The sequence below is a fragment of the Lasioglossum baleicum genome, chromosome 6, assembly GCF_051020765.1.
Source record: "Lasioglossum baleicum chromosome 6, iyLasBale1, whole genome shotgun sequence".
Lineage (NCBI taxonomy): Eukaryota > Metazoa > Arthropoda > Insecta > Hymenoptera > Halictidae > Lasioglossum > Lasioglossum baleicum.
The window spans coordinates 5,178,106-5,465,000 of NC_134934.1; the positions used below are offsets into that span (position 1 = coordinate 5,178,106).

Below are 286,895 nucleotides of genomic sequence, written 5' to 3' on the forward strand. Positions count from 1 at the left end.
TCAGCGAGAAAAGACTCTAAGGGAGAGAATAAAATCGTGAATAGAGAACCAGAATGAGAAAGACTGTGAGAGAGAGAGAGAGAGAGAGAGAGAGAGAGAGAGAGGGGGAGAGAGAGAGAGAGAGAGAGGGGGAGAGAGAGAGAGAGAGAGGGGGAGAGAGAGAGAGTAACAAATGCCAGAAAACTGTAAATGACAACAACACGAAAGAACGCGTCCGCCAGAGAGAAAGAGAGATTTGTTCATCTTTGCCCTCGACTTTGTTTTCTGCTCTTGCCTTACGAGACTGTCGCGCGAAACCGAGGAACACGTGTCGGGAAGGGAAAAACGGAAACCGAGGAGAAACGTGAAACGATTAAAACAGAGAAAAACATTAGGCGTCACCGATCCCGTGGTCGTCGAGGACGAGCGACGATAAAGATAAGAGAAAGAAAGAAAGACGCGCGCGAGATCAAACAGCAACGACGCGTTCGATCGAGTAAAATTACGAGAGGTCTTCGATGGCGCGTCAAACCACACACACACACACACACGCATTTACACATACATTTAAAATCTACAGAGTCCGCACACAGAGACACGCAACAGACGTACACGTATACGTAATTTACAAGGAGAAAAACGGAGGAGGCGAGAAAAAAACACACTTTGATCCGATGTTAGAGCGTAGAGCGTACGTACCCGTAAGCTGTCGACATTTATACTATGAACTATGAGTAAACTTGTAGCGATCATTGTGGACATAGTTAATAGTATAGATTAGTTAACCGCACTAATTGTACCGAACAAATGGAGAGTACATTTTAATTATCAAGGGTGAATTCGTCGATGGGGTATATCTCGTTCGGCGTATAGGCGCGTGTGCGGTTTCCCGATCCACATTTCGCCGTGAGAAATCGACGGGGAACCATGTGAAAAGGGAAAAGAGGGACGAGGGGGAGGGGAAACCCGGTCGAAAAACGGAGTTTCTCTCCGGTTCGATTTTCTGCCGCGCGAGTATCGATCGCAAGAGGGAATCGACGAAATGCTGCCGGACGGATCGACGAAATTACAGAGCGTCCGGGTAGAAAAGATCTGGACGATCCCACGATCGAGCGATCCTCCCAGAAATTTGGCGAACGACGCGAGTGGCTATAATAATTGCGAATCAGCAAAATAATTGTCGTGGGAGGACGAAGATCCGTTTGCAGCTACCTATGAGGTTGAAAACCCTTTAAAATCAGCTCTTTTGGCAGAAAAGATTGTAAATCTGGTATCAATTGTTTGAGGTGGAGTTTAAATTTGTACTGTCGTTTGCAGCTTCTTCTTCTTCCTGTTTCATCTTCTCCCTGTTCGTCCATCTGAAATCCCTTCAGAGTCGAAAACGAACCCTTTAATTCTCGAATGGCAGGACCTGGATTTATTTAAAAATTAATATTTCTAAATTCGAATTTGTATCGAGTTAAACATAGCTGTAACAGAACTTGGATTAATTGGTTCCGGTAAAGAAAAATATAAGTCAATTTGCTGCCATGTAATTGTGTGAAAAATAATTGTCCAATGAGTGGATTTGATTGAATTTACTGTGATTTAATTGTCTAAGGTCGAATTTAGTGTACAGAGGTCCTAATTGGACACGTTGATTCAATTTACCCCTTCCACCACCGCTCTGGCAAATTCCAGTTAAAATGCTCGAGTTTTATCAAAAGGAAGTGCGCATAGACTGTGGGATTAGTGGATTTATGAGCTGTATAAATTTTTGTGCATTACAATTACACCGCGATTATTTATGCTAATTCCCTGTTTTATGCAGTATTTGTTTTATTAAATTGCCTCGAATTACATACGATTTAGTATCTTCTGTAATCTCGTGCGACCTGTAAACCCATGAAGTATAATTATAACATTGGATCATGTTTAACGCGATTTTTACGCGATTTTAAACTCCACAAAATATTTAATTCGCAAATTGATTTCTGTCTGATAAAAAGTGAATAAATACCCGCGATCTACGTATAAATTGAACTCTCACGCGCTAGTCGAGTGAAAATTTATGAATTTTGAGATACCGTGAAATATTCAATATTTCTCTCTCTGTTGCGTTTTTATGCACCCGTATGGAATACTGAATCTGGAATAAACAAAGCAAAACAAAAATGTGTAAATTACGATCAAAGGGTCTTTCGCGTAATTAATTCTGACAAACTAGTCCACAACGAGTAATTTAATTCCCAGCAGTTTACGTATACAGCAATCAGAGATACAGACAAGATGTTTCTCTTAATTGGACGTCAACCTTGATCCAATTTAATTCGCATAATAACGATAATGAAACAATTCCCTGAACGGCGCAGTCCTGGACAGGCCTATCCGTAAATTACCAATGTATTAATTGCGTATAAAACCGTTCACATCCCTGTCTAGCATAATGGAGCACCGTAATTACGGGGTTACTTTATCGAATACGAACTGTTCGCATTGTAAAATCGTGCGTTATTTATATTCGCAATTTAATTTAGTTTCTCGATTTAATTCGCGGAAAAATAATGTTCGAAGACTCTAAACCACAAATTATACACGCTGGTCCTTTTAAGTAAGGCCACGTAAATATCTCTTCAGGTTATTGTAATGCAAAAAATATTTGTTACATAATGTGTATCGTGTCAATTGACCAATATACGTTCCAATGCAAAATTGCAAAATCTTTCCATCCTCCAATTATCTATCAGCATTATTCCCATTCAATTCGCAAAAAGAATAATACAGCAACATTCTAAAAAACCTAACTCCCAATTATCCATCAGCATTATCCCAATTTGGTTCGCGAAAACAATAATAAAAAACATTCCAGAGATCCAAAACACCAAAAAATTACCAAAGCATCGCCAAAGCAACAATGCAAAAATTTGTCCATCCCAATTGTCCATCAGTATTATCCCAATTCGATTCGCGAAAACAATGATAAAGCAACGATTCAAAGATCCGAAGTCCCAAAATACCGAAGCCTTGAGGACTGGAACAGTGCACAAGGTTAAACTGTGATTCCCCTCGCGAATTTCCCCGCAATTCATCGGTCTCCGCGTTCTCGAAATTCGGCAAACGTTTGCGGAAGCGGCGTTCCTCTGTTCTAACGATCCGGGACACGTTTTACAAACGGGTTGTACGTGCAGTGCCGTGTTCGGGACGCCACACCGCACCGGTAGGAAAAGAAAGGCGCGTCGAAGATCCAGCGTCGCGTCGCTTCGACGAGGAACGGGGTATAATTGATTGGCCAATTAAATCACGTTCACGTGCACGTGACCGGCGCGGATTCGATATCGAGGCCGTAGTCGCGTCGCCAACCTCCTGCCACCCCCATGCCGCCCCCGTTTTCTCTCTCGGCAACTTGTGTCACACGACGACGACGACGATGTTCGACTCTGCTCGGAGCTACTTTGCCCGGCTGCAGACTCGATCGTTACTCTCGCGCAAAATCGGCTGTTCTGTGCCAGCTGAGATTTCACTTCTATAGTTGCCTCTTCATGATTATTCTCTTCAGATATACAGGGTGGTCCAATACATATTAGCACACTTTATGAAGATACGCAGAAACTTTCTTGATTAAGCTTCTTCAGTACAAAGAGGACCACAATAATGGCAATATGTAGTAGTTTTGTCAAGGTCACCTTCACCTCTTTAAATAGAAACATATATTTTTCTGTATACAATTCGATGCTGCTCGTCATTCTTTATAAAAAGGTATTAACCTACGCGTGTCGAAAAATGATTAATTTAAGTAAATCTTGTTTCACGTTTATTGATGAACACACGAATTCAGCTGCATAGAAAAATATATGGTTCCATTTGAAAGAAAGAAGTTTACCTTAAAATCTCTGAAACTGTTTCGCTTACAAAAAAACTGTTATTGTCGTATCGTAGTCCTCTTTATACTCGAAAACAGTGGGATAATGATGTGCTAATATGGACCGTCCATCCTTTGATATTGTTTTTGAAGTAACAAATTGATTTAACGTTTGTGGGAGACTTTAGACTAATTGATGAAGAGGTTGTTCAAGGTAACCAGTTTCGAGAGGCAAATTTTTTAGTGCACTTTTCATCGATTATTGTTGGTAAAGAGTCTGTGAAGGTTCTTTGAGATAAAGACCCTTAGGGGACGAGTGCAAGTTCGAAACTTTGGCAGAACTTTCGTGGTGGCATGTCTTTCTCGCATTGTTCCTGGAAATTATTAACTAAATGGGTACTTACTACGAACTTTCAGTGGAACATTGGCTTCAAAATGTTGTTCACGTTGGTCCACGTCAGAAGGTCATTTCTGGGTACTGTTCTTATCGTTTATTCTAGCTAAAGAGTCTGTAAACATGCTCTGGATGTAGACTCTTGGGGGAGTGGAAACTAGAAACGAATGATTAGATTGATTTAGTCGTTACTGATGGTCGACTAGTTGTTAATTAATTAGGTTATCGATCCGATCCGGTTGCATCGAACCGGTCCGAGGTTCTCTCGCTGTTTCTAGAAAGCTGCAATAGTCCTCGGTCGTCCATGGTTCGTCTGTGCACGTGATCCGATGCAAGCGTGATCACACGCGTGCCTCCGCGCGGACACGTGCCGCGCTTTCATCCCGCGGATGTTCGATCCACTTTCTCTACCCTTATGGCGGGAGCCTTTTCCTTCCACGATCCGCAATCCCCATCGGCTAATCCGCAACGATTATTCGCGAGCATTCCCCTTCCTCCGCTGTGCAGGAAACGTGTCATTGGAATCGTTCGAACGATATCCGAAAAAAGTTATTCGCACAGAGACAGTCCGTCGCGTTCGTATTAAAATAAGATAGAAAATTCAAAAGTTTTTCAAGAAGTGATTTTTAATATTGTTGTACACACTTAACACTCGCTGGAATGGTGAACTTTTCAATTTTTGTACACGAATTTTAAGAAAGTGGAATAAAATAGAGTCTTATTTTCCGCCTTTTTAATGCTGAAATAAATTCGAATCGTACTAAATTCTGTCATTTTATATCCTAGCATTTTCTGAAAATTTTCAAATGCCATAATTGCATAAAGATCCGCAGTCTACTTATTTTCATTCAACTTCATTACAATCCGCAACCACAGTCGTAAAGAGAATAATTTATTTCCAGACAATATTTCTTCTCCATAAATAATCTACAAACGAATTCATTTGTAAGGAGCAATTTCCAGTAATATCCGATAGTATCGAGTCATTTTCAATAATTTCCAGCGATCTCCAACAAAAGCAAGTTCCACTAATAATCGCCTCGTAACACAGCCGCAAAACTTTCTGACCAAGCATCGCGAACGGGCAATATTATTTTTGCGAAAAGGAACCGGCGCGTCGCGGTTCTTTTCAAACAGGTTCCGTCGAGGGGAAGAAAGGAATCGGATCCGCGGAACGCTGCTCAAACTTTCGAATTGGATGGGATTCACCGGAAAATTAAAGCTCTCCTCTCCTCGAGAAGCTCGCGAGCACAGCAACCGACTTCGGGCGATCGCTTCCTCCTTCCTCCCTCGACCATCTCTGTCGCACTTTTAGTTTCTCCGTCTTTTTTTATCTAGAATCGAGCAGCCAGCTACGAATCCACCGAATCTCGCCCCTCTTCTTCCTCCCTCTTTTCGCGACCCTATTCCCGACGATCCCTTTCGTTGCCTCGTTAACAAACTCGATCAAACTCGTGGCGCTCGAGCACCGCGTAGATACGTGCTCGGACCTACAATTGGATAATAATCGGGCAACGAGTTGTACAAAATGGCGGGCTCGACACTCGCGAAATTACAGGCTGCCTACGGTCTGACAAGTTTCCCTTTTTATTGGCGAAAAGTACTTTTCCCTGCGCAAAATGCTCGATTGAAAACGTGGATGTGATTTGCTGTCTATATAAATCAAATCCTCTGTCTACTGATAAACAATATTGTCTATTAATAATATTGAACCAACAAAGCCTCAAGCTTCGTGTTCGTCTAATTTCAGTCTTGTCCAGTCTCGAAGGATCTTCCTATATCTCTTCAACAATTTACCCTTAATTTCTTAATTTCAGTCAGACAAAAAACCCTCTTTCCTTTCTAAAGCGCGTCAGGGGAAACTGCAAACCAACAAATATCAACAATTCAGTGGTGAAGCCTCAAGCTTGATATTCTGTCGATTTTCGTTGTTACTTTGTTGGTCGTCGAAGGATCTTCTTCTTCTACCAGTTTTTCGCAGTTCGCCGAGAGAAAATTAGCTGGAACTTGGCTCGTAAACGTCCGATACGTCCCGGACGTGTTCGGGACCGATGTCAAAACCGACTGCCAACATTGTCGAGGAATGCCCGTCACGCATTTCGCAGATTCGTCCACAAACCTCGCGAACATTTGGTGATGTTCGCGTCGCGAGGCACGCGAGCGTTTATATAGGACACGCACAGTCGCACTGACACAAGAATACACACACAGAGACACACATATACATACAGATTCAAACACAGAGAGAGCGATAGCGAGAAAGAGAGAGTGAGAGAGAGAGAAAAAGAGAGACACGTGTACACAGAAGAGACGCAAGAGAGAGATAGAGAGAAAGAGAGGAAAATAATAAGTTAAATAAATTTCTAGTTTAAGAGCGCGCGCGCGAACGAGACAGGGCGAGAGAAAGCGTCGTTCCGAGAGAGTGTGTGTGAGAGAGAGTGAACGAGTGAGATAAAGAATGAGAGAGAGATACAAGAGTGATTTATGCACAGTATGCGTGGTCATGTGCGTGTGCGTGTGCGTGTGCGAACGAGCAAATGCGCCAGAAACGAGGAGAACACAATCGAGCGAGAGATAAACGCGAGAAAGAGAGCACGAGAGAGAGAGAGAGAAAGGGAGAGAGAGAGAGAGAATTGTAGCTTGCAAAAGAGAATTATTAGGGTTCCGTCTTTGAGTGTTGGAGAATGTTCATTTGTAATTGTTTAAATCTAACGAGAAATGTACTGTAAAACTATAAGTACTATAGGCACTAAAAATATATCATTTGTTGACATGAAAAAATAAAAAAACCTGAGTGACGTCACGTTTCATTCGATCACGCCCACCACACCATTTGCGTAACCCTCCTACCATTTTTGCAACTTTGAATGATTTTTTTAAAGAAATTCTCGACGATGAATAATACTAAAGTAACATTTTTTAATATTTGATTTACTAAAGTAACTATTTTATCTGCTCATATTTTTAGTGAATTTCAGCACCGTGTGTTCCAAAAAATAGATTTGATGAACAATGACCTTTATATGACCTAATAATACACGAAAAAGAAATGGATCTAGTGTTGACTTACCTTTGGTGAAGTAGTTAAACATTCGCGAATAAACAGATTTTGGTAAACGCAGTATTTACACGCATTATATGCATATCAAAAGAAATAAATCAGTTCTTTTAACAATATCACCTGATCAATCGACATAAAATGAATTTTAAGCTGAACCGCAAGTGTTGCTCTAGAGCTCGACGCTCCAAGGTCACAATTTAACGTTGCGCCAACCTAATATTAGGTATCAATTTCGATTATGACTCCGGGGATGCACGGAGTTTCGCGGAGCATAGTTTGAGGACTGCTCTATGCGATGCTAACGAGAAGACGAAAGGGGAATTCGATTGACGGAAGCACGGGGCAATTGATCGAGGCGTACGATGGTCGAGAGTCGTTGAGGATCCCCTTACCTTTGTCAGAGGTAGGTAAATAATGTATCCTGTCCAGGTAAATATAGCCTGTCGGCCCCGGAAGAATAAGGGGGGGGGGGGGAAGAGAATCCGGCCGCGGCACGTCCATTAGGAATAAATAAATCGTCAGACAGGTTTGCATGAAAAATTTATTCGTGACGCACGCGTTTTTATGTACAGCGATAAGAATATAGAGCGCGCGCGTCATCGCCACGAGATGCCATCCATCCGAAAATAAACGACGCGATTCTTGGCCGAGCCAGGGGTGTCCGACACCCCTAATCGCGCGATCATCGGTACTTACCGGTCGTCCAATTGCGACAGTACTCTCTTGCTCGGAAATGATTCTGTGAAATATGTCTGCGAGCAGACCGAGTGGGACATTTCGAGATCCTGACACCTGTTAACCGGACAGTGATGAGTCAACTCGTCGACTATGCTCGGTGTTATGTCACTCTTGTGGAACTTGATTTTTAGTCGAGCTTGAGAGTGTATAGATTAAGAAATGGGAGACTTGAATGCTGCTGATGGAGCTGGAGAAGAAAGAAAACGAGGAAACACAATGGTGCGAACTGTGCTTTTAACTTTGGTCTTGCTTCCAAGGTCATTTGAAGGTCGTTGATGTCTCCTGTAATTTTTAAGTTAGAAAGAAATAAGCCAGGTCAAAAAGGAAATACCGATGACCTTCGAGTAACCTTGAAACCAACGTCAAACAAAAGACAACGTTTGTATCATCGTATCCGCGATCCCTCAAACAATCAGAAACGATCCGACGTTTGCGGATGGATAAGAAAATTGTTTCTGGTGTGCGTGTTCCTCTTTTCTCGACATGATTCCGAGTGCAAGGCTCGAGCTGCAGGGTTAATTGCGCTTGTACAAGTACCGAGGCAAAAGTTGCCCATTTAACAGGTCAACAGGTCGATCCCGTTGATAAGTATCAAAGAAATCACGACCGAGGTGATTCGTATGAATAACCAAGCGGATGAGGGTGAGTTGAGCGGTGGGACAGCTCGTGTAACCGTTCGAAAAAAAATGGAGTTTCTCTTTAGCCGAACGAAAAACACAGTACATTTAAAAAAAAAGAAAATTGCAATGGTTTTCAGCGAGTTACGCGAGCTGCCCTCCTTAAGGGCTCGCAACGGCTTCGTGCCGGTGAACGTTAATAAATACTTCCTTATAGATAAAAGGGAAACCGGAAACCGCCGGAATAATCGCGTCGACAACGTTTCGCCGGAACTTCGCTGCAGTTGTCGCTATTGTAGCGAATGTTGCTGCTGCTGTTGTTGTTGTTGCTGCTGTTTCTGCGAAGCTTTCCCGAGTGGTTCCATGCTCGGTTGACTTTCCGGAGACGGTGACGGCTGCTTCTTCGACTCTTCTTCGCCCTCCTTCACTGACGAGGGTGGCAACGCGTTCAGCAACCCTTGTGAAGAGCAAAAACACTTGTTACATTACTGTGGGGAAGTGTGAAGTTTTAAGGGAAAAGGGTTACTCACCGACGGTGTCTCCTTTAAGGGACGCTCCTGCAACGATAAAAGGAAGCTACAGTTTACCCGTGCAACCCTTAGTACATGCGTCTACCATTTTTTAGCAGCCATCGTTCATTTTGTCCACATAAAATCGTACTCATTTTTGTTATAAATGCACACATTGTTATAATAGCCTCAACTGCAAAGAATGAATTTAGCTAAATTGACTGTGTACGAAATTTTGATGACATTATTTATTGAAACGCCAATCTACATGGCTAGAAGAAAATTGTAAAATTCTGATCTGTGTGAGAACAAAATTAGACGATGACCACCAAACATACTTTTTATACTGTTCCGAGTCATACTGTATTGCGTGCAAACTTAACCACTACTCTACCACCCCTATAGTCGACGTACCGTTGCCGCGATACTTATTCAGCTGCTGGTAAACCTGCTTCATCCTCTCAATGTTGATCCTAGAGCTCTTGCTATGATTTACCATCGGCAATGAATAGTCCTGGCCGATGATGCACTTTGCAGTTCGTTGCACGCTCAGTGGAGCGTTCCAAGGTTCGTGGATGTATCTCGTAGGAATATTCTTCAACACTGGCAGATAGCGCCTAGCACCAAAGTCCAATTTAATCAATCATTAACTGAAAATATCTTAAAGCCTGCCGTCAAAGAAATACAACCCCTAGAAGGGGTTGTAAGTTACCTGATATAATCGCCATTGGGATCAGCCTTTCTGCCGAACCTTACCGGGCAATAGCAATGAAAGAATTGCTGGAAGAACGAGCTGCATGACAGCCACATCCACATGCCAGCGTTCACGGACCAGTCGGCGTCCAGTAGAAGCTCGTCAAACACCTAAGGAACGTTTAACGTATCGTTTACCGTCTTTTTCTCGACAGAAGGTACCTGAAGTAATAGCTGTCTACCCCAGTCCTATTACTCTATATTAGGTTGTCCCAAAAATTTCTTTCTCGAAAGTCCGTAACATATTGCCAGCTAATGAAAAGTTAATAATCAGATGATCACGTTGTTTGTACATACTTCTGTGATGTAACAATATTAAATGTACGCATTGCGAAAGAAACTGTTGGGACAACCTAATACTTGTACTGTAACTAATAGACATAAATTTATTTTCAGAATGACGAAAACTGAGAGAATCTCAAGAAACAAATGTCTACTTTTTAAATTTGTAACGTCAATTGATACGCAAATGATCAGCTCAAATCATTGTGTCTGAAACATGAGTTCGTGATTTGAATGCAACCGAAGTGGTAACAGCATCGCATAAATAGATGGTAGCATGAACAACGAATCGAAACGCAGTCGATCTCGGTCACCGTCGAAATGCCAGCGCGAGGCGACATTTTACCTTCATTCCTTCTTCCCAGGAGAGCCAAAGGTCGCCTCTCGTGAGGAAGCAGGCCACAGCATGTCTAGCCAGGTGATGGATCCAGCCCTCTTCCCTAAGCTGCGTCATGATCGCGTCGATCCACGGAAATCCCGTTTGACCCTGTCCAGAAAAAGAGGAGACCTTTCGCATTGAATTCAACCGTTCCCTATTGAGCTGTAACACGGAGGATTTTTGAAATCCATTCGATTCACTCACGTTTGCCCATTTTGCCAGAGCCTCGACGTTCTTGTCCCATGGAATCTGCACGCAAATCGGGTTTCCTTGCATGCGATCGAAGTTAGGGTTCTTGGTAGCCGCGCAGTAAAAGAATTCGCGCCATAGTAACTGTCCGTGTAGGGATAATGGTGGCACCGCTTTCTTTATCTGCAATGGAACGTGGAGGCTTTTGTCTCAATGAAAATTTTGTGATCTCTATATTATGAGATTGAACTACTTCGGTATGAAGAATTGATGCTTGAAAATTGCAAATGTACATTTGACAGCATTGTAAAAAATGGATTTTCTAATCATTTCTTCATTCACTGTGCTTTTGTTCAATCATCCTCTTAATGAACCTAACATAAATAAATAATTGAAACTGGCTAATAAAAAATTAGAATTTATATACGACTTTGTTTCTAATAAATAATTAAAAGTTAGTTGCTGATCGATGAATTACAAAGAGAAGTATACGATGTCCAGAAGGTAAAGCATTATAAAACAATATTTCAGAACGATCTTCAAATATCTAGGACAAACAAGTGGAAATGAGACGATCAGGTTTTCAGCCACATTTACGAAGTTGCTACTTTCAGCTGTGTCGATTGCCTTATTAAAGGTAGTACACAAGTAACCGACAACCGAAACTGGGTGGTAGCAGCTTAGAAATTAAAGGAAGCCTTTGAAATCCGCCCGACCGAGGGTTAGCTGATCAGCTGTGCAACGGGAACCGCATGGCTCCGAGTGGTGAAAGCCCTAAATCCTTAAGACGATCACAAAAGTAGAACATCCTAGGTTCGCAAACACAATATACCTTCTTATAGAGATCGGTGAGCTGGTAGTAAAAGAGCCTGGTGCTCAGGCAGCCGAATCTTAAATAGGGCGAGAGGCCTGTTTGACTGGGCAACAACGATTGCGGAGTCATCTTCGGTCTGCCGAAACTAGCCACCCACGCCTTCCGTTCAAGGTGTCGGCCAAGTCTCGCCAAAGCTTCGCTCTCGCCACCTACCCAGACAGGTGGTCGAAGCCCTTCCGTGTCGAACCCTGACAACAATTCGAAATATTCCCTTTCATTCGCCTTGAAAGACTTTGCCTCCAAAGTTTCGACTTCTTCATTTTTTCCTGCCTTAACTATACAGTCTCTAAAAATGATCCTTACCTAGAATGATTCTGTAGCCTCGCCTGAATACAACGGTATATTTTTTTGTAACATTGAAAAACTTTTAGGAATGTTTAAAGAATATTTAAAGAGAAAGAGGCATCTCTAATATCTAACTATGCATGTTTGGACATTCTTGAATCAATTGATAGAGCAAGATAAAGATGCTACTTGAAGTTCAACATTCCAATCCCTCGCGCGATCAGCATAATAAATTAATCAATATGTTCCACATGTACATACAGTGTATGATCAAGTTATTAGAGCTGTGCTACGAAAAAATATATTTATTGTGTACCAATACTCCATAAAACCTCAGAATACACTATAGATGGGTCATCATATGATATACTTTAAAGTCGTCAACAAGCGCAAATGATTCTAATGATTTGATCGTCCACTATAAATATGAATACTGAGTCGCAATTCAATATTTTTAACGGAGCTGAAGAACAAAATCCTGAAGAAGTAAAAGCTTCGTGTCAGAGAATGGTTCTCAAAGATTTACCAAGCTCCTCGAGGGTAGGCACGCCGTAATGATCGTCGTGGTCCTCCTTCAATGGCGTGTAGGCTGACCCGACACAGACGGAAGTGACGGTCTGCACCGGTGGTTCCGGCGGGTCCATACTGGCCACGACATTTTGAAATTGATGATACGTCAACGGCGGCTTGCCCCCGTTCTTCTCGATGATCCTGAAACGAGAATCGGGTGAAGCAGCTGCTGTTGCTACGACACGACGATCGAGAAACTCGGAAAAAAATGTATACTCACTCGTCCAACTTGTAGAGGGTGTGGGAGACCCTTTGGACTACTGAGATGCCCAATTCGTTGCATAGTGCCGAGATATTATGGTCCCGGACGCGACCGAATGGTTCTGGGTCCTCTTCGAAGGTTAGGTTCGTTGTGCCCCATTCCTTGAACAGTTTTGGCAAGGCGTCTGCAGGCTGGCCTCGTATCACGAAGAGTCTGGAGTTCAGTTTCCTTAGGGAACAGTCGAGGTCCTCTAGGCATTGCAGAAGGAACCTGTCGTGGATAGAAATAAGAAATTTTGTTAGGTCTTTCAAACTTTTTAATTCTGCAAAATGAACACACCAGAATTAACTCTCTTGTAACCCTTTAACCCTCCAGCATGAAACCATTAATTTATATGATTTTTGTGCTAAACTACAAATAAATTGAGTTTGTATTCAGGCCCGTAGCTGCTTGTAATACAAAGAGGCGTTGTTGCTTATATTAGGGGCGCAGCCCAGATAGCACGCAACCCTCCTTATAGTCGAGTAGTGGTCTAGCAAGCGATTGCCAATGTACAGGGACAGAGAAGTTACAATACTAGCCTGAAACCTAAAACTGATGGGCCATAGAGTCTCAGAAGGACTCACTCTTAGGGCTTCCATGTGAAAAAGAAGATGGAAAAAGCAACGAGGCTGTTCTAAATATTGAGTTAAGTTATTAGTAGGGTGGGACTCACCTCCACTTATTAATGCCGACGTTGGTACTTCCGGCAAACCAGGGGTCCAAGACGAAGACGCACCGGAAGGTGACCGCTCCTGCTAGCCCCTCTCTCAGCGAGGGGTTGTCGTGCAGCCTGAGACCCCTACGGAACCAGTGGACCGTGTGCTTCTGTCCCTGGATCCCCACGTCCGGATTTATTTCCCTGCTCCGGCTGCCCGTCATCTTCCCCTCCTTCTCCTCGTCCTCCTCCTCCTCCCCCTCCGCCACCCTTGTTTCCGTCACCTTGCTCCTCCTTGCAGCCACGGAACCGTCTTTCGAGTTTGTCAATCGCCCCTGATCCGCTTCCTTCTTTCGCCAAAATCGCGCTCGTCAGTAGAACGAACGTATCCTCCTCATCTTTGCGTAGCGTTCTTTTCGAATCACGAGTCCCCTTCTCTGTTTTCTCGTTGACAGTTCTCTGAGACTTGAAACTGTATCTTTGGGACTGTCTCTTTCTCAAGGAAGAGATGATCCGATGCGATGAATATGTTCTCTTCGCGACCTTGGACGAAACAGCACCCTCAGCCTCGGAGCACCGTCATCCTCGCGAATCGATTCTGCCGACAGCGGTCGGTTTTTAGGTCATCAAGGTCGCTACCGAGCTCGATCGATGTTACTGTTCCGTCGATTGAATCTGTTCGCTGTTTATGGAAAAGAGAAAGATGAGTATGTCTCGCGAGGATCCACTGGTGAAGCGATCATAAGCATCGTTTACTCCCTGGTCGAGGATTTGTTTGGTAACTACCACACAGTTAAGGGCGTAGACTCGTTTTTCCAGGATTGAAGGGTGCGGGATCCACCATCTCATTTCTCGATAATGCAAAGATGGAGTTTGCTTTTATGTTTACAAGGCGTAATTTGCACTATTCGGAAGCATAAAGCTGGGCATGTAGCTATTTTCATAAAGCTGCGACAGCTACATGCTGCCGAATAATGCAAATTACGCCCCGATTGAACTTTTATCTTTTGTCTACTGAAAAACCCCATTATCGAGAAATCAGAAGTCGCATCCCGTACTAGAGTCTACCCCCTTAACTTTTTAGGACAATTCACTTCGAGTGAATCCCACAATGCCTTTCACAGCGTATAAAATTTATCTATCTTACTCTTTTAACAATTCAATGTAATTGCGGTCAGATTCTCAATTATCGAATACTGTTGGTTAACGATTCCACTTCAGGCAGGCGCAACGCGTAAAATTGTTGTTAAGGGATGAATGGAGTTAAACGGAGCGATTTTCGTCTTTATGTAGGAACACTCAAAAATCGAGTATCATTGCTTCGAACAGGAAATCGATCTAGAGTTCGAGAGCGCGAAACTCGGTCGGCGAAACCGGAGAATTGACTGGGACGAAGAGATCGATGCGCGAAAGAGGATCATCGAGATTCTACACCGCTCTGCGGCCCGAGAGAATCCGCATAGAAATTCTACAAATCTGTGGTGTAGCTCGCCCGAGCGACACCAATTCAATTTGCAAGATTGTCCTTTATCTTTCGAATCCTCCGAGCTGCCCCTAGACAAAGAAAGAATCCCGCGATATCGATCGAGACGAATCCTGCGAGGACAACGAGCCGGCTTTGTTTGAAGCTCGAACTTGCGACACGTTTGAAATGATAATTCGAGTTGCTCCGACTAGTCTATTACTTTTATTTTTCGGAAGAATGTACGCGGGAAACGACTTTACTTTGTGCGAAGTTAAAACAATTTGTAGTTCGAGCGAATTTCATCACTGAGAGAAAATAAGCGGTCTGATTTAAATAATAAATACATATTCTCATGTCGATACGTTTTCCTATACTTTGTCACAAAGGATTTTTTTAACATTTACCATATAACGTATATATACTTAATAATAAGTAAAAAGCAAGAAGTTTAAACTTCTTTTTTTTAATGAAAACTTTCGTTAGAAATAATATAGAAATTTCTTCGGAAAATTTAATAAAATAAAAGCTGTTTCAATCGAAATTATGAATCATTTCATTCTTCAATAAATAAACGTGACAGTTTCGGAAATGCATACAGCGTGGAGTATTTAAATCAGGTCACCTGAATATCTCCCTTGCAATTCACGATGGCAAAAATCGAACGACACGAAACTTGCTTGCTTCCGAGGGGCCTATAATTTAGAGTTACTAATTTTTTTATTAGTGGGGGCATAGAGGAGATATAAAAATCAATCCTGTTTTTTTAATGGCATGATATGTGTGGTGTTTATACTCTGATAGGGCGTTTCGAGAGGAGTGCAGTGACCTATATCATGAAGGTCGTTCAAGATCATTCGATGAAGATAAGGCGATGCTCATCGCGCATCGAAGGCGACCCACTGCTGGCGATTCTACTGCGCGTGACCCGGTCTCCGGTGATTCGACGTCTGGCTATGCACCGATCATTCTACTGCGCTCACTAAAATGGATTATTTCTGTTTGGTTCTTATTGTTAGTTTCTCAGCAATTTATCTGTGCAAATCAATTCCTCTCTTCACCGACCATATTCGTGGCTGTAAAACAACAGATAAGAATTAGCATTTTCTTTTAAGTAACACCTTTTAAATACTCTTTCTATTACATCTAGCGAATCAGCTACTTTGAATAAATCGCTAAAAATTAGGTCGTTACATAACAATTTTGATATTACGGGTCGCCACAGACCCAACTAGGAGTTCATTAACCGTAAACACCGCTGATTTTTCCGAGGGAACGTTTTTCGGACCCGGCTGTTCACGGGTCCAGAAATAACCGCGAAACGCCGGGAAATAGAACGCGTCGTCTGCAGCACGGAAAGCAAACAATACGGTTCCGGATACGTTTTTTTATTTTCGTCCAACTTCGTTAGCTGCAGATTAATTCCAGGTCGATCCACGTAACTATATACCGTTCACCCCCTATCCTGCCTGAATATAGCCGGGTGTTATATAATTATATGTATAATTATAATACCGTCGTTTCGAGAGACATCAAGGCCAACGATTTGACTCTTCCGAAGTCGATTGAGCACGTTCGAATCGATTGGAAATCGTTCAATCGTTCCGTTCGAGCGCGATACGAATAAACGGCGATTTAAATTTCGCGCCCATTTTAAATCACGCGCGTCCCAGTTTCTGGTATGGCTTTTAACATCCTTCTTCAACTTTGTTTAGTGTCCACATGCGTTCTCGTTCCGGGGGTATGTTTATAATTATCGATAAAATTTATTAACGTCACTTATCGACAAGATGATTGATAATATCGATAGATTATCGATAATATTTCTTTAGCGAAAAAACGGAACCAAATATATATTGTTGAGCTGTTTACCAATTTAAGCGGGATGCAAGTAATTAGCGATAAGAAAAGTTTAAATACAGTGGTTAATACATACAAATTTATTCGAAATTTCATTGTTTTCTCGTTTTCATATGTTTTCAGTCACGTGTTTTAGATTGTCTCCCACGTGACAGCCCATTTATTTAGTAAGAGCAGCGTTGTCAGGTAAAGATTCTTCTACGACGCACTTCTTCTCGCTTTCGTGTCACGTGACGCGTACTGGCAGAGGGGGGGTACTCTTTCCCCTCAATTCGTGCTCCCAACCCTCATCTGGCGACACTGAGTAATAGCTCCTCGAGCACAGCTAACGGATTATTAGTTTCAAAAAAGAGTTATCTATAGGTAATCGATATTGCCAATAGGTCGAACATTATTCATTATTATCGATAGGAACTCTCCTATTTCGTAGAACGCGAGTTTCGAATTTTACGTCGTTCAGATCTCGCCGGTTGTTTACTTAACCTAGTGTGCACACGTGACGGACCCACGCCTCGAAGATAATTCGCGACGACATCTTTCGCTGGTCAAGTTTCTAATTATCTACAGTCTACAGAATAACACGATCGGACTAACTCCGTGGAAATGGTCAAAAAAAGGTTACTTGACGAAAGTTTCCGCCAACTAAGTACGGGTACGTACATATTAGTTGAAACTTGCTAAATGGTGGTGGGAAAGTGGCTGGCGTTGTTTTTCGCCTCGCGAATCCACGTGGCAATTCATAATTAATCTTGAATGTACTGTATTTACTAGGTTTGTATACATGGTGCTTGCGAAATCGTAGTACAACCGGGCAGGGTAAGTTGAAAAAAAGGAATAACATTTTTTTGTTTGGCAGCTCGTTTTCGAGAACATAGAGTTTGAAAATGTAGCGAATACACGTGCTATTGCATGGTAATCGTCTGACCATGATTAACCAATTCTACTTTGTGCATATTCGCGAACCTGGCGGAACTATAAACTCGAGTTTCTCGAAAACGTGAAAATGTTATTCCTTTTTTTCGACGTATTTTTGCATGTAGAATCACATCCTGCCCAGTTGTATTACGATTTCGCAAACATCCTGTATACCGCGATGTTGACCGTGTCGCTACGAGAGACACTTTTGTTTCGACCTTTCTAACCTTTCTGAGAATTCCCATTAAATGAAATTCTATTTTACTATAGTCAATATTTAGCTATTGGAGAAACGTAGTCGCACAGTAAATATCAATTTTCGTCTTTTTCAGTCATTGTAATCGTAAAGTCGTAGTGCAAGGAGTCAAACAATTTTTCATTCTCTTTCTCTCTCTCTAGACCAGTGTTTCCCAACCTTTTTCGTACCATGCCCCACCTACGCCTTCCTAAAATTCTTATGCCACCTATGTAACATATACATAATTTTTAATATTCAAAAGTTGAATTGTTCACTGAAGAAACTTAAGTGATAGGTTTTAGGAAGAAAATAAATAGGAAATTGTTGAATTTCCCCCCTTAGCAATCAAATTGCCCCCCTGTGCGGTGTGGGCTCCACGATGGGAAAAACTGTTCTAGACCATTCGCCGTTTAGCATAGCCTACAAATAATATTAGTGGTTTTTATGGTTTTAAATGATTAAATTATTATTATATTACATTATTATATTAATGGTTACTATGGTTTTCAACGAATCTGCGTCCGCCAAAGCAACAATAAGAGAAAAACAAATATCTAACAAGTTCACTTTGCAAAAAATTGTGAGCAGTATAGTCAATTTCTTGTTTATCTAAATGCTTCGAAAAGAATAGATCCCGTCTCTATCAATTAAGAAGGACTGAAACTACTAATTATGATATATTATGATAACAAATATCTTTATTTGGTACGGACCTGCAGATACACCACTTGAAGGTCGGCTACAAGACGAAACAAAACAGAATTGTTGTCCTCAGCTCTGATTCCTGGTAAAACGATCTACCCGATTGTTTACCAAAAAACAATTCCTCCGACAGAGAATTTAGAGGGAAAGACAGGTTCGAATCAAGTGAGATTCTTAATAAACCGAAACAGTAACGATCGTCGTAATAAATATAGTAATATCGATAGTAATAAATATCGTACACGGAAATTCTTTTAGACCAAGCTCGAGGCGGATATACGTCATGCAAACTGAATCGCGACTGACAAGTGATTCTACTACGCCGCGTCGTCTACATTTTTCGAATCTGGCCAATGATGTGCCGAGGCCTTTTTAATAGCGAATGACTATGTAGATTCGTTACAGCTCGTGAAAAATGGCGACCGAATGCTCGGCTACATTCTAGAGGAAAACATGTGACATGATACGCATTTTAAGCGATGTGTATATAGCTGTGATGTAAATGGTCGATGTTGGGTCATCTCGAACCCATGTTGATGTTTTCCTTTTGGTATTGTGACCTGTTCTTCATGGATGCCTGGAATTCGCTCGTAAACATAATAGCTATCGAGACGGTCATTACGGTTATTAGTAGACTGCACATCTTTATGCAAAATAATAATTCTGTATTAATCGCAGGACTGAGACAGAAGACTCTTCCCCTCTTTCCTAGTTTTATTAAGTAGTCAAACATGTGTTGATGCAGTAGACTCAAAACACTGTTTAAAAAGGCTGTACGCTTATTACCACAGAAAGTACACATATACAGTCTTTAATTCTTTTAATCTCTTTCTACCGTTTCAAGTCACACTCAATTTTTTGATAAATTCGTAAAGATCCGCAGTCTCTGAGCGTGTTTCAGGCTCTTTTTTCTTGGAAAAAAGGCCACGAAAAATATCGAAGGGACAGAGAACGGATTTGGAATAGTTTAGAATTTTAAATTTCGATAGCTTGAAAAGAAGTATTCTTTTTTGATTACTTGGGAGCTGATCAGATGTGATTTTGTATTGCTTAGCGATGCCACGTCGCAAGCAGAAAAATCGGCAGTGTCAATCGACCCCATGATCGATAAATATTACCGGCAAACGCCATGCGATTCTTGGACCGTCAATCGGCTGCACTGGGTCGCACGATCAACATGTTGGTCACCGGTGTCCGACGGTACCGAACGTCACCGAATTGCGATTTATTGCGCACCGCTTAACGTGTCAGCCACAAAAACGAACAGAAACGACATGCTTGACACGCTGACATAATCGTTTTTCTTCTAATAGATCATATGACGCAACTATTACGACACCGCGTCTCGTCTCGATCGTTGCGCTACGTCGGTAAAACAGATTCTGGAATGTGTCTCGATCTCGATCGATTACTACGATCCGTCGCATTCCAAGGATACTTCGGCGATCGGAAACATAGTTAACTATAATTTTTAATCTTTAACGATTTTTGCTGTCGTCAGACTGACTTCGTATTTTATATTTTATAACTACTGACGTTACAAAGATGCTTTCATGAAACAGCATTAAATGAATTTATTCAAGCACATGTTATCAAAATTTCGAGAAATCTGAATAAAATTCTTCGTTAATATGAAATGCGAATTTGGGTGTGTGTTTTTAAGCTTATCAGAAACTTATTATAGTCGGCGTTCAAAGAGCCATTGCTCTTTATAGTGATTATTCGATGCCCTTATCGTGGCAGTAGCATTATCGTGTTCATTTTATTTCTAAGCCATAAAACAACAAAGAGAACTCTTTACATGAAATATTGACCACCTAGCTTTTATCAGTCGATTGTCGCTGGTCATTCAATTGTTACAATGAGGAGTTGTAAGACCCAGGACCCGTTATCCATGAACTAAGCTGTTCGCTCCAATTCAACGGTAAACTAATCGAATCTTCAATTTGTAAGTGCGATTCTCTAGATACTCTATTCATTTGCTCTAAATTACATATATTTTTACGATTCCCCTGACTGTCCCGTAAGGTCACAAGCGGTCAGGGTTATTTAGGACGAACAAGGACACAGAAAATCGAATGGGCAGTCCGCGACATCACACTACAGTCCCATTCATGAAACATATCAGAGACGCGTGCATTTCGGACCTCGCGATTGTTGGCAACAAGAATAACGAACAAGTTTCGAACAAATTTGACAAGTTTAGAGAGACGGTCTTCCAACTTTGTTTACAATTTTCCTTATCCCTCGGTTCATTGTCAGTTCGAGCTGCGAGAATCCTAGGGGTGGGCCAACCCATTTCAACCCCGTTATTTTAACTCGGAAACTCAACACTATTTCTACCAAAGGTGTCAAAAGACATCTTTTAAAGTTTTCAATAAAAATTTATTAAAAGATGCATACACAGGATGATCTATAATTGATGGTACAACCGAAAAGGGGGATGATTCTGCGTTAAAAAAATTAAACCGACTTCGAAAAAACGCATTAAAAAATCCACCAAAATGTAAGAAATAATTTTCATTGAATTTATGTGAATACACACGAACTTGAATACAATACAATCTTTTCGGAGGCGGCGCAAAATTGAAAATTTTCGACACTGGAAATGACGAAAATCCTTAAATTCTTCTACATGCTTTCACATAAATATTAATGCATCTTCTCTTCCCACCTACTGATTTCCAAGTTCACCATATTCCAATGAAATCATAATCGGCAACATCTGTCATTTGGACAATTTTCAATTTTGCGCCGCCTCCAAAAAGATTGTATTGTATTTAAGTTCGTGTGTATTCACATAAATTATTTCATACGTTTTAGTGGATTTTTTAGTGCGTTTTTTCGAAATTTTTTTATAACATTCTTCTCATTTCACACTTTTTAGTGGAACGAGCAGAATTTGTAGAACACTGTAGGATGATTTTTCGGTCTTATTGGTAATTTGCAATAAAAACCGCAAAGAATGAAAAAATGCAAAATTTGTTTTCGAGAGACCAATCGGTAGATACAGCCTACAAAATGCAAAAGGTTTCGTTCCGATTGGTCCATCCATCTCGGCGTAATCGGTGAACATACATAGAAAAAAATTCGAAAAAAAAGAAAAAAAAAGGCACATACAGATCAAATTGAGTAACCTCCTCCTTTTTCGAAGTCGGTTAAAAATACGTCGAAATAGGTGTGCATAAAACCGCGGTAGGAGTATTATTAAAATATAAATTTACACAGCACTACAGACGATGAACTAGAACAAGCCGAGGATTCGATTAAAAGAAAAGCGGGTCATTGGCGGGTGGTTGGCGGGTAGTTGCCACTCCAATCCCCGGCAATCCACCAAGCAGGGTACCAGCCTATCCGCGCGGGTACGATGTATACATACTCACGTTCAGAGCATTCATCCAACGCGCGATGCAATTCTCGATCTGCAGTAATCTGCACAGAATTCTTCGACACAGCAGCGGCCAGTTGCTTATCGCGGCTCGCGAAAGTAATCACTCGCACAGTGCTATAGATATTCGCACACAGAGAAACACGCACGCAGGGACGAGCGCGGTTGCGCTCGCGCGCATGGATTCATACGCAGCAGGAATTAGGCAAGCGCAGGTGCGGGAACTCGCACACAGAGTCACAAAACAGTAGTGCATTCGTTCGTCGAACCATTCGCGTACATACACAGTGAGTCGCAACGTCACAAAAGACACTCAGGTACACAGGGTAAAGCAGAGTACACAGATCCGCTCACTCACAGGAACAAGCTCGGAATACCGACTCTCGACGGCTGAGTACTGCGAATACTGGATCACGGTGGTCTTGGGTACCCGCGCGACCTGCCGCCACTTCAAACGACTGTCCAATCACTGTCCAAGTCTAATAAGGTCCTCGGAACCTGTTCAAGACGCGGTTACTACTTTTAAGATGATTTTAACACGAGCAAACGGAATTCGCAAAAACGCGGCGCGCTGAAGGAACGTTTGCTCGCATATGCGAACAAGCGACATGAAAGCGAGCTTATGGGGGAGGAGAGGCGCAGCTAGTAAGAGCAAGGGGGAACCCGAGCCACGCCGAGTGCAACGTGACCATACTGCCGCGTACCTTCCAATTGGCCTACTCGATCACGTGGTCTGCTGGTCACGTTGCAACCGCCGTGGTTTTCTCGTCTTACTCGGTTCAGTCTCTCTCTTTCTCCCTTTCTGCCTCCATCTCACTCTGTGATTCCCTTTCTCTAGATACCGTGCATACTTGACACTTTCTTTTTAATTATTGGTCGCAGATTTTTTTTTTTGGTCATAGGATTCGAGTCACCCTCGACGATGGTCTCCTCTCTATAGGGGTGGTGATGGGAGGCTTTCGGAATGCGTAGGAGTTGACATTGACCCGTAATGAGGAACGGTATAATTGGTATTTGTTAGATTTACAGATGTTTTCTGTTTCTGAAAAGAAATAAAAGGTGATTTTTAATTTTTTTTTTGTCGAACGTTTGAAAATGGAACTGAGAAGTTGATCGAAGGATGGGAGTATATCATTGGGAAGGATGGCTAATAATAATGATCCATCAATGATTGAAAGTAGATAGTATTTTAACACGACTTATGGGATGACCTAATATTATTCATTATGTGTGACTCGACGTAATAGCTTCTAGAGCTTTCTTCAAGAGAGACAAGCATTACATACATGTGGTATTGTCGTGTTATCGGTAGACTGCGGATCTGCATTTATTTATGGCACGTGCGGCGTTATGAAACAAGAAAACACGTAAATTAACCAAGATTAATCATGTTTCTACTCCATTCTGAACACGAGATACCTCCCGAACCTAGCGTACTCGAATTTTCACAAAATAGTATATAAAAATGCAAGTTTACCATTTCAATACAAATTCATAGTTTTCGATTTTAGAAGAGTTTGATTGGTTATTGTGCGACAGATATCTTTCAAAAAGCGGGCAGCCATTTAATTTTATAAGTGAAGACAGACCCGAGCATCTAATACGCGTTCGATGAGCCAAGTTAATAGCTGAAAACGTACGTATGCGGTAATCACCGTGGTTGAATCACTTAGGTAGTCGATTAGTCCGACAGAGCTGCAACCTTGCATCTATCACGTGTCTGACACGCTGCAACTTTGTACATGTGACTCAACTCTACACCTTCAGTAAGTGTCTCTGCACCGAACGATCCAATAAAGTATCCTAGCCTAGCTTAGAGGATATTGTTCTCTAATATCCTAATTATGCATAGTTAATCACATTTGGAATTACTTAAAAATAGATTTCACAGTCTAACAAATGCAACAAAATTAACTCCTACACATGCAGAACATACATTACCAAAAACATGTCTGGTTGAAATCCATTGTGAAGCTACATAATTGAGAAATTAGATAATACATGCTATTTTTGGTTACATCTAATTTTATGTCATTCGTGTGTCAAGAAGTTAAATAAATTTTTATTTTATTCAATGTCCCCCCCCCCCCCTAGGAAACCGAGTCTCGAATTAAGGCTCATTAAGATTAAAATCGAAATACTTCCACGAAGAGTTAAACCTCCACAATTCGATCTTTTCAGAAAATACACCATCACTTGAAAATCTTCAAAATTGCAATGAAGGAATTTTTGTTCATTAATAAGGCTTCCGAACCGGAATATTTCGTTCACTTTGCAATTAGAAAATCAGTATTAAGACCTGCATATAGAACCTTCCGTCTTTCATTTATTAGGCTCAAGTTTCTCATAAAGTGAAGTCCGCAACACAAGGCGCACACAGCAACCTAATCTTTCCTAGTTAGACGGTAATTCATAATCGGAGTAAACCTCAAGCATCCCATTCGGCAGAGCCTTTCGCCCCGATATGGGAAATTGTGGGATCTCTATCCAATTTTCAGAGATGGTGGAACGTTAATTCGCGACATCAGACCGCTTTTCCATCGGAGCGATGAAAACGCCGGTGGAAAACGGGTCGCCGCGGCTCGAAACGTTTAATTTCGACGGTTAGAAAGGTAATAAGTGTTACAGGGAAAGTGGCGTACACGCGTCGTCCTATTATTTCGCCATTCCCCCTCGTCGCGGTGCAACGGGTTGCTCGAAAGCATGTTGCAATTACTCTCGCCTCGAGATCCTGCGCCGTTGCAACGGGTCGTTTTATTAAGAGTTCGAAATTAATCTACGCGGCTCCCATATCGATTGCCGCGAGTTCTGTTCTCACGAATTAGAAGTTTCCATTTCATTAAAATTATTCTTACAATTCGACTTCGCGAAATTCGATTTCTGGTTAGCTCTCCGTTTCTCGACGGGGAACTCTGTTTGAAATTATTCTTTTTGAGGAAATTGATCGAGCTACAGAAAATTCAATTGTTTACCAATTTGTCAAATTTCAACCGGTGTCGTTCAAGATTTGTTACGTAAACGGTGTTATGGAGTCTCAGAGACGCCCCAAAAATAATTCTATATCATCAAGGCTTTTGTTTCTTACACAGGGTGTCCCAAAATCTTGTACTTCCTTTGAAAGGGTGATTCTTGAGGTGGTTTGAGGTAACTTTTTCCTTTGCAAAAATGTTCTCCGCGGCTTCGTGAAGGGATTATTAACGAAAAACGCAACAAAGGAAAAAGTTACTTCAAATCACCTGGAATCACCCCTTTCAAGGAAGTACAACATTTTTGGGACACCCATAAATTGGCTTTGGGAGTGCGTAACGCACAGATTTGCAACGGTTGCCGCCGCATTAGAGCGCACAGACACGTTTGCGAGCTAGACACCTTGCCGATTGTGCATGCGTCGAATCGGTTTCGAATTTTTGCCGCATTCTTCGCCGTGATTTCGTCGGCAGGAAACAGATCCGACGGGACCGCGCTACATTATGTAAGACCGTTACACCAGGATATTTACCTATGCGGTACCCTTGACCGAATTCTGGTGGTGCGCGATCGCGCGATTGCAGTTGCAGTCGTCGCACGCGCATTATGTACATATCGTTCTTTCAGCAACGCGGTCCGATTCCTGGTGATGCAACGCGATGAAACTGAGCGAGCGCTGACACGAACGATCATCGAGCAGAACTCTGCGATCGAACGATGCTTCTACCTCAGGATTTATGCTTCTTCATTCACTCTTCAGGAACAAGACAAAATTGTCTGTTTAAAAAAGCAGAAATGCAATTTTACGTTGAAACAGGTTTTCGTTGAAAAAAGAACTAAAACCTTCCGTTCGTTAATCACATAAAATCGTGTGTTGAGATTTTAATGAAACGCAGGGACGAATAGTTACAGTTATTTATTAGTTTCTTTCACATATAAAACATACCAGAGAAAGAGCCACGTCTTTCCCGATACATTCCTTCGTATTGCAAACCGTGTGCAACGTATATAAAAAATGACTTCTTTCCTAAATTTCGTGTTACGCGAATTCGTTATTTCATTGTTCATCAACCCCCTCCGTCCCTTGAACTCGCTCTCTCATGTTCTCGAGCTTAGACCCTAAGTATTGTTACTTACTACCCCCCTCCCCACCCCCCCAGTCGCACCTCGATAATACAATTGTTAATCGACGCTGTCTTATATACTCAATCTATACGTAAATATCTTCTCTATACACATTCGTACAACTTGCAAATTCAATTCAACGATTAGTCACTCGTTTTCTCTCTGATCGCTTCAGCACCTTAAATATATTAATCCTTGCTGTTAATAGAAAACAATATCAGAAGGAAAACTAATCAAGTTCCAAGAACATAAATATTTTGCCGCAGAACAATATTTTCTCAAGGCCAGATTTTTTTTAAAAAGAAAACTAGGACTGTATGTTATCTATTAGCTAAGTTCACGACGAATCATAATATAATAGATCTATAACATCATGACCTTCGAGCAACCTTGAGTACCAAAAAATATATGGCATGTACTTATGAAATTATGATAGAAAAATCAGTGAAGGAAATTTATTTCAACATATACTCCAAATCTTGTCCATTATTTTATATACATTATTATAAAATGAATTTTCTATCGTGTACTATTTCTTAATTACAAGATCACGATATTGTAGGTATAATAGGGTTTGTCTTGATCTTGATAATTGCACGATAACAGTAAAAATATATGTACAGTCCCATTTACAAAAATATCCAAGACTTTAAAGTCTGAACAAATATGTCCTTGAGAAAGTTTCACTGCTTACTATAATGTTTTTGTTCTTCAAACAGGATCACCGTTTCCGCCGATATACATACGTTTCTATTATCAACAATAATTAAAATGTTTAAAGTAATCAATTTGAATGAAACTGCCAGTACATTGAAACGAATTTCCCGAATTTCATAAATTCCTCCGCGAAACATGTTCATACTCCCCGAAATATTACAAATATACGTTTCCTCGCTTCGAACGTACGGTACGCTATTCGATCAACTATTATTATACGTTATCTATAATCATTCTATCTCGTATAAAGTAAAAAAAAGAAACAAAGACTATTGCTATTGGCGGGGCAAGGTTCGAGGAGCTCTATAGATCATCCCTCGATTATCCCCGAGGCTCGACGACGAGCCCGCGTCCCGTCAACCGTCTAGCAATTCGTTCACCGCTATAACATATGATCTATATTTAAATAACAATCGGTAGACTCCACACGCTCGAACAAAATAGTGTTTTATGGCTGCGATGGCGCGTGATCGGTTTCCGTGTTTGCGAACGTAAGCTCGGCGATGAACTGCGATCGAGATTCATACCTCGGAACTACGTGTGATTTTTCGATAATGGCTGGGAAAAACAGGGGGAGAAACTGGTATTTTAAAAGCTTAATAAAACATGAAAGACAGGCCTCTGTTCCACGTGTGTGTAAAACCTTGGATAATCTTACACCATGAATTATATCTTTTCCAAGTGTCACAATTCATTTATTCAAAATCAGATATAAACAGCTTCTGAGTTTCATTCGTCCTCATTGTTTGCAAGATAAAAATATTTTTCTTGTCAAGCAGAACAAATTCAATCTTATTCAGGTTTCTAGTTAACGTTGTCACTTTCAAGAATACCTACTAATAACGTTATTAACATACAATGGTTGATGATTTTGCATTAGAATAATCAATTTTTCAATGAAAGTATAGCTACAGTGAATTCTTATCTCTTTTGTATGAAACATTGATGTTTGATATTAATAATTTGATGACCGATTTCTACTTTCAATTTCGGACATACTTGAATTTGTTGAATCGTAGAAGACGCTAACAGAATGAGCACCTGCAGAGTGTCCGAAAATACTTTTTTTACATAAATTATTTTACAAAAGATGAACCTGCTATTGCCACTAAAAATGATTTCAAGAAAACCTTGGCAGTGAATTACAAATTTTTAACTATGGATCAAAATTTAGGAACTTCGATAAATATTTCGTACCTAAACAACAAATTTAAAACAAGCAGATAACAGAATGACCATCTTATACTAAAACTATTCACGGGAACAGAGACCATGAATTAAAAGGGGAACGGTTGTGCATGTGAAATTGCGATCCTGCTGAGGACGCAGGGTTTTTAATTCCTTAGAGCCATGATCGCCAGATGCCAGGGATTCCAGGATTTCATAGTGATCGTGTCGCGTTTCTGACTTCGAAAGCGTTAAGAAGGGCGCACTTAGAAACAACACGAGGCAAAATTCTTGTGTTGCGCGAATTTTCTTTCACTCCTCGTGAGAAACAGCGAGTCCTGCATCGCCCGAGGATACATACATATAAGCGCCTTCGAACCTCTACCACGTTCTCCTTTCTTTACTTATTTTTTTTGTTTTTTGTCTGTTTCTAGTTTTATCTGTTTCACTTAGTTTTCTTTCACGCACTTAACGCTAACATTATACGAAAACGACTGGAAGCGTCATAAATCCGTCATGCGAGGCGACTCTCTGTAAAAAAATATAGCTGTCTATACGGCGTTCGATCCGGGGATCGAAAACAGTACGCACACGCTTCTAAGTATTAAATGGAAAACAAGCATGTGTCGGCGAACGTCGATTATTATTCCGTGTGCATGCTTATGCGGTCACCGTGAGGTTCGCTCGCTCCCCTAATTTTTTATCGGGCCAGGTCATAACTAACTTTCGCTTCTTTTTTTCCTTTTCAGTAATTAGTAGTTTCTTTCGGTGGTCGCCGGGAAATGTTGTAGCCAAATATGCAGTGTAAATATCCCACATGTAACACTAAAGAACTATGTTCAAATTACAGAGATTATTTTGTCAACATTGTGAAGATGTTAAATGAAAATGATAGTTTTAGACCCCGGAAAATTAGGTCCTTTAGTTTGGTAATCATCTCTGAAAAATGTAGAGACGTTACTTATTTTTGTACATCTCCATAAGCCATATTTACGTGTAGACTCCCGTGTAACGCAATGAAAAACTTATTGTTTAAAATTACTGTGTATCTATCTGTGATCGTCAGGAAGAACGCCGCATTCGCACACTTTCACTTTCGAGATATTGCCGTTTAAAGTTTTCATCACTAATGCTTCGACATAGGAAATCGGATAAATTTCATTATTTTTTGGAGTCTTTCGAATTTGTTTTCATGACTTTTTTCTGGTAAATACGTCAATCCTATACTACGAAACTCAATGAACGCATAAACTCAATTTTTTTGAAATGGTGACATGCGGCGTTTTTCCTTGCAACCACAGCTATATCTTCTGTGGCAGTAAGTGTACAGTCATTTTACACAATGTTTTGTACATGTACTGTGCAATTACTACACCATAGAATGCATATATACAGTCTTTTTAAACAAATTTCTGGTCGCGTTATACGGGAGTCTACCGTATTCAAATCCTTATGTATACCACTCTTTTCCACATTTTTAAACATATATTGAAGAAATTAATGTTAATCCTCTTATTGGATAACAATTTTAACCGGCTGATGAAAGATTGAAATTGACATGGAAAGACTGAAAATGGGTCCAAGACTTCCCATTCAAGGGTTAATGTGTGAACAACTTGTAAAAATGAAGCATCTTTTGTGCAACTATTTCTGAGTAGTATGATACTTTAATATTTGGACATGTACAAGCATTGTAAATGGCAATTTTATAATTCCTCTTCGAATGTCTTCTTATTACTATAGTGTCTGGATCATTGTAAAGGCTAAAACAATTTCCTTCTTTGTTTTCTACAAAAATATTATATCTAATGCCAGCATTGATTGTTACAGCTTTTTTTTGTTCTTAAAAGTACAAGATTGCTCTTAAATTAACTGCAAATAGAGGATAGCCAAGTACAGTGCGGATTTTATGTATTTCTGTCAAAAATGAGTAGCTCCACACAATTCAAAACAGTAAAAATATTCCAAGAATGGAAAAATACTACTGTACCATTTTCAACGCATTAAAATCATTAAAACAGGGAATAAATGTCTACGTAGTTTCTACGTAGCTACACTTACATTTGCCACAATTTTTATTTTACATAAAAATCCGGAGTATTCCCATAATTGTCTAAGAATAATAATTGAAAAGCGAGGTGGTACTCCATATTTGGCCACTTTCCCAGTTTCTATTCACCGAACAAAGTGTCTCCGAAGATCGGTAACACGACATGTGTTTCCCATTGGTTTGGTTAGTGTCGATGGCCACGGTGGAACTTGTCTAGTCCCCAACCCGACGATAGTACGTTAAATTTATTCGATCGTAGCACGATGACGAAGGCCGCTACAAAAATGACCCTACGAGCGTCGAAGTACCGTCATGGGCGGTTTCTCGCTGTCGTTTAGTCTCTCGAGAAAAAGCAAAGAGAATGAGATGAGAAAAACAAAACAAGGGGACTCACGCGGTCTCTTGGCATAATCTCTTGCGAGAGACATGCACCGTAAGCTGACCGCTATGAGGGACGAAATGGTGTAAAATACTGTAACCTTTCGTTAAAGCTATGATTTTAATCTCGAGAAAATTTATTCTATGTATTGCGATGGTCTCCCATTGTTCACTGTCTCGTTCGAAAAACATTTAAACGAAAAAAGAAACAAAGAAGAAAAAGAAGAAGTAGAAGAAGAAAAATGATTCACAGGAGAGACTCTCCCGAAAGAATGATCTAATCGTCTCAAGTAAGGCTTCGGTAAATAATAGCCGCGCGTCCTTTCCTTTTCTTTGTCTTCTTTCTCCACGGTCGCAGTAACACATCCAGGTACGTATTTGATGCCACGCAAATAATTCGATTAAACATACGATTAAAAGTATTGTACAAGAAGGAAATCCAAACCTCGGCATTCTCTCGTCTCTCTCTTTCTTTTCTTTTTACAATTTATAGGAACATCCGTTTGGAGGGTTCGCAGGTCAGATGCAACGACGAATAGTGGACGCTCTCTCTCTCTCTCACTCTCTATCTCTCTCTATCTCTCTCTCCCTATCTCTCTGTCTGTGTGTGTGATTATTTCACTCGTTTTGAGGGCCTCCCCCGTTTCTTCGCCTCCGTACTCACGGTGAGGTTCAGGCTGGTCGATGATTTGGCAGTATGTGGCTCGATCTTGTACAGATCCAGGTGCACCGACTCATCCTCGATCGCTCTTCTGGATCGCCTGGTCCGACCGGCTATTCTCTCCATCTCGTCGAATTTCGCCTGCAGTCTCTGCGCCAGCTCGAAGTCCTCTCTCTCCTGTATGACCAGCCGTTCCATTCGCTCCTGCTCTTTGACGATCTCCTCGTCGGAGAGGACGTTTCTCTCCGTACTCATCTCCACCTCGGTGGTAGTGTTATTATTCTCAGGGACGGTTTCCGGCAGCTCGCTGCACGACTCTGACGAATTATAGTTCGCGTCGTCCGCATTCTCGTACATCGGATCCTGCTCACTGTTCCCGGATGAGCTGACCGCATGCCTCGGATTTCTGGTAGCTTTCCTGCGACCGAAATTGGCCAGGTTGAACCCAGAACTGACCGAAGCGTCGCTTTTCTCCGAGCTTTCCGTGCTGGATTGTTTCGACCGACACACCCGCCGCTGTTTCGACTTTGAGAACGTGCCCCGGACAAACTTGGTTCGACTCCTCTTCTGCACCATCGCCGGGACGTCCTCGTTGGTCTTGTACTCGATGTCCTCCTTCCGGCACAGCCTCTTCCTCGTGCTCCTCTTCACGATCCCGGCCTCCGAATCCAAGCTCAACGAGGACAGCCCGTTCTCCTTCTTGTCCACGTTCGTCCGCCTCCTCTTTATCCGCTCCGCTATGTTCTCCATCGTGACGTGGTCCTCCCCCTGCACCTCGAAGTCCTCGTCGCAAGGCGAGCTAAGCTTTACGGACGCCGACGACGATGTCGAGTGTCGCGCCTCGATATCCTCCGTGTACTTGCTGGCGGCCGCGTTTCTCGTGTCCTTCTTCGACCACAGGTTCTTCTGCCGCTTCGACTTGCACGCCATCCCGTTCCCCACATGCGACTTCCACGCCTTCTGAATCTTCTCCATGTCCAACTGGTCCTCCAACGTCAACTTCTTGCCGATTCTCGCGCCATTCACCATCCGACTCGACGACTTCGCGTAATTCTTGTTCGAATCGAACGACATCTCTGCAACCAGGTCGAGCTGCTTGTGACCAGTGTCCTGCGACTGAGCCTTCGTTGTTTTCTTCGGGACGATTTGAGACTGACTGTTGTAGGACGTCGAAGGCTTCGGCTCGATTATCTCCGCGTCCTCCTTTGGCGCTTCCTTCTCCTTGAAGCTCTGCTTGCTTTTACCTGCGACCAATAAAGTATGTAAGTTGAGCGGTTCGTGTTTTGCTTAACGCGTCGACTGCTGAATCAGCCCCAAAAATCTCACAAAATCGTGGATTTTATGTAATCTAGGTGGTCAAAAGTAATCATGAATACAATTAACGTTATTTTAAATGAGGGTTAATTACCATTCAAATTCTCTAAATATTTTTGCTTTCTTACATATGATCTACTCATTTTTGTCATAAACGCAGAAAATTCACAGTCTAATGGTCACTTACCATATAGTTTAACAATTATTAAGATTTATTTCCTTCGGTATATATTATAAAAAAATGGCTAAAAATTTGGATAGTCACATCGTTGTTATTTTGATAAAGTAATGTACAATAGTCACATTTAGTGTCCCGTGAACCTAGTGTAAAGAGGGGCTGAATAGAGAGTAGAGGTCAAGTAAGAACCAGAGTTAGTAAGATAAGTTTTCACGCTGTTATGGAATTTACATACCTCGAAATGCGCTCCAGGAACAACCAATGATTCGTTTCAAGTGTGCCTGAGCAGGAGGTTTCGGCATCACATTCGATATTCTTTTCAAGACAGGAACGACTCGAATTAATTTTGGGTCTATTGGTCTCCCATCTAGAATAGAATAACAATAGAATTAATGAATAGTCAGAAGGGGGGAGGAGGTCAAAGAGAAGAATAATATTCCAACCTGTGGACATTTTCAATGGCGTCCGTGGCATTGCCCTGATGGGTTTGAAATGATGAATTTCTTGATTGATGCTGTCGTGACTGCCCGCGCTCTCCGCGCTGCCAGTTCTTTCGTCGTCCTCGGCCAAGGTCATGCACACCTCCACCCCTAAACTTTTCTTCTTGCTATTTACAACGTCGTTCGGTACATGTAACTCCTCTTTGCTCCGGGTACCATAGATTTTCAGAGATGCCTTTGCAGTCTCTGCGGGACAATCCGAGGTACAGGGTTCTATCAGTTTTGTTACCGCTTGATGCTTCAGTGTCCTGGCAACGGTATTATATATAGGGATTTGTTTCTGACAACAAAACTTCACCATGCCATCATTGCATTCGGCCGACAGATCCTTATTCTTTGTACTAGAAGCGTGCCTATCTATGTGTATCTTAGATATCATCGCAATATTCTGTCTCCTTAACCCAGAGCTGTCCTGATATTCTAAAGGCATCTCCTTCTCGCACTCGGTACTATGAAATTGCAATCTATACGGATTAACTTCAGTCATAGCGACTGCATTGAACTTCGATGTTTCCAGGGAAGAAGTAGTGGAGGTGCTGGGACAATCGTTATAACATTTAGCAATGTCTTTATGCTTTTCGACGATTTGCTTTTTTGCCAACGTTTTGGCAAGCAATTGATCCTGTGCCAATTGATTCAGCTGTTGCCGTTCCTCCTCCTGAATCTTGCGAATCAAAGCCTCGCTGGCTATCTGTTCAGCTTTCCTTTGACATTGCATCTCCTCTTCGACCATTTGAAGTTGCACCTCATACTCCTTACGGATTTCGCCAGCTTCGCTGAGTATTCTATTAGCAGCAACAAATTCTACAAAGATAGAAATTATCTGTATTCCCACGCACATGTACCCAGTCGGATAAACTACAAACAACACATTTCTGAAACCGACTGGAACAACAGATTCTCCTTACTCTATGGCAACTAAAATGAAACTCTGAATTTTCATAGAAAATCAAAAGGAATTATTCTAGCTACTTAAGACAAACGTGAGGCTACACAGGTTGTCACTGATTCGTGTATGGGCACACACGCACACACGTACATATATGTGCTACGCTACTGACAGAGGTTATGTTACGTTTGTTTATCTTCTTCAATAAGAAACTCACCAGCATCCAGCTCGATATCTTTGTCGTCGCCGTTGTACTTGTCCTGGACCTCTTTCGGAAACTTCGTCCGGATTAGTTCCCAGAGACCGTTGTTAACCAATGTTTCAGTCTTGGTCGCCGTACGTAGCCAGGAACCAACTCGTACTCGACAGAGAGGACAGCTCAAGCTATTGTGTTCGAATGTACCTCTGAGACATCTTAAGCATAAACTGTGCGTGCACGGTAACGTTACTGGCTCGATCAGGATGCCACGGCACACCGGACATATCAGATCACGAAGACTAATGTCCACCGACGGTCGTGACAAAGAAATATCAAACAATTTTGACGTTCGCTTCAAATACGTCGCCATCTTCCCATCATTCCCCGAAGAAGCATAACAGCTACTGCCATAGCGGCACAGACCAGCTATAGGAGTAGACGGAGTAGTAGAGTAGACCAATTGCCATATGGGGTTCCGTGTCACCGTGCGCCGGAGCGAAACTAGTGCCATTATCAGCGGCTATCGGCATAGAGGTGAACTACAAACAAAGACAGAGAGATAGATATGTTTCTCGCAGGAGAGACGCTGACAGAGAATACGAAACAGTTTGTTTTTTCGATGAGCCTACTACAGCTGCATTTAGCGAAGAAGCAATATTTTTTTATATCTTTATCTAATATCTTTGTGTTGAAATATTCTCTGCATTATTGCGGGGTCCCATATAGAGCCCTTTTTTGCAATTTGGCTCTTGGAACTTTATAAATAATTATAGTGTACGTTTTTATAGAAGAAATTTTTTTCTGTACACTTTTTCCAAATGCTCTTTGTGTTGAAATATTATCTGTATTATTGCGGGGTAGCATACAGAGCCCTTTCACAAAGGCAGATTCAGGGTCCAACCGCCAGCATTCTGGCTTCGTTCTGCCCATCTCCAGAAGCTCTGCGCCAACGAACGGCAAAACAAGTTACAGCTGCGCGCACAGACGCACGTCAGAAAAGAAATTTTTGGTTGTCAGGGATATAACGTAGATTTAAAATTTAAAATTACGTTACGTTTTCTATGTATACAACAGTATACAACCAGATAGAACGGTAATGATAACAATAAAAAGTATTCAACTTTCTTATCCATACCTACCCAGATAACACAGTCTGACAGAGCCTACCACCGGACCCAGCCAGCAGAGCCCCTGACCTACAGGTTACGGGCAAACACAACGCTTGGAGCTGCGTCGAGACCCAGACAGGCCGATTCAGCCGGGTTCCTGTGCACAAAATGGCGCAAATATCACCTGCAGGGGACTCCAGCCCAGGGCCTGCCGGCCGGGCCGAAATTCAGCCTGTTTTTGGGAGGGCAGCACGGTCACACTAATATGGCCAATCAGTGCTTCGATTGAGCTGGATTGAGCCCAACTTTTCTCGCGCATGCACGACACAGGGCGGGTCGCATCAATGTGGCAGTACTGTGCAAATGCGTAGCAGTCTCCCTTTTTACCGACAAAAGTATAATAAGTTAATAAATAAGACCTTTGAGGGCGATTTCTGCCTAGATTGATCTTTTATCTGGCGTTTTTGACTACTGAAAAAACCCGTGTTTGTATTATCACGAAATGAGAACGCGAATCCCGCACCCTTGCAATCTTGCAAATCGGCCGAACACCGGCCCGACCGGCAGGCCCTAGGCTCGAGCCCCCTGCAGGTGAAATTCGCGCCATTTTGTGCACAGGGGCCCGGCTAAAATCGAGCCGGTGTGCTGTCTGGGTAATTTCAGTATTAAAAAAATGTGTGTTTATGTATGTATGCCAATGTATGCTATATATTATATATGTACAGAGAGGATATATATGTATAAAGTTTTACAAAATATATAATACGTATAACTGCGTATAACATATCCTCTCTGAAAATACCAATCGTCGTATGTAGTTCTCGAACGACCTCAGGCCCGTATCGCATGAACTATATACGCGTGTCGCATTAGGGCGAGTATATATATAATGTCATTTTCTTTCCTGATCGTTTGAATAAATATATAATAAAAATACTCGATGATTGTGTCATTATTGGTCTTTATGTAAATACATACATAGAGTAAAACGAATTGTTTCTGCGTATGATTTGGTAGTAATCAGTAGTAATCCATGGTAATCCAGTAAGAATAATCAGAATCAGAAATTATCAGTGACGTACAGGCTACCAATCAAAAGTCGGAACTGGTCGGAACTACCTGCCTAGATATTTTTAATCCGAAAGTTCGAGAAATTGGAATCAATACAACTGAATACAACAGTATTGAATATATATATATAAAAAATTCGTTCTCGGGGAATTTTGTATTTCGTGCATGAGATGACTAATACCAGGTCTGATACTGGTCTGATACCATCTAATACGTACTTTCGTGCTGAAGAAGAGTGAATAAGAAGATACAACGTATTATACGTGATTATACGAATTGCGCTTTTATAGAACAGTGGAGAATATTACGAACCTACTAAATAGGATTTCGAATTGTTTTCACTTTGTGCAGTTAGTGGATAATTAAACACCATGGGAAAGAAAGGTATGACCCCGTAATACTTTCGGAAACCGTTAGCACGTACTTCAAATAGATTCTTTGTAACGTATTTTTTCGCATCTATTATTGCCAACACTAGCCATTTTTTGAGCTGATGTCTGTAATACTTCTTTGTGCTACTTGCAATATTTCGTGACGTTTTCTGTTATTTTCGTATGATGATTTCCAAGAATTTTGAATTTTTTCTAAACGTATTTAACGTAGCTCCATATGATCATGTTGATATTTCTAAATATCAATTTATGATTGTTACAGGATAACCATTATTTGTATAATGCTTTATGAAGCATGTATTTATTTATAGAGTTTCGACAATATGGTAGAATAATAATACATGTTGATTGATTCAATATTTCGATTTATGTTTGGTAAATAGAACATGTCTTTCATGTAACGAACATTGAGTGTATGACTGTTTGTATTCCTGTTGATCTGATCTATCTGTGCTGCTATTGTCAAATCAGGGTGACATTCAGGATGATCATTAATAATTTCAAAATGATTTGAAAACAAATTTTTCCCTAAATGTTGTCAAATATTATAACACCATTATTTAAAATTATTTGCGGTATCTAGGGAAGGGAAAGAAGAAAGCACAGTCAGAACAAGTACCTTCGCAACAACAGCAGCAACAGCAAGGTCCATCTGGGGCACAGGAAAAGAAAACAGGTGGACCCCAGCAACAAAGAGGTCCTCCTGAAGCACAGCAGCAACAGCAAGGTCCATCTGGGGCACAGGAAAAGAAAACAGGTGGACCCCAGCAACAAAGAGGTCCTCCTGAAGCACAGCAGCAACAGCAAGGGCCATCTGGTGCATGGCAAAAAAAAACAGGTGAACCCAAGCAGCAACAACAGCAACAAAGAGGTCCACCCGAAGCACAGCAGCAACAGCAAGGGCCACCTGGTGCATGGCAACAGAAACCAGGTGGAGCCCAGCACCAAAAACAACAACAACAAAGAGGTCCACCTGAGGCACAGCAGCAACAAGGGCCACCTGGTGCATGGCAACAAAGAGCACCTGTGCCTCAGCAGCAACAGCAGAGACTGCCTACTCCTCAGCAGCAACAACAAGGACCACCTGGTGCATGGCAACAGGGAGCACCTGTTCCGCAACAACAACAACAAGGACCACCTAGTGCACGGCAACAGAGACCACCTGTGTCCCAGCAGCAACAGCAGAGACCACCTGGTGCATGGCAACAGGGAGCACCTGTGCCGCAACAACAACAACAAGGACCACCTAGTGCATGGCAACAGAGACCGCCTACTCCACAACAGCAACAACAAGGACCACCTGGTGCATGGCAACAGGGAGCACCTATGCCCCAGCAGCAACAGCAGAGACTGCCTACTCCTCAGCAGCAACAACAAGGACCACCTGGTGCATGGCAACAGGGAGCACCTGTGCCGCAACAACAACAACAAGGACCATCTAGTGCATGGCAACAGAGACCACCTGTGCCCCAGCAGGCACAACAGAGACCGCCTACTCCTCAGCAGCAACAACAAGGACCACCTGGTGCATGGCAACAGAGACCACCTGTGCCCCAGCAGGCACAACAGAGACCACCTGTGCCCCAGCAGGCACAACAGAGACCGCCTACTCCTCAGCAGCAACAACAAGGACCACCTGGTGCATGGCAACAGGGAGCACCTGTGCCGCAACAACAACAACAAGGACCACCTGGTGCATGGCAACAGGGAGCACCTGTGCCGCAACAACAACAACAAGGACCACCTGGTGCATGGCAACAGGGAGCACCTGTGCCGCAACAACAACAACAACAAGGACCACCTGATGCATGGCAACAGAGAGCACCTGTGCCTCAGCAGCAACGACAAGGACCATCTGGTAAACCTGGGCCACAGAAACAGAAACCACCCAGTGAACCAGTGCGGCAGCAACAATGGCAAATGGTAATGTATACTTATTAATGCAATATGTACATATTGCAGTATTTGTATTGAATTAATAGACTTCGTATTTCATTGTTTCTACTTTCATAGTCAACTTATTGCGGAGGTACGGGAAAATTAACAGATGAGCTGACTGAAATGTACTTGAAGCAAATACCGATGAGAATGAAAGCTAATGGAGGAACAGAGGGAAGGCCAATTACTGTGGAAACGAATATGTTTAAAATCAACTTCAATAAGTTTCAACCGCACATCTCACATTATGATGTGGTTATCGAACCGGATAAGCCAAAGTTTTTGCTGAGACCAGCGTTTGAAGCTTACAGGAAAATGTGTTTTCCAAACAGACATCCGGCGTTTGATGGCAAAAAGAATGCGTACAGCGCAAAGGATCTTCCATTCGGCGCAGAAAGTGTATGTAAATGATAACTAGTTGCTTACTATGTATATGGAATGCACTTTACAAACAGCAGTAAACTTATGCTACATTCAACTTAAATTTGTTCGCGAACTTTCTGCGTTACTAAGGATATGTGAATAAGCACTGTATCACGCTATCTAGAATTTGAACGTAACATTTTTTTCGTAGCCGCGAGAAGAAGTGAGTGTTTACGATAACGAACGCCAACAACAACGCACCTTCAAGGTGTATTTAAAAAGAGTAGCGACTCTTGATCTAACATGGTTGAAAAATGTTAAGTGTGGGTTCACGGATTTGCTAAATGAACAACGGGGTTTACAAGCTTTGGATATCATTCTGAGACATGGAGCAGCATCCACTTCTATTAATGTAAGTTACTTCAAACATTAAGATGCTTTTAGTATTAACTCCCGTACCCGGTGTAGATGTAAATATAAATGTGAACATTTACATAAAAATCCTATTCTTGAATAGGTGGGCAGATCGCTTTTCCAACCGCCAGAAGGTAGAGTTGTGCCATTGTCGAATGGCTTAGACCTGTGGGTCGGAATTTTCCAGTCCGCCGTGGTCGGATGGAAACCTTACTTGAACGTAGACGGTAAGATATTATCGTAGTTGTATTCATGTATTTATTGTTTTCTAGTCTGAACGACAATTGGATCGTAATGAATGTATGTTTTCAAATTAGTTGCCCACAAAGGATTCCCAACTCCTCAGTCGATTATCGACTTGTTGTTAGATTTGTGCAAATCTCCTAGAGATCAGAATCCTTTGCAGCATATAACACCGAGAGATGTGGAGTACAACAAAGAAAAAATAACGAAGTTTTTGAAAGGATTAAAAGTTCAATACGAGATACCAGGACAACCTAACAGCAAAAGAACGTACAGAGTAAACGAATTAGTTGAGTGTCCGAGAAGGAATCGGTTTGCTCTAGAAAACGGGCAAATGTGCACCGTTGAGCAGTACTTTGCCCAACAGAAAAATTTCAGATTGAAGTATCCAGAATTGCCTTGCCTTTGGGTAGGATCTCGAACTAATCAGCGGAGGATACATCTGCCGATCGAGGTATATACTATATACGCATTTGTAAACCTGCAGAACAGCTGTCTACCCTCCGATTTCGATGATTTTTGGATATGTTATACTTCTCAACATGTTGAACTACTTTTTCCTTTTCATGATTATGGCTATCTCTCTTAGTTTCATACATTTGTGCCACAGACATACGCGAGATCGCCGCTAATGTGCAAAGAAAAAAGTTGTTGAAAACATCAATTTCTACACCGTATCCCACAAAAAATCATTGATATTGGAGGGCAGGTAGGTATTCTGTGCAGATTCACCTACGCATACGGTTTGCTCGAAGATTTTCACACACGACTTAAGCATACGATTTTTACTTTATATTCTATAGTTGTGTACGATCGTGGCTGGTCAAGTCACGCAAAAGAAAATGGATGAGAGTCAAACAACCAAGATGATCAGATATGCAGCGACTAGCACCGATATACGCAAGCAGAAGATTATGAACGGAGTAGGAATACTGTACACTTAGGCATTCATAAGTCAATTTTTACTAACATCGAGTACTTTTTTAGTTTTCAAAGATGAAAATAAATGAGCAGCCGGCGCTTGTACAGGAGTTTAAGCTGTCAGTGAGTCATGATTTTGAAAAAGTACCGGCTCGGGTACTACCAGCTCCTAAATTAAAATATGAATCATTCAAAGAAGTAACTGTGTCGAAAGGACAGTGGAGGGCTGAGAAATTTTTAAAGGCAAGCAGTCTAGCAGACAATGAATGGACTATCTTGAACTTAGACCAACAAACCCGCGAACGCGATCTACATGATGGTTTTCAACCTCAGTTGCGAAACATAGGTTAGTTCATCATTTAAAAATACTGCAAATAATCTAAAACCAACACAATGTAGGACTTTGAATCTAAAAGTCCGAGTTTCAATTTTCCCTTGTAATTCGTTCTTTAGGTAGATCTATCAATATGAATATTGGAAAGGCGCAAACACCATTTGCGTGTTTTGATCTACGAAGGGATCTTCTTGCAATACAGGCGTATTTTAAAGAGAAAAAAAAGCAAAACATAAAGTTGGTTGTAGCAATAATACCGGGTTTTGACAACGCGTACAGTAAGTATTGTAACTGTAACCTTTTGTAAAATGTAAAGTAACGTTCTGAACGATTGTTTAAAAAAATTCTCAGGTGTGGTGAAACAGTACTCCGAATTGAAAACACCGGGTGGTATGGTTACCCAAGTGATAAAAGGATCAACTTTACGCAGATTGACATCTGCAACAGTTTCAAACATTCTGTTAAAGATTAATTCGAAACTTAACGGTGTTAACCATATACTTTCCACAAAGTAATATTAATTATATCCAATGGATTCTTTATAAATTTCTGGTCGATGAATATTAAGTGTGTGTATTAAATATGTTTAGCCCACGATGCTTGCAGTCCCCATGTATGTTAGTTGGTGCAGACGTAACTCATCCATCCCCCGATTCTACAGATACACCATCGATTGCAGCGGTAAAAATTATCCTGGATCACTTCTCTTTATCATCATATTAAATAATCTTTTTCTTCCTTTTATTTAGGTCGCTGCTAGTTATAATCCGTCGGCTTTCCAATATAACATCGAACTGAGACTCCAACCACCAAGGGAAGAAATGATCCAGGATCTTGAGGAGATAATGGTGAAACAGCTGTTGTTCTTTTATAAATCATCAAATCAGAAACCGCAGAAAATCATCTTCTATCGGTAAACATTATACAAGAGACTTAAATTCTCATATGGAACACATTTGATCTAAATACATACATTCCACTTTTGTCTACATAGAGACGGTGTGAGCGAAGGCCAGTTAACCCAAGTAATGCATTATGAGATATCCGCTATAAAAAGAGCTATCGCGAAAATGGGAAGTGGGGAAATAAAAATTCCGATAACCTTCCTCGTTGTTCAAAAGAGACATCACACACGTTTCTTCCCTACGGATCTAAGAAATTCGGACGATAAGAACAAGAACGTGCAAGCTGGCACCATCGTTGACACAGAGATCACGCACCCGACGCAGATAGATTTCTACCTTGTATCGCATGCTAGCATTCAAGTATGTATAATACATCACAGTGTTGTTAAAAAAAAGTTAACCCTTTGCGTTGTCTTCGAGACGTCACTATGTATATATAAATGATCATTTTCAATGAATTGTTAAAAATGTAAGTGTGGTATGTATAAATGGATTCCATCTCACTTTCTCTCGGTTATAAAATCTTTTTGAATTGAAATGTCTAGGTGCGATGAAACTTCTGATGTGTAAAGTTAAAATATCTTCGACTGCAATGAGTTAAAATTTGTTGAACAACATTGTATTTGAACGTATTTGTGTAATGAAAATGTGGAATATTTTTTGAATGCGATATAACTTTGTAGGGTACCGCCAGGCCTACGAAGTACAGATGCATTGCCAATGAAATCGGTTTGACGGAGGATGAAATTGAACAGTTGACATACTACCTTTGTCATCTGTTCGCTCGTTGCACAAGGTCCGTCAGTTATCCTGCACCAACATATTACGCTCATTTAGCTGCATTCAGAGCCAGAGCACTGATACAAGGGTTAGTATATTGCATATTACAGATTGTATTTTTTCTTTATTTCATACTTATGGTGCCAATATTTTTCAGTGTACGATTGGACATTGATAACCTCCAAGACGAGCAGAGAACGAAAATGACATTACAAATGCAGAATTCACCGATGTTCTTCGTTTAAAGATACACATTCATATATCCCTTTATTTTCCTACAGTAAAAGGCTTATCTCACGCTTTAATCATTATGATAAGTCGTATAATATATATAGACGATATGAAATAAAAGTATTCATGTCCACTGGTCTTCACCTTTAACTCAGCGACGGACCTTTAAATTTGGGGCTCTGGACAAACACAGTTTGGGGGCCTACAACAATTTTAATATATTTTATTTCTAAGGTTTGATTTTCTAATTTAAATTGTTTTTTTTTTTATTTTACCGTAAAGGGGGCTCGTTGACTAAACAGGGCCCTGGGCTGCAGATCATGACTTAGATTCGCCGCTGCTTTGACTGATAACGTTTACAGAATAGAACCAATTTATATATTTCGATAATTTTGTAAGAATTTATTTGTCGATAGTAGCGAAGACTCACTGAAACGATTTTGGACTTGGATATTATATTAAAAATACTACTGTTAGTGGAACCCTGTCAGTTGGTACCATATGAATACTTTTTTCTTCCATTTTTTTTATCGATAATATTTACATATATATTGTATAGCATGCAAATAAATTTAAGGTGAGACTTTAGTTTTCAACGACAGTAATGAAATGTGATTATATTTTATGTGACTGTTTAGATTTGTAGTTACTAAAGTTTAGACATTGATTACACGTATTATAATAAATCATTATATAAGCAATGACGGTTCCAGCTATTTTGAAAATTTACAGTCTTCCTGTCTATATTGTCATGTTAATAATTAGAAAGGTCACAAGAGGACATAACATTACTATTCTTTTAAAAAGTACGTAGACGGAGTTCAATCTTCTGTTTTATTTATTTCATTATCCATACGTTGTAAACCGTCCTGTTCTTTCTCTTAAAAATAATAACATTAATTGCATAATTGATCAACCAGTTCATTGCCCGATGATCAACTGTTATCTGAAATACTACAGCATGTGCATCATCGCATCCAACGCTTCATACCGTCTCTTTATTTAATCAAAGTGGGCTCTGTAAGATCACGTTTGTATTCCCGCCATTCCATCGCACAGCCAACAATGCGCAAGCTTTCGAAAACGAGAAGAGGTAAGCCACTTTTGCGCATTCTCGTTATCGGATAAATACATATACGTAATGGGTCATTCAAATTGAATTTGAAAGTTTCACGATAGATATTCGAGTTATAGATTCAGCAAACAAAATCGGTGGAAAATCACCAGCCAATGAGAGCGAAGAGGATACATCTTCCCCTGCTCTCGAATGTATCTCGATCGAACTATTTAGATGGTAAGGAGGATTTAAACGAATATGGCGCATTCTGCTCCAGTGCCGGTACTTCGAAGTCATTAATCGTGCTTCGTCAAGTAATGCTCCGAGAAAAGAACGATCTTTTACCCCGTCCCCGTGAAATGCAGACCTGAAAGGAACCCGTTCGACTGTCAAATCATTCGCAAGGTGTGTTAGGCCTGCTCGCGCGCATTATTCACCGTCGTTTACGTACATTTCAACGATCGATACGACCGTTTGTTTTCCACGCTTTTCGCTCGCTATAGCAATTCCTAGTGGCACGTTGATTTTCAGTGATGGAGTTCGTCCTGGCCAAGGTTCATCGTCTTCGAGTCTGTCACGACTTCTGAACGGAAAGAAGAGATCCTGTGACAAGGAAGGATACATCGTTCCGGTGACGTTATTACAGGGTATATATATATTAGAACTTTATCTTTCCTTGAACATCGTGTCAAGAGTTTCGTTTGTCATGTTTCCTTTTAACCCTTCAGGGACGACGATTGATTGTCAGTTTGCTCATGTACGATCGACTTTATATGATGTTACAGTAATGAACGAATTAATAAATTAAAATTTATCATATCTTTTCTATAGCTATCTTCGAATTCCAAAAAATGAACAATAATGCATGCAAAACATATCTGACTTTCTCTAATCAATTTTGAAATATTGATTGTCGTCCCCGACGGGTTAATTACCACGCTTATGTCAAATTGTCAAATTCTTTCAAATAAGTAAAAGTCCGAATCGCGATCGTAGAATTAACGCTTCGGTGTCGAATCCTTCAGGGGTTAGGATGCTGTAAAACATGAAAAAGTTATGTATACATATATGTAGAGATCTTTTTATGTTTGATTAAATGCTGGTTCGTAACCCTTGAATGTGTGATTCAAAAGGTCTGAATTTATAGTACAATAATTGAAGTAATCAATATCAGCGTTTTTCTTCAAAGAATAGTTTTAAAAACAGTATATGTACAGAATCGCTCAATTTTTTTCTTAAAAAACATTTTTTAAGACTTTTGAACTTCTCCTCCATTTTGAAACTTTGATTTTGAACACCTTCTCGGATTAAAACTTCTTTATTTCCTAGTACGAATAGAAAATTTATGTTTATCATGTATCTATCGTCTACATTGATAAAGTATTTATAACAGAAGAATAACATTTTTTATTTCGAACCATTATACACGAGTAACAGTCACACTTACAATTAGTAGATTCTGGAATCTTCGGACTCAATATTATAGTTTTAGGGGTCAAAAGGCGATTAAAGTCATCTTTGTTAATACTTATCAAGGATCGAAAGATAGTGACCAAGAAAAATATTGTCGTGCAACCTCACGGTTAAGAATTTTCGATTGAATTATGGTTTGCTCGAAAGAACAATTCAATAACTTCGAAAGAATGCATCCGAAGCACGCTCGTGATCATAATAGCTGTCCACCCCACTCCCATTATTTCTGGCTTACAAGATAGGAGTGGAGTGGTCAGATATTATGACTGTGAACGTATTTCAGGTATTTTCTTTCGGGGAGCAGATCGAAAGCTTTGCAAACGACCGGCACATTAATGTTTAGCTGAAATATGAAAGAAAATACCGTCCTGTAACCTCGTCGTTAAGTATACGCGATTACATTATGGTCTGTTCGAAAGAACACTTAAAAATTTCGAAAGAAGGCATCAGAAGCACGCTCGCGGTCATAATAGCTGCCCACCCCACTCCCATTACTTCTGGCTTGCTTCATGGGAGTAGAGTGGACAGCTATTATGACTGTGCACGCATTTAGGTATTTTAACAGAGATCGCGAGCTCTGAAAACGATCGGTACAGCGCGTTCCGAGGTTGTTCCCGGGACTTGTCGCGATTTAACAACTGTACGGCCGTACAGTTCGGTACATGTCCGAGGTTATGCGTATATGTACATTGCCAGGGGTCATTGCTCGACTATGTTCTATTCTCGTTGACGTGGAATAGTGTTATGCGTACCGTTCGAATGCCCATGTTACATGACGTCACAAAATCGGAGACGATACGTTTCACGTTTCGATGATCGATCCCGTCGAGCTTGATTATTAGTTTATCGATCGTTGGGAGAGGGATTCAAAAGCAACTAGTAAAACCACAGAAATGACTCGATATACAGGGTGGTGCATCACCTTGTATATCTTTGTTATTTTTTCAAATATTGAAAAATTGTCTTATGAAAGTTGTACGATACGTAGAGAGCCATATTGTCGAAATGGGAGATTTCTAGGCCATCCCTATTTTCTTCAATGGAATTATATGCTTGTTTATACTTCAGTTAGAAATACACATATTATATTTAATTGTTGCACTTGCTCGTATAAAGTATTTTTCGATAGCTTGAGAAATGTCAGAGATATTCAATTATTATATTAATTACATGTAATTATTTTGTAAAATCCAGACCTTTTCTTGTTTCGTTACTTCAATGGACTCCCATAGCGCAACGCGTTGAATCACACAATTCTCAAGCAGCAATCTCATTCATGGTGCTCAATGGGGTGTCGAGGACGCGAAGGGTGGTTCAGGATCCCTAATGCCAAAGTATTTGAAATCGAAGGTCACACACCTCCGTGGAAAAGAGTTCACCCTCTTCGACGCTGCCACTTGCCAGATTTTCGAGATCCTCGACCATAAACGACTATAAACAGCAACTCGAAACCACCGAACATCAAACCCGAGGTCGAACATAGCGATACATGACAATCGCGATCAATAATGTAAGGCGGATGGCATTCGCTGTGCGTTTTTCTCCATCGTCACGTGTCGCTCGCGTGCGAGCTGTGTTAAAAGGATTACTAGCCTGCAATCCCTTTAAGGGTGCAATATTACAGCTTCGAGCCAGACGGGATCAAAACGACCAGAGGAAGATTAGGGCAGGCTTCTCGGCCCTACCAGTTCCAAAATATTTGGACGACTGTTCTTCTTGTATTCGAACTTCACAGACGAACTTTGGGCGTGTTTTTTAAGAGATACAGTGGACTTTCGTATAACACAATTTCTCTTCCTTTTCCTCTCCGGTTTGCTTTCGATTTTCCTTTTCTTCCTCCGTTCACCGCTCTCTATCTTCACCCACCCCTCTTTCTTACTTTTCTCTCTCTTAGCAACTTCTCTGCCCCCCTCGACCTCCAGTGTTCTTTCGACTTCCTGTTCTCTTAGCATCACCTTTTGACTCCTTGTACCTCTTCCTCCATTTATCCCTCTCCATCGACAGCAACCCTTTTCCTTTTACCCCTTTCCCGATATTCCCCAATTTTCTTTTAATTTTCCCCATTCTCCCATCAGCTTCTGACACCTTGTCCATTATCCGCACTAATCAGTGAAGATCAATGAATGAATTAGATGAAATTAATTCAACGGCGATTTACACTATCCACAAGGAACGGTTGCGTATAAATCGGCCTGCACACATGGAGACGATCAGATAATGCAGAAGTCTGTGATTTGGATAATCGAGGTTCTACTGTGCCTCTTCCTGCTTCGTTCATTGCTCTCTATCATCCTCCCACCCCTTCCTTTATTTCCTCACTCTTTCAGCAATCTCTCTGTCCCCCGCTCTCTCTCTCTTTCTCTGTTTCTCTGTACCCCCGGTTTTCTTTCGATTTTCCTGTTCTCCTAGCATCAGCTTTTGACTCCTCGGCCCTCTTCCTCCTCTGTTCATCCCTCTCCATCATCACCAACCCCTCTCTTTCGACCCTCTCCGTCGGCTAGCAACTTCCCAGCCTCTCTCTCTCTCCCTCTCTCCCACTTCCCTCTGTTTCCGCGCGAATGCTTCACGTGACCAGAACGGTCTATTGATTGTCGGAGGCAGTGCATGCGCCCTCGTCCTCGCGATATCTGCTGCCAAGAGGGTATTATAGGTACGCGGCCACGGTGGAAGCGCTCTGTGTCGTTTTCCGTTCGCTGACGAGACGGAGCAGAGCGGAGCAGAACGAGAGCACAGAGGGGGTATAGTGGGAAAATCGGGGGAAGGGGTGGGCCAGAGGGTGAAACCAGGGGGTGAAACAGAAGGTAGAGAGCCGCTGCTAAGTACCGCGGTGGTTCAGTGTCGCTGAGTATGGTCGCCAGTGCACCAACCGTGGCCCGATCTTCATGATCTCGTTCGTTACGTTGAGGTACACAAATTTTAATCCCCCACACAGAACTAGTCTTGTTCTCTATCTTTTCCTTCTTTCATTCTTCCTTTCTTCGTCTTTGTCCGCGATTGAATCGTCTTCTCGAGCAACTTTCGCCTACAAGTTTCGAGTGGCGTCGCGCCGCAGCCTCGCGAAGACCACCCCTCGTTGTTGTTTACGTATTTCGTCGAGTCTTGGTTTCCAACCAAGTCGTAACACCCCCCAAGATCAGCGACGTTCTCATCGATGTTTCGCGCGCGATTTATGATGCTGTCCGGATCAGCCGATGTTCTCGGTGGCTCGAGGAGAAGTCGAGTGGCGTCCTACGTGTTTGTTGACACTGATGCTGGAGAGCCTTTGTTCGCCCCCTCGTTAGATTGTTGAAGGTTGCGAAATCTACGGGATCCTCGTGATGGTGTGCATTTCTCCCGAGAGTCGAATCACTTCGATGTTCAGTTTGATTTGCGGAGAGCTTGTTCTGTGCCGTGGCTTATATTTGAACAGGTTTTGGACGTTAGCTGCGGAGAGCTTTTATTGATGAGTGTCTTGGAACATTGGAGCTTCTGGTCTTTGTTGTCACCCTCTTTAGATCGTTGGGAGCTGCGTGTTAGTAATGCACGGGAGACGATATTGTCTGGGAATTGATGACGAAGGTCTAAGGACTCGAATGTGCGTCGTGATTTATGGAGAGCTTGTGCTGTGCGTGGCCTATATTTTTGAACAGGTTTTTCACGTTAGTATAGGAGAGTCTATATTACTGTGTCTCAGGAAACTCGCTGATTTTGTGGAATCTTTAATCTGGTTTTTTGGCACATGTTTCTGGGAATTTCTGACCCGTGTTGTCACCCTCTTTAGATCGTCGAGAGCTGCGAAATTTGTGCATTTGATGACATATGGGATATGATGTTGCTGGGAATTGATAATGACGGTCCAACCCGTTACTGACGGTTGTTCAGTGCGTGACCTATATTGCAACAGATTTCGAACGTTCGGTTGGTAGAGCCTACATTCCCGAGAGTATCTGTGAAAATCAATTGTTATCGCGAAATTTTTGAACTGGTTTTTTTTAGAGATATTATTAGAAATACCTGGCGAGAGTCTGTTGACTTGGATATTCAATTTAGTTTATGGAAGCCTTGTAAACTGCGTGGCCTATATTGAAACAGATTTTGAACATCTGCTTAGGAGAGCATAGATTCCTGAGAATATCTATGAAAATCCATTAATTTTCAGTAGTTCGTATTGCCGTAAATATCTGCTAAATATCCACCGATTTGGATATCGATCTTACAATTTTGTTAGTCAATGACAATCTTCTAAAATGCGCGGCCTATTGAAAGAGATTTTTCACATTTGCCTCACGAGTGCCTACATTGCTGATAGGGTCTGCTAAAAATCTGCTGATGGTGCGGAATTTCTGCGAAGGTCTTCGAGACTCTATATTACTGGGGATATCCGCCTGGAAATTTAGAAAATTTCTCTGGGAGTTTTGTAAAGCACGTAGCTTATTGAAGGCATTTTTCGCCTTGGTTTACAGAAGCTAATATTCTTTAGGGTATTTGAGGAAATCCGCTGATGCCGTTGAATTTTTCCACTGGTCCGTGGGCATCTAGATCGCCGAGAACATCTGCTAAACATTCGCCAATTTGAATACCCGCGTTGGTCCCCAGGAGTCTTGTACGGAGCGTGACCTATTGGAAGAAATTCTTTGACCTAATCTGGGGAACCTACATTATTGAGAGCGTCCGAGAAAATCCGCTGTTGTCGCAGAAATTTCACACTGGTCTGAGGGAGAAGTCGATAAGAATATCTGCACAAAATACGTAGTGGATTGAAACATTTTTTCTCCTATCTAAAGAAATCTATATTACCGCTCATATATTACGGCTCATAATAAATTTTTCTGTTTAAAAGTATTCTGAAAATTAGTATTCGGAAACGTTTGCAAGAACGCAGAGATCTCAGAGAGCGCCTGAATTTCACCGTCCTTGGGAATAATCGCGTTGGTCCGAGGGAAGCTCTATTTTCGGGGTTAACCCGTCCCGTTGATTCCATAGCGCACGACCACGGTTAGCTATGTCTGTTCCACTTTGGCTTGGGCCGAAAGTAAACAACGCCGCGAGATTCATGCTTTACCACGATTCTCTCCTCTTCCATCTCTCTCCCTCTCTCTCTCTCTCTCTCTCTCTCTCTCTCTCTCGTTTTCTCTCTTTCTTTCCTTTTGACGAAATCTTCGAGAAGCTCCCGTATTCGCCAGTGAATCGAAATACCCTCTGCTGATCGATAGTGTCCAGGTTTAGCGTCGAGAACGAAAGTTCTGGAGCTAGGAACGTTGCCTCTCGTGTGTCTTCAAACTCAGTCAGCTCGATTGGGTCGATTTCGATCGAAGAAAATAATTTTAACCCTCGTCAAGTCAATGAAACTCGTCTTGATCCACCTGCCCTCGTTCTGAGAACGCTGGGACATTTTTAATCGATCTTTACCATTAATCAACCTTGCGAATCGAGATCTTATTGGTTGTTTAATGAGTTTCTGCGGCCTCTTACGATTGTGGACGTTTTATTGATATTTCTCTGCGAGCAATATTTAGCTTGTGTATTTCTGAAGTGGAACCGAATTGGCGACAGCTCTGTAGAAGTCTTATTAATTTTGTTTATGCGGCTGACATTCATTTTATCTTGTGTTTTGAAGTGAAACTGATTTTCGGGCGACTTTACAGAAGTTCTAGTAATTGTTTGGTGCGAATAATAAATTCACGTTGTGTTTTTGAGGCGAAACTGACTTTAGCAGAACATTTTCACGGCTTCGTCGCGTTGTAAAGCAAAATCCTTCGAAAGGTGTTCCGAGAAGAATGGGGAATGTTGTGAATTCGTCGTAGCAAGCTTCAGAGGGTTGGGAGGGTGCTGAAGAGAACCGTCCGAGATCTTCAAGAACCATTTTTGTTAAGTTCACCGCGTGGGGTCAAGCGTTGCTCCAGGTGCTCGTTTTTATTCGCTAAAGAGGTTGCGGTTTTTAATTGATAGTTTTGTTGTTGCCAAGCGAAACGAGACCGGGGACGTTAGCCGATAAGGCGGACTAAAGAACACTGTTCGTAATCCAGAAAAAATCTGTACCTACAGAAAAACGTATAATAAACTTAAACGCACCCGAAAATTCAGTTTAACATTGCTCCATGTTTAGAATAATTCATAAACACAACCCCCAAGTGCTCTTTATCTTTCGTTTGATGAAAACATTGAACTGTTATAATTTTCTACAACAACTAGGACTCGTTTTAAAAATCGAAGAATTGATTCTCGCAAAAAAAAAAACAAATTTGGTTAGTGACCGAATCTATCGTGGATTTGGAGATTGAAATAGCAGAAAGAAAGAAATTCAAGAGTGAAATTTCGTTCCGGATATAAAGGACCTAGGTTACAGGAGGGAGGGTTAAAAATGTGCACATGCTATAAATGCATAAAGATCTGCAGTCTACATATCAGGCGTTATCAGCGGTTCCAGTGGAGATTCTAATCGAGTTCTTTGTTTGCAGGATAGTGACGCGGTAGAGGCGTAAGAGAGGCACGTGGACCATGTCAGGGCAAGGAGCGGAGTGGTGACCTAAAACTCATCCCCGGCTCTGTGCCTCGATGCTTACGCTACGGCTGGTGTCGACTCATTTCTTAAAGCAGCCATAGGCAGTGCCCTTTGCCTTCGAGAAAGGGCTCTCGATGCGATGTGCCGTGATAGGGACATGAACCCAAAACCAATCGTGTCGAAGGTTCTCTTTTTCACGTCGTATCGGTTCCCGTGCTCGGCTTGAGACTTGAGAAACGAACAAAAAAAAGACAATTATCGGGAGGAGAGTACCGAGAGTGCCGAGTGTGCCACGTCGACGAAGGACTCGGTCTTCGCCGACGGTTCATCTCCAGAAGGAGGATCTCGCGTGCTTCGCCGTGTCCCCTCCTCCAGATTACCCCGTTGATCTCCTCGTTCTACTACCCCACACGTCGTTCCTTGCCCTCCGTTTTCGAGCGATTACATGATTCGCATCCCTTAACTCTAACTATCTCTCTACGCCTCCTTTTTTCGTTCCTTTCGGTGCCCGAGGTTCAGTGGCCTCCGACCTCTAGGTCCAGCTAGCACATCGAAATCTCACGATACCAACCGTGAGCTTGTTCGGGCGGAAAGTGTTAATTGGTGACGCATGAAGGGCAGAGACGGCCAACGCCGTCCAGCAGAACACACAGCAGAACGCTACCAAAGCATAGAGACGGTCAGACGACGGCCACGACCAACACGAGCCAAGACACGTGCGAAACGAGTGTAGCGCTAGCTAGATTCCAGGCTGAACTCCATCTACTTCAACCTGTGGAGGGTGGCGAGGGAGTGCATTGTGAGTGGCTCCCTCTCTGTCTAATATATGTATCATAGTGAGGTGAGAAGAGGGTAAGAGGAGTCTATCGTTAGGTTCGCCTATCCCCACCTCTGACGCTCCCGTAGTCCCAATGTTTACGCTTGATGTCACACGCTACATGTCTGACCCCTTTAGCAAATATTTTGGCTAGAGCCGGCAACGCGTGTGAAACGAGGTGTGTCCCTTCCACTCGGATCCAACCGGTCGAGCATTCGTGCCTATGTCACCGCATTTCTGCCAGGGACCTTCTTCTCATATCACCACGATACATATCCCCTCTAGATATACGCAAAAATATTCGGCACCGGAATGCAATTTCTATCGCGTGCAGACGCTATTCTTTAACTTCTTCGTTTTTAATGATTTTTCTATGATACATCCAGCAACGTGTTCGTGAATCTTTTCCGATTAAAATGATACCAAACACGACGCGATTTGGGTCTCATTTGCTCGTGGAATCCACGATGTAGTGGAACCTCCGTTATCCGAACTCTATTATGTGTTGTATATTCAGATAATGTATAATTCAGAGAATTTAGATATCAGTTCGGATAACAAAAGTCTACTAAATGTATCAAATAATAAAAGTAAATGCGACCCAAACTGCATCGCGTTTGGGCTGATTTACGTGAAGTAATAATAAAAATCGAAAAGAGTATCGTGATTGAAACAACTTTAAGTAGAGACTAGTAATGGGTATAAACTGTAGTAGTGAGGGCGAATCTCTTTCACATACACTAAGCCATAACTATACCTATCCGACTGTCACTCTTTGACCGATTCCGGTAAACACTCGGCGGACAATGGGTCTGGCCGCTTGTATACCAAGAATATTATGAGACTTGTCCTCTGCAAAAGTTTATCGATCGCTCTCTTCGGAAAACACCGAGTCCACCCCCATTGTTCGCCTGTAGATCAAACGATCGAGGACCAACAGCGAGTAGCACATCCGCGCCGAGGGCTTTGTTGAATTTAGTATAAACCGATGACCGACGCAACGATGATGCTATTATGTTCGTTTGACTGTTGCATTTCCGATGGTCCGATAATGTTTTCTCCACGATTTTTGCAAAGTGCGGCGGTGGGTCGCGGTGTAGGCCAAGTGGGATGAGACGACCTCAGCAAGACCATCATCACCATCAGCATAACAACCACCATCACCACCACCACAACAACCATCATCATCATCACCACCATCATGGATCTTCGGCGAGCCCTGCCGGGCCCAGGCAGACGATCGACAAGGTAGCGATCCAACCCTAGAAATCTGCGTTTATACTGGTACAACCCGCAACAATTTTTTTATTTTTCTGTAAACGGCTCTCGAATGCTACAATCAGTGGCACATTAAATCACTCTGCCTTCCGAGTGTTGACGCTAGAACTACTGAACCCTATACGAGACTGATTTATACTTCTTTATAAAAATAACAGGACTGAATTTACTCAGATGTGATACGTTATGTATGTTGGCGTGTACTAGAACAAAGTAGTATACTAAGTAAAATATTTATTGTAAAATAAGGACATTGCTCCTAAAGGATGCACCCAGTGATAAAGCAAGGGTAGTTTTGGTAGCTCAGTCCACCTCGCAGACCCGTTGGCAGTTAGCCCAGACAGATCAAAGATCCTATTCTGTGATTCCTCGAATGTTATCGGTGTGTACAAAGCGATTGTATATTTTGAAGGACGAGTCCCGTTTGGCGAAAGTGAAACGGGTGTTGGCAGTGTCGCTGTTGGGTCGCCACACTGGCTCGACGAAGGTGTTCGGCGCACGGCTGGACTCGGTGGAGTCGTACCTGGACACAGGTGTGCCATTCGTGGTGCACCGGCTGTGCAGCTATATCGAGGCGCATGGATTTCAAAGCGCAGCAGTGTTCCGTTTGTCCGGCGGCAACCCAAGGCTGGCCGAGAGGCTGAGGGCTGCGTTCGAGAGGAGAGGAGACGCAGACTTGGAAGCTGCTGCCTGTCCTCCGACCGCGGCCACGCTTCTTCGACAATACCTGAAGGAATTACCTCAACCAGTCGTGCCATCCGCACTCGTCACCAGGCTGCTCATCATTCATACTCGTGAGCATCTCTGCAAAGCCACAATATTCTTTTTTCATTTCTAATATCTCTATAGCCAGTTTATAGGGCGTATCTTAAAGCAAGTTTCCCTATAGTCTATCAAATTATCCTATAAATTGTAGACAAAACGGGGACTTATGATTCCTCACAGAGGCTCTGAAATAAAAAATAAGAATGGTATCTCGAAATACAGTAGCTGTACTGTAAACTGATGATAAAGACATTCCACGAAAATGTTCAATAACATTTAAGAGAAATACTCCATAAGTTTTTTAGAGCAGTGGCTAACTCTGCGCTCCTTTCTGTTGCAGAGAACTACGAGAACGATCGGGATTGCTGGATTAAGCTGACCAAAGAACTTCTCTCGTCACTCCCGTCCTCGCACTATCGTCTGCTCGGCTATCTAGCGATCTACCTGAGCAAGTACGAAGCCAGGCATGGCCGCAGCGCTGGCGTTTGCGGCGTTTTCGCACCTGTGATCTTGCCACACGTTCCACCAGCGACCACGCTCCTCAGGGACATCCTAGCCGAGGCGATCGAACTCTTTCCAGATTGGTAAGTAAGGATATTCTCGTCCTGAGCCATGTTCACACAGAAGCAACATCGATCTGCTCGGTAAAAGAAAAAGAGTGCAACAAGGAACGATTAAAAATTGCTTGATGTTACTTCACTGTGAATAAAGCTTGACAATCACATTTCCGATCAAGAAGGCACTGCATCAAGGGGAGGAACTTCATTGATAAACAATGTTCCGTCCTGATGCAGCATAGCCATTGAGATTCTTATTATTAATAGACTTTCGGTGGCTTAAGGGATAAAGAATTGAAGCGTACTTCCTCAAGCTTTCACGATTTACTGCTTTCATTCTCAGTCTCCTTGGATAGTCCATCTCTGTATCGGAATCTTCAAGCCTACGCGTACAATAAATAGTTGTTTAGATTGAGAACATAGGAAGCAAAATGTTCGGTCGAACCACAACTATGAATTTTATGCAATTGTGGTAAAAATGTGTCTAGCTAAAATACCAAACTGATAAGACATTAAAAGAAATTAAGAATGTTGCTTAATCATTTTTATGATAACCGCATAAAATCCGCAGTGTATAATCAGGATGATAAACGCATCTGTATAATTAGCTCGTACATACGGAAATTATTTGCGGCTCGACCGAATGGTACGGAACTGAAATTTTAATGCTCCTCGGATCCTCTTAGTTAGAGGCCAGATTTGCGAAGCTATCCACTAAACGGATAAAACAGGAGGGTTGTTGGGTCTCTCGGACGGATACAGTCAGGATAGTCATCCGAGTTAATCAGCCTCCGAATAGAATCCGCTTACCGCTCGCAAATATGCGTCCACTGTGCCAACTATTATGTAAGAAATCAGCATACACGTATGTGTACGACCACGTACTGTCACTGCTAAAGAAGACCATCTTCACCGATGATCGATTGTCTCGTCTCCTTTCTGTGCAAGTCCCTGCACTGTCGCGTTGTCACCGCATAGTGTGTTAGTCACTATAGTCTGTCGACAGCTCCGAGCATGAGTCCGTGGTTACTTTCATCCTGAAAGACACGCGCGAATAGACGATGCTAAAATCTTAGCAGTTCTTTTTATATAGGTATTTACGTAATGGAAAGAAACACAGAAAAATTTGCACATATGTAATGCCAAACTAATATTAGAGGTGCCTAACAAGCCAAAATGACTTGTTACTTATTTTTAAAACCTGACGTGTTCTATAAACATGATCTCGCGAGAATTCGAAAATAAACTACTTCGTTAGGCACGTATTGTGGCAAATGCCGATTTTATGCAGTTCTGGAGAAAAGGAATAGGCGAGGCACAGAACTGTGAAGACTACACAACAAATTAGCTCTGAATCCTCACAATTAAACAATTGTAACTTTCTCTTAAATTTTAATTTTTTACCGCATTTACCAATTGCTTGTAAGATGGTGTAAGTGTATGGAAAATTATCGGAATTATTTGCATTTGTAAATGGACAAGAAATTTATTAAGACGAGGGCACGAATTAATTCTTGATTTGTCACAATTTTTAAGAGGAGGAATATTTTACTTAGAAAATGTTCAGTTTGCGTAAATCTCCGCAGTCTAGTGGTAAAAATTGAATAGTGGAAAAATTAGCATAATTATAATATAAAGGAATACGTATCAGTCGTGTTTAGGATTTGGCAGGTATAGTGTTAATGACGATATGGTTCAGTTTCGCCAATAGCTGAAGCGAATTTCTTGCTTGATTTTCTGCCAGATTGACCCAATTTCCTAATACTCACTAATAGACTGCACTTTCGTGCTTTTGTGGCACGTACAGATGCGTAAAGTGCTATACAATTTTCCACGCCGCTCGATAACATTGTAGTCGTCGAATTTCATCGTTTTAGCGCGTGTTCTTGTGCTTCGGATGGTAATCAATTTTAACAGGTGTTCGGCAAAAGTAGAAACGTCCAGCAATGTTGTTATTTGTCAAATAAAATCAAATAAAAATTTTCTTTATTAACATGTTTAATATACCTCGAACACAATAAAACGAAATTGTTAAATTCCTCTGTTTCCACTGTTCTAGATAGCAGCTACTCATTCTTCTCAGAAATCCATAAAATACGCTATTAATAAATTACTAAAGATTTAAGGATTGTACGAGTAAACAACATCAGTTCCATATGCAAAGGGTTAATATTTAAGGTGACAGAGTTTATCTCTCTGTTTGACGGCATTTGCCCCGAAGGGTGGCCCCGAGGTGCAAGGGGAGCGCTCCCAGGAGCAAAGAGCTGGGCGAAGTTTTTGCGAGGACTCGAAGGACTCCCATTAACTCAATTATCGAAAGGCATTAGGCGCTCGTAGGCGAGTGGTTTGTTTTCCAAGGGTACGCCGTTGTTCCCCAGAGCCGGTCGATCGGCGCGATCGTGTGTCGTCAAATATACAGTTACGGGGCAATTATGAAACGAGCCGTAATCGCGCAGTTGCTCGCCTCTCGGCGAGGCTAAATCGATCGGTCGCTGCCACCACCCACGCACGTGCTAGCACACGCTCGCACACGCTCGCAACACGCTTGCTCCGAATTCGATTCGACGCCAGGCGGAATCGGTTCCTCTTGCGACCAGGTACCGTGGCCAAGCGCGCAGGAGGCACGCGAGCTCTCAATCTCGCGATCCATCGATCGTCCATCAAGTTCAACTCTTCTCGTAATTTTCTATCCTTGTTGGATATTTCCATATTTTTATACGGGGATTTTTGATGAGCTGCTTCCTAAGCTTCTTGACACGATCAATCCTACGAAATTCTAATCAGTCCCCCTTTTTCTCAATCTTTTGATCACATCGGATATTCAAAACTATTTCGAGGCCTAATTTTCAATGTCTCATTTTCCTTATTTTATTTTACGCTCTGCAGTTTCAATCTTCTCAGCGCTGCTACAAAAAACCATGAAAAAATCCAACAAAAACTCGCGCAAAATCGCAACAACCGTGTAAGCAATTAACAAGCATTCTACGAATTTCCGAGTCGAAAAAAGTTGGAAAATTATTGTAAGACCGTAGGAATGTCAGCTGGTGGAAACTTTCACCGCGCGCGTCGAATTCTTTTTCCGTGGCACGTTCTAGAGTTCGGTCGTCCGCCGATCGGAATCGACGAAGCAAACGATCGTCGACCTTGTTCAAATTATTCGACATCGACGGACGTACTTGAAAATGCTATCTCTCTCTCTCTTTCTCTTTCTTTCTCTCTCTCTCTCTCTGTACTTCATCCGGCAATTACTCACGCTTCTTTTCGTTCGACGTTCAAGGAGCACACGACGGAACCCTGCGTCGCATAGCAATACGCTCTTATGGCCGGCTAATAGGAACAAGGTAAATAACAATAATTAGACCTCACGCGGACCTTTATGCGTCTCGAATACCTCGAGCAATCGATAAAACGCGAATATCCGATATTGCTCGATGTCGAACACGACTGACGGTCTCGAACGAGACTCGTTTACAATTTGTTTCATTCATTTTATTTATTTTATACCGTAAAACACGATATTTAATTATAATATTTTTATAACAATGAATCGGGCTGTAAAGGTGGTTGGTAAATGTGTTGTTTTATAAAAGCGAGGCCACTGAATTGACTATTCAGATTTTCTGCGATTTTTATCGTAATATGTATGTGCTTGGATGAAATACGAATGAATTATAGCGTTAATTAAAATGAATAATAGACGTCTTCACTGTTCTCTCGAGCTTCGCGGAAAAATTGAATGTGTTTGGTGCATTGTTAAAAAAGTTGTTCTAACTTAAATGCTGTTTGAATAATAATACAAGTCGCGTTGGTATACACTTTTAATTAAAATTCGTTTCAATAAAACTTTGCAGTGAATACATTCGCGAAGGCATTGACCCAGCAATAGCGCGAGGGTTTTTGCGGGGAACGGAAGTGTACAGTTTTAATCGTTATCGCAGCGACGCGATGGTACCGCGTATTGATGGTGTCGTCGATCGAAACGATTGTAACCCTAAACGATACGGCCGGATTGCGCGTCGTAATTCGCGTCGTATTCAATAAGATTCTACTTTTCCTTGGCCGCCAACGGTTTCGCCCGATCAGAACAAACCGAAAGCAAGGGAAAACCACGCGAAACTTCGTTTACTCTTGTTTTATTATCCTCCCGGGAGGTTTTTGCGCCATAAATTTGCCGAGTTCTACGACGTTCTACGACGTTCTGCAACGTTCTACGACGTGCAAAACAGCTTGCTGCGATCGATGTTCAGCAGGTTCGTTTTATTAGACGCGTGTCTCGCGTGAAATGAACCGGATTAATGAGAATTTTTTCCAATCGTAGAACTTGTGCCCTTGCTGTTGAATATTCAATGACTCTTCCGGTCTCTTAAACCTTTAATGTTTCGCGGATAATTAGAATTTTGTAGTGGTTCGTTCCTTGGTCATTTCTTGAAAGACAAAGGAAAATGCTCTGGTTGTCGACCCGTGTTTCACTTGCCAAATATTTGTTATACAAACTTTCTTGTAAAACGATAATTGAGATTGAAAAGATTCTTATAAAGCAATGCAAATATTCGTCATACAAAGAGAATTCTTGTAAAATGATCGATATTTCTATAAATGTTCTAAAAATATCGGAACTGTAGGATCTAAGAAAAACGAATATCTCGGTCGGGTATATAAACATAAACTTCTTTATTTTTCATTTTTTTTTTATGGGACTTTCACCAATTTGTTTGTGGAATTTTTCGTATTAAAATGATTTGTTATTTTTATAATGTAATGCAAAATAGTGAGTTTTAGTGCACCGCGAGCCCAGTGTTGAAGTCGAACGAGTGTTGAACAAACGCTCGTTTCCAGTACGGAAGCAGCTCGGAATCGTTTCGTGATCGCAAGTTCGAGGCCAAGCGTAGCTATTCCCATCGGATCGCGATAGCGTCGAGTCTATTTTTGCGAAAAATTGCAACGCGGATCGTCTAATTTTACCCGTTGTTTGCATCTCGTCCTTTTTTAACTGGAAGATCGCGCGTAAAAATACCGTGCTTTCTCCAATATTCTTCTTTCCCGCGGATTTCGACGATTCCTTCGAACTTCGAAGGCTTTTCAAAGATCCGACATAGGCGAGGGACGTCGGGCTAACAACGTGAACATATATCGAACTACTTTCAGCATTTCGAGGTAACCTTGTCCGGATATTCCAAGCGAATTGTTCTAACAGTTCGAACTGCGCAATTCGCGATCTTGTTTTCGCTCGTCCTGGACGAATGATCTATGCGGGGATCGACAGTCTCACGAAATCCGCCGTCAGAGTAAATCATTAATTATACTCTCAGTCTTCTTCTTCGGTGTCTTTTTTCGATGACACTTCCGTTTGATCCTCGCACACCGTTCAGGTAATTGTTATTTATAATAGTATTTTTGTAGCTGTATGTTTTCAATTAAAAATTTATTGTCTTAATGTGAACTCGTCAAAATTGACTTTATGTAAGTGAAGTTAGTTTATGCTAATTGTTCTATTAGCAATTTGTTAACCGAGCCGAGTCAAGATTGACGTCCAAGCAAAGAAAGTTTTATGTTTTTAATAACTGTCTTTATTATAAACAACAAGTGACGCGTTGCTTGTTAGCACCCACTTGGAAAAACCAAATTAATTTTACTCGCTCTGTTATTTTAAGTCCATTGTCACTAAAAATTACTCTACTTGGTTACGCTCGTTTAATATTCCAGGAAAAGCGTGAGTTATAATTAATCACTATGTGGGCGACCAGGTACACGCGCACTTATTTGTATATTTCCTTTAACAATATTTTTATATTCTTGTAGAAATATTGCTTGTAGATATTCCTTCGAACCTTTTGTTTCTCTTGGATCAACTGAGGGCTGATGCTTAACAGGTTATTCGGGTTTTCAAAATTGAGATTTTAAAGATGGATCCATGAGGAATGATTCCACCAATTTATTTAAATTCCGGAGCCTAAAAAATTTGTGAAACCTTTTTAAAGATCGTAGACACAGTGGAAAAGTTGTAGCACCCACCAGAAAAATTACACTGCTTTCAAAAAAATCGTATACTCCATAAAATAATTGTAGTGCCTGTAAAAATGTTTTGTAGATTTCATGACAAAGTTGTTGGGATTATGAACAAATTGTGGAGCCTTTTTAAACGCTGCAGGCCCAATGGAAAAGTTATAGCATTTACCAGAAAAATACAAATTTTTCTTTGAAAAAAATCGTGCGCTCCAGGAATTAATTGCAGATCCTACATGAAGCAATAAAAACGTAATTTGTTTCTAACAAATTCTGGAGACGTTAAAATAGATTTTGGAACCATTTCAAATCGACTCGAATCAACAATACAGTTGTTCGATAAACATTTTCCCGGGAGAACAAATGAACTCCGGACATCTGCAGATGGATTTCGGTCTTCCGGGAAAATCTGCGAGGAAAATCGGCTTCATCGGAAGCGGTGTTGGGCCTGGTTGTCGGCGATTTTACGAGGTAGCCGCGTGCTAAATGTACAACATCGTCGGTCGAAAATAGCATCGTTGACGTCAACATGCCAAATGTGCGATCACAAGACGCCTAAGTATCGAGCAACGAGAAACATACGTTCCCCGACGACTCGTCATTTCCCGCGTGGCGCGATCCGTTCCGTAATAGACCTAATTTTTATGCATCGAGCGCGATAAGCTCGCGCCGGCTGGATGGGTATAGCGATCGGCGAATCATCGTCGGTTACCGCATCGATTGCGGAATCATGTTGCCAAGCGAGAGAGTAAGAGACATGTGTTCGTTAAGCACACTGCTAAATCGCTCGGAACGTTTCCTTTTACTTTCGCGGTCGGGGAGGCTCCCGTTTCACTCGCTTTTCGCGAAACAAACACCGTGGAAATGGCGATCGTACTTTTCGTTCGCGATACTGCACGGTGAAGGCTATAAGCAGGTTTCTTGGGCTCATCAAATGCAAATTTTCTGGAGATATTTATTTCTTGTTATGCCACTTGTCCAGGATAGTTACAGAAATTGTTCATTGGTACTTTTTGCAGGAGCATGTTTGAACAGTGCTTCATAATAATTGTACTATAGTTCCCATGGGGAAGTGAAAAGTTTGAAGATTTTGAGAAAATTGTAGGTTCTCGGAAAAGTTGCAGTGCCTAGCAGAAAATCGTAAGGTTTTCAAAAATGATTGTTAGCTCTATGAAATAATTGTGGAGCCCGTTAGAAAATGTAAAAATCGTAGATCTTTTGAAAAAGTTGCATCTAATACCAACTAAAAAATCGTAGGTCCCAAAAAGTCGGAAGGTTCCCTAGAAAATGGTTAGCTCTATAAAACAGTTGCGCAGCCCATAGTCTTGCAGGGTCTATGAAACTTTGATGAAGTCTATGAAAAAATGGTGAAGCCGTCGAAAAATTGTAGAGCCTATGAAAAAGTCATAGATCCTTTGGAAAAGTTGTAACCTCCATGGCGCTAATCACAGAGCGAACTGAAAAGTGTGATGCATTCTATGAAAACATTGTGGACCCCATGAATAAAGGGGGTGCCCGAAAATAGAATTCGCACTGAAGAATCGGGTTGCCAGGACGACATATTTAGGGTCAGGAGGGTGAACAAGGGGTGGCTGAGTCATTAGTATAAGCACTTAGGGTCTACGAGTACCATGCTACATCCCTGAGATTGTATCTCCAAGGTTGCTATCGAAGAATCATTTTTTATTAATACAGATATATGTGTAATTTCTACAGAAATGTGTCACCCATAAACGATTGTGTACACAGATAAATTGGCAAGTCACGAGGCAGTGTTTCTAGGATTGTCACTCGGAAGGCAAGTAGTATTTTCATTATGTGAAAGCGCCGAGCAGGCAAATTCTCATAAAAGCTTATGTGTACTTTTAACTCCATATATTATACAATACCATACATTTAGATACGGGCGCATTTACATTCGTGACTGGTCGCATTTGCACATCGCAAACGTTCGGAAAAACACGGCGATAGTCAACGTGCAATTTGCTCGAGGAACTTTTAACTATGAAAGTCTAATTCTTCGTGTACATTTTTTAATTTAATCGTTGCATATTTATGACCGGGTCAAGGTCACTTTAACGTGTAGTCACAAATACAATAATTCAATTTCAAATATTTCGTCTACCTACAATAATCCATGTCGATACATGTAAAATACTTTTCAAAATAAATTGGAGCAGTGGCTCCAAAAATCTACTTAAGGACTAAATATGCAAAACTAACTGCAGAAATGTTCGATTTCGGTTAAATAGGAAAACTAACAAATCCGTGCGTTAGGGACTCCCAAGAAATACTTATCCATCAAAAATATGCAGAGCTAGCTCCCAAAAATTTGCATAATTCTCTAGCAAACCCAACAAGCAACAACCATCTTTAATCTCTCAATTAAATACTTAAAGCTGCTGGAAAGTCGCCACCACTCCCTGTTAGACGGAATAAACATGATTCCCGAGCAATTTGGGCCGAAGCAACCGTTTCCCATAGCGACTTGGTCACGAGTCACGAGTTACGCTTCCCTTTTGCCTTTCTTCTCGGCGCGGTGGAGAAAGGGTTTCCACTCGATAGGTTCTCGAGGCTGTCACGTGCTGTAACGCGGCCGCCGATGGGCGAATGGGTTGGATGGATGGATGTACGATCGCCGACAAGCTCACACAAACAACCGGCTAGAGAATAATATAGAGGCGGTCCGACGAAGGGACCGGCGCAGTCTGAACTCGTTCACGGCGGCAGAAACGTGCAGAAACGCGCATACAACGCGCTGGTTTCGAAGCTGATCGGTGTGTGTTTCTATCCACGTTCACAGCGCTGTGGAACACGACAACGGTCCCGAAACCCCGAGAGACACAGTGCGAAATCGTTCGTGGCCGACACCAGATCGTCGCGAATCCTCGCCGAGAATCCGAGAACCGGATCCTCGCTGGTTTCCTATTCGTCTTCTGTAGACAGGCGATCCCGTCGGAATTTTTTCCCTGCTAGATGTGTGTACTTGTGTAGAGAGACAGAGGGATTTTTGCAAATTTTTGTTCGCGTGCCCTCCAGCCGAGGACCCTATCTGAACGTTAGTCCAATCGGTGAGCGACCATAAATGTTTCATCGAATCACCGAGAGACTTGTCTTCGCGCCGGTGGCCCGCCATTGGAAAAGAAAGTTGGTGTTCGTGATCACATGAGCGGACGCTGACGAGAAAAGGGATTCCCGTTGCACAGTGAGTCCTAACGACGATCACTATAGCCACCGAATCGCGATGGTGCCATGGGTAGACTCGTTGCTCCACCGGCTCGTATGATTTTGAGAGGATGCTTCGAGAAACGTTCCTAGCTTGAAAATTAATCGATGGAGGAAATTCGATGGTTGCGGGACATTTGTTGATGGTGCTTTTGAGTACACAGTTGGAAATTGATTTTCGGAGTCGATTTTTTCGGAGACTGATTGCTTGCTTTGTTCTTAAGGTATTTTTGCAATTATTACATTGCGGGGTTTATCTAGTCATGATAGGAATAGGTGTTTTTTCACGTATGTGTCTAATTATCTCATAATTAGACAGTGGATCTTTATGCGAAATAAAAATTTAGGCTCCCGGTAGATCAATTGTTAAGACAGTACAAGGACTTCAGAGGACTAGGTTATGCGTCCAGGTCATAAATAATGGGGGAAATGTACGATATACACTGATCTCTCGTTATATACATACATACATAAGTAAATTACATGTTGCAAGCGCAGCAATTTCATGTATAGTCTTGAGATCGTCAATATATCGACATTCGTCTTTGGATTCTTGAATAATTGGTAAACTTATGTTGTATTATCCTCTTCACCGCTACGATAGTTAAAAGTTCTTTAGTAGTTTCCTAGTAGAAAGAGAAAAAGTTACATTGATGTTTTAATATCCTGCAAAGACCAATGAAATTTCATTTCATTTTAAGTCTGACAGGACGAAATGAATTACCGTCCTAGGATCATTGCTAAATTATTTCTGAAGTATGATAGTTGAAAAATGATATTAAATATTTTGAATTTAACGAAGAGTCAAAAAAGAGGTAAAAACATGGTTTTGTCCAGCCAGTTTCGATTTCTGGGAATACTGCGAGCCGGTTCAGCAATGAACACTATTCGTTCACGTGCGGATGAGTTGGCAAAATGTCAGAATAAACTACAGCCAAGAAAAATATGCAACTTCGTGCGCATATTTTTGTCAAAATCGATTTCGTCAAGAACTAGACACGTACTCAGCACACGGAGATCTGCCAGAAACATTTACTGAAAGTTACAAATGTGAATGCATATCGAAAAGTGCAATCTCACGAAGGTTTGAAGAAAGTAACTTCGGATAACAAAGGTTCTAATTTGTCCGCATGTGGACCACCGCGTAGTTTTCGAGCATCTCGAACACGTCGGTGTTCCAAAGCCTGAACCCCTTAGCAAATTACGCAATAACCGAAGATCCCATCGCGGGTAATCCGATTCGACGGATTATCGATTTAACGAGACAATTTCCTTCGAGGCACGTCCCCGAAAAACAACGTTGTTAGATCGATTCGAATAATACGTCCTCTAATCTTTTCGCGTGTATGCAAATACTACGTGCGTCCGAATAAAAAAGAAACATGTTCATTTGTTTTATGATAGACAAAAAACATCTTGTATGCAATTCATTGGGAACTCGCATACACTCAATAATTAATCGAATTATTAAAGCCACAGTACAAAAAATATTGGCTTGTAACATAAACACATTTGGTGTTATCTTGAATATCTTTGATTCATTTATTAACGAAGTACAGAATCGAATAATTTATTAACAGATTGTATCGATCAATTATGAAATCGTCGAACACAAGTGACTCCTGTTTAATTCACTCGACCGTGGATCTTTATGCAAAATAAAAATTGTCTGCGCCAAAAAAAAAGAGTTACATAAAAATTGATTTCTTCTCTCAATAATTCTGATGGGTTGTAAATAATGTTCCAGTAGTATTAAATTCATTTGATGTCTCTTTCATTTTGTGTTTCACCTACTCATTTTTGCCATAAATACATGAAATCCGCAGTCTATTAATAATAGTTACATGTATTTTGAATGAGTCACAACTAAATCGTCCAGGTTGAAGCAAATTCATGCTACCAAACATAGATGATGTTACAACCAAATATAATTTATTACCAGACTGCGGATTTAACACATTTATAACAAAAATGAATAGATGAAATACAAAATTACACGTCAGGAAAATTTAATCGATACGATATTAGAAAAATTATTGGAAGAAGAGGTACATCGTTATTTATCCTACGGTTTATTAAAATTATTCGAAGAGAAGAGGTACACTGTCGTCTGTAAGAAAAATTTTGATTTTACACGAAGATCCGTAGTCTAGACGATAACATTTTTAATATTGTACTCGGATATTTTTAAGAAGTTAGGCCAATTAGTTTTCTACATGACGCGAAGAAAATATTTTTTTAACATTGCAGAGAAAATACTAAAAGTTGAATCTCCGTTGAAAATTTAAAAAGTACGTTTTGTAGTTTCTGTGTAAATCGAATGGTCCGATATTAAAAAAGTTGTGGTCTTTGTAAGAGTGTCCGAATATTAATGGGAGTCTCTGTAGATCGGTGTCTTCGAGTGGACAATTTTAGAGCGTACAGTTTTCATCGACGTATCAATACGTACACCGGAGCGAAAGGATTAAATCGATCGATCCGTCGTCGACACGGTCGCAATTCGCTGGTGCACGCGGATAGTTAATCAAATTAATTGAATCCAACAGGCGCCGCTTCCGCAGATCGATAGTGAACGGTACCGATGCTTGACGCAACCTCCGTAGTTGGTTACTGTGTCTAAAACAGAGGAGCATTCGGACACAAACGAGTTGCTAAAATGCTTTACACGAACACGCAGCTCCGTCGACGTGCGAATCGCTGGATAATCGACGGGTATTTATCGCAAATCTTCAAATAAATGTCGACTGACCTGTCTCGGCCAAAGACATCGCAGTTTCACCCGGGGATGATCTTTTTTCATCGACGCATTTAACCCATTAACACCCGACAAAGATGTTGGACGCAACATCTCGATCTTTTTCGATGACTTTGCATTATTCTGCTTGTTGCAGACGGTTGTTCCAAAGATCTGCTTGATACACTTTTCATTGGCACTTCTTACTTCAATTGGATCTAGACCGCACTAGAATATTTTGCAATTTATTAAAATTGAAGTTACTTATTTATAGTTTATTGAGATCAAATAATTTAGTCTTAAATTGCAAAGAGTTTCTTTTTATAGAATATCCTCTGTTGTTTCTTGATTGTTGTATGATGTCTAGGATTATATTGGAATTTTTGTACTCTGGTAAAGTAATTGTAAGTTAATTTATTTATTCTCTATTTCTCTCTTGTCTATTTATTTATTCTCTCTCTCGTTCCCTTCTATGAGTAATAAACAATTATATATTTAAAAGTCGTCTTATTTGACGGCTTGGGGTTTAATGGGTTAAGCTTAGTCATCGTCTCATTTCTCATTCAATTTATGCGTACTTAAATTGCATTGTTTGTAATTAGCTTGTTCTTAATTTATATTTATTGAACAATTTTATTCATAATGACAAAAGCGAGAACACATGAAGTAAAAACACACCTTTAATACTGCTTTAATACTGCTACAGCAATTGTTACTCAAGAAGTTATATCGAACGACGCAACGCGATAAAACTTTCTTCAGAGATTATTCTGGAAACAAAAATGCTTGGTATGCTTTCTGATATAGTACAGTCATTAAGAAGGCTATTAATAAACCCTGTCTACTAGCACGTCGACTACCGCGTGACTCATATGTATGTAAGTATATATGAGTCAGACAATTAATTGTTAGGATCTAGTGGTTATCTCGAGTAAGCCGGATGCCTTTGACGATATGCCAGTCAAGGCTCTGGATCCGTTCAAATTCTTATGCATCAATTTCTTATATTTTTTAATCTATTCGGAGGTTAACTATTAATTTATTAGGCACAAGAAGATCAAAATCGCAATAGCTACAGTAAATCTTAACATTTCAATTTTTACTGCTTCAACCCTCGCGCGTTGTCCAAATCAAAATTTGATCTACATCTAGATCTTTGGTTTTAACTATAACTTTCTATAATTAATTTTTATAATTATGAAAGAGGTCCAAGTCATATAATTCTTATTTCTAGATATTTACAGGAAACGCATCAAAATACAAAAATCTCGATTTCTTAAAGAGATGTAAAGTAAACAGACAACTGCTCCAATTTCGCACCATTGCGACAAATTCCTGTTCAACAGTCTTGTAATCGAATAATGCATCGTGAAATAGGTTTCCAGAAAACCGTTCCGAAACGAATAACATGATTCCGCGCTTTCATTCGATTTGAGCGGAAATTGGCCGACAGGTTCTCTCTCCCTCTCTGGCAACATTTTATTTAGATTATAGATTCGCTCGTCTCCGGTTGAACGATGCACGGAGGAAAAGCCGGATAAAACGCATAACGTAATCAGACCACCCGACCTACCTCACTGCAGTCTCTCAAAGGCATTTCCCTCGTGAACGGCCATCGATCGATCTCCCTGGCCACCTTTTCCTCCCCCTTTTCCTCCCGTTTTCCACCACTTTTCCTCCCCTTTACCGTCCGTTTCGGGTCGCGACCCTGGGAGAAACCGCTCGACAGATTCTTCTTTTTTCTACAGTATTATCTCCGTAACTAAAGTCGCTAGAGGTGTCTACCGTAATTGTCCAAATTTTATCCCCACCACCAGGGAGTTCCACCTTGCAACCAATCGAATATCGGTGAGACTCTCACTAATGCAAAGAAACCAAAAAATTGCAACTTTTCTCATTTTTGACCTTTTCTTATGAAACTTTTAATACCGTATTCGTCTTGTCTCATTAAAATGACACCGAACGCAACATACTTACGATCATAATTACTTGTGTAATGAGTAGACTGCGGATCTTATACAAAATAAAAATTTCTTACCTGAACTGCAACAAACTGGAGTGAAATAGAAATTTATTTTCTTCCCTATTATGTTCAGTTGGTTGAAAATAATATAGCAGTATGTTTAAATTTTTTAGATGTTTTTGCTACTTTAAATTACACCTACTCAGTTTTGTCATAAATGCATAAAATCCGCAGTCTATTAACAAACGATTAGAGTTTCGAACGTGGAAGAGATCGGCGAACGGGAACGAAAGAGAATAACGATTGCTCGGCAGACCCGACGATACGACAGTTACAGAAATACACGTAATAGTGAAATGCGCCGCGGTTTGTCGAACCAGTTCGTTCGCGTGATCCGTTTTATCTACAAACGATTTTACACAAGCTTTGACCCCTTTCTTCCTTCTTCGACGTAGTTCCTCTTCGAGCGGAGAACACCTGTCCGTTAATAAATGAATCAATCGATGCACATGGTCTCTCGCGTAATCGAGCCACAACGAAAGTCACGTAACTCGGGAAATCGTAGAACCGATGACCTTTGTGTTTCTATTTAGACCGATCGATCCGTGAACGCGATTGTACGGCGTCTCCGGTCAGAGAATTTCCTTCGCAGCGAGTTATTAACACGTTCGTTGACAGCATAGCATCTGTTTCATCGCTCCACTTCCTTGTGCAAAAGTTTTATTAACCTCTTGAACCATAACATCGAGTCTACCGGATCTATGAAATATGTACCAAACTTTATGGAACCAAAAGTAAAATTCGTCTTTGATATAGACGATATTTAGCCGTTAGAGAATGTAATAGGCTTGCAATAAATATAAATTTATAGTGAGAGGTAAAATAAATCATAGGGCAAGGGTTAAATGCAACGTACCTCATGTATTTGTTTACCGCTTGACTGGCTCCAAGGGAAATTCCACAGCGGTGAGGATAAAATTTTGACGCTTATTGTATACTGGCAATACTGTAGTGTGGACGTATGTAAACAATGCCGAGGAAGTCCGATTGAGTGACGAGGAAGGCAAATGACCGGTTTCACATTTTTTATTTTTTAATTATTGAAATTATGAGGATGCTTCCATCAGAAATGATTCAATAAATTTCTTTATTTAATCACGTATTGATATAAAAATTGTGAAAAATCTCTAAATTAGTTCAGACTTGTAATTTTGATAAAACAACGTATATCCGACACATTTTGTAGCCGGTACAAAGTGTTAACATAGTGTTAAACATAGGAGTACAAACCTTTTGAGGACAGCGAGGACGGGTCAAAATGAACCCGGTAGAAGGAGTTGAAAGACTTGAAGAGTATTCTAGTAATACAAAGGAATCTCTGACCATTTAAACTGGTCCGCTAAATTCAGGAATGATCGAAACCTTCGTCCACGTTCTTAGATGAGAAGGTTGTTTATATATCCACATATAGACGGAAGCGTTCGACTTCCGAATGATTCGGTTTCTTTCCACGCGTTCAGCCCACCTTTCGCTGTCCCTGATTTCTTCTGGCTCGTTCGTTTCGTAATTCCCAGCCGCCACGCCGGCGAATTGGATTAATAGAACCGAGAGCCACGTGATGCGCATCGACGTTGTTTACCTCGTTAATTTTCTATGGGTGCTGATCGAACCGGTCTTCGGTAGTACCGCAGCGGAATTTTCCGCCACTCGTGATCACTGGCCAGAGAGATATCGTGTGCTCGGAGGGGAAAAAGGATCTCTCCCGCTTCCATCGTGACTGCTAGGTCATTAATTGAGCACTCGGACGACCGACTGATCAACTACGGCTAATGAAATGCGGTGACTCTGCGGAATTGATCTTTTCCGCAAATTCTTCCATGTTTCCGATAACAAACTGGCGAAACTATTTTTCCCTCTTCCACTTCCTCTTTTTCTTCCTCGTCTTAGTTGTTTTTTCGCATCTTTATGCAAAATAAAAATTCAGCCCAAGTCAATTGTAAGACACTAAAATTAAATGAAGATGTATTAAGGGGGTACACTCGTTTCCAGGATTCAAAGGGGCCTGGATGCAGTATCGAAAAGCGCTAGATAAATGATCAATTTAGGCCGCGCTTGCCCTCAAAAGTCCTATTTTTACGCCTCGTAAACGTAAAAATAGGACGTTCGAGAGCGATCGCGGCCTAGATTAATCTGTTATCTAGCGGTTTTGACTACTGCAAAAACCCCATATTTGCATGATCGAAAAAACGAGTCTACCCCCTTAAGATTAAAACGACAAATTGGTCTGGATGCAGAAAGATAGTGAACGATCTTCGTGTACATGTTAGTCCCGGTTCAAAAGCACAGCACATTTCATATACATATAGACTAAAATGAAAGATTTATCCGAATGAAACGTGATAGTGAACGGTCTGTGTATCTCTGCTTGCAGCATCCGTGATAACAGCGCGGTGAACGGCGTGATCCCTGCCGGTGACTGTAAAATCTGCAAGGACTCGAAGGACGAGACGAAGGAGTCTGAGACGGACGGCGCGTTCCTGCTTTGCGCGCTGAAACCGCGTAAGCGCAAAGAACGCCGTGAGTCCTGTTGTCAGGAGAGGAAGTTGATAAGGTGGGATCGATAAAAAGACAGTCTTGCTTGTTGATTCTACCACGGCTAGAGACCATGCTTGATTTCGCGATTGACATTCTGTCCTAAATGATTTTTAGAAGCAGCAGCGAGGAACGTATCCTCGACAGCCCCGCCGAAACAGCGGATACGATCAGACGAGTGAGCAGTCACGAGGACTTCAACAGTGGGGAACACCGTCACGTTCTGTCGCAGATAGGACAAGAGATGGGGCATGGTGTGGTGAGCAGCTTCAACAAACCTGGATCATGTTTCAGAAGAATCACCTGACACCTTACCTATCTGAGATGATCTTGTTGTCGTTAGAAATATGTGATTTGCGGCTGACAGTTTCTTAACGTGTTCGCGACCAGCATTTGTTTCGTTCATCACATTCATTGTTAAAATGTTCCAATACATGGTCGCGAACGTGTTAATCGTTTTTTAATAAAAACAATAGACTAATTATACATTATTGTACAATATTGTAATTACTTGGCTGCGAATCATACATTTTCAACACTGAACCTACCACCATTGATCAAATCGCCAGCTTCAGATTTCGTATTTTACAATTATCGACATTAGGCAAGATACTTCCACGGGTAACCATTAAATATATTTCTATATTTAGAGACATATTGTAATACATAGACAGCGGATCTTTAAAATAAAAATTTTCTATCTGAATTGCCACAAACTGGAGAGAAATAGAGATTTATTTTCGTTCTTAATACGTTTAATAGGTTGAAAATCATATAACTAATACTATAAATCCGTTGTCTAGTATAAATGTATTCTATAAGACGACACGTACAAGTTACTTTTAAAACTAGGCAGGTTTAGGCCGTCCACACACGGGTCGATCGTCGATTCGGTCGACGCGATTCCAGTCGCATGCGATTCCCCCCTCCACGTGACTTCCAATGCAAATGAATGGAGAGCCACACACGGGTCGATTCGTAGTCGACTGAAATCGACTCGACTGAAATCGCGTCCGTCGCATGAACCGTCCACACACGGGTCGATCGTCGATACGGTCGACGTGATTCCAGTCGCATGCGATTCCCCCTCCACGTGATTTCCAATGAAAATAAATGAAGAGCCGCACATTGATATCGCCGCGATTCTAATCGCGTGCGATCGGCAGCGAAGTTGGAAAATCGCGTGGATCGTACGATTCGCGCGACTCATGGAGGTAAGTTTGTGCAGTTCATGTAATTTAAATGATTTGGCCATTATTTTTTGTAGGTTGAGTGCATTGCACTCTTCGATGTGGTCTATGTATTTAGGTTACATAGGTTATTATTTATTTATTATCTTTTTTCATGTTATTACGCATACTAATAACATTAAGGTAAGCTTATTATTTACATAGTTGAATATAATCATGTAGGTTTATGAAAAACAAAAACAAAAGGCAATGTAAAAAAAATTGAAGTCACAGGGATTGATAAACTGTTGTACAATTTTCTGTGGAGTGGGAGTGTTCTTAGGGAGTTGTCTTCTCAGGTCGATTTAATCCGGAAGTATTACCACTTGGTATATTGAGCGAAGATTGAGGGATATCTGTTGAACTTCCACCAACCTCATCTATGAGGAGCAAAGCTCTCCTTTTGTAACTCCTCAGTTGAGCATTGCTCAATCTTCGCTCAATATACCAAGTGGTAATACTTCCGGATTAAATCGACCTGAGAAGACAACTCCCTAAGAACACTCCCACTCCACAGAAAATTGTACAACAGTTTATCAATCCCTGTGACTTCAATTTTTTTTACATTGCCTTTTGTTTTTGTTTTTCATAAACCTACATGATTATATTCAACTATGTAAATAAAAAGCTTACCTTAATGTTATTAGTATGCGTAATAACATGAAAAAAGATAATAAATAAATAATAACCTATGTAACCTAAATACATAGACCACATCGAAGAGTGCAATGCACTCAAACTACAAAAAATAATGGCCAAATCATTTAAATTACATGAACTGCACAAACTTACCTCCATGAGTCGCGCGAATCGTACGATCCACGCGATTTTCCAACTTCGCTGCCGATCGCATGCGATTAGAATCGCGGCGATTTCAATGTGCGGCTCTTCATTTATTTTCATTGGAAATCACGTGGAGGGGGAATCGCATGCGACTGTTCATGCGACGGACGCGATTTCAGTCGAGCCGATTTCAGTCGACCACGAATCGACCCGTGTGTGGCTCTCCATTCATTTGCATTGGAAGTCACGTGGAGGGGAATCGCATGCGACTGGAATCGCGTCGATCAAATCGACGATCGACCCGTGTGTGGACGAAATCGCGTCCGCCGCATGAATCGTACATGACGAGCAAGACGTACGAACTTCACGACGCGATTACAATCGACCCGTGTGTGGACGGCCTTAGTGTTGGAAAAATAATATATGTATACAGTGGGTGATCAAATTACTGGAGCCATAGTGTGAGAAACGCATGTTTTAACCATGCGATGAATCATGTTAGCTGCAGTGCTACGAAATATACATTTGTAATTTCCATTTACATTTGTAATTAGGCTTTCACTTAAAACTTGCTCAACTTATGTGCAAGTGCTTTTAAAATTTTGATCACCCACTATAATCGAGGATAGGCAACGTGTTAATTTTAACCCTGCTATTTTCTTTGAATCTTTTTCGATCTATTCACATATCCATATTATTGACAGTATTATAATAGTGCATTTATTATTAACACGTTCGCGACCAGCGTTACATACATGCGGCGATCACATTTTTGTATATCACATGAAGAAAATCAAATTAACTTTATGCTTGTTATTTATAATTCTAACGCATGATATTCGAAGAACTTGTAACTGTTCTATGACAATATATTGTTTAATATTTTACGAGAGGATAGATGATAGAATATTGTAATAAATCCCGAACGTGTTAAATAAATTTACGGAGGCTGACAACGTCCTGACTGTTCGAATAAAAGTGTACGTTATTTCAGAGAAGCGGAGGTCTTCCTCTGCACGAGAGAACGAACGTCTCTCCGATCTCGAAGAAGAGTTCGTCGTTTCCATCACCGTGCGAGGCGACGACTCTAGAAACGGAGAAGTTCGAGTGCGACGCCGAGAAACTGAGGAGCAGCGAGCGCTTTAGCCGAAGCATCACACCGCGAGGACGAAGGCAGGCCAGAAGAAGAAGAGTGCACAAGATCGTGGACGCGGAGAATTCCAGTAAGGTAAGATACTATAATTGAACGTACACATTAAAACTCTGCAATAAAATTGAGGGAATTGCTAAATTGCGCACCTCTCTGGCGCAGGAGAATGAAGAGGAGCCTGAGATTATCTACAACGTGTCATCGAGTCCCAACAGCCGCAACGGCTCTCCCGGCCCCAGCTTTTTGGAGATGTTGAGCAGTGGGCCGAGTCGGTCGCCATCACCGGCTCGACCACCCACTGTCGACATTGAAGACTTAAACAACCCTAGCTTGACTAACTGGACCTTCCAACGAGAGGAAAATGTAAATAGCAACTAACCAGATCCTAGAGAAAAGCACCTGAAGTATATTGACGATTGTTGAAGCTGTCTGCTCCACTCCTGTTACTCTAAGCTCGAGTAGACAGCGAATTTTATGCATTTATGACGGAAATGAGTAGATTTAATTTGAAACATTAAAAACATTAGACGAATTTAAAAATTCTGTTATAGTATTTTCAATCCATTGAACATATTAAAAAAGTTTACATTGCATAAAGATCCGCTGTCTAGTTATAAGCAATGCTCGATTGTAACACTGCCCCTAGATAAGGTGGAGAGCGATTACAATCATCGGTGTGTCTCAGGTCTCTTCTAAAAGCGAGTCGTACCGCAGGATATTTTTGTTTGAACAATCGGTGTTATCGCATAAGACGCTGTATACGCGTATCTCATTGATTCCTGTTATCTGATTAACTGGACGCACCTTCCCAGGGAGAAGCCATTGACGCCCGGGTGGAGGCAATGCTATCGCCACGGAATTCGTTGCTGATGCCTGTGAGCCGACGGTTCTACTCGGATAACGAGATTCAGCCGGGCACGCCGACCATCGCGGAGCTCGGGCTGAAGCAGCTGACGAAACACATCAACGGTCTGAAGAAGAAGATCAAGAAATACGAGGACGAGTTTGAGGAGAACTTCGGCTACCGGCCGAGCCACTCTGATAAAATGAGCAACAGGGACATCAAGAGGCTGTGCACGGAGCTGAACAAGCTGCGTAAGGAGCACAAAATGCTGAAGGAGGATCCAGTCGGTGCGTTACTGGCTAACGCAAACAGCAGGATCAAATCGATCAGTACCAGTCCGACGAACAACAACAACAGCCAAGAGAAGAGCAGAGCTACGTCCATGGAGGAGATGGTAAAGGACATCGAGAAGAAGCTTAGCGAGAAGAGGGTGAAATACAACAGACCCGACAACATGGAGGAGCTCACGTACGAACAGCTGTTGGAGGAGAAGACCGCGGTGCAGAAAGCTCTGCTTCATATCGAGAATACCTTCGGTAGACCCGCCCCCACAGAAGATCGGACTGTCGTACGACCTTTATACGACAGATATAGAACATTGAAGAGGTTGCTTATTAGGGCCGGAGTGGTAAGTCTCCGATGACAACCCCCCAGAGAGTTGACATTGCTGATCGTCGTTCTCTAAACGGTGCTTTCCCGTAGAACAAAAATAAAGACAGCATCACGGAGCTGGCGACCATACTGGAACACGAAGCGATGGACTTCACGTCGTCCAACCTGCCTGGCAACCAGTCCGACCCAGAGAGAAGAGCCAGCGAACCCGACATGTCGCACAGAGGCATCCTGGATTGCATTGACACCGGGGATCAGCTGCCAACCGACAGCGATAGTCAGCACAGCAGCAGCGAGGGCAGTCGCAGCAACAACGAGAGCCTCCATGCGCTTCCACTGTGAGTGAACGTTGTATTTTCAGATCAAATTGTCCAGACTTCTACAAAATAATCTCGAGAAGAGATTATGAAGTCCATGGATCGTATTATTAAAATTATAGGTGGAGTGTACTATATTTCTTGTGTAAGCGATTCACGTGGCGTGCGCAAACATGTTGAAGATAATGTTTGCCAAGCCAGTTCAACTATCTCAGATGTATTTACACACGCCATAAGAATCGCTCATCCCGGAAATGTCGCAAGATACTTGCTAGTGTGTTGAACATTTCAATGTTATTGAACGATTCAATCAGAAATTCGGATCTAGAATACTTGTCTCTATTAGTGATTTTGTGTCTGTAGATAATTCATATAAGTTACCGTAGTACCGCATATAAAGATCTGCAGTCTATTGATTTGCGAAGGATTATTAAATTAAGGCAGATGAGATAGAAGCCATAGTGGTCAGGATAATCTGTACGCTTGACAAATGCCTCAAGTTTTGTAGTTAGTTAATAGGTATTATTTTCACGGTGCAGACGAGTGAAATGTCCGGTTTGATTTCAGTGAAGACCTGTTGGTCCAACAGAAACTGACCAGAGAGGAGAAGAAGCGTCTCCGGCGAGCACTGAAGGAATTGGAGGCACAGTTCGAGGCCCGCGCCGGTCGCCGGATGCAGAGAGAAGATCGAGGTCCTCAAGTCACCACCGTCTACGAATCCTACAAACAGGCCAAAGCGAAACTTAGACTAATCGAAGCTCTCATAGCGAAGAATGCCTGACGCAGTATCTAAACGGCGGTTCTAGTAGCCGTGCGTTTATGAAAAAGGCAAAAGTAAAATCCTAAAAGCATCGTGGAACAACATCGACGCATTACGCAATTCTATTGTGCGACAGGGAGTTCAGAGATAAGAGATGAGGAAGCCAAATCAAAAGCTTTGAGCCTGTTAACCGGGTAATTTTGTTTCTACAGAACTGTACGGATAAATGATTTGCTGCAATAAACGAAGATAATAGTTTACACTATACTGCAATCGCTATAAAAATGCATGAAAGGCGAGACGAAAGACGATCGGAGACGTCGTTCCCGGTTAATAGATTAGGATGCACAGGAACATGCTTTCGATGATAATAGCGCGTGTTTTGGTGAAAGGATGTTGACGAACACAATTCATTTGATGGACTCATAGATGTTACTAAAGGACACAAGGCCCGTCTAGTACTTTGAACTCTAAGCACCAGATAGTTAGGAAAACGACAGTGACTGCTGCGACACGCGTGCCGAAACGATTCGCCAATTTGCACATGACTTTCTCAGAATACTCAACATCGATTTCAACACAGCGAGAGAGAAAGAGAGAGAGAGCTTGTCTCATAATAATACACTTATCAGAACTCATCACAAACGTCTGCCGATTTGTATGAACAATTTCGCACCACGAGGTACATTTCATTGAGAGCAAAACGTTGTCGAACGATATGAACACCACCGTCAGTTTTGTACCGTACTTTTAATAACGCCGACAAAACATTTTATTATTTTCTAATTAGAAATCATACCGAGAAAACAGTTGCTTCCTTCTGTACTTCACAACGATTTCGTGTTTAACGCTGCAACGCGTTCGTGTCGTAGGCGAATTAGTCGTGTTTTTTGAATTAGTTCACGCATTCCTCTATACTCGAACAAAAAGGAGAGACAAGAAGGGACGACGTTGATCAAGAAATTTAGACCCCGCGCCGTACGTATATTTATTGTCCCGCGAACAAACTGGCTGACAACAACCACGAATTCACATTGTAAGAGATTACTTTTATGTCTGTGGCTGCGAGAGGAAACAATGACGTTAATATGTGGAAGGTAATACATATTTTTATTTTCAGAAAACAGAAAATACATTAAAAGAATTTTTTCCTCAAAATGAGAGTGCAATAAAGCACAGAAGCCCAAGGCAAACAAACGTGAGTCGCAAATTTTCATCGAGAACACACACGTCCAATGGACCAAGGCTGTTGTGCCTAAATGAATCTTGCATTCTCATTATTCTGTTTAACTCCTTGCACTACAGCATATATGTATATATTATTAATTTCCTTTAAACTGGAATAAAATTCTTTTGTATAAGTTATCTTTTTCATCTAGAGAATCGTGAACGATGCACAAGTTCTACTCAGTGCGATCATAAAATAAATCGTAGTGCAAAGGGTTAAAATAGAAGCGCGTTGACTTTCATCGTTTCGCTTCACAACCACGGATGTAATCGAGATAAATATGATAAGAACGTTTTATATTTCTTTTTGTTTTTGTACAGAAATTCTAATACAATTTGTTATTTAATCGTATCGCTTAGGTTTTCCGATTACGGATTTTTTGTACTTATCGCGTGGAAGAACGCAGATTCTCGTTTTGTGGAATGGAAAAACGACTCGCGCAATGTCGGTTTTCACGTGAAATCTGTATGTTCGTTTTGTTCTGCGAGAATTCGCCACCAAATCGAACACTGAGAGCAATGAACGAATTTGTGGGGTTATTTGTAATAATAAGTACCTTGTAAGAGATATCACATGTTGTAATTGTAGAGTACTATAAACTGTTACAGTCTTATAGCGTATTGAACGTAACCATAAAAAAACGCGCTCGTTGATTTATGCGATTCGCAATCGGTTTGGGCGAGCAAAATTTGCAGGTGATCGAATGTAGCGAACCCGCTAGGCCGGCTCTCTAGAATTTTTAAGCGATAGCCTTAAAATTCGACTCTAACGAAGACTCGTACGAGGGTGCTATAGTTTAGTTTTTAAACGCGTCGACTATGAAAAGAAAAGAAATGCTTTGCGAATTCGATTGACGCGGCAACCGTACAAAAGGGGTGCGCATTATCTTCTCTTGCAAGTAATCGACATACTTGGACACGTCTTCAATATTTCGAATCGAAATCATATCCGATAAAAAGAAATTTTACGATTTGATTCCTTGCGACCCCTTTTGTTTTATGCTAATTCATTTCGCACGAAGAAAGCACAATTAATCCTGCAATGGCCCCTGGGCCTCCACAAATTTTAGAACAAACTTTTTGTATACCGATGTTTGCTACTGCATCGCAAAACAATATTCCGTTCGTCCCAAACGTTTTTTGATACAACAGTTTCGACATTGTTGCAGCTTCTAACGTCAGGTGACTCACTCTGTGAACTTTTTAGGAACTGTCTACCAAGTTTTTTAAACAGATTTCGAGAACAGAGCGCCTCTGCAGGGTTAACTTCTTCGAATAATTCGGAACAATTGAAATTCCCAGTAAACCTTCTTCTCTCGAAGATAAAATTGCGCGGAGCGAACGAAAAAACGAACGATTATTTTTTCTTTTGTCTTGTTTGAAACCAAAGCATTTTTTAGTCTGTGATATAAGAGATATACTGTTTACGTTCGCGTGGGCGTACATGAGAAAGAATTCCGTTGTCTTCGTTCCGTGTGAAAACGACTTTCGAACACGAGAGAAAGAAGAACCATTTCGGCCGTCTCCACACTCTTCTTCGCAGAGATAACGAGGGTTATCGAAGATCCGCTGAAAAAAGTATAGTTTAAGCGACGCTGCATATACTTTTGTATAAGACCGAGTCGCCGTGAGATAATCAAAACTGCGGAGAACCATAATGTATTTATACTTCGGTTGACTCGTGTTCTATGAATATATTTCAACCTTGAAAGAGCATCGCCAAGCTCTAATAATTGCGCATACTTAAAAAAGAAAGTCGTGTTGAAGATAGACGGGCGGTGGGAGTTGCGATACCGTCATGATTCGACATTTTTCGACGAAAACTTTTCTCTCCGCAATTTCCAGTGATTATCGCGACGACTCGCGTGTTCTGAATCGATGAATCGGTGCGGAAAGACACTTATTTTGTATTTAGACAAATATTTTATTTTGATAGATTTCGTGTGTGTACGAGCAGTGATCGTTACAGTAGAACGAGGAAGAGCAACGTCTTAGAAATGAGACTACATTTTGTATTTCACGTCGTTGAGGAGGAGATATTGTGTAGTATGTAGAAAAGACGAGAGGAGGTGTGTATTTGCGCGTACAAAAAAAACAAAACGAGAATGAAATTTGCGAAAAGAATGTGCAGTTGCTTGGGTGAAATATTTTTGTGGGCGCTCGAATTCGATGTTCGTGTTCCGTTGACAGCGAGTCGACACGAATCTGCAGACGAGGATTTTAGTTTCGACGAGACGAAATCGATATGGTTCAAATAAAAATTTTTCACGAGGTACCTGGACGTTAGCGCTGACACTGAAAGAATAAAAGAGAACACTATGTTAACGGTAAGTTTTTTCGTTCGATCATGTATTAGACATATAGGTGCATACAAGCCGAGGGTAAAAGACATGTTGAAATGTTAATTATTATCCTTCGAGTTCGTAAACGTGTGATTATGTATATACATATACACGGTATGTATAGATACAAGCAGTTGCATACATAAATACCATAAGACCATACGCATATACAAATCAATATTATACGTCATAAGAGGTAGCACGCAGAATCGAATAAAAGAAGAGTATGAACCGCTACAAGCGTTTCTCTCATTCTGGAAAATTATCCTAATTGAACACGCCATTTTTTTCGCTGTCCAAATTTATTCTGAAAGAATTAAAAAGTCGACTATTTTTTTCGATTACATTCTTCAAGTTTCTTCTAATTAAGAAAGTAACTTTTCTTCTACCTCTTGCAGTTTGCGAGTTTCAAAATATAATTAAACAATACTCGAATTTAGATCGAATTTGGGCAACAAAAAATTTGCGGAATCCATACCTAAATATACGCTACATATCGCTAATAATTTCATAATTTTTAATAACACTTTTATTACTTCTTTCAATGAATTTCAATCGACAGTATCAATCATTTATGTTGTGTAGCTATTTCAAGATTTCATCTATTTTTGTAGAAATGCACAAGGCCAGTCATGAAAAACAGAACACTCAAATCTCTCTGCTAGCGAGGAGAAAAATTGCGAGAGACAGTTCCTTTTTAAAAATAGCACTGTATCTTTTTAGCTTCATAGTGTTATAGTTGATGTCGAGACGAGTTCTTCACCTTAGCATAGTATGACCTTGAGGTGACCTTGGGCCCAAAACGTTAAATCAGAAGGATCAATGCCTGTCTGATTTCTTGGAGCATTAGCTTTCCCCATTAATCATCAAGAAACTACAGGTACGTACAATCTGCCGCTTATATTCCATTTTTACCAACATTCATTTCAAGGTTGTCTCAAGGTTATAGAAAACTAGGACGCTAAAATCGTCTTAACATCTGGTACGACGGCATGAAGTTAAAAATACGTAGCACCATTTGAAACCTTGATAACAATCATCAACTTTTCGTCTCTAAAATTGTCTTCGACATTTTGTTTTTTATTCAATGTGTATAACAAGAATCGTATATTGGATACATCTATGAATGGCTGCACTCACCTAAAAAGTTACACATTCTTATCACGAAGATAGCCTCAATTGTTTTTGGAATGTTTGAATTTGCCGTAGTAGGCTAGCTAATCGGAGGGAGGTGGGCTCCTTCGCCGTGACGGTACTGCTTTTTCTTCTCTGAGGAAGCTTTTGCTGAAGAATCGTCCCGTTCGACTTCGTTAACATAAATGGTACGGGTAAATGGGGCTGACCTAATCCCATTGGAATTTCACTCGATATGCAGACGTAACTATTCTTTTCCTGGAGCAGCTTCATTTGTTGTTTTAATGCCATCACCTAATAACAAATGCCATGAGTGATCTACATTCGTATCAGCTGCAACTATGTAGCAATAGGCTTACTGGACGCATTAAAATGACGCGTTCTAATATTTTTAAATTACGATTATTGAGACTATACATATGCATCCCTGAGGAATTATTCAACAAATTTATTTCTTCGAGTTATACTATTTAAAAAATAATTTTTGGTGCTTCCGAAAACTTATTACAGTTAAAATCATTTTACCTCCTTATATAGATTGACAACAGTATTTATCTCGTCTTCTTTCGTGCTTAACTCTTTCTCCAAACTCGATACTTGTTCCTCCAATTTTTTGTCATTATTCTTCTCCAATTCTGATTGCAATTTTTCATATTTCCTAAAATTTTTATTACAGGTAAGCTAAAATCTATAAATATTAGGATTTTAGGATTAAACGATGCAACTCACGTGTTCATTTCTTCAAATTGATCATGAAGGTTGATGAGAACTTCCCGTATTCCTTTCGCATTCTGAGAACAGTTCACTGACTGTGCATCGCACACATCTATATCGCATTCATTGTCCTGCAATTTTCTTTTATCAGAATTTGTGATCGTTAATCTTACTTTGATCTTACTTTGCTCATTGCTGACTGCATTTGCTGGTCGTCCCGAACTTCCGTTCGTGTTTTTACATTTTGTTGAGATGAAAATATTTTCAACACTTTAGCATTGTCTACGGTCTGCGATGTCCCTGTTGTGTTCCATCGATTCAATTGATTCTCTGAATGAGTGTCCTGCAAACGAACCATTTAAATATCAATATTAATTGATTATTAATTGTTAGACTGCAGATTTTATGCATCTATGGCAAAAATGGGTTGATGAAACACATTAAAAAGACATTAGAATTAGATTTCTATTTTTTACAAGTGACTTTTGGACAACTTTTATTCTGGATAAAAATCCGTAGTTTATACATTTGTCGATTGCACGAACCTTTTTCTTTGGAAAATTCACGGATTCAATTACATCATCGACAGCTGCTTCATTCGCGTTCGTTAGATTCAAGTTCAAATCGAAATTTCTCAATGTTCTCGCACCATAACTTAAAGCTATGCTTTCGTTTCCAAATACATTAAAGGGCTCGCTCAGAAACGAGTTCGCTTTGTGCACTAACGTGTTAATCACTTGTGAATTCATCTGCGACAACTTCATCGGATCATTCATCTGTTCCATAAACGTAGACACCGGTTTCGTCGCTCCAACTTTATGAATTAGAAGCGGAGCGATTGTATTCACTGTGGGCTGTCTCGTTTTCATTATACTCAAGACCTTTCGAATTAAAGAAATCTATAATAGAGACTGTTTTTCTACATTTTTACGTGGGCCAACGTACTTGCTGTATATTCAAACCTAAATTGTGACTCGGACTTATAGAGGTACCCACTACAAACGGTATGTTTCTAATAGTAAATCTACTGAAGTACGACCGGTTTACTCTTTTCAATTTTGAAGCCAACGTTGGCATTTCGTAACTACGAGTAGTCAATGGGTTGCAGTACTGTGCCTGCAAAATAGTTTGCTGGCATTGATTAGAATTGCACTTCTCAATCATGTGCTCAGGAGCAATTGGACACTCTGATGTACAATTTTGATTATGGGAGCTCGTAGTTTTCTCCCTGCAATTGAACATATACGATCTTATAATTAATGGTCCACGAAAAAAATAGTAGAAGTTGGTTTGTACAACTTTTTCAGTTGGACTTGTAATGAAAGTCCAGTAAACAACATTATCAGAACGTACTCGGTCTTTTGTCTAGACGGACTATGCTTCAGAGGACTACTTGGCCGATTATCCTCATTATTGTTATAACTATATTTATAAGCATTATTCTCGCATTTCGTTTTTGCGCGGACATTTTGCGGTTTACTTGCACCTACAGGTAATTTATTGCTATACGTTGTGTGAGAATTAATTCTAGAGTGTTTACTATTGCTGACAGAAGTGCCACCAGTCTTCACCGCTGAGTTATGATAAATTTCAACTACTTTCTTTGAAGCTGGAGGATATTTCGATGTAAGGCGAGCACTAGTAACACCTGGAGATATACAAATAATTAGTTCATAGAACGATTAATTCATATGGTTATTTTTCATTCATACTTTTCTGTTTTCGCCTTTTAGCATCCTTTCTTCCTACAAAATTTGTGTCTCTCGTAGCTACCGTGCTTTTCGAGGTAGAACCACATAGCTTTTTTCTTCTTTTCCTAAATTTCAATGAGGCAATATCATCTAACTTAGACACAGAACCTTTTTTGCTTGGCAATGCAGAAGAAGCTGTTTTCTCTTTCTTTTCATTTTTTCGATATACTTTACTCTTACCACCACTTCCGTGTGTTACGCTACCGGGGATATTTAATTTAATACCATGCTTTGCAGATGGTAGATCTCGGTGTATATACTCGTCCCCATTGTCCAAATCTAATTCTCTAAAAGGCTTCTTCGAGTAACCAACATTCTGCATTAGTTCTGCAGAATATTCTGATAAGTGTTGCTGGTACGAATCGTGCCAATTTTCATTTTGTTCTTCGTACTGTTAATTAGATAATTACAATTAACATTTTATTCCTTCAACATATCTTTCCATTAACGATAGATTTACGAGCATGTTCTAATATCTTTAATTTACAATTATTGAGATTGTAAACAAATCTCTTTTTATGAGTATATACATCATTAAAAAAATGTGACTAAAAATTTGTAGAGGCACGTTCTCGTTACTTGTATAAAGTAATCTAAAATAGCTTTTTGTGCTTCTTAAACCTACTTCACAAATTTCTGCCATTCGAGGATACAATAGTTTTAATTCCATACAACAAAGGAATAAAAATATATAAATTCAAAGCTTTAGAGGCAAAAATTTGTGCATGTCTATTAAATTTATAAAAGTTGTATACAATACCAATATGTCTTTGCATATCGGTGACACTGGTGTAGGCCTGCGAGGACTCTGTAGCAACGGGTGACTGGTAAAAGTAAAATTATCCGCTTCAACTCCTGATCTCTCTTTAGAACTTTTGTTTTCTATTCTTTCTCTATCTTTGTATTGCAAATTAATTTTAGGGACAATGTTTCCTAATTTGGGACTCTGGCACGGATCATAATCTTCTAAATTTCCTGCAATAAAAATAGCTCGAAGCTTGTGTTTACAGAATGATAATAGATCGTTAGTTCTTTATACCATTGTCGTTTGTAGATTCACGGGTGACATCGCACAATTTTTCCAAACAATCATTATAATTCAGTCGCCTAGATGCCACAGATTCATCTGTGTCGGAAAGTTTAAGTTGAGGATCTTGATAGCTTTGGTCATCAAACTCATTCTTTGGTTCAAGAATATCTTGTTGCATGTCACGACATCTCAACTTCATGTAATCCATATGACACTTCAGGGATTCACATTTTATACTTGTACGATATAACCATTCTTTCATATCTTCAACTGAAAAAACGAAATAATAAAAATATGATCGAATATTATTGCTAACGCAGATAGTTCGAATTATACGCAGCGAAGAATTTTATTTTGATAATGGAAAAAGTGCAACCGGACATTGAAAAGTAGAAAAAGAATATATATAATTACCAGGAAAGCACTTTTTCGACTTATTATCGTCCATTTTTTTTACAATTCAATTTCATCTCATTTTCGCATTATAGACTAAAACAGATTGATGATATTACAGGCTGTAAAAAACTGATAACAATATAAAAATAAAAGGAGCTTATAAAAATACGCGAATACTGGAATTCATAGGTTACCCTTCTATTGTATACCGATTACATTTTTGCACGCTGATCTTTTGTTTCCGAATCGTTTATCTTTTGTTATTCACACAGAACCATGTGCGGTGAGCCTTGATTTTCAAAAAATAAAATCGCGAAAATGTAACGCACAAATTCCGTTTCATCCATTAATGATCTCCAATAATTATTTCAATTGAGAATTACATTCCTAAGGAGATATGCAACCTTGAAAGTTTCAGAAAAAGTAGTAAGCAATTACTCTAAAAAGAGTAATTAGCTAAAAAGGAAGATGCTGTCATCGGTAGTGTTGCAACTCTAAGAGTTTTCAAATTTTTAAAAGTCCTCTCGGCAGCAGTATTCTGTATTCTAAATACATTCTGCATATACAAAATTTCAAAAAAGAAATTGTTGTATGTGGTAATATCGCTGAAAATGAAATCGTAAGTGCATTCTCGATCACGAGTGTAATATTTCAAAACGTTCAATCTTATGATTCATCAAGAATTGGAGAACGTTCTCTTAATTCTTGCTGGAACGAATCTGAACGAATCGCAATGAAATTTTATGATTCATATTTCAGTCTTTTGTCATGAATATTTATGGTAACTGACAGATGCACGATTGCACAAGCAGCTTGGTGAATTAGAAGCGTTTGTGAGTTGGTAACGAATTTAAAAGTGACCGTAAAATCGGCGAAGTTACGGTCCGACGGCAAATAAACAACACAAATGTCGTAAATACGCGGGCAAATTTTTAAATCGGATTATCGCAACACCGGTCTGCGATATTTGGTCGTTAGGTGCGCTGAAGTCTCTTTTGTCGGATATATTTTAGGAGGACGTAGTTCGGTCTACTTGTGAGTTGCAAATGGTGGACGGCCTGTCATAGTTGGTTGCGTTAACATCAGGTACGTGAATTTGCATCGCTTCTGTTTGATTCGCTTTTTTATCGTGTTTAATGAAAAAAGCCGATCACGAGACGTCTATGTAGGATCGTTATCCGTTCTACTAAACGACGAGACATCGTGAACGGTGAAAAATGACTTTCCACAACCAAAATAGTCCTTCGGTTACGTAAAATTGTTGCAACAGACGAGAATAGTCACCTGACTCGACAAATGCGATTATCCTTTGCGTATTTTTGAAAGAATGAACGATCAACGGGTGGTAGTGACGTTCTCCCAACTTTCGCTCGAAATTTGTTGATAACGTATCAGCTAAGCAATTTTGTAAGTCACCGTATTATCTGGTCGAGATCGGGAAAACAGATATTTTTTATGTATATATGCACATACGTTCAATGCAGTTGTGCAATCACTATAGGGTTTTGCAACATAACTATATAATCCTGACTATTCTCTCTTGCGGTTTGCGTTAGCGCAATCTTTTTTTATTATATGCGCAGTTTCCTGTTGAAATAACCACGTCTTCTCTATAGATCAATTGACATTTAATCGGATTTTTATGAGACAAATGTCACATGGCCGCTGACACCGTCTCGATGACAGTTTCTTACTTTTCGTAATTGTTCGATTATTTTCGAAGCGGTTTCCCGTACTTTCGTTTCCCTACATACTTTCGAATTCGAAATCTATTTAAATCAATTTCACACGAATCAGTGTGAACATTTATGTAGGAATTCCCTGGGTATCACCCGCGGCTTTATGACATATCATACGGAAAGGATTACTGCCAATTAGGTCACTGTCTAGCCGTATCGCTTTAATACATAGTTTTTATCATTGGTTCGGCGAATTAATATCACATTGTTATATTAATCTGTCTCTTTATATGTTACATACACAGATTTCCAACGTTTACACAACTTTTGATTTTTATAAACAAATGTGCTAAGATTAAATGCATTCCAAACAATATCGAAATTGCGAGGGACCTTGTTGCAATACGTTTCATTGCCCACGGCACGATCAAATATCCTATGAGTATATAAGCATTTGCAGTCTGGATGATGTCAATAATTGCATTATAATTTGTGTTATATTATGTGGATTATAATCAATTGTTGTTATGTTTCATTTGCAGGTAGATTTACACTTTCAACTATAACCAAAAGAGTACACAGGAACTCTGCTTTGTATATTTCCATAACGTGTTATCACTTTCCTGGTTGCTTGTTCGGATTAGTCATTTGTTTCATCTATGATTTGTTATTCATACAGACCAGACTGCTTGCAGACGTGCATTGTTTTTATATTCTTTCTCGATTGCATATTCAGATATTATAATATTATGTACTTCGGATTTCTAATACACAACATTAACACATTACAATAATCTTATGGAAATTTGACTGTCTGGCAACATAGAGTATAAGGGAAAATATTTTTAGTATGTTCCAATTTCTTTTATAGGTCTGGAATTTCACTATTTAACATTTTATTTATGAAAATATTGGTTTATCCATTTCATACTTCTCTTTAAAATTCTTCCTTTCAGAGACAAATAGTGAAAGATGAATAGTTCATGACTTTGTAATACGTTATTTAATATAGGTAGCAATTTTAGCATTACACCTATACCTCGCTATACGGCGCCTCTTTATACGACATTTCGCTATAATGGCCTTCTTTAATCATGGCACTATTTCAATTTATGGCCCACAATGTTTCGTTATAACGGTCAAAAAAATGCTGTACGTACTGTTAGCGACCTCTGTTTACTCGCTCCACGAGAGTTCCAGATTCTCCCTTTCAGAAACGTTCATTGAATTTGGAGATTGATACTGATAAAAATAAAATGAGAAGCTGAAAATCTATCATGCTAGCGACTAAACTAGAAATTTTACATCGTATTGTAGCTGGTGAGAAAATTATTCAAATTTGTAAGGCAATGGAACTAGCGAAGTCTACCATTCAAACTATTCGCGATAGGAAAGAAGTAATTAAAACACATTCTCTATCTGCTGCACCTTTAAGTGTCTCAAAATTAACTCGCCAAAGAAGCAGCATTATGGAAAAAATGGAAAAGTTATTAGATATGTGGATTGAAGACAAGAGAATGAAAAATTGGAACGGATCCAATTGAATTTGTATGGTTTTGTATGTAAATAATTGATTTGTTATACAGCTTTTCGCTTTACGGCCAACTTTTCCGGAACGTATCTAGGCTGTATAGCGAGGTATAGGTGTATTAAGTCATTTCTTCTGGAGTTTCTACTTAAAAGAAAATTCTTAATCTCCTTAACATAATAGAGTAATTAAAATGCCTATTAATAAGCTTCTTCTAGCCGAAGTGTTAATATAGAGATTAATTGATTTCATCATACGTCAAACTATAAAATTAGCATCCTTGTGTCGTTGTGCAATCCAATTCCACAATTAATATTAAAGGAAACCTTAAAAATACATTACCATACATAGTGTAGCAAATAATGTCGTATTATGAAGTATTAATAGTCACTGGTATTCCTTCTTGATCTTTGAACAACAATACGCAAAATTTACAAATTAAATGGTACAAGAAAATAACTAAATTATTCTAAGCAAAGATAAGAACTTTAATTGGCAATATCCATAGATAGGAATTGATAAAGGCAAAACGTTTATCTTTGGACTGAAACTGAAAGTACAATTTACTTTCTGAATTGATGCAACATGTTGAAATCTTTGCACAGCTTAATCTTGAAGATAAGAAACTCTTATTTACTTACAGTTTGAGGCAGGCAGTTTATGTGCAAGTACGTGTAACTGCCTGTGTGAGAGTATGACATAATATTTAGATAATATGTGGAGATTCGCAAAAATATCTTTCTGTTTTCTAGAGTTATTGTTTGTTTTGTTAGAGTTGTTTTCTGTTTTCTTTGATTTAAGATCAAAGTGGGACAGTTGGGATAATTGTGAGACCAGTATTAAGTTCGCAGCATGAATTTTGTGCGTTCTGCACAAGTCTCGTCTATTTCATTCGTATAAACGACCAGAGTTATCAACAACTGTTACTAGTTATTTGATCACAAAGTCTGCGAGTCTCGATTTGAGAATGTTGCTAATACAAATGTTTCTGTTACAGGTAAAAAATGTATAAGGCAAGGACAGTATTTAGTACATTGGCCCCTTTGGCGCCACGCATGTGTGGGCCAGAAAGGTTCGCATCATGGTTGGTTCGAAGCCATCCCCTGACCAGGACCACACAGGTGATGGTGAACGATCCAATCAGGAGGTACAATAGCCGTGCAGCCACAGAACCTTTCCTAAATGGCACCACAAGTTCTTACGTAGAAGAAATGTACAATGCGTGGTTGCAAGATCCCCATAGTGTGCACGTGGTCAGTAATAATTTCCTCAAATATTACACAAATGATGATTAACCCTTAGCGGACTTAGGAATTATTTTTACTTCTTAATGGATCGAATATATTTTCCTTGTGAAACAAAATTATATGCTAAAGAGTTCAATGTATGAACTAAATGAAATGTGTTGTGTTTTTTAGGAAAACTTTATTTGGTACTTTTTGAAATTATTTGTATTCACGGAACAGTAAAATTCCTTGGTCAGCAGAAATGCGTCCGCAAAGGGTTAACGATGATTTTTTATGAATTTAATCTGATTTGCCTATCTTTCTGCAGTCCTGGGATGCATTTTTTCGTAATAGCACTGCTGGAGCTGCACCAGGTCTCGCGTATCAAGCCCCACCATCTCTTGCTCCAAGCCATAATCAAATACCCTTAGGAGCATTATTACCTCTAGGTGGTGGGTCTCAATTGAGCCAAGTACCTGTTAACGAAAAGATAATCGACGATCACCTGGCTGTGCAAGCTATTATTCGATCATACCAGGTATGTATATCTTCCAGTTCGCGTTTAAAATGAAGGAACAATTATGATTCTAGCCCGGTAAAATATATTTTGCTAACAAACAGCAAAGTTTTCAATTTTATTTTTTATACTGGATCTTTTTTCGTATAAATTAATTTCATGTCAAGTATGATGTTCAGTTCAAGGTGTGTTATACTTGTTGCTCTATGTAATGTCAAAGCTTATAGTTGTTCCACCTATTCATTTTTTTCCAATCAATACAATTGAAACTTTCTGTTATAATATTTAAATAGCGTTATTTGAATCAGTTGGCAAATTCCGAGCATGATTACGGAAACATATATATAAATGTTTTATGTTAAAGGGAAGTTATTATCATCATAATGCATGTGAAGAGTTCTTTTTCATTTCGAGGTCCAACTTCTCTGACTAATTAACAAAGTAATCGTAATCATTATAACCGCTCGCGTCTCGAATGCACGATAAATAAATACACGTATTATGATTGCACACGAGTTACAGAAGTTGGAACACAAGAGATTGATAGAAGAACTACTTAATTAGGGGCTATCATGTGCTGTGTCATGGAATTTTGGATCCCATGCTATCGAAACTTAATAAATGTGTATACTTACACAGATACTAAATCAAACAGAAAAGAATCATGTTTGACTGTTGCATAATAGCCTCATTTTTTCATATTAATATATTAGTTGGTCACTGCATCTTTTGTCTTAAGCATGTTTCTCAACTACATTTCTCCCAATGTAAATGTTAAAATTCTACGCATTATAATGTAAAATATACATATTCTTATTTCATTATTAATCATCGATTCAAAAATTACATACAGAGTGATTCTCTTACCTGTATATATTATTTTCTATCGCTAATCGAAGAAACAACAATATTAATGTAGTTAGTAAGGATCTAATGTTCGTATAAAAGGTAATAGATTTTCGGAATAATAGCTAGAGATAATGTGTTTTTGATTAGTGCCAGAGATATGTACTCTTTATGAAGGCATAATGTTCTGAAATGAACGAAATAGTCGTAATTGACCATTACAATTCCGAGAGAGTTATTATACTGTTATAACTTAGAGATGTATAGTGAAATTCGTCAAATACAAAGAATTATATACATTGGGGTCCTTTTGGGATTATTCATTGGCATATAGGCTCGAGGTCACTTAGTCGCTGATCTGGACCCACTGGGTATCATGCAAACAGACCTGATACACACACATTATGCAGCCCGCAAGGGGTCTCCAGAACAGGTTCTACGGCAATATATGCTTGGTAAGGCTTTTTCCCAAACCAATTCCTTAAAGTACGTTTTTAATTAGTTTTTACGTGTACCATAAGGTAAAGGTGTGTCAAAATTAGCAACGTTTGTTGCTGGACTCCTTGTTCGTATCAATTTCGTGTCACATGAATGTTAATATCTCTGAGATACCGATGCTTTTAAGACACCTTCACCCAATATGTACAACATACTTCATCTCATACTTGAAGATCATGGTCTTTATCATACACATTAATTCCTTCTCAACTGTCTTCATATTCTTCTTCTCCTTCTGATCTGATGCTCTCTATACATCACGTAATAAGAGTAAACTTCTTAATTTCAGCAATCCTTTTAAAGTCAAGCATCTAGCTTTCTAAAATGTTTACAATCTTGCTATATATGAAAAGAGTATCTATAATTGTTTATATTGTATCGTGAAAGATTAGACGATCGAAGCAGTACTTCTGTTAGTAAAATTTCAATTTGATCAAGATAGAAAACGTTGATCGATTTTGTAAAGATACTGAAGAAGGTGTTATGTGAATGTTATTCCATGATAGTTGCATACTGATACTGAAAATGTTTTCACTAGGAACGATTACGGTGTCTATTGATTTATATTTTGTGATTTGTACCAATGTTGGTTGTAATATTCGAAGATACGTTCAAACGATAAAAAAAATTCTGGTTTTGCTATTTCGTAGTTGATGTCTTAGTATCCACAATGTATTTGTCGAATTAAATGTTTTTGTAAAAATTGCCTAAGGTAAGGAAACAATTTGGAGATTCTTGCTTTGCATGCGATCCCCGAACAACCGCTATTTTTCTAGCTCTGCTTTTTATATGTTGCAACTCACCATACGGAATGTGTATTTGGCAAAACAGTTTAGCATTTTACTTACTTACATTTTCCTATTTTCATTTACTGTCTTCTTCCGAAAGATGTTTTCACATTGTATCTACTATAGCAAGTAATTATAAATTTGTGGAAGATAATTCTACATATTAATGGTTTATCGATGGGAAGCATGTGTGTAACATCACATGCTTCGATTGTTAGAATACCATCATCAGAAAACTGTTTATAATTTCGATGTTTTATATTTACAATTACTGTGATACAATGCCCGTAGAAAAATAATATGCGTTTGTGTCGTTTGATCCTTGTACACCGATGTAAACAACGTATGTGCTTGAACGGTTGCATCGATCACAGTAATTCTTATTAATTGTAATGAGTTGATAAGTCTAACGAATTAAATACTACTTGGTTCGTATGAATGTGGCATTCAATTGACAGATCCGTGGCCATCATATCGCTAAATTGGATCCACTCGGCATCAACAGCGCTGATCTTGATGATAGACACCCACAAGAGTTGCTCTATAATTATTATTCATTCGGTAAGCCCATAATGACAGTGTCTCTCCATAAAATCTGAACAAAAAATAAGTAAAGATACTATGTGACGCACTTTAAATAACATCTATACCATAATTTCAGAGGTGTGCGAGAAACCGAAAATTGCGGGTACCAGATGAGTCCGGTTCTCGAATATATTTCGATTATTATTATTATCATCTTCGAATCTCGATATATTCGAGAACCCGAATAAAAATTCTTGACCCATCCCGACCCGAAATTGTCGGTTTCTCACCTCTACGTAATATTAAATTAAATGTTTAATATCAAAGATTTCATTTTTCATATTAAAGATTTAATTTCTAATATGAAAGATAGAACAGCTGGATGGGCTGCTCCTTCGACAGACTTCTATTTTAACTTAATCTGGCATTTGTAACTTTTATTATCGTATTACACTTCTTCTATTATTATGTTTTATCATACTCCTCCATCACACTTTCTTCCTGGACACAAAATACAGCGCTTCTATTCTAAGAAATTCCAAGTAGCATTGTTGGGATAGGTATATTAATGAGCAATTGATTATATACAGTCACCTTCGAGGAGAAAAATATTTTTCTCTATAGTATTTAAAACGAAGAATGCTCGTGCGCCGTTCGTTAAGGTATTTATTCAGTTCAAGTCTATAATGTCCACAGGGAAGAGAGCTCGTACTACTTACTCTCAGGAACTACAATACCGAGTAGCTGCACTTACGAAAAGTATGTAATAATCACAATTTCATTTGGGAGTTCTGTTTAAAGCTCTGTGAGGTATTAGTATCTTTGGAAGGCGCTGGTTCGTTATGGGATCACACGAGAATTGGTACTGTAGTCAAACTTTCAAGGTGCTTGGGTCCTTCTTATAGACTTTCATTACGATTTTGCTACACTCTGCTGTAAATATGTTTGTGTCAGGAATAACTCTTGAGCGTTTTTTATCTTGGAAGAACTAGAGGAGATACAGTGAATAAGCGATCATCACTATATCATAACTAGACTGTGGATTTTATGCAAAATAAACATTTCTCATCCGAATTGCAACGAACTGGAGCGAATAGAAAATTAATTTTTCTTTTTAATATTTTTAATAATTATTTTAATGTTTTCACTGTTTTACATTACAGCTACTTGTTTTTTTGCCGTACTGCATAACATCCGCAGTCTAATCATATAGCATTTCATGCTCAGTAATGATACAAGTTACGTTCTACTATTATTTTTGATTATTCATTTTAACTACCTCTTTAGCTTCCTCTGATTTAATTTCTTTGTATACTATGTGACAAACGATCTCAGAGTCAGTCCTACTTGTACCTACTATATTCCTTTCTTAGTTCTTTGGTTTTGTTCTTGTTTGTTTCTACTAATGCTACTTTAATGAAATTCACAGCTTCGCATTCTGTCGAAATTTCGTTCTACCAGTCTTCTATTTATTTCCTACTTTAATGAATATTATGGAGGTTTGTTATATGCCTCTGGCAAATTCCTTCGGACATTATGCATGTTAATAATATCTGCAAACAATTTAGTATATATATGTACACGTGCAGCATTATTATGAACATTATTTGCATAGCATATGTTTTTGCGAATACGTGAGATACATCGAGCTCTCAGTGTTCTACATTTTACAAAAGCCGAACGTGTACCAGACTTTGTTTACACAATTCTATGCTGTATCAAATGCCAATTTTATTTTCGTCACCTTTGGCTTCAGTACACAGCTCACATTTTCAGTATCAGTTCGAGAAACCTACGTTCAATGAGATTAATAGGAAATATTAGTATAATGTCTCGATACAGTGCTCCGACGATCGAGCAGTGATCCAGATCGTTGAAGAATTGTTTCTGTTATACAACATGCAAAACGAACTATGTATACAGGATGAAGTATTCGCAACAGACCACTTGCTTGCTATTGATGATAAAAAGAAATGCATTAGATGAAACTTGTTCTCTCCAAGAATCACAACCTAGTATCATTAATTTTCTTATAGGTGGAGACATAGGAGAGACATAAAGGTCAACTCTGTGTTTTTAACACCATTTTTACGAAGCTAAAAGTCACTATTCCAAAGTTACTATCATAAAAATAATTTTTAGCCGTTTTCAGATGATAGATACCCAAAGAAATAAATTTGTTGAATAATTCCTCATGGGTGCATCTTTACAATCTCAGTAATCGTACATTGAAAATATTAATGTATAATATATTTTTTCTTTTTTGACCTTGTCATTCCAGGTCATTCAAGATCAACATAATTATTTTTCTATCATCAATAGCATTTCAGGTGGTCTGTTTAAATGCTCCATCTTGTAAAATACTAAATGTCACAGTTTCCATGTGTATGATAAACGTGTGATATTTGTTCAGAAATGTTGTAATCGTGTCCAACTTGAAACTATGGCATTTGCATTTTTGTGTATGTTGATCTACCCGGTGCCTGGGAGGTGACGAATATTTTATTGATGAATTTCTGCAGAGGAGTCGGACATGGATCGCATTTTCAAGCTGCCGTCCACGACCTTTATCGGCGGCAAAGATAAATCGTTGCCACTCCGCGAGATCCTGAGCAGATTGGAAAACGCATACTGCGGCCACATCGGCGTGGAATTCATGTTCATCAACTCCTTGGAACAGTGCAACTGGATCCGTCAGAAAATGGAGACACCTGGCATCATGACGATGACTCACGACGAGAGGAGACTCATCTTGGCCAGATTAACTCGTGCCACTGGGTACATTAAACGACCCTTAAACCTGTGGCTGTCAGGAAAAACGTCGCATGTCACAATTTCAAAAAATTTGAGTTTATGCATTGATTAAGAAAATACATTCGTAAGGATAAAAAAAGTAATGCAATTTAACCGATGTCCTATGTCAAAGCATTAGTGATCAAAACTTTAAACGGCAATATCTCGAAAGTGAAAGTATGTGACATGCGGTGTTCTTCCTGACAACCGCAGAAATATCCCTTATACTCCTGTATCCACCCACCAGAGATACGGTAGCTAACCGACTGATTGCTATGTTTCAATTTCAGATTCGAGGCTTTCCTCGCTCGCAAATGGTCATCAGAGAAACGGTTTGGACTTGAAGGCTGTGAAATCCTGATCCCAGCAATGAAGCAGGTGATCGACAAGTCCACTGAATTGGGTGTCGAGTCCATAGTGATGGGCATGCCTCATCGCGGTCGCTTGAACGTCCTCGCCAACGTTTGCCGCAAACCACTGAGCCAGATATTCACGCAATTTGCGGCTCTGGAAGCAGCTGATGATGTAACTATACAATCTGTTCTCATCCTAATCTCTGGATGAATTTTGTTTGGCTAATCTGAGATGTTCCAGGGTTCCGGTGATGTGAAATATCACTTGGGAACGTACATCGAGCGTTTGAACCGCGTGACGAACAAGAACATCCGTCTGGCCGTGGTTGCTAATCCTTCTCATTTGGAGGCTGTCGATCCGATCGTGCAGGGAAAGACTCGCGCTGAACAGTTCTACCGAGGTGATGGCGAAGGCAAGAAGGTAGGAATCAGGAGACAGGTTCTCGAGTCTTAAATATCTCATGGTTAGACTGCGGATTTTCATGTGAAATATGAATCGGCTCTATTTGTTGTAAGATACAAAAACTATGTAGGCACTTCTTGCTTTTGTTAATGATTTTATTGAGTTATAAACAGCACAACAGTGTTTTATAAATTCTTCAAATGTTTTTGCCATTTTGCATTTGATCTACTCATTTTTGTCATAACTGCATCAAATCCACAGCCTACTCATGGTAATATCTAGACTGCGGATCTTTATGCAGAAGTCAAATAAAAATTGATTACTAATGACTTTGTTACGGTAAAAAAATATTACAATGTTCTTAAATTTTTCTAATGTTTTACTGTTTCATATTTCGCCCAACCAATTTTTTCATAAATGCATAAAGATCCGCAAACTAGTAATATCGCACTCTCTTTTAAAACTATTGTAAACGATTCATTCAGGTGATGTCCATCCTGCTGCACGGTGACGCTGCGTTCTGTGGACAAGGAATCGTCTTCGAGACAATGCACTTGTCCGATTTGCCTGACTATACTACTCACGGTACGATCCACATAGTTGTCAACAACCAAATTGGATTCACCACCGATCCCAGGCACTCGCGGTCCTCACCGTACTGCACTGGTAAGCCGCCTGTAATTATGAATAGCTTGCGGATTTTAAGTATTTGTGACAAAAATGATTAGATGAACACCTACATTATACTTGAACAATTGTCGTTTTACAGACGTCGCAAGAGTAGTGAACGCTCCGATCTTCCACGTGAATTCCGACGATCCGGAAGCAGTGATGCATGTCTGCAAGGTCGCCGCCGAGTGGAGAGCAACCTTCCACAAAGACGTCGTAATAGACATCGTATCCTACAGGCGAAATGGCCACAATGAAATCGACGAACCGATGTTCACGCAACCACTGATGTACCGCAAGATCAAGAGTACCCCACCAGCTTTGGATAAGTACGCTCAATCGCTGATCAGCGACGGCGTTGTTACCGAGGAGGAAGTCAAGGTACCGATACAAATATTTACGTCGAGAATAATTACTGTATAGTAAAGTACTTACACGGACATTGCGATGCAGGACGTTAAAGATAAGTACGAGAAGATCTGCGAAGAAGCGTACACAAATGCTAGACAGGAGACCCATATCAAGTACAAGGACTGGTTGGATTCCCCGTGGTCTGGCTTCTTCGAGGGCAAGGACCCGTTGAAAGCATCTCCCACCGGCATCAAGGAGGACACTCTGGTCCACATTGGCAAGAAATTCTCTTCCCCGCCTCCGAACGCTGCTGAATTTGTTATCCACAGAGGTAAACTGACCAACAGTTTAAAATTTTAAGAATTTTTCTGCTCTAATTTGTAAAAGCTGTGCGAATGATTCTTGCGTATAACAATTCTGTATACACTATTAAATATAATAATTGCATTTTTATATTACATTGCTGAACGTGTTGCAGGTATCGAACGTATTCTGAAATCACGTATGGAAATGATCGAGGCAAGAACCGTTGACTGGGCTCTCGGAGAGGCTATGGCCTTCGGTTCCCTCTTGAAGGAAGGTATCCACGTTAGACTGTCAGGACAAGATGTGGAGAGAGGAACTTTCTCGCACAGACATCATGTGCTTCACCATCAATCGGTGGATAAGGCTACTTACAGGCCGCTGTGCTACCTCTACCCCGACCAGGCTCCATATACTGTTTGCAACAGCTCGTTATCTGAATTCGGTGTACTTGGTAAGTGCGATGAAAACTCTGGTATAGGGTATTAATATAGAAATTCGAATTTTAGCAAAATAAAATTAAATCGTGTTCTTCCGGGTCCTCAGGATTTGAATTAGGATACTCCATGACGAACCCTAACGCGTTGGTGTGCTGGGAGGCTCAGTTCGGCGACTTCAACAACACGGCACAGTGCATAATCGATCAGTTCATTAGCAGTGGTCAAGCGAAATGGGTCCGTCAATCTGGTCTTGTTATGCTGCAGCCTCATGGGCTTGAAGGAATGGTGAGTTAATTATCCCATGCTCTTTAATGTTATAGGCACCGGGACTTATTCGCATGCGTAATATATACATTTTATAATCGTTGAATAATTGCAATTACAGGGTCCAGAACATTCGAGTGCTCGGTTGGAACGATTCCTCCAAATGTCCGCGGACGACCCAGATTATTTCCCACCGGAAAGTGAAGAGTTTGCTGTGCGCCAGTTGCACGACATCAACTGGATCGTCGCTAATTGCAGCACACCGGCGAACTACTTCCACATTCTGAGAAGGCAGATCGCATTGCCATTCAGGAAACCGTTGATCATGATGACGCCGAAGTCGTTGCTTCGCCACCCAGAAGCGAAGTCCAGCTTCGATCTGATGACCGAAAACACGGAATTCCTCAGAGTAATACCGGAAGAAGGACCAGCTGCTCAAAATCCCAATGGCGTTAAGAGAGTGATATTCTGCTCCGGCAAAGTCTACTACGACCTGAAAAAGGCGCGCACGGAGAAGCAACTCGACGACAAAGTCGCTATCGCAAGAGTCGAACAGGTAAATAAGGCAAACCACTATAATTTACAGTAATTTTGTTTGTTCATCTGTGTGCATTCGTTGCAATTTATTTTTCGCTTCTTTCTCACAGATCTCGCCCTTCCCGTACGACTTAGTGAAGAAGGAGTCTGCCAAGTATCCCAATGCAGGGTTGATCTGGGCCCAGGAAGAACACAAAAACCAAGGTGGATGGACGTACGTCCAGCCCAGATTCCACACAGCTCTGAACGGAACCCGTTCTGTAACGTAAGTGTCTATTACCTACAATCAAGTCACGATTGGTCTGTATACACCATAAACTGTTTCTATAGTCTGTTTTGCAGAAGTGCAACCGGTGGTCACAATAGTTGTCATTTCATAAAAAAATTTCATAAAGTCTGCACTCTAATTATAAAGTCTTGAGTGATCAGAATTATGAAGATAATTATCGTGACCTTCGATGCAGCTTTGGTTTCTCAAAAAGCAGACTACAGTAACAAGTTCGAAGAGAGATTTTAATCCTTCTATTTGATTTTAATTTCCTGCGTCACGTTTATGTTTATGTTCTGTTCGCACTGTCCTCAACGGAGCACTAGAAATTCTCTGATTCGGATGAGAAGACGAATACAGAGAAATTGTGGATAGATTCGTCGATCATACTTTGTTCCATAATTTCGTTAGTCTCCTAGCTTTAGCTGTTCACATGGCCCACGTTTTTCACTTGATATACTTGATAGACTCAATTGTGCCACGCGAAACGCTTCAGCACGAAATCGAATCAATGTTCAGACGTCGAAACGTGATTTCCGCGTGTTCCTTTTTTTGTTTCATCTTTTGTTAAGCAAAGTAAAAAAACTTGGGCCATGTTGCAGCGGCGGAAGTGCGTCGGGCAAGAGTGACGGTAGCGGAGGGTGGTTTAGTGGTTGGTTTTCGTCGGCTAAACCAACGACGACAAGCACACCCGAGCCGCAGTCGATAGAATCTGTAAAACCGGTACAGAGAACTGTGAGGTAATACTAATCTCAACGTTTAAGAGGTCTCCCTAAACATTTTTTTTTAATGAAACCATTAACTATTTATCTTCAAACTCTATGGGTCTATGTACCAGTCTGAGGGACGGTAATAGAAATGAGAAAGCAATGGCTTCTAAAGAATAGAATTTAGTGGGCATCGAGTTCGTCCAAATGTAGACGAAAACTTTGAAATAAATTATAAATAAATTTGAAATTAATAGGACAGCCGGTTTTGAGACACTATGGGAGACATCTCAAGCGGATTTATTTTAGCAAATGCAGATAATAAGCTGGCAAATTCGGGTAGTTTGTGGTTGGCGTCACGTTTTGACGGTTCTTGTTCTGTGTTGCAGATACGTCGGTCGCCCAACGGGAGCTTCGCCAGCGACGGGAAGCAAAATGCAGCACCTGAAGGAGCTGAAACAGCTACTGGACGACTCTTTCGATATCTAAATACCTTTCGTAGCACTATATAGAACACACATTTTATTTATTTCCCCGCATTATATATATTTGTTCTATTTCTTTCGTCCTGCTCTACATACACCGTTGCAGAGACCAGCGTAGCTTCAATAATTTCTCCACTGATGTATCATTCTGTAGAATTAACGTCGGCGCGAATTTTTCCTCGATGACAATTTGTCTCCGTGTTAAACGACGTGGACGTGTGTTTACGCTGATCCGAAAAGATGTTAGATCAGCGAAAAAGTTCGTGCCTGATATCGTATTATCGGACAAGAACTTCAGCACTGACCTAATATTATTGTTGCTCTCGAGTCGGTGGTCCTCTCGAGAGACATGCGCGAATCAATTCACCATTTGATTTTACTCTTTTCTTTCTTTCTATTGTATCGAAAAGAACACAATCGAACATTTTCATTTCCTTCATAAACTGTACGTACGTTCTTGCAATGAGTGATTCATGTAAATGTATGCATTTCGTTCTCGTTAAATGTTTGAATGTGGTTCTGTATATTTTTCTTTTTTAAGATACGTGACATATTTATATTAGTATGCGAGTTGAGTGTTGAGCCAGGTGTATGTTTGAGCCCATAGGGGGCTTTTGTTATGCAAACAATGTATCGACAGTCAAAGACAAATTACATTGATACGAAAAATTGACCGACTATGTTTTGCTCATTGCTAAAGATGTTGTTTGGAGATACGATCCATCGAATGGAGGAAACAAACAAACATCATCATTATCAGTACATCATCATCATCATCGTCATCATCGTGTTCGCATCGATCGGAAATGTTCGCGACTTCGATGTCCTGTATTTTATTTTGTTAATATATAGGTCGATAAAAAGTAACGATACCACAGGATGTGCGAGTAAGATTTACAAGAAGAAAGTATTATTTTTAATTTATACCGAGGCGATTTACGCGGAGCGTAAATGCGTGTCTCACCACGAGTATGTAGAATATTGCGATCGCGCGGAGGAACGCCTGCGGAAACTTTTCGAGGAGACTGTGCTGGATTACACACGGCGACACATTTTCCGTTTTTTTTTTCGCCGTCACGGTATAGGCAGCCAATCGATTTAGTTTTTCAGCCTCGCTCTGTTTTTTCAATGAAAAATTAAATGATTGGTTGGAGGCTCGACTCATTGTGAAAAAAACGAGGTCGCGTTCGCTGCGTTAGCCTGGATTACGCAATACACGCGGTTCAATTCGGATTCCCACAATCAGTGGGAGGTGAGAAAAGGACAAAAAATGCGAGACAGCGTGGTCGAGTCGTAACGTTGCCCTTCGAAAAGTTTCAACAGTCCCTCCGCGGTTCCGAGGCGAGCGGCGATAGTAGGAGACAAATTGCTAGCGTCTAGAGACTAATTTAACTGTAATTGATATATATACCTGAATGCCAACGGGCACTCGCTGGTTGGTTGCTGCATAGTCTGCGAAAAAAGGCACACAGTATTTATATTCTTCTACGTGCGAATCATTTGAACGGTGGATTTTGTGATTGGAATACCTGGCGTACCGTGGCACACGTTGATTGGAGGATATTGTATCGAAATGCGACACTGTGTCCGGAGAATGTACTTTTTATTATCCAGTGAATACTCGTCAACGCGAATCCCTCTTCGAGGACGCGAAACGATAGTATTGCGATACCAAACCCGCTAGACTATCATAGATGCAATGTGGTCCAATGCAAACGACGGTACTGTTATTCCACTTGTCATTAGTTTTTTTGTTATTATATGCATAATAACGACGAGACGGATTCTGTACAATTCAGGAATAAAGGTCGAAGCCGCAGCCGTAAGCGATAATCGGAAAATTTTATTTTACCGCGAACGTTTCGACATCACAAAATTGTAGAGCCTTATCAAGGAATTAAATTGTGTTAATTATAGTCTGGCATTTATTTATAATTGTTACTCGAACGTGTTATGTTGACAGTCGCTCTTGGGATGCAACCGGATGCTCTTCAAGGTGAACACGAAGCATTGCACCTCATGCTGATTGTGAATATGTACGTTTACTAACATCCTGCTTTATCATTTGGATTTATATCTAATTACTGATTTGGTAGACGTCAATTTTTATTACTGTTTATTGCACCATACAATAAATAAAATATATATACGTACAGATATATATATATTTGTATATTATAAATAAGATATATTTATAGGATTAGTTCGAGGGCGGTAATTAGTAATCAGTTTGTCCCAGGACACTGTACATAATCCTTTTGAAGCTGTTACTCTGGTGGATCCTATCGCCGTCGTCTTCGTGGACAGTCACCTGGAACGGGAGTGCAAGTATTAGACCTTTGGCAGAGAGTATGCGATCCAACAAATCAAGTATCCACTATTGTAACTACTCTGTGGATTCTTTATGTAAGCTCCGAGCTTTCACAGGATCTGAACAAAATTGAATTTCTTCCTACATTAGACTCTCTATTATATACTATTTTATATTTCTATCCATCTAATTGAAGACAAAAATAAAAATGTATACTCACATAGGGCGCGGGACTCTTCGGCCGGGCATACTGTACCTGAAATCATTATTCCTCATATCAGAAGACCCTTAGCAATAACATTGTCCATACGGTTCCACGGGAAGGGACACAATTGGGGGATGAGAACAAAAAAAAAGCGTACCCTATTTTGATAAACCTTTTGTGGAGAGAAAACACCGGTGCGTGCCGGTGGTTTGACTTCCTGGACTGGGTCCTCGCCTTCCTCTTGTAATGCCTTGTAGGCCTCGCTCTTGCTCGGATCGTACTTCATCGGTTTCTTCTGTCTGTATCGTCGTATCGCATGTGCACACATGCCATTTTTAATCGATTTACTCGTTTGTGTTACTTTTGTGTGATGATTCTGTGAAATCGGTTAGCAGCAGCCACAGAGTGTTATGTCGCCAAGATCGTTGGTTCGAGATCGAATTTTCGAAAGACAGAAAGAGAGAGAGAGAGAGAGAGCCCTTGCCTGTTAATCTGGTTCCGAGCATTACGTCCCATGAGTCGCTAATTGGTTTTTCTTTCTTATTTTCACCCTTAATGTTCTTTTATCATTGTAAGGGAACAAGGACTGACTTCGATGAAATGTAAAAGACAGAAACAAGTATACTTGATAGAAAAAAGGGTTGTTTTTCAAGATATTAAAAGAAATATGAGTCTGTTTAACATTAACCGTACCGAGCACAAAATGCGACAGCTAGACATTATTGCATAAAAATGACAACACTGAATTTATTTAAATTTCTTCCAATTTTTATAGCAATACGTGTGTTTGAATAAAGAAACTCATTTAATAATTTCTACTGGAATTATCTTTGCAACTTCAATGATTATGAAATAAAACATGTGACACCGGTCATTTGATGTGGTACGTTTAGTGTTAAATAATTTTTACCAAGAACGATTTTTGAGCACATTTCATCAAGGTCTTCATGTTTAGGGTGTACGGTCCGTAATTCTCGGGGCGTCGCTGTGTGATGATATCGAAATTAGTAAGACCTCTGATCTCCACGTAAAAGTTTACTACGATATTAATGAATTATTGATTACTCTCTATTCTACAGCATGCAGAGATACCAGACTGTTATTTTACAAACTTTCGGCGGGATGCGTCTCTATAACTATATCCTTGATGAGCGTTTACTTCGAGGACCGCCACGCAAAACCGGAACACACTTCAAGATCCTAGATACAATCTATACAAACGATAAAGAATAAAACGATCGAAGTTAAACGAACAATCGCCACTATCAACGGTACGATCAAACGATTATTACGAGAACACGCGCGCGCGTGACAGAAACATTTGAAACAGTCCCGAACCCGTTCGAGAAAGATTAATTATTTGGCTTATTGAATTGCGGCCACACGTTCTTCGAGGAGGCGGCCTGGGCCTGCTCCTTCAAGATTCTCGCCTGCTCCTGTATTTCTTGTCTCTGTTTCACGAAGGAAAAGTCTATGAAAATGCTGCAAAACAAACAAATCGCACGTCAGTGTGATCCATTCGCTGTGGACGCGATCATCTTAAAAACCGAATCCCGTTGATCCCGGCAGCCTAGCGATCCAGATAACTGATCAATGATCCACGGCCGAGAAAAGTATCGATCCCGATCCCCATCGTTCCGTCCGGTTGCCGATCGTCAGTAATATTAGTGATCGAGCCATGCGTCGCACAGTTCGTAGCACGCGTTAATTTTGATTCAGTGCTCTAACTGTTCAGTAAATCTTTCAACAAATTATTCCACTGTTTAACTAGGATTTATCATTTCTACAGGTACTGACAATTTACATCCGATAGAAAGCGATTCGTGAAAACCGTGAATGTTATCAGTACAACTATTCTCACTAGAGAATTATTAAAGAAATGATTAAAGGTTGTTATTAAAGAAAGTATGAGAGCTTACAAAGATTAAAAAAGATTTACTTGAATTCGTCCTCTATGCCCTCACCCACGCAGAAAATGTTTATGTCACAAATGCCCCCCTCTGTACCGTGCAAATTTTGTTCATAACATTTTTCCATATTATTACAAATAACGGAGAGATTCAAGGTGGACATAGTTATTGCCCTACCCTGTTTACAAAACTTACACGGTACAAAGGGGGGCATATTGTGACAAACATTTTCTGCGTCCGTGGAGGCATAAAGGAGATTTCAAGGTCACTTTGATTTTGTAAAATGGAAACACCTGCTTCCTGTATCATGAATCGATAGACTCGAATTCGGAGTAACAATGTATTGACCTCCATATGTCCTAAATCTAATAGTTAACGAGATATGTATTATCGAAACAATTTTCTTTCTTCTTTGGACAATATCTCGTTAACTACTAGGTTTAGGACATATGAAGGTCAACACTTTTATACTCAGAATTTGATACTCTATTGATCTATGGTATAAAATATAGAACATTCCATTAAAAAAAATGAAGGTGACCTTCATATCTCTAAAAAAATTACACAAAAACAAAAATTTTTTGGTATTGTATGAGCCCCATTTTACCATACAACTTTGTCTTTTAAAAACAACAAAGATATTTGAGATAGCAACGTTAGGTGACTCACCCTGTATAAAATTGGGTTGGCAAGAAAGTAATTTCGGTATTTTAAAGTGAAATGGAGCCCAATTTTTTTATTCAAGCAATGAACTTTAATGAATAAGATGTTTTCCCTTTTGCACAACGATCTTGTGTCAAAAAGAATAAATAAGAAAATATTTTATTGATTAAAGTTCATCGCTTGAATACTGAAATTCGGTTTTTCTTGCCAACCTAATAGTATGCTTTGTATAGAAGTAGACAAAATCTTGATACATATATAGAGGCCCGTATTTTGTAAACAATTGCGAAACCAGAGAAACGATGACTGAGAAACTCGGTCTAATTTTGTGTGCACTACATCATTGTTTATTTTCCTCGAAATCCCTGCAGCATCAATCACAGAAAATGATCCATTTCAAAACTGTTAGAGAATATTCGAACGTATAAGTTAAAGTCTTTCTAACAATGTTGCTATAGTAAATGTTTAATTCAGTCGATGAGATACTTTTTGTCAGTGACATTGCCAGCTAGTAGTATTGTCCATCATTGGTCAGCCTCACGAATCCAACCGCAAACGTTAGAATAATTGTTGCAAAAGAATCTGAACAATAAGAAGCGTGTAACGCCTCGAAAGTTGAATTATTAACTATAATGATCGCTATATCGAGGCTTGTGCCACACTGTGATTCGTATCGTGCAACTGCTCGTTAGTGAGACGAATTGTCAGAGATTACTATACCGCATTTTAGAGTTAATTGTCTGATGAGTCGCAGCATTCAGCAAAAGGAAAACCCAGTTCATATTAATGACTAAATTAACTTGATTATTATTCTAATGCACGCTCCACGAATGATGCGCTCTCTCTATTAGAGATCGAGATGAGATCGTTCTGTACTTACGGTATGGCGGATGCTTGGCATTTAATGGTGTCAGCGATATTCTGTTCGGAGTAGAGGCCGATCGGTGAGTTGAATTGCTTGTGGACTACCTGCGAAAACAGATCGCTCGATTCAATGATCCAGACGGTGAATTTGTCTTTGGCATAAATTCATTACAACGCCGGAAGTGAATGCGACGGTTGCATTGTCGTACTTGATTCAGTAAGTCATACGTTTACCATTAGAAATGTGTAATGCAGTCGACAGTGTTCGAAATGAATGAGGCAAACTGTTTTATTCATTTTAGAAGTTTATACAATTATTTTCGGCTGGTTAATCTTTTACAAATCCTGTTCGACTCTTCATTTCTTTCGTCTATTCTATTTTATTTATTTTTCCATTTCAAGATTCTGCAAGCCACATTATTGTTGATTTTTTCAATGCTTTCGAGGTCTTTAAATTCGACTATCATTGTTTATTGAAATAAAAAAGTACTGGCTTTAGAAGAAATTCAAAAGAGTTTATTAAAAATCACCGATGGAGCCAGGAACCATTGCTGATGGAATAAAAAGTCAACACAAGGAAATCTTCAAATCTAACAATCTTTAAAATCGTGATTAACGCAAAAACGTTACCGAAAATTTCAGGAGAAATTGCAAACAAAAATAATACAGTATAAGGATGTAAATAGATAAAATCCAACGTTCAGCTCCCATTCGGGAACTGTTTTACGCGTAAAAGGTTAATCGTCGAGAGAAGCGTTATCGATCTGCAAAATTTTCAACGATGGTTTATTGTTAGAGCTTAGTGACTAGAGTTTGTCATTGGAAGCAGAAGCGAAAGCTGCTCTAGAATAAATTGGTCCAAACCTTTGGAACTTCGTTCGGTCCCAAGACACGCTGAAGTACCGATTCTGCCACCTAGTTGGACGTTCCATGGAAAAATATTGGTATTTACAAGTAACTTTAACTGTGTTTCACCGTGACGCTCTTTTCTCATAGATTTTGTTTCTTTTTATCTGACTCATTCTACTTTGTATAATTTTATTAGAACCGAGAGTCGCGTACCTTCTGCTTCATAGCAACCTCGGGATGAGCCGGTTCGTAATGGTGTGGTGCTGCCCTAATCATGGGGTTTGGATGGTGACGCAGGTAACATTCTCCCAGGGGAGCATCCTTCTTGACCTTTGCGCCTGGCAAGACCAGAGGAGTCGTGCGATATGGCTGAAAGGAAACGATTTTGGTTAATTGATACGTTGGCTGTTGGACCATGAAAAACGCCTGCAATAATCACAATAGTAGAAATCATTATTATTTTAACTATGCGTGTGTCCTCACTAGATACTTGTTGTATCTACTGTATTTTTATTTCTCCTTAATTAATTTTTGTCATGTGTTGTAGAATATATCTGTGAATATATTTTTCCTTTTTATTGAATGCTTTCTATACAGATAATAAAATGAAAATAAAATATATTCTCAAAAGCAGTCGATCATTAGGAGGTCTTGGTGCGTCAGTCGAATGGTTAATCATTTCTGAATGAAAGTAGTGAATATAAACAACGCATATAAGACAATGAAGGAGCGTAAACATCGTCCGCGAGTATCCCACGGCTTAATTAAGACATCGCCAGCCAGATTAGAATAATTAACAAACCACGCACGCCGAAATTATACCGAACGTTCTTGATCGGCTAGGTAGGCGTGCGGAATGCTCTGCCAGAATGGTGTCAATTACCGGCTAACGGAATCTAAAATAAACTTTAATAGAGGCCATAGTGATCGATGATGCCTCATTAATTCTCGACAACGTTGCGATAATGGAGGCCGGCCTGCATTTATGAATCCGACCGAAAATAAGCCAGTGATAAGTCGGACTATTATAATATCGGGGCTGGAGTTTTACACGTGCGATCCTTCCCGATCAAAGCAAACTTCTCCGAAAGCCATGTGCCAGGCAAGCTTGCAAAAGAAATAGAACAATTACTGTGGTCTTAGTTTTTGGAGGTAGAGACATGAAACCATGACTTCTTTGAAAGATATGTAACGATTAAACGGAAATCCGTTTTTGGGACACTTGACAGTGTTTTGAGAAGGGAGCTCACACGATTATTATTTGACTGCGAATTTGTATGCAACATAAAAATGTTCCACTATCATTCCAACATCATTGAATATCCTAGAATATTTTGGTTATTGACAATTTATCTACAGTATATTTGTACAAGACAATATACAGGATGAACCACGAATCGTGATCAGTAGAGAGTACTCTGTTATAGCATGGTTTTTTTGCAATTTTTTTGTTATGTCATGATACTTATCCAATTCGTCTTGAAAGCCTCTAACAGATAGACGTAAAAAAATTATAGGTGTTTAGTAAAAAATTGAAGGTGACCTTGAAAAGTCATGAAGAAAAAAGTCGAGGAAAAGTTTGCTATAATCACGTGAAAGCTCTCTCGAAACCATGCTATATCTGGTAAAAACATTTTCGATCGGACTGCTGATAACAGAATAATCTTTATTGATAACGATTCACGGTTCACCCTTTATATACAATTCAACTGACAAGGTTTTATTGGAAAGGAGGGATCCAGTTTCTTTTGTGGAGGGATTACAACTGTCCACTTATTTATTTATATGTAATCATAGGTCGCGGAAGTGCGCATTAGGTGGCCCACCATGTATTCGAGCGTCGTACCGTTTCGCGTAAATAACCGTTGTGGCGAAATGGCAGAAGCTGACGATAATTTTGGCGAGACCGTAACAACCGGAAGCGGCCGCGTCTCGCTCATGTATATCGCTGGATGGCCAGCGCAAAAACCGTCTAAAATTTCATCGGTTTGGCTCGCGAATCTCGCGCAAAGTACAATGAAGAAAATCGCCGTGGAACACGGCGTTCCGGTGCAAAGCGTTTGCCAAGCGTTCGAGTTCGGCCCATTATATCAGCTGCCGCGGAATTACGAAATTATTGGAACCGCGGGGCGGTCATGTGTATCTATTAAATTCGCCTAGCTGCTATTAAATTCCAAAAGACACGTGCACAGCGTTTCTCGCAGTCGTTTTGCAGAGAACACGACAAAAAGAATGAGAATGTCAAACTGGGACCGGCGTAAAAAGAACGCGAACGCCAGGATAAAGTTACCCGCGTATTTATAAGACATGCGAGAATAGAAGATCGAAGTTTCGTCCCAGGGGCCATTGATTTTATTTGTAGCGGTCTCTAGATCTCGATCCGAGAGGATTCAATCCGATGCAACCGATAGATTTTTCATGAAGAAATGATCGCGAGATCGCGTGACGATTCCATTATAAATGGGTCAGGAACATTATTTTCACAGGGTGAGCAACAGTGACTCTCTCTCGAAATAGACGAAGGCCCCAACCCGGCAAAAATAACGTGCACCCCGTCCGCCATGAAACCTGTTCCGTCGCGGTAAATGCTTGTCAATATTTCGTCAATCGGGGGCTATGTTTGACTGCCTGGCAGCCTCAAACGTTCCTTATAGTTAATTAATTGTAACAGGATCCATAGTTCATTTTATACTAGATGTACGGAGCACTGAAGTAACCATTTTGTAATACATTATAAAAATAGTTAGCTTCCAAAGAAATACATTCATGCAATTTACATTCCACAATCGTAAATCTAATCAGTCTAGTAATTAGACTGTGGAGTAATTTCATTGAGTGACAAAAACCAAAAGAATTTATTTATAACACCAGTTTCATATTTCACAATTGTTGAAATTGTGCGCATTCGATTTCATGGGGCGCATATGGTGATATGAAGTAATTTAAAGGAGGAAGCCAGGTAATCGCGTCACACTGTTACAGATATGTCCCCGAACTAAATCGAGTCGCGACGACAACAGCTGTTTCGTCGAGTGTTTACGGCTTGGCTCGAGACGAGGGTTACCGAAACTTGAACTCTAGATTTTCTAGAACTTTTCGCCAAGGTATCTGCGTGTACAAAAAGAACAAGATATGGCGTCATTCAAGAAAAACTGAACCGATGTACGTCGGTCTCTTCGGACCTCCGTCGACCGTTCTACAGTGAGCCAGTTCGGCACATACTGGATAAATTAAAATCGAGAACCTAAGCGAATAGGATAAAATAGTCGACGATCCCGTTGAAATAAATTTTAATAATAATAATTGTAAAACGCGAAATCTGGAAACGGCTATTTTAAAAGACAAAATACCTATATTCGCTTTAAAAAAACCGAAAAAATTGCAAAAAACTCGAGTTGATTTGGCTCGACATTGTCCCAATTTACGAGGTATCGTTTTTAACACTCGTCGAAAGAATTCGCCGTCGAATTCGTCGACTTGAACGACTCTGAGGGAGGAGGGTGTGGGTGTGTGTCGTTGTGTCGACCCTCTTCTGTTTGAGTAACCCAGATCTCGTTCACGAAAATAGAATAAGATACCGATGAACGGTTCGCCGGCGTGGTTACGTGCGTTTTATTGCATCGTGTTATTAGTCGGTCGGACCGGTGGCCCTTTTCTTTCGTCAAACGACGACCGGTCCCTCCGTTAGGTCGCGTTTCCCTTCTGCCAGCTGCGTTCAACCCCCCGTAACGTCATCCAAAGCAGATCGAGGTGAGAGAAAGAGAGAGAGACCTAGTCCCACATTCGGAGACGGTGTCAAGGTTGGCTCGCGGCATTATTCGGAATCAAGATCATCTCACGTTACGCTCGTTGTGGGGATGTTCGGACGTCTAATTCAGACTTGGAGAATTCGACGCGCTTTAGTCACCTGGCGAGAACGTTTACGATTTTTCGACGGTTCGCGATTTATGGCTGTCCTCTTGCACCTAGTGTCATTGTAGACGTCACCGGTCTCTTGTACAACAACGCAGAAATTGATTGTGGCCGTAAAGTTACGCTGTGACGCGTTAATATCAGATGTACTAGGTTTGCTTTTAAGAATTCGATAGAGCGTTATTTTCTTCAGGTTTAGATAGTTGGAACTAATCAGCAGACTGTGGATGTTTATATAAGTTCCAGGTTTTGTAGATGATTTTATGAACAATGCGAATTTTATTCATGACTAAGAAGTGAAATTGTGTAATCTTTTAAAACGGTAAAAAATGCAAGGGTGCCAATAGTTCACGTCCAATTTATTAAAATTCTTCTAAAAGGAAAGAAGATAAATGTCCTAACTTTTCCAACGCACCTCGCAAGATTCATGAGAGAACTTGGGGCTTGAATTGAGAATCTGCAAGAATTCCCAGTCTGATCATAACATCGCTCAAGTTCCATTGCGTAACTCGCCCTTGATCTTAGCAATGATCCACAACCCAACAATCCGCGAAACGCACCAGCAAGTGCACCTTCCATTATTAGAAGTCCCTGATCTTAACAATGATCTCCAAACTCACAAGACATGGCTCAATCGAAAATCCTATAACATCAATGAATCAGAACGATAATCAATGAATCACTAACGGTGATCTATTTTTCGCAGGAACAGTCACACTATCTGTCCACCCCTCCCCAGGGATCCGCGTCTCATCCTTCGAAAACAATCGTGGTGGGGTGGATAGCTGTTGTAACACCGATGGCAAGTACCTACGTCAGAAATCTCGGAAAACAAGCTAGAATGAAGAATTACACAACGGTGGACAAAGAGGTCACCAAAATAATTCTGAAGCTGCCTTGAAAACAAAGTTGTGGAAACTGAAAAAGAATAAACAAGCAAGCACACCCAACTGCGAACTTTGAAGCCAGAGGACGTGTGCAACTTGAACATATCTTTAAAATCTCACAAGCTCGAGAAACCTGAAGACAGATCGTTCTGAAGATGAACTGATCCATCTAAGCGATCAAGAAGCTCGGAAAGAAAAATCCTAGCTAAAGCGAATTTGTAGGGTTTTGCAGGAGGATATATGATCATTGTTCACTGTTCAATGGGTAGCAAATTTTCACAGCCCGTACTCAGAAGACACCTTCAACTTGAAGAGGTCTTCAAAATCTCACAAGCTCTACGAACCTGGAAACAGACTACGAAGACAAATCGCTCTGAAGGTAAATTGATCTATCTAAACGATGAGGAAACTCGGAAGGAAAAATCCCAACTAAAGCGAATATGTAGATATTTGAGACAGGCCTTGAAAAATTGGTTTGATAGGTGATCACTGATCAAAGAATAGTAAATTTTCGCGGCCCGTACCCAGAAGACACCTTCAACTCGAAGAGGTCTTCAAAATCTCACAAGCTCTACGAACCTGAAGACAAACCACGAAGACAGGTCGCCCTAAAGATAAATTGATCTATCTAAGCGGTGAAAAAACTTGGAAAGAAATTGATTTGAGAGATAATCACTGACAGGGTAGCAAATTTTCGCGACTCGTACCCAGTAGACGGCGGCCTCTTCTTCCTTGGGGTGATGGTCGATGGTCTGACGATAGACAGTAGTGTAGGCCGGCATCCTTTCGCTGAACGAAACTTGTGATCCTGTACTCCTGCGGACGTTGGTCCGAGAACCGAGACACCTTTTTCCTCCTAAGATCCCTCTCCTACGAATATTCTCTAACGCACTGGCTCGTTGCGCGGGCGGCACTAACTCTGGTCTTTTCCACGCGACTCCTCTCGCGCTCTCTTTCTTCTCCTCTCCCGTATTACCGACGTATCTCGATCACTCCTACGTTCTTCACCCTCTTGATCGTTCTAGACGATCGCTTTGCCTTCGCTCCCGAGACTCCCTGCCCCTCTTCTCGAGAACTATATCATATTTTGCTCCTTTAATTTTATTTGGCATTGATCAAACCCTTTTTTATTTGAATTTTAAATTAAATTTAGTTTATTCGAGTTTGTGCTCACAATGTGTTAATGATTGTACCTTAGGGGCTTCCCATCAGCGTAAATCAGTGTTGTACAGATTTTCTTTATTTTTTGAGACTTGTCAGTGCTATTCGACTCTTCACTATTCTCCCAAGTTCCTCACTGTTCAAAGAAAGCGTGTCTTGTTAGATCACAGCTCTTTGATCCTCCTGCAACAAACGATTCTTGTACCAAGAGTCAATTTAGATTTTCGTAGGGAATGTTGACTCTCCTTCTCACTATCATATCCCTCTCTCTCTCTCTCAGTGTTGTCTGAACACATTGGTGAAACTCCAGAAAACTATTTTGTAGTTTTAGAAAATCGTTTCAATGAAAAAGCGCTAGTTTAACACCTCGTCAACAGTGTTTCCCTTGGCACTGTCCACGGTAAAGCTCGCTGAAGTTATTGAATCGGCAGTGTAATTCCTGGTGGAGAGTATTACCCTTTGAAGAAGCTCAGGAGATTTATGTTGCGGGCTACTTGTTCCGCGATGAATGTAACGCTCGATCCAACAGTTGCTAGTTTAGTGCCTCGTGGAGAGTGTTTCCCTTGGCAGCAACCCTTCCCATGCTAAAGTCAAGGGCAATCGTTCGCATCAACGAAAAACCGTTTTCGCGAACTCTTCGATGACAGTACAGACTTTTGTCAAACGTTTTGCAACGTCGAAAACATTTGCTATCATCTGCAGAAAAAGACATTTACAATAAACTACACCTTCGTTCCATTTCTGAATTTTGCAATGTCTGCACATGAATTTTCAATAATCGAGCTGTACCAAAACGAAGCTTAACACTAAACCTACCATCACCGGTCAAATGACTGGATTCTGGTTTTTTATTTTAAAATTATTGAAATTATAATGAAGCTTTCACTGGAAGTGATTATAAACATTTTTGTATCCAAGCACATATATTAATAAAAATTACAGAAAATCTATATAAATTCTATGATGTGATTTTTATAAAGCAACATGCCAACCATTTTTAGAGCTCGGTAGGTTTAGTGTTAAAAATCATTTTTATATAAGAATTCTAAAGGAAGCTATATTAGATTATACTATTGGAGGCGAATTGGCGGTTCGCAATTAAAATTGATATTACTGTTGAAGTACACCTATTACAAAGTCCTTAGAAATGGATTATAGGCGTTACAAAATTATGAAGCGATCGTCGGTACATAATGTGTTACAAAACTGGTATAGTTGCCTTAGCAAAATTATTGCATTTAGTTAGACCTCGTGCGGTTCACATTATATTTGATTTGATTATATTTCCTACGGAAGCATCTTTACAACTTTAATAATCGTAAAATAAAAAATCTGGAATCGATAATTTTTGTGACGCGTTTCCGTGGTCAAGTCAAAAAGGAGCCTAGAGAGGCAGAACCAAGATCGAACGATCCAAAAGATCATTCTGAATCGCTCAGCATTGGATCGTAGCAGTGGTTTCGATGCAGAAGCGATATTTATAGCTTGCCGACTGGTTCTACGCGGACTTTCCGGCATCGTGGCAGGCCAACAAAAATATATTCGCACTTCGGATGTCCCGCGAACGCGAACCAACGCGACGCGTTTTCGTGTTCATTTTGCTCTTCGCGCAAGATTACGCCATTCATTTCTTGGTTGTTCGCTTGGTCAGGAGCCCGGACAATAGAATATATCACGTTCTGACCTGTTAAGTAGCTTCTTCGAGTCCCGGCGCTTGTAAAAGTCAAGAAAGCGAAACGATTTCGATACACTGCGACTCGTAAAACCTGCGATTCGATAGTCGATACTAATATCGGTGCGTTTTCATGCCAATTTCTCTCGTCGAAGTTTTGACAATCGGGATATTTAGTGTTGTTTCTTTGGCAAGCAGATGGATGAGCTGAAGAGATCTGTCTGTGATGCTTTAAACAATATTCTCTTGATTTTCTACACCGACCTTAGTGCAGAAATGTAGACGTGCAATCAAAGTTTCTCATCTTTGGATACCGTGTATAGATAAATAGATATGCGCAGTTTAAAAAAAGGCTGCCATACCATAGTTACAAATAGACTTTAATAAGAGGCTAAATATAATTAAGAGACTAAAAATAGTCTCGATTAAGATAGCTCTAATGTCAATTAAATTTATACCAAGGCGCCAAGGCAGCGAAAATCGTTTGAAGTCGTCCGAAATCGTTAAAGAGGACAGCTAAATGTAATTAAGAAATGCTAGGCATCTCAGTACCACTCGATCAAGGATCTCCATGGGCAAATGAACAGTACGTCAAGTTAATGGCGCAATGTCATTTCACGTAGTTAACGATCAACACCTGAGAAGAGCAACGCGTCCAACAAAAAGGACAGTGAAACGAGACAACCGTGCAAACGGATAGATTTACAACCGGACCGAAAGCTAGACACGGTCGAACAAATAGTTTCTGTCGCCTGAACGAACCCTGCAAACTTGTTATTTAACGACTGCACACGCGAAACCGCGATAACTGCAATGTAATGGCTCGTGTGGAGAGATCGTGCCATTTTCTCTGGGTTTTCTACGATTGTCTTTATTAACGTGTTTTCCTCAGAAATAAATAGATCGTGCAACTTTATGCAAGCTTCTATTTCAATGGAAATTACAAGCTTCAACCCCTTGCACTGTATGTAGTATTGAATTAGACTCGAGGTGAATAAACTGGTGAATCTTTGTGCGAAATAATAAAGATCATTCTTCCTGTGGATTCTTATGCAAAATAAAAATTGTCTGCATTCATTGCAACGTACAGGAGATACATACACATTTATTTATTTTTAAAATAATTTTAAAAAGTATACTTTCATTTCTTTATGTTAATATGCTTTAACTGTTTTGCGTTTGATCTACTCATTTTTTCTATTCTCTATTAATAATTATAGTAGATCGAGAATGTTTTGTCGACATCTTTGAATTTTGTTAATATTCTTACTGTTTCAATCTTAAGCTACTCGATTTTGTTGAAATTGTATGAAGTCTGCAATCTAATGATGAAGATACTAATTAAATCTTGATCGATTGAATGAGTTGGATATTGTACCGTATTGTGTTCTTTTAACGTCACTGTGCCTAGCAGAATGGAAAGGCAGCAAAAATTGAAAATTCCTTTGTGGAGAACGGGGAATGTGCATTTAAGAAAATCACGTGAATCCGACAGGAAACAAATAGAGGTTGGAAATTGCACGCTATTACGTGCGCCCGATTTTTCGCGACGCTCGACGTTGACGAGACGCTGTATTTACGGATCAACGAACTCCCCGGGAAGCCTAGGCGAACCAGGCCACGTTTACAAATTCGATTTCGGAAAGTAAATTCGCCGTCCGCTTCCTCGAGCCGGTCTGTTAATAGAATATATCTCTGTGCGTTCAAAAATTGCACCAACATCAGTCTCAAAAAGATGTGAAAAATAATAACTATGTAAATCGGGGTAATTCTGGCGCAACAATTAATTCACAAATAGCTGTTCGACATTATAAAAATTGTAAAAAAGGTTGTCCTCAGTAATCATTCACAAGGATGAAAATAATTGTGAAAATAGGGGTCGAAATCACTGCAGCTGGACAATTATTATCCATACCAAAAATACGTATTTTGTAATAAGAAATCTAGCAGTGCAAAAAAACAACATTTGTTTGGTACATTGAAGAACAGCATTAACTTATTGATGCTCTACGATTATATTTTTCGGTAGTTTTTAAAGTTTCTGTCCTCCAAAAAAAAAAGAAATAGTAGAACTACACAATCTAAGGAACAGCACGGACCCGAGGGTTTTTCTTTACTGTACTATCTCGTGATCAGGATTTTGGAAGACTTATTCGACTGTAACTTTGTACCTGCGATAAATTCACTCTCTCCTGTCGAACCTCGTCGAGATGATCATGGGGTAGAATCGAGAATGGTTCCGCTGGTGTCCCGGGTCGACTGTATTCGTCGAAGCAAGGCGGCGGAACCGGGCTTTTCGGCAATTCTCCTGGTACCTTTGGCGGTCTTGGTCTGCGACGGAACAGTAAAGCATCTTATTAACGAGATCATGTTCGAGAGACAAGTTCCGAAAATGCTTCGATGCCGCTCGACAACCACTTTTTCGATCGCGGACCACGTGCAATAATATGCATTGAGCGTGTTGCATCGCGAGCGCACGCACAGCCCGAAAATACAGCAGTGTTTCAAATTAAGTCACGCGTTAGAGGCGCACGAGCTATTAGGCTTGCTCTTAGCTGCAAGTTAGGCGAAATCGACGAGCGGAAGCCGATCAAAAATCAACAAGACCGCTTATGTTAACATCCTGAGTGGCTCCGAACGAAATTACTTCGGTCTGGCACGATTTAATAGTGACTAATAGACAGATATGAATGATTTTTTTGATCGAATACTTTTTATTACATTTCAATGTCTCTGTCAAAGATCGTCGTGACACCGGTAGAAGTGGTTGCCGAGCCTAAATGACTGTTAATGAGGCGCTGCGATTAATGCGATGAAGAAGTGTGTGAGAGAGAAAGAGGGACAGAGAAAGGCAGGGTTTTAGTATGAAGGATTAATAGTGTTGTCACAGAGAGCGGCAGTAGCGCGGCGGTTAGGCGACACGACAAACGGTGCGCATAATAGAAATGTATAAAGGTGGAGAATGGCTTTCTGACAGACTAGTGACCGCAGCCCTGTTGCCAATGCTCGGCTTGATAATCGGAGGTGACGTGGTAATGTTGATACGAGGTGCACTCGACGGCTCAGACCTTTCGACTACAAGCTTTATAGATTCAGAGGTTTGAAGGAGTTTCTGGGCGTCTACATGCCTCACGTCTCGCACGTCGTACTCGTCGATTTTCTTGATCACATCACCCCTCTGGAGCGCCTCGTTCTCCGACTGAAAGCAGAACAGAATTCCCTCCGTTAGAGCTCGCGATATCTCCTCGTTTAACGCTGGAACTATCAAACAAACCTCCTAATTCCTATCAACCTCCTCCCAGTTTCTATGATCTAATTTCTACTAACTCCACCCTGCTTTTGTATAGAGAACAAGCATCTACCTTTAAATATTCAAAGGAGTATACTCAAGGATGTTACTATATTTTAGACTAGTTAAAATTGTTAAACGAAGAAATACATTAGCTATTTTTTCAGTTACCTTGGAACGCGCTTATTTTCCATAAAGATACGCAATCTAGCGATAATACAGAAGCCGAGTCACTTAATAGTTCCCGCAAGGACTGTTCAGAAATTGTTAAGCAAATGACCAGCTAAGCCTTGGCTTTATACAATAATTGTCTACGGAATGACCTAGTAATCGAAAATGTATGTAATTTCATACTTCCAATTTGTAATCAATGAATTCACTCGAAAATTAAATCTCAGAATAAAATCGCGCGTTAACTTGTTTGGCTATTGCGTGCCAAATCTACTTCGTGCATTCGCGACTACAATGTGTGTATCCAAGATATTTTCACGGCAAGGTTACAAAAGATAGTAGGGCTACACGATCTAAAAAACAGAGTTTTTCTTAGCTCAAGACTTTACTGTATCAAACAGACTACATTCTAATAAGTGTTTGAAACACACGAGAAATCGAGTAACGCCGCGGACTATTTTATTCGAACCCGCACAAACCGAAAACAAACGGTTAAAGGGGGATTAGAAAAAGGCGAGGACTGATAGATGCGGTAATGCACGATTATGCGTTAACGATCAACAGCTTTTGGCCCGGTTCCAAACGTGTTTATGGCCTCTCCTTTCTGTCTTCGGCGATCGTGCCAGAAAGAATTCAGCCGAGACGATCGTGAAGATGCACGAGATTAGGGCGCACGTGACAGGTGGATGCGAGAGACATATTAAACAGGGAACGATTCTGACGCCTGTAATTTAATCGCTATCAGAACGCTGCCGAACGAATCAATTGCTAACTGCATTGCGTTGTTCGAGCGATTTCTCCGCCTAATTTTGATTCTTTTGGTAATGTTACGATTGTGCAATAGTTGTTTAGTTTTATATTTGTGATGAGTATTGGCAATTGCCTCTGTAAACATGTTCTCTAAACAGTTTATCTATCGGTGGATGCTTAGGTAAATGTCTCTTTAGAAAATGTTTCTTAACAATTTATGTGGATACTTGAAAGTGAGTTTATTCCTTCAAAAATCAGGGACTAACAGTCCAATAATTTATCTCGAGTAGTTCAGACCGTTATTCAAGAGAAACTAGAAGAGCGTCTACATATAACATCATAATTGGAAAGCATAGACTTCCGGTGATCAAACTGTTACTTATTGTTCGCCAATAATTCAGCTTTCTGTCATAGTATAGATCCATTCAAATAATTTCGAACCTCCCTGCGTCCCTGAGAACGCTGCCATCTCGCAGTGTGATATTTTAGCAATCTAGCACAGCAAAATTATTGCCTCGATGGATATATTCATAGTCTGCGGTTTTATTGGTTCGTCTACTAATAAAAGTCATAATGACGTGTCTCCCAAAAATTATTTGATCTTGCAAGGTTTCGATCCCTGTAAAACTTTAATTTTTCACTAATTATAAACTTTCTCTTGTTAGGTTTGAATTCTTGATTCTAAAATACATTAAGAATACACAAGCCCACGCAGAATTTTTATTTGAGTTTGAACCAATTGATGGTTCCTCTAATAATCTTAATTAACCGTAATAAGTAACATGTAGCGTATTGAGCTCTATTTCGTACTATAACTAGACATTTAACACATTATAACAATTTATACAGTGTCCATACCCTCTGCAATCTCGTAGTTTGTATGTATCATGAATAGTATTTATGCCAGTCAAAATATTAGCCCAGACCATAATCAGAATTCGATGTTGTCGTGCTAGATGGACAAAATACCACACGGTGCATGCCTATCGAAAATGTTTAAACTGCATAAGTCTCTAAATCGTGTCCCTCGCAATTCTAGATCGCCGAATCGCATCAACGATCTCGTAGAACCATGATTAACGATCGAGGGTATTTAACGCGTCGAATGTTGTGCCACAGACAGGAGGTGGTCCTCGTTAGAAAATAATCCGGATCCCCTGGTGTTTGGTTCGCGGTACATCCAATAATAACTGTACGCGTGCGGACATCACTGGAGTTCATCGCCGCGATCTATATCGATTAAAAATCGCGGGAGGAGGAAAATGGGACCACTAGAGTATAAGAAAATTGCGTGGGAGGAACTCACGCGGGTGACGACGATCGGCGTGCCCAAATCAGCGCCTCCGGCGATACGTATTCCCCACGGTTTGCCGGTGTTGGCTCTTTTAAGTTTCACGATCAACGTTTGCTTCCTCGTCATGCTCTTACTCGTTGTCTGTCACGACGACGCAATCGCGCGTTCGTGCACAGATCGTCGAAGTGTGAGACCTAGAGCCTGGGAGAACCGGTATAACGAAGACACCCAATCAAAACTGTAGAACGAAACGCGAATTGACGATCGAGCGACAGAAGGAACCGAGAGATCTTGGACGGCACAATAGATCTTCAGGCTTAGAACGCGACAACACGAATATCGAACGGTGCGTGATCGAAAGCCGCAGAGCTCGGCTTCTACTACTACGGCTCTCCTTACTGGCAAACGAGAACTACTGGGCTGCGCTCTGCCACTTGATTTTGACAGGCTTTGCTTCAGCGAGCTTAGTTACCCAACTAACCGGCCCGCCGCTTCTGCTATTCTGGCCCCATTTCGAATTGGCATACCGTGTGTGTATTGTTCTGGCCCGACCTGCACTCATTTCGCTGGCATCCCCCCGGCCTCCCCGAAGCAGCTTTACTGTCGTTTAAACTATGGGACCAAAACGCGGGAAATCACTGTTTGACAACGACGACTTCAGAATTATTTACGACTTGCCGAACCCGGTAGTGTCGAACGAGGAGCTGAAACGCCGGGACCAGCTTGGTTCTTCAGCGAAGGTACATTCAGTGAAGGACGGGGCTCTCTTTGGCGGAGAGAGAGAGAGAGAGAAAGAGAGAGAGAGAAAATAAGCTTTGATATACTTTGTCTTGGAGAATAGGCAGGTCCTGGAAAGAGGTTGTTGGATAGAGGAAGCTGTGAGTTGTACGGGGGTGACTTCATTGTTTCATTGCTTTAACAATTTTTAATGTTCTGAAAATTATTTTGGTTCGAATTATTTGTGAATTGTGCGCACAATTTATTTTAGAAAGTGTTAGTGTGTTCGTTAAACCCCCAAGTCAAAACTATGGAAGTCAGATGCAATAGTTGATTCTATAGCTATCAAATTATCCTGCACCCCTATATACCTTCACCCTATACATCCACAGTTAAAATTAATTATTAACTAACAATAACCGCAAAGAGTCTCGTTTAACAATTACATTGTACAATCGCGTTACATTGTTTCATCAATTACGTTACACCACAAAACATATCATTAATTCACATCACAAATGCTACTAATTGTGCCTTTAACTGTGTAGTCCTTTCTAGGTTCATACGTCCATACAGCACGCAATTTCAAAAATGAGTCTCATCAAGTGCACATTCTTTTCTGAACAAACGAGACGATGCTCCTTAAAAGACACACAGCGAAATTTCGACAAAAACACCGCCTAAACAAAATACATACATATCGTGTACACAGACAATCAACAACGCGATTTATGGGATGACAGCCTAGCTAGAACTAAGTGCAGCCAAGCTAGACCAAAACAGCAAAGCTAATTCCACAGAGGTTTGAAAAATTGGAGAACCGTTCGAGCGATCGAAAAAACTCACCTTTCACTGATGGATCACCGGGACAAGCAGCTACACCGCAACGGATCTACAGTTCAAGAGGGACGACTGTAATGTTCAGACAAGTATCATGAGGTATTAGAGTCACGGGGGAGGAGAGGGGTAAGAAAACGATTTTGGCAGAATGTAAAGGGTGGTTGCTATACTCACGTAGGTCTCGTAGTAGTTGCCTATGGAGAACTTGAGTGCCATGTTGATGATCGAGGAACTCGGTCGGTCCAAAAGGGTTGTCCTGTTTCGTTCGCGGACGTGCTTTCTCCGAGTGACGTCTGCGAACGATTCTGCAGGCTCCTCTCACCCCTGTCACCGATCTAATTCGTCCCGCAGCACCGTGATTAATGAGACTCGATTCAGGTGGAAAGAGAAAGCGAAAGAGTAAAAGAGAGTGTTGCCGCGACAGGAACGGCCAAGAGAAAAAGAGTACACGTAAGTTTGACTTAAATTAGCAACCTATAGCGCGAAAGGTTAGTCAATCATAGTCCCCGAGACTGGACCGTTCTAGTGACTCATTTATCTCGATTTACACCGATCCTAAAGAAAGTGTACGAGCGTCGTTCTGCCGATTGGCAATACCAATGACCCATTAATCGCCGCGTCGATATGTCGTCTCTATCATACGGTCCGTGAACGATCGCTAAGAATGGCACCTACGGTGCGATGCACCTTGGGGAAGGAATAAGTTGCAGTGTACATGTAATTGCATGTGGGGCGAGCGGTTCGACGCGTTAAATAATTAAAAATATACACCTTTATTCCCGAAATTGGTAAAAAAGAAAATATAAAAAGGATTCGAAGCGGGCAGCGTCTTGTGTAAGTCGCTGAAGATAATTTGCAATCTTTGAGAATTTTTATAGAGACTCTGTACGCTGTATTCTTTTTTAAACTTTCTAGATACGTATTCGCATACCTCAGGAAGTAGAGAACATTTTTGTTTAAATTCAGTGCCCAACATCTTTCTTTTCAAAAATTCCCGAAGATTGCCTTACCGGAGCGTCAAGAGACCCCGTAAAAATTCAAAGTTGCATATGTACAATATCAATGGACGAAGAATCAAAAGAAAGAGATAATGAATCTTTTCACGAGTAGTCCTCGCTGACAGCTCTGCTAATCACCATTCGTCGGACCTCACTTGTACCAGCGCCAATTTCGTACAATTTCGCGTCCCTCAAAAGTCTTCCGGTTGGATAATCGTTTATGAACCCGTTTCCGCCTGAAAACGATTGAAAGGTTTTAGAAGGACTTTCATAGACGATCATAGAGCAACTAAGCTATTTTACCAAGTATTTGGATAGCGTTTAGAGCAGCTTCCGTGGCTCGTTCCGAGATGAAAAGTATCACCGCTGCGCAATCTTTGCGGTTGACGTGTCCTGCGTTGCAGGATCTTGCCACAGAATATAAATAGCTCCTGCAGGCGCTCAGACTGGTGTACATGTCTGCTATTTTCCCCTGAAACAGTATTTTAACATAAAATATTTATTTTTTGTTTCTTTCATAATAGTTTACCTGGATGAGCTGGAACTCTGCAATGCGTTTACCAAACTGTTTTCTGGTATGCGCATAATCAAACGCCACGTCGCAACATGCTTGCAGTATTCTAATACAAACAATATATTAAATAAATTATCTCTGCTTACATAGTCTAACCATTTTCTTTCAGAATTATCATTTAAAGAAAGATAAAAGCTTCGTTCAAACAGCACAGTAATTAAAAAACTTATTAACAAACTACTAGTAGCTAAAATATTAAGAATCTACGAATCACAGCTGAGGATTTCTTAACAAATTTTTCAGCAACATTAACAACTCTATTTTTAACCATTACACTACCTCAGCGTTGCAATAGCTTCTTTTAGAATCATCATCTTCAAACTTTAAACATCTCGATGTAGCTCGATCATTGAGAATCTTAGTAATAGGATTATTTTAATAACTGAAGTGTTGAGAAGGGTTTTTACCCTAAAGGGCCAGCTGCCAATACCAATCGCTCTAGGTCAAGGCCGCTGAAGAGGACGTACACGCCTTTATTCACCTCTCCGAGCATATTCTTTGCTAGAATTGATAATTAACCATTTACAGTGACCCAGATACTCTGTATAATTTACGTTAGTATTTTTATGCAAATTACCAGGGACTTTGCAGTCTTGGAAAATGAGTTCGCCGGTGTTAGACCCTCGCATTCCAAGTTTGTCTAACTTCTGAGCAGTACTAAAACCATCGAAATCTTTTTCCACGATAAAAGCCGTGACTCCGTGTTGCGGTTTGTCAGCATTTGGGTTTGTCTTCGCATAAACAACCAGCGTTTCAGCGTCGGGACCGTTTGTTATCCAAAATTTGTTCCCGTTTAAAATGTAATAGTCTCCCTTTTTCTCTGCTCGCAGTTTCATCGAGACCACGTCTGATCCGGACCCTGTTTCTGACATTGCTAGTGCTCCTATGTGTTCTCCACTGCATAACTATTATTATCATAATTGTTATGTTACATATATGACAATATACATTGGGTATATCATTGAGATGTACGATGAACAATCTACATGTCGAAATCGTTAAATTCAGCTTGCAGATTGTCTTTATTTGTTATACCTTTGGCAAATATTTGCACTTCTGTTCCTCTGTGCCATTTCTGTGAATTTGATTGACACATAAATTTGAATGCGCGCCATAACTGAGCGCTATAGATCCTGACGCTCTGCTCATTTCTTCCATAATAACAACATGATCGAGATATGTGCCCCCTGTACCACCATATTCGGGTTTCACCGTGATCCCTAATAAACCTAAGTCTCCCAGCTTCTTCCAGAACGACTAAAATCCATAGAAATAATTGTACAGAAATTATTTAAATTTTAAATTCAACTTGGTTCGATATTTTTGTTTCTCGTTACTCACTCTGAGATCGTCGAAATCATTCTTTTTGTCGATCTCTGCAGCCTTCGGTGCAAGCTCCTTTTGAACGAAATTGAAAACCAAGTTTCGCAGCTGTTAAACATAGGATATTAATTAATCTCGAAAGTTTTCCTAAATTTTACAAGGCAGAATTCAAATTTCCCGGAAAACCTGAACGTCGCATTATGGCGGAATAATTGAATTTGAATTTCGAAAAATATCGATCCTCGATCAATCGTACGATTGTGGAGCTACGTTAGTCAACTTCAGTAGTTTAGGGTTTACACAATTACGACACACCGATTGATGTAGAATATTCTATATTTTTATTGAATTTGTACCCTGTTATAAGATTGAATAAATTCTATGCTCGTATAAATATTTATGACCGCATAAAGTTTCACAGTCTATTGATAACCTTTATGAAGCGACCTAATTTTGTTACCAATTTACTAACCTGTTTCTGTTCGTCATTTAGGCCAAAGATGTTCTCATCTATCTTGTAATATTGCGAAGAACATCTTACGTTGAATTTGTTACTCAATTTAAAGAGACTCCGAAAAAGGGGTCCCAAACATTTCTGCGTGCAAAGTTTCATATTTTTCAAGTTCAGCTCACGTTTTCAAAATACACAAACTCTACTGTCGATGAAACAGTAAATTGATAAGAAAATTATTCGATGCCGTATAACGAATACCCTTCAGAAACAATAAATACACAGAGCAGCATTACTAAATGATGGTCAGTGTCTCAGTGTTGCGAAATACGTAAATACGCTATCTCCAGCTATCTCTCATTTCTTATCATTACACTGTGGATATTTATACACATTCCCATTTGCATTTCGTAAACGTATTTGTAGAAATCAAAATTATATAGGTAAAATTTTCCGTAACGAATTTAAAAATTTTAAAAGGCCATAAAAGTCCACAATCTATCATGCAATTATTCTGATTTTCTCCAACAAATATTCAAACAACCAGAAAACATTTTTATCTGAATGCTTATTTATAGAACATATAAAAACATTTATAAACAGGTACACAGATTGTTGGATGACAAATAAAACAATTATCTATATATTTATTAATAAATACAGTAGAACGTATGTCAATATTAAAATGACTTCTCTAGCTTTTCAATCCATAAATCATTTTCTTCAATTGGATTCTTGGGTCGTTGTCAACTTCTTTCATATTGTATCATTGTATGATCACTATTAGATTAGTATACAGTATTTACATAAATAGATCCACGTTGATGGGAACCAATGGGAACCGGAGACTTGCGAGGTTAAAACGATGTGTGACTGAAAAAACGATTGTTTACTAAGTTTTTTACTCATTGACCATTCAACGACGTTGTCTAAAGTGACAAAATGGGTGAAATGAAATTCAATGCTCACGATGGGATAAAATCAGAACAAAAATATAATAAAATAGTGAAACATATACAGGTAAGATATAGGTTAGGAAACCAATGTTTTGTTTCCTAAATAATACTTTCGCGGCAATTATTTTTGAAATATTTCTTTGTAGGACAAATGGAAACTGGTACCCGCTTTCCTGAAAGGAAAAGGTCTCGTAAAGCAGCACATCGATTCCTTCAATTATTTTATAAATGTAGAAATAAAAAAGATAGTAAAAGCGAACGAGAAGGTTTTGAGCGATGCCGATCCTCTATTTTATGTTAAGTACGTATTGTACGAATTTTACGTGTGTTTATACTATCCTTTTATTTAATATATATTCTTCCGATAGGTATTTGAATGTTCATGTGGGTACGCCAGATGTAGAAGAAGGTTTCAATGTAACTCGCTCTACAACTCCACACGAATGTCGCTTGAGGGATTTAAATTACTCAGCCCCAATTACCGTAGACATTGAATATATTAGGGGACATCAACCTATAATTAGGAATAATTTATTGATCGGAAGGTATACAGTTTAATTTGATTTTCCTGTTTACTGCAACTACATGGAATATTATTTTTCAGAATGCCCATTATGTTAAGAAGCTCGAATTGTGTATTAAACGGAAAGTCCCATTTTGAATTAGCAAAAATGAACGAATGTCCACACGATCCTGGCGGTTATTTTGTAGTAAATGGACAGGAAAAGGTGATTCTTATACAAGAACAAATGTTGAGGAACAGAATTATTTTAGAAGAGGATAGCAAAAACTGCATCGTAGCATCCTGTAACAGTTCTACTCACGAGAGGAAGACAAAAACGAATATTGTGGGCAGAGCAGGGAGATATTACATGAGACACAATATTTTTCAGGATGTAAGTAATAGTTATTTTCATGAAGGAGATGTACTAGTTAGGACACCCTGTATATCATTTTTGAACATTCATTTTTAATCCAAGGACATACCGGTAACAATAATTTTTAAAGCAATGGGAATTGTAAGTGATCAAGAGATCATGCAACTGATTGGCACCGAGGAAGAATTTATGAAGAAGTTTGCACCCAGTTTGGAGGAGTGCCACGTTTTAAATGTCTTTGCACAAAATCAGGCACTAAGGTAAAATTTTCTTTCTTCAATAATCTTATTACCAGACAATGGATCTTTACGCAAAATAAAAATTATCTACCTGCATTACAACAAACTGGAAATGTTTAAAATCCGCTATCTACTTATTACAAATACATAACATTTCAGATACCTCAGTAACAAAAGAAAACAGAAAAGGTACTCGTTAATCAAATCTAGCGTCACCGACGAAATGAAGGACATACTAGCGACTAATGTCTTATCTCACGTTCCAGTTAGTAATTTGAAAACGATTCTCACAAAACACCAACAAGAAATGTTGCTACAGCATTCTCTGTTATAGGTGGTAGATTTTAATTTTAAAATGAAAGCAACCTATATTGCTTTGATGATTCGTAAAGTGATGAAGGCACAAACTGATGGCAAGCTTATAGACGACAGAGATTATTATGGTAATAAGCGTCTGGAATTAGCTGGTTCTTTATTGTCTTTGATGTTCGAGGATTTGTTTAAAAGATTCAATTGGGAGGTAATGGATTGATTATATCAAATTATTTTTTAGTACTCGTGAATTCAGTTATCGGAATAGCGTTGTGTTTTTCTAGTTGAAACAAATCGCTGACAAGAACATCCCGAAGATAAAAGCCGCACAATTTGACATTGTGAAACACATGAGACAGGACCAAATCACAAACGGATTGGCCTTCGCTATATCTTCTGTAAGTAAAAATTTCGGAATTCCCGATAATTTCCGGGTTCTCTAATATATCAGGATTCTCGCAAATTTTCGGGATTATTCCTTAGGATATTCGGAATTCCCAAGAGCATTAGAGAATCCCGATATATTTGAGAATTCCAAAATTTTCGCGACCGCGACTCGATTCCCGCACACTTCTACCAGAGATACATTTCGAATTATCAGTTTACGTGAGAAAGGTATTATCTGCTAGGGCAATTGGACCATCAAACGGTTCAGAATGGAACGTCACGGCGTAACTCAAGTGTTATCCAGACTCTCCTACATTTCTGCGCTCGGTATGATGACGAGAGTGAATTCCCAATTCGAGAAAACGAGAAAAGTGTCTGGTCCACGATCTTTGCAGCCATCGCAGTGGGGGATGCTATGTCCCAGCGATACTCCTGAAGGCGAAGGTTGTGGTTTAGTGAAAAACTTAGCTCTCATGACACATATTACTACGGAGATCGACGAGGAACCGATCGTGAGACTGGCGTTCAATCTGGGAGTGGAGAACGTTAACATCCTCGGAGGGGAAGAGATCAATAACAAGCACGTCTATATGGTTTTCCTAAACGGTAACATTTTGGGGATAGTCAAGAATTATCAGAGGCTGGTGCATGTTTTCCGGTTGCTGCGCAGGAACGGTCTCATAAACGGCTTCGTCTCGATATACACCCAACATCAGCACAGATGTATTCAGATCAGTTCCGATGGCGGACGATTATGTAGACCGTACATTATCGTTAACAACATGCAACCTCTAGTTCAAGACGAACACTTAAAATTACTTGAACAGGGTGTTCATAGCTTCGAGGATTTTTTACAAGACGGTTTAATCGAGTACTTGGATGTGAACGAAGAAAACGACAGTTCGATTGCGTTCAACGAATCGCACATTAACCACAAGACTACTCACTTAGAAATAGAACCGTTCACGTTGCTCGGAGTTTGTGCTGGGTTGGTACCGTACCCCCATCATAATCAGAGTCCTCGAAACACGTACCAGTGCGCTATGGGTAAACAAGCGATGGGAACCATCGCTTATAATCAGCGCAATCGTATCGACACATTGATGTACAATTTAGTGTATCCACAAGCACCCATGGTGAAGTCTAGAACGATAGAGTTGATCAATTTCGATAAGCTACCCGCTGGTCAGAATGCAACGGTAGCTGTTATGTCCTACAGCGGTTACGATATCGAGGACGCTCTTATTTTGAATAAGGCGTCCATTGACAGAGGATTCGGAAGGTGCTTGATATACCGAAACGCAAAATGCACTTTGAAAAGGTACGCTAATCAAACGTACGATCGAATAATGGGTCCGTTACTAGACTCAACCACAAAGAGGCCTGTTTGGAAACACGACGTTATCGATAGCGACGGAATTGCTGCACCCGGTGAAATGATGGAGAACAGGAAGGTTCGTGGATTAATATCGAGCATGAAATTTTTGTATTCTATCACGTACTGTTTTTTTATATTTTTATTCCACAGGTGATGGTAAATAAGTCTTCGCCCTCTGCGAACATCGGCCCAGTAAATTCCGGCAATGTACAGGCGCAGACAGAGTACAAAGACGTTCCAACTGTTTACAAAGCTCCAGTGCCTGCTTATGTTGAGAAAGTGATGATCTCCAGCAACGCGGAAGATGCATTCTTAATTAAATTGTTGTTGAGGCAAACTCGAAGGCCGGAGATCGGTGATAAATTCAGTAGTCGACACGGACAGAAGGGTGTAACCGGTACGCGTTGCAATTTGCAGCAGAGTTAGGCAAAACTTATTTCGAACAACGAATAAATAATGTCTAACTCTGATTTACAGTTCGTATCATAGATAAATTACCCAATGCTTATATATGTGTACAGGTTTGATTGTGGAACAAGAGGATATGCCGTTCAACGATTACGGTATATGTCCTGACATGATCATGAATCCGCACGGTTTCCCGTCTCGTATGACGGTCGGCAAACTGATAGAATTACTTGCTGGGAAAGCTGGTGTTGTGAAAGGACAATTTCATTATGGCACAGGTACGTCTTTAATACTATACCTCGACCGGGAGGATAGCTAGGGGGTAGTAATATACTTACAGAATACATGAAATGTAAAACCTTAAATTTTACGTTAATTTTCCGCGGTGAAAACGTTGAAAAAGACGGTTTTTATTTTTTTTTATCATGGTGTGATTTATAATTGTGTAATCCACAGCCTTCGGGGGTTCGAAAGTGGAGGATGTGTGCGAGGAATTGATAAAACACGGGTACAACTACTTAGGGAAAGACTTCTTTTACTCTGGAATCACAGGGGAGCCGTTGCAAGCGTATATTTATTCCGGACCGGTGAGTTGATGATGCTTTACCTTTCCTCGAGCTTCGTGATTCCATTAAATAATAACTAAACTGCGGATATTTATGTAAATGAGATCTAATAATGACACTTGGAAATGCAGGTATATTACCAAAAATTGAAGCACATGGTGCAAGACAAGATGCACGCCAGAGCTCGAGGTCCAAGAGCCGTACTAACGCGACAGCCAACCGAGGGTCGCGCCAAAGAGGGAGGTTTACGATTAGGTGAAATGGAGCGCGATTGTTTGATCGGATACGGTGCGAGCATGATGTTGATTGAGAGACTTATGATATCCAGCGATGCATTCGACGTGGACGTGTGCAACAAATGCGGCCTGATGGCGTACAGTGGCTGGTGTCATAGTTGTCGTTCGAGTTCGTGCGTCTCCACGATCTCTATGCCTTACGCCTGCAAATTGCTCTTCCAGGAACTGCAGTCGATGAACATCGTACCCCGTTTAACATTAAAAAATTACTGCGAGTAATTTTGATGCACCGTCTCGATCACAGTTAGTAAAGATTCCAACTATTCGTATGTGTAAATATATTTTCTTCTATTTGTAACAACGGTATTTATTAATTTTCTGTTTACAAACAGACACAATCTATTGTCCACCCACAGTATTTGATATGCTGTATCGTTTGTCGAAGCATAAAAATAATTGAACCCGATGGAAGAGTCAGTCGAGAGAATCGATTACAGTGGTTCGGCAAGTAAACGCATCTCAGGACTTTCAATATACCTCTTGCTTTGTATTAAGCGCAGTTCGATCTTGTTCACGGGGTCTGATCCCTCGTCGTGGCACTCTAATGAATATTTATCAATATAGTTGTTAGTTTTTTATATTAAGACAGTACAAAAGTGTCCGATTCCTCGTTGTATTTGAATACGAAATCGGGCACTTTTGCACTGACCTAATGCTTTTGTTTACAGAAGTAATTCAGATACTTGAAGTAAAAGAATACCTTTAGAACATTCATAAGTCTTGAGCAAGACGTTGTGCAACGAGTTCACGGTCTTCTCCAGAGCGTTCTTCACGTTATCTTGCAGATATGTGTGAGCCAAAAACAGTGCAGCGAAAAGATCCCCTGATCCTGTGAAGCTGGCTGGTATCTTTGGAATGTCGATCCTTATTACTTTATTGTCTAAAATGAAATTCAATCTGTTTGTAGGCGTTCAATATAGATAAGGAGCTTTTATACGATTTCAAGGTTGCTTCTATTAATCTATTACCCTTTACCGTGCTACATATTGCCGTCAATTTATTGTCTATTTCTGTTGATGAAACAGCTACTATGTGAGGACCCGCATTATGTAACACTTTTATAGCAGTTTGTACTTCTTCACATGTGCTAGTCTTGATACCAGTCAGCCACCTAAAATTATTCATAATAATTTACTGCTGCCATAGTTTTCGTTCTGATAAAATTACAATATTTGTTCAATGTACTCTAATTCATATTGATTTGGTACGATAATATCCGCCAGCGGTACTATCTCCGTTTTATAAATCTCCTTCAACTCTTCAGGAACATACATTTTTCCATTATCGCCCATAACAGGATCACAAACTTGAATAAAAATATGTCAGTCGTTAGTATGAATTGAAAATCTACAGAGTGTCTAAAAATTTCTGCCATTTTTTTATTTAATTTCTCATTTTTTAAATGAGGCGCCATATTTTTTCGTGAATTATTGAAATTTAACATTTTTTCGTATCGTCTAAAAACGTGAATGTATGCTATCATTTTTTACCATATATAAGATTAGGATTTTTCTGCTTTAAAGCACGAACCACTCCTGCTATTCTTTTTAAAAAGCAAGCAGAGGCGACATATCCAGTGAGTAAATAAGTATAATTATCTAAATTGTTTTGTGCCAATCCATCCATCAGATTCCCTGAAAAGTAACTGTAAACATTAGAAATTTTTGGAAGTAAATTCTTGATAGAACCTATGGTCTATCTGTTCTCTATATGTAAATATAACTTTAGTGTTCTCACCCAAGTCTGTGTCATTTAATATTTGACCCTTATAAACCTTGTATCCACTGTGATTAGACAGCTGAACAGAATTAATTGCATCTACCTCGAAACCTAGTAACTGAACAGAGAAAATGTTTAAATGATCAACGAATTTGGAAATGATAATTCAATCATTGCATCGCTTACACAAACAAAATATGACATTGGAAATTATCAATGAGAAGTAATCGACAAGACGACGTAGTTAATACATTGCCTGTCTAACAATCATTCCACAAAAATCCCATAACATCAAAGTAATTTAACACTAACCGTACCACGACCGGTCAAATGACCAGTTTCACATTTTTTATTTTTAATTATTGAAATTATACAGATGCTTCCACATCAGAAATTATTCAATAAATTTCTTTATTTAACACTAGGTTTATGGGACCCGTCAAGATGACAGGTTCTAATATTCCTAATTTGTATTATTAAGATTGTAAAGATGTTTCCTTGAGGAACTATTTACGAAATTTATTTCTTTGGGTATATATTATTGGAAAAATGGCCAAAAATTTGGACAGACACTTGCTTGTATTATTATAAAAATTGTGGGTAATCTAAATAAGTGCAGTCTTGTAATTTTTATAAAATAATATATATTCGACACATCTTGTAGCCGGTACGGTTAGTGTTAATCATTGTAATCCAAATTGCAGAGTTAAAGCTTTTAGATCGTACAAATCCCAATGACGTTCGACTCAAGCAATTTTATTGTAAACAAAATTAATTTTTCAATGTATACAAAGAACTGTGTCACCTAAATATATGCATGACCGACACAGCTGTCAACGTGTTACTAGCAGACGACGTCATAAGGGTATACTTTCGGTTATGTGAGGATCACTATGATAACGCGTTCTAGAATGTTAGCCAAATTTACAACGAAATTAGTTTACCTGCAGTGGAAATATTGCACTTTTATTACCCACGTAACCGGACACTACATGGCTTTGTATCGAAAGTATCCGCGGTGGTTTTTTGGAGCACATAATGTCCAGTTGATGTGCAGACCTGATGAATAAATATCTCAAATACCAATGATGACTACGCACTACAGCTACTCTACGCCAGCAGATTGAGAAATGCAGTTTATTCCTGATTATTTCTTATCTATCTTACGATAACATCGCTCGTAAATTCGAGTTTCTTATCAAAAGTCAAAACTGTTATCTGCGCATGTCGTGTCAAAGAATGTAGGGCTATAACAAGACGCGACACTCCGGGCGCCGGACGGTACCTTTGATCACAGACGGTGCTGCACTGAATATATCAGTGCGGTGCTGATCGTTCGATTAACTAAGATCAACTAATTGTAAGATACATATAGATAAGTTAGGATCATACCAAATTATGCAATATTTGATCTTCGTGACCTGGTCATCTCACATACGCGCGGCACTGCCGGCTGTCGGTCCTTTAAATTGGTATTTCCATCTCTTTTTCAAGACCATTGAACGAAAGAGGACGACGAAAGTGCGAACGAGAAATTAGAAACGCTGGAAAGCGCGGCAATATTTGAAATGTAATAAGTAGACTGCGGATCTTCATGCAAAATATAAAAAATTGATTTCATCCCTTAACGATTTTGTTAATAACAACATTACAAATTTTTCAAATCTTTTACTGTTTTATATTTTACCCAACTAATTTCTTCGTAAATGCATAAAGATCCGCAGTCTAGTAATAAGGATCGAATACAACATTTATGCATACACTAATATTATATTACTAATATTATTAGAAAAATGCGTTAATGAGCATTCTCGCGCGTTCTAGACGAATTTTGTACCTATTGTGTACAAAGAAGCATAAGGGCGGGCGTTACGATTTGAATAGAAAACTTGTGTACACATCACGGTACACAGCGCTGTGAACGTGGCCGCAGAAATTTCTAAAGCTATATTCACAACGGACTAACTTACGGACGCATGCACACTGGAAATCCGTTCTCTCTGGAATCTGGAATTTCCGAAGTTTGTAATCACTTGTATTTTATATATTGCCGCAACAATTTCTAATTTATCGATCATCTCGATTGTGTGAGTGGTGTGAATAAATGAAATGCGATGCACCGATCAGTCAATTAGATTCAATTAGAGTTCGATTAGAGAGTATAGTAGAAACTACTATGGAGAGTTGGTGGCGCATCTATATCACGTTATCTCGTGATTTGTTTTGTGCAGTCAGAAAAAAGTATGGCGACGTGGGAAGGCGAAAAATTTCAGGAATACGAGAACACCGACGATATTGAAGGAAACTTTGATAATATCCTTGTGACGCATGATCTCCAGGACTGCCTCGACGATAGCTTAGATTTAACGAATTTCGGCAGAGTTTACGAACAGGGCGTGGTGTTCGATTACGAGAAGTATTCCGACGATGATACTCCTATCGATGAAAGGCTACCTAGTGACAACACTACCGAGTAAGATCACTTGAGCTTCCTGTATTTTGTTGTCTATATTCAATTAAACAAATGGCCCCGCCATCGATCGCCTACCAAGAATAGGACGAACCAATGAGAAGTTATGGCAAGCGGTAGTTTTTATCCCAACCTTATAAGGATATAACGCATTTTGAAATTAGAGCCCCAATTTTTCCCTTTACGTTTCGCACGCTTCGATCGATTTCAAAGCAGAAGTTTTCGGTATATTCCCAACATGCTGTTCCAATTAATTCAGTTCTTATTAGCGTTTTAAACAATCTTATTAAACGCGACAGTCTCGACAGTTGGTAATTATCGCTAAAGAAACTTTTATTTCAAGTATTTTGTTAGTTGTTTATTATATATTACCTTGTGCAGAAAACATGAGAGCACAGTGTTGGAATATTATAAATTTAGCTCAGGATTAGTCAGAAACAACAATACATTCAGCCAGAAGTTAGTCACATTTGGCACTTATATATTGTTTACATTGTCAAAATTAGTGTATTTAGCTACCAGATACATAGACATAACATAAACGCATATTGTGTTGCCTGCATATAATGAATTTTTTGGTTATAGGTCCATACATCATACAATTAGCCCTCATGAGATTTATATGCGAATTCATTCTGATCACGATGATTTATTATCGAACGAATCCGTTCACGAAACTATTGCTATTGAGAGCAAAATTTCGAACAACAGCCAAAAGCATATTGGCCGGTATACCTGTGAATACAATGGTTGTAATAGGACATATAGCACAGTTGGGAATTTGAGAACTCACATGAAAACTCATAAAGGTAAGACACCTGTATTAATACAACTTGTTGGAGCTAAACACATTTCATCCTGTAATAAAGAATCTAAAGAAAGTGTTGAGCATTTGTAACATTAACATAGAAACATCAGAATATAGACTGAAATAATAATATTTCTCTATGTTTCTCATAATAATAACATTATGTGCTTCGCATGATTCGCTTACTTGTCTAAAATAACACGAGTTTGTCTGTCTGTTTGTGCTTCCTAAGGATGAAGGAAAGCAGGTGAGTTCGTTTCAATTTCACTCTTACTTTCGCCGTATAAATGTACATGGAATGTGCTTGTGCTTTACGAAAGATCTTTACATATAGTTTTACTCGTTATGAAGTCATCACTGCTGGTATAAAGGGATTGCTTCGACCTGCATGGCTTTCAGATACTGCAAGCGATAGATAGTCGTCCAGCAAACTTTTTATGTGGAGGGAATTCTCAAAACTTTCAGGCGAGTATCGATTTAAATGCGCAGAACCGAGTTGCGGCAAGGCCTTTCTCACGTCGTACAGCCTAAAGATTCACATTAGAGTACATACTAAAGTAAAACCCTTCGAATGCAATCACAAAGGCTGCGAGAAAGCATTCAATACCCTTTACAGACTGAGAGCTCACCAAAGACTTCACAGCGGCAACACGTTCAACTGCGAAGAGACTGGATGCGTTAAATTCTTCACTACTCTAAGTGATCTCAAGAAACATATTCGCACTCATACTCAAGAAAGACCTTACAAGTATGTTATCCGATATACAATAGATTGTTTAATATCGCGTCGGTAGTTTATCGAAGAATTACCGTTACGAATCTACACTCGATACATGAACACACACTTGCTATCTCGTTACACTTCATCGTTTGCATAATTTGAATCCAAGTACTATACGGAATTAAATAATGTTCTTTTTTTCAGGTGTCGAGAGAAGGGATGTGGTAAAGCTTTCACAGCATCGCATCATTTGAAAACGCATAAAAGAACACACACGGGAGAACGGCCTTATGTGTGTACTCATGAAAACTGTAAACGATCCTTTACCACACCTCATAGCTTAAAAAGTCATTTAAAAACCCATAAAAGAATGAATAACGATGAAATAGTATGTATTGTGATTTTACAAAGTAGCATTAAGCACCGGCATATTGCACTGCATGATTTTCTTACAGAAACAGGAGGGAAATCAAGACGACAACGGAAACCAAAGAAACAACGACCTATTACAGTCGGAAATCAATGTCACAGAAGTATCTTCTAAGAATACAAGCGTGCCATCTTACTCTCTTATCCCAATAGCCTCGAGGAGTTCCCAAGCCACCGAAAGTATAAGCTACTTGTCCAATGAAAACGCGAACGATCATTCAACGCCTACGAACGATATGATCGACATATTGAGTCAGAAAGGGCTCGAGAAAGACCTCGAATACAATATTACCACTAAAGGACTGGATAGTTCAAGTGAGACTGCCGCAGTTACAATCCTCGCATCGGAGAGCATTATTCTCAATAATTTTAGCGAACACGAGATTGATAATTTTAATAACAATGAGAATTACGATAAATTTAAGATATTCACAGAAATAAATAGTTCGAATTTACCAGGGGAGCAAATCCAGCAATATACATCGGACTCTCCGACGATAGAGATAGACAATAAAATGAGCAACGTGAAGAACTCCATAAGTTTGGAGCAGAAAATTATACAGGATGGTTTGCAGAATGCTATAGCTCATATATCGGAGGGCGCTGACTTTACCAGCGCTGTTCAGCAATACGAGAGCCGGAGAATCAGCGATAGATCGCATGTGGAACCGGTGATCGACAACAGCGGCGCAACATTGTATAATGATAGCCCTATTGCTAGTCATGTATCGAATATAATTAATTCCTCCAGCGACACTCAGCTCTTTCACAGCGGGATAGACAACTTATCGTTCATCAACACATTGCAAACTGGAGCTTCGAACGAAGTGGACCAGTCATTAGACTCTAAAACTGTTGTAAACACGCCATCGGAAGCCATCGAGTTAGCCATAGCGTCCGAAGAAGAAATACCTTCTCCTTGGGTAGACGTTATGGCCTTGGCGACTCCGTCCGCATTACGAAGACAATCCTGGTCGGAATTAGATGCTCTTCCAACTGCGGTTCACTCGCTGGTCGATTTAGTTGAGCCAGAACCCTATCCGTTGCAAGTCGAGAATCAGCTGGAGTCTTTGCAACACTTGGACAATGTTGACTTGGTAGAGAGCATCGCTACCAGTACAGAGACCGCTGATCGCAACAACAGAATCAATAGGGAAGATAGTACAAAGCTAAGAAAGAGCAGGAACATTTTGCAGGAGATGACGGCCGAGGCAGACATATGCAAGTGTGTCGAATGCAGGTGCGACCACGTGCAATGTTGTCTGAATTCCTCAAACAGTACGACGCTGGACACCAAGAGGAAGAACACGGCCAAAGTAGTGGAGGACGTTGCGAGTTGTTTGCAAAGCGACCGGCTGTGCAACAACGAGCCGGGCGGTTGCTGCGTTGTTATCTGTTTCAAAACGTTACAACAACTGCAGAAAGTATTTAGTCGCGATTGCTGCAAGACCACCAGCAACATGACGTGCAGGGAAAAATTGTTACCGTCGTTAATGAAATGTCACCTGACGAGGAATCAGTGAGACGAGTATGGGTCTATCGTGCAGTACTAGTCATGCCAAAATAAATATATATTTTTTCGCAGAAATGTTCAGCGCCGGGATTCATTATTAATCGTGATGTATAGATTAGTTCGCTTAGCTTTAAACGCGATATTTTTTTTTTGTTCTCTCTCTCTCTCTCGTGAATGTTAACTTCGGAAAATGTTACCCAGAGCGAGAATCGAAAGTATAGGGTTGTGTATACACATACCTTGTACCATATTTCAAGAGACTTTAATATTGTAAATCCAATACGTAGGTGTTACGATACATTTTCTCGCGTGCCAACAAATATTTGTAAATTTTTTACTTAAGGAGCTGTAAGCTTCCGACATTGTTGTCGCGTAGTTTATAAACGTGGAAAGCTCGGTTGCTTTAACACACTGAACAAAACGGAACCAGAGTCCTTTGCCCTGAAAAGTCTATTTCAAAGTACGTTATACAAATGTTATATCAGATTTGATACTTGAACATTTTATAGATTGGTAGCACATACTTTCAATGTACAAAAGTCATGTACATAACATTTTTTTTAATGTATAATAATGGTTATAAAAAGATTTAAAGTTATAAATTTTTATAATGCAATAATATCGATTAACTTATATGCTATTTATATAAACTTATATGAAAAAAAGCATCGCTGATGTGTGTGTGAAGTGTACTAAATGTTTTAGTATTAGTTCAAAGTAAAGAGTAACATATTTATTATGTTTCTCCTAGTGCACGGTCTTCCGAAAATCCACGCAACTATATTTTAAGATATTTAATTACGGGAAAACATTGCATATAAAATGTTAGATAAAAATCAAGCAATATCCCTTGGAATATTTAAAACCGTAAATCGGGACAATACGAGAAAACTTTATAATCTCAATGCATTCAATTCATTTTTTGTGGCTGTTACGCGTATGTACTTGTTAAATGCAAAAAAATCACTGTACCTAAATAGTTCTTAGAGAAAGTGAAATTTTATTGTTATTCGTTAAGTAAAATTTAACTAACATATAATAAATTATAATATAAAGATATATATGTACTGTTGTATATTATTCTCTCTGTGATAAAAATTAATTTCTATCTGACATAGTTATAGACTTTTTATTATTACTACAATTTTATACAATACCATGACAGAAGTGTGGTGGATATATGTCCTAAGATTCGGTAACAGAGAACATTTTTACATTAACATAACAATGTAATGTTTATTGGGCAGCCGTAACCAGGGCTTCTGCAACTTCAACTGCAATTTGTGCCTCGGCTTTGTCTTTTTCAGACGATGCTGATGATAATTGTTTCTGAGCTTCACTGAGGACATCTCTGGCTGCTGAACTATCCAGACTTTCTACAGGATGAGCTTCTTCTGCTAAAATCTGTAAAATAGACTTGTTCGATGTTCATACACATATTTTTATCTTATAATGTATTTAGTGGGAGATATACCTGTACACTGTTATCCTCATTTATAGTAACTGTTCCCGAAGAAACAAATATCTTCTTGGATGACCCATCATTTTCGTATACAGTGACTACTCCTGGCTTTAGCACAGCTAATGTGGGAACGTGTTTCGGCAGTATACCAAAGGCACCGGAGAAAGATGGTACATCAACCTGTCTAATCACTGTTCGGTCGTAAAATACCTGTGAAGATAACATAAAAATTTAGTAACAATCATACTGGAGAAAACGTTAAATACTTTTATATACATATATATTGAGTCACGTAATATTGTTACCTGATTAGCTCCAGCGAACGTAAACTTCATTTCATCGCTGGCAGGACCATCGGCATAAGTTCTCCTTTGACCGCGAACATACCTCAAATAGGGACGCAAATTACGAGCGAGTGTGGCCATTTTAATATTCTACAGGAAAGAATTTAATTAATTTTACACAGGTTTCCGTGACAAATAAAATTTACACCCGAATGATAGATACAACTGTTACATCACAAGATCGACGTACACGCATAACCCATCATTCGTAACCATACACGTTAAAAAGAATACATTTATGAATGGTCTTATATAAGATTCCTTTTTTAATTACTGGTTCAATGAACTTACCGTATGCTCGATCAATTGTGTCACACAGCAGTTAAATTATAGCAAATATCACAGATATAATAGCGGTTCGTTTTAACAGGTCAGAAGAAGTCAGGTGTGAGTATGTGTGAGTACCAGTGAGTACGACGACTGCGCTTTGTATCGCAGACGACGACAGGTTTCAATTATCGCCATCTACACAGTACAGCGGTTTATTTGAAAAACCCTTGTATTTTGTATAGTCAACCAAAATGTATAGATTATTTAAAACCTTTCGTTTGCACAAATTCTTATTACAAAACTAACAAAGAACAGAAGAAGTGTTTAGAGAATCCGATAGGAATACTGTGAGCTATCAGTGGTAAAATAGTTGAACTAAACCACCTGAAAGTAACCCATAGTAGCCTATATACCACTATATACGTATGGTTTTTCCACTACGTAGACTGGCGCTATTTCGAAATTTCTGGAGCAAATGATTCTTGTCGCTGTTGACACGGTGTCTTATGGCAATCTCGGCAATAATCATTTGTGCTGGAATAAACAGATGATACCACGAACATGTGACAGAAAATGCACTTAGTGATTGGTCTACCAGTTTATATATATACACGTACAACTCGTCTGAACTCGTCTGTGTGGAAATTGCCTTATATACCATTGGATATTGCTGGCTAAGCCAGCTAACAATAAGACAGAATTGGACAGTGATTAGACAGAATTCCACAGAATTCCAGAATTCTTATTTCAGCTAGTGACTTTCCGATTGTCAGAGTGGGATGGACAATGATTCCGATTGTCGGTCGCGGAACGCCATCTGGTTCGGTGTGTCACCTATCTTCGTTTCTATTCGTCAGACATCGTTACCCATCGTTATGAGAGAAATTGTAATGACTAATACCTGTGCGATCTGTACTGGAAGAAGATTTTTCTTTCCATTGTAAACCGTTTCGCTCGTAACAGATCTAGATCACACGGGATTTTGTACATTCATCCGTGTTGTCCGGGTGGTTTTTATATGTATTTTATAAGTAGTACTTATTGAATAGCTGTGATAACGACACACAAGTCATCTGCGTCACTGGCTGCGTTCTTGATTATTTGTAGATTTGTTTTGAATCGTGATACGGCTGCGATGAGACAAACGTTTCATTAATTCAGTAAGTTCGAGGAGTGTCTTTGTCATAATTCACATTATAGAAACAGAAGAGCACTGTAAACATCCGAGCGTTGCTATCAGTAGACGTTGATAACAACGACTGTGTTACGATCTGTCGGGATGTAGGATGTTATGATGTTTTTTGTAACAATATGTACCGTTGAATCTCGTTTTTCGGACAGGTGAAAACATTTGTTAAGGCTATTTTTAGATTCTGTACCGTGCACGCATATGTTCTGAAAATTCTTGAGGAATAAATGGATTGCTCCTTAAAAAAAAACGCTCGCCGTGATTCCTTTATTTATTGAACAGTTTCAGTTGTCAAATTCCGTCGAGTTCTGATTCTTTCGTTTCGTAATTAAACGACCTTTCTTTTTGGCCGTCGGGAAATTAAATATGCCTGTGTATGTATATATATGTATATATATAGGTGACAATTAACAAGCACACCGAAGAGCGTCAGCGTTAATGATGCGTGTCTTTTTTAGGAATGGTAGCTGCTGGAGCTACGGTTTTAATGGCAGCCAGCGGAGAGAGCTCTTCGAATGGTACAGAGAATAATTCTACACGATACGAAAATCAAAATGTTTGTTCACGAAATGAAACGCAAAGCAAACAGCAGAACTCAGAGTCTCCGGTTAAAAAGAGCATGACACCTTGTGCTATGAGTAGTAAGTTCTCCTGAGAATCTATTAATTCATTTTTATGTGTGTATTTATATAACTTTCTAATGTTATAACTCAATTGAAACAATCGCTAAACAATATATAGATTTTTAGAGTACATGCAACGTACTTCACTTTGATACAAATATTTCTGAATGCCTTTGTAACAGAGAATAAGACTCGTACCTCCATGTTGGAAAAGAACAGTCGTTTAATTTCAAGATCAGAGAGTAAAGAGAGTGGTAAGATTCTTTCGTTGCATAAAACAACACCAATTCGCGAGACTAAAGCTTCCAGATTGAGGGCTGCCTCAATTATATCGCCCAATGGTAGGTCGTACTTACTTGAAACGGAACCTAAAATTCGACATATTAATTCAAACAATGTAATATTTATTTTATTTTCATAGGTGGAACATTGGTTTCAAGGAGATTAGGTATGTCTGAAACGTCTGCTCCTTTAGGTCTCCAACCTAGGACCAGTTCATCTATGAAGGATGTAAGTATTCATTTATACTCTTGTTTTCGTAGCATGCGTATTAATAGCAGCGAACTAATGTTTAGAAATGTATACAGGAAAATTCAATATTAGGTAACAGTAGCACTATAAATCCTGTAAGAAAAAGGGACAAGAGCTACAAGAGAAAATCTTATTTAAATCAGTCGCATAGCATGGAAACAACAACAACAGGAGATCGTTTAACTCAGTGTATGTAATCTAGTAACACAATTGTTAATTTTATTAACACTTTCGCGTCCGGGTTGGTAGACTAAGATCCTCGATAGTTTCTGTCTTGGCAAACTGCATCAAGAAAATATTGTACTGCATAAAGATCTCAATTGAATAATCGATGCACAGTAAATGATTAACGTAACGCAATTATTTTCAGCTGAATGTAACGATAGACGAACCAGAAGACAATCAACTAAACAAAGTTACATATCCGATACAATATCTACTTCGAATTCTAGTAATCAACGTCAACTAACGACTAATTTAAGTAAAAAGCTGGTTGAGTTGAAAACGGCTTATCCGAAAGTTAGTACTCAATATGTTACAAATCATCCAAAAACCTCTACAACGCCTTCTGTTAATCCTCTTGCAAGCACTAAATATTCAAATATACAACGAACTAGGTAATTTTATTTGTTCAGCATTTGAGAACGTTTATTTGTATGTATTTGTGACTTATGTCCTGCATACTGTTTCCGTTACTCTATATTTATTTTCTCTACGTTCTTTCATCGTTCTGTCGCTGGTGGCAAAACGACTAACTTCCAGTTGAATTTTACAGTAGCGGCGGCCACAGTGACTCAGAGGTCTCGCGGAGGGTCGACGTGTTAACAGCGTTGACGAAGTCGACGATCGAGCGCGTCGAGAGACTCGCGTCGCAAGCAAACTTGTCTTCAAATTATGGACCACAATCGGAGAATCATTCTAGCACGTCGTCACAGTGTAACTCCGCTAGTAATACAGAAAGTAATACGAACAACGCGCACGTTTCGCAATCGTCGCCACGGAAGTGTTCCATTTTAAAGAAATCGAACGACGAACATTCCCAAGATGGACCCGTGAACCAACCGCACGCGCCGGTCTCGATTTTGAAACATAAAATGTCTGACAGCGAGGGTATTCAAGCTCTGTCGAACCTCACTCACACAGTATTGCCACCGGTAACGTTCTCGCCGTCTGTAGTGGAGCCTACACACAAGAGGCACGGAATTTTGAAGAAACGAAGTAGTCTGGACGAAAGCGAAATTCTTCGTCGTCGCAGCTGTTCACCAGACATCTCTTTTACCGATAATCCTTACTCTGAGTTCAGGCCAATCCTGAAAAATCAGAGGCGATCGTCTCTGGACGAGATTATCAAGCGTGATCAGAGTCTGGATCCTCAGCCTACATCGATATTGAAACGGAAATCGTCCCGGGAGGACGACAGAGAGGACCGGCAAGTCGGTTCTTCGGAGCCGCAGGGTATACTTAAGAGAAAATCTACAAATAGCCTACGCACGAATAATGTTAATCACCACGTGACCATTACAACGGATGCAACAAGTGCGACCGGTCCGGAAATACTCGACGGCTCCGAAGTGAGGCCGATACTGAAGAAAAAGCACAGTAGAGAGGAATCGTTCGGTAGCGATCCACCGTCTCTAGAGCCGCGGCCGATACTGAAGAAGAAGTCGAGTACCGAGTCCGACGAGCACGACGATAAACCGAAGAAGACTATACTGAAGTGTTCACGAAAGAACTCGCAGGACGACTGCGCTTACGAGACCGAGCTCACGTCGCCGAAGAAGCTGTCGATGCTTCGAAATCGTTCCGTGCAGGGTAGAACCACCGGACAAACGACGGAGAACGATTCTTCCGTGCGACCTATATTGAAGCAGCCCGGTACAAAAGACAACGAATCACGGGTCCGTTTGAACTTGCACGACGAGACCGCAGCTTCCGATGAGGCGTGCAACGAACCTGCCGATTTATTTTTACGAAAAAGGGCACAATCCGTGGGCCATGTACAGCCTTTCACTATTCCTAACGAGTTTACTGGTGTACTTAACAAACGACGTTCGCTCGAGTTAACGTCCATGAGCGACGTGTTACAAGATAAGTTACAAGCAAGATTAACGACCAATAGTAACTATTTAAAGACAGACCTTTCCCTGGGTGGCGAGAGTGCCAATGTGTCTGCTATTTTTTCTGACACGTTAAACAGGTATGTAACGCGAGCTTTCTACGGGGTGTCGCTGCTGAATCAGACCACCACAATATTTATCTTATCTATTGTATGAACAAACTTTTATCGACGTCGAAATCTTCTAAAAATAACATCCCGAGAACAGATTCTTTGCATCAGTTTCACCGCTGAGAAGTTTTTTCGTACATGAATGAATATGGTAAATTTTTAGGCGATTTAGCTGAGACGGCCTGTGTATTTTCCGAAATATGTACACACATGAAAAATGTATTAATAACACGTAAGAATAACAGCGCCAATAAAACATAAAAAATTAATGTTTCTCAAACCAGTAGTCAAGTTTCTTAATGTAAAAGCAAATAAATCATTTCTGTTCATATATCTGTATATCTAACGTGTAAAAGTTCGTGCTCGATTTCATAGAATACAAAAAGGAATAGGGCACGAACTTTTGCATTGATTTCATATATCATAAAGTAATACATAGATATATGAACTTTTCTATTTACTTATCACGAAACATTCATTTTAGTACAGTTCAATTTTTACGATATCAGTGCTGTTATTGTTACATGTTATTAATGTTGTTATAGCAGTAATATTAATTTGAACAGTTTACAGCTAGCTGTCCCTATTACCAATTTCCGATATTCTAAATTGATATTTGTTTACACATTTACTTGATATAGTAATATGTAAGTTTGGTAAGGCTTTGAATCTGTGCCAAGTTTAATTATAGACCACCTAGCAATTCTGAAAGCTACCAGAAAACAGAGAATCGGAACGTACACACAACCTGTACACCTATTTGAAAGTTAATTCAGGCTCTCGAGGTAGTACTTTTGTGATTCTTCTTTTTTTACCTGTGCCAAAACGTCACGCATTTTATTCGGCGAAAGATGCGCTTATTTTCTCGACACGTAACGCCTGAATGTATGTATCATCGAAATTGATCAATTTTAGGAGTACACGCTAAGTTGTCACCTCGACTGTTGCAACACCACTAACACGGTTCAAGTAAAAAAATGCTCGAGTCCCTGAAATTAGTGGTCATTAAGTATGCTTGCGTGCATATATTTAGATTAGGGAATACAAGTTCTTGCACTGAGACTAACGCTGGTAACATGCTGTTAAACTTAACAATAGATCGTACAAACTACAATGATGCTCGATAAATCCGGACAAATATTCTAACAAGTTATTGTTTCGCCTAATTATAGCGCTGCGAAAGAAAAGGGGAAACAGTCGTCAGTGCTCGGAGAAAAGACCGAGGATCAAGCGACCGTACACGAACTTCCTGTAAATAATAGTGTCGAGAAAAGTGCTAACAAAATGACTGACAGCGAGGAACACGTGATGAACAATGAAGTGTCTTCGCCGAGGAAGCAGGACGACACGAATTTTGAAGAAAGCAACGGCGTGCATCGCAGCAACAGTGTTTCCAAGATGGCACAGCATTTCAAAGCGTTGCAGGAGAAAGCAAAGGAGAAGGAGAAGGAGAACTTGTCCCAGAGGACGCCGAGCAAAAGCTCGCGGGGTATACAGCGTTATAGAGACCGTAAACTTCAGGGGAACGACAGGTTCAGCACTCAACCTGTCACTTTTCAAGAAGTACAAGAGGCGGTTTTGCAAAATCAACGTAATTCGAACATAAAATCAAGCTCGACGGAAGGTAACGCCGAAGACGAGTACGATCCTTCGAAGTTGAGCTTGGCGGATCGAGTGCGCCTTTTCAATCAGAAAATTGATACGGAGAAGAGTGTACAGTCCGAGATAATGTCGGCGGAACGCCATTCGCGAAGACGACCGGCTACTCGTTATAAAACGCAACCGGTCACTTCTGAAGAGGTCGAAGTAGCGTCTCGAATATCTCCTTTAAATTCCATTCCCCAATATTCGTTGGATAACAGTGAGTATCTGGACGGTACGGTGATAGCGTAGAAAATTCTGAGGAAGATTACAAGGTGTGAAGAATTAATTAAATGTTACAGATGTTGCCCCGGAGCTTCGCGAGCCAATTTCTCAGGTTGACTTACCAAAAAGTACTTCGAAACCGCAGAGCGTGTTTAGAACACAGAGCCCTGAACTCGAGGGCTTAAAACTAATCAAATCTGTACTTAAAAAGGAGTCCGAGGAGCATGAACAGCAAACGCTTGAAAATTCCGATTTCACGCGTATTAACCGAACCGAGATCTCCACGTCCAAAAAGGATGAGAGAACTTCTCACACAGAGACAAACAACGAGATTTCTTCGGTAAATCACGAGAGTAGCATAAAGAATGAAGGGGTACTTCGTCACTCTATTTTTTCAAAGCAGACCAGGTAAGTCAGATTTGAGAGCAGACGACTACTATATTAGGTTGGTGCATAGACTGCGGATTTTATGCATGTATGATCAAAATTAATAACTAATTTAGAACAGTCAAAATATTACGATAATTTAGTACCACCAATGTATCATTGTCCACTTATTAATGTTATTAAAGAATGAAAGAAATTTATATTTAGCTCCTGTTTGTCCGAATCAATGCAGAAAATGTTTATTTTGCATAAAGATCCGCAGTGTACTTCCGAATGATGAACGTGAACGACTAAAAAATTCAATTTCCACCATGACACAAGCAAGAAACTTGAATATGTTGAGTGTAATGGTGTCCACTTTGATCGGACATTTCATATGCAACCGCCTGATATATTTCTCCTGTAGAATACATTATGAAGTGTCACTTTTCAATGACGTAAAATTTTTTTAATCATACCTATAAGTGCAGATAAGATTAGGTTTGAATAGTGTGCGGCGGTGTGTGCACGTGTATTGTAATGAACTGCTTGTAGGTATACTTCATTGTTGAAGAGCACTAGTCACCACTCGATTGGTAACAAAAAGCTCGAGAGTGAGACGTCCAGTGGAACAGTACAGAAACAACATGGAGTAGCGTTGCCAGGATTGTATCGCAGTGCAACACAGGCGATTCCATCGGTGGATACTAACGATGGTCCTAGCATGAGTATCGCGGACCGATTGGCAGCACTTCAACGAAGTGGTAACACGAATTGGAAGAGACGTATTGCGCCGGAGACAGCTGTTTTGTCGGTGTGTATCTTCTTTCGATTGTTATCGGTAGAATCGATAACGAAGTTCTTACTTTACTGTATAATCTAGTTAATTTCAGCACTAATAAGTTGATACTTAGTGGCACTAATTTTGTAACAAGAAGATAGAACTTTCTTTTCTTCTTTAACAATTTTAATAGGATGGAAACAATATATTGACATCCTTAAATTCTTCTAACGTTCTACGGTTTTAAATTGCACGAACTTGTCTTTGTCATAAATGCATAAAATCCGCAGACTCTTAATCACTCGTTAATGGTTGATTAGGACGGAACGAGTACCAGTTCATCGACCAAAGAAGAGTTGAGCATCAAGCAAGGAGTTCTCGCCGACTGTCTTGGAAAGTTAGAGTCTGCCACAGAGGGATGGAAGAAGAGAGTAGCCGCGTCGGACGCGATGAAGTTCACGGTGGCTGGAAGGATGAAAGTAGAGCTACCGGAGAAGTTGGAAACCGGTCCACGTTCACCGCTCGTCGACGTTACGATAGATAGGAAAAAGAAGACGCCGAGGCCGGAACGTTTCAGAGCCAAGAGGGGTAACGTTTCTTTGTCAATAACCCAAAGAGATTATTGACCCTCCTTCAGATATAGTAGAGTCATTAAAAAGGCTACTATCATGTGTGCAAGTAAATTCGGTGCCTTCTTTAGCGATATTTGGCTTTTACTCATAAAGGAAGTATACAAGACTATGTTTCAAAGTATTCGTCAACGTCTTGTAATACTTTTCCCCATCTAATCGGTAGATTATAGATGCGTTTCCGGGAAAGGTCGGCGGTTTCCTGGCTATGAAGTCATTGATGCACTTCTTGAGCTCTTCAATGGAATTGTAATGTTCCCCGGACAAATTTTTACGACCGATTGAATGAAAAGACATCGGAACTTAGTTACACACCTAATAATAAACTTTTGATAACTAAAGCATTAAAAATAGACACAGATAAGATACTGAATGTACATATCGTTTCCAGGGTACACGAAGGATGCTGTGTCCACGCCGACTAGTCCAAGTAAAGATTCGTATAGTAAATTACGGATGAGTTTCTCGGAGCCTACGAGCGATGACAGTGGTTAGTGAATGTTTTTTACAAGTTTTACAATACAAAAGACCATACCTTTTTTAATATAGTCAATCTGTTTTATTTTTAAGTTTGCAAATTTTGCTACGCGTTATATATGCCGATGATAATGAAAGTGGCATAAGTCAAAATTTCAAAGAAATTGATCTTTTTGCCTATTATGAGTTACGTCGACTGAGTTTACCAATAATTATACAATGAAGTGAAAAATTATATATTATATAAAAGTCTAAATATCTCGAAGAAAGAAAATATGACTTTCTTTACTTTCATAATCACCGGAACATATGGCAACCACGCTGTAGAAAGATTTACTGTACTCCATTATGTCTAATTGATGCATTCTGCAGGAGAAGATAACAAGTCCGAAAAAACTGTCTCACCGACAGTGTCGGTGCCCAAGATAGACGATGAGACGTTTACTTCCTTCTATTCTGGAATCTCTTTGGATAAGTGTGAAGCTGAATCTGTTGATTTGAACGAGAGCGATTTTGATATAATCACATCGCAATCAGAATTGTAAGTTTTTCTCTTACTACATAGTTGTAGACATTTTAATTTCCGGTTTTCACAGGTTTGTGTTTTTACAGACTAGTCCAGAGGCGCGATATACGATTGCAAAGGCGACGTGTTATATCCAGGAATCCTCTGAAAGCACTGGCAGCGAGAACTGACCTAAGACAAGAGTATACTGAGGTGCGAACTGGTATTGCGGAGAAAGTAATGAGACAATTAAATGTCGAAAAATGTAAGCTGTGAACACTCGCTGTTTCTTTAAATTATATTGTGATATGTATACTGCGGATTTTATGCATTTATTTTTGAAAAGGCATTAGAAGAGTCTAAGATGACTTTTTAAGATGCTCAAAAGAGAGAATATACTTCCATTCAACTACGGTTTCTTACAATTGACTTGGACAATTTTTATTTTGCATAAAAACCCGCAGTCTAGTAATATGCAATGTGTTATTTTTTAATTACTATTACAGTGGCTAAGAATTCGTCTTTGGCTATGGAGGCTTTAGCTGGTCTGGCATCCACCGAAGACTTTAGCAATGTAACGCTGAGGAACGTAGCAGAGTCGAACGTATCGACAAATAAGCTGCAACCATACAAAGATTTGATGTTGATTTTGATCAAAGGAAGACGTCACGTACAAGTAAAATTGATCGAACCGATCGCAGGAAACATTAACAGCGGCGACAATTTTGTATTAGTAACGAGAACAGAGGTAAACAAGAGTTCACTTCTTCAATATTAATATATTAACTTGTCAAATAATTAAAAATATCGTTGCCAATTTATTGAATTTTTTGCAGGTATACAATTACGTCGGAAAGTACTGTAACGTTATCGAAAAGGTTCGCGGTGCGAAAATCGCGATGGCCATTCAGCAGCACAAGGATCTCGGCACTCAGGCGTCCCAAGTGATCACTATCAACGAAGATAAGGCTACGTGTACGCAGAGTCAGTTGCAGAAGTTCTGGAGCTACCTTGGCGCTGAGAGTGAAGATTTAGGTGGTGAGTTATCTTGTCTAGCTATATTGTTTTAGTGATTAGTTAGTTAACGAAACACAAAACAACAGGATTTCTGTTTTTTTGTTCTTATTTTTATATATATATATATTTCTGTGTTCTCATAAATAACTTAAATGCAATATTCCGAAAGGGAAACATTGTTTAAATAAAAAAGGAAGTTACCCTCCAAACGAGGTGAATAATTCAATAAATAATTTATTGTATCAATTACAGTTTTCGATGCTGGCCATCCTGACGAAGATGAGCTCTACGAGACGGCAATGATACATACTAACATGATCTACGAGATTAAAGGCGAAGAACTGGTGCCCCTCGAGAAGTATTGGGGTGCTATACCAAAAATCGAAATGCTCGATCCGAATAAGGTTTTAGTGTTCGATTTCGGCAGCGAAATGTACATATGGAGCGGGAAGGTCGCGTCTGTTGACAAAAAGAAAATCGCAACGAATCTTGCAACAGAGCTGTGGCAAGAAGGATACGATTATGCTGAATGCGACGTGTGCCCGATTAACGCCGCATCCATGATCGGCAGACGTGACGTGTCTCAGATCGACTCTAAATCTGCCAAATTCAGACCTAAATGGTGCTTGCTCGCGAAATTGTCGCAACACGTGGAAACGATACTTTTCAGAGAAAAGTTCCTCGATTGGCCGAACGTTTCTGGAATTATTCGAGTTCGCAGCAACGCGAGCAAAGAGCAGGTCGATGGAACCATAATTATAGAACCGTGCAATATTAATAATTTATTAGAGGAAAATACCGTGCCCGTTGACTTGGTTCTCGAGGGAAGCCATTTGGGTAGGGGTACTGGTTGGTACGATGACGAGGTAATTAGCTCGGTATTTTAATTATTTTAGTAGACTGCGGTTATTCATGCATTTACAGCAAAATTGAGTAGATGAAATTCGAAATTGTTGAAAAATTTTAAAAATTGAAGATGTCAATATATGATTCATCCTCTATTAAAATCATTAAGGGAAGAAATAACATTCGATTTAGCTTCTGTTTCTTGCAATCGATGCAGACAATTTTTATTTTGCATGAAGATCCGCAATCTAATTATTAGACATCGGACTTCAGGGTATTAAGAAATACAATAAATTTCTATTTCACTCGAGTTTGTTCAGGTAGAAAATTTTTCCGTAAAGATCCGGCGTCTATTAATTCCTATATGATAGATGCAAAATGTATGAGCCAGGAGATTTTCATTTATTTTGTAGTTAATGAAACAGTACGTCGTTACAACAACGAGTGTGAAAGTGTGGGACATTGACGAATTCTCTCACACACTTTTGGACGATTCGTCTATCGGTCAATTCTACTCTGGACATAGTTATATTGTACATTGGATGTATTCAGTTACTATTACTGGTGAATATCGACAACACGTATTGTTACAGTTCATTTTCATGAAATTTTAAGAATGTTTTCTTTTGCAATAGGCCGCGAATTAAGTGGTATGCCTTCAAAGCATTCTGCAAAGGGTCGTGATCGTTCTGTCTACTTCATTTGGCAAGGGCAGAGCGCGTCTTTGAACGAGCAGGGTGCGGCAGCGTTACTAACTATCCAATTAGATAGCGACCAAGCACCTCAGGTAATTATTGATCTAATTAACAACGGCGCTATTGACTTACCTAACAACGATTGTTATAAAATTAGAGATACTGAATATCAATTTACTCGTTCTTGAATGAACTAAATTATAGTATAAGATACACACTTCTGTATCGGAAATATGCCATAATTTACTCATGTTTCTTATAGCTTCGTGTAGTTCAAGGACACGAGCCAGCCGCGTTTCTTAATCTATTCTCTGGAGGAATGATTGTACACTCTGGCAAGAAGAATGATAAGAAGGACGAACGGTGGCGATTGTACATATGTCGGGGTACCTTAGAGTCAGAGGTGTCTTTGATCGAGATTCCTTGTAGCACTCGTCAATTAAGGAGCAGAGGTTCTCTTGTACTGCTAGACTCGAAAAATGGCAAGATTTATGTGTGGCATGGATCTAATGCGTTACTTCATATTAAACAGGTACGCTTCGCCCTACATAATAAATTGACAAATAAATATAATTCAGTCAGGTTCATTTCTGAGAACCTACGTAATTATTATTTACAGAATGCACTTAGCGCGGCGAAGAAATTGCAAGAAAACCGACCTCAGGAAACCCACTTGTCGTCCGAAGGTGATATAGAAATTTTAGAAATTAATGAAGGAATTGAACCGGAGGAATTCTTTAATGGTGAGTAGCAACTTCCTATGAATAGACTGCGGATTTTATGCGTTTATGACAAAAATGAATCGATCAGACGATAAATGGTGAAGACATCTTCTGCTACTTACAATTTGGAAACTTTTTATTTGGCATAATGATTCGCAGTTTAACTATGAATAAAATACTCTTCGGGGACATTCAACGAGACATTTCGTTTACAGCATTGGGAGGAATGAACAAGTCACTGTACGTATCCTTAGAAAAAGATCAATTACAGGAACATACTCCAAGACTGTTTCACTTATCGAGTATTTCGAAAGAATTTAAGCCTGTGGAGATACTATGTCCTCATCGTGCTTCTTTGGCAACGGCGTTTCCATTTCTACAGGAGGACTTGTATCAAGTAAATCAACCAGGTAATTAAATACTACTTCATTGCGAATTATGGATGAGCACTTATTAGGTAAGTGTACTACATAGCATATTATTGTTGCAGCGCTATTTTTGCTGGATAACAAAAACGAATTGTGGATATGGCAAGGCTGGTGGCCTGACACCGGAGCGGAAGATCAAACCGGAAGTAAAGCGGTCAGATGGCAGGCGGAGAGAAGAGCTGCCATGACGACGGCTATGCAATATTGGCAGAGCTTGCATCCAGAAACTACGAAGTATCCCATTTATCTAGTCTGGGCTGGTCTTGAACCATTGCAGTTCATCAGTTTGTTCCCTACGTGGACATATCGGGATGATATCGCAGAAATAAACGTTGAGGTAAATTTGATACACTGATATTAAGACACTAAGTGATCTCAATAGATTTTTAATGCACCGAAATTTATAACTAGACTGCGGATTTTATGCATTTATGACATAAATGAGTAGATGAAATTGAAAACTGAAAATATTCTAAGAATTTAATAATATTGATGTATCGTTTCCATTTTATTAAAATTATTAAAGGAAAAATGGAATTTCTGCCTGGCTACAGATTTTGACAATTAATGCAAACAATTTTTATTTTGCATAAAGATCCGTGGTGTGTATTTACATATAAGTAGATAAAAATATTCTATCTGAATTGCAAGTTAGAGTGAAATAGAAATATATTTTATTTAAACTGAAATGAATGTTCTTTAGGACGGTCGTAATCCGGGAGAAGTATTGACAGTGGAGAACGAATTAGCACGACTAACGAAAAGCACGTATCCCCCTGCTCAATTATTACAACGACCTTTACCGGAAGGAGTGGATCCCACACACTTGGAATTGTATTTATCTCAACAACACTTTGAAGTTAGTTCCATCCCCATCGAGTTATTTTTAAATAAAGAAATTTATTATTAAGTACGTTCGTTTTAATTACAAATTTTCTGGAATTGACAAGTTTTCTTTCTTTCTTCCAGGAGCTACTAGGAATGAGCAAAGAAGAATTTCAAGATCTTCCAGTTTGGAAACAAGTGAATCTTAAAAAAGAAATCGGACTTTTCTGATGAAACGCCTCTACTGCCGATCCTACGAATAATAGCTGCCCCTGTAAAGCGTTTGATAAAGTTTTTGTTAATTGTTTTACGATGTTTATAACATTCAATTTTTTAACTTCTCAATACATATATATATATACATGGATTCGCGTTTGAAAAAAGAATACGACTAAAAGTTGCCTATCGACCGGAAAAAGAACTAATATTATAATGCAGTTGAAGATGTTTACTATATTGTCTCAAATATAATATAAATATATATATATATATATATATATATATAATATATATATATTTATATATATATATACATATAGATAGGTAATTATATATTTTTAATACATATTAAACATAAATTGGCTTGTGAATATTTCCTTTATATTTGTATGGGCTTTATATTCATTGATAATACAATATGTTTTAGAATGGCTTATTCTTACATGTGTAACATTTGTACAAGAGCGACTGTATTCTTTACAACATACTCTGTGTTTTTGAACAGTATTCAATGAAATTTCTCAATGTTGCCTTGAGTCTTTATTTCATGAGTCCTTTTTACGAATCCTCGTAAGTTTCTTCTCGAGAAACGACTTGTTCTCTTGTACTACCATAAAAAAACATACGTGACACACGTGATTTCAAAATAACTTTATCTTACACTTTTTGCCGTACATATAATTCACAACGGTATCGCAGAGCTGTACAACGTTCACATTAAATAATTTAATTAAGTCGTATCCGATTTGTAACTCTTACAAACAGTCGTATATATAAGTGGTTCTTCTTTTAAATAAATTTATACTAATTCAAAATTATGAAACAATTGCTACGACAAAACAATTTAGGTAAACATCTAATTATTTATAATAATCGATCAAATATACTTGTACTTTTTGTTCCTCCTCCACAGTGAAAATTACAAATCTCATCCTTCTACATCTAGTGGTCTTCATTGTTTCCTTTTTTACAAGTTCACCAAGGCACGATAGTACATCGAGTATAAAAGAAAAATAATTTTGTTTTATCCACGATCGACTAAAGTATATATGCAAAGAACACAAGATCAACCGCAGTGCTTACTATGGTCGTTTTATTTTATTTAAACAAGAATAACATGTTTGCGAAAAGTATAGACGCCTAAACGATCTAATATTAAAATAGTCCATCTGATCGAATGATTCGACAATCATTACTTGCTTTATCTTAAAAATAATCGTGTATCGATGCCGTTTAACAACACCAGAGTCACGATTCCTTTTTCTCACTTTGTCTCCCGAATTAATTATCTTGTTATTATATTCTTCGTACCCAATTTACAATACTAGTTGCAGTGTTGGAATATGTGGCTAGTACTTCCATTCAAATCGTTGGGCATCTGTAGCACATAATTGGATTTTCGTTACGTCTCTTCTCAATTATTCTCGAAGTGATAGTTTGCAATACTGTAACGATTTTACATTTTGTACTTTGTATACTGCACGAGCATGAATTGAACACATTTTGTGTCATTATTAATATGAGAACTGACTGCAAGACAATCGTTTTAGTAAGAAATAATATATTGTACAGCATCATATACAAATTATATATAACAAATGACAAATATGTATTTACATTTTGCTATATTGCTATACACATTATAAAATGTTTACCACTATACGTAATACTCCATCAAAATTGTTATCCCACTTATTATTATTATTATTAATATTATCTTCAGTAATTGTTCTATTCGTATAGGTAAAGTACAAATAATTCAAGAGAAATTTACAGAGAAAACGTACGTGTGATTACCATTTGAATGTTCACTGGACTTTGCCGTCAATGTAAGCCTTCATAGCAGTTTGACACTCTGCCGAACACCAATGCTGAATCAGTAAATATGTTTCTGACTCCAATGCTGCGTCCAATTTTTTTCTCAAGCTGTGACGTAGCAGAGCCTTTGTCGCTTCCATGGACTGAAAAATAAATAGACAGATAGAAGAGTCAGTAACAGTTTTCAATTGGAATGTACAGTATAAATATTTATCAGTTTCCCACATTACTAATGCACTAGGTCCACTCTAATGTCTTCAGTGACACGATTACTAAACGTTTCAACATTCTAAGATACACCTGTGCCATGAAAACATTTATTTCGATCTATTTCTTACTATTCTCAACAACCAGTTTCGGTTCTTATGTTATAATCAACAGCAAATTAAGCAATGTTACTTTCAAGTACATGGATGGTGTACGTAATTATAAAATGTGTGCATTAATTGTGTGTGTTAAGGTGCAGCAATTAATGTGTATTGATGATACAGGTAGATGGAGAGAGTGATTTACATTATTGTGCAACTAACGAAGCTTGTAGTGTGATTCACGACCGGTTCTGGATGTCTAGCTTGACCGAGAGACTGTGTCGTTGTCCTAATGGGAAGGAATGTCCGTGGCAATGGAACGTGCAATTAGGAAATTCGTCTCAATTGCTCAATAATAAATCGCGCATGGAGGTGAACGCTTTATGCAGGATGTCTTATGTACTGTTATACATTTAAAAAATTCCTGTCGCTTTTGTTCTCATATTTAATTCTTGGACGGTAGACCGATGCATAAAATCCGCAATCTACTGATAATTAACAATTTACAGTTTTGCAATCCAACGACAGACATGGACATATGCACGCATAAGAAAGATGCTGTCAAAGTCTATGGCAAAAGTGATAGATCTAATTCGTATCTAATACCGTACAATGTAACGTTTAAATGTGTTTGCCCAAAAACGCATTACTGGAGGCTGCAGAAATACACGTACGAGGATGATGATCTTATCACACAAAAATTTAAATGCGTCAAGGTATGTTTTCACGTTTAAAAACTTATATGTATTCTGAATTATGGTGGACTATTTCCACCCAGTATATTGTTATTATTAATATTGTTATAGAAAAGAATATGCGAAACCGACGATTTTTGCGGCCATATACGATCCGATTTGCACTCAACGTACTACAGATGTTCTTGTCCGGAGAAACACTTATGCATTTTCAGAAATAGAACCACGGAGAACGTTCAGGAGCTACTTTACTCCGGGCCAGCCTACAGAGCTTATTGTCTTCGGTTTACAAATCTGTAACAAAGTGGTACGCATACCTGTGAAGATTGCTCGCTCATGGCTCTCAAAGTCGGTAATAGTTCTACTTGAAATCTGTCAGGCCACAAGACTCTTGTAACCAGGCCAGCCCTTAACGCTTCGCTAGCAGTTAATGTTCTGCCACCCAAAAGTAATTCGCTTGTCTGCAAATAATAAATTGTTAATAAATCGTTCTTAAGTACAGCAAATAGTAGACCAGTGCAAAAGTTCGTGCCCGATTCCATATTGTATTTTAATAAGAAATCGAGCACGAATTTTTTCACCGACTTAGTATTTAATGCACTTACAATTGCACTTCCCAATATATGTGATAACGTGAACACAGCAGCGCCTTCGGCAATTTGACCCAATTTTCCGTACGGAGTACTAAACGTTGCTTTGTCACTGGCTATCACAAGGTCAAACAAAGGCAGCATCGTTACTCCAAGACCAATAGCAGCGCCCTGAACTCCAGCAACAATCGGTTTGTTAAACGTTGCTAAACTTTTGATGAAGTCTCTGCACAAAAGAAGTTAGCTGTTTAATATTATAAAAAAAATTAATTATGGTTCGATTAGATTCGGTTGCTGTGTATGTTCGAGTTTAGAATGTAAATGTTATGAAGCTTTTTGATTAAAAAATACTATTGTAGGGCCCACATACTTAACAGCGTCCGCCATTTCCTGAGCCCGAAGCCGTCGTTCTTCCTTGTTTGTGTGTAGCAACATAGAAAGTTCAAGACCTTCGCAAAAACTGCTGCCGGTAGATGTTAACAGAACAACCCTGCAGTCATCATCTCTTTCCAGGATTGATAACGTATCACGGAACTCTTGCATCATCTAGAAACATAAAACAAATATTACACTGCTAAATCCTGAGAAACTTGTAAGAGTAATTATTAACTCCGAAATACTTTTACCTGCAACGTAAGGGCGTTTTTAAGTTTCGTTGATGACGACGGTGTGAGTATTAATTGCACAAGATTACCATGCCGTCGTACATTGATCTCTTTATTACTGAATGGACTTCTCGTTTCCGATTTCGTCTTGCTATTATCCAACTCCAATGTCTTGGTTACATTTGCGGCTACTGAAAAACATTCTTTCGTTCAGTACTCTGTCCATTTCAAGGCGAATACAATTAATATATCGCAGCATGTAAGCATACAAATACTTGAAAGAACATAATACGTTTCTCATAAAAACAAAAAAAAAGATTATTACAGGAAAAAAAATGCAAAACATTTCAAGCAATTCGAAATCATAGATTTCACCTTTGCTTTTACGATTAGCTGTAGAACTTCCAGATCGATTTCCAGCACTGACTACTGAAAGAGCACTTACAGCTTCTGCAAGGCAGACTGAAAGTTCATCTTCTCCTTTGGAGAATTCTTCATTGTTATCTGACTCACTTGTTTTAGCAAATGTAACTTTGTTCTTTGCGGATTTTTTGGTTTTCGATGTTACCTTACCTGTGGTTGTACCGTTCGATCGTGTTATAACTTTGCCAGAACCGGTATCCTCTACTATTGTAGCATCGACCTGCTTGGAATTCTTATCACCTTTTTTGGAATCGGATTTCTTCGGACGAAGCGTTTTGTCGTCCACGTTATTCGCGACCACGGCTTCCACGCCGACTCTATGGACAGCCCTCTTTTTACTTTTTTTCACTCCCTCGCTCGAGAGTCTCCTTTTCATTGATCTTAACGAATGAGAACCTCCTTCATCGTTTTTAGCTCCGTCAACCTTCTCTGGACTGTCGATGCTGACTCTGGGGCTTCCAGATGCGCTGGAAAAAGAACTGGACGAATGCCTTCTAATTATAACAGACGCGTCCGCAGCGTTTCTGATTTTTCCGGGCAAAATAAAATCCTGTTGAGACGCGGTATTTGATTTTCCCGTGGCAGATTGTTCCCCGACCTTCTTCTCTGGTTGCACTTCACTCATAGAAGTACTTATAGAAGTTCTTTTCGACCGTGGCGAAACTTTCGACACACCTGTTGTAGCAGTGCGTAATCTTAAAACAGCGTTGCGCACCAATTTCTTCCGGAAGTTCAGTTCGCGTTGTACTTTTTGAATGTCCATGACTTTCGCCTGGGACTTGGTGATAGGGATTAATCGTTTCTTGTCTGGCTGTTCCACGTCGTACAATAAATTTACAACACCCTCATCTTGCAGCAATCTATCTATCTCATTGATGATCTTTTTCTTTGGCTTTGGATCCCCAGAACTGCTCTGCACTGATTGCTTGCTCTTTGAAGTCACTTTTGAGCCAGATTTCTTTGACGCTGTGTTCAGCTTCGCTTTTAAAGCTACCTTCTTACTGGATGACATGTTTTGCTTCAGCATTTTCTTCATGACTATGTTCCTTTTGGGAAGAGACTGAGATCCCTTCTTACTGAAATTCTGCTTTGGACCTCTCGCAGTTGTAATATCTAGTTTATCCGATGTCAAGTCCTTTTTATTTGTAAACTCCTTGTTTACCATTTCTTTCATGGTTGACCTATCGTTTTTTTCAACTCTGTCAATAGTGTTTTCCCCTTTAGTCTCATGATTGTCAGTTACCACAGGTGATGCCTCATCAGCTTGTACTTCCTTCGGTTGTACTTCAACATCCTGAGGCTGCTTCTTGCTCACTGGGACTTTACTTTTGTACACTTTCTGCCGTTTCACGATACTCAGCTGCTCCTCGTGCTCTCTAGCTTTCTCCGTAAGCTTTCGTTTTCTACCCGACCTCGACTCGTCCACTCGCACTTCTTTTTCAGACGATTCTATGCTTTTCTCTGGAGTAGACTCAATCGTCACAGTAGATATTTCAACATCTGATGTTGTGTCCTTCGGAATTGATTCTATAGAATCATTAGACAAGTCAATATTGACGATTTCCTTTTCTGCTTCAAGAATCAACTTCTCTTCTGCATCCTTCGTCACCTTAGCGGGCGCAGGTTTGAATGTTTTCTTCTTTCTGGGGGGAGCCTTTTTCACAGGATAAACAGGTAGTTCCAGAAGTTGTTTTAACGCCAACTCTCTTTCAACTAAAGGATCAAGTTTCGGTGGTGTATTGTGACCAGTGACTTCAAGATCCACAGGACCTTTTCCCTCTTCTGTTAAGGTTGGTGGCTTCAAATTTGACCAGTCAAGATCTACATCACCCTCCAATATAGCCAGTAATTCTTTATTATCGGAGCTGCTTTCTTTACTAGTCTCTTTGGTTGCCTCTGTGCTAATTTCTTTATTAGAGTCCGTGTTGTCTATGCTCTTCTTGTCTACGGATGGAACAGTTGATTGAGGCAGAGGTATAAGTGCAGGTAGAGTACCCATCGGGCTACCACTTAGTTTACTCGATAATCTCTGCGTGAGCTTTTTAACGAAAAATATGTCAGGCCCAGGAGGTGCTTCTACCAATTTTTGCTTGTCGCGAAATCGTTCCTTCAAAGCTTCTGTCACTTCAGCTTGCGTGGGCAGCATACGGCTGCGATTGACGAGAGATTTCGTTTGTGGTGTTTGAGATTTAGAATTTACAGATTCCTTTTTCAGCGATTTAACAGCGCTGTGTTGCTTTCTCGCGTTTTGATTATTATCCGACTGTTCCTTCGATATTTTCGCCTCTTTGTTTTCTTTTGTTCCTACAGTCTTTCCGCCACTTGCGACCTCTTGTTCTATATATGCAATTTCTTCTTTGACGATCACGATCGTCTCTTCTTCGACAACTGGAGTCGTCTTCGGGTCGTCTAACAGGCTTTTCAATTCTATCTCTACGGTGTCCGGTTCTTTAGAGGCTGACTGATTATCCTCCTCTACGTTCTCATCGCCCCAGTCGTCAAAAATATCCTGAAGTACACTTCTTTTTGTAGACGGCGAAGTAGGTTTGTCTATTTCAATTACCTTGGCTTCTTCTTTTAAATTATCCACGGTTGGCGAGGCGATATTGGTCTCATTTTTAACATGGTTATCTTTCGCGTTAATTCTTTTAGCGCTATCACAAATTTCAGTCTTTATTCCAGGAGATGACTGTACTTCTGTTTGTTCTATGTTTTCCTCTTGATCGACATCTTTACTTTCCTTCTCTATTTTAGCCTCGTTAATACCAACGTTATGTACAATTCTTGGTTCTGAAATTGTTGAAGTTACAGAATGAATGTTCGAATTTCCTTTTCCTTGTTCTTTGACCAACGATTTGGGAATTTCGGACTGTACTACTTCCGTGGAGATCACTTCAATGATAGTTCCCTCCGGTTCTTGATTGTAGTCGATTAAATCGAATTCTTCATTCACGATTTCATCTTTTTTCGTTTCTTTGTCCAATACTGAAGAGTCAGTTACGACGATATGATCTTGTACAATTGCATTTGTTTCATCGAGGGTCACAGACTCTACAGTCACCACCACAACATCTGACTCACCGTCAACCAGTTTAGTCAAATCTGTCTCTGCATCTGTAACATGCAAAGAGTGGTCCTTATATTCAACAGTCTGGTTGGGAGACTTATTTAATACTTGATTCTGAGCATCAGTATTTGTAGTGTTTGTATCTTTTGCTGTACAAACATCGTCTCCCTTAGGATTTTGTTGGTCATTTTTCTTCTCTGTGGTGTGTTCTTGATCGTCGTTTAAAACATCTATACTTTCTTCATTTAACTGTTTACCTTCTGCACATTTTTCATTGTCTTTAACTTCACTCTTTGTATCCTGCTTATCATCTTCTTGCGTATTGTTGCTAGCTGCCTTCGATGGACTGCTTTTGCTTACCTCTCGCTTGTCATTATTAATTATTTCTCGATTCAACTTATCAATTTCCTTGGCATTAACATTCTTTACGAGTTCCTCTTCCTCAATTTCAACTTCCTCGACCGCGATACTTAGCTCACATTCGTCTGCGGTTAAAGAAGCTTCATTGCCCGTGTAATTCTGGGAGCCGTTCTCCTGACTCTCAGAAGCATTTTCTACAACCGTCACAGGATCGCTTGAATGTGATTCAAACGAAGAAGAAAGATCTACTATTGGTATTGAATGCACATCAACAATATCATGCTGTACTTCATCTGCTTGTTCCATGGTAAAATATTAAGATCATTACACTTATCTAGTAAACCATGGACTGACCTGTTAACGAGAAAAAGTGATTACTATCATTAGCGATCAGAGTACGATAAATAAACTTGTTAAATACTCGTAAATAACTATCAAATTATTCTCGGTGCTAATGAATAATGCAACTTTTACAAAGAATTCTCCTTCAGCAAGAGACGAAAGAAAAAATGTTTCAAGCATACCATAACCTCACACAGATATCTAACATCAAGCGCACACGGTTTCTATCCCACTGATTTTTGGGCCAACACGATTTCAATAATTGACTCGTTCGCAAAATAACGTTCCGATGATTCCACCGAAAAATTCTCAACGGAGAAATACAGTAATATGCTTGAACGATTCAATGTTTCGACGTTTCATGAAGTCATGTTAAATGATAGTACACTAATCTAAATCAAGTTGTCGGCCCTAACATTAGAAAATCTGTTAATCTAGAACTTGTTAATTAAAGGAGCTTCGTTAACGTTATCATATTATTTAGCAAACGGTTTCGTCGAATCTACATCGAAAATGATTTCAATGGCAGTGTGAAAAACTTACCAACCAAGACTGCTGTATCCATACTCTGTCGATTCCAAAGAAAATCACATATTATTCAGTCATTCATGGAACTGTTTCATGGGCAATCGTCACCGTTAAACAAATACTTTCGATAATTCATATATACGAACCGATTTCGTATGAAAAAACAGTGATTCCCTTAAATCTGAACGCAATGTTTACAAGAACGAAATCTGGAATACGTATACATATAGTTATACATAGTATACTGCTGTCATCAATCTACCGCAAATTATTTACAACCGTTCTCAACCAGATTTTTGAAAACCAAATTTAAAATATAAAAATGTAAAATACATATTGTTCTTACAAAATTTTAATTCTTACCATCGAAAACCAAAATATATAAGCTTCAGATACAAAAATTAATGTATAAGTGGGACTGTTATATATACATTTTTTTCATAAATGGTACTTAAGTATTACTACGAAACAATAAGAATAAAATAAAAAAGTAAATTTTAGTAACAATATTTTCAAAGATTTATTGCTTTTTCAAAAATACTCCGATTAATATATATATACATATGCATGTATGTATACAGTATACATATGCAATTATACATCATATTATTGTATATATGTATTGTATATTATAGGATTATAGCTTCTGTTAAATTCTATCTAGAAAAATTGATTCTGGTAATTGAAATTTTATTTATATTTCGTTTTGAAAATATTTACATATACATTGCCAAATAATAAAACGAAAAAGAAGGTAAATTAATTTTAATTTGCAGGTTTGCTCCACGTCCTACAGATAGCAGCAGGCGCTCTTTTAAAACCACTGCCATTTTATTGCATTTTATTTATATTCAACAGAGATATATTCAATTTTAAATGCCGTTTTGCATATCGATGATTAGTTACGCATTTATTTTTTTGTATTGAACTCTGTTATTATTTTTCGCGATTAGTTGCAAGTTAGCAAGTTTTAAAGAGCAAAAGTTCTTTTTTATCTCTTGCGATACACGTGCGAGCTGATAACACACGTTCACGCATGTAACGTAAGTATAGCTGTGCGAGTGCATTGAAATAAAAATGATTGAGAATAAAAGTACATTTTGCAATATTAACACTGTATATTAATTTCTCGATCTGTGTCACTGTCAACCTACAGTATTACATATTCAGCATCGACCTTGTTCGATCCTGTAATACGTACTGTATGTCGTAGGTTATGTTTCCAGTAAACAAATCATTTATCAGTTGCGGGATTTATTGGTCCATGTGATAATTGTGATAAAACCCGATAGGAAGCTTTAATCGTTTATATAAACCGAGTAATTCGTGTGTCTCCGCTAGAAGAAACCGTTACACTGTGAAAGTCGCTCGCATAACCGCCCGAATATTTTGTACCTCCGATTCCACAATAAGTGTTTCAATATTTTTAAAAAAATGTCTCCGAAAATCGTTGTCGTTGGTTCCTGCATGATTGATTTCACTAGGTAAGTCGGCACACTTGTGATAAGAGAAATTTGTGTTGTAACATTTATAAAGAACTGTATATAGGTACAGTTTTCATTTTGATTCAACGATACGACACTGTAGTTCCTTCTTTATGTTTCATTATATTATGTTTGTTATTATAACTCTTTTGATAAAATTAGATACCAAGACGGTAGTGCAATATTTACTATAGGAAGAACACGCATTTGTTTTAGCTTCTCTTCACGCTTACCGAAACCTGGTGAGACCATAATCGGTAAAAACTTTGAGATAAAGTACGGTGGCAAAGGTGCTAATCAATGCATAGCTGCAGCAAAGCTCGGTGCATCCACAGCAATTGTTGCTTGCGTATGAGAGATACTCTGACCTTACTTAATTATCCACAGAAATTCAATTAACACTTGCACTGTCAATTAGATAATTATTTAATCCTGGAGCAGTGTTATGCAAACACAAAATATGAGGACACTTCTGGAAGATATATGTTATTCTTTAAATTTAAATGATGATAGGCAGATTTTATTATTTATGAGGGAAATAAATGTATTAAAATCCTGTTTCTTGCAATCAATTTGTAATCTAATGATAGCTTATCCTTCAAGATAGACGTTACTGAAATCTTGGTGGTGCATGCGTTAATTTTCAATACATTTAGGATTTCATAAGAATTATGTTTCTTCCTTTAAAGTTGATTTTTCATACAGTTAGGCACAGACAAATATGCTGAGGAGTATTTAAAAATATTTGAGAAGGAGAATGTGAACACCTCACACGTTCAAAGAAAGGAGAACCAGCACAGCGGCATAGCGCATATCACCGTTGCCGATAACGGTAGGAAAACACTGTCAATCGTTTCAGATTGCTGCACAAAAACGGGCCTTCCGATAATGAATCTTAGATCGCGTCTCCATTCGTACATAGTGCATTCGAAAAGTTCCAGAGTTAATGATCAGGCACCTTCCACAGCTACCTTTTACTAGATTATTTAATATCAAAAATAAAAAAGAAAATGTTGGGTCGAGACGAGAATTTTTTTCGAGATCGAGACGGGTTCCCAAAATTTTGAAACTCCCGATTATGTCGAGATTCTCGAAGGTATCGGGATTCTCGAAATTATCGAGATTCTCGAAAGTATTGGGATTCTTGAAAATTTAAAAAAATTTGATTGTTAAGCTTCCTTTTGGTACAGTTTAATTATTCAAAAGCCTTTTAGCAGTAGAGCTACCAATTTCTAAACCAGACTGATATATATTCCTTTATGATAATAACAGGATTATATTTGTTCTGATTTCATAGGATTCTTATGGTACCATGTACTTGAACAAAGAAGAATTTCTCAAGAAAATATTTCTATAATTTCACGAATTGTAACAGAAAACATGTGAAATCCATCATTTTTATGAACGCGTTAATTAGTAATAGTACACAATTTTTAGTACGCAATTTACGCAATGTAAATAAGTGACTGCACGTTTACGTTTCAGAAAAAATGTAATATCTTTTTAATGTACCATATACTGTATTCCGTCGCACAGTCGCCCGTGAAAAATTTATTTTTCAGGGGAGAATAGTATAGTGATCGTGTTAGGGTCGAACGCGTTGCTGAGCGCGAAACAGGTGGACAACGCGTCAGAGGTAGTCAAAGACGCTCCCGTTTTATTATGTCAATTAGAGACGTCCCTGGAAGCCACGCGACACGCTTTAAAGCTCCATAAAGGTCACGGTTAGTTGCGTCTGGTAACGCCTTGTTGTTCTCCCGTTCAATGACTATGTAAAATGTAATGCGATAGGTTTGTCGATCCTGAACGGGGCGCCTGCGATGGAACACATAGACGAAGAGCTTCTGTCCCTCTGCGACATATTCTGTGTCAACGAGACTGAGGTACAGTCGTCACTGACAAATTAAGACTTAGAAAATGATTTGAGCACTATTATACAGACTGTCCCCAAAATCACGGTCCAGAAACTGGTAAAAAATGAGAAGTAACATCTTTTCCTTAGAAAATTCGTTTCGAACAGACGCATCAGCTGATTCCTATTTAAGGTGGTATTCTGGTATTTTGCATTTTCTTTATGTACAAGAGTTGTGGAACATTTTGTAAATAATCTAGATTTTTAATTTCTTCTAGTTCGGCCCACAACTGTATTTATACTGATTAATAAACAACTTGACTTGTTTGTGTCGTCCCATGTTTTTGAAAGCATACTCTAAAAAATATATAACTCACGTAATTTTTATTATCTTTGCTTAAAAAAGATCACACATATGCCACGAATATCACTAAATGTGAAAAATCCCCGTTACACATTATACATGTAAGATGAGTTGTCAGGAAGAAACAGGGAATAGACCGGAGACACGACACTGTACTAAGAATCACGTTATTTATTTGGCAAGAAATGTAAAAGTATTGAATTATACGCTATGAGATAACAAGACGAATTAAACACCGTTGAACGCATTAACGCTTATTGTTAGTCAACGACTCGTTTCAAATTCCCGTACCGGTCTCGCTCTCTTTCTTGCGATCAAGTGTCGATAGTTAGAATTTATAGGTGAAAGGTAGTAAAATGTACCCGGTGTTCAAAGGTTAACGAGGTTAATAGTCTAACGAAAAAATGTTACTTTTTCCTTTCGGCTAATTTTTAGATGTTGCATCAGTACATGGCCATTCAAAGCCATTTTAATTGAAGAACTTTCTTGACTTAGCACATGTTCATTCTATTAGGTTAATGCAAAAGTTCGTGCCCGAACCTATACCTACTGACAGTACAGTTAAATTTTGAGCAATTTATTAAAAACCAAAAGATTGTTTAAATATTGCTCTGAATAATGGTGCAGTAATTTTTAATAGTATTTCCAAGTTGCTATTCGACTGCAAAGGGTTAGGTTAAGGGTTGGAAGCAACTAAATGATTGAATTTAACGAAGTGGTTACCACTTTAGGCGGAAGTGATGACTGGGGTGGAGCCATTCGGGCTGTCGAATGTTCAAAAAGCTATTGATAAGCTGTTGGATATCGGTTGCAACACAGTTGTTATCACTTTGGGAGAGCTAGGAGCTGCGTTCGCGTCCAAGAAGAATAGGACAGCCACCATAATCGCTACTCCCAAACAAGTGCAACCCGTGGATACAACTGTAAGTTTTCTCTTCAATAATCTATGACCCCTTACGCACGAGATGCAAGTTCATATTTCCCTTGGATTTTATTGCGCGAGAGATTCATGGCCATATAAAAAGTTACCCTAAAATTTCCGCCATCCTTGATTGACAGAATTGCTACGTCACCGAATTTCATTTCCCGAAATTTTTGATTGGTGATGGAATGTTGAAGCTAATAAGATGAATATCTCTTCTTCGCCTGGGTATACCCCGAGTTCCGTGATCATATGTGAGTCACGGTGAAAGACTCTCATACTCGCGATTCTCTTTTCTGTACTAGTGCACTCATTAACATGTTCACCGCCGACTTGCAACCACAAAGATTAGATAAAACCGAACCGACTAATTGAATAGGACAGGAACTGAGAAGTCAAGAATTGTTATGTTAATTCAAGGTCTTTACAAATAATGGGTACCAAGTTTATTTTAAATTAAAATCTTTTATCGAATCAATTGAAGATTCGCTCATTTGCTTATTATCAATCACTCTCTCGCTCCTATAGCGTTTCAAATCAAATCAAATATGAGCAACACGATAGTTAATATATTAAATCTGGTGGACGGATGTGACAGTATGTCTGTAACATATTGTCATTGAAAGTGAAAAATGAAAGTTGATAACAGATCATTATGTAATTTGGTAGCATTCTTTCTTTTCTGAAAATGATGGACGACGATCCGATGTGTATTATTTCGACTTAGAGATTGTATTCTTTTGTCTATCTACCACAGAGAAGTATTACAATAATACAATTAATATAGCGTCCTAAAGGACTACGTTTTCCCTTCCCCGCTTTCACCCCTCGCAAATCCACAAATTCGCTAGCCGACGAAATGAATCCACGGTCATCAATTGATTTGCGGCTCGATAGGACAACGGACAGTATCGCTAATTCTCGTTATACATGCGCAGGGAGCCGGAGATGCATTTCTGGGCGCTTTTGCATATTTCAAAGCGTACCACCCAGCGCTTCCGACGAACGAGTGCATCCGAAGAGCCTGCATAGTCGCCACAGAATCCGTCCTGAAGTCTGGCACCCACGCAAGCTTTCCAACCAGGGAAATCTTATCGCCGGAATTGTTTATATGAGTCAATGAAAAACGATTCTTGTACCATTAGCGTACCCAAGTGTCCTTCTCTGTCGTGCAACAATTTTTGTTCGACGTCCTTGCAGTGTGATGATTACACTGTGGATCTTCATGTAAAATAAAATTGTTGAGCATCAAATCGCAGGCTATAGGAGCAAAGTACAAATTTATTTTCCTCGTCAACACGTTGATTGCCACGCCATTGCCCACAAAAGTCACACAAAATCAAAACAACTTATTTTATCAAATATTATTATGTGTATACTGTATGTATAGCAAAGGTGCCTAACGCTGATCTGCGAAACAGATGTGGCTGCTTCTTCACTTCGCCTACTCGACTTTTCCTTCGGAACGAAATTTACGATTGTACATGTATACGTAGTAGTAGTGAGTAACCTGCCGGTGTAAGCGGCGTGGAGCGAGATGGTGTATTGACGTTGACTAATGCGATACGAGTTCAACGGGCTAGGACACTACAACCTTGAAATGATCTTGAATGCAGAAATTAAAATAAAATGACATCAAATTAAAATGCGACTTTTATTTTATCAACTGTTCAAAGTGGTGAACTTTCGGCAGTTATACACGCGTGAAAACGTTTGGTAAGACTTTCAATCACACTTTGGATTGTTTCCGGTGAGATAGTTGCACAGGAGTGAATAATTTTTTCTCGCATGATTCCAGGCGTTGGGGCTCGTTTTCTGTAAACGTCATCTTTTAATTGACCCCGCAAAAGCTAATCAAGGGGAGTAAGTTCTTTTCCACGTCCGATCCAACGATTTGAGAATTTATTATTTAAGAACTCTTTCGCAGCTCGTAAAGCGTGAGCTGGACAGCCATCGTGCTGGAACCACGCGCCGGTACGAATATCTTCTAAGAGAGACGGTATATAATTTCCTAGAAATGTGAGATATATCTGAGTGTGCAGAAATCTGAGTTCCATTGCACAATATCCCAACGTTTAAAACTGGAATTTCTGAACGGCTGGTCGGAGATCATTTTTATTTAAAATGTCGTCTTCGATACGGTAAACTACCGGGCCTTCTTATTGTCCATCATATATCACGTCGATAGCAGGGACCATAGTTAATACATTCAGAAAGGTGGCACGCGACGAGGCCCGGGGCGTCGTCAAAAAACCGATTCAATCAAACCGGTAACAATCTCGTAAAAACCCTCATCCCATTGGAATCTATCAAACCCATCCTAAACGATCGTGAAAACTTAACAGTAATCCTCATCTTATGTTAGGATAATATTTCATTGGATTATACATTGAAATCTTGTGAAGAACAATATCGGACAAAATGCTCGGGTACCCCTTAAAAATTTTCCCATAAAATCGAACACAATGTACATGTCCAGTTATTTTTCTGACCGGTTCCACCGAGTAGCAGCGCAGAAAGTTGCAGCACGGATCAAATCCTTGCAACCTATTTCCACAAATCTTCATCTGCAAGCTGTCTGGGCCCATTCGAAGCTATCAAGATCACTCTAATCATCTTTGTTCGCGTTTCTCGTAGAAGGGAAAAGGACAATCGGAGATGCTGCATTGCGCAAGGCCCGCGTGGGTAGCTTCCGCCAGAAATCTCTATGACGCGATAAGAATACAATCCCCGAGTGCATTATATGCGTATAATGCGTAAGAATTCCGCGGTTACGACGACGGTCGTGCGTAAATGCCGGCAGGATAAACCACAAACTGTTCGTGCGCGTTCGTGGGTGAACGGACTATCACACGGCAATCTATCAACAACCCATGTGGCGTTTCTCCCAATTCTCCCGATTTTCCGGGAAACAATTCTACAGGGCTTTTTCTAACAAACATTTCTCTTGGACTCTCTCTCGCCCGCGTGTGCGCGTGTGGGGACGATGACGCGCTTACTTCGGGTACGCCGGGCCCCCGGTCTAGCCGGTCGCCAGACTCACGCAAGAGGAAATGTTCACGGGGAAATTGTGACGTCATGAGAATCCCTTCTCGAAGACCCGTCGCGGTGGTAGGCATGAATGGGAAGCGACGCTCACTCATGGTGTGTAAACCCCGCTCGACGAGGTGCCAACTGGGAAGCAAGATGGGGGTACGCGTGTCACCTCAACGTGGTGGGGAATGCTCCTCCTGGGATACAATAAAATATCCTTCCGATTTTGCTGATCGTTCAGTTTTCAACGTACCACTGGCAATCGACCAGACACCTGTAGACCTATGTCCTCTTCATTCGAGGCATCATCTTCAGCCGTTAACTAACTTGGGTGCCCCTGGTCTGCACAGTGCTGGAAACTGATCAGGATAGAAGTCCTCTTCATCCACCGTCTTCGATCTTCAACCGAGTGCCCCTGGTCTGCACAGTGATAGGCGATTCTGCTTCCTGATCTTGTAATTTGCACTGGTCTCAGGGCAGAAGTCGTCCTCTTTACCCAAGGCACCGTCTTCAACCGCAATCGCACGGCCAGGAATCGTACGGTCCAAGGCACAACCCTCTCGATCATCAAAGCAACGATTCCTCGGTAATTACCGTTTGCGGCCTCTCACTCGATCCCGATTGTGTCTTAAGACGCTCCGAGATCTTCAGAAGCTGGACGATTATCTTTGTGTCGGTCGATTTAGAGGACCGTGAAGGCCGTGAAGAGGACGAAGAAAGACGAAGAAGGGCTAAGAAAAAGAACTGAATTTCGGTCCATCGTTGAAGCAAAAGAGAAGATGTCGCTCTACGGTGTCCTCCTGATGATCCTGCTGCCCATCTCCATGGCTGGCGTGCTGGCAATGCCTGGCCATCATCATAAACCGACACCACATAGAAGACCCCATCATCATAGACACTCGCAAGACCATCCTGATCATCTATCAGCCAGACATCACATCAGGCATCATCCCCACCTCAAACAGTTTGATGACGGTGAATTGAATGTCCTTTCATTGGAAGAGTCCCAGAAGGAGCAGAAGAGGGATCAGAGACATAGCGAGGACGCATTGACTTTTGTGCTGGAGGAGGATGGTTTGGAGAATCGGTTTAAAGCAGCGTGCGGGTACACAGTTGAGGTGGTCCCCTGCACGGGAAACAGTTGCACGAAACAGTATTTGAGGCACATCAAGTGCAACCATACCGGGCACAGCCACGGCAATGGATATTGCATCCAGACGTTCAGGAAAGTGAAAATGAATTGCAATGGTTCGTCAGAGAACTCCACACATTTGTACACCGGCTGTGTTTTCGCCACGCAGAACCTGATCAAAGGGTTACCTTCCACCAAGAACGACTCTTAGAGAACGATCAACCTAATCAAGTTCTGGCGCTAAGATCGGTTCTCAAGGTTCGCATCACCAGAAGTCTCTTCGCCTTATCTATCAGTATTTCGTACATGTCTCCGTATTTATATTTTATTTATTACCCTCCCACTGTGTAGTGATCAACTTTTTCCATTTATTTTTTCCTTCACGGAACTGTGTTCATCGAACTTGTGATATATCGGGCGAGGACAAAAGATCATCACCTTACCAAGAGGTCATCTCTTTAGTCATCGTTCCCGATCGTTTTGTTCCCTCATTTCGTTAGGTGTATCTGATGTTTGCTCAAACTGAACGAAGCGATCGGTTCGAAACTCCTCGAACGATTGGTCCGATTTCAGTCGAAACAACAATTGTTCCTCCGTCACAGTATATTCTTTATATTTCATGCAACAACGCCTGTTCGCATATTAATCGCACATTAATCATCTTTTGCACTCGTTCGACACATCATTTTTATGTAGCTTCGCCGTTGTTTTGTTAAGATTTTTTGACGAAGCCTTAATTTTTTTACGAATTGTTTGTAACTCTTTTAGTCAATCAGGAACGAGTTTCTTTACCGATGCAAATGTATTTTTGACTCGTCGCGTGTTATTTTTAATTACGCGCCGTTGAAATCATCGGTGTAACGCTTATTACAACCGTCAATGCATCAATTACAATAATAGCTTGTTTGCCGGATGACGTCCGCGCGTGGAATCTCGATTTGCTCAAAGATTATTATTATGCAATAAGCAAATATAGCGTACTATTTATAGAATATCTTCGTGTTGTCGATAAACGTGTCGTATGGAGATCAAATCGCCGTTTACAAGGTTATCAAGCTCGCTTTAGAATCGCTTCGGATAATCCAGGATTTAAGAAATTTCTTCCAAAAAAATTGACTGAGCCAATGTTTCTGGGGAATTCTTGGATAAATTCGTCTTTCATTTGTTTATTAGTAACCCTGGATTGTCTTACTCGAAATATTTATTCGCTCACACGTTGCTAGAAGTCTGCATTGTATCGAGTTAATAGATTGTTCAATAGTATTATATTCAGTAAATAATATCCAACGTCGACTTTTCTACTGCGCATACGATCAAATAAAATAGAATGTTTTGTAAGCAACCAAACCTGTGTCTAACGAACTCTTTTGCAACGTTATATTTATTAAATATTGTTCTACTTCGACTTTTTCACTTTTCCAACGATCAAATAAAATTGAATGTTTTGTAAGCAACCAAGCTGTGTGTAATAAATAAGTTATTTTATTACGTTGCGTTTATTAAATAATGTTCTACTTCGCCTTTTGTACTGAACAAACAAGACAATAAAACAACGTATTTTATAAACAACCTGTTCTTTTAGTTCGTTTCATCCATTGCTCGTTTATCCCAATTCCTAAAAAGTTGTACAATATTTGAAGAATATCGAATATTGTATCTGAGAGAAACAAATATTTCAATAGTAATGGTACTTGCTGAATAATACTTCATTTCGACTTTTGTACAAGTATGGAAATAAAACAATACAAATTTTGTTAGCAACCTGTCTTGTTCTTTTCACTGTACCCTAATCGACACTGAATGTTGCACCGCAACGGCTATGGCAGACTATACAGTGAAAACGCGATCTAGCACCCATCGCCTTTTCCGAGCAGGTACAGAGATCGTGTAAGCAAACTATTTTTTTATGACTGTAGTTACTTTTATATTTATTTTCTGACTAATAAACACGGAGCGCGCTTCGAGCTTCCCCCCCGTGGAAGGGGTAGGCGAAGGGACAGTGATCATGGAGATGTTCACAGGGAGCTAGATCGCGACTTTATGTAGTTATGTAGTATAGAAATGCTAAGCTAGCCTGATCCACGCCGACCATAAACTGATTTAATAGTTAATTCTTTATAGCAACCATAAAATGTGACCGGCATACTAATTAGCTATCATAATACTTGAGGATGTTCTGGAGGTATAACGGGAGACAAAAGTACAAGAAATTCGAAATCCATCAATATATTGGCAATGAAAGCCATTCATGAGTATATTTTTGTTTTTGAGTGCATTTTTTGTGGAGTTTCTAGTTGCGTTTTTTCAAGGTTTAAATAGGGTTTGAAGTGGAATTTTATGAATTCTCCATAAGAAGACGTGTTAAAATGTGCAAACTTTAAGTTGCTATAATTCTTAAACGGTGCAGTGAATCGAACCCAAACTTTGGTAATGTCAAATTTTCCAAAATTTTGTTGCGTTTTTATATACCTCCAGAACATCCTTAAGGGTTCTTTCGAGATTATATCCCTGTCGATCACCCCAAATCTCGATAGGAAAAACTTGATTTGGGTATAGGGTCATTCAAATGTCCATCTTTTTTAAAAGAGGTGCGTGAAGGGGCTTACATCCTCATTTTTTTAAAAAGTGCTCCGTTATGAAAACATTGCATTTGTTTAAAACAATTGCAAAATAAATAGTGAAAAAAACATTTTTTTCAAATTCAAATTTTTAGTAGACGCTCTTATGTTTTCACTATAAGCTCCTCACAGCTCCTTATGATTTAATGAAAAAAGGGTGACACTTTTTTTACAGGTCTTGTAAAATCAACAATTTTGAAGACATCGAAAAATCCTTCGAGATTCGTTCATAGGTCACTAAAGACTACGATATATTCGAGTTTCAACAAAATCGGGAACATTGCCACAAACAGTGTCCAATTTCGCGTGGAATGACCCTGCCTATAGCAAGCTCCACTGTGCGAGCGTCTACCACGCTCTTCTGCACGGGTATTCCCTCAGTTCACGTGCCGATCTGTATAATCACGACTGAATCATCGCCCGCTTCACTCCGGCACGCTTATGTGACACGCAGACTCGCAAGATGAAGGGACAGGAGTGTAGCCCGGGGGGCACAGTGACGCGTGCCCATGCTCCCAGATCAACTACTTCGGGGCCAATAGGAAAAATGCCGCACGACACGCTCGCTTCTCACTTCCGATTCCCGGCGCTGCCGATCTTTCTCTGTTGCGTTTGCGGTTCCTGGGGCCGCTTCCCTTCTTCCTCCTAGGAAAATGTCCTTACGACGCCGCACCGGATTCCCCACGACATTAGGCCGTTGCGTCAAACAACGCAACATTGTGACATCCAGAGATTCCCGATCGAATTAAAGATTGTGTGACGGATGCACGGTGACGTTCAATTCCGATGCTGTAACTGTTTTTGACGTAGATTCACCGCACCTTGGGTAACGGCGCTTTTTTCCTTGATGCAATCGCATTCGCCGGCCTTGTTTCCTCATTGCAGCATCTGTGGTCCAGGTTTTAGGGCTGCATCCAATCCTTGGATCTAACTTTTTCGATCTTGAGGACTCATTTCGATCTTTGGACAGAGTGTCGTCATTTCACAAGCTTCGTATCACTCGCGAAAACATTTTCCAATTTTTGCATTCGTTCAGCCTGCTTTTTGGCCGAAGTATCTTTTTTATCTTATAGGAATCTTAGGCGATTAGATAGAAAATAGACAAAATGTGTTGGAGATACAGTTTTTTCATATAGCTTCTTTCGCATAACGTGTTCTCTGAAAACAAAGCGTCCGCGATATCTGAATTTACAAGTGTAATTGCGCCTCGAGACAAAGATAACAACAAACGTTCATGGAAACTCGAAGTATTCAGACACACTGACACACCGTGTCACCGTGGTTTTCTTTCGGCACCTTCCACGCTCGGATTTCAATACGACGACGAAATGTCTACAATGTGGGAAATCTTCCGCGACGAGGTTACACCTTGATCGGTAATTAGCGAAATCTTGGATATGCAATACAGTCAGCGATCGCGACAGCGGCTCCGTCCGCCGATCGGAAACCAATTTGTCTATTACAGCTGGTACAGCTGGCTGCCACACACGGTTATCGAGTTTGTAAAACCTTTTTGAATTTCCGTTGCACAATTTCCTCATTGACTTTTATAGAGACGGGCTGTAATACAGTTTCCAGGTTTTTCCTATGTCGAAAGTGAACCGCTAACGAAATTATCCACTGACAGAGCTCTGCGCGAGTGCGCACGCTGCGCCGGAAGCGTTGGATTTTCAATGTCCGAATGTTTCGACACCTGCTATCAGTCTCATCCTTATTATCGTCGATTCTTCCTCGAATTTTAACTCTTCGTTAGTAAAACGTTTCGAACTGTTGTTTCACGTTCATGCAGAAACTGTTTTATGCCAGACATGATTAATTTTTCCTTCGCAAACGATTTTTTAGCATACACTGTGAAACATGATTGTTCGTGTCTGACGTATGTAGTTTTCAGTGGTATGAAGGTTTTCAAAAAGTTGGGAAAAATTTCATGAACTTTGAAAATACAATATGGACGGTCACCGTAGTTATACCTTTCTACAGTAAAGTCGCGATCTAAGCGCGACGAAGGTGCTCGTTTTAAGTCAGTTCGCCTACCCCCTCCACTGGGGGCATACTGTCTCGGTCGCAGTGTAAACAGGCCGTGTAATCCGATATCGGGTCGTGTATATCGGTGTGAGCCACTACTAATCCGATTAAAAAACTTATTTATTTTTTATGGGGCTTTCAATAACTTGTTTGTGAATCGCACGCGTTAACGCACCGTTCTCGGGGGCAGGGTGTTATCCTTGAAATGTCGCGAACCTGACTTTTCGTGTGCGCAACATTATTACGTGTATCGTTACCTTTCTGTTACCTGGGACGTTGGTCCCAACTTCTGTTACCTTAGAAGAGTTGGGGCCCCGTTATACACATTTCTCCCAACTTCTGAACTCAGGCTCTCTCCGCTTCTGTTCTTGCTACTTACGTGTATCGTTACCTGGAATCGGATATGTCGGTGTGACAATACTCGTTACAGTGAGAACAGCAACGCTGCGATGACGCGACAAACCTACTTTTCATGTGTAACGGAGAAAACGAACGGAACACAACGTGGCAGAATGAGATACAGCTACGGCGCTGCTTTCCTCTGTGAAAAGAAAGGAAGTCGGAGGTGTAACGGTCTGGCCATTAATTTCCTGGGTTCTCCCCAAGATTCGGCGCAAGCCTGGTTCTCGCAGTGCCAAAGAGTAGGGATACAACAAGAGGCGACACTTAGAAAGAAAACGACTTTTTAGAGAGAGAGACAACCCATACAACCAATTTAAAGGACCATTCGGTAAGGATCGGTAAACTTCGGCAATGCTCCTTGAATGCTCGTATATATTTTATAATATATATTGTATATAATATATTTAAATTATTATAATTTAATATTGTAATAATAATTATAAATATATATATTTTTTTCTTAGACAAATTGTCCATACTTTTTTTATTAGATCGTCAAAGTCGATACTATTGTTACGATTCTAAATCAGATGATATTGAAACTTCGGCATGACTCACACCTTCATTCACAAATATGTAAACGAATGGCAAGATCGTTATTCCAAGTTCCAAGAAATAGCAAAGTCATTCTGTTCAGAAACACTGTGAATCCCACGTTCCTATTTATAGAAAAGTTTCCGAAAAGTCTACAAATCTATGCATACCTGTAGCCGTTCCGATCGCACGTCACAAGTTGTGTCGAGACAATTCCAAGAAAAGGTAATGATATTCCGAGTTCTAGGTCCTTTCACACAGAAGTATCCAAAGGGTCTACCAATAACATCTTGCGTTGTCAAATATCAAAACTTCCTTCACTAGGCTTACGTCACACCAAAATCTCTATGCAACCTGTTGCCGTTTCGATCGCACGTCACACGGTAATAGAGCTCCTTTTCCAGTGATCTTTCGCAACCCTGTCCATTAGTCATAAATACGTTGTGTCAAGAGAATTCCAAGAAAAGTTGATTGATTACTTCGGAATTGTTGGTTCATATTTTACAGAGACGTTTTTAAAGAGTCGAACTATAACATCCAGAAAATACAGATCGACAGTTTCCACCGTAAAAAAGGGAATTCCCCCCTATTAAGCGAAAATGTCCTAGAAAGTTTCCTCGTACTTTTGATATAAATCAAAATCTGTACAATCTATCGTTTTGATCGGAAGTCGGACGATAATAGAACCCTTTCTTGATCCTAGCACTGCCAATCCTCGAGCCGTCACGTGGAGTCTCGAGAGGGGTGTGGGACTCCTCGAGTCCACACTCTTCCTTTACTCATTTCTCCCAAAAAGGATTATTTTTTTCAAGTTTTATAATGTCTAAGCGTATGATACTTTCTGAATATTTTGCATTGCATTTAGACGTATACTTATAAAATAGAATAATGTAAGATAAAGTATATACTAACATCACTCTACTCTGAACTTGGTTCTTCTGATGACAAACATGCCAGGATGCAATAATTATTCGATACTTAGTTCTGGGATTATTTGTTATTCTTTGGAGATAAGAGGAGTGTCGGGGCCCAATTCGCGTCATTGCCGCTAACTGACGCCGCGATACGTAGTCTGGTTTTTCCTTTCCATGCACTGTAATTCTTTCCCTATAGCAACGGGGACTCCTGCACAGTAAACTGAGATGTACAAACGACAATAACTAATTTTTTGACAATTTTCACCCAAGAAAAATAGTTCTAATTTCAGGTTTTCTAATCTGGCCTGCCGACTGTCGTCGAGGCCTGAGATCTTTTAGCGTTGAAGAAGCTTCACGACAATCCGAGGGCTAGAAAGGGTTCTATTGTAGAAAGAGCCGATTACTAATGGATAGGTATGGAGAGCTGGATAGCCACGTAGCCAGAAAAAAAGAGCTTCCTAGGTTCTTATATTATAATTTTAATATTTGAGTACAATGTAGCACAAATTTTATTTTTGAAACTTTAAGAATTATTTATTCCACGAGATCTTGATAAGAATCCTTTCTTACTGTCATTCTAGCAACAAAATAATAAGTATTATGTAATTATTTATACAAAGTGATAAATATAATGCACATAATAAATAATACAATAAAAAAGGTTAAAACGAAAACAGGATCGACGGTGAAACCGCTCGAAAAATACAAGAGCGGTTTATTCGAGACTAGGATGTTGACAGTGTGAGCGTCACTGCAAGAGTGCCTCCTCAGGAAAATTTTAGATCTAAGAACACCTTATTGCCAGCGTGTCCTCTACCTCGGTTTATTGCACCCTCAAGTGCCCTAGGTTTTTCCTTGAAAGGGAACGCATCGCGGTGTCGAGACGCACGCTGCCAAGTCTCACATTCGGCATACTGACCAACGTGAGACGAACTCTGTCTCCGGGGCCACTCCTGTTCTTGGCTCTTATGTGTTGACCTAGACCTTTTTTTCTTTCTTTTATAGTTCAAGGACTGTTAGGAAAAATGCATTACGCACTCGCATCCCCTCTAAAGATGACGGTCGAGGGGAAAGTGTGGGGCTCGACACGGTACTCTCAAATTGTATCGGCCCCATACCCACTAAAAATCCTAATAGTCCAAGACTCAGGATTGAGACCTTGTCCGCCTCCAACAGGACCAAAGAATGGTGAGCACTGCGACCCGCTATTCGCATTACTTCGGTGCTCATATCTCCTCGGATATCTACCACTCCTTTTTGTTTTTTCTTTTTTAGAACAGAGGAAAAAATGCTTTTACGCACGATCCCCCCTCTCCAGTTCCATATAAGGCGGTTGAGGGGAAGAGTGTGGGTCTCGGCTCCGCTAACGATGATAGACGGCGGAAACAGGACTAAATCCGTGCCCATACCCACTAAAACAACCTCTGTTCAGGGGCCAATTTTATTGGTCCCTTTTTAGCTCATTAGCAAGCCGGGAGTTGGATCACATGTGACCTGTTTTTCTTCTCCGGCCCTCCGCCACACCTGCTATTACGGATCTCTACCAGTCCTGTTCTTGTCTTCTAATGTGTTGACCTAGACCTAGACCAAGGATACTCGTTGCTTTCGTCCAGGGTCCTATGGTAATTTAGCGGCTGCGGGAGTTGCGTGAGACTGGGGGAAAAGGAAAGGGACCGTTTCGTGATAGGCTCAGTGAGACCCATAATCGTGGGTTGTGAGCCAAACCGACGCGACGCGCGACGGTCCGCACTCTGACCGACTCTGACGTACCGTCGCGTCGCGTCGCCTGCATTGCTATGCGTAAGTACCTCTACTGAACTCTACTATGTCCTTGAGCGCAGCCAATTCACGTTACCGATGTTTCGAACGCATGAGTCGCAATCTGGGGGTAGCGCATCCGATTCCCGGTACGGCGCTACGTACATACAGGCTATATATGTACCAACATGGCGACACTCTTACCTGTCAACAGCTGTCAACAGCTGTCAAAAACACTGTAAGTCGCTCAACTGTAAAGATTCATACCTTTTGAACCACTGATCTCCTAGGATCAAAACTTGGATTTTTGGCAGTTTCTCACCGAAATCTACTGGATTAGATAAGAAAACGCAAAAATTTCTGGTTACCCAAGGTACAGTTCAACCCAACAAACAATTACGAAAAAATTGATGAACATTCTACTTAATAGCACACACGACAGTGAATTATTTTAGAATTTTTATTTACAAAATCGACTTTAAAAAAATGTGAAAGTATAAAATATATTTGTTTCGCTTCTTGTTGAACGTAATCAAACAAATGTAACTTCACATCGCTGTTCAAACCCCAATATAAAGAATCTACACGTAACAAAATAATAAGTTCTTCTTCCAAGAAAAACAACGCTATAGGCAGTCTACATCTTCGGTGATACTACGTATTCTAGGATCATATTTTACAGAGATGTTTCTAAAGAATTGAACCATAAGATCCAGCACAAAAATAAATCGACGGTTTCTATAGTTAAAAAGGGGTTCGCCTGTTAAGCGATCGTGGAGAGCGCGTTGTCAATTGATCGGGCCGCGGCTCTTTCGAGCGGAGCCAGAGAGAACAGCTGTTTGCATCCGGCGGAAGACAGACAAAGTTGCGCTCTCGCAAAATGATAAAAAGAAGGCGAGGTTCCGCTTCGCGTTGACGGCAGGAGTCCGGCGCTCTTCCATTCTGGAAAACTGATTTTCGCCGGGCGGAAACCCGGTGCGATCTATCCCGGATGAATTAACAAACAACGGGGGGATGATTTTAACGAGAATATAAAACGGGCCAACGTTAATTGCAAATTGTTTCCGGCCCGAAGAAATTAAAACGAAGCACAACATTTATTTACGTTGCGTTGTGCTCGTCTTTTTTCCGACGCTTGTCTGTGACTGAATAATTGTTTCCACGTGGAATTTCAACGGTAATGATGATATCGTCTTCGATTACAATTTCTCGTGTAACTGCGCTCATCGGGCACGTACATATGTGCACACAGTCGTGAACAGAAGCATCGGCGGAGCTTGATTTCAATTATACCGTTGCGTTGCATAGAACTCCAAGGAATAACAAAAAAATGGTAGTTGCTAATTTATTAAATAAATTTTTTATTGTTACATGCATACACTGTTCCGTCCCGGAACGAAACTTCTCTTTCTTTCATTATTCTATGTATATTCTACGTACATTAGCGAATGTAAAGGAATAGACCACTCGAACCATCTTTCTCTCCTCTCCCTCTCTCTCTTTTTCTATCGAACCGCCTTTACTTACAACTTGCGACTACCAAAGCGTCGACTGTCATTCGCGTGCTACCTGAACACGAAAATCATAAATACAAGCATTTTTCCACTGACCATCAGCGACGATGAAACGTTGCCCAAGCCCACAACTAGAACATTCTGTACACTGCCTGAGAGCAGACAATACCGTCACACAGCCTCATTCAGTACACGATCAGCGAACCTACTACATATTTCAATAAAGCTATTTGTTACTGTTAAGAATTAACTTGTAGTAACTTGTTGATTGTGTCGGTTGCTTGATCGTCACAGGTAGCCGGAGACATTCGGATTAGATTGGTCAAACTCGAGCGCGATCTTTTTTACCACGCTTATATTAGCTTGTCATACTCGAAATTGAACATACGATTCGTAATTCGCACTAATGCTGTCCTGAGAAATTGTTAATAGAGTCTTGTTTTATTTAGAATGGTTATCGTGACCATACAAATATACGGGGAGTGATCGATCTAGTGGTACAAGCCGCAAGGAGATGAACCTACATAAAAAATTAAGTCGGAGAATGAAGTATAATGTGTTTCTTTGTTTAAGGTTTCGTTCTCGAGAAAATCGAGTTTGGAAATTCAGCGAATACGCGTGCCGTTAGATAGGAATCGGCTGATGCGTCTGATCATGACCGACCAATTCTACTTCCTGCAAATAATGGGCGCGCGAACCCAACGGACCTTCGAAAACATTTGTCTCGGAAACGAAACCTTAAGCGAGAAAACATCGTACTTCTTGTTTCACTTAATTCCTCAGAATCGAGTCAGGCCCCGAGCGGGTCCGAAAAGATTTCTCTACAAATCAGTATAACAATTTTCTGTTTGCATTAATCATATCCACGAGAAACGGACAATAAAAACGCGACCACCTTGTACACACGCGTAATGTATATTTCATTTGGGAGCCCATTTATTAATTGCGAAGTCTGTACGGTGCGCGCAAACAGAAAGAGAGTCGAACGGAGAAATTTCCATCGTATCTACATTGTTGTTTTGCGCCGAAAAATATTTTCAATTAACGGCTCGCGCGCAGAGGGGAAGATATCGATAGAGGGGTGGGATGGGTGGTGGAAACGAGGGGGTTGGAGTTTTTCTGGTATCGGATTTCGAAAGAATAATGACCGGTAAAGGTTTCATAACGAGCGGAACTGTGTGTTCCGGGGGTTTTTGCGAGATGCTACACTGAAATTTTATATTTTTCCACAGCGCAAATAAGAACATGAAATTTTCGTCTTGTTGCCCCGTGCTTCTTTCTCTCTCTCCTCCTCTCTATCGCTCTTTCTCTCTTCTTCTCTGGCACTCTCTTTTTTCTTTTACTTCTCTTCCTCTGCTCGTTCTTTTTTCCTCCTTTTCTCTCTGTTGCTCTTCTATATCTTTCTCCGTTCTTTTTTCACCGGGCCAGGCTGCGGAAAACTTCGCCGGGTTCCGCGGTACACGCCTCAATTAAAACTCCTGAAATATCGTTTATTATAATTTTCATTTTAACAAAGGAGCTGGCCAGGCATCGACTGGCCCCTGGCCCCCTGGCCCCCTATCCCCCGTTTACAAACGCTGAAACCTTGTTTTTCTTTAATTATCAGGTTCTCCTTTCAATGAAAGAAGGAGAGAGAGAGGGGGGGGGAGGGAGACGTTTACCAGAACGTTTTTCGACGTTGCGCCTTAATAGAGTGAAAAAACCACCGGCGGATTTTTTTTTCATTTAAACGAAACACCCCGCATCGCAAACAATCTTTTTTCCCTTCGGGGAATTTTAAAAAATCCTATGATTCGGGCGAGAGCCACGGAGGAATGGAGAGAGAGGGAGAGAGATTTCACGGGCTGCTTTTAATTCTTACTCTCGTTAAGCTTTTCACTCTTGGACCGGTACACGCCGAGCACGAAATTTTTGCGTAATCCAGAAATCTTTACGGAGCCTCCTGGCTTGAAGTGAGCCCTTCGGGTTGAAATTCGTTTCAGTAGCAGTTACCAGTGTTTAACAATTCTTTGGGAGTGCCAAATCATTTTTGAGGAAGTGAGTTCAGCTTCGAGACTTCGAAGATTGGAAACTGCTGCCCTCAAATGGCTCTTTCAGTACCAAGAATCATTTTAGCTACAGTTTATTGCGGCGAGAATAAAAAAATTCTTTGGAAGCTACAAAGTAATTCTCCAGTCGGTATATCCAGTTTCGAGTCTTCGAAGATTGGAAACACTGCCGTCATGAAACGGGTTTTAGCTACATAGAGTTTCTGGTGTCCAAAGATACATACTTTCTTTCGAAGCTATAAATTAATTCATGAGGTAGTATGTTAATTCCGAATTCTTCGGAGATCGGACACTGCCATCGTGAAGTGGCAGTTTCAGGCAGCGCTTGAAGTATAAACGGTAGGGTTAATGTATTAATCTGACGTCTGCAACTTTCAATGAAAGACAGCGTTATTGGGACAGCTAATAAATTAGTTAAATCATCTGAGGGAAAAAGCGATGATGGAGATAATTGAAACTGCCGGGACCCTACAAGTGTGACGTATCTCTGGAACCTCTATACTTTCCTCGAGAAAAGGCGGAGGTGCGTCACCGGCGAAAGCAGATTAATGACCATCTTCTGTGCGTATTCCAGTTTGCGTGTACGATCCGGTTTGAATCGTTTCTTCACGTCCTCTGCAATCTTTACACTGACATACTCTCTGTGTAATACTACTGAGAAATAGTAGTATGTACATTACTCGAAGAAACATTTCGCTGTTCTTTGCAACCTTTGTTAACTGTTTCTGCCTATTGCAAACGCAATTCATTGTTGAATAACCATCAACCAATATACCGCACACACCATTATCCCCTTGCACTATGATACATTTTACGGTTTCAGTGACCAGAACTTTTCTGCACTTCGTAATTTCCTACAAAAGGAGAATCTGTTGTATGCTTATATGTTCTCCGATAGCTGTACATTAACCGAACCAAAATATAATTTCATTTCGATTTAAAGGAAATTAATAGCATACAAAATTAGACTCTTTTCGAAATATTCAGCACTAGTCCGACACGATATTGTAAGGCAAGGGGTTAAATGCAATTCTATAAATCCTCGACACACTTCTCTCTGTTAAGCAATCGCGTGTCTTCAAAAGGTCGGAGTGTTATAAATTATACATACAACTTGCCACAAGGTTGTCTTCGGGACCAGAGTCGCCAGATCAGGTGGATTGACCAAACTAAGTCACGTATTTATTTTAATAAGACCGGCCCGCGCCGGGGGGGGGGACGTGGGCGAATAGCGTCCACGTCATAGAAGGGAATCCACGTAGAGTGGACAAGACAAGTCTTCATCCGGTGACTCTGCTCAGGTCTAACGTCTAACTAGAGGAAGTCTTCACTTCGATACATCCTGTCGCCGTGATAGGCAAAAATCTACAGTTTTTACTTCTTGAGCGCACACACGTTCATTTCACCGGCAGGCCTTATCCTAATTACCTTGGAACAATATCAATTTTTGCACACCAAAAATTCGTAGACTCCACCTCACGAAGAGTATCCCCTATCACGAATGTCATCGATTAAAATTCTCGACGCGGTCCTAAAGTCCGCCGCGATCGCAATTACGATAAGTCTCTGATTGAATTCCGTGAGGGGCAGATTTTTCCCGCGCGCTCGGATGGGTTTCCTTCGGGCCTGTCTCGGCCCGGCGAAAATTGCAGTGACGGTGAGGAGGAGGTGCAGCAACTGGAAGTCTTCCGGGTATCCATATTTATGAACGAGGCTTGTTTACTTTTTATTACGGGGAAACGTGATATCCCGCGGTGGCACGGGGCCCCTTTGTTCTTACCAATATTTTTTTTGCCACCCCCTCTCCCACCCGCGTAGGGTCCGGTGGCTAGTCGTATTTCAATCTCCGTCGCCGGTGGATGAATGCAACTTCATAAACATCGAATCGCGGTTTTCGATATTAAATTTATCGGCGCGCTGGCATCGGGGGCTTACAATGCCCGCGTGTCACCCGGTTTTCAATGGCCAACAGAACAGAGACAACAGCGATGGTCGTCGTCGGCGCAGGAGTGGCGCTTAATTCCCCGTGTTTTTATCTGCTAAAAAGCACTACGCGATTTTTCTCTGTTGTTTCGCCGGTGAACGGAACTTTTCGAGCGTCTTTTTGCATTAGTTCTCTCTCTCTCTCTCTCTGTCTCTAGCGCGCCCCATCGATGATCGAGAGTATCATCGGGGGGATCCATGTAGAATGTAGATCGGAAAAGCTGACGACGACACTTCCGCGGATAGTTAGTGGATGAACGAAGGAGGATATCCACTGGACGGGGAAATCGTTCTTTTTCGCGAGCCGCTTTCTCGTTGACGTCATGAGGAACAACGCCGGCAATTAACAGAATGGAGGAGCGTGCACAGGTGACGTCAACCGATTGACTGCGATGTATGTGTGCTAGTTGTGTCGCGAAAATGAGAGTAACGCGTTCAACAGCGGAGAATAACGCGCACCGGGACACTGGGACGCGGGGCTGGACGATTAGCATTGATTTACTCTGGGATTCGTTCGGGTGGATGCGAGAGACACCTGTACGAAATGGTTTTGGCGATGTCGTTGGAACTGTGTCTTCCAGTCGAGACAGACCGAAATCGTACGAACAATAACACAGTATGTATGAGACTAATACACTAACGATCAGTGTATTTTACTTCTCCAGCATGAAGAAATTGGCAATGTTGTACGTGGTCTGTCCGGAAAGTATCCGACCTTTGCTTATATAATATCTTCGTTGCTAAGTGGGCTAAAGCGGATAGCGCATGCTTATATTTGTGGCGACCTTGTGATAAGGTCGTAAGTAAGGTTGTAAGTACAAAACGTATTTTAAAAATTTTCAATATAGGCCTACATAAAAATGCTGTAAAATGCAACTTTTAGTATTTTTTCTACAATTCCGATCAATTGCAATTTTTGAAAAAAATTTTTTTCACATCCTGTAGTAAACTAATTGCTTGTAGCTTCCCAAAAAAGTTCAAATCGTATAGTACAATATTAAAAAAGTTATCGTCTCTTTTAGAGCGTCCGAATATTAATCCGAGTCACTGTATGTCAACGATTTTATCGTTTCAATGAAAACATAGTGTCGGTCAAATCGTGTCGGTGAAATGAGTTGTCGACGAACCCAAGGTAACCCGTAATAAGTGGCCCATGCAACAAATCTCTGCATGCCGTCATTTGAAAACGATACGCAGTTCCGTAAGTATCGAGTCAAGTGAGCGTCGCGTATTATAATGACCGAACGTGTGAAACAACGGACATGCATTCAATTTTGCCAGAAACTTGGACATTCATGTTCCGAGACCATTGGTATAATCCTCCGTACAGTCCTGATCTAGCTCTTTGCAACGTCTGATTGTTCCCCACAATGAAAAAACCTTTTAAAGGACAAAGATTTGCGGATTTAGAAGCAATAAAACAGAGTACGACGAGGCAGCCGTTCGCTGTCCCTAAAGATGATTTTAAGGAGTGTTTCCGTAAGTGGGAGGATCGCTGGAAGAAAGTTGTGGCTTCTAACGGACAATACTTTGAGGGGGACACTATTGATATCAACCAGGAATAATACTTCCACCCGCTACAGCACAAGGTCGGATACTTTCCGGGCAGACCACGTATTGTCGTCATTGGTCAAAGGCAGTGACATCGATCGCCAGCAGATTGCATCGAGAGTGAGTGAAATAATATGATAAACGGCAGATTCGCACGAGGCAGATGACCTTTTCCCCATTTCGCTTTAATTCAAATGACGTCAATTGCCGTGGGAATCGGCGTGCACCATGCCCGCTACTAAACTTGCTGAACAGGATTGCACTGGGGTGACCAGTTCAGTGAATCAACACTTCCCAGTAGAAGAACATAATTCGCGTCGACACTATTAATTCACCGACCAAGGTTATTGACTTCCCAGTTAGCCGAACGTGCTTCGAGCAAATATATTGATCAATGTTTGTAATCGTACCTTGCGAGCAAAAGGTGGAATTGCTCCTGCAAATTGTGCACTCCAATACCGAGCCTAATCAACACCACCCATTATATAGGTAGTGTTGGTCTAATGCGGAAACAGATGGGTTGGAATTTGTCGACAAGTTTTGGAGGCAGATTCACAGCAAATTGCTTACTGGGTAATATTGTCGATTAAAACATTCTCGGTGATTTGATACAAACCCAATTTTTGGTGATTAACTCTCGCCGAAACAATTTTTGTCTGGTGCCTACCAAAAATTGTACCAAGCAACGTTCCTCATGTCTTCCTCCCTTATATTCCTGCGCAGACACGCTAGTTGAATACTCCCCCTGTATAAATACCCTTTATTTTTCCGCGAAGATAACAATATTGTCTTTCGCTTTACCGCAATGGTCCTTCGACGTCACCGGGAACCCTGTAGATGAGAACAAAGGGGTGGCGTGTGAGGGATGTGGACGGTACTCTGCTTTAGGGGATGATTCTTTGCGTGGGAGATACTCTGAGTGGCAGTAGGTGATTTTTTCTGAAGATTGGACGAGGCAATTTTTAGTAGGCAATTTGTGGTATTTAGTTCCGAGGTGATATCACGGAATTGAAGAGAAGGGGATCGATTCGATAACGCACTCACTGTGTCTTCGCGCGAGAAAGATGATTAACACGGCCACAGGAAGAGTGTGCGAGGTTCGGCAACATTAGCGGTCCATTCGCGGTCCGTTCGCGGCGTGGGACAGAACGAATTAGTCGCGCAGAGGTATCCAAAGTATCCAGTTAACCATCGTGAATCTTGAAAGCTCATTTTGGGTCTCTGGCTTGGACCAGCTTGCACCCCGAAAAGCCGAGTCGGGCGTAAATTGCGGAGCAGCCACGTGTAGCGCAATATCTCGCGAATTACCGCGGCGCGTTTCTACGCAAGAAAATTGCCGGTTACCGGCCCCTAGGAGCATCGAACATTGGCGTCCACTTAGGCGAACCGTCAAAATTTCATCCTAAATTCTGTCGCCCGCCAGAGCCGATCAATCGAGCCGTTTAGTGCAAAAATGTTGCAAGTCGGAACCGTGAATCACTGGATAACGAGGAATGGAGTAAAAGTTTTATAAAACGCTGTGTTAACTACATTAGTTGCAAGACACAGACGCCACTATTTATTTCTTTTCCTAATAATTATAACCAGATGAAAATACGGCAACTGAAATTTTAAATTCTATAAATGTTTTCTTTATTTTATAAATGATTAACTTTCGTCAAACTTTGCCATAAGTCACAGTTCCAAATAATTAAGTGTAAGCGGGTGGACTCTCGTTTCCAAGATTGCAAGGGTCGGGGATGCGCCTTTTCATTTCTCGATAATGCAAAGATGGGGCTTTCAGTAGTCAAAAGCGCTAGATAAAAGATCAATCTAGGCAACGATCGCCCACAAAAGTTCTATTTCTACGTTTACGAGGCGTAATTTGTATTATTCGGAAGCATAAAGCTATGCATGTAGTTACTTTCATAAAACTGCGGCAGCTACATGTTGCCGAATAATGCAAAAATTACGCCTCATAAACGTAAGAATAGGAATTTTGAGGGAGATCACGGTCTCGATTGATCGTTTATCTAGCACTTTTGACTACTCAAAAATCCCATACAGAAACACCCCTGGTATATACATGTGAGACCTCTACATCGATGAATATTATCGTTATCTCCTGCAACATCAACTAATCGCAACATCCCCTAAGTGCAGAATAGCGATCGAATCGTCCCGACCAAGCTCAACCTCGTCACCGGGAGCATCGTCGACGACGGTCACCCGAACATCCCCGAAAAAATTCGTCGGATCATCGGCTTGACCGGTTCCTCGGGGTTCGGAGCTGGTTGTCCGTGGGGGTTGGCCCGTAAGGGGTGGATGAAAGAATCGATCGTATTCGTAGCGGTGATCACGGTGGTCGTCGGAGGGTGGTCGATCGGTGCAGCCAAGTGGCGAAGTCCAACAAATCCGGAGCCCTTTTTTCCCCTCAGACACATCGACGATATAGGTAAAAGTAAAGGGTGAGAAAGCCTGTGGGATGGGCCGATATAGGACGAACGAAACCAGAGAGGTGGGAGAAGTTAAGGGAGGACGAGGGTCGGTCGTGACCCAGCCGAAGCTCAGTAGGACGTAATCGTCCCTGAAGGGGATTTCGCATTTATCGTATACATCCACTGGCACGGCATTTCTGTCCTCTTCCTCTTCCTCTTCCTATCTCTTTCTCTATTTCTCTGTGTTTCACCCCTTCTTTCTCACTCTTTCTTCCTCTGCATCTGTCTTTCGCTCACTCTTCCCCTCTCTCTCTCTCTCTCTCTCTCTCTCTCTCTCTCTCTCTCTCTCTCTCTCTCTCTCTCTCTTTCACTCTCTCGTTCACGGTTCGACGTACGAGCAACGAAACCGTACAGCGACAGCCACATACTTACGTACAAGTAGTATTTTCATATTTAACCTTTTGCACTTGAAGGTATTTTGACCGGAGAACTTCACTATTATATAGACTGCGAATCTCCATGGAAAATAAAAATTGTCCAATTGCAGGAAATGGAAGCGAAATAAATTTCCTCTTCTAATAACTTGAATAAATCGAGAATAATGTACCCATATCGTTCAATTGTTATAACGTCTCTACAGGTTTTTGATCGACCAATCCATTTTTCTGATAAACGCGTAAAATCCGCAGTCTCTACAAATATAATATAACTTAATCCTAGTACTTTTATTCTTCTCGTTGAATCACGTGGAACTTGTGGAGCAATTTGGGAAATGGATAACGTTATATTAGTTAATTGGGAAAGCCTACGTAACATAGATTTGATAGCAAGCATCATCAAGAAATGTCTCGTAATTGGACTACGGATCTTTAAACAAAATAAAAATTGTTTGCATTAATTGCAACACGCGGGAGTCAAATAGGAGTTCACGTCTAATAAAATCCGCGGTCTACTCATAATAAATGTCGATCTCCGACAATGGGAGTACAGTTTCACATTATACATGAAGTCTTCATCGTCGATCCACGACGCACAAAGTCATCCATTCCCACATTATATTCCCAAATTCGTTCTTTTAATTCGAAGGACACACCACGCAGTTATTTGAAATCGGGTAAAGGATTTTAACCCTTTACACAGGAATGGCAACTCTGAGGCGACGCTAAAAATTAGCAGACGATAATCGAACACGATTCTTACGTTACTGAATTTATTCTTACGTAACAATGATACAATGAAAATCATCTACGATGAAAACGTTTTACATCGAATAAAAATGGCTGGGTGTCAGAATTAAAATAACGTTATAATAATGTATCTAAATTAGGTAGAGGGTTGATGGTCATTGGCGGGTGGTCACCCGTGTCACGGAACAGTGTGAAATTTTTTGGATCCGAGCGGGATAGTCAAAGTACGATTTGCACGTAAGTAAATGGCCGCCACAATGCAGAGTCCCGTGGTGCACGCGTGCACGTTGGTTTGTCGGTGTGCAGGGATGGCCCGTTGGTATAGGCAGCCGGTTGTACGTGCTGGTGGAAAAGAAAGCCGGCGTGCAGGGTGCGCGGGTCGGTTCTCGGGCCGGGTACAAGGGGAGGGGGGTGGGTGGTGGCGTTGGGTACGTATTTCGAAGACTATCAATCATTGGTAACCTGTAAAGGATCTAATTATCCTGGAGCTGACTGGGCTCCGTTCGCTGCGCCCACCGCTCGTCTTGTCCACCCCCGTTCTGGGGTGCCGGTGCCCACCCCCCGCCCTCTTCTATGGCTCCCCCGGCCTCCCCCCTTGGTCCACCCCGATTCCACACCGTTCCTCTGTCTCTCTCTCTCTTTCCCGTTCGCCGATCCTCTCCAACGGCCTGTTCTACCCACCCTGGTCCACCCCGGGCCGGAGAGAGGCCACCCTTTTTCGCTCTAGCAACCACCCTTTTTGCAGGATAGAAGTAGAGAACGAGAGAGCGGGAATCGGTGGCGGTCACACGGGGGCGTGGGGTGAGGCCAAGCCTGGTGGAGAGAGAGCCGACGGGAGCAGAGCGAGACCGAGAAAAAAAAAGAGAGAGTGGGAGAAAGAAAGAGAGAGGAGACGAAGACGGGTTACAGGCGAAAAACGGGAAAGAGGAGGCGGAAGGAGGGAAGGGTTGTTCGCGGAGACAGAGGGAGGAGGAAGGAAGCGCCCCGAGATGAGAGGGACAGAGGGAAAAAGAAAGACAGAAGAGGGCGAACGAGGTGAACCCCCGCCGGGCGTCGTCGGCGGCAGCGTCGGCGTCGGCGGCGCGGCTGCTGGGGTGAAAAAAAGAGGGAGAGAGAGAAAATTCGGTGTACGCGCGCGGGAGCTCTCTCGAGCAGCGTACTTGTATCCACACGTACATGTATACTATATGTATATGCATCCATGCATACATGTATAGGAGCGCAAAGAGTGGCTCCCACCTCGGCAAGAGAGGCTGGCGTCGGTGTGGTGCCGGCTTTTTTTCGTACACGCCAGCATGTCTACCCGCGTGGCATGGCCCGTGAACGAACTATGTGTGTGTGTGTGTATGTATGTACCGGAGAGAACGCTGGATGGTGGGTCGAGACCGGTGTGTGTGTGTATGTGTGTGGATGCGTGCGTGTGGCCAGGTGTATAATAGTGAGTGCGGGTAGTTGGTTAGGTGGCCCGGTCGATATATCAGGGCTCCGCTGCAGCTGTCTGTCAGGCTCGCGAACTCAGCGCGCTAGACGACTCGGGCTCGGGGTCTAGAGAAAAAACGCGCTCGCTCGTGCTCGTCGTTCCTCCTCTTTCGCTCTTTCTATCCCGGCGGCCGCGCCGCGCCGCGCCGGTTCGGCCGACGTTCCCCGGACCTTGTCCCTCTCTTTCCTCTCTCGCCACCCTCTTTCCACCCCCTTTTTCAACCCTGTCTCTCTTCCGACCAGCCCGTGGAACGGCGTCTCGTCGTCTCTCCCTTTAGCTAGGCACCACCAGCAACGTCCCCCGTCTTCCACCCTCGCGAGACCACCCCCACACCACCAACCTACCTCCCTCCCTCCCTTCCGCCCGCCGCTCTTTTCCCTCTTTCGCCCTGCTTCTGGGTAATTTTTCATCGTTGCAGCGGACGACAGAAGCGCCGCGACGGCGGAGGCGGCGCTTCCGCATACAGCTGCACCCACGGCGCGCACACACAAATGAACACGAACGCGTACAAACCCACACACAAACGATCCACGAAGCCTTGCACCTACGGATCGCGCGACCGCCGGATCCACCAACCCTCTCACCCTCTCTCAGCACCCCCTTCCCCGCCCCTGGACTCACCCTCTGCCATCCAAGTAGAACCGAGGCTCTCTCGCGTGTGCCACACACAGCCACACTCGGTCTCAAACACCGAGGGGCCAGACCGCACACAAGAGTCTACACAACCGTACACGCGGCGAACAGGTCCTCTCTCTCTCTCTCACTTTTTCTCTTTGCACGCTCTCGTTGTCGTGTTCGGATATCGTCGGGGATCAGGAAATTTTTGGCTCGCCAAGAAATATACGCGAGACTCTCCTCAGAGCTTCCTTGCGGGGCCGGCGGGTAAACGGTCTCGAGAAGCTGCATCGGATCGTAACCGTTCCAGGGGGTGGATGATTGTTTCGGTACGGTTGAATGGGACGCGACGAGGATTACGCTCTGCCTTCATCGATGGACTGTTTCTTTTCTTCTGCTTTCTTTCTACTTTCCTTCTTGCCCTCTCCCTCGCTCACTGGCTATCTATTTCTTCCTTGGGCTCCTTTTCCTTTCTGTAGATATGGTTCTCTCTCTTTCTCTCTCTCTCTCTCTCTCTCGTTTTTTCTCTCTTGTTTTCGGATTTGTGTTCCCTTGGTCTCCTTTTTTGATCTCGCCCCGGCCCGATGAAGACACCGCGCCGGGCAAGAAGAAGCTTGTTGAATGGGACGACGGAGCGGCTATTGATACCGTTCTTGTTTCTCGAGTCGATTTCCTTTTTCAGAGTGCCGCGTCGAGTTTAGTATTATATCCGGAAACGACGCTGATAAGACACCGGGCCGCGGAAAGCACGATCAACGCCGTACGCTTTCGCGAACTCCAGTCGGACTTGTTGCGACTTGTCGAGATAGCTCGATCCGATGCGACCATCGGAACTGTTCGAGTTGTTTTCTGATCCGGCGAAGGGGATATTGGAAACGACAAGGAAATGTGAGTGGAAATGGCTCGGAGAAGTTATCGTTTATGTAATTGCGAAGATTGGTTGCTCAAATCACCTGTGCATTTTATATATTTATGAAAACAATAATCGAATATTATTATTTCCAACTTCCAATTCAGACTATTTTTTGCATAAAAATCCGCAATCTAATGGTAGGTTAAATAATAAATGGCACTTCTGGTCACATCGAGTTTCATTCAATTTGAATGTCAAGAGTTTCAGGGGGTTAGGGGAAATTAAAAAATAAACCCGAAAGCTCGACGCGCAGGCCGAGACTCAGTCTCGTCGCAGATTACAAGAAGGTAGAGAAGAATTCGAGCGAGAGTTAAGGCAAGTTTGCGGCCATTAAACTAATATCAATAAAGCGGCGGGCAAATAATCGCGAAAGTTTAAAAAATGATCGTCGTACCGAGTCGACAGGGCGGCCGGTGGATTAATATTCCTTATCGAGTCGAAAGTTGCGTCCCGCGGACGAGAAAAGCACGACGCGACGCGGCGCGACGCAACGGAGGGAAGATAAACGATAATTACGGTTAACTGCACGCGAGAGCCAACAGTCATTTACTTCGTCAACGATTTTCAACGTGGCTGCTGGTCGCGCGCGCACGGCGGACGAAAAATGACAAAGCGGTGCCACCACGTGCCGATCAAAGCGGCTCCAAAACTCGGCCATTTGTTGCTTGCTCGTCACTGAAAACCATTTCATGGGATTTTCGAGTTCCGACGACCCCGGCGCTACTGCCTCGGAAGTTCAAGATCACCCGATCCATGCGCGCTGGTAACAAATCATTACACTGCCGGGATCTGTGTGACTAATCGCTTGCTTCAGGTTTACCATACGTGTTCTTTTTATATGAGTAGAAAAATAACATATTGTTGGAAGCGTTATGTGATGTTTGAAAGATGACAATCTTGTTAAACGAAGAATGTGAACGACCAAAAAATTCAGTGGCTAATCCAATCAAGAAAATTCATTGACAAATTAAGTTGTTAGAACGATGCTCACTTTGACCGATACATTTATGGTGATCCCATATATGTATACAATCCGTCCTCCGGATCCCTATACGTATACATATGTATACCGTCCTCAACCGCCTCCCGACTTCCCAACGTCTAAGGCTGGGCCCGCTAAATACTCTTACCGCGATATGAGTCCTCTAGCAGGCCTAGGACGAAATCTAGGACGAAACAGCCGCCGCCAAACATTTACTTACAAGAAGAGTTTGTTCGTTCAACATTCCTGTTAAAGATCAGATATTCCATATGCAGCAGCTTGATATTTTACAGTTCGCGAACAAAGTAAATGGAATTTTTACGCTGAGAAACAAAATGAACTTCAGACATTCGACTGTTTTTACGCATGAAAAATTGCTGCCAGTACAAATGATTAATTTGCATTCGAGGCAGAAAGGTTAAAGCTACATAGTGCAACATCATCGAATATCGGAGAGAATTTTGGTTATCGACATAAGGGTTACGTGTGAATACTTTCGTCCAGCACTATATGTGTGCACCAACACTGAGTCGTCGCCGACCACCAACGCGATCGTGTACACCTTGGACAGTTTTTTGTCGTGGCCGCGCACCCCCAACCCCCTGCAACTCCCCGCAATCCCCCGCGACCCGCTGCAACCCTCTGCCATCCCCGCACACGAGGACCCGCGCGTGTGTTCGTCCACGTGGTCGTGTGCGGGTTGCGCGCGCGCGTATCCTGTACCCCATTGACGCCGGTAAACGCCCCGAACTTTCCCGGTGTCTTCACTTTCCGCGATGTTTATGACGGCGAAACGGTGTCAGCGCGACGAAACTCGCGGAGAAAGCCATCCCCCTCCCTTCCGCGACTTTGATTCCCTCGAAATTTCTGCTCAACCCTTTTTCTTTCCCCTCTTCTCTTTTTTCTCTCTCTCTCTCCCTCTCTCACCCCCTCTCTCTCTCTCTCTTTTTCGAAGAAGCATTGCGCGTATTGCCATCGTTCACGCGTAACTTTCCGCGTCGGGACTGCCCGAACTTCTCCAGAGGAGAGACTTCGCAGATGGCCTTTTGCTTCTTTTATCCCGGCCACTACGGATTTTTACGTTCCCGAATTTCAACTTCCCTCCGATTTGGTCACACGACTGGTTAACCCATTACATAAAAATTGTCTGCATTAATTCCAAAAAGCACAGGTTGTGGAGAATATACCGATGTTCCTAAATTCGTTTTACCGTTATACTATTTTAAATTCAAACTGCCCACTTTTCTCATAAATGCTTTCGACACTCTTCGTCGATGGAGCTTGATGAAATTCGTGTCTGTTCCGGCCCAGGGCAGTGTTCAAATCGTCGTTCAATTACCGAATTTCCGGCGAACAAACGAACCTCAGCTGTATTCGAAACAGTAGAAGGATATAGAATAAGAATCGTCCCTAAAAATGCGGTTTGAAAAATTGATAAATAAAGCAGCGGATGGTCCTAAACACCATCAATTATATAGTTGCAAGAATGGTCGGCCGTCCGAGGGTAAAAGGGCAATACTTTTGTCCGCTGCTGTAGATATACGTGCACACATGCATACACGGGGAGACGTACACGGGCGACCACCCTCGAAAAAATCCGTTCAATCGGCTGCGCTCGCGAGCGCGGCACACGTACAAACGCGTGTGCAGGGGGTGGCGAAGGGGGCGGTGAAGGGGGTGGCCGAGAGGGAAGCCGCGCGAGAGAAGTCGCGTACGAGCGCATCGACACGCGCACGAACGCTCACGAAGATTCAGAAACGCGGCTACACAAAGACAGACAGGCTACGTAGGTAACCCTGCAGCCACCGCCGCCACCACCGCCGCTGCCACCCCCTATCCTCTTTTTCCACCCCCTGGCAGCCTGGCAGAGCCTGCTAGCCTTGCCTGCTAGCCTGCCTGCCTGCCTGCCGTCCTGGTGGTCCTCCCCCATCCTCTTTCTCTCTCTCACGGTTGCGAACCTCTCTAGGGGAAAAAGTAGGAAAAGAGTGGGGAGGATCGATTTTTACTGGGGCAACCGCCCTCCTCCTCATGCACCCTCCTGCATCAACTACCCCTCCTCTCACATCCTGTACTTTCCTGAGCTAGCCATGCCATGCCCTGTCCCGGTCGTAATGCACCGTCTCCGCCCCGGCTAACACCCCCTTCGCCACCCACATCTATCCCACACCATCGCCATCACCACCGACCCACCCTCCACCTGCCACCCTCTCTTCCTCCGAGGTATATTCTCTCTCTCTTTCTCTCTCTCTCTCTCTCTCTTACTCTCTTTTACTCTCTAGCTCCGCGGCCTCTCCCCACGGCTCCACGGTTTTCCTCCGCTTTTTGCCACGCGAAAATATTCAAAAGAGTTTCGGGGATGATGGTGCACGACGATCCTGCCCCGCGACCATGCTAGCCGTCCCGCGAATCTTCGCGGACTCTCGTTCCGAAACGATTTAACCACCCCTGCTCACCATTCACCCTTTCCGGGACGACGCGCAGTACTGATTCTGAGGAATATTCCAAAATTAATTTCAGAACGTTCGATTATCAGATGTGACCAGCTTTTATGCATTATTGTTAGCTTTCTGGAATTTGGAAGTCGGCAACGTCGTATAACGTCATACAGGAGAAGGAGTAAGCTAGTATTCTTCATTGGGTGACTTTTAGGAGAGAAGTTTATCGGATTGTTATAGTACGTTTATCTTTATATTTATTACTTTATCATTACGTATTAAATTTCCGAAACGTGCGATTTAAAGTGGCTTCCATAACTCGAAATATTTTATTCATCCGAAACGAAAAAATCCTAGGGGATCTTAATCTACGAGTGTGGTGATAGCCTGTACTAAAATGAAACGGAAGGAACGTGACCTGACAATATGGCACGTCCAGCATTCGAAGCCAAAAAGTTATTTTTGCCAAAGCCAAAAAAAGAAACACTCAGTTTTCAGGTTAACCCAGTTTTGGGCTATAAAATGCATTGATAGGCTCAATGTCTCTCAATAGTCGCTTGCTTCAAACATTTATAAGCACGTTAATTCTACGAATTCGAAGAGATCCTTTTTCACGCATATTCTGCGACACTGATATCTCAAGAAAATGCAAAGAAAAAAATTCGATTTTTTGAACATGAACAACCAGAATACCCCCTTAAGTGGCATCGACGAGCCACTTCGAGATCCTTTCTTCCGGCGAGCTCTTTGTCCGTTGAACGCGCGCGGATTTCTTGGCCTATCGAGTCCTCGAGCACCTTCTTCCTCGTCTTTTTCTTCCCTTGCTACCTTCACTACCCTTTACTACCCCTGCGCGCGCTCTTTCTCTCTCTTCCTATTTCTCTCTCTCTCATTCAGTATTCGCATCTACCTCGTCTCCTCGTAGCTTTTAATTTTTTTGCTGTTTTTAATTCCACCGCGGAACCGTTTAATTTCGAGTTAACGAGGCCGATGGTTAATTCGTCGCGCAAGGGTTAAACGGATTTTAACGACGATCGTTGCCGGCGCAGTTGGCGGGTAACCCGCCGAAGGATAAGTGGATTTCCTCGCGGATAGGCCCCGCAAACGTGTGCACCTCTCTCTCTCACTCCCTCTCTGGCGACGGGTTTTCAGACGTCTCGACGACGAGTACAAGCACGGTGGTTTTATTTTCGCGGATTGATTTCGCCGTTTCGCGCGCGGAAAATTCGCGTTGTCCCGCTCGAGGTTCTCATCGTTTCCATGTCTAAAACCTAATTCAAAATGATTATTGAACAAAGTAGGATTAAAGTGAATTTACACTTCTTCATTTTGTATGTACGTCCGGGTGGCATCACAATGAATATTGAAGATCAAAGCTGAAGCGTTTATACTTCTTCAATGATTCTATCTAATTGTAAGCATGCTCGACACGGCGCGGGGCGGCGCGGCGTGATGGTTGTTCATCCGTTGCTCGCTCGCGGGGAACTGTTGGTGGTGTTTATTTAACAAAGCCACAACGTAACGCACATTTGTCAACAAAACGTTAACGCTACGCAAAAATCGATAAAAACATATAACATCTAACTAATCTAACATCGTTAAACATATGACATCAACCATCATCGCATGCACGCTCACACTCAGTCATCCACACGGTGGTATAAACATTCTTACAATTACGTTCTTATATAATTCACTCTTGTTCTCAGAATAAAAAAAAAACGATTTCGAACTCCGCTGGCGCAAATGCGTATGTACATATTAAAGGTTCGTGCTGAGAAAAATCTTTGGGTCCGTGCTGTTTCTTATATCGTACAGTTCTACTATTTTTTTGTGACCTCGCCGACCGCGTAAATACGAAAAACAGGGAACCCTATATGTCTCGATAGTAACTCCTTAACAAAGCCACGGAGAAGATTTTTGCAAAGGAGAAAGTTACTTCAAACGATCACAGGAATCACCCGTTTCAAGGAAGTACATTTTTGGGACGGCCTGTAGTTACTTTAAGTGCTCCGTACAGCTAGTGTTAAATTTAAATCGGTTCAGCAATCTGTCACTGGTTCGAATGATGAATGAAGAGTAGGAAGTTCGAAGTTTCTTCGATTTTCCTCCGGGGGCGACTCGAATTTTCGAGTTCCGACGACTGGGGTGATCGATAACCGTGGAAAAGAACGAAGAGGACGGTAGAAGTGTCGGCGATGGTGATTATAACGGAAAGTTTCCGCGGCCGCGAAATCCCTCACATCTGGCCCCGTGATAATTGGTATGCTGCGGGGGACCGATAAACGACTTAAACTACTTGTGAACTATCATGCGTCCCGGACGGCGAGATTAGACCGGAGCTTCCGGAAGTTCGACTACCGATGCCCCCGCGATTACGCCTCTGAAAAACAACCGAGCACCTCCGGTTGCTAGCTCTGGTCTTTAAAAATTCCTTTGACGACGTCGATCGGGGATTATGTTGCTTCTTATCGCTGGAGCGAGCACTCGAATGCGATCGAACCACCGGGATTACCCTATTTAGACGACGAGGTAACCTTAACCCTCCAGAATTTCGTATGAGTTAGGTTTGAGACGATACGGGCTCAACTCAGAGAATGTGTTTCCTTCGTTTTGTTGCAGAACTTGATACCGTATCGTATAATTCCTCCATTCGGAACTTTATTAGGCTATTTATTAAAATTCTCATGATAAGTTACCTCAACAATGGCAAAAAGTAATAGAACAGAATAGGAAAATCTATCTAACTTAATATCTTAATTTCATATTTGAACTTCAATTTTCTTTGTTGTTCAAATTCACGTTAGGGCGGTGAAATCGACTCTTGGAAATTCGGCTATTTTCCGATTTTGCGTTATACCTCGCCAAGTATAAGGCATAGGAAAAATGTTGTTCTCTTTAATGAGGACTATCGTTCGGCAAAACATTTATAACTTGTTTGTATAATTACATTTTTAAATCCATCATCGTAAAATGCTTTCACTGCTTTGCATTTGATCTTCTCAGTTGTGCCACGTATGCATACAATCAGTGGTCTACTTATAGAATCACATTCATAATTTCACTAATTGTAATACGGGAAATCAGAGAGAATTTTGAGCCCTTTCTGTGGTTCTAGTGATTAAAACAGCCGGCTCTCGGCCGGCTAATAGCAGCGCACACAGACGCAGGAGTACGTGCACGCGTGGCTGCGTTTAGGGTAGTTCACCCTCGGCGCAGGATCTTGGGAGACGAGCCAGCCGGCTCGAAGACAGGCAGCCCCGATTGTTGAGGTTACGGATCGGTGTCAAGTAGGCACCCTATGCCATGTGCGGCGGCCCATTCAGTCGTTCGTTCATTCAGAAATATCCTGCCTCCTCTCATTCTCTCTCTTTTGCTCGCTCTCTCTCTCTCTCTCCTCGCCATTCAACAAGTAGATCATCGAGCCTATGCAGCACCCTCTACCGTCGGACCTACGCAACCTCCAAAGGTTACGAGCCGACTCCGGGGGCGGTTGTTACGCAATAAATCCGTGCTCCCCACGGGTCTCCTTCGAGGGATGGCGCGTCCTTCGGAGGGGGTGGTTAGAGCTATTCAGAGGCTGGGGGACGCACGAAGTCGTCGACCCCTGACCCCGGCTCGACGCAGGAATTTTGAGGATTCAATTACTCGCGGAGAGAGATCGTCGAGGGCGCGACGCTACACAGGACAGGCTAGACGCGTTTCGACGAGGGTGCCTCCTTTGAGGGGGTCCTCGACTTAATGGGGATCCCCCGCGAGCTGATCGATAGCACCGGACCTGTTTCCGAATTGCTTCGATTACCCCCGATTGCCACGATACGTACAACCCTTCGGGAGATTCTTCTGGTTCGGGGCTGGTGAAGGGGTTGTGAATCTAGTTGACGATCTGGAGGAAATGCGATTTTTCGAATTTGTTTTGAGGAATTTTAATGCGATACTTTCTTTGCCCAGTATATAGTTTGGTTGTAAAATCGCAAAGGATAATTGAGTAACAGCCCCTTTTATGGGAGTTGTGTAGGTTGACCGAAGGACACTGTACGGTTAGACAAAAGAAATTCAGGAATACAGCAAGGTGAAATAGAAGTCGTTTGACTGTTATTAATCTCTGCCGAAGACAAAAGAGATCCCAAAGGGTGCTGCTAACCCACCCCAATAGAATTTAGCTGGGGCACAGAACTGGGTAAACGAAGTTCCCTCGAAATTCTGTTGTAGGTTGCAGATTGTCCTAGAATTTCAAGAAACCCGCACACGTTTCCGCGTGAAAAAGGCCCGCGCACGTCCTTCGCGGAAGGTACTATGTATACGGAACGTCGATAACCACCGAAAGGGTTATTCTAGCATCAAATCCATTTTTCCCGTTCCCCGGACGTCGCGCGACGTCTCCGTCCGGGTGGTGACGTTGGCTGCGGGGTTGGTCATGGTGTGGGGGTCGGTCGTCGATCGGTATTTTTAGAATTCAGCATTAATTAAATAGCTTAGGAGAGAAGAATGAAGCCAGTGAGCCGCGACTGGCAACCATCCGGCCGATGGACGAACGAACGAACGAACGGGCGATTTCGCGCTAATCACTAATCAGAGCGGCTCATCGGGATAGGAGCCGGCCAGCCAATAGTGCCTCGCCCCCCTTGCTCACCCCCGTTGCCTCAACCCCCTTATCCACCAACCTCCCGGTCGGTTGTAGCCGGCGATCATCCCCCCGCTTTTCCGCGCGCGTTCCTCATCTCTAACCCCCTCTATCCCACCCCTCTTTTAGCACCGATGTCAGCCATGGCCAACGCGACATAGCACCGCATAGCACAGCAGCAGCATCATCATAGTGCACATAGTAGGTATAGTATTATAGGTATAGCTGAAGCACATCGCACGGCGCGACACACGACACACGATACAACACAACACAACGACATGCCGGTCGGCATGATTATAATAAGTGATCGCTTGGATACTCGATGTGTGCCAAACTGGAAAGCTTTCTGCCAGGTGGAATAATGGGCTGCCGCACAGCCGACCGACGTCATTGTCACTCATCACGGTCTGATCACTGTCACTGTCTACTCGCGACAAAGCCCTTTTGTCCGGCAGCCGATGTAACCGGCTCTCCTGAACCTAACCAGAACCCTACATTCCCCAATAACGAGGCGCGGTGGACGTTGCTTCTATCTTTCTCTCTTTCTCTCTCTCTCTCTTTCACTCTCTCTCTCTCTCTCTCACTCACTCATTTTTGCTCCTCGTTTTTCCATTTTTTTTCACCTTTCGTTCTTTCTTCTTCTTCTTATTCTACCCCCGTTCCACCAGCGCTTTTTTCTTACTTTTCTCTGCCAGTCCACCCCCCTCCCCCTTCAACCCCCAACGTCGAGCTCCTTTTTTTTAAATAGAACGCTCTCGCGCACCGTAACGCCGCGGATTATGGTAATTCCCCGCGTCGCGGCTTGCGACTCGATACACCCCCGATCCTTTCGCCGTCAACCCCCTTCCCTCCCACCACCTTTCCGCCCACACACCCTCGTGAACCACCCCCCGTATACACACACATGCCAACCGACAGCGCGTTACGGAACGGTGAAAATCGTGTTAGACGTTTTTCATTTTACCCCGCCGCGCCGTTAAGAGCCGGAACGACGTGGACGCGCGTTTATGGTCGCGAGACACAGCCAGAACCTTTCCTTCGAGGATGCGAGGGCGATCGGAGTCCTACGACACTGTCATACAGGAATTTTTTTGGAGAAATTAATGGAATTCTTTGGTAAATAGATGCCTTGGTTAATGTTACATATAAAGTGCAACTTGTACACATTTTTTGGCAGTGACATCTTCAACAATGTCTGACGGTCTCTTTCCTGGAAATTAAGCTTCTTTTCTGAAGTTAGATGAGAAAGGAATGCGACAATATTGCCACAAAATTCGCCCAAATAATTTGATACTCTATCTAGCAGTTCCCAAGTTATAGTAGTCTGAGTTAGGCTGTCTGACACTTAACGAGCGCCTTGAACACTGTGTCCCGCTCTACTTTGCCTATGGACCGCGAGCAGCGTGCACCGACGCTGCAATGGTTGCATCAACGCAGGCGTTCAGGTCTTCGCGTGCACTTTAAACTACCTGCTAAACGACAACGTTTAGTCCAGGAAGATAGTTGAAACTCGAGAACGGACTGCGATTTGTGTAGCTCGCTTGAGAAACACCGGAGCGGGACCTGAGATTTTATGTGGTAGTCAACGTGTTAAGTGACAATGAAACGTGGGAACGTTCGTCAATAAAACCGAATGGATCTTTAAGTGGAACGTTTTGACAATAATATTACATAAGTAAACGTGTCTATTGTTCCTTGTACAACAACTAGGTCAACACCAATTGTAGTCGGCAAGAATCTCAAACATTCGGAAAATTCAAGTAATTTACATAATGAAATAAACATTGAAAAGTTGAGGTGCTGGCGCAGTCTTTTAATCTTTCTAAGTTTTAGAAGGATTAATGGTTGTTCCTTTAGCAGGAACTTCAAAAGAAATTATTATTGTATGTTATTCGACGTAGTTGCTGAACCACGATTCTTTTCACACAGATGCTTTTTCATTACAAAATTCATTACAAAATGGGACCATAATCTAAATATGTCCATATTTCAGACAACATTTGTAATTGACATTTCCCGAATCATTAAGCTAATGCGTTACTGTGCAGTTTTGCAGCTCATCTCTTTACTATACCAATTGCTGCGAAGAATTGTTTTCACATTTTACTGATTTTTACTGTATATACGTGTGCAGTTTAATTTCTCCATATAAAACATTTAGAAGACAGTACATTAACAAGAACAATTCACAAAATTGACACACCCCAAGCAAATCTTAAAAATTCTATGCGACGAAACTGTAGCGTTAATACTCGGCTAACCCGATCCCAAAAGCATCATCCCCTAAACAAGTCGACCCACCTTGCAGCAAACACTCCATGAAGAGAGCAAAAAGGGGATAGCAGGGTTCCCAGTATAAAAGCGAGTCGCGCGATAATTGCGGGTCGACAACGTCATTCCCGTTAACTAAGAAACTCGCGGTACACTTTCGCCGCGACCTCTAATCAAGAAGTATCACCCCGTGTAAATCATCTCATCCCCTGGAGGGGGCCTTGAAGCAGTTCGGAAGTTGCAACCCTCTCCTCTGCTCTCCTCTCCTCTCGCCAAAAGAAAAGCAAACGGTGAAGCGTGGCGCGCGCGAACGATGGATACACAAGTGAGTAGGAAAGAGGGTGGCCGGAGAAGGATGAGGGTGGAACGGCCACTGGAGTAGGACAGAGGGTTGCGAGCTTCTGGGAACGACCGGGAGAAAGGGTGAAGATAAAAAGAGAGAGAGAGAGTAAGACGAAGGAAAACAGAGAAAGAGAGAGAGAGAGAGAGGGACACAGAACAATTGTGGCACTTTGCGAATGCATAGGGAGCAGACACGAAGAAAACGTAGCAGGCAACGGGACTGCGAGGGAGGAAGAAGTCTAGGCCACTGGTGGTGAAAGCAGCCCCTCCATCTCTCTCTCTGTTTTCTCTCTTTCCCGAGGAGCAGCCACGTCCCTCGTCCTTCTCGTCCTCTCCCTCCTCCAGCTCCTTCAACTTGTTCCCCTCCCGGTCTCTGATTCATTCAGCACAGTTGCCTCTGTACGAGGCTCTCCTTTGCGGAGGTGGAAGCAAAACAACTCGAGTGGCCCTGAACTCCATAATGGCAGCGGTCCATTTTTTTCTCTGCTATCGCACACTTTTCCGCGCATTGTTCGCTCGGACCAAGGCGGAAGGGAGACGCGAAAGAGATCCTTGCCAGAGAGGAAGGGGAGGAGAGCAATCTCTCTCTCTTTCTGCCCCTCCCATGGAAACCCTAGTGGTCGTCGTCGTCGTCGTCGTCGGCGGCGGCGGCGACGGCGGCGGCGGTTGCTCCTTCGTTCATCCTGCTGACCAACTTCGACCGAGTTCTTCCTCCCCTCCTCATCCTCTCGCTCCTCCAACGCAGACTGTCCGGGGATATCTTCTCTCTGACCCTCTTAGCCCTTTTCAACCCTTCCGCTCGACGAGCCACGCGATTCTCTTCGAGGGCTTATGAATAACTTCTCCGGCCGCGTTAAATGGAAAAACGGCCGGCATTGTTTACCGTCTCGTTGATCGTCCCGCCTTTTATTCATGACACCGGAAGAGAGACCACCGAAAACCGCGGGACCATCCCGACGTTGTTTGCCCACCCACAAAAGCCTCCGGGTTTCTTTTGTTGTTCTTACCGTGGGGCCCCGGCTGAGCGTGTTCCCTTTTTCGTATCGTTTTTCGGAAAAATGCTCACCGATGCAGAGGAAAAAGAGAGGCGCACAGCGATTTTCAAAAGCCACCCCTTTCGCGCGCAATCGCCTTCGAAGGTTTCGCGAGAGGGTGGGGGGAGAGACTTCTCGAAGGGGAGCTCCTTTGTACCACTTCCGCGAAGAGGCTAGCGCACCGGTAACTTTCCCTTTCCCTTGTTATCCCTTTATCAACGTTAGCGTTTGCTCCCTGCTCTCCCGCTCGCTCTGCCATTTCCGTGTTTCCGAGCACTTTCACCCGCAGAGTTGCTGCTTGCGGATCGACGAGTTGGAAATTTTAAACAAAGTCGCGTTCATTGCGCGGAAACATTTCTTCGGACATTGCCGGCTTGCGGACACCTTGCGCACTGTGCACGACCGGTTTCGTTAGCTTTCGAGACTTTTCGAACGAGCCGTGACTGTTCAACTGGTTCGAAACCTACCCCTTGTCCTGCGATTTTCTTTAGAATGGTGCGTTTCGTTTGTTGGAACTTAACGTTTGCTGTAAGGAAAAGGAATTTGCGTTGCTTGGAAAAGTTCTTTGAAAATTCTTCGTTGTTTCAGACTGTTCTGAAGTCGTATGAAACAAGTTTCCTGAATATTCTTTAATTTTGAGGGAACTGCCTCTATGATTTATTCTTAGACAGAGCGTTCATTGGAACTGTTTCCAAGTAAATTGTTAACGCATTACTACACGAAAAAGGAAATTTATGTTGAAAATGTTGTACCAGTTTAGTTTCTATTGCCTCTGTAATTGTTCACTGTTCTGGACACTTCGAAATCACATAATCCAAATTCCTAAGATTTCACGATCTTTTAAATGAATCCTTCAACATTTTGAATTCACCCCTCTGTCCAATGACTTATTTTTCAAAGGAATTTTTGTAAGGAATGAGACAAATTTATATTCTTCGTCTATGATGAAACTAATCTTTCTCTCTCAATTAATGTTGAAAAAGTAACCTCCGGAAAAATCGTAGGGAATTTGTGTTTATTAAATCGTAATTAACATGTTTTATAAGGACAAACAATTCTCCGTACGTCTACAAACAGTCCGAAGGTTTAATATTACCAGCCGAGAAATATTATTCCATTTCCGCTCGGAAAAATTGAATGATATTCATGTCCGGCAAATTCTATTTTCTATTTGCTGTATTTAAGAACAAACAATGCTGTGTTTGTTGCAGGTTCGCAAACGTTTCCGGAAGTTCGGTATTAATAATAGAAAAATGTCGTTTTACTTCCACTCGGGAGGACTGAACGCATTTCGCATTTATTGAAATCTGTTTACTATTTGCTGTAAGAAAAAAGAATTTTCCGTTCGTTATAACGGATATTGTTATAACTGCAGATTGATTATACAATTCCAAGGCATAACACGTTTCTTATCAGCACACAAAGAATTAATCGGAGCGATCCGACGTTACTGTTTCGGCAAACATAATTGAAGAGAGTCGTCGCGGAAGAAATTTCTGTTTGCTTGAAGCATTTATTCGATACGGCGTTGGTCTATGGGGATTCGGGGGTGTCGCAGTCGGATCTTGTGTCGTTAACGAGGGAAGCTTTGAAGGATCGAATTGTAATTAGAAAGCCGGGGCCTCGACCGCGGCTAGACGTCCTCGAAAGTTTGCGGTTCGGTTCCCGGAAGGAAAGTACGGTTTAAGAGATGCGCAAACACTCAGCCGCTTGTAAAATTCGCGGGCCGGGCTGTTGAATCGCGGAGATGGCCCCTGCTCGGCGAGAACTCGCCGGGAAACCTAACCTGTTACTATTTAAGACCACCACCGTTCTTCCGCTCTGTCCAAAAAATTCATTAGTGTCTTAAACCTTTACTCATCGTTCACTATTCTATCGGATAGTATGTATACTGTGCTTCTATCTTATTCAATTGTTATGCAAATGTGTAAATCAAAAATTGTTTGCATTCATTTTTGGACGGCTCGGATTCTTGATATTATCATATATACTTGGTGATATTTCGGACCATCCCCTGATTCATTTATCAATTTTTTAGAAAACATTATTCGAGGTACTTCTTGTATCTTCACTTTTGTAACGTCTGACTGAATGATGGTTTAACAGTGAACGTATTAAACACTATGCAACTCACAAACATTTTACTATTAATTTATTATTTAAACAACACGAGGTACGACCTCCTACGAACAAAATCTGACATAATACATAATAGAAGGAGTGGATGGATCAAGTTTGTTTTCTGTAAAAGAGTTTTTAACAAAATATGTTGTCCTTTTTTGATGAATGAAGATAATTATTATCTTTCTTTGTATTAGAGATTAACCATAACAGTATATAAATTTGTAACTGATTTGTGTTATTATCTTCGTTCATCAAAAAAGGACAACATACCTCGCTAAAAACTCTTTTACAGAAAACAAACAATTTGTCACTTGACACCTTTATCCATCCACCCCTTCAATTGTCAAAAAGTTTTGTTGAATTTTGTTGGCTGTTAGTTTGACAGCGAACGTATCAAACGTCGGACAACTCACTCGTTGCACGATTAATTTAAATCGTTTAAAAGACACGAGCGGCTACGGACAAAACCTGACATAATATAATATCATACATAATGGTCAAAAAGTTTTGTAGAATTTTTATGGCTGTTGATTTAACAGCGAACGTATCAAACATCAGACAACTTACTCGTTGCACGATTAATCTAAATTGTTTAAAAGACACGAGCTGCTGCGGGATAAATCTGACATAATTCTCTGGCCAGCGCAGCGCGCTTGGCATAATCGTCAAAAAGTTGGTTCTCTCAGGGAACGCCTGATCGCGAAAAAAGTTTCGGTCGGCGAATTTGCACGGGCAGGCCCTGCAGCTCCTAAGTTTAAACTAGTTGCGTCGACTTGCCGAAAAGTCGCGCATTTTTCTATCGATCGGCGCCGCGACGCGACGCGTCGAGAAGCGTCGGCGAAGGCTTCGTCGGCCCGACGAGATTCCCCGTTCACGTCGAAATCGAGCAATTAAGGGATCCACCCCCTGCAACCCCGCGAAACTCCCCCGAAACACGCGAGCCCATTTTGCGCCCGGACCAATCGGCGCCGGAATTTAACTAAACAAACAAATATCAATTTTTGTCAAACTGGCTGTTTGCTGTTCCATTCGTGTTCTTTTTTTTTGTCCAGCCGTGACAACGATTTGAAAAAGTATTTACTTTCCGGCAGGGAACGCAGTTTTGTAAACGGCTGCGATGACAATCCGTTTCGGTGAACCGTGGCCGAACCCCGTATAAAGGAGAGTTCTCTATGGGATTCGCCATTCTTGAACGGATTCTGCAAACCTGACCTAGACACTGCTGCGTATAAATACGCGCGATTTACACGACGATCTCGAGTGGATTTAGAACAGATCTAGACTAAACAAAGCGAGATCGAGGATGTTTGTGCGATTTTATTGTTGTGGAAACAAATTTCTTAAGGGTGGAGCAGGTGTTAAAGGTCTCAAGGTATTAAAGGTTTGATTTATATGATACTCCAATAAACATGTTATTTGATTAAGAACAATATTCTTCAGATTTTTCGGACATAGAACGGTACCCTCAGTAGACGTTTTATTTGTTGGAGAAGAATATCATACTCTTCGAACATTTCAGAACGATATTCCAATATACATTTTATTTGACGAAGAAGAATATTGTTCACACTCTTGGAACATTTCAGAATGCTATTGGAATTTCATTTGATGAAGAAGAATATTGCTTATACTCTTCGAACATTTCAGAATGATATTCCAATATACATTTCATTTGAAGTTTGAAGAAGAATATTGATCGTATTCTACAAACATTTTTAGAATGGCATTTTGTTGAACGGTTTTTATTCGATGAAGTGGAGAGCAAGTGGAGAGTGGTCGCAACTTAAACCCGCCAGAAAATAGCACAATATTGGTTCGAACGGTTTACGAAGGCGAGAAGTGGAGTCATCAAAAGAAGTCACCGCCAATTCCCACAATCCTAGAAGTTGCGCGTTGATTCCCGGGACGCGTAACGTCGCGGCACGTCACGCTCGGCGTCGCGTCTGCGTTGGGGTCGTGGAATCACGGCGAACGCCGTCGGGTTACGAAATTAACACCTCGGTGCTGGCGTCTTGCTTCCGCGTGGCAATGGCGGAATTAACTTCACCCCGCTACCGACCTCTTACATGTCGAGATAAAACCAACTCACTCTCTCTCGGATCCTCTCTTCGACTTGAACGGTTTGCTTCAATTCAGCGTTCAACAGTTTCACATTCAGTTTTCAGTATTTGGTTTGTGTTCAACTAAGTTAGAAATTCTCTAATAGAAGACATATACATATATCGGTTCCTTAACGCAAAATACTCGAACTGGGCGTGGCGTCGTTTAGTTCCGCCCCTCCGGGGCCAACGCACGCCCCGCGGGGCTATCGCTTTCATCGAACAGCACGCGTGGCATCCGAAAAATCGCGTCCGTTTTCGTTCGTCCACAAACGGAACAGGGAGCGCGCTAGCAATCGAAGGAGGAGAGGAAAGATGTCATCAACCTCCGAACGCGGGACGGGTCTCGCGCTCCGCTGACTAACTGTGCAAAGTTTAATCCTTCTCCACCCGTTCGTGGAACCCGGGCCGGGTTGTTCCGACGGAGAAATGTCGCGTATGCAAATCGCTGCAACCGGAGAGGTGAATGGTCAGCCGGACGGACACAGAGTCCCAGGGACGCTCGGTTTTTTCGCTCGGCCGGAAACTGGAACGCGCGTGCACCCGAATACGTTCGCCCACCCCGAAATTCCACCCTCCGAGGACCATCGCGTCGTTATTACACTGCAACATCCTCCTCCGGGTCCACCAACTTGTCTGTTCGTTGTGCTTGGCTTGTCTGCTCGGTCGGGTCATCGAAGACACGTCTGAATCCGATTCTAATGGACATCGGAACCGTACGATGTCGATCAGGAACCTTGGTGTGGACTTGTCTTAAGAATTAGGAGGCGTGGCTAAACGAAACCACGCCTACTTAGAATACTTCCAACGATTGCAAAATCGAACATCGGCAACCGATCGTATAAACAACAGCAAAAAATTTAATGTTGAACACCAAATGACGCAAATGGGTACTTTGACCAGAAAAAGAAGACACCCCGCTCAAAACCGATCCGGAAACGCGCGGACATTAAAAGCTCTCGGGTTTTTCGACCGAGGGACGTTCCTCAGCGAAAATGACCGCTAAAAATGGCAGCCAGGACCGATTGGCCGAGCTTCCGCGGGCAGACCCTTTGGTTCGCCAGTGTCCAAGAGCGGCGGACGAGATTATTACGCCGTGCTGGGAACAAGTCCGCTCCCTTTTCCGGCTAATTGCCGACGTGTTTCTACAATTAGGCCGAATTTCGCGCGGCGGTCGTGCTTTATTTTCGACGAGACACCGTCACGCCGTCGACTATGGGAGCTCCGAGGGACGGGGCGCGGCTGAAACAGGGCTGGCCCGTTAAATTTAACTCGTCACGGGCCGGGCTTTTCTCCTGGAGACCGGCTCGGCCATGTTAATTGTTGACGGGAAGTTCAGCGTCGCCCGATTATTTGACTTGCGAGATGAAACGACGAACGGCGCGTGTCGAATCGCGTTTCCGAAGCTCAAGCCGATTCCTAGACTCTTCGCTGATCTATTTTCGAAAGCTACACTCACTTGCTGTTGGCTCTGTTTTGCCACCGGCACGAATCCGAGGCTAGAACGTCTTTTCTTCTGGTTTTCAGAGTTGTCGACTGTCTACTCTGGCTCTGACAGATTGTATGCGAGCTTTAGACAAGATTAAAAGAAGTATCGTCCGTTGAGAAGCTCTGTCTAGAATGACACTGTCTTTTATTTTTCTTGTGAGCATTGATAAGATGCTCGGTGATACAACTTGTCAAATCTAGCTGTGCGGTTGACCAAAACTTAGGAATACGCAGACAAAAACGAAGACCGCACTTGACGAGAGAAGGATGCAACATATGAACGGTAAGGTACACACCTCGTCAAAAGTGCGTACTGTGAAAAGTGAATACACTTGTGTCACTTTACTTTTTAACTGAATTTTCGCCGTGCATCGTTTGACAGGTGTTCACCATCGTTGCGAGGTTCCGCCTATTTACCATTGCGCAGCGGGGATATTTCCCCTTGCGGGGGACATTCAGCCGCACAGCTAGATTTGACAAGCTGTACTTTACTGAGAACATACTTTCCGGATTAGAAGGCGTGGCTAAACGGAGTCACGCCTACTTAGAACACTTTGCACTAAGAGAACGAGAAAAGTGTCTTTTACTGAAGAATTTCTATTAGGTAATTCTAAACAGAATTTATTCAGGACTCTTAGAGCATTGACAAGATTCTCGGTGTCACTTTAATGAGAACATACCTTCCGGATTAGAAGGCGTGGCTAAACGGAGTCACGCCTGCTTAGAACACTTTGCACTAAGAGAACGAGAAAAGTGTCTTTTACTGGAGAATTTCTGTTAGGTAAATAGAATTGATTCTGGACACATAGAGGTGCTAAGGAAGAATTCGGTGTCGGCAAAGTAGAATAAAATACCGAGAGTTAGCAGAGTTGAAAGAACGTTTTGGGGGGAGAGACTGGTCCTCGATAATTGACGAGTTAACAGACGACGAACGAACGAGACCCTGAGGTGCGTAACCTCGAGCCACGACGAAGCTCCAAGAGTCGCAGGAATAATTCACAGCTGCGGACGGTGCAACGTCGCTATAAATTACGATGTACCTCGAATAGACTTCCCGTGTTCCGAAACTTTTCGGACCGGGACTTGTGTGTCCTCTCGCCTGCTCCTTGTGGCGGCCATCTTCCGACTTTTCACGTCGAATGACTTAAAGTCATCGGTAATAAGAAAATTCTTTCCGCTAAATTCCTTAATCCTTCTATTCTCTATGGAACAATAACTATAACTCCGTCTTCCAAAAACTGGATCATTGTTCTTACAATTCTTCGCAAATTGTACAATTCTTGTTGACAAGATATTTTTATATTTTTTGTATTTAAAATTTTATTTCGTATGCTTGCATTTTAAATATTTTTGTTAACGAAAACGTGAATAAAGTAAAAGACGCCAGACTAATGCATTATGATCTTGTTCCCATTATTTTCCTTTCGTTAAATGTCTCACTAAATTCGTTACTGGATAAAAGAGAATAAATTCATTCGGTAATATGCACATTACGATCTTGTTTCTACTATCTCTCTTTAATTAAATGCTCCACTGAATTCATTACTAAACGAAATAAAATAAAAGATGCTACTTTCATGTATTATGATCCTCTTTACACTATTCCTCTTTAGTTAAGTGTTTAACCAAATATTTCACTAAATGAAATAAAAGAAATTCATTCAGTAATGCATTGCGATCTTGTTTCCACTTTTTTCTCTTTAGTTAAACGTTTAACCAAATTCGTGACTAAATGAAATATAATGAAAGATGTTACTTTAATGCATTATGCTCTTCTCTGCACTATTCCTCTTTAATTAGATGCTTTTTATTAAATTTGCTACTGAACGAAATCAAATAAATTCATTCAATAATGCATTATTATCTTGTTTCCACTATGTCTCCTTAGTTGAACGTTGAACAAAATTCGTCGTTAAACAAACTAATATTAATTTGTTCGTCCATGCCCTATTATCTCAGCTATATCATTTTCCTTGTCGCTGATTTTCTTGTGACTCAGAAAAGCAACTTGGTAGCTCCTGATACACGTTCTAGCGGAAAGTGCACGTTTGCATTGTACGTTTTCCTCGAAGTAGCGGTTGCTATTTACCGTAGCAACTTGATTACAGTAATAATCGCCGGGAGACTTCGCGGGTGTACGGTCGAGCAACAATGTTCGACCGATTGTATGCTTCCCGTTCAATTGCTTCTTCTGTCCCTCTCTCTCTCTCTTTCTCGTTCTTTCTGTCTCTCTCCGTTTTTCATATTCTATCTCGCTCTCGTCCGGCCGTAGGAAATGCGATTCGCATTCGCCGTATCCCGCGCAAAAGTCCAGATAATCGTTCTCGATGACACGCATCGCCGGCCACCGATGATCGGGAACCGCTTTCGCGTTTCCTGTGTGTCTCTATTCACCGCTCGATCACGCTCATTCCAGCCAGGTGTGGTGCGTTTATGAGGCATTGTTGCTTTCCTAGGTGAATGTCACGTCTGCCCGGACAGAGAAATCATAGCCGTGCCGTAAGGAATACCGTACAACGCGTCGCGATCGCTACTCGGTCAATTGTTTCCAGATCACGATCAGTAAAGTAAAGCAAATTCAATCAATGGTCGTTCAAAGTGATGCTTTCGGCGTCGATCCTTCATTTTACAAAATAAATGATGAGATAATGATGGCTATTGATACAGAATATTGAATCTACTGGGAACGAGTACAACTTTCGGATTTTTTTATAGTGCAACAACTGATAGAAAATTTTTATTTGTTTACTACATGAAGACACAATAGTATGAAGTACACACACGTGAAGTTTCAATACGAAAAAATTGTTTTTTTGGAAGATACGCAGTTATTCGTGAAGGTCCTTTTGTTTACGCGATCACGCCTCGTCTCAAGTGCTATCAACTTCCACTCTCCGTAACTAAAAATTGGATAACAATATCGAAAAACGGTTTCATTCCTAGCAAGAGCACCTCATTAGAAACGCACACGAAAAGTTTGAAGTTAATTAGTCCACCGTAGCCAGAAGTTTTCAGGGCCCCCATGAAAATCGACGCGCGTTCGTTAGAAATTTCGAAGAAATCTGAACCGGTGCGTCCGAGAAAATGTTAATTTGATTCAATCAAAACGTATCGAGTTACGGGGCGAGTCGATGCTACCATGAAGCGGCACCTTCTTGCATCTCGTCCCGGTTTCGCAAACTCGGTGCAGAAGAACCACTGTGCCAACCTGGGCAGCCGGTATCAACTTACCGTGGGTCTTGGTTGCATTGCGGTAAATGATAAAATTCTGGAAGAATTTGTCGGCTTTAGAACCGGGGCTGTCCTCTGCGCAATTACTGTTTTGAATAAGACACATTCACGTGTTCGCCGGTGTTTCCGGGGATTGCTCGCGCGAGAAAGCTCGCGGGAATAATTCGTGAATGGCGATTCACAGCCGGGCCGCGAAATGTCGTCGCGTGAATTCGCAGTGACGTTAAATGGCTTCGCCTCAAGAAACGTCGCATTTTACATTGAAAAAAGCCTCGGTTCCTGGAACGGGAAACTGCGGGGAGAGAGAGGGACACGAAACGGCCCGCCACCAAGGAGAAGAACACTCCGGAAGATTGTAAAACGAGCAGTTCACTCGCCGCTGTTTTACTTCCGCTTATCTTCGACTTCAGACCATCCGTCCTCCTGAAATATTACAACCGGCAAATTTGCTCTCCTCGTGGATTTTTCAGCGAGACGTCGACGCCTCGTTGCCCCGCTCCCACCGCGAATTTATAATCGCAAACAACAGCAAGGATTATTTTTACGTACCGGTAAGAAATGTCCTGCTGCGTTATTGTTCGCGTTTTAACGTTTGGAATCAACTTTTCGCAAGGGTAACTTCGAAAGAAATAATTCGACTGAGCTGAAACTTGACACGCGTGTACCTAACACTATCATCTACACGTAGTAAAAAAATCAAATTTTTCTGTCAGAGCCGGAGCGCTGTGAAAAAAATCCGAAACACGAACTTATTTTCCAACGGTTCAAACGACTCCCTCCTAGGACGCAATAAGTGGCATAATTGCGGAGGTGGGAGTTGTCTCATAGACAGATCTCAGCCATCGCTTCGTTCACCGTTGGGGACAGTCGCTTTGCATTCCAGATTCGCCGCAGAAAAATGAAACGCTGCTTCGTGTGGGACGTGCCCGGAACTTTCGAAAAATTACCGGCAACTTTGATCCTGGATCCTTGCTCCTTATCTGGAAACTTTCCGAATGACCTGTATAAGAGATCCTGGGAGGCGAGAGAGAGGATAGGACACGGAGGTACCGGGAGGAGGGAAATGATTTAAACAGCGGGGTCTTTTTTTCCCGAAGAGGAGGAACGTATTCCTCGGAAGGAATAGAGATTTAACGAAACCGGGGACACCAAGAAAAGGAGCACGTCAAGAAAAAGAGAATCTCGGTGCCAAACGAAGATAAGTTTTCTGGTTGTTGATCAAATTTCAACGGTAACATTTCGATCATTATTCTTCTCACTGTACGGATCCGTCGGGCACCTACTTGTGCGTCCGCAGCGAACGGGAATCACTTTGGGGTCCTATAGATCACGAGAGAAGAGAGCAGCAAGAAGAAGAAGAAGAAGAAGAAGAAGAGGAAGAAGATTGAGGTAAGGGGATCCGGGATAACTCGGACGAAAAAAACCTGGTCGTTTAAAGCCGAAGAAAATCCAAGATGGGAGGAGCCCGCGGTAAATAGAAAACCAAAGGTAGACCCGCATGGTCTACCGCCGGGCGCAAGGAAAAATGTAGAAATTCGAAGAGAAATCGGTGGCTCGCAAGAAACCTGCCCGGATAACGTGGGTGGGTCCTGGGCGCTGGAAGTTGGTACTGTAGGCATTTGATAAGTGGCTGCTGGATCTTAGCGAAACGTTTTCATCCTTTATCAAAACGCTTCGAACAGTGGTCGTGTAATTAATCTTCAGCTGCTAACACGTCAATAGAGAATTTTTAGACATGTCAATGGAGCTCGAACTTGAAGGTTCAAGCACATAATCTAATAAATTGTGACCATGATACGTCTGAAAAACTAATGAAAGTTTCGAGTAAAAATTAATAACGAAAATTGGTTAGAGATCGTTGAAATCGTGCAGTTTCTTCAGAGGCTGAATCAGTAAATTCACTGAATGAATTTTTTCTAAAGTTTGATTTTCATGTACTCCTCAACCTCACATCCCCAACGCGAGTACTTATCGAATGCCTCAGGAGAAAATGCATCGCGAGACTAGTAAGGCTCCTTTTTCAACGGTGGAGTCCTAGGGGAGGATGCAGGGGTTAGCAGAGAAGGGTAGTCGCGATCCATCGATCCAAGATCCTATCAATCCGCGTTCGTCGACAGTCGCGTTGGCAGGATTCCCTTCGCGGCACGCAGGATCTGGCGCCAATCTCGGAGTTATGGGACGGTCTCCCCGGTGAGGTCGCCTGAAAAATGTTGCCCGTTCCGACCATAAATTAGGGAAGAAGCTTCCGCGTCCGATCTCGCGCCGCGCGAACCCAAAAATCGTTAACGGCGGATTGCTCGTCGCTGAATGGCTCCTGGCACGATCGAAAGTCGTCTTTGCGAGCGAAATCATTTTTTGATGACCTATTTACTGGCTCATCCTCGCGAAACCTTTTTTTATCGAGTCACGCTTCTTCTTCCCGATTTCCATGGGGGCCCTGAAAAGTTGAGGTTATGGTTGATCATTTAACTTCCAATTTTGTGAGTGTATTCTTAATAGGGTGCTCTTGTTGGGAATGAAACCGTTTTTCGATATTATTACCCAATTCTTAGTTATAGAGACTGAAATTTCATGTATTTTTCGGAAAAAAGGAGCTTCACGAAAAAATACATATTTTCTAAAAAACTAATTCGATTGAGATGTACCTGGACGTACATGTACTCCATACTATCGCCTCTATGTAGTAAAATAATAAAAATTTTCTGCGAAGCCATTGCGTCAGAAATTTTGATCATCACCCAGTGTATCTAAGGAATTACCGCCGGTTTCCGAAAGTGTCCAAGTATATGGATCACAGGACCAGTGGAGATGTCAAGCAATGAAGTATAGTGGGCGCATCGATAAGACGAGCTCCGTGAACCGCTAAGCTGAAAACAGCATACTTTTCGGCACGTCGGATCCTCTTCGAACGACATTAAATTCAGGACAACGGCGGCTGGGGTCGGGGGTAGCTCCGAGAGGCCTGGGTAGTCGCAGAGACCTCCGAAAACGTAATAAATGCACCGGGCAGGGAGCATAATGCCCGGTAATGGGTCGGCCGGGAATCATCGGCAGCCGACTAATTCCATCGAACGATGCCCGGTCGCGTGAAATTTACGATATCGCTTGAAATTGCTGCTGAGGACACCCTCTCCCTTTCTCTCTCCCTTTCTCACCCTCTAGTGAGCCATTTTCTGTCCCTTATCGCCGTTTCACTGTGTGACGATTCTGGTCTGGGACGTTGATGAATCCAAATTTGTCGATGACTCTAATTGCCCACGAATTAATATTCTCAACGCAGGAATTCCAGTTAAGTCATTCACTGCGAATTTTTATGGAGTTTTATGGCGTTTGCTGGCGTGTGAAAAATTTATTACATTATTATTGCATGCTTACCATCTTGAATCTTCTAAGCAACGTAATAAGAGTTAGAACATGCCTTTTTTATTTGGAACTTCGAAAAATTTCCACAGACTTAAGCAAATTTTTTCGCATTCATTTCGACGTGATTTTATAGAGGGAAGTTCCCCCTTTGTAATGACCGCTCGAAAGTTAATTTACAATTTTTTGGCGAGGTTCTATTGAATTTTACATGAAAAGTGTGCCTTTGGCGGCCTAGCATAATGTATTTTTGCAGTTTTCTTGGAATGTGCTGTTTTAGTACAAAGTGGATTGAAATTTTAGTTGAATATCTATTTTATGACTTTCCAAACCATTGTCTGCTATTCAAGCTAACTCACCTCGAATTGAAATGTTTCTTTGACTCGTTACGTTCCGTTTTCTTGATGTTAATCGTTTGATTGCGAAGTAGAACGAAATTCAACTTTGAATTTTATTACTTGCACGGGTAATCTCGCGCAGGCCGGAGATTAATAAATAAATTTGACGTGCGCAGATGCGAACTGAATGAAATTTTAATACAAAATCACCCCAGAGATTCTGCTTAAATATACCAACTGTAAAACTTCCTTAACTAAACAGCAAAGCAGAGTAATTCTTCAATGAAACACAAGCTCGACGTAACACCGTCAGAATGGGAGTGTCAATTACTTAAACAGCACACACAGTTTCGAAAGGAGAATGGCCGCGAAGAAAAGAGCGTAATTTTACGTGAGCAGCTGCCAGCTATAGCTCGCGAAGGAGCATGCTTTTATGTTGTCGGGTTGAAGGAAAATCTGTTACACGAGAGTCGAATAAGCGAGTCGTGGCAGAGGTTAACGAATCCATCGTTGCGTATTGTTTAAAAACCGTTCATTGTTCATAAAAGATTTAATCGTTCAGCTAATCTCCGAGCTCGAGAATATTTAAACGATTTAAAATATATTCACAATACAAAGCATACCAGTATGTATATCACTTCTTAGTCATTTTTATTATAACATGTGTTTCAATGAAGAAGTTCATTCGGAAACATTTTTATAATTTCAGTAATTGTGGAAGGAAAGATTAGGGACATTGACATTCTTGAAATACCGGGTCGAAATGGACCCAACCATTCGAATGTTATTGAGCAACGCAGCCGTTTAACGAGTTCCGCGAGCTGAAACGAATTATTGGACTTCCCAAGGCAAAGTTTCGAGGAATTCCTCTGAGGAACTTCCCTGTATCACTGCGAACGATGACATTAATTGCCAGGGAATTTGGATGTCAGTTTTATTAATAATAGTGACAATACTCGCGGCTTCGTTGTGACATAATCGAACACGTTAACACACCGTGCCATTAGCGAGTTTATTTTTACAGGAAATTAATTGTAATTTCATACGACGCCATTTTACATGCCCTTGTTTAACTTTCATTAGTATAGCTTTTTAACACTGGATTTGCCTGGTTTCGAAGCACCTGGTTTTTGATTTGTTACAAAACCTGCAGAATTGAATGAGATTATAAAATCTTCTTTAATTAGCAGATTGAAGGTTTGAACTTCGCTGGTTGTAGAATGTTTGTATGTGTACAATGTTTTTAACACGTTCGCGCTCCATCATATTCCTTCTCTGCCTCGTTTCATTTCTATTTATTTCAATTCTATGAAAATCACGTTGGAAATTTAAGTTTTTAATCTGAAATGGTTTATTTTACGAAGTAAATGGAACAATCATGGTGACCTCTTGCATAGTACGTATGTATGTATATTTTTCAATACGTTCATAACCAGTTTTCATTCTTTCCTGCATTGTCTAAGTTTTATATAATATGACTGACATTATTCCAAACATTATTCTTAAGAGATCATCCTCAAAAAAGGTTTTATCGGGACATTAAGATTGATTTTTGCAACAGCAATAGAGAGATCAAGTAATGAGTCAAACGCGTCAGTTTCCGAAAAATTAAGTCACAGGCTCCGGCGGAAGTTCCGAAGGGTGCAATTAATCGCGGAGGAAGCTGTGTTTTCAGCGAGGAGAGAAAATGAGTCGGATTCGAGGCCATGATTATCCTAATATCCCGGAGTCGTGGCAGTATTATCAATCAGGTTTTTGCGAATCGGTGTGGCAACGGTGCGTGCGCAAGGGAGAACTTGGTGCCGCGAGACCAGGCGATACATCATGCCCTGAAATCGGAAAAACCGTGTTTTTCCCGCGGAAAAGCCCTCGCGGCAGTCGCCGCTGCCGCCGTGTCACGCGTTCCTTTTAATTACTTTTTCTTCCGTGTCACTCGAATCACACCGCGCACGCCCCCCTCCCCCTTCTTTCATTCCTCTCCCTCTCACTCGCTCTCGGCGCGATCTAATTATTTTAATTAAAACGCGCGACATCGCGGGGGACGCCGCGATTTCGCGACGAAGCCGTGCGAGGGTAATTCGCGGGACATGGTCCAGGTGAGTTCATAACGTTGACATCGATGTCGAGATTGGGTTGTACCTTTAGATCGGACCGGGAAAGATCAAATGAAGGGATCATCCCTCACTTCCTGCTTCGACTTGTCCCTGGTCATGGCGTCCGGTAAGAGGAGAATAAGGGATGATACGACCCTCAGTCACCTGATACGTGGTCATCCTCAGCCCAGCATAATTCCTCCGCAAAGATCAAAACCCTAAACTTCCAATGTCCCCCACCAACCCTCACTTTCTCTCGCCCGGCAAGTTCACGAGAGCAGAGCAATAGAGGCCACAATCCCCATCCACCGGCAACCCCCCATCATCCCCTCCAACTCTACCCCAACAAACCCAAACAATTCCCAACAAACATCAAAACCATCGAAGAGTCCTTCTCTCCCATCATCCTCACTTTCTCCTCTCTCCCTAACCGTCCTCCCAGTGCCCAGCAAAGGTAGCGCGACAGAGAAACACAACCCCTCACCCTCTCTCTCTCTCTCTCTTTCCACCGTAGACTGCCGAACATACTCACCTAAAGACCATCGCTATCGAAACAGGGACCTGAGAGAGCCTGCAAGAGCAACAGAAAAACTCATATACCAGGATGGTAGGCTAAGAGAGATGAACATAGAATGAAAGCGAGAGCAAGAAAGAATGATCGGGGAGAGGCACAGTCAGATGGAAGAGCCCGGTTCGACTCGCCCTCGGACTTGTTGGTGCTTCTGGTTGCTGGCTATCGGTGCTGTCGCTACTATTGTCGCTGGCTGCTCCAGCAACGCATCGTTGCTGCTTCTGCTGCAGGAGCAGCTACGCGCTCTCCTCCGCGCGCGCGGTAAACAAAAACTCAGCGGCGACGTTGTCGGATCTTCCCGCTCGGGGTTCAGGGCCTTCCTCCCATTGGCCACCGCCGGATTTTTGTCCCTCTCCGCCTCTCGCTCGCTCCTTCACCCCTCTCTCCTTCTACCCTAACCGGCCCTCCCCCTCCTCCCTCTTCTTCCCCCCGTCCCTCTCCCGCGATGTGTCCACGACCTCCGCGTCCCTCTGGTCCACCTGCTGCCATACTCGAAACGGCCCCACGGTCGCTGCCACGACGCGGTGTGGTGGTGCGAGCACGAACGTCGACGTCGACGACGAGAACGTGGAACCGGGGGTGGGGCGCGGCAGAGAGGGGCGAGAGGAGGGGGGCCGACGCTCGGCGACGCAGCACGAGGAGCGGTGAGGGCCGGGGGGCCACAGGAATTCCCTCTCCCCTACTTTTCCCAGCCGGGTTTCGCGGCGCATCGTAGACTCTACGACACGCGCGCCGCTGCTGTGTGCACTCGACTTTTTTCTCGACCCTCCTCCCACCCTACTCTTTCCTCCCCCTGCCACATCCCCCTTTCCGTCCCTCCTCCCACCCCCGTCCTCCTGCGTCCCCGTGGCCGGGGGTTGCACACGAAAATGGAAACACTGCTTAGACGTCGGGTGTTGTGTTTGGAAGATTAGTAGCCATGAAATTGCACGGTGACGAGCCCCTGTGATCCAGATATGGATCGCGTTCGCGACTTCTTTTTGCGAGCGGCGTCGACTTTGTCTGCCGCTGACTATGAGATATGGGAATCGTTGTTTAACCCTCGGCCAGCGAATGCCGAAGCGCTTTTCAGTCGATGTTGTTTTAATAGTCGGTTGTTGCGGCGCGTACTCGATTTTCATTTTCATCGGGTAATCGTTTCGCGAGGTGGTCGTTCGAGGTCCGATAGCCGGTCATCTTGAGCGTTGTTGTCGTTAACACTATATCTAACAAGTATCGAGGGTGTGCGTTGTTTTAGAAAAATTACAAAATTGAATTTACAATGGAACCTCGACTATCCGTACCAATTAGTGAAGAGATTTATTCAATTGGAATGTTTTAGAATGTGTAATCGTATCATAGAATTTATTCTGTGAAAGATTACGTACCCTAACAAAGAAAATTCTGTGTCTCTCGAAGTATTTGCATTATTTTGACCAACCCCTGTACACAAGCTTGCCGAAAGAGAGAAAAAGACGGAGGAACGGCGAGTGAGAGAGAGAAAGAGAGAAAGTCACGAGAGACAGATCGAGCCGATATGCTCTTCGAGGCGTGTTCGTGCGAGTTCGATACACACCCCGAACGGGGAATCTTGCCCCGTGCGTGCACGGAACACCGTGTGTGCCCGTGTGAGCTCGTATGAGTTCGCGAACCGCTCGTGAGCGCGCTGGTCACACCAATTCGCGAGCGGTGGGGGTCACCGTTGGTGTGTCCTATGCACACACACACACACACACACCACACCCCTCGGGGACCAACATTCGCCGAGCAGACCGCGTGCACACCACGTGCACGCTCGCGCACACATGCAACGTCGCCTGGACGATGTTACGGCTATGGTTTTTTTCGCACAATGACGTCAGTACGATTCGAGATCAATTAATGTAATCGATGATTCTGACTTTTTGCAGCTGTTCTCGTTTTCGGAGGTTCCTCGCGGTTTTTCGACTTCTTTTTCGGAACTGATCAATGGGATCTAATCAACGATATTTTTTAGATTCATTGGGGAAGTTTCTGGAGACAGTACTCGGATCTGTAGTTACCGAAGAGGCGATTTTGGAATCATGTTTTTGGAATGAAAATAGTTATTGCAATTCTGATCGCACCGCCTACGGGGTTAATGCATTTATGACGATAATAAGTTGATCTACTAGCTTATTGTTCTAGCTTCTGAAAAAAATCCAAGTCGTATGGTCCAATATTAAAAATGTGATCGTTCTTTCAACTCTTATGTAGTTAACCAAAATGTATAGATTAAAACCTATCTGCATTTAACAAGCTTGCACAAATTCCCATAAATTAATATAGATATATATTATAGAATAGACATATAATAAAGACTGGACATTCAGAGAAATTTTCTAATATTTTTGAGAGGAACATTAACAAATTGTTGAAAGAAATACCGTGAATGGGTATCCGGTTGACTGCACAAGGGTTAAAAGTGTCCGAATATCACTGTGATTCGGTGTAATCATTTTAAATTGTGTATTGCAGAGAGTGATAGAGGAGCAGTTTGAAAAATTAGTGTTTCCCAAGGACATGAGAGAATCCTGAAGGCAACGAACTAGCACAGAGACCTACCTTCGGCGTCGTCGCATCGAAAATAGCATCGAGATTTCATTAGCGACTGGTTTCTTTTTGCCGAAGGTAGGAAGAAGCGAGTCGATGAATTAATGGTCGGCGAGTGGCAAGTGTGTCTCGGTGCCATATTTCTTCAACACGTGCGTCCAGGATCGAGGCGTGTTCGCGCGGGAAGCCGCGGAGCAAGTACTCGCTCGTACTCGTTTCTGCTCGCTCGTACGAGCGAGAGGAGATCTTCGACGCGTGCAGGGACACGCGAGTCGTTTCCATCGGTGCCATATCGGCGTCGCGTCGGTTTTCTTCGTTTCTCTCGTTACCCTCTTTCTCTCACCCTTGCGAACGTCCGTTTCCCTTCATCCCCTCGGCCATGGACCCTGTTTCAACCCTTGGTCCGAGCACCCCACACCCAGTTTTCCCCCCCTCGAGCAGCGAGCGCTCTCCCTCGCTAACCTACCGTGCACTTTTGTATGTTTAAATTGGGTTGCGTTCTACGCTCGCGCTTCGAGCGTTAACCGAATCCTTAATTACTATTCTGATTGCGTTCCGCCGCCGTGTCCAGATATCTCCGCGCCGCTCTCTTAATATCCAGCACGGCGACTGGGAATTTTCGGATCGTTTCGGACCCGGTTTGCCGCGATTCCGCTTGACCGTTCTCGCTCGACGGTCGCGAGCGTAATTTTAATGTCTCCAAAATTGTCCGGTCTTCGCGAATGTACACGGGCTCTTGGAAGAGTTCTTCGCGCGACCGGAAGTGGAGGAATCATGATATTGCGCTTGGTGGCGATTGGAACTCTTTAATCTCTTTGGAAATTTTTCTAGGATTCTGAGAAGCTTGATTTTCTCAGTGAACTCTTGGAACTGTTCTTTGCGAAACCGGAACGGAGGAATCGCGCGCCATTGTGGACTGAACGCGCTGTTGTGTGAGGATGGGGACTTCTCAAACCCTTTGGCAATTTTTCTTAAAATTAATTTTGTTGATAGTTTAATTTGCATGCAAATTTATACTATTTGTCGAGAAGATCCTTTCATGGAAATGCTTATTAATTTTTTGGGGCTAATATTCTTTTAGGCACCTTCATCTTCTCATTGTACCTTTCTGTTATTTACCTGTCTTACATTGGTTTTACTAATTTTTGTGTCCAAGTGCCACAATAAGAATATCATTGATGGATTGTCTAGGAGATGCAAGTAAAAGTGAAATATTCTTTGGACATTTTTTCCGTTTGGATTAATTAGTTACGTTATTCTTGTTTGTCGCTGCTGTTCTAACCGCCTTTATTCTACACAAATAACGCATTAAGCCTCCACGAACATGATCCTGCAACCACGAGGGCATGCACGCTCATAGTGAAACTTCCAATTAAGCGGAATCGCGCTCTTTAAAAGATCGAAACATGGTTTATAGCAATATTTTAATGGAAATGGCAGTTCGGAGTGCCATTAGTAGAACCTAAAAGGTTAATTCTCTTTACGAGTTACTCAAGCAATTTACTTCTCACAAGCAGAAATAAAAGGATTTCCTGTTTTCCGATTGCAAATTCCTTATCCAAATGACTTATATCTACATCCAATTAGTATAAGACCACATGTTTATGATAATTGCGCCGGTGATCTTTATGCAAATCTCCATCTTTGCAAACTATTTCGCAAACAGCTGGACTAATTTATTTCATCGTTTTAAAGATTTTTCTCTGGAGAAAAGCAAAGAATGTTATTAGCTTTTGGATAACGGGGCTTTTTTTATAGTTGCACAATTGACGATGATCAAGATCATTCACAGCTTCGTTTGGCGGTTATTTAAAACGCATTTCTGAAAAAAATATCTTTTAGATTCTTTTCGTAGACTCTTTATGCAAATTTTCTAAGGAATAAACATTTTCACAAGTATAAACAGCAAGAATAAACTAAATATTGCTGTTCCTTAACAATAAATATACTCCACGAAAAGTGTACAAAAATTGCCATTGCAAAACGAAATTAATATTAATGATAATTCTCGAAGCCCGTGCAACACACGCTCGTCCCAGAAAGGTTTAATTAACCCGTCTGAAAATTAGGGTGCGTCCCCAAACAGGAACAGTCCGTTTCGTTCGGCCACAATTTCGGCGTCTCTTAATCAAACGCCATCTTCCACAAACGTGTTAATATAAACTTAATATCCGCATCCCAATCTTCAACACGATCATCATCGAACATTCCTGTTTATGACACAACTGCTCAAACATTTAACCGTGTTTAATTAAGCCTGGGTAACTAACCGTTCGTTGATATAATGATCGCAACGTTTGCGCCTTTCGATATAAAGATTGCCGAACGTTTCAATTAACAAATAACCCTGTTTTGTAGAATTTCCTACTACCCAGTTCAAATTTTCAAGAATTTTCAAGAATATTAAAATACCTAATAGAATAAATTCGGTAATTGTTTAGAAAGGGAGTCTCATCTCAGATTTTCATCATATTGAAATATGTTGTCAAGGTCATCATTCTGAACAACTTTTTCCTATACATGTTACCGCCGCTCGATTTCGGTTTTCGAGATATTCGCAAAAAACTATCGCTAATACTGTATTGAATTTTTCGTATTCCTGCACGCTCTGCAGCAACGTAAGTCTTGTTTACATTTTGCTTGTAAACACGCTGCGGAGATGAGAGAAAAAACAGGGTCTCACTCTGACCATACATATATAGGGTGAGCTTTCAGTTTTGAAAGACCACTCCTACATTTTCGTATCCTCTCCGCCCCCACTACCTAACCCTAACTAATTCTGATCGCATAATCTTTTCATTCTATATAGCCGTCATACAGAATTTGAACTAGAAATGGAAAAATCATGAGATCAGAATTAGTTAGGGTTAGGTGGTGGGGGGCGGAGAGACCACGCATACGAAAATCCAGAAGCACCCTATATATATATGACTAGAATAACACTGTGTTTTCTTTCTCATCTCCGTAGCGTGTTTAGAAGCAAAAGAGCGTGCAGGAATACGAAAAATTCAATAGAGTATTAGCGATAGTTTTTTGCGAATATCTCGAAAACTAAAATCGAGCGCCGGTAACATGTATAGGAAAAAGTTGTTCAAAACGTAGAAATCTATAACATATTTAAATTTCATCAAAATCTAAGATGAGACCCTCTTTCTAAACAATTACCACAAATTCTACTACCCTATAAATGTGTCGACTTCTTTTCAGTCTTACCTAGGCGCTACTTATTCTGTTGTCACGCAGACTGTGGGTCGAATTTCAAAAAATCCCCTGTCAAAATACGTGTCACCCTTAGTTGTAAAAGCACACAAAATTTTAATTCGATCAACCCAGTGGTTACTTAGAAAAATTAACACGAAGTTGACTTAAAAGAACAACTTCCACTACCCTATAAATGCGCCGACTTCGTGTTAATGAACGTGACGTAGATGGTATAGTTATCAACGGTTAAAGCAGTCCAAAGCGAAAGATGTCGGCTTTCGATCGAACTTTTCAGCAAGTTAGGAAGGCTGAAGGTTCGCGACAGAGTGAAAAGTCCGGATTCGCATTTTTCAGAATTAATGGCAACCCGTTGCAGCCGTCGATTACGGTGATTACGATTTCGGGCCGCGGTGGAACCAGTTGTCGGCATAGTAAATCAAAACGGCGGCAGGTTACGTCATCGATCGCGTGCGATTTTAAGGACCGACGACCGGTTACGTGCGGAGAAATCGGCGAACGCGGTTGTGACACCGCGCCGATACGAAAATTACACATCCTGGCACCACTTTTGCCACAAGTTTCCGCGTTACGCGTTGCAAATTATTGCGTCGAGCCTATGGAAAGACTGGGGGAGGTGCATAGGTGCGCACAAACGCTACTGTCTTTTTACCCTTTAAAGTCCTTTGAAGTTTGATAGAGATGGACAATACTACGTCCTTGTTAATCTTCCAAAATTTTGTAAAATACTTATTTTTAATTTTTCAAGGATTAACGTTAAAATTGAACACCGAGGCGTTCACATAGTTCAATGAATTTATTTCTTTGAAATTGTTAAAGAGATGGATGTTCATGGTGTTTTTACAAAACGATGGAAAATAGTTGCTTCTAGTGGTCCGTGGATTTAACGTAGAAGTAGATTGCAGAGGCGTTCACCAACCATAAGTAGAATGCGCCGTCTTGGCCGGACAGTCTATTGGCAAGTTCGTTCGTGTGCAAGAAAAACTTCCGAGATCTTCTCCGCTCAATTTTGGAACAGCTGGGTATAAGATCCTTCCATGGACACTCTGTTAAACTTGACTCCGCCCCGGACAAAAGAAACTTTACATTGGCGGTTCCAATTTAAACCTTCGGACCTTAGATTGTTCATTTTTGTCCTCCGACTACTTTTACTTCTCGGAGATTTTCAAAAGTGTTCAATACTTGTATTTCATGATCTTTTCCGATGACTTTTTTACATTGTTGATCAACAACCGAGAGTGTTCCTATTGTACTTAATTATTACAGTTCGTCGAAATTCAGTGAAATTTTGTAGCTAATTGAAAGGAACAAGAGTGAAGCAAAAGTTTCTTTCACACCCTGATAACTTCGATAGATTGAAGATGGTACATCGATATTCTGAAACACGTGTGCTCCGTGTACCACTGTCTCAAATTTCACCTGTTCATTCTTTTCGCAACTGCATAAATTCCACAGTCTAATAATGAATTATAGTAGCAGCGTTTCACGGACGTTCCACTTGCAGTTGGTCGGATCTGAAGTGAAACGAAGAAGCAAATTAAACATGATTGCGCGCGGGACAAACTGGCGGAAAGATGAAATAGAAAGCGCGGGGGGCAATTCGATCGATCGGGGCGGTTAACGAGAGAAGTCATTCGATGATACCCGGACCGCGAGGACGAGTTAACGAAGTGAGTCTCTGCTGTTATCCGAACGAGAAAAAAAAACGAGAGAAGGAAAAAACGAGCAGAAAACAAGGGAGAAATCGGCGTGCATTCGGGAATGCTAATCGCGGCGTGTACCGGGACGACGGCGACGACGATTGCTAGGGAACGTAGAACGAAAGTTCACCTCGAGTCGATATAACTTCCAGCTCGCAGCACTTTCATGAAACTATTTAGCCCAGCCTCCCATCGACGGCCAGGAAAGTGATTGGATAACTTCGTCGTTAAACGAGGAACACAATTAAAGTTACAATTAAGATACTAATCGAACCGGTCTCTCTGCCGCGTCACTCACTCGCCGTGATTCCGAGGAACGAGATCTATCCGTCGCGTCGTTCGCTGCCCTTCGGGAGAAAGTAGCGGGGTCCTCGAGTTGTCAAGGATCGACCGAAAGGGAGCAACGATTCCAACCGAGAGATACGATTCTTCGCGAGAGATTCTTCTTCGCGGCTACTGCTTCTCTCCGCGAAAGAGCAATTTCTTATTTTCTTCGCGACAAAGGTACTGTTACTTCCATTTTCTATGGGAAAGAGAGGGGAATGTAAAAAATACTGATATGTAACGCGAGAGAACTATTTCTACTTCTTTCCTCCTCGAGAGAGCGATTCCTGGTTCTTCTCTCCGCGAGAGAGCAATTTCTTATTTTCTTATTGTCACTTATCTGCTATTGTTACTCCTGTTTTACGCGAAGAAGAGAGGGAGAGCTACATGTACTGGTTTCTACCGTGGGTTAGAAATAACGAGAGTTACGTCTACTTCCTTTTCTCGTGACAGAGCAAATTACTACCAAGCAAATTCTACTTTCTTCATTAGAAAGAGATTTCTACTAATTTCTTCCGCCATAGTACTAGTTCTATTTACTATACTTCTTAAGCAGAAAAAGGATATTGATATCTAGTTTCTTCGTTTACTACGTTAATCAGAGTTCAATCAAGTTGAGCAACAATAGGCGAGAATACCTATTGTTTGACAATACCTTAATTATACCACAACAGACATCAAAACAGACCCGCTCACACTCAGCCAACCTACTCAAAACAGACCATAATCAACCCACTTACCACATTTACCCGAGTTCAATCACGTTGAACTACAAAAAACAACAATATATCTATCCAACCACACCAAACATTATCTCAGACCCAGTCACATTCAATCAACCCATTCAAAACAGATCACAATCAACCTATTTACACAATACCTGCAACAATACCTCCAGCATGCAACAACAAACATCAACGCAAACCCGTTCACACTCAACCTGTCTACTCAAAACACATCACAATCAACCCACTTACCACATTTACCCGAGTTCAACCACGTTGAACTACAACAAACAACAATATGTCCATCCAACCACACCAAACATTAACTCAAACCCAGTCACATTCAACCAACCCATTCAAAACAGATCACAATCAACCTATTTACACAATACCTGCAACAATACCTCCAGCATGCAACAACAAACATCAACGCAAACCCGTTCACACTCAACCAATCTACTCAAAACAGATCACAATCAACCCACTTACCACATTTAACCGAGTTCAACCACGTTGAACTACAACAGACAGCAATACCTCTATCCAAATACAACAAACATCAACGCAAAACCGCTCACACCCAATCATCCCATTGCAAACAGATTGCAATCAACCCACTTACAACGTTTACCAAAGCTCGATCGGATTGAGCAACAACAGACTATCTCCGAACACACAACAACCATCCTGAACGCAAACCCATCCGCACACAAACAAAGAGGCGCTCGCAGAACACAATCAGCCCACCGGCTATATTTATCAAGCTCTAATCCCGTTATCTGAACTGACAGCAACACGCAACGACGGACAGGATCGCGGGCCGGTGTGGCGCGGCGGCGTTTCGCGCACACTCGTCGAGACACAATCAACGCGGAAGATACATTTCGCGAGGAAGCCCACCGGAATATTGCGGGTCGATACGGGCGTGCTCGTCGATATTTCGCGGAAAGAGAGATTACGATCGGGCGCCGGTGCTCGGGGCGACAAGCGAGTCGTATCCGAGGGGGGTTGCTGTGCTTTGGGAATCGCGTTGCATCGATAGCCACCACCGGTCACCAGGAAAAGGAAGCTGGCGTGGCGGAAAAGTGGACGGAAACGTCTCGTGACGTCTGTCGGGGTGATGATCGCAATTACTGATAACTGATCCCGTTAAGTCGTACGTGATCATTTGCGGAACCTAAAAACGCCGCCTCGCGGGGAATCGTCGGTTTCCGGACCCTGCCTTTGTGTTAACCCTTTTGATGCCCCCGATTGTTTAAAGTCAAATAGTACATGTGCTAAGTAGGTTGATTATGATCTGGTTTGCGTGTGTCGGTTTAGCGTGGCTGGATTTGTGTTGATGTTGGTTGTTGTATGTTTGTGATGGCAGAGTTAATCGAAGGTACCACGATTATATTTTGATAAATGTAGCATTTGTGTTGATCGTGACTCACCTTGAGTCGTCTATTTGAAGGTGACTGTATTTACCGTGTTTACAGTTGGTTGTTGTATGTTTGTGATGGCAGAGTTAATCGAAGGTACCACGATTATATTTTGATAAATGTAGCATTTGTGTTGATCGTGAACCAAAATTGAGTGTTCTATTTGAAGATGACTGTGTTTACAGTGCTGTTGGTTGTTGCATGTTTGTGATGGCAGCATGACTCGATGGTACCACGATCATATTTTGATAAATGTAGCATTTGTGTTGATCGTGAACCAAATTTAGTGTTCTATTTGAAGATGGCTGTGTTTACAGTGCTGTTGGTTGTTGCATGTTTGTGATGGCAGCATGACTCGATGGTACCACGATTATATTTTGAAGAATGTAGCATTTGTGTTGATCGTGACTCACCTCGAGTGTTCTATTGAAGGTGACTGTATCCGGAATGAATTTCTTTCGGCTGGTATTATACAGATTTGGCAGATGTCGAAGAATTTCAGTTTTCGATCCTCTGACAACGTTCGCGCATAAGCCGCGAAGGATCCCGCTCATAATCATCGCTCAGTACGAACTCTCGGGTACGAATTGATCGTTCGACAGGAATCGAGAGGCTCGACTTAATAATTTTCGCGAAGGGCGAAAAGTTAGCTCGCGGCCGTGGAGCGAAACGGTAATTTCATCAAACGGTGAACCCGCGAGCAAACACCGGCGGGGCACAAAGGATACAATTGCTCGACGGTACCACGGCTCGATTATTAATTAAGTTTCCTCCGGCAGACGTGTTTGCGAACCTTCAATTACCGTAAGCGGCGGTTAGACTGCGTGAAAATTTCATCGATTACGCATCTAGGCAAGCCGCTCCCGCCTCGATACTGTAATTCTTCACACTGTTTCATATTATACTCTCCTAATCTCTTGTCAATCTTAACAGGAACAGCGGTACACGGTTTTATTAGCCTACAAAGTATTCCATTGGCATACTTTCTTAAAATCCTGTAATCTACTACTGGATCTATGCTATTAGCATATCGAGTTATAAGGTAAACATGTTCGGGTAATGTTCATTACTCTTCTTATTTCTTATAATATCTTGTATGCAAAATAAAAAAATGTATTATATGCAGAATAAAAAGTGGCAAGATACAGAACCTACACAGTCATTTGTTTCTTTCTTGAACAATTTTAACCACTAGAAATACAAGAAAACCTGTACAGTAACAAACATTGGTAATATTTATACTGTATGTTTACTATATGGAATTCCTCCGTTAATAAATTGAACCTGTATAAAATAAAGAACACTCGGTGTGCAACTAGAGGTCCGTAAAAATTGATTGTTTCGATGTACACGCCTCAATTTGTGCAAAAGACAAACGATTTGATCGTTTGCTGTACTTTCGGGGAGTCGTACCAAAGCTACGGTGTTCGCGCGGTGTTTGCGACCTTGCACCTTGATTTACTTTCGCCGTTTTTATCGGGCCGCGGCCGCGAACTAAACGATAACGTTTCCACCTGGTGACAAAACATAGACGGCCGGCGATCCCCTGGAATCTTAATGGGGATCGGATCGGATCGAGAGCCGCGATAAATAAGTTTCTCGGCCGATTACGCGCGACCCGGTTGCGTAAGAAAGAAGAATTTGCTCTTGCACGCCTCCTCGATTCGCTATACTCGTTTTGCTCGATTGTTTCGCCGAATAATCGTACCTCCATTGCCAGCAATATTTTCCGGATCGTCGGTCAACCGTGCGTTAACACTAAACCTTAAAATGATAATAATCCTGCAGCCTGTAATAGTATTTCATGATCGAAACAGATTTTGACATTTCTTACGAAACAGCCGAATACAATAAATAATAGTAATTTTCTTCTCTGTACAGAAACGTTCGCAGCTCAACAGGTATTTACATGTAGTTTTAAGTTGCACAAATAAAAAAAAAACTTTAAGCACAACGTTAGTAGTTTTGCGTCAGCGTGTACTCTGTTTAATAAAGGCTTCAGACAACGATACGGAGGATTAAGAATTACTTTCCTTCTTCCGGAGTTAAAGCTTGTGTAAAAGGAAAATCGTGGGCGTTGCAGAACAGTCTTACGAAGCACAGTCCGAGTCTACAGCGCCCGAAGAAGAATGTTCCTTAAAGACGAAGTGCTTCTTTGATATATTCCTGTTATCTGGAATTTCCGGTCTGGTTAAATAATAGAACTCTGTCTTCGGAACGTGTCTTCATCTTGCTCTTTTATTCTAGGTCACCCCATAAATTTACCAGGCTTTTTTTCGCAGTTGATACCGAAAGCAGTATTTTGAAACGCTGCGTTTCAACATTTACTTTGGATCAGCGTGGACATTTTCGTTGCACTCGGACATTTTTCTGGATGTCTACAATTTTTCGGACACCCGAACATTTTTTCTGATCGTCTACGATTTTTTCTGAAGGATCTAGGACACTTTCCCGAGTTCCCAGAATTGATTTGAATACCCTACCCTTTTTCTCTGACGATCTGAAATTTGTGCGAAGACACTTTAAATTGTCTAGAACACTTTCTTCTAGGTCCCAGGAAAATCTGTAAATACTTTCTGACGATCTAGGATTTTTTAAACAGCTCTAGGATATTTTCCTAGAGAGGTCTTGAATCTTTCTGTAAGATTCTCGAGTTATATACTTTAATACAGTATGTACCACAATAACATAATAATTATGCTGAACAGTAACCACACGGTTAGCGACCGAGCGGCCGACCATGATCGCTCGATTGTTCCTAATCGCGTTGCAGTAAACCGTGTCGGAAGACTCGTTCGTATCTTGTAAAAACCGGTCCCGTTCTCTCGCGTCGTGCGAGCGGCTATGAGTGACATTACTCGCACGAATCCTCTCCGAAGTGTCACCTGAAAATAACTCAGCATTGCTATTCTAGTAGCACGCATACAAGTGCACGGGCGCAGCGGCACCAAAGTCCTCGTACGCATTTAAATCAAGGCGGACTCCTCGAGGGCACTCTCCGGCATCGAAGTCAGGCCTCAAAGCGAGGCGTACACGCGGACTTTCTATCGTCAGCAGCGCGGCGCGGCGGTGCGGCGTTCTCTCTGTGCAGAAAACAATTAAAATGCGCGCACGGGATGCTTCGCGGGGCTCGCTCGGCGAAATCGCGACCGCTCCTCCTTTTTTTTCCCCCTCGATTTTTCTTCCTTTTTGCCCCTCACCGTCCCCCGCTGTTTTGTTTCCCCCCCTCGCGTCCTCACTCACTCCCTCTCTTTTCCACCAAACGGGCGCGATTTATCGGTGCCATCTCGGAGCACGGAAACGCTTTCTTGCGCTCGTCGAGAGCCGAGGAAATTGATAACAGTCTGTCGATCGTCTGGATCGCCCCGCGCAACCACGAATATCTCTGTTCTCGGCTCCGGATCGCGATCTACAGCCCCGTTATTAATACTAGACTATTAACACATTATTTGTCGGCAAGAAATTGATATTTAGGGTTAATGGGGTAGTCTCTAGACGGGTAAGGAGATCGAGGTGTTGTCGCTCCTTAAGGCAAGTGCAATGATCAAACTTGATATTTATTGTACAATATAAAGAAAATGTTAATATAAAAATGATTATGTTTGTTTCTTCATAATATACAGAACAATGAAATTAAACTCTTGCTTAAATCAGTGTGTGATCACCCCCAAGCATGCAGCAGATTTTTGTTAGAAATATTAAAAATCGTTGGAGATGAATGTTTGCAACTAGACTGCGAATCTTTACGCAAAATAAAAATTGTTTGTATCGATTGTATGAAACACATGTCAAATAAAATAGTCATTCTTCCTTTAATAATTTCAACAAGCTGAAAATCAACATCCTTATATTCATTTAATCCTTTTACTGGTTTAAATTGCATCTACAGTTACTCGAATGAATATTCGGTTGCATTTTACAACTTTTTTATGTGGGCCTATATTGAAAATTTAGAAAATACGTTTTGTAACAAAGAAAACTGTATTTAACTGTATGTAACTGTATTTGCGACCTACCGAAAAATTCTAGGACCTCCAAAAACCTGTTAGAACCTCGCTGAAAAATCTGAACTCGCTAAAGGACTGAAAAAGTAAAATTCATTAGCAATAGTTTGTCAGTAATTTCAGGTGTGAGGAAAGGAGGAGGTCGTTAAGTAGTACATACGTCGAATAGAGGATCGAAGGATCAACAAGATGCAGTCCCCTCGACAATATTTGCGTTTCGCGGGTCGAAGGGCTCGCGAGAATATCGACGCGCGTCTCCGTCGTCGGACGGAAATAAAGTTTCGCGAAGTAGTAACAAGCTTCGACTTTCACGAATGCGTCGACGATACTGTAAAGTTTCGCCGTTCAGGCATCCCGTGGGGCAAAAAGGACGGGATGCCGAAAGATTGATTGATTGGTTCGACTTAGGAGCGTCGACCTGACAGATGATTGGCCCATTTCTCCGTACACTTTCACTCGGCTTGGTTTTGTCTTTTACTGCACGCGTTCAGAACGGTTTCTGGAACCGTATCGACTTCGACTCATCTTTCACGCTTACCTTCTACTTTTCATACATCGAAACATTTAACGTAACTTGCTGTTTGAAATAGAACTTGATCTATTTGAACTCATTTTGTTTGAAATAGAAGTAATTATTTGTTTGCGATATGTGGCACCTTTCAAACTTTTTCTCTTCTCGATGTATAGAACGTATAGATGTAATAAAAACAAACTTTAACGACAATTTTCTTTGTTATAAATAATTTTGCGGCAAGTTTCTCTTACAAATGTCCACCGAACTAGAGGTGTAGATTCATCCCTAGGACGGATGACCATGATTTCATTGCTCGTATTAATTGTTAGAATTTTTCAGTAAATACAATTTATCTACTATGTACGACTTTAAACAACAAAATGTATAAAACTAATTTGACTACCTTTAAGCGAACTGCGAGACGACATACGTCACATATCTATGACGTTTTGTCAGTATTTTCGAACGTCGAAAACAACAAAAATTTAAGCGGTAACGAAAGGCTCGTTATCTAGACCAGTGAAAAAACGTATCGCCGACAGAGGGGTTGATTCCTTTCGAAGAGCATGATTCAGCCGCTTTGCGATACGACACAGTCATTAAAATTAATAGGCTCGCGGTAGGTAAAGCGCTCGTAACTGAGATCTAGAAAATCGAGTCTACAGGACAGGAAATATCAACGGATAGAGTCTCCACGTGTCGACTTGCTTTACCGTCCGCCTAATCGGTGGTTGTTGCTATTATCCTTGCTGCAAACGGAAGATGCACCGCGAAGAAAATGTTACAGGCTCTAAGACAATTTAACGAAGCACTTTGTCGCAAGCTTTAGGAAATTTACCCGAGGTCCAAAAATTTTTTTGAACACGCCAGATTTTTTTCTAACGACCTTACCTAAAATCCTAGAATATTTTTATCACCCCAGATTTTTTCTAACGACCTTACCTAAAATCCTAGAATTTTTTTGAACACCCCAAATTTTTTCTAACGACCTCGCCTAAAATCCTGGAATATTTTTATCACCCCAGATTTTTTCTAACGACCTTACCTAAAATCCTAGAATTTTTTTGAACACCCCAAATTTTTTCGAACGACCTTGCCTAAAATCCTAGAATATTTTTATCACCCCAGATTTTTTCTAACGAACTTACCTAAAATCCTAGAATTTTTTTGAACACCCCAGATTTTTTCTGACGGTCAAGGATTTTTGTGTAAGTTCTAGGACATTTTAACGAGGTTCTACGATTTTTTCCCGATTGTCTAGAACATTCCTTAAGCATCTAACATATTTGTTCATAGACGTTAAACCATTTTTCGTGACTACACCAAAATGTTGCTGCGAATCCAGAATTTGTGAGCGCTCTAAATCTCGCATGCAGCACGCGAACGATTAAAATACTTCCTCTAATGGCCGTCGATTAAAGTAAAAGTGTGTGTCCACCGTGGCAATTAATCTGCAACCGATAATCCGTCGCCGGGAAACAAGAGAAAGCATTCACAGAGGAAATGTGCGCGGACACGAATCGCATGCTGCAAAGGGAACGCATGCTCGAATACATAAATGCAAATAACACGTGATGCCGGGTCCGCCGCCGCGAAGCGTACAAGTATCGCGGGGGTACCTGTTGCGCGTCATTCATTTTGGTACTGATCCCAGTTCACGTTTGTTTGAAAATCAATCCCCGCCGTCGGCCGGCCACCAGCTGATGAAACTGACCAATATTTGTAACCGGTGGCCGGCCGAAACCGGGTCGGCGTTCTCCCCTTCGAACAAAAAGTCATCGACGTCCCGTCGCACCCCGTTCCTGCACCGGACAAAGAGTTATTAGCTGTACATGGAAATTCGATGACGAACGAGGGATCACTCGTGCCGGTCGCAATTATCGGCCGATCGACGCGACGCCTCGCCGTTCTGCACGCAAATTTTTATCCATCGTCATTTTTGCTTTTCCACCCCTCTGCACAGAATCATTATTTATAAATATTTACATTCCACGCGCAGTAAAGCACAAACTTGTAATTTTAACTAACGAAAACTCGAACCCAGCATGTTTACCCATCATCATTTTACTTTTCGTCCGCTCTGCACAAAATCATTATTTATAAATAGACTGCGGATCTTTATGCATTTATTGGATAATTGAGTAGATGGAATTTAAAATTGTTGAAAAATTCTTAAAATTGAAGATATTAATATATAATATCTCCTCTATTAAAATTATTAAGCGAAGAAATAAAATTCAATTTTGTTTCTATTTCTTGCAATCGATGTAGACAATTTTTATTTTGCATAAAGATCCGCAGTCTATTTATAAATATTTAGATTCTTCGCGCAGTAAAGCACAAACTCGTAAGTTTCATGAACAAAAATTCGAACATTTTTATCCATCTGCTATTAACATTTAGAAACGTTGTACAATGCAGCACAAACATGTGACATTAGCGAACAATTATTCAAACCTACCATAACGGCTTACCTCGTCGTAGAACAGAAAGGAAACATGGTAGAACATGGTTAGGGAGACGGCTGACGGACAAGTAGACTCTCTTGTCCTACAGGTCGTGTGAATCGTCAGAATCACTTAAGCAAATATAATTCTGCACCTTTCAGCATCACTTTCGCAATGTCCAGAAATATGTTTCTTTCGTGGTAGCCTGAAGCCAGACGTGGATCTTTCGAACGAATAGAATTCTGTGATATTAGGTCTGTGCAAAAGTTTGTGCTGAATTTTGTAATAAACTACAACGGGGAATCTATCAAGGAATAAATGCATTGTAGATGATTAACACCGCGTTTACGGAGCATTACAAGCCGCTACTTTACCTCATAAAAATGACAAGAATACATCTATTCAAATTTTTAGCAATTTTTATCGTAATACGCGCAATGAAATAAATTTGTTGAACAATTCCCCGTAAATTAAAAAATTAAACCGCAGCTTATTCTAAAGATGCTGCATTTACAATCAAGTCGATGTTTGGACTCGCGGCTATCGTTTGGAATCAGTTTCGACGCGGAAAGTTGGATTCGCGCTCGTCTAAGGTGCTTGTGATGGTTAACGAAATAATGAACGGGTCTCTGGTTGGCTGGAACCCAGTCTGAAAAGTGTTACAAGCGATCGAATGCAGCGAATTCCGCGGGATCTGGGCGAGGCTGCATCAGAACGCCGGATCTCCGCGGGTACGCATGCAGGCCGCGAAACTCATTGCACCGTGACAAACAGCTGGGCTATACGGTGCATCGGTGTACGCTAACTAACAGTCGAACGCCGTGGTCTGTGCTGCTGCCGATCTTTCTCTCTCTCTCTCTCTCTCTCTCTCCCTTCGTCGTCGGCGATCGATGAAAACCAGTGTGCCATCCTCTTGCAAATCGTTTTCGATCGCGAAATTAGATAGCCGATGGGTACCGTTCGTTCCGAGGGAGAAACTGGGATGCGACTAACCGGTAATAGACGCGTGCAAAATGACAGCCATCGACGTATAATATATGCCCGAGCATTATAGACACAGATAAACGCACGCTCTCTCGAAAGCGCTCCGGTTCGACCACTATAACTTCCGATATCGAATCACTATTTTTACGAGAGCGACAGATTTTTCCGCGCTCTCCGCCGATCGGTGAATGTGTACACAAAGTTTTATACGGCTAAACGTAATTCAAGGGTGTCGATAAAAATTAGTAGACTTTTCCACATATCCAAAACTTGTCATAACTAGACTGCGGATCTATATGCAAAATAAAAATTATCTGTATCGATTGCGAGAAATAGAATCCAAATAGAATGTTCTTTCTTCTCTGAATAACTTTAATAGAGGAGAGGAATCATATATTGACACCATTCAACCATTCAACCATTCAACACCATTTCAAAATTTTCCAACAATTTTGAATTTCGTCTACTCAATTTTCCTATAAATGCATGAAGATCCGCAGTCTAGTCATAACAGTTGTGGCAGATTCGGTATTACAGTAAAATCTTGGTCTAAGGAAACGGGAGCTGTAGAATCTAAGTGGCCCATCTCTATTAATCCAATTACAAAACTTATTATTCATCATCTTTTATGGGACTTTTTCACCAACTAATTTGTGGCATTTTTCTTAGTAAAATGATACGAACCACGGTATCATTTGAACTGTACTTACAATTAGTGGTTTAATTCAGTTTTAATTCCTGTCCGGACCTCTTGGAGGTTCGTGTTTCACGACTACATTTCTACTTTAATCGTTAATCGCAATTAACAATTCATCTCCTCGTTTAGTCGTTAAAAAATTGTGGTTAACGATTAAATACTTATTAATCGTTAATTGCGATTAACAATTATTAATCGTCACTCGGATAATTGATTAATGATTAACTGCTGAAATTTCGAAATGTAAACTAAGTTTAGGTGGATTGTCGTTTGGTCCATAATACAAATTCTGTTTACGTGCTTGTTAAAAATTGAAAAAGACTCGTTCGCTTCGGAGGTTCTGGGGTAAGTGCCGTGGGGTCTAACACAGTCCTCTCACCAAAAGGCACCCTTGTCTTCCCCACTCCGTGGCCAGATCTTCTTGGAACAAAGTCCCAATTCTTTAGGGCAGCGTGACCTTGGATTGCATACCCTCGGCAAGTTTCACTCGTCACATCCTCATAAACATGACCTTCCCGAACGATAGCTGGATGGCCCAAAGTGCCCACCCGCCATCGTCCGAGGACGGTTCTGTTTATTCTCATCTGTCTCTATTCAGGGCATCACGTACGCCCAGGTCCTACCATAAATCCTTCCAATCTTAAAGGTCGCCTCGACATCAGCCCTTGACTTTGCTTAAAACACGTTGACGCTAACATGCTTTTATGTTTTTTTTCGATGATTCCTTTTTTTAATCAACGATTGACGATTAAATCAATCGATTGAATCAATCGCCGATTTTTCGACGATTTCTTTTTTTAATCGTATACATTAATGAATTAATCATGATTAAAATTTTAATATCGATTAATGCCAAACTCTGGTGTTTGAGTGTTTACTACACCCGCTGTCCTTTTCTACGTTCAGCGAGGTCACAAAAAAATAGTAGAAATACACGAACTAAGAAACAGCACGGATCCGAGGCGAGGGTTTTTGTTAGATCAAGACTTCACTCTATTGACAATATTACTTTCGTCCTCTGTTACTTCCAATCCCGGTTTCGCCTACTTGATAGTCGCCTCGTCGGGTCGGATGGTCGCGTCGCTACGGCCGCAGGGAATTACTCTGAAAATAAATAGCCCGTGATCATTCCCGCGGACGTGTTTCCAATCGCATCGTCGCGTATATTTAGTGCGAGTGCCGCGTCTAATTCGGCCCCGGTTCACCGAAGAATGACTAATTCGACGGCCGATCGGATCTCCCGTCGGGATTTCAAAGCGTGGATACCGCGCGCCACCAGGGAATTTGACCCCTTGAACTGGATAGTGGTCACGAGCAGAAAAGAGCACGCCGAGTATCGGAAGCTTTGGCAGTGGCTCACGGTCAAGCAGATCGGGGAAAAAAAGTTCCGCGGCCCGGTGGCCCGCTGCCAGAATTACTTTCGCGGACCGACGTTCGATTAATCTCAACTTACCCCGTTCACCATGGCGTCTTCTTCCATCCCCCGTTCGCGGGGATTCATCCCTGAACCCTTTTCTCAGTTCGTGCGAGGTCGAACATTCGTCTCCACGATACCTGAGAATTTGAACATCCCCTCTCGACCGGTTTTCTTTCAACCTCACTATTTCGTACCAGAGTTGGACATTGATAAATTAAAATTTTAATCAAAATTGATTGATTAATATGTACGATTAGAAAAGATAATCATTGAAAAATGGACGATTGATTCAATCGATTGATAAAGTTAATCATGAATCGTTGAATAAAAAACGAAATCGTCGAAAACTCGGAGACTGATTTAATTAATCGTTGAAGTTAATCGCCACGCGGTCTATCCATAAATTGTAATAAGGAGGGAGAGAGAGAGAGAGAGATAGAGACAGAGAGCGGAGATGGAGAATTGAAAGAAATATATCTCAACAAAAACTCAGTTTATATTTGTTTCAGTGTGCATACACTTTTTGATTCCCTATATCATTTCAAAATTTTAGCAGTTAATCATTAATTCGATTGACGATTACAATTGAAAAGAATGTAATCGTTAACCGCAATTAACGATCCAAGTTAGTTTATTCGTCAATCGTGGATTAAATTTTTGCCCAGCTCTGTTTCGTACTTGGTATCAGGTATTTCTTTCGAGACGGGGATGGCGAACACTTTTCTCCAGGTGATGTCGTGGAGTGTATTGCTTTCGTTTATTACGCCAGTGCTATATTAGTTCGAAAATGAAACATCTCTTCCGACCTACAATAATTCCATTGTATATGATCTTTTCATTTCATGAATATGAAATTGATACAATACCTCATACAATACTGAAATGTGTAGTAATTGATTAGATGCCAACATATTTCATAATGTAAACAATATTCTGAATAATGGTACAGCAATTTTTAGTGTTGACCTACCTAATTTTTTGTATTTGACAATTATTTAAATAATAAAAATGATTTCATAAGAAATTATCGTATAGATATCTTTAGTAGAGCATGTATTACAATAGGAGCCGCACAAAGTCTAAATAAAATCAATCTCGTAATTTTTGTGTGTGTGTGTGTACCAGTTACTTTTAAGGGTCGGTAGGTTAGTGTTAAAAATCTTTGCTGTACGACCCCAAAACTTTCTGAAAAAATGTTATGGAAAATTTGTCCGGTGTGTTTCTTATGTAAATAATGAGGATGATCTGAAATCGCCCAAGAGGGGATGTTTCTGTCACGATGAAATGATAAAGAAGCTTTCATAAAAAGTCGAAATGAATCCACCGCTCACTCCCGAACAGGTAAATTAAAAGCAACGAAAATTAACTACTACATAAATTACTGCGTACGCGAAACCTCTAACAAAGACAATTGACAGTCCGTGACCAATCGGAGTGACATCCGGCGAGCAGTGCAGGCCAGCTGTTTCACGGTGACGCGGTTATAATTGCAAAAAGTCGGTCCCGTATCGCCATTAATAATCTCGCGAAGATTCGGGCTCGCTAAAACGCGGACATTATGCCAGCGAATCGCGGGCAAAGTCGGGGCTGGTACTCGTTGAATGAATTATAAGGGCAGCGGGTAGCATCGGGTGCAAAGAAAAAAAAAACTAGTGGAAAGAGAAAATAAAAAAGAACGGAAGGGGAAAGGTTCCCGTGGAAAAAGCTCGAGCGCGAAATTCCGTGAAATATGGTCGTCGTTTCGAGCGGTGTTCTTTTTCCGGGAGGAGGGGTAGGGTTAGGGATGATCGTGCGCTCCCGATCCATAAATCACGGAATAGTTTAATTAGCAGGCTCTTGGGGGGTGTCGCTCGATGCGGGTCACGGTGGCGAAGACACGCGTGCGAGAGATACCTCGCACGGGGGTTGGTGGTGGTGATGGTGGTTTTCCATGGGGGTTGGTTTTCTCATAGGGGGGAAACGGAAGGAAGAATCGCTTAATTCGCGGCGGAGAGAACGGCGGCGGCAGAGCGGCCGGCCGGCACGGATATGTAAATTTAATAACGCCAATTTGGTGTGGGTGCAGCGTCGTGCAGGACAGTTTACATGTGCCCGAGCTCTCCTCTCTGTGCATTATGCATGCGTATTGTGTGCACCTGTTGCCCCAAATCAAGGTTCGCCTCTCGCGGAAACCTAATGCCGCATAATTGTGCTTTGAACGCAAACAACGCCCCGGCGACAACCGGGAAAAATAGAAAACACACACCGGAAAAACGGACGAGGAGGGGTGGGGGTGGGGCGGGGAGAGAGGGAAGAGGGAAAGCAAGGAAATAAAAGGACAACGAACGAGAACCGACGCCGCGTTATCTTGCTCATGCGATATTAATCAGACTCATTTTCATAAATGCCGCCTCCGACCGGCATTAAAATTTATATTACACGCGGACTTACTCGACGGGCCCACGGTTTCTTGAAAAATGTGGTCTGCGGGGGTGAAAGTGAAGAAGCTCCGAAGCCCCTCGATGTTCCATGGGATATCAGATTGATTTTAGACGAGACAATTTTGCTGAATTGTTCTATGGGGATTGTTGTACAGATGTTTTTGAGACTGTTCGACCAATACATCGTCGTACGATCCACATTGATTCTTTTTAGAAATATTAATTTCTTATTGGACAGAAATACTTTCGGGAATTACAATTCACCTGACCGTCCATACTCGCTTATCCGAGAATTCGTAGCTCGAATAAAGGATCCGTTTTACGTGGATCGAAGAACAATCCTTAATCGATCGACGGCGCGAGAATCGCCACGCACCGAGGACGTACTGGGCGGATACGTTTTAATAGGCTTGACGCGTAGCGATATCAATTATCAGGAGGATCGCGCGACGGCTCGCGCACCCCTGATTTATCGTAATAACAGCCTTTACCCGTGGCTAGGTATTTATACGGTCGAATGAAAATTTCCCGGCGTATTATTCGAGCGGCGCGCCGCCGCGTTCGCATAATGTTATAACGCGTCAGCTTGCAACAGATCAGCCCCGACGGATTTTTCATCTCAAGAAAGACAGAATGAGAAAGAGAGAGAGAAAGGGAGCGCGTCGTGGGACGGCGTTCACTGTACTTTTCGCGACTAAGTTGCATCCTCGTCCCCTGAAAATAAACGCGCATTACCGGACGGTGTAATTATCAAGGCCGATACGATCCACCGGATCTGGCGGCTGGATTATAGGCATTTAAGAGGGACGGCGCTGTTCGGTATAGTGTGCTGCTTATAGCGTGCCGCTCCTGCCATGCTCGTTTCTGTGCTCGAGGAGCGTATTCGTGATCGGCAAACATTAAGGATGCAGGCGCGAGAGCCTCCGACGTTGCTTTGCTAGCCAGGAGGCTGGCAGGCGTGGTCCAGTGGCACGTTTCCAACCGATTTCGAAGGAAGCTCGCACACAACGATCCAGAGATCGCTTTCGCGATCGTACGCTTACCGTACGATCGTTGCTCGACTCTCTCTCTACGCGTCGCCTCGAGGTCCTGTCGATCCTAGAATCAGGATAGATCAGCGAGTCAAGCTAGAAAAGATAGGCTGACCTGTACAGTGAATGGACGACTCACCAGTGAATGAACATGATTCGTATTAAACGGAAGAATAATGCAGGTATACCGCGGATCTTTATAGAAAATACAAATTGTCTGCGTCAATAAAAGACATCCCACGTATTCGAAGTAAGCATTGTTTCGATTATTTTATGAATGTATCATATTTAGATAATTTGTGTAAAACAATGAGTAGCTGCAAAAATGAAACGTCATTTTAAGAGGGTGGAGGGACATCTTTTTTTACTTACAATTAGATAGTTTTTGAGGATCTAGTATGAATTGTTTTCAGATTGATTCCTCGGATTCTCCATTGCTGTGCATCTGCTTTCAGCAAGGTACTACATCACATCAAATAAGTACTATATGTGTAAGTCTGTCGGTTTGCAGAGTTGGGGTCGCGTGATTTATTTGCTGCGATGCTTAGACGATGCTGAAGATCGCTGATGCGTAAGAGAGGTCTTAGGGTCAACATAGCGTGTGGCAGCACAAGCTGTTCTACTATCTATCTATACATATGTATGTCCGTCATATATTTGTGTATCATTTTGTTCCATTTCTGTGTTTGTTCTCCTATTGCATATCACATATCATTTCAGTGAATCTTTAACTTGTTGAATTTCTTTGCACGGTTGGTAGAATGTATCTCTTCCGTTGGTAAGTCGATGGTGTAGTTTTATCTGCGATTACACGGTTGTTTCATATATTTCAGTCGAGTTACAATTTTCTTGGATATTTTATGCGCGTGTTAACATGTCCAACTATCTTCTTAGTGGTTTCTCTTACACCTATAAAGATACTCTTTGCTTGATTAGAGTATCTGATCTACAAGAATGTTTGACTCTGTAACAGTCGAGTGAAGATTGTATTTTCTTTTTACGAGGTATAGAAATCTGGTTGAACGAGCTTATATAAATATTACAAGAAATTATTTGACCTTCTCTCTTTTTAGGAATGAAGAGAATTATCCAATTCAGTGAATTGGTATATGTTTTCGTTGACATGAAGCGCACTAATTATTTGGGGGACTAGAAACTCACTAGAACACCATATCTTTACCTTTATTAAACTACTAACCAGGGGAAAGACAACTTGGTCTTCTACCAAAGAATGAGAGAACTCAAGAAAGTTTCTAGATTGAAGCACTCCAAATCATAATTTTCTTTCAGAAACTAGGAAAATCCAATTGCTTTTTCTCCGGAATCACTAAGAAAACCTTCAAAATCCGACGTACATAATTATATCCACACAGAATCCACCCTTTACAATCACTAGATTCGACTACCCTTCCAACAACAGCGGTCACTCTCCTACCTTGAACCCCGTGACTATCCGTCGCTTAACCTCATCAACCCACCATACAATTCACTTGCTCTCCACCCTATTTCCAACCTTCCCATTAACAAACGGTATTAAACTCTATCGTCTACTCACTAGAATCACTAAAAATCATCACCAACCATACAATTTCCGTTTGCAAAAACTGTCACAAGTACTCCGAAGGGCGGGGTACCAGTATATCCAGCTAAACGCGGATTACACAAGCGCGGCGTCTGTTCGAGAGGTTCGAAAATAAACCCGTCGTGCAAAAACGCAGAACCTGCAGGATTCCATCGGCGATAACCAGAGAGGGGTATAGAGGGGGTAAGGTCTCCGGTCGCTCGGCTATGATTAATACCGAGCAATAAGAAGAGCGATCGTGCCCGCTACGCGTCGCGCCTGTGCCCGGTCCCGGGCACATTTTCCTCTTGGAATATACATATAGGTTCGCAGGAGCAGAACGTGTCTGCACGGACATGTCCAGTTTCTGCATACCACGACGCGTAACCGGGGCCGGGTATGTGGCATTGCCCGCAACACCGAAACAAAATAGCCAACTCATCCGATCTTTGCAAATCCCTGCAATTTTCGGTAAACGAAATTCACTGACCCTAACCGCGAAGGTCGAACACAATTCATGTTTTTTTTTTATTGTACAGTTGTAACCTCCAATAGGAGGTTATCCTGCAGTCTATATTACACATTCATAATATTACAATGAAAGCCTTATGCTAATGTATGGTTAATGTAACAAGTATATATCAATTGAGGGCACTTAATTTGTGGTGGGCGTGATACTGGCGTCATATACATAATTCACAATCTTTCAGGAAGGAACATAAGTTAAGACTATAATGGCCAGATCTAATGGCCAGATAGACATAGACGTAGACCATTCGATCTTCGAGTTGCTGGAACTTCTATTCAAATTCTCTCATTTCGAGTAATCCAAACTTCACTTTTTAGAGGCCAATCTCTCATTCTTCTATTTTCTAAGTGCGCATTTCGATCGTTTGAACGATAAATCAGCCGTTCAGAGGTCACCTTCGTTAACCCTCGGACAGCGGGGCCTGGGTCTATTTTGAATTAGAATATCACAATCGATATTTAGTTAAAATAATCTAAACCTGCAGTGAAAAAACAACTGAATGTGTACTGTTTCCACACACTGCTGTTACAGAAGTAGCACTATCCGTTAGAAACGCATCGGGACTTTTGCGATGACCAAATCGCTATGAAATTTGGTTTCGGTGGCAGAAGCAGCTAGATCGGTCGCGATGCGGCGTGGCGCGCGAGAATCGCGAGAGAGAGGAGAGGAGAGGAGAGGAGAGGATAGCACGATGCTGTTGGCCGTCCCTCGGACGAAAGAAAGCGGAGGCAAGGCTGACCGGCAGTCCTAGGAGCTGGTACACGCACGTATGTGCACGCGAGCGGCCCCGGTTTGTCAGTGTGAGCGCGCCGGTTGGCTATCTAGAATCTAGATGATGGCAGTGAGCTTGACCGAGTGGCGCTTCGCGAGGCCGGCCGACGCCCTTCCTCCTGCTTGGTTGCTTGCTTTTTGCGCAACCTACACTTAGAATCTCCTCTCTTTCCTCCCCGCCTTTCTCCACCTCGCCACCTATGTATCTCTTTCTCTTTCGCTCGATCCGTCCCTTTCATTCCTGTATAAGAGCCGGTGCAACCGGCCAATCGCCGCGTCCCGTTTCCTTTCCCTCGAACAACGTTCATCGCATCCACACCTGAGTACCATTATATTTGCCTGCGTAGAGCTGGGGCACCGGCCGGCCGCCCGTAATCTCGCCGCGGTATTAGTTTTCATATTGGTTCGTACTTACAATATTAACGTAATATCGCGGCGCTGGTCTCTACGTCGCGGGATCGAGCCCCTTTTCCCCTCCACCATCCTCTCCCCACCCCCCAACTTTCCATATTACTGTTTTATTAACGGTGAACCGAGGGATATTAGAGCGCGAGAGGTTCCACAGGGACCGAGCACCGATCCTTGCACTAATTGTTTCTGGTTGATATCCCTTTATAGGGCGAAGTCATTCTTTACGGTCACACTTTATAGTCCTCGATGCCGTGATCGATGAGAGATCGTCGGGGAATGATCAGGATTGTTGTTCTCCGTCGCGAGGAAACGCGAGAAGTTATGGTCCTGTCGAGGATGGGGTGGCTTTTTATGAATCAGCACTGTGGAGGGTGCAGGAGATTTCGTTTTGAAATGTTTTAGGGTGGTGATCCTTCGTAATCGATTGATGGATGGATTTTTATTCTTTTAGTTGTTACGTTGTTTGGAAATTATGGGTGGTTCGCTGTTTGAGTTGTGGATGAAGTAGCTGAAGATGGAGGTTCCTAGAAACCAATTAATTATTAGTGAATTCTAATCCTGCAAAATATTTCCTGCAGAAAGAATCGAGGTTGCGACAAGTACCGTAGTATAAAAAAAAATTGATACCGTATCCTGGAACTAATCCTCACATCGAGAACAGACGAATCGCAATATCAATTTCCATAAATCATACCTCGCATTCCACACATTCCGAAATATCAAAAACCAAACGATCCATCCCTAATAAACCGTCAGCTCGCGTCTTCCAACCGCAAGCCAAGACACCGTAGGAATTCCTGCAACCGCAATGGCGCCTTCGAAAATGCATAAATCGTGTAGCAATAAGATCACCGTGAACCCGGCGCATTATCAATTAAACCGCGGGGCCGGTACCGTAACGATCGAGAGATCCAGGTTTTATCAATCGCCGCTCCAGTTACGTGTGGCGTCGAATTCCTCGATTCATTCAAACACCGCGCGCAGCGGCTAGAACTTTTGGCTCTGGCTAAAGACTGAAGAAAGAGTACGCTGGCATTATGCTAGACTATTTAAGACTATGCTAGACCTTATCATCGGCCTCGCGCGAAATTCCCGGACTTTCTACTACCGGGACTGTTTTCCTGTGGCTAGGAGAACCGGTCCCCTTTCGTAGAGGCGAAAGAAAATCGACGAGCCCCTCCGCTATCAAGATCTAGCGCCTCTGTGACCGGTAGCCGAAGCATTAACCTCGATCGCGCTGAAATCGCGCCAAAAATTCGCAACGCCGCAGGTGTTCCAGCTGGATACGCTTCGGCGAGAGGAGGAGGCGAGTCCTGTTCACCAGGTGAAGAACCCGACGGAACACACACCGTCGTCGTCCTGGCATCGCTGAGGGCGATACACACGGAAGCAAGACTGCTCCGGCCCGCTCTGGCCCGCTCCGGCCCTTCCAAGCCCGCTTCAGGCCCGGTTCTCTAGGATACGCCTCGGTATTCAGATTTTCTCGGTTGCCTCGCCGCGAAACGACCGTCTTCTATTTCTTCCTGCCACGGAGCCGCGCCGAGCAACATCCGTTTCAGTCGTACGGCCACCGGATTTCACCGAGGACACCGCCTTGCCGATCCAAGGCTCGCTTCGAGGCATCGTACGACGCTTCATTGATCCTCTGGGACTCCTGGGATTACGTAGACTGTGTCTTTTTAGTCGGATTTGCGTTTTACAGCTGTCTGTTAAGCATTTCGTGCGAAAGAATTTTTGGGAAAAAATGTGGTAGACACTTTCTTCCATTCATTGATGGAAATATGGTATCCTAGTTGGACTGATCCTTAATGGACTCCTGGGATCTCTTGGATTGTTTCCATGCGTTTTAGGCTGGTTTCTAGAGCTGTTCATAATCCATTCAATTGATGAATTTTAGAAGGGGACGCGTCGGGATCCTTTCTTTCATTCATCGATTCCGCAGGACTCTCGAGACTACTTAAATTGCTCTTTTCAACTTATTTTTGGCTTTTAGAGGCGACTGTGCAGCTCATTCAATTAAAGAATTGCAGAAAGAAATATGTTTAATCCTTTCATATTGATTCTCCCCCGTTTTATTATGAGAGTGGGCTAAACAATTTCAAAATGTCGAAAGAATATGCGATCGATCATACAATACAAAAGTTACAAGCAATTAGTCAATTAGCACCGGCCTCCTCATTACCAGTTAAGGGTTGAAGGGTGTCACGGAATCTTTCGCGAACCAGTGCAGCGAAATACCGATTTTCGTGGCTCGAGATCGTCGATTCGTCACATGCACAGCGTCGGCACACGTGTATCGGCTCCACGGTGAAAATAGTGCAATAAGCTTGCAGTTATGCAGCGGATACGGGGACTGTGTGCGGTTTTCCTCTTTCGCAGCCACGATCGCAACCCTTCTTCCTATCCTGTGCACCCTCTTCGTCCCTCTTCTCCCGTGGATCCGAATTTTTCCTCGTTCCTCTGGACGCCGGTGTCGGTCGTCCTACCATCCCTTTGCCTTCAGCCACCCCTGGGAGAGAGGCAAAGCGAGAAAAAGAGAGAAAGATAGACGGATCAGAAGGATAGAAAAAGAAAGAGAGGAGAGAACGAACGCGTATAACCCGGGCTCTCCGGGTATATGTACACGGGCTACGGACGTTTAAACGGGGATAGCTACTAATTACAACGGTTACACCGGCAGTTGGCGAAGACGAAAAAAAAAGGAGAGACCTGGCCAGAAGGAAAATAGAGGAAAGAGGGATCGGCGATCCCGTGGCCGCGGAGAAAAGGGGGACACGTGGAAAGGGAGCAGGAAAAATTCCGGAGAATGGGCGGGTACGACACGACCGAGTAATCAGTCGGTGGATTATAGCGCGATCTCTCTATGTGTGTGGAAGGACGACGAACACACCACGATGCTCCGCGTCTACTACGTCTATGTACCCGCTCGTGCGTGTTTATTCCTCCAGTCTCTAACCCCTCTCCCTCTCTACCCGCCCGTATCCTTTCCTATCTCTTCTACTTCTTCTGCCTCTTTACCTCAGCTTCTTCTTCGTTTTTACCCGGCCTTCTTGCTCGTTTTGCTTCTCGACGCTCTCTCGTCTCCTCTTTCTCGTCTCCATCTCTCTGTCTCGTTCTCTCTCTTTCGCTGTCTTATTCCTCCGGTTCTATTCCTCTCCTCCCCTCCCCCCCCCGCCCCGCCGAACTGCTTTTTGCTCGTCAACGACCGGGGACAGATCGGTTTCTTGCGGTGCGCCTCGGCCGATCGCGTGCGTAAGTATCGGTCTGCGACGATGGTTAATGAACTTAACGTAATTCCGGCCTCGTATTTCACGCCCCGGACCCTGACGGGCCGACGGGTGTCCTTGCCGACGAACGACGAAAGACGAACGACGTCCTGCCGTGATTAATGGACGAATTTTCGGACGGGACAACGCGACGCGCTTCCATCCGTTTTCGACGGAACGATCCTCGGCGAGGTTCCTCCCTTGCGACCTTCTGGAACGAATACTGGATTTCAGGACCTTTCTGGACCTGATTCGAACAATATATTGTTTGCGACTTAATAAACCCACCAAAAAGGAAAATAAACGACTACAGTATTTTATCCATAAATGTCCCAAATGTCTGGCCGGTAAGTGTCCCAGAACTATCCGCACTACTGCGGGGTGTACCCCCTTAAGGGGCCTTGAAGCTCGAGATGCTCGGTTGTTGGTGAAAGTTCCATAAAAAAATAATGAAAAATAAATAAGTTTGTCATCGGATTAGTTATGTTTACACTTCTCGATAAGCGAGACCTCTCGAGCTCGGCTGTCTTTCTCTACGTTCGGCAAAAGTCAAAGAATAGTATGCCCGGCGTATAAGTGTCCCTGGGCAGGCTCGAGTTGGGGACTTATATGTATCGATAAAATATTAGGTTGGGGAAAAAGTAATCCATTATTTTTACCTTTATTTCAAGACTTTATTTAACATGGTTCGGATTGTCCGATTTGGGTCAAATATGCGCCGTTCTGTTCGATAATTTGTTGCCATTTTAAAGGTAATTTCATAATGCCTCTCTCATAGAAGCCCTGGTCCCTATTGGCGAAAAACTCAACTAAGCGATTTTCACGATCTTCTCTTCATGCCAATTTCTTATCACTAAGGAAGTTTTGCGAGGATAAAAAAAGATGGTAATCGCTTGGTGCTAGGTGCGGACTATAAGGTGGATGCATTAAAACTTCCCAACTGTACTGTATTTGGTTTCCACGTCTCAATGTTGATATTGGATGGAGCTCCGCAGCCCACCAATAACTGATTCTAGGTTTAATTCCTACAGTGTAAATTGGGTAAGTACATACTGTGCGGAGCACGAGAGAAAACTAGCGAGAAGGGAACGGGGAAAGAAGCCTGACCATTCAGATTGCCTTTGCGTTCCTCTTGCCCCGTTCCTCTCCCGCTAGTTTTCTCTCGTGCTCTGGACAGTACATGTTGCGTTATCTCTACGATATCTAATTGCATGTAATTGTGTATCTATGTAAATAAATTTGCAACAATGATAGAGGTCGGCTAAATGATAGAGCAGCCTAGAGCAAAGTCGGCTAGGGAAAAATCCCCTGAAAATCTATCCATCAGGTTTCTAAAGACCGTAAGAAAACTCGGTTTCTCGGCGCAGCTGTCTAAACTAGCTAAAGAACCACGGCAAAAGAGAGCCGCTTTCACGGCCCCGTAACGATACCCATCATACTTGGCCGATAATTTGTAAGCGTACCCGGTCCGCGAGCAAACTTACAAATCACCCGCGATGAACGCAGCCAGCAGCCGTCGCGTCGCTTCTTATCGCGACCATCGCGGAGCATCGGCGAAGCTGCTAGAGCTGTCCGAGAGACTAGAGCTGTTCTCTCGGAGAAAGACGCAAAAGAAACCCGAGACATCGGGCCGAGTCATTACGCGACCGGCAAGAAGGGAACCGCGAGAGTTCTCGCGATTAGCAATCCGATCAGCAAGAAGTATCCCTCGGGAAACCCGGGTGACGATTTAGGGGTGGAGCGCCACCCAAGATGCACCTGCCAGCGATCATCTTGCAATCCAATCGTTCCGAACGCAGAAAAACGGCTTCCTGACTCTGTTGTCAGACAAACTTGGGTGAAATAAACATTTTATTTTAATATAATATTAATATATTTGATATCTGAATCGCAACAAACTGCGGCGAAACATATTCATATCCGTGACTCACAACAAACTGAGGTAAAATAAAAATTTAATTCATTATATTGAATTTAATACTTTAAATCTTTAAATTCTTCTAATGTTTTTACTGTTTTAATTACGCTTGCTCACTCTTGCCATAAACGCATAAAGTCCGCAGTCCACTTACAAATCTAGACAAATAATTCCCATTTCTGGGAGACGCGGCACTCAGAGTGTTAAACACCCACTGTGCATGCTTATCCTAGCGTCAGCGTTCGTAACTCTGATAATCTGCGCTAGGTGTGCTCAAAGATTATTTGAGCACGATCCTAGTAGCGACGAGCATTTGCCTGTTCTCCGCAGGATCAAATAGTAGCGAGATCGACAGCCTAGATAGAGGGGGTCGCGAGAACAAGAAAAACAAGAGGAAGAAGAAGAAGAAGAAGACGAAGAAGAAGGAGAAGAGATGGTGGGGGGGTTGAAAACGAGAAGCAGCCGAGGAGAAGGAGCTAAACGTTCATCCTGTCAAAGGATCAACAGGCGTCGTCGTCGCGGACGTATCTTCGATTCGGAAAATGCTGAGAGAAAGGAGAAAGAGAGACTCTCGCAGTTCGAGGGTGGGGCTAGAGGTTCGGAAAGAGAGGGGGTCTACACTGACGCAGAGCGCACAGGTTCGACACGGGATGCCGATTCGGTTTTTTCCCGGCGGAGAGCGCCGCTTTTTCTTGTTTTCCGGCTTTTTAACGATCGCCGTTCTCCACGTCCTAACGGAATATTCCCCGTCCGGGGACAGTTTAATTATGCGAGCTTCTTGGAATGGCGGACGTCGCCGTCGGCCGGCTCGTTTCCGCCGGGTTGGATCCGTCGATCGATGGACCATCCGTGAGTTATTGTGCTCGCATAAGCTACCGTTTCTCCCATTATTTACCGGCTGTTCCTCCGACAATACCATCTTCTTCATTTGTTCCCGTTTGGTTCGACCACAATTTTTCTGTTCACGAAGAAAAGGCTATACGTCTAATGCATTACAACTCATACCTTTTTGTTCCTACCTAGGCTAATTGTTCCAACAGTCAGCCGTTTCACTAAGATTAATTTACAATTATTGAAATTATAAAGGTGGATTGATAGTTCGGTGGATCGTCGATCCAGCAGGATCGATTACACCTGGCTCTCGAATCTAGCGCATTGTCATACTTAACCGTAGCCTTTCGAGCCCGACACGCCTACCGAGTTTAATGAACTTCTGCGCGATCGGGCGCCGATGCTGCTCTTGGTCAGCTCGGCTTCTCCTCTCCGCTCGGCCCGGCTCGGCTCGCGAGAGTAAGCCGTTATCCGAGGCTGAGGCCTGACCTACGCGAAGATTTCGAGCAGCGTAACTCATCATTATCTAGATAATACGCGGCTCATGCACGCCAGTCCTCAATGAATCACTTCCACACCCAATACCCGGGACAGGCTCGGCCTCGCCAACCCGTACACTGGCTTTCCCCCGCACCTATGCGTCTATTCTACCCTATACAAACGTATACGAACTCTATACGAACCCATACGAACTCTATATGAACGTATACGAACTCACGAAGACACGAATCGGCCCGTGTGCTCTTTTTAGCATGGCGAATTCGCCGCGACCGATAAATAATCCTAGAAATGGTGACTTACGCGAGCACGATAACTCTTCCGCCGAAGGACCCATCGGAAACTAGCCATACCAGATGGAAATATTTACCGGTAACTGGACTGTGGCTCTTTATGCAAAATACATTTTTTTTTTAGATTGCAGATCTTTATGCAAATTAAGAATTGTCTGCATTCATTTCATGACACAGGAACTACATAGACATTTATGTCTTTTCTGAACGTCGAGTCAGACTCGACACGATAATGTCAATATCACGAACTTTCTTTATCTCGAAATGAAAATTCTATTGTTGTTGTGGACACAACAGCCACTGGAGAATAAATATAAATAAAAGGATCGAGAAATTGCAACTCTCCTGGAACGGTCGAATTTATCGGTCGACGCGACGCGGTTCGCAGCCGGACGAAGTCGAATGACGAGGACATTTTCCAGTCGTAGATCAACCGCACAGGCCGTCTGATAGTTGGCGGTGCACGCAATTAATCCCGTCGATCGTAATACCCCCGGTGATCCTAGCCGGATCGAGGCGCGTCGTGGCGCGCATCTCAGCGCATCTGAGCGCAGCGCCGTGCATCTCGGCTACGGATTTATTGCGATGCCGGGCGCAGCCGGTTAATATCCTCGCGGCTCGATTAAAAATCATTTTTCTAAGATCGGCGGAGAGGGTCGGGTAGTAGTCAGCGCACTAGGCTCTCTCGCCGGACGATGTCCAATTTACTTCGTGGCTACTTGCCGCGGTCATAATTCAAGGATAATTGCTTAATAACAGATCGGCCGACGCAAAATGTTCGCTTTACGATCCGCCGTGGAACGGCAGCGAGTTTCGACCGATCGAGCTGCTGGCTCTTCTTCTTCGTCTTCTTCTTCTACATCGTCTTCGTCGTCTCGCGGAGCCACGCGAGCTCTCTCCTCTCTCGCAACCCTGAATTCCCTTTCCTCCGATTCGATCGCGGAACGTGTGCGCGTATTAACCTCCACTATCCGCGAGTAGCAAACAGAGAAAAAGGAACGGCTCGAACAAGAGGCGAGAGAAACGAGGAGAAAAAGTCCCGGGGAACGGGGAAGAGCAACTCTATCGCGCGGTAAGACGTCGGGAGAAACTTATCTCTCCTCCTTCTCTCTCTCCATTGCCTTCTTTGTCTCTATTCTCCTTGCTTTCCGTCTCTCTCTCTCTTTCTGTTTCGCTGTCTGGTCTAGGCCCGAGAAGCCTGATCCGCGATCCGTTCGAGATGGTTAATAATTTCCAGCGGTAATACCCGCCGATATATAGCTGCTCGTCATCGGATAACGCTATCTCAATCCCGCGGAGCCTAGTCGAGCGTACTGCAGCGGCGATTCCTTGTAAAAACCAGGACCGCGTGTGCGTGGCCGCGTATACACGCGTGCGTGCGTGCGTGCCGTCCGCAATCCCTGCCCATCCTCTCTCTCTCTCTCTCTCTCTCTGCTGATCGACGTTCCCCGGGCCCAATCGTCTTCTCATCTGTTGGCCTGCACGTACAGGGTGTCCCTGCAATATAATCATTCTACGCGTAATCGGCCATACCGAATTCTTTCGGAAAAGCCAGAACCAAATCGCCGAATCAAACTATCTCGCACGTGGCTTCGTCCTTCAGAAAAATTGGTCTGCAGTCTTCGATTGTGCGCTGTTTCGTTCCAACAATTTTACACAAACTTGGACAATGTATCTTTGCTCAAAGATCTGCAGTGTTTCTTTTACCTTTTTCGGAGTATTTTGTACCGGTGACCTTGAACGACATTGAATGGCATTGAGCGACCTTGAACGGTCGGGATTGTTAGAGGTGTGGCGTCGAGCGAGTATAGTTGTTGCAGGGATGCAATTTTATAATAATTTGGTTGTAGGTTTAAAGCTAATTGAATGTTAATGGTGTATTATTTACAATTTTCTAAAGTTAACGAAGGAAGACACCAGTTTCTATGTGATTCCCTTGTCTTATATCAATATTGTTTCAGAGAGATCACGTAATTGAGAGTCGCAGTGGGGTTAAAAGAATAATCTAAATTAAGGGGAACAAATATAAGGAAAGATTAGGGTTATCCTTCGAAGATATGTCCTAAGTCCTAAGTATATTCATGAAAGAAAAGGTACCGTACACCGCGGTTCATTGAGAACCAGGCAACATTTGCTCCAAGCGTTTCTTCCTATCTCGAAGACTGCGAGAGCTATTCAGGTGGCTTGTCTTAGGTGTCTCGGCTCGATCAGATCGCCGTCTTTCTTACAGATATCGAACAGCCAGCGCAGCACGCGATCATATGGGTGAACATCGTCGAATCCATGGTGTTTTCAATTTGCATTCCTCTTACGGTGCCCTTGCTCTTCAGTCCTGCGTCCGTTTCTTCGTGGGAACTCCTCCTTAATTCTTGTAACCTTCTACACTCTACCCTTTTCTATTAATATTAATTTAAGATAGATAAATTAAGATTATTACGGGATGAGGTATCTATTGAACCCCCATTTGCCACAGTTGGTGTAGAACATTTTTATTTTGCACGAATATCCGCAGTCTAGAAATAAGGACGAAAAAAGTGGCGAAGTTCGACCGATGCCCAGACAGTCCAGCGTCCTTCTAATATAGGATCGCTCCAATTCCTCCCTGGGGCACACCCTGTATGCAGAACAGAGGGTCCATGCACCGGCGATCGCGCGTCACGAACGCATATACATGCATCAGGATGACCGATCGTCGGCTTCTTCGTTCTTTTCCTGCGCTCTCTTAACCGGCTTACCACCCTGCCCGCAACCGACACACCCGGCAAGTAGCCTGAACCCATTACTACGAGTACAGAAACATAGAGAAAGGAAGAGAGAGAGAGAGAGAGAGAGAGAGAGAGAAATATGTATAAAAGACAGAAATACAGAACCTCAGAAAGCAAGAGAGAGAAGGAGGTAGAAGAGAGACAGAAAAGAGAGAGAGAAAGCTCTAGGCCGGGTCCACACGCATCGAGCGTGGATGATCGAATACTCGTGGATCCGTGTAACGTTGAGGGACGAGAGAGGAGCGTGTCGAGCACAGAGAAAGACAGGAAAAGAGAGGAGAGGGGAGGGAGAGAGACGACGGGCTAGCTCGCGCGGATGCAAGTGAGTTTGACGCGTGCACGGGTTGCATCGTCGACAACGACGCTGGCCGAGAGTTCGTCGAACTGGAATAGAATTCCATTCGGACTGGTTCTAGGGGGTTGGATTCTGACGCGCGCTAAAATAAGACCGGCCGAATTTAGAGTCGCGACGATTGCCGTAGGTTCAGATTCGCCGATTTTTCTCCCCGCCGGATGCATCCTCCTCCTCTTCAGCCTCCTCTTCGTCACCCTCCTTCTTCCTCGTCATCCTCTTCTTCCTCCTCCTCGGCCTCTACTTCGCCATCATCCTCTTCATCATCCTCTTCGTCATTCTGCATCATTCTTCCTCTTCATCCTCTTCTTCGTCATGCTGTTCTTCTTTCTCTTCTCCATCGTCCTCAGCCTCTTCTTCGTCATCCTTTTTCTTCTTCCTCCTCGGCCTCTACTTCGCCATCATCCTCTCTTCGTCATTCCGCATCATTCTTCCTCTTCATCCTCTTCTTCGTCATGCTGTTCTTCATTCTCTTCTCCATCGTTCTCAGCCTCTTTTTCGTCATCCTAGTCTTCCCACTCTTCCTCGTCACGCTCTTCGTCATTCTGCATCATTCTTCCTCGTCATCCTCTTCTCCATCATGCTGGTCTTCTTTCTCTTCTTCATCGTTCCCAGCCTCTTCTTCGTCATCCTAGTCTTCATGATCTTCCTCGTCACGCTCTTCGTCATCTTCTGCAAACGTTCGCGATAGTGATCGGTTCGACGAAATAGTCGCGGTCGTTACCGATCAGTCGTGTCCACAGAGAGTCGATCACGCCGCATCGAACGCGTCCAGATCTTCAGGCTTCCATCGGGGATAAGCTTGACAAGGACCGGTCCTACGATGCAGATGACGAGCCCGCTAGACGCGGATAGATCGGAATGTAGATCCAGGGGATCTGGACGCTCCGCCTTTCTCCGGGAGCTAGCTGTATACATAGAAGACGCGAGAGAGGACTCTCCTCCCTCTCTTTCTCGATGGAACTGTTTTATTATTTATGAGAGCTCCCGGTCTAATGCCTCGATCCTCTTTCAGCAAAAGCGATCGAGAAACGGGTAGATACAGATCGAGCGGAACGATCTGAATCGGACGAATTAGGCGATGGCCCCTGCCGAGAAGGATCTCCTTATGTCTTATCAGGAGATACATAGGATTTTATGCATTTGTGAGAAAAATTAATATAAGGTGTACCACCGATGGTACACGTTAAACTGTCCATTCGGCTGCGTGTACCTCTAGTAGTACATGCTGACAAATTCATATAATGCGTTAGAAACATATATTATTACCACGCTTATATTAGCTTGCCGAGTTGTCGTTGTCGTTGTTGTTGTTGTTGTTGTATTCGTCAAATCTTGTAATCGAATTTTAAACCACTTCCCGATGAACTAGAGACTTGAAACTTTAAACATAGCTCAGAACTGGATGACAATGCAATATTATAAAACAAATTTTTAAAAAAACTGTGCGTTCAGGAGAAAAAAAATGTTAATATTAACCGTCACACCTCGTCGCGCGACGCTCGGTAGTACGTCATCCCGTTCAGCGATCCCCACTCCGCGCGCCAGCGCTCCCTACTCCACTACGCGTTCCCACTCCGACTCATCCCCACTCCACTCACCCAGTTCGCACCGAAGGAGCTCAGTCAGTGTGATGTTCCGTTCATTCGGTTCCATTTCGGACAATTTCGGACGCCATCAAGAGACGTCGTCTCTCGGAGTCATCCCCTCATTCTATCTGGCGTATTTCCATATCTTGCGTTTCTATATCATACTATTTCATACCAGTATTACTATATCTTGCGTTCCATTTAAAAAAGACGAAAAAGTAGAAAATAAAAAAATATATAAAACAAAACTTCTTAAAAACCACGCTTATATTAAAATGCACTGAAAAGGAGAAAATAATTTTTTTTAGACATTAGTGACTATAAAAATAAGCGTGGGAAGATTACGTCAATATAGTTTAGCGCTCCACGGCTTTATTTACAGTCACTAGTGTCAAAAAAAATGATATTCTCCTTTTTAGTGCGTTTTAATATAAGCGTGGTTTTTAACAAGTTTTGTTTTATATATTTTTTATAACAAGTTTAACACTGTAGAATATATTTCCATCGAAAGAATGTGGCATTATAAAGAATGCAGTACAGAACAAAGCACACAAGTTTGTTTAGTTGTCGAGCAAAAACGGCTCGGCACGGAAAGTGTTAAACTTTTTAGTTCTCAGCCATGCACCATAGACTTCCGAAAATTACAAAATTTTCCCCCGGTAGATAATGTGCTGACCGTGCAGACGGTTTCAACCGGTCGCAAAAATCTCGAAGCGAAACCCATCAACACGTGCAAAGCTCCTCAGCCTGCGCATGCATCTTCGGGACGCAATCATTGAGACATTCCTCGAACAAATAGCCTAGCCGGAAGGTGCATTATCCATCAGCTCGTCACACCTGTCCAATTCGCCGTGGCCGATGCATCTGGCGAAAAACCGGCGCTTAATTCGAGCGTGCGAACAAGAGGGAGGCGCCGGTCGCGAGTCGTCCTCTTAATCGCTGTAGCGATCCTCTCGTTGCAACAGTAGCCGAGAGAAATCTATTTCGAAGCAACCTCGGTGTCCCAACCGTGTAGCAGGGCTCCGAGAAGAGCCCTCCTTCTCTATTTTGAGAGAGAGAGAGAGAGAGAGAGAGAAGAGGGTCTCCAGAATCAGCGAGGTGTCTCTCGAACCCGTTTCTTCCCTGTGCGTTTTCCCGAGTCCGCTCGCGGAAATTCGACGACAGAAGCTCGTAATGAGTCGGCTGCGCCGGTGTCGTTAGAGATCCCGACGATTACGAGGTCTCTCCTCTCCCTCCCGTCCCTTGGACCACGAAGAGGGACGCACTTCGTGGTTCGTGGGCCTCTCTGCCACGTAGATGACGGATGGGGACAGTTGTTGCATCGCAGTCGCTGCCAAGAATATCTCCACGCCACCCTGCTTCTCCCTCCACCTTTATCTCTCGAAACGTCACTCTCTCTCTCTCTCTCCCTCTGTCCCACCTCTTCATCCTCCTCTCTTCCTTTCTAGCTCTCTTCGCTTTTGTCCCTCAACCCTCCCGGCTCCCGAGACTTTTCGTATCTCGTCCGAAATGCTCTGACCACGCTTGTCCCGACTCTCCCGATAATTATACCTCTGTACCAGCCATAACTCGGACAAGTGTAAACGATTTCGGATACATTAATTGACCACAGTATTCGCGGTTCACCTAATGGACCGCGATTTTCAGCTAGTTTCACGAGCGGATTGTCTTTTTGCCGGGATTCTCGAAGATTCTTGGTGACGATTTGTTGGATCGGAGACCGTCAATAAGATTGTTCTGTCGTGATCGTAATTTGTGTAGGAGCTTTTTCGACCTGGTGAGAGTTAGTTTGAAAATGAATGGCTAAAATGTTATCGATGGTCCAGTTTCTTTTCAGGTCGATTGTAGAAGATGTTTTAAGAATTAGCAGCCAATCAATAATCAATACGAGGATCTTTATATGAATATAAATGTTTGTCGCTTAATTTATAGAAACCGGAATTTTTTTACATAGAAAATTAAGCACAAACTTATTAAACCGATCAAGTACTCTATCAAGATCCCAATAAAATCAAGGTCGCATTAAACCGTACAGAAACCTATACATCGTGGAATTTTTACCAATTCCAGCTGCCACGAGTACATAAAATCCATATATCTTTGAAAGACATTCTTATAAGCGAGCCGCACATTAAACCCAATATTTATGTGTATGTACACGTACTATTTATTTTTATTGCAAAACGCATTACGGTGCACAAATATTTAGAAAGTCCGCGTAGTCTCATCAGGAACTCCATTACCATCATTGCATAAATGCGTGGCAGGGGAATATAGTTGTTCAAGGAACGCGCACCCATAAAAGATGCCGCTGAAACAAATTTAATGCAACTCGTGCAAAAAGCAGCCTGGTTCCCTAAGAAATCCAAAGAAAAAACGTGCGAATTAAAATCGAAAAACAATTTTATAATCGTTCGGAAAATTGTTTACAACCGACGTAGAAGAAGCGTTCGCTAGAAGGTCCATCAAGGTGAGGACCAAATAGCTCGCACAGTAAACATACACATCGAGAGTACGGCTTACATATAATTTCCGTTCTCTCGCGATGGAATTACGTCTGGGCAGCTCGCGATCCGGCGGAGTGCGATCTCGGAACAGATCACAAGGCAACGTGTAAAAAAATCGTGCGAGCACACCAATCTGTCCGTGGCTTGCAACTTCTTTTCTTATCTCATCGGCTGCTTCCGATGATCTCTTTAGTCCCGAAGCCGGCCGGGCTGGATCGGGCCGGGTCCAAGCGGGTAAACGCGCGTGTAACCACCGGGTATTGTCGGAAATGAACGGCAAGCGTTCATTACTCGGAAGCAACGCGATCATTTAAACTAGCTATACCACCTGAGAGGCGATGGAATGACGGGCACGCGTTCGGACGAGCTTTTTCTTGGTCAGACTCGCAGACGGAGAGCACACGGCCATGAATTCCCTGACGCCCATTCAGACTCCGGTCCGCGCATATTATAACGGTGGCTTTGTGCACACAGGAGGAGAGACAGAGCGAATCGAAGAGAGAGAGAGAGAAAGAGAGATGGCGGTGGCGGTGGCGGCGGCGACTGCAACGCAAATTGTCGGCCGCGTGCAACTATCGCGAATTCAGTGGTTCAGGCGGCCGAGTAAACTGTTATAACTTGGGGGCTTTCCGGTGGTGGCCAGGTAATTGATGCCGCCGCCTCGTTGCTGCAGACGATCCAAGACAAATCCGTTGGATCACGCGGACCCGTGGATCTCGCGAACGCGTCTACACTACCGCGAGCTTGCGCTTCGAATATTAATGAGCTTTCGTATCGGCACCAAGCGATCCGATACTCAAAGCAATTTGCCTCCTTCTCCTCTCGCATTTCCTGCCGCGGATGTCTATCGTTCTTCTACGGGCTTTCATCCTGCTGGTTGTCTCGCAATCTCTTTCGACTTCCGACCCCGTTCACCGGTCGAATGCTTGCTTTCCTATCCTTATCTCTCTAGTAGTGTGCGGGACCGGGACGGGACTCCCGAAAACGTTCGGGTATTCACCAGGCGATTGTTAATATTATATTTATACAGGTCGCATCAACATCAAGGTCATTACCGACCACAAGGATTATACCATATGTTTACTTTAGATCTTCATACTTAGAAATACAATAGTTATAAGTAGACTGCGGATTTTTATGCAAAATAACAAATGTTTGCAGTGGTTACCAGACACCTTGAGCCAAATAACAATTTCTTTCTTCTTTTAATTATCTTATTAAGCGGAAACTAATACACTGGTGTCCTTAAATCTTTTTAATATATCCACTGTTTTTATAATTTTACGTATCCATTTTTGTCATGAATGCATAAAATCCGCAGTCTAGTTATAAGTTATAAGTACATTGTGGGGTGATCGATTTGAAGTTGTTATATGTATACATGATTACAGGATGTGGTATATATTGGTGGATTTTAAAAATGGTATGACTTGGATGATGTTCTTATTGAGGCATTCACTTAATTTGCTAGGGATAGCCAAGCGACATCTTTGGAAGTAGAAGAGGAGGCATTGCAGGATGAGGTGTTCAACCGAGAGTGGTGTATTACATAGAGTACATACGCGGGACGGGGATCTTTCAAAATTCTGTATACGTGGATTAGGTTAGTATGGCCTATACGAATTCGGGTGAGAAAGCTTTATCATATTACTACGAATTAATCGTCTTTTATTAGAACAGTACCGCAACAGATCGTTAAGCGACTTCTCGCTTTGAAGTCTCAAATAGATCTGTCTACCTTCTTCTCGTACGACATATGTCATGCGAAATGTTCAAAATGTTTCTTCCATTTTTGACCTTGCGTGACCTTGAAGGCCATTATATCGCGTATGCATGCATTCGTTCAGGCACACGCTTCGATCTAAAAAAAATACATAACACTAAAAAAATGATGCAGATCCTTCACACAGAAATGAACTCAAATAATACGTGAACGACAGATGAAATCATAATTGATGAATAAAATATAAGAAAGAACAGACAGAAAGAAAAGAACACAGATCGGTGATACACGCGTGCGAAACAAGATTTTTCAAGGCACGTCTCTATCCTTGCGTTCGAAGCTCGGAAATAATCGCGCGATGATTTCGCACAACATCGTCAAGACAGTGGGGGCCCCGTTACCGTCTTGGAAGTGCAGTTTTTTTCAGAGATACTAGCCACTTGCGCTTAGCAGAGCAGAAATGTATGTTCAGTTATCACTATGATTTATCGCCTTCGGATTTTTTCGCTAACGAGCGTCAGCCACGTAATTAACTTTGTAGAGCGGGAATACCGGCGCACGAAACTATTGGCAGCCGTAGCAGTAGAAGCAGCACCACCAGCAGCAGCCTGGTGTTCCTCTCTCGTCTTCTCCTCCTCCTCTTCTTCTTCCATCTTCGTTGAACAGAACATAGGAGCCTGCTCTTCGTTCGCCTAAGTTGCCACCCGAAGCCCGGCCTCGTCGCCCGCGTTCATGCGTCCCGTCGAAATTTACGCGAACCTTAGCCCGACTCTCACGGAAAACCCTGCCATCCCTAACTGCGGACACTCGCAAGCAACCTGTAGACATCAGAGTTGGGCAAAAATTTAATCAACGATTGACGAATAAATTTCTACTTGAATCGTTAATCGCAATTAACAATTAAACTTCTACTTTAGTCGTTAATTTTGGTTAACGATTACATTCTTTTCAATTGTAATCATCAATCGAATAATTAACTGCTGAAATTTCGAAATGAAATACGGAATCAAAAGTGTATGCATACTGAAAAATTCTCCATCTCCGCTCTCTGTCTCTCTCTCTCTCCCTCCTTATTACAATTTATGGATTGACCGAATGGCGATTAACTTCATCAATCGATTGAATCAATCGTTCATTTCTCAATGATTACCTTTTTTAATCGCAAACATTAATCAATTGGCTAAAATTTTAATTGATTAATGCCCAACTCTGGTAGAGATTATACCTGACAACTTTAATTTTTCAATTTGTTCCGCTAGATCGTTTCGTTCCTCATCGATGCGCACGATGCAAATTCGAATTGCAGTTTTAACAATTTTCTTCAGAAAAACCATTCAACTTATTCCATTGGGAGTTTGCACACATATTTACTGGTGTTTGAAGTACGCGTATGATTTTTTCAAGTAAATGCAATCAACATTGCACGAGTACATATTTTTATAGAGTAGGTTTTTAAGATCATATACCAGCTTCATTTTGGTTTTCAAGGCCGTCTAGAGTTTTAGAAATTTTTTTGGAAAAACTGTTTGACCTTTCGCGCATCGGGATTTTACATACATATTCATTGGTACTTGAAATACACGTGTGATATTTTTCAAGTAGAAATCATAAAAATTGCATGAATTATATTGTTTTATTGAGGTGTCTACAGGTGTCGCGAATTTGTATTCAGCGAAATCGTGCGCTGAAATTGTCGCGTCCCATCGCGTCACCGGCATTGCCATACGAGGATAATTAGGGTATCGTGTTTCGTCTGTGAGTCGCGGCACATACTTTTACGAAGTGTTAACGCTTGTAAGAATTTTTTCATCGGGACGCTCGGCGATCGAGAGCTGATAAGCGTCGTGCTAGAAATGTTATTACCTGCCTGCGGATCCGGCCGCAAGCTTATGTTAGATACTAATTTATGGATCGCAACGTTAGAACGTTTCCTGCACCGGCGGCTTTGTTGCGCTTTTTAATTTGTTCGGTGTGTTCTTTAATTATTTCTTGCCAAGGCAACAGGGAACGCGGTTCTTTTTGCCTTGTTTTAACTTTTTAACTAAGATCGTCGCGTGATGACTGTAGTCTCGAAATTCAAAGCTTATGGATTTCTGTGTGGAGGATGGTTATCGTCATTTAGGGTCGCATAGCAACTCGTGCAGTACCTTTCATGATCGTCTACGTTTTATGAATTTTTAACCGACTTCGAAAAAGGAGGTGGTTACTCAATTCGATCTGTATGTGCCTTTTTCTTTCTTTTTTTCGCTTTTTTCTTTGTATGTTCACCGATTACGCCGAGATGAATGGACCAATCGGAACGAAACCTTTTGCATCTCGTAGAGTACGTCTCCGGGCTGGTGCAGTGAAAACAAATTTTGCATTTTTTTATTCCTTACGATTTTATTTGCGAAAAATGAATTATTTCATGTATGTTCACCGATTATTCCGAGATGGATAGACCAATCAGGACGAAACCTTCTGCATTTTGTAAGGTGTCTCCCGATTGGTCCCTTGAAAACAAATTTTGCATGTTCTCTTTCTTTGCGGTTTTTATCGTAAATAACCAATAAGATCGAAAACCCATCCTACGGTGTTCTACAAATTCTGCTCGTTCCACTAAAAAGTGTGAAATAAAAAAATTCTATAAAAAAATTAAATCGTCTTTGAAAAACCGCACTAAAAAAATCCACTAAAAAGTATGAAATAATTTCCATTTAATTTATGTGAATACACACACGAACTTAAAATTTAAGTGCAAACTTTTTAGTGCGTTTTTTCGAAGTCGTTTTCATTTTTTTGTGCTGTATGCATTTCTTTATTTCTCTATATTTAGGGTTTAGCAATATTTAGGGTTGCATATACAGGGAAATAAATGGAAATTTATACCTTTCATTAATAATTTGAATGCAATGAGAATAATATTTATATTAATACTGTTGAAGTATCTTGATCATTCTGTTTTAAATTGCATCTACTAATTATTGTCAGAAATGCATAAAATTCGGAATTCAATAATAAATAAATGATGCTGTATCAGAATCATCTTAATCGGAACATGACCTGAATAAGGAAGACTTCAGTGTATCGAAGAACGTGGATGAATAAAAATCGTTTCAAAGTTTGTCTGTAGAGTTTAAGATCCTAGTTTGAATAAAAAGATAGATTATGTTTTCCGTGTCTGGTCATCATGGAACATCTGGTCTAGTTCAGGCAGTGTAGCAGCTTCTAAAGCATCTCGCGATTTCTCCCGTATCACCGTTTGCGAAATAAGAAGGATGCAAATCACCGAAGGTGGGCGAACCAGATTAATTGCGGCGTCACCTTTTAATCAGTTCGACTGAGGATAATATACTTCGCGGATCGACTTTCCTTGCTGATTGCGAGTGTATACGTGCGCGATACATAGAATGATTTCTCTAGGACGTTGGTAGGTACATATTCAACTTTTTCTAATTAGCTGCCAAATAGACTTGCTCACACGTAGTTCGATTATACAGATTTTTAACTTGACCGGATGCTTTCCAATTCTTTACCGGTTTGAAACTTGTCATGTCTATTTCTGCGATTTTCTTTACAGTTACTATGTTCTTGTGAATATACTTAATTCGTTCGCTCTTGTGCCTTTCGTTTCACGACTCTCTTCTGAATATAAATTATGAACGTAACTTGTCACTTTAATGTTTCGTATCTTCCTTTTCGCGACACTCTGATCTATAAACAGCGATCCAAATCAGGAAGGAATAAACAAGAATTATTGAAAAAGAAAGAGGAATCATGCACATAAATGTTCACTATTTGCTCAAACAAGAAATCGCCTTCTGGAAAACGGGGCCACGATCCAAAACCAAACCGAATAGTCCCGAGAGAGTCCCAAGTAAAAATCGTTTTCCAAATCTCTCAAAAACAAGAGATCCGTAAAACCGATATATCTCAATAAAAATCATAATTACGTCTCGTCTGATCCGTGAGATTAGTCAATATTTTAATTACACTTGGCGCAACCGTAGCTGCGAGTCGTAGGGTGTCGCAGCCAGAGAAGGGCGAGGCCGTGCAGAGAGAATGAGAGCGAGAAAGAGAGAGAAATGGAGTGAGAGAGAGAGAGAGAGAGAAAGAGAGTGGGGCGGTCCTGCGGGCGTTGGTGCGTCCGAAAAAAATCGAGGATTAAAATTCATTTAGCATTAACAACGAGCGAGAGCCGTCGAGTGCACTCCGTGTAAAGGCTGCTCCCAGAATCTATATTGAGCACCGGTTCCACCTCTCGGTTACCATAGCTAGCCGGAGAGCTAACGGCTTCTCGATTTTTGTGGGATTTTATCAGGGAGCGGGCAGCAGAGGCAGCGCGCAGGCAGCCAGCTAGCTAGCTAGCTAGCAGGCAGGCAACATCAGCAGGCAGGCAGGCAAGCAGGCAGCATCAGCAGCAGCAGGCAGCACCACCAGAAGCAGAGAGCTACGCCCGCCGATGCGTATATGCACGAGCTTGCGCGCAAAGAGAAGCAACACGAGGAAAAATAATAATAAAAAGAGGAAAAAGAGAGGAAACGAAAGCGATAGAGATAGAGACGAGAAACGGGGGAATACAAAGAGAGAAAGGGAGAGAAGGAGACGGAGAGAAAGAGAGGGAGAGGAGAGAGAGAACCGGGCCAGTGAGCTCGCCTCGCGGGTTGAAGGGGCCACCGGGATGCCGAGAGGGGCAAGAGGGGCTCGCTCCAGCCTCGGCGAAGAGAGGGATGGACAGAGAAAAAATGGAGAAGCAACGCGAAAACAAGAATCCGTGCGGCTATTGCGGCTTCCGTTACGCGGCTGCAGAGATGCTGCTCGGCCGCTGCTCTGCTGGTACTCTGATGGTGCTGCTGCTGTTCTCCTCGGGATGCTGGTGATTCTGATGCTGCGGCTGCTGGTGTTGCTGTTGCTGCTTGCTCGCACGATCCTCTCCTCGTTCGATCTCCAAGAGCGAACCAATCCTCCGAGCGCCGCGCTGCCGCCGCCGCAAGTCCCTCCGCGATTCTGAACCGGTTTCCAGCTCCGGATCGCGTAAACTGAGTGACAGCCTTTTCGAAACAGGCCTTCGCCATCGACCCACCCTTCGGGGCTCCGGGAACGGGGAACCGCCCGGTTACCAGAAGCCTGCGGGCTCCGTCGGGCCCCTACCCGAAAACGCCTCGATCAACTTCTCATCTGATCCTCTTTGGGAAATCCTGTGGAAAATCGCCCTTCATGGTGAATTGTTTCAATTAGTTTGGAGATCGTTCCTTTGAATAATTGTTCATTGTAGGTTTGGCTGAATCAAGGGATGAATAGGGTGACCGAACATTCTGTTTGGTCTTCTTTGGAATTCACCCTTGCTGATAGAGAATTTTTGGGCAGTGGTTAGGAGATTGTTTCTTTGGAAAGTCGAATTGAAGGTTTAGAGTCTAGACGTGTGTGCACATTGCGATAAATAGGGTGAACGAACACCATCTCGTCAAAGGATCGCAGGAAGCGGTGTCCGCGACTCGGTGAAATTGGGGAAATGCACAGCAGCGTCACGGGTCGCAAGACTCGCGCGATCTAGGCACGGTGGATCTATTTTCTGCCGGGTCCGGTTCGACGGACTCGCTTCGAGAGAGCAGTTTCCGGCGAGCGCGGGCTAACCCTGTCCGCCGATCGCGATTAGAAAGTCGACTCGCGTTATCGCCGCCCCGAAACATCCTGTCCCCGGTAATTGCTGGAACTCGATTTAATTGGGAAAGAGATCGGAGCTGCTGTTGCGAGCGCGCGCGCGCTAGCGCACCGGTTAGGCTCCGCGATCTAAATTATCCTGGTTGCTCGTATCCTGCGACGCGACGTTTCGAACGGGGAGTTTTTCTGTTGTCGAGGACGTTCCTGCCGTAGAGTTTTTTTCTTCATCTACGGAGGATGATCGTTGCGGCATGGATCATCGTGGAGCCGATCGGATCGACGGTGATTAGCGGTAACGAGCGATCTACGCGCTCAGATCGATCGCGCGCCCGTGTCAATCCGGGGGCTTCGGCGCGCGGCGCGGCGCGAGGATCGAGAGAGACGGGGAACGGGATTAATCGGCGGAGAGATCGATTATCCGGCACGGAATCGGCTGAGGTATACTTATCGATATAATTTCGAGTCGGGGAAAACTTCAATTTCGCGCGATTAGAGCCGAGAGACTCGTACACGCTCGTATTCCGTGATCCGAGACGCGATGTGTCGCGGTGTAGGACAGGACGTCGTGTAGTTTCTCTTTCGAACAGGAACAAAGAGAACGAGCCTAACGAGATCGGGATTATTAATACGACGAACCTCGTTGCGTGCCGCATGTAGAACGGTTGGAAGAATGTCGTCGTTCGACGGTGATTCTGGGAGAAATGAAATATGACAGAGTTGCGGAGACGAGTGGATAAACAACCGTGATTTATGTTGCTGCGCGCCTGATCTGACGCGTCCTGCAAATTACAAACTAAATTTAGTTAGTATATTAACTAACGGTTACGGTAGTTTCTTCTTACTTCGTAAGGTACTCTTTTTGCAGGATCAAGTTGTAAGTGTCCAATAATCTCGCCGCCTCCTCGGAGGATCTTCGAACGAATTTTTTTAAAAATATTAAGGAACTTACCCATTAACCCATTTTTTAAACTAAGATGTCGAAGAGTGCAAAAGGATCTGCCAATGTCTCCACGATACCTCAAACAGTCCATAAGGACCTCCCACTGGACCTGAAGGGTCTACGGTGACCCCAGGAACTGGGGAATCCTCGGAGACCTCTCAAAGGTTCCAAAATACCATGACAAATAAAGCCACCCATTCTCCAAATCACTTCATTGATCACTTCATTGATCTAAGAAAACACCCTACAGCAAATAAACGACGTATAATCCCAACAATTATTTCCCCAAGCGCGTCAAGAACCGTGAAAGTGCAAACGCATCCCAGGCAACGGGATAAACAGCATATCGCCGCGAGTGCACGATCCAGTGCGCGGTCAGGCGACGATCGGCACGATAACAATCCTAATGATAATAATAATAATAATAGATTTGTAATTACCGAAGTTACGCAAGTTTCCGCGAACCGTCGAGGCTGCCGTGAGGGAAGGACGCGGTGCGGAACGCTTTGGTACCAGCCATACCTCATTAGAGAAAATGTCGGGTAATCAACAGGGTCCCGGGTACCTGCGGGTATCTGCTGGTCTCGGAATATCGGCTTTTCGCGCGAGATTATAATAATCGGCGGGTACATACGGGCCCCTTGTGTCGTTGGACCGGCCGTCGAAAAGGGTTTAGGCTTGTCCCGATTGACAGTGTTGGTCTTCAGAGTGTCTAAATGATGTAGATCATTGTAGGTCAACTGGCAATGATTAAGATTATGTAAGTATTCACATGAACATAACATAGCATGTCTCTGAGCAAGACTGTTGTCAAATTGTATTGTTCTGACTGTTATGTTCGCAGCTTCTCTTAATATATTTGAGAGGTTCTGCGTTGTAAATTTCATTGAAACGACAGCTCGACACCCATTTTGCCTTAACGAACCTCTGGATTTATTCGCTATATTTACAATCTATTACACTTGTTTGAACTGGAAGTTCTATCTCGAATCGAGTTAACCCTTTGCGGAAGACTGTACATCTTCAGAGAGAAATTGTATCTCAGCAATGTCCCTGGGTCAGCTCGTTCCTCACCTCGGTGGTGAGATTGAAGAATGGGGAAAATGGTACATTTTTTGGGGAAAGACCATCCCATTCGTTGACTGACCCGAGAGAGGAGCCATTTCTATACATCCCTATCGGCGGGGGACGACATCCCCACCTCAAGCCAATCGCGGAAAGCAAATGTACAAACAAAGACGGTACTAGCAACGGACCCAGAGTCGCGTGACAACGAAAGGACCAAGTGGCCAACACGTGCGTTTAATTTATGACCCCTTGTCTCACGCGAGCGACGACCATCGACTTCGGGAACAATGCTTCTTTGAAAAACGTATTTTCCAAGGACTCGGCAGACAGAGTTATTTATCCGAAACTCTCAAGGAGTTGCGCTTAATGATGGTCCCGAAGCCGATGGTCCAAGGGTGTGCAATTTGAGCCTCGGACCCTCATAAAAAATAAGAAAGTGCTGGCCACCTCGAGACCCTTGTAGAAGTGTCCCGAGGACCAACGGTATTTTACATGGAATTTTCCATGCATGTCATAACACTGACCTTGTGTGACCTTGAAGGTCATTATGTCGTATACGAATGAATTCGTTTTGGCACACGCGTCCATGTGATGTTACAGTGCTGGCAAAAATAGTATAACTTTTTCTAATGTTTACTATTTGCAAGAAAAACGCTGGCTAGTGTTAGCGTGAAGACCCTGTACATTGAATTCAAATAGTGAACACCCTGTACATTGAATTCAAATAGTGAACACCCTGTCTATATACAATACATACGACCACAGGATCCGATACTACTATATCGTCGCGTAATTTGCCACATTGTGCCAAATCCTCGGCGATCAACAATCCCCTTCAACTTCCGGTCAAAGACTACAACTTTCGAACTTGTATTTTCTGGCCCACGCCGACTCGAGCAATCTATTACACGATTATTATACCGCCTACAACAAACTCAATAAATCCACATCGTGCCAAATGCGCGGCAGACTTTCCGCAGAAACCGGCCATAAATTCGGCTAATTCCGAGGGAAATTCTGCGCGAGATCGCGACTCGGGATTCGTTTCTCTTGGATAAAAGTGGAGTCGAATAATCGAAATTTGCATAAAGAACCTCGGTTGCATAAAGGTCTGCCGATTCAAGGTGGGAGAAGCAAGACGACAAAGTGTGTGTGTGTGTGTGGGTGGGTGGTGGGAGAACGAGAGAGAGACCATGACTTCGTTCCACATTGTTTACGTTCCAAAAAATTGCGCGTCGCGGGGTCCGGCAATTTGGCAGGGTCGCGGACGAATTCGTCGGTCCGGTGATTTACGGCAACCATGGTTCGGGGTTAGGTTAACGGGCACCGCGAGATTTGGCGCGGCCCGGACCAAGGAAATGGGGGTGTCTTTTGGTGCGAGGGTGGCGCGCGCGTTGTTGCTCCAATTTTCGGGGGCGGCGAGTGGCGCAGCTTGGCCGCAGTGCTCCGGGCCACCGAGGAAAAAATAGTTGGGAGAGGGATGAAAGAGGGAGAGAGAGAGAGAGAGAGAGAGAGAGAGAGAGAGAGAGAGAGAGAGAGAGAGAGTGAGATAGAGGGAAGGAGGAGGAACAGCGTAACCGCGTTTATGCACTCGCCGCATCGCGATGCATCGCACCGTGGCCCATGCAGCAGCCGGTAATACGACGAAATCGATACCGGTAATTACGTAGAAAGCTACCTGTCTCTCTCCCTTTCTTCGAACTCTCTTTTTTTACATGCATGTAGTCCTAGTCACCTATGGTCCACATTGCACAAGTGTACATTGTTATTATCGTGGCAGAATAGCTAAGATCGAAGGCGATTAAATAATGTATAACACTGTGACCTTCAGGTTGACATTGAATAGAAAACACTCGGAAATGTTCAGGGATAAAAGCAAACTGCAACGCGACCAACCAGCAACTAACGGTGCCGCAAAATCGGGCGGGAAATTCAAACATGGCGCTGCATTAGCAACGCCAGCGTTCTCCATCGTAGCGTAAGAAATTCGAAAGCGTAATTAAATCGCGTCGGGGTAAACGATCTTCTTTCAATGAAGGCAACGAAGGAGGCGTAGACGGGAAATCGGTGGCGTATAGACTTCGTGTAAAGAGAAAGAGACAAGGAGCACGAGTGAGAGAGAGAGAGAGAGAGAGAGAGAGAAAGAGAGAGAGAGAAAGAGAGAGAGAGAGTGTGAGAGAGAGTGAGTAGGAGAGGCTTCGAAAGCAGCAGGGAGTTAGGATTGGCAGAGGTGGAAAGAGAAGAAGTGGCTGTCGTGGGTTCGCGTGCATAATTGCCGTGATTATGGGTGTGTCAGTTCGGCCCGTCTAGGTGCATATACACGCATTCGGGCTCTAGATGCAGCTGATCCGGGTGCGTGTAACGGCGCTGCAGCCCAACTCGACGCAGCAGCGGAAAGAACGCTGGCAACCGCGCAACGGCGCAAGACCGATGCGCAGCATCATTATCTGGAGCGCTGCTTAGGGAGCAGCGTCATCCATGTTGCTCGTTAACTCGCGTGCATCTCGTATGAATAAAACTCTTCTTTAATTATCGCGTGACGGGGAGGTGGTGGTCGGATAAGAGAGAAACAGAGGGGGGGGATCGGGGAGAGAGAGAGAGCAGAAGGAAGAGGTAGAAGAAGAAGAAGAAATCCGCGCAACGACGCGTTCCAACCAGGAATCCTTCCAGCGGCTTGTAGACGCGTCGAACCGGCAAGGCGACTCCATTGGCACACTTCGGAGAGACCCATTCGACCACGATTGTGTCCCGACCACCCTTTTTTCACCTGGTTCTCCGGTTGCCATCGGTTACCAGGCGCTCCACGAGGTGCACACCTCGCTTGCGCGGACGCTAGCGAGAGCTGGCGCACGCATTCCCGCCCCGGGACCTTGCGTTTGAATGCCCCAGCCTTGATCAGATTATACACCTTGGTCTTGTATGCTCTGATCCAGTTTTATAAGCCGCTGGACCTGGAAATACGGCTAGCTTCGATTGGTCATTTAGAGGATAGAGATCTAGCAGCGGAACTGTATCCTTAAATTGGCATCTTCACTTCCGCGGACCCCCCTTCACAGTCTTTTCGTTCAAGGATATAGGACTCTTTGATTAGGTTGTTCAGGGATAGGGTCCTTGCTATTTTAGATAATTTGAGCTGTAATTGAATTTCTAAGCTTCTACTCTAGTGTTCATAGCTACCTTTCATTATCAAGCTGGATGATGAGGATCTAGTGATTTAGGGGATCGGATCTAATAGATGAACTGTGTCCTTAAGTCAATATTTCTACTTGCAGCCCCACTCTACAATTTTTCAGTCTAGGGATGTAGGACTGTTCTTGATCAAGAAGTTAGGGGATAGGATCCTTGCTGCGGGATTCTGAGCTATTTCCTTTAGAGTCACTACTGGCCCACGTTTTGTGTCTTTACAAGGCACTGCAGCGATCTTAGTCTAACTAGACGTAAATTAAAAAAGTCTTTCAACAAACAATAGACCGGAGCAAAATTGAAATTTTAATCGGCCCGTCTAGAATCATAGAAGTCCCTGAATGCGCAGATCATGAAAGAAAGAACACAGTAACACAGGAACGTAGGAGCATAGTAACACCAGTGACTCTTTCATGAGAATCTCAAAAAACAAACTTTCTGTTCCACCAAACAAAACGTTAGAACAGTTTTCACAGATCGTGGACTCTCGCTTTCAACCCTTGATACATGTTTTATCGCGGGCGCCGGGAAAAAATTATTTATATCAGCCAGTTCCGCGCGAATTCAGCTTTCCGGGTGCACGGATACTTTCTTCTCCCTGCGCAGTTTAATTTAACATGGTTTAGGTCTGGCAACAGTCCCGGCGGCTGATCCTCGCCTTTTACGTTCCACCCTCTTTCCTGTTCCCTTGCCTTCCGTGCGACGTGTTTCCCCAACTTCTATTTATTACTTGTTGCAACAATTATAACAAAGGAATTAGGTGGAAGACAGTCCGGAGAAATAGCGCAAAAAATTTATGACGACAATGTTGGCATTATTCGTGTCCACAACTTGCTTTGCTAACACTAAACTGCAGGTGAACAGAATGTATTTATTAGGTTGTAACATTTTATTTGATTATCTTCAATACCTTCTTTTCGTTAGGATTCATTTCATTAATAACTAGAGGGGATTTGTTGCTCGATCGCTTCGCGAGTAGGATTAGTGGTACGCATTTTATTTTTGCGAAGGTAACGAAATAAATTGTAATCGAAATTAACTAACTGGCGAATGTTTATAATGTCGATAATGCAAACAGACGTCGATAATGTAAATTTCTATTGAAATATTGATTAAAAGCTGCCACGTTCTATTGAAATATTGATTAAAAGCTACGACGTTCGTTTTTTTTTTGTTGTATTGAAATATGATTCTAAAAGCACTTTCAGTTTTTCCCGAATTTTCATGTTTCCGAGCAACTTTTCCAATTTTTTTTAATCTAAAAATCTGATTCGGACTACAACGAACAGTTAAGAAAAAAAATTAGCCAAATCGGTCCAGCCGTTCTCCCGTGATGTCGTAACCAACGAACAGCATTTGATTTTTATTATATAGATTTCATTTAAGAAATAGATAACTATATTGGTTCTACAAAAAAACTTTTTAATGAATCATGTAGCATTTTAAGAGGCGCATTGGACGAGTATAATTTAGTATTTCCTACATCACGTATTTTTCTGAGATGTCAAGGTGGCCGTGAGTATTTTCAAAGTTTTTTCCAAAGTCACCCATAGATCATCATAGGTCGCCGAATTTCCTTCCGTCGGTAACAACGTGTTGTTAAACAAGAGGTACATTGACATTGAAAAAAAACGAGATATAAATATCAAATTATACTCATTCGACGCGACGTCCAGAACATCATCGAGCAAGATCGCCGCGAAAATCGCAGGACCGCAGCGATGTTCCATTCCAGATGTCTGTGCAATAATTAGCGGTGATTAAGGTATCGCGGCCGGATCGGCAAACTGGGAAGCACAATGGGCGAAGTGGTCCCGCGATTCGCGAGGCCATCACCATAATCGCGCGCGAGCTATGAACGTGTTCCGGGGCAGTGTTGCTCGCGCACGCGGCAAAATAGATACAATGTTGGGATACGTGCACGGCCGCTGGCCAACGCGGTTCAATCTGATTGCGAAGTTAATGAGCGATATTATGCAACCAGCACTGGAACGGAGCAAAAACAGCGAAAGATGAAACGAGAAACTATGCCGGGAGAACAAGTGAGAGAAAAAATCCCGGCGGAGAATCGAGAGAGAGAGAGAGAGAGAGAGAGAGAGAGAGAGAGAGAGAGAGAGAATCTGGAGCCCATGAATATTCGAGGATGCAGTTGTAGAAGAATATTAACGGTATATTATTACGTGTTAATTATCAGAACGCGTCAATCGTCTGGCCCGCCATCATTTACACTTCGGCTGGGCTCTAATGAACGCGAGGGTGGAGCCATAAGAGCGAGAGGAAAAAGAGAGAGAGAGAGAGATAGAGAGCGCGTCCGTTTGCTCGCGGACCACGAATATTAATTGCCTTTGTTAAACATATTAACGGTCATTAATTACGGGCACAATTCTTCGGGTGTGTCAACGATGGGGCGGCAGCCACTGAAAACAGAAAAGAACGAAGGAAAAACAAAGAAGAGAGAGAGAGAGAGAGAGAGAATATGGGGGTTGGAGAATCACGGGAACGCTGGAACGCCGAGTCTCGCGGCCAGAATTTTCTGCCGCATTAAATATTACTTCGCGTTAGCGCGCGCTCATAATTTTCCTTCGTTTCGTCGTAGGGCGTATCTTTCATCCGGCGCAACGCATAACGAATCTCCTATGCCGGGGCTCGGCCGCGATTTCGCGCGGCTGCCGAGCTCTTCTCCCTTTCTCTTTCTCTCTCTCTCCATTCCCCTCTCTTACTCTCTCTCTCTCTCTCTCAGTTCCTTTTTTTTTCACCGAGAGAGAAAGAGCTCCGTCTCTTTTCGAACCGGGCCACCGCCTCTTTTCACTAACACACGCTCTAAATTCGGTTCGAAGCGGCCAGGCAAAACAGCTTCTCTCCTCCCCGAGCACGATGCGAGCTAGCCGAGCTAAAAAACTCGCGAAAGAACCGAGCCGGCTTCGAGATACACGTGGCCAGACGAGACGCAGACACGCGAGAACACGAACACGCCACCCGTAACCCGTGGTTAGGCTACTTTCAATTTTAGGCGGCCCGCAGCCGAGTGACCCAAAGACAAGCCCACCGAGGATCTCGCTCTCGTGAAAGTCCTCGTCATTTGATTCACCGTGATCTACGATCATTATTCTTCGGGTACAGCGAATCGAAATAATATTAGCACACTTTTACACGACCATTGCTTTTTGATATTGCACCATACGACTTGGACTTTTTTTGAGAAGTTAGAACATTTAGTTTACCACATGAAGCGAGCAAAAAAGATAATTCGCTATCTATTGATTGTAAAACCTTTCAATGAAGTACGTAGCTTTTTAAGGAAAGATCAGGATCGAGGATGTAGTGAGCGGGAGGAAAGATAGAAGTGTCGAAGAGTGGTTGGAGAAGTGGAGGAGAAAGAGAGCATAAATATACCAAAGAATATACCAAACTAAAAACAAATGTTAGGGAATAGGGAAGAATGCAATAATCAGGTTAGTAATAATTAGCTGTAAGGCTGAAATGAAGCAAATACATACATACGTAGTATTTTAAGGGACGCGTCGAAAAACCGTTGTTCAAGTTTTAAGCATGCTTTGTAAAGAGGAAGTTTCAATGTTTAAATCCACTTTGGTTTTAGTCACGAAAAAATTTTTTACTATGCTTACAGACATTTCAATTTGTAACATTTTGGCCCCAAAAGAGTGTCTTCAGTTTCCAGTCACCGGAACATGAAAAGATATTTCGGACAAAAATAAACGATGTATGGCAAATGTAGAGTACATACGATTTTTTTAACGCAATTATCACAGTTTAAATATCGGCGATTCCTCGAGAATGGGGAATTTAATCTGTAGTAAACGAACTGAGTACATATCTCGTGGATGAAGCATAGTGAACGGGTGTAGATAAAGCGATGATGATTGACAACGATAATGGTGGATTGCGTGTCCGGTTGTCAAGGATACTCTTAATCGTCGGGTTTCCTCGGGGCCCGTTTTGGCCCGAGCAAAACCATCCCGGCCCCTCGACGCCTTAAAACGAAATAATTGTACCGCGTGGGCGAATGATTTAATTAGTTTGATTCATCGTCGCGGGCGCGTTACCGCTCGCGAAAAACATTCCCGGCGAGAGAGGCGCGGATTTAATTTAGTGGCCGTGTTACGGGCACGATCATTTCCGCGATAATATCTGCGGAACATTGTTGCACACGCTAATCTTCGTTAATTAATGCCCGGGGAATTTGCCTGCGACGTCTCGGATATTACGACACCGCTGCGTACCACTTGCCAATTGTTCGAACTCGACAATCGTTCTTGCGAAGTGTTCCTACGTTTCCAGAAAATGTATACGAATTTTCCTAGACGACAAAATTCATTTATGCGTCTCAAATATAGTATAATGTTTTTAGACGATAAAATTATAATTTCTGGAAAATATGTATGTACTAATTTTTACAGACAACAAGATTCACTTTCGTGTCTCTAGAAATATGAATTTATGTCTGTGTTTCTAGAAAATGCATGCTAATCTTTATTGACGACAAGAATTTTTCCTAGTATGACGGAATTTATTTTTAATGCTGGCCTTATAATGTTTGTAATATTGTTAGCCTGACAGAGACATATGCAAGATAGCTATTTTAAATGTTGAAATAAAATACAGCAGAGACTGAGCACCACGGACTACTGTAATTAAACATTTAACCCTTTATTGGCAATTTCTGAGGTAGGTATATAAAATTCTTCTGTTATTGAATATCGTTAAGGGCGTAATATCTATTAAGGTCTAGCTAAAATTAACTGACCATTTTTCACCGTTAAAAATTTTGTGGTAGAAGGTATGCCAGTTGTCATTCACGAAATATTCACAGAGTATTTTATAAAAATCAGAATGAGATGGACGTTTCAGTTAAGGAAAAGATTGCCTGCAGACAAAGCAAAGTAAAAGTGCTATACGATCAGTAATTGTCTCTGAAGATCAACCAGGTCCCCCGATGATCATCGCGCGTTAGACATATCCATTTACAGCTGGCACGCAGTGTCTTTCGGCCTCCTCTCCTTTAATTCAAACGAAGAAACACGGTAAACAGTCGCGGAGCTTCGCTAATAGCCAAACAAGAGACACGCAGTCGCACTCGGCCGCCACTTCTGAAACTCTCCACGATTTCATTCCATCGCGAACGAACCGAGAGAGACAGAGGAACAGAGGAACAGAAAGAACAAAGAAAGGAAACCCCCGATTTCTGTCTGTTTTCCTGGCAGCTCCTTAAAGCATTCTCGTGCCCGTCGGCTAACTCGACCGAGCGGGACAAAGGAAATGTTAGCACTGTCGAATAAAGACGAATAAAGACAGCTCGATTCTGCTGGATCTGTTCACATTTTCCCGCGCGGCCGGACCTTACACCCTGCACCGATATAATTAGCCGTCTAAGCAACACAATGATGCCTCATTTTGTCCCATGGTGGGCTTTCCACCCTCAATTTCGGAAATTTATTATTTGGTGATAACAGAATTTTATTTAGATTTCTAAGTCAAGAAAGCATCAGGGCGTGTAGGAACTTGTTCTGTAGCTATTTTGTTTAGAGGCCATTTTGTCTTGTGAGGAAATTTTCGTCCCAATTATTTTGATTGTTAATTCCAATACTAACTTCTCATACAGACCATTTTTTCTTGTAGCAGAATTTCCGCTCCTTCCGAAAATTGAATATTTAATTAGACAAACAACTTGCAACCATTTAGTCCTGTAGGAAAACCTTCCAAAATTCAATGCTTGATCGTCGATATTTCGTTTGATTTCCAACAGCGCGTGTGTCGCTCGTGCGCATAACAAATGATTTGCTTCAACAACATTTTCCAACTAGTACGGTATCTCTTGATTACAGTGCTTTTGGAATAGGTTGCGGGGTTGATGCAGCTTTACATTTTTACGAGCGGCCGTCACGAATTCGCGGCGAAATAGAATTTGTTTTCTCGCGTTAGTCGTTCTAGCAGGCGCGGAAAACACTGCGAGAAAGAATAAAATTTTATTGGATAGCTCCGTTTTATTCGTTCTCGAAGATCTACGGGAGGAGAGTCATAAATGCAGGAGGATCCGCAGTCTGGCACACTTTTTGCTATAGTTCAAGCAAAAGATGGGTTGATCGAGATGAAAGAAGCCTTTGCTTTTGAAGCTGCGCGTATCACGGACGATTTTTGCCGTTTCCAAAGCGGTTTCCTGTTGATCGAACAAGTGCACGCAGTTGTGCAAATGTGTGTCTGATTAATTTCCCGTGCACTTCCTGATTCCCCTTCAACCCATTCTTTAATCACACAAACTCAAAGAATTTTGATTTTATTCAATCAATTTCTTCATTCGAGCACACATTGTTCTAAAAGCTCCGAGAGATCTAAATAAAAATTCAGTCAACAGTTTCAGTAAATAAATGTGCAAGGGGTGAAGACGGGGTCCAAACTGACGTAATAGGGCAAGAGGTTAATAAGACGTCTCCAGGAAGGCTGTCACCGCGATAGTTGGGTCGCGTGGCAGTAATAGTCGAAGAATATCGGCGGGGGTGTCGGGAGGTGGAGAGAATCGCGGAGGTCGAATTCGGCCAATGCAGATTTCGCGCGAAATAACTTGCTCGCCGTCCGATTCGTCCCACTCCAAAGAGCCGAGCAACCCTCACCCTCACGCACACACACAACCCTGATGTCCTGCCCCCCCCTATCACCCCTTATCACCCGGTATCACCCCCTGACCCCCCCCCTACTCCATGGCAAAAGCATCGCCACCACCACCACCACCACCACCACTACCAGCGGCATCGTCGTCTACTCTACCCCACTTTCGTGCCTCCTCCAATGTATTCCTGGCGTTTCGCACTGCAAGGTCAACAAACTTCTCTCCCCGATAAAAAATAAATGAAACGCAGGACTGTTTGAAATTGTAACAGTGGCAACCGGGGGAGATTTCTCCCGATACTTTAAAGAGGCACGATTCCCTCCCGACGTCTTTTCCTACGACAGCTTGTCATTTCTTACTCCCTCTCTCTCTCTTCCTCTTGCTCTTCTTCTTTTTTAATCTTTTTTCCTCCTCGTCTGTCTACTTAGTCTTCTCGCTTGTGGAATCTCTTTCTTCTACTCTAGTTTTCACGCTCCTGTCTTTGTTCCGCGGTGTGTTTTGTTGAATAGAGAGAGAGAGAGAGAGGGGGGTTTGTAGTTGTTTCTTGTTCTTCGTCATCGGTTAAGGCGATTGTCCCAAGTCACGACTTATCGGCCAGCACCGCGATATTACTTCCCGCGCTGTGTTTCTTCAACTACCGCGGGAGATACATATAAATGGAGGAGGAGAGGTAAAGAAATCCAATGACTAATGTACGGAGGGGCTGGAACGATTTTGAGCGAATTCTGGATGATGAATGAACCGAATATCCGTATAGTGAGACCGATTATCTTGTTTTGTAATGGAATTGAAAGAGAAACTAATTTTAATGAAAAATAAGGAAACGTAGAAGCGGATTTTGTTGTGCGATATTTTGTCCCCGCGAATATTAAATTTGATGATTAGCGTGCTGGCGTTAGCGTGCCGTTGGAGAGGATTAGGCTGCCGCGTCTGATCACGAACGGCTGATTCTACTTCTCATACCGATTCACGAGAATCTGAAGAATTTCTGCACTTCTTTATAATTGTATAGTCTATAATTATTGAATTTTACGCGTTTATGGCCAAAATGATAAACTGAAACAGTAGAAAAATTTTGCCTCTGTGCAATACGACGAATTTGTCAGACATCGAGCGATTCAGATTGCGGATAATCGCGACCCAGTTGATCAAGGTCCTGCTGCACTGAACTTCTTCGTTAACTTTGTTATTGCTGGGACCTACTGAGCCCGATCAGTGCAGTACAATCATTGAGTACAGCGTTTTTATGGCGGTTTTATCAAACCGAGCGTGCTGCAGACTCGTTCGATAAGTGAAACGGAGAACGAATTGCGACATTAAATTTTTTTAAAATAAATCGACAACTTGATTAGCTCTTTAACATCGAATCGATACACGATAATTGAGACAAGATTAAAGCAAAATTAATCCTTCATGAATAATAAATCGATGTACAGTATGTGCTTTCTTAAGGGTAGTAAAAAATTGAATTTCGTCTCGAAGGAACTTCGTCTCCAAATAAATAAAATGCGCTCTCGATAAAGAACAGTAAATATTCGAACTAACAAAACGGGAATTGTATGATCTAAGAAAACGGGAACTGTAAGATCTAAGAAAACCGAGTCGTTATACGAAATCATCAAATATTAGAATTGTGTTCTGAATAGCAAGAACTTAATATAATTCTCGAATACCATTTTCATCAGACATGCAAGCCTAAGTGTTCATTCATTGGACAGATCCCTACAGCTTTTCAGAAAAGCGTGTTTGTCTGATTTTCGCAGCAAGTTCTTCGGGTTTCGACTGGAAGTTCGCGAAAACGTGGTCGTTGGCCACGGTTAAAGAATCGGTCCCGCATAAATTAACGATAAATCGGCTGGAACACGTCGCGCCGCCCCTCCGGTATAGTGATCGTCGCGCTCTGTCATCGTTCCCTTGTGCTCGCCGGCGTTTCTGGTGCTTCTCGGAAGCACAGTGTATTCCCCATTAACGAGCCAGTCGACTTTTACCTCCTCGCAGTGCTATTTACGAGCGAAACCTCCGTTTCCGTTGATTCGCTTTGGCTCGCTGACGCACTGCGACCGATTTCTTCCTCGTCTTCGACGATCGACGAGCTCGAGGTCGAGATTAGCCGCTAATTAAGCAGTCGCGAGATAAAACCAGGGGCAACGGCTTGTTCAAACCTTGGATCGTAAACATCCGACCGATCGTCGAGGAAAACTCTCTGTTGTAATAATTAACCCTACAATATCATGGGGCCTCTGATCACCCCAATAAAATAGCGAATATGATGTTCCTTTAATTTCTCTGGAACATCCGAGCTTTGAAGTCCTAAAGTCCAACCCCGAAGATCTGCACCAAGGAAAATGATCGTAACAACCCTTAATGCATCGCAAGGACAAGCAACCTCGCGTCGCAGCTATGTATAATAAACAATATTCAGACCGCATAAAATATATCCATTATTTCAATCGACCCCTCTGGAAAGAGCCGAAGAACCGTAGGAATTTAAATCCATAGAAATTGCGGGTCTCGGCCTAAAGAGCCCGATAATAATGCTAAAAAATCGGCAACGTAAAGAGTACTTTCTCTCTCTCTCTCTCTCTCTCGCTCGATCAGGCTCTCTGTTCGTCTCCGTTTCTCTTCGGAGCTGTTGGCTAGCGGTTCGCGTGACGAGTTCTAATTTCCAACAGTGTAGCCGGCGGAGTTTGGAATCTCTCGATTTTAACGCCACCGGCCGCCGTAATTTTACGACATCCGGCGTGCGCGGCGCGCGATCGAGCCCGCCCCGTCGTTCGAAGCGTTCCTGCGTCGTCGGGCATCGTCGGGGCCCGATTAAAATAACGTGTAATCGCGTGATTGCGCGTTTACGATCGAAACTCTCTTTCTCCGATCTCGGATATTCTCTCTCTCTCTCTTAGATCGAACGATCGCGGAAACGCTGCGCGCTTTTTCCGCCGGTTCGATTAATAGCGCTTTTCCTGCGGACGCAGCTGCGCGCTCGTATATCGAACGGACCAGCTCCGAATCGCGCGCTCGACGAGCCCGCGCTCCCTCCCTCTCTCTCTCTCTCTCTCTCTCTCTCTCTCTCTCGCTTTAATAGAAATTCCGTACGCCGGGAAATTACGCTCGCGATAACGAGCTCGATACTCGAGCCAATAGATCTCAGTTTTCTCTGATCTTTGCGGCTGATCCGTTACGTTTCTTTCTACGATTTCTGACTGAACGGATTTGGAATGCGTGGCGGAATGATTTCGTGCGATTTTTAAACGGACTGTGTAAAGCTTCTTTTCTATCCGGTAAAAAAGTATGACATGCAAACTAGGCCGAACCATAACCAAGTCTACATAACGTTGATATACAACAAAGGACTAAGCTCTGCTCTCTTTCTCTCTCTCTCTCTCTGTCGTCTACCACCAAATCAATCCTCGATCCGGGTCCCACAGGATCGGGGATCCTGGGATCCCTTCGAACCTCGTAGTCGGTAGATCGGGGTCGAAAATCGCGCAGGTAAGTCTCTCACGTTGAAAAATCGGCGTATCCCGGTGATTAGCCGGCGCTAGGCGTTAACGCTTCTCGGAGCAGGTTTGGCGGGGGCCGATCTGGTCTCGGGCTGGACGGATCGACCGTTGGAGCGAGAGGGAAAGCGATCTCTCTCGAGGGAACAGCGGCATCAGCATCAGCATCAGCAGCAGAGGGAGAACGTGTAGCCGCGAACGGGCGATCGGCAGAGAGTGTATAGTACTCGCTCGGTTGCTTGCTTGCCGGACTCGGCGCCGTCAAGAGAAACGAAGAAAGAGAAGCGCGCGCGGGTCCCGGCAAACAAGAAGCGAGCCGCAATGCATTCGCTCTACTCGCTAGATATAAATACGCGACAGAGGGCAAGGAACCAACCACGCCTGCACCGACAGCTACTGCCTAACGACACGGACACGCACACGCGGTCGCTCATTGTGATAAAGCTGAAGAAGGAGCGGAGAGCCACCGGGAGAGAGGTGGAGCGGGGAGAGCGGGAGAGAAGAGAACGGAGAGCGGGAAAGAGAGGAGAGAAAGATTGAGGGGAAAGAAAGACGAAGAGGAGGGAACTGCGGGGAGAACGAGCGAAGAAGAGAGCAAGGTAGTGGCCCGGAGAGAGAGAGAGAGAGAGAGAGAAAGAGGGGAAAAAGGCGGGGGACAGAATGAGAGGAGAAGAGCGAGAGAGGAAGAGAGGTGTAGGCTGCTCTCGGAGGCAGTTCGTTCGTTCATGCGCCCGTCCGTGCGCTGCAAGTTGGGACGAAAAAAAAATGTGGCCGGTCGAGTCTCTAGAAGACGCAGCCAAATATTGCATCCTCGGATAAATATAGGCAGCCCACGGCTGCACAGGCCGCGCCGCGCACTTTTCTCTCCGGTGCTCGTCTTTGGGACGAGGCAGCCATCTAGCCACCGACGGCATTCCTCCTGCGGGCTATCTCTTTCTCTCTCTTTTTCTCTTTCTCCCTCTGGCGCACCACCTCCCTCCTCGCTCCGTCTCCCTCGCTCGTTCTCTCTCCCATGTGCGAGAGCGATCGTTAAATTCGTTTCGTGGCCGAGAACTTCGGGCCGGCACGTTGCCCCGGTGCTTTCCATTCTTCATCCTCGTCTTTTTTCGGCCTGCTCTAGCTCCGCGCGCACCGAGAGCCCGCGATCTTTCCTTCTTTCGCACCGAAATATCTGGTCGCGATGGGGGAATCGTTTGGTGAACGGGGCACCATGCCAACCGACCGGGGATTCTGATGATTCTGATGATGCCTCGCTACTGTTCGGCTCGCGTCCCAAGGCAAATGGCTGGGTCGCTGGTGACCCGGTGTGGAACCCTCCTAATGATGTTTCGTGGCGAGACGATCGTTTGTGAAATCGATTAACTATTCAGGGTGAACTACGAATCGTGATGAGTAGAGATTACTCTGTTACTAGCAGTCCGATCGTAAATGTTTTTATCGAATATAGCATAGTTTCAAGAGAGCTTCCACGTGATTATAAATTTCTTTCAACCCTTTCTTCTTGATTTTTCAAGGTCACCTTCGCTTTTTTGCAAATACAACTATGATCTTTTTACGCCTATCTAGTAGAGGATGTCAAGACGAATTCGGCGAGTATCATAATATAGAAAAGAAAGAAGAACGTAGAATGAAAGCGAGATGATCATAGAAGGAAACGAAAATCTTCTAAAAAATGGAAAGTAGAATGAAGTTAGAAAGAAGTTGGGGAATCTCCAGGACCCAATCTAAGATCACGAGAGCGTAATCTAGGATCATTGTCGTCCGATCTAGGGTCGCCTAATCTAGCTGCACCATGGCCCGATCTAGAGTCATTAGGGCTCGATATGAGATCCCCAGGTTCAAGATCAAGGGTCTAATCTGGTA

At 41.8% G+C, this 286,895-nt stretch overlaps 16 protein-coding genes and 1 long non-coding RNA gene across 66 annotated transcripts; 9 read left to right on the forward strand and 8 right to left on the reverse strand.

Annotated features, from left to right (window-relative positions):
• Positions 1-7,799: 7,799 nt before the first annotated feature.
• On the reverse strand, positions 7,800-22,522 carry Phr6-4 ((6-4)-photolyase). 3 transcript variants are annotated; one of them, XM_076425885.1, is made up of 11 exons: positions 21,928-22,522; positions 13,386-14,049; positions 12,689-12,940; positions 12,425-12,609; positions 11,572-11,801; positions 10,755-10,922; positions 10,518-10,658; positions 9,849-10,000; positions 9,551-9,753; positions 9,158-9,184; positions 7,800-9,084 (listed from the first exon to the last, which is right to left on the reverse strand). In XM_076425885.1, the coding sequence occupies exons 2-11, from the start codon at positions 13,589-13,591 to the stop codon at positions 8,918-8,920; spliced, it is 1,731 nt and encodes a 576-aa protein (XP_076282000.1). In that variant the 5' UTR covers positions 13,592-14,049; positions 21,928-22,522; the 3' UTR covers positions 7,800-8,917. The 3 variants fall into 3 exon arrangements, with proteins under 3 accessions (XP_076282000.1, XP_076282001.1, XP_076282002.1); XM_076425886.1 differs by lacking the exon at positions 21,928-22,522 and adding an exon at positions 19,663-21,899; XM_076425887.1 differs by lacking the exon at positions 21,928-22,522 and adding an exon at positions 18,556-19,537.
• Positions 22,523-25,800: 3,278 nt separating this feature from the next.
• Positions 25,801-34,604, reverse strand: LOC143209769 (uncharacterized). The gene is made up of 4 exons (XM_076425882.1): positions 34,096-34,604; positions 32,933-33,793; positions 32,725-32,856; positions 25,801-32,241 (listed from the first exon to the last, which is right to left on the reverse strand). Exons 1-4 carry the CDS (start codon positions 34,586-34,588, stop codon positions 30,950-30,952), a joined length of 2,778 nt encoding a protein of 925 aa, XP_076281997.1. The 5' UTR covers positions 34,589-34,604; the 3' UTR covers positions 25,801-30,949.
• A 1,671-nt stretch (positions 34,605-36,275) lies between these two features.
• Ago2 (Argonaute 2) lies at positions 36,276-42,911 on the forward strand. 2 transcript variants are annotated; one of them, XM_076425462.1, is made up of 16 exons: positions 36,276-36,641; positions 37,233-37,287; positions 37,360-38,572; positions 38,663-38,986; positions 39,162-39,362; positions 39,468-39,591; positions 39,682-40,061; positions 40,411-40,530; positions 40,595-40,874; positions 40,982-41,140; positions 41,214-41,373; positions 41,453-41,543; positions 41,612-41,775; positions 41,857-42,127; positions 42,451-42,635; positions 42,705-42,911. In XM_076425462.1, the coding sequence occupies exons 1-16, from the start codon at positions 36,629-36,631 to the stop codon at positions 42,790-42,792; spliced, it is 3,828 nt and encodes a 1,275-aa protein (XP_076281577.1). In that variant the 5' UTR covers positions 36,276-36,628; the 3' UTR covers positions 42,793-42,911. The 2 variants fall into 2 exon arrangements, with proteins under 2 accessions (XP_076281577.1, XP_076281575.1); XM_076425460.1 differs by having other exon boundaries at positions 36,277-36,641; positions 37,233-38,572.
• Positions 42,912-43,943: 1,032 nt separating this feature from the next.
• LOC143209606 (protein FAM13B) lies at positions 43,944-80,920 on the forward strand. Its single transcript, XM_076425487.1, has 13 exons — positions 43,944-44,240; positions 44,367-44,482; positions 51,746-52,588; positions 53,684-53,854; positions 54,297-54,678; positions 54,990-55,233; positions 71,563-71,742; positions 71,841-71,982; positions 74,730-74,963; positions 75,048-75,248; positions 75,698-76,357; positions 76,432-76,679; positions 77,226-80,920. The coding sequence occupies exons 4-13, from the start codon at positions 53,717-53,719 to the stop codon at positions 77,437-77,439; spliced, it is 2,643 nt and encodes an 880-aa protein (XP_076281602.1). The 5' UTR covers positions 43,944-44,240; positions 44,367-44,482; positions 51,746-52,588; positions 53,684-53,716; the 3' UTR covers positions 77,440-80,920.
• LOC143209634 (uncharacterized) lies at positions 71,989-74,622 on the forward strand. Its single transcript, XR_013009121.1, has 2 exons — positions 71,989-72,585; positions 74,142-74,622. It is a non-coding gene; the product is annotated as an uncharacterized LOC143209634 (long non-coding RNA).
• On the reverse strand, positions 79,068-87,655 carry LOC143209607 (uncharacterized). Of its 5 annotated transcripts, none has more exons than XM_076425491.1 (13): positions 86,229-87,652; positions 86,031-86,105; positions 85,626-85,886; positions 85,347-85,561; positions 84,548-84,977; positions 84,189-84,483; positions 83,781-84,063; positions 83,381-83,716; positions 83,020-83,178; positions 82,851-82,966; positions 82,647-82,779; positions 82,128-82,415; positions 79,068-80,940 (listed from the first exon to the last, which is right to left on the reverse strand). In XM_076425491.1, the coding sequence occupies exons 2-12, from the start codon at positions 86,062-86,064 to the stop codon at positions 82,149-82,151; spliced, it is 2,529 nt and encodes an 842-aa protein (XP_076281606.1). In that variant the 5' UTR covers positions 86,065-86,105; positions 86,229-87,652; the 3' UTR covers positions 79,068-80,940; positions 82,128-82,148. The 5 variants fall into 5 exon arrangements, with proteins under 5 accessions (XP_076281606.1, XP_076281605.1, XP_076281603.1 ...); XM_076425490.1 differs by having other exon boundaries at positions 86,222-87,652; XM_076425488.1 differs by having other exon boundaries at positions 86,207-87,651.
• Positions 80,835-103,108, forward strand: Nc73ef (oxoglutarate dehydrogenase Nc73EF). Of its 12 annotated transcripts, none has more exons than XM_076425474.1 (17): positions 80,835-80,972; positions 90,217-90,472; positions 90,774-90,983; positions 93,553-93,655; positions 94,316-94,378; positions 96,142-96,397; positions 96,703-96,937; positions 97,007-97,186; positions 97,654-97,834; positions 97,938-98,218; positions 98,291-98,519; positions 98,667-98,945; positions 99,038-99,216; positions 99,317-99,751; positions 99,843-99,997; positions 100,603-100,740; positions 101,097-103,108. In XM_076425474.1, the coding sequence occupies exons 2-17, from the start codon at positions 90,224-90,226 to the stop codon at positions 101,194-101,196; spliced, it is 3,273 nt and encodes a 1,090-aa protein (XP_076281589.1). In that variant the 5' UTR covers positions 80,835-80,972; positions 90,217-90,223; the 3' UTR covers positions 101,197-103,108. The 12 variants fall into 12 exon arrangements, with proteins under 12 accessions (XP_076281589.1, XP_076281591.1, XP_076281587.1 ...); XM_076425476.1 differs by lacking the exon at positions 80,835-80,972 and adding an exon at positions 81,738-81,867; XM_076425472.1 differs by lacking the exon at positions 80,835-80,972 and adding an exon at positions 87,020-87,098.
• Zasp66 (PDZ_signaling and DUF4749 domain-containing protein Zasp66) lies at positions 102,887-121,745 on the reverse strand. Of its 11 annotated transcripts, none has more exons than XM_076425527.1 (9): positions 121,143-121,622; positions 118,602-118,825; positions 117,798-117,957; positions 108,208-108,363; positions 108,010-108,060; positions 107,162-107,250; positions 103,866-104,007; positions 103,724-103,759; positions 102,887-103,503 (listed from the first exon to the last, which is right to left on the reverse strand). In XM_076425527.1, exons 1-9 carry the CDS (start codon positions 121,254-121,256, stop codon positions 103,411-103,413), a joined length of 1,065 nt encoding a protein of 354 aa, XP_076281642.1. In that variant the 5' UTR covers positions 121,257-121,622; the 3' UTR covers positions 102,887-103,410. The 11 variants fall into 11 exon arrangements, with proteins under 11 accessions (XP_076281642.1, XP_076281648.1, XP_076281644.1 ...); XM_076425533.1 differs by having other exon boundaries at positions 118,755-118,825; positions 121,143-121,620; XM_076425529.1 differs by having other exon boundaries at positions 118,695-118,825; positions 121,143-121,620.
• A 1,253-nt stretch (positions 121,746-122,998) lies between these two features.
• On the forward strand, positions 122,999-133,194 carry Rpiii128 (RNA polymerase III subunit RpIII128). 3 transcript variants are annotated; one of them, XM_076425466.1, is made up of 15 exons: positions 122,999-123,137; positions 126,848-127,053; positions 127,136-127,290; positions 127,358-127,534; positions 127,594-127,885; positions 127,970-128,127; positions 128,266-128,371; positions 128,441-128,626; positions 128,703-128,816; positions 129,048-130,259; positions 130,334-130,580; positions 130,705-130,869; positions 131,048-131,178; positions 131,289-131,696; positions 131,786-133,194. In XM_076425466.1, exons 2-14 carry the CDS (start codon positions 126,976-126,978, stop codon positions 131,670-131,672), a joined length of 3,405 nt encoding a protein of 1,134 aa, XP_076281581.1. In that variant the 5' UTR covers positions 122,999-123,137; positions 126,848-126,975; the 3' UTR covers positions 131,673-131,696; positions 131,786-133,194. The 3 variants fall into 3 exon arrangements, with proteins under 3 accessions (XP_076281581.1, XP_076281580.1, XP_076281579.1); XM_076425465.1 differs by lacking the exon at positions 122,999-123,137 and adding an exon at positions 125,942-126,338; XM_076425464.1 differs by lacking the exon at positions 122,999-123,137 and adding an exon at positions 126,345-126,476.
• Positions 123,101-126,338, reverse strand: LOC143209616 (isovaleryl-CoA dehydrogenase, mitochondrial). The gene is made up of 8 exons (XM_076425517.1): positions 126,055-126,338; positions 125,601-125,690; positions 125,295-125,516; positions 124,837-125,164; positions 124,667-124,760; positions 124,215-124,305; positions 123,989-124,157; positions 123,101-123,921 (listed from the first exon to the last, which is right to left on the reverse strand). The coding sequence occupies exons 1-8, from the start codon at positions 126,193-126,195 to the stop codon at positions 123,788-123,790; spliced, it is 1,269 nt and encodes a 422-aa protein (XP_076281632.1). The 5' UTR covers positions 126,196-126,338; the 3' UTR covers positions 123,101-123,787.
• Positions 131,735-134,481, reverse strand: Pdxk (pyridoxal kinase). The gene is made up of 7 exons (XM_076425543.1): positions 134,117-134,481; positions 133,191-133,290; positions 132,944-133,087; positions 132,639-132,759; positions 132,422-132,564; positions 132,154-132,333; positions 131,735-131,994 (listed from the first exon to the last, which is right to left on the reverse strand). Exons 1-7 carry the CDS (start codon positions 134,207-134,209, stop codon positions 131,885-131,887), a joined length of 891 nt encoding a protein of 296 aa, XP_076281658.1. The 5' UTR covers positions 134,210-134,481; the 3' UTR covers positions 131,735-131,884.
• A 734-nt stretch (positions 134,482-135,215) lies between these two features.
• LOC143209609 (uncharacterized) lies at positions 135,216-139,677 on the forward strand. 4 transcript variants are annotated; one of them, XM_076425495.1, is made up of 5 exons: positions 135,216-135,645; positions 136,228-136,451; positions 136,916-137,198; positions 137,376-137,559; positions 137,627-139,677. In XM_076425495.1, the coding sequence occupies exons 1-5, from the start codon at positions 135,416-135,418 to the stop codon at positions 139,121-139,123; spliced, it is 2,418 nt and encodes an 805-aa protein (XP_076281610.1). In that variant the 5' UTR covers positions 135,216-135,415; the 3' UTR covers positions 139,124-139,677. The 4 variants fall into 4 exon arrangements, with proteins under 4 accessions (XP_076281610.1, XP_076281612.1, XP_076281611.1 ...); XM_076425497.1 differs by lacking the exon at positions 135,216-135,645 and adding an exon at positions 136,683-136,697 and having other exon boundaries at positions 136,325-136,451; positions 136,850-137,198; XM_076425496.1 differs by lacking the exon at positions 135,216-135,645 and adding an exon at positions 136,683-136,697 and having other exon boundaries at positions 136,330-136,451; positions 136,785-137,198.
• Positions 139,678-140,215: 538 nt separating this feature from the next.
• On the reverse strand, positions 140,216-141,368 carry Atpsyndelta (ATP synthase, delta subunit). The gene is made up of 4 exons (XM_076425552.1): positions 141,211-141,368; positions 140,881-141,009; positions 140,588-140,785; positions 140,216-140,517 (listed from the first exon to the last, which is right to left on the reverse strand). The coding sequence occupies exons 2-4, from the start codon at positions 140,998-141,000 to the stop codon at positions 140,350-140,352; spliced, it is 486 nt and encodes a 161-aa protein (XP_076281667.1). The 5' UTR covers positions 141,001-141,009; positions 141,211-141,368; the 3' UTR covers positions 140,216-140,349.
• A 494-nt stretch (positions 141,369-141,862) lies between these two features.
• Svil (Supervillin) lies at positions 141,863-155,356 on the forward strand. Of its 6 annotated transcripts, none has more exons than XM_076425442.1 (26): positions 141,865-142,530; positions 142,661-142,752; positions 142,837-143,019; positions 143,184-143,342; positions 143,423-143,511; positions 143,589-143,721; positions 143,903-144,149; positions 144,308-145,729; positions 146,932-147,620; positions 147,703-148,033; positions 148,547-148,805; positions 149,093-149,360; positions 149,793-149,891; positions 150,251-150,419; positions 150,491-150,648; positions 150,890-151,131; positions 151,220-151,421; positions 151,653-152,266; positions 152,660-152,810; positions 152,882-153,033; positions 153,204-153,473; positions 153,561-153,684; positions 153,879-154,073; positions 154,154-154,428; positions 154,795-154,950; positions 155,061-155,356. In XM_076425442.1, exons 3-26 carry the CDS (start codon positions 142,839-142,841, stop codon positions 155,145-155,147), a joined length of 6,672 nt encoding a protein of 2,223 aa, XP_076281557.1. In that variant the 5' UTR covers positions 141,865-142,530; positions 142,661-142,752; positions 142,837-142,838; the 3' UTR covers positions 155,148-155,356. The 6 variants fall into 6 exon arrangements, with proteins under 6 accessions (XP_076281561.1, XP_076281557.1, XP_076281559.1 ...); XM_076425444.1 differs by having other exon boundaries at positions 141,865-142,349; XM_076425446.1 differs by lacking the exon at positions 142,661-142,752 and having other exon boundaries at positions 141,863-142,349; positions 144,311-145,729.
• Positions 155,357-155,468: 112 nt separating this feature from the next.
• On the reverse strand, positions 155,469-164,116 carry LOC143209600 (uncharacterized). Of its 11 annotated transcripts, none has more exons than XM_076425457.1 (9): positions 163,887-164,116; positions 159,725-163,355; positions 159,527-159,631; positions 159,173-159,339; positions 158,917-159,092; positions 158,562-158,772; positions 158,274-158,417; positions 156,933-157,096; positions 155,469-156,513 (listed from the first exon to the last, which is right to left on the reverse strand). In XM_076425457.1, exons 2-8 carry the CDS (start codon positions 163,305-163,307, stop codon positions 156,944-156,946), a joined length of 4,539 nt encoding a protein of 1,512 aa, XP_076281572.1. In that variant the 5' UTR covers positions 163,308-163,355; positions 163,887-164,116; the 3' UTR covers positions 155,469-156,513; positions 156,933-156,943. The 11 variants fall into 11 exon arrangements, with proteins under 11 accessions (XP_076281572.1, XP_076281570.1, XP_076281569.1 ...); XM_076425455.1 differs by having other exon boundaries at positions 159,173-159,342; XM_076425454.1 differs by having other exon boundaries at positions 159,527-163,355.
• On the forward strand, positions 157,216-158,280 carry LOC143209626 (U-scoloptoxin(11)-Sm7a-like). 2 transcript variants are annotated; one of them, XM_076425546.1, is made up of 4 exons: positions 157,216-157,371; positions 157,445-157,660; positions 157,771-157,977; positions 158,068-158,280. In XM_076425546.1, the coding sequence occupies exons 1-4, from the start codon at positions 157,261-157,263 to the stop codon at positions 158,254-158,256; spliced, it is 723 nt and encodes a 240-aa protein (XP_076281661.1). In that variant the 5' UTR covers positions 157,216-157,260; the 3' UTR covers positions 158,257-158,280. The 2 variants fall into 2 exon arrangements, with proteins under 2 accessions (XP_076281661.1, XP_076281662.1); XM_076425547.1 differs by having other exon boundaries at positions 157,219-157,371; positions 157,445-157,633.
• A 600-nt stretch (positions 164,117-164,716) lies between the features above and the next one.
• On the forward strand, positions 164,717-170,125 carry LOC143209622 (ribokinase). Its single transcript, XM_076425542.1, has 8 exons — positions 164,717-164,914; positions 165,085-165,355; positions 165,572-165,704; positions 166,061-166,187; positions 166,918-167,079; positions 167,147-167,238; positions 168,303-168,494; positions 169,432-170,125. The coding sequence occupies exons 2-8, from the start codon at positions 165,306-165,308 to the stop codon at positions 169,606-169,608; spliced, it is 933 nt and encodes a 310-aa protein (XP_076281657.1). The 5' UTR covers positions 164,717-164,914; positions 165,085-165,305; the 3' UTR covers positions 169,609-170,125.
• The last annotated feature ends 116,770 nt before the right edge of the window (positions 170,126-286,895 follow it).

Bases quoted from the DNA above. Each gene is read 5' to 3' on its own strand.
- Phr6-4 (XM_076425885.1), bottom strand. From the start codon at position 13,591: ATGACGGGCAGCCGGAGCAGGGAAATAAATCCGGACGTGGGGATCCAG. The intron at 12,941-13,385 runs GTGAGTCCCACC...TATCCACGACAG, and splicing joins GTCGGCATTAATAAGTGGAG to GTTCCTTCTGCAATGCCTAG. The intron at 11,802-12,424 runs GTAAATCTTTGA...AATTGTTGTCAG, and splicing joins GCCTACCCTCGAGGAGCTTG to GGTTCGACACGGAAGGGCTT.
- LOC143209769 (XM_076425882.1), bottom strand. From the start codon at position 34,588: ATGGCACTAGTTTCGCTCCGGCGCACGGTGACACGGAACCCCATATGG. The intron at 32,857-32,932 runs GTTGGAATATTA...ATTCTATTCTAG, and splicing joins GCCATTGAAAATGTCCACAG to ATGGGAGACCAATAGACCCA. The intron at 32,242-32,724 runs GTATGTAAATTC...TATTGGTCGCAG, and splicing joins TTCCTGGAGCGCATTTCGAG to GTAAAAGCAAGCAGAGCTTC.
- Ago2 (XM_076425460.1), top strand. The intron at 40,062-40,410 runs GTATATACTATA...TATATTCTATAG, and splicing joins GGATACATCTGCCGATCGAG to TTGTGTACGATCGTGGCTGG. The intron at 40,531-40,594 runs GTAGGAATACTG...GTACTTTTTTAG, and splicing joins AGCAGAAGATTATGAACGGA to TTTTCAAAGATGAAAATAAA.
- LOC143209606 (XM_076425487.1), top strand. From the start codon at position 53,717: ATGAGACGACCTCAGCAAGACCATCATCACCATCAGCATAACAACCAC. The intron at 71,983-74,729 runs GTGAGCAGCTTC...ACGTTATTTCAG, and splicing joins AAGAGATGGGGCATGGTGTG to AGAAGCGGAGGTCTTCCTCT. The intron at 76,680-77,225 runs GTGAGTGAACGT...GTTTGATTTCAG, and splicing joins AGCCTCCATGCGCTTCCACT to TGAAGACCTGTTGGTCCAAC.
- LOC143209607 (XM_076425492.1), bottom strand. From the start codon at position 86,064: ATGGACGATAATAAGTCGAAAAAGTGCTTTCCTG. The intron at 84,064-84,188 runs GTACGTTCTGAT...GTTCAATTGCAG, and splicing joins CCGTCTAGACAAAAGACCGA to GGAGAAAACTACGAGCTCCC. The intron at 83,717-83,780 runs GTACGTTGGCCC...TTAATTCGAAAG, and splicing joins TAGGTTTGAATATACAGCAA to GTCTTGAGTATAATGAAAAC.
- Nc73ef (XM_076425474.1), top strand. From the start codon at position 90,224: ATGTATAAGGCAAGGACAGTATTTAGTACATTGGCCCCTTTGGCGCCA. The intron at 96,938-97,006 runs GTAACTATACAA...GAGATGTTCCAG, and splicing joins CTCTGGAAGCAGCTGATGAT to GGTTCCGGTGATGTGAAATA. The intron at 99,752-99,842 runs GTAAATAAGGCA...TCTTTCTCACAG, and splicing joins CTATCGCAAGAGTCGAACAG to ATCTCGCCCTTCCCGTACGA.
- Zasp66 (XM_076425527.1), bottom strand. From the start codon at position 121,256: ATGACGAGGAAGCAAACGTTGATCGTGAAACTTAAAAGAGCCAACACC. The intron at 108,364-117,797 runs GTACAAAGTTAC...GTTTCCTTTCAG, and splicing joins AGAGAGTGAATTTATCGCAG to CCATATCGCACGACTCCTCT. The intron at 103,504-103,723 runs GTGAGTATACAT...CTCCCGTTCCAG, and splicing joins CGAAGAGTCCCGCGCCCTAT to GTGACTGTCCACGAAGACGA.
- LOC143209616 (XM_076425517.1), bottom strand. From the start codon at position 126,195: ATGAAACTTTGCACGCAGAAATGTTTGGGACCCCTTTTTCGGAGTCTC. The intron at 125,517-125,600 runs GTGAGTAACGAG...TATGGATTTTAG, and splicing joins ATGATTTCGACGATCTCAGA to TCGTTCTGGAAGAAGCTGGG. The intron at 123,922-123,988 runs GTAAAATAGCTT...AATCGTTTTCAG, and splicing joins AAACGCTATCCAAATACTTG to GCGGAAACGGGTTCATAAAC.
- Rpiii128 (XM_076425466.1), top strand. From the start codon at position 126,976: ATGGGTGAAATGAAATTCAATGCTCACGATGGGATAAAATCAGAACAA. The intron at 128,372-128,440 runs GTTAGTAATTTG...TCTCTGTTATAG, and splicing joins ATGTCTTATCTCACGTTCCA to GTGGTAGATTTTAATTTTAA. The intron at 128,817-129,047 runs GTAAGTAAAAAT...ATTATCTGCTAG, and splicing joins TGGCCTTCGCTATATCTTCT to GGCAATTGGACCATCAAACG.
- Pdxk (XM_076425543.1), bottom strand. From the start codon at position 134,209: ATGTGCTCCAAAAAACCACCGCGGATACTTTCGATACAAAGCCATGTA. The intron at 133,088-133,190 runs GTGAGAACACTA...GTTACTTTTCAG, and splicing joins ATTAAATGACACAGACTTGG to GGAATCTGATGGATGGATTG. The intron at 132,760-132,943 runs GTAAAAAATGAT...TTTTTATTCAAG, and splicing joins AAATCCTAATCTTATATATG to TTTGTGATCCTGTTATGGGC.
- LOC143209609 (XM_076425495.1), top strand. From the start codon at position 135,416: ATGGCGACGTGGGAAGGCGAAAAATTTCAGGAATACGAGAACACCGAC. The intron at 135,646-136,227 runs GTAAGATCACTT...TTTTGGTTATAG, and splicing joins CCTAGTGACAACACTACCGA to GTCCATACATCATACAATTA. The intron at 136,452-136,915 runs GTAAGACACCTG...CAAAACTTTCAG, and splicing joins TCACATGAAAACTCATAAAG to GCGAGTATCGATTTAAATGC.
- Atpsyndelta (XM_076425552.1), bottom strand. From the start codon at position 141,000: ATGGCCACACTCGCTCGTAATTTGCGTCCCTATTTGAGGTATGTTCGC. The intron at 140,786-140,880 runs GTAACAATATTA...TTATCTTCACAG, and splicing joins CGTTCGCTGGAGCTAATCAG to GTATTTTACGACCGAACAGT. The intron at 140,518-140,587 runs GTATATCTCCCA...TCTATTTTACAG, and splicing joins ATGAGGATAACAGTGTACAG to ATTTTAGCAGAAGAAGCTCA.
- Svil (XM_076425442.1), top strand. From the start codon at position 142,839: ATGGTAGCTGCTGGAGCTACGGTTTTAATGGCAGCCAGCGGAGAGAGC. The intron at 144,150-144,307 runs GTAATTTTATTT...TGAATTTTACAG, and splicing joins TCAAATATACAACGAACTAG to TAGCGGCGGCCACAGTGACT. The intron at 153,474-153,560 runs GTACGCTTCGCC...TATTATTTACAG, and splicing joins CGTTACTTCATATTAAACAG to AATGCACTTAGCGCGGCGAA.
- LOC143209626 (XM_076425546.1), top strand. From the start codon at position 157,261: ATGAAAACATTTATTTCGATCTATTTCTTACTATTCTCAACAACCAGT. The intron at 157,661-157,770 runs GTACTGTTATAC...AACAATTTACAG, and splicing joins CTTTATGCAGGATGTCTTAT to TTTTGCAATCCAACGACAGA. The intron at 157,978-158,067 runs GTATGTTTTCAC...ATATTGTTATAG, and splicing joins AAAAATTTAAATGCGTCAAG to AAAAGAATATGCGAAACCGA.
- LOC143209600 (XM_076425450.1), bottom strand. From the start codon at position 163,307: ATGGAACAAGCAGATGAAGTACAGCATGATATTGTTGATGTGCATTCA. The intron at 159,343-159,526 runs GTGAAATCTATG...AATGTTTTTCAG, and splicing joins AGCTAATCGTAAAAGCAAAG to TAGCCGCAAATGTAACCAAG. The intron at 157,097-158,273 runs GTATGCGTACCA...TTTATTTTTCAG, and splicing joins TGAGCGAGCAATCTTCACAG to TCCATGGAAGCGACAAAGGC.
- LOC143209622 (XM_076425542.1), top strand. From the start codon at position 165,306: ATGTCTCCGAAAATCGTTGTCGTTGGTTCCTGCATGATTGATTTCACT. The intron at 165,356-165,571 runs GTAAGTCGGCAC...CATTTGTTTTAG, and splicing joins TGCATGATTGATTTCACTAG to CTTCTCTTCACGCTTACCGA. The intron at 167,080-167,146 runs GTTAGTTGCGTC...GTAATGCGATAG, and splicing joins AAAGCTCCATAAAGGTCACG to GTTTGTCGATCCTGAACGGG.